The sequence below is a fragment of the Oncorhynchus nerka genome, linkage group LG10, assembly GCF_034236695.1.
Source record: "Oncorhynchus nerka isolate Pitt River linkage group LG10, Oner_Uvic_2.0, whole genome shotgun sequence".
NCBI lineage: Eukaryota > Metazoa > Chordata > Actinopteri > Salmoniformes > Salmonidae > Oncorhynchus > Oncorhynchus nerka.
In genome coordinates this window covers 44328429-44616786 of record NC_088405.1, presented here as the reverse complement: position 1 = coordinate 44616786, position 288358 = coordinate 44328429, and the positions used below count along the sequence as shown (strand labels likewise).

Below are 288358 nucleotides of genomic sequence, written 5' to 3'. Positions count from 1 at the left end.
TTTGTGTAAGAGTATTGATAGCTAGCATAGCATTAAGCCTAGCATTCAGCAGGCAACATTTTCACAAAAACAAGAAAAGCATTCAAATAAAATAATTTACCTTTGAAGAACTTCGGATGTTTTCAATGAGGAGACTCTCAGATAGCAAATGTTCAGTTTTTCCAAAAAGATTACTTGTGTAGGAGAAATCGCTCCGTTTTGTTCATCACGTTTGGCTAAGAAAAAAATCTGAAAATGCAGTCTCTACAATGCCAAACTTTTTACCAAATTAACTCCATAATATCGACAGAAACATGGCAAACGTTGTTTAGAATCAATCCTCAAGGTGTTTTTCACGTATCTATTCGATGATAAATCATTCGTGGCAGCTGTGTTTACCCTCGAAGCAAACGAAAAATACACGCAGCTGGAGATTACGCAATAATTGCAACGGAGGACACCAAGCGTCCACCTAGTAGATGTAGTCTCTTAAGGTCAATCTTCCAATGATTTGCCTACAAATACGTCACAATGCTGTCGACACCTTGGGGAAACGACAGAAAGTCTAAGCTCATTCATGACCCATACACAGCCATATAAGGAGACATTGGAACACAGCACATTTAAAATCTGGGGCACTTCCTGTATGAAATTTCATCTTGGTTTCGCCTGTAGCATTAGTTCTGTGGCACTCACAGACAATATCTTCGCAGTTTTGGAAACGTCAGAGTGTTTTCTTTCCAAAGCTGTCAATTATATGCATAGTCGAGCATCTTTTCGTGACAAAATATCTTGTTTAAAACGGGAACGTTTTTTATCCATAAATTAAAAGAGCGCCCCCTATATCCAAGAAGTTAACAAATAAGACTAAATAATAACACTCAAAATGTGCACTTATAAATCATAACAATTGTAATCGAAATACAGCTGTAGACAGAAGTCAAATATCAAACATCACACATACAACTGCAAAATAGTAAAGTGTCCAAGTTATTGTATTATGCTTGCCGTCAACCTTAGTGATATCAGTCCTACGTCATTACCTTCTACTCATGAGACCAAGCCCATGCAAACACAGCTATACAAACAATAGTTTCATTGTTATCTAAAGGCTCAGCAGAAATGTCCACTCCCCAAGTTAATTTATAGTGGTATGTTTGACTAGTCTCTTATCTCTTTCACTCCCCTGCAGGGTTCTGCGTTTATCTTTGAGGTGCTTTCTCACAGACTCCTGTTTTGACAGCAATTACTCACACATCTCTCAGACCATTTCTTTATAAGAAGCAAAGACTAGAAAAGCCTGTGGAACAATATTCAACCTTTTAATGAATATATATATTGTTAATCTGTAGGTTAGGACCCTATAAATGTGGCGGGGGCGGGTCTTATAGCCCTTCCCCTTCTATTAATACAACATAAGAATAATCAATTATTATAATAAATCAACCATTTGGTGCAGCCCCTATCATGACCCCAAGTTGACCCAATCAGGACTCCCCAGCTACTGGATTTATCCGTCCCTCTTCCTCTTCTGCCGGCGCAGGGTTCTTCTTTGTGCGGAAAAAGGACAAGACCCTTTGTATTGACTACCGGGACCTCAATGACATTACAGTTAAGAACCATTGCCCACTACCACTCATCTCCTTGGCCTTCGAGCCACTCCAGTGGACCACTGTGTTTTCCTAGCTGGATTTACGTAACGCCTACCACCTGGTGCGGATATGAGACGGGGGAAAGTGGAAGACCGCCTCCACACAGCCAGTGGCCACTATGAGTATCTGGTCATGCCATTTGGCCTCACCAATGCCCCTGCTGTGTTTTAGGCTCTGGTGAATGATGTCCTCCGTGACATGTTGAACCGGTTCATCTTCGTCTACATTGATGACATCCTTGTATTCTCCCGCTCCCCTCAAGAACACGTGCTCCACGTCCGGCAGGTCCTTCAACGCCTTCCGGAGAATCAGCTGTTTGTGAAGGCGGAGAAGTGAGAGTTCCATTGCTCCACCATCCCCTTTCTGGGTTACATAATCTCTGCTGGGAGTGTCCAGATGAATCCGGGGAAGGTGAGAGAAGTGATGGATTGGCCTCAGCCTACGTTCAGGGTACAGCTGCAATGTTTCCTGAGGTTCGCCAACTTCTATCGCCGATTTATCCGGGGCTACAGCACCCTGGCTTCCCCCTTGTCAGCACTCACCTCGCCCAAGGTATTGTTCACATGGTCTCCAGCTGCTGACTGGGCGTTCCGGGACCTCAAACATCGCTTCACCACAGCTCCCTTCCTGGTTCACCCTGACCCATCTCGTCAGTTTGTGGTAGAGGCCGATGCTTCGGATGTCGGAGTGGGGGCTTTCCTGCCCCAGGGTTCTGCCCTTGACCTCAAGCTACATCTCTGAGCTTTCTTCTCCCATCGCCTCAACGCCACAGAAAGGAACTGATAATAGGAACTGATAACCGCATTCGTCGCCACTTGCACAGTGTGTGCACAGAGCAAGACTCCTCAGCAAGCCGGCTGGTCTTCTCCAACCTCTGCCTGTCCACCACCGTCCCTGGCCTCACATCTCCCTGGACTTTATCATGAGTCTTCCCCGTCTGATGGCAACACCACCATCTTGACTGTGGTGGATCGGTTTTCCAAAGCCAACTACTTCATTCCTCTCCCCAAACTACCCTCTGCCAAAGACACGGCCCAGCTCATGGTGCAGCACGTCTTCTTTGTGCGGAAAAAGGACATGGTCTCCGACCGGGGTCCTCAGTTCTCGTCTCAGTTATGGAAGGCGTTCTGCACCCTCATTGCGTCATCGGCCAGCATGTCCTCTGGGTTCCACCCCCAGTCCAACGGACCATCGGAGCGAGCCAAACAGGACCTCAAAACTACCCTGCTCTGCCTGGTCTCCGCCAACCCCAGGTGTTGGTCGAATACGCCCGCAATACCTTTCCTGCTCTCCATTTGAGTGTTCCCTGGGTCATCAGCCCCACTCTTCCCTGAGCAGGAAGAGGTTGGCATACCTTCTGCCCAGATGTTTGTCCGCCGCTGTTGTCATACCTGGAGGAGAGCCCCTCTAGGTATTGACGACAAGTGGATTGCCATCGGACCCCGATGGTATGGCTGTCCACCCAGGATTTGCCCCTCCGGGTGGAGTCTCGCAAACAGTCCCCTCGGTTTATTGGCCCTTTCCCCATCTCCAAGATCATTAGCCCCTCTGCTGTCCGTCTGTTGCCCCGTACCCTTCGTATTCATCCTACATTCCATGTGTCTAGAATTAAGCCTGTGTCTCACAGCCCTTTGTCTTCTTTTTCCAGGCCCACCCCTTCTCCCCGTGTCGTCGATGGCCATCCGGCGTACATGGTGAGACGCCTCGAGGGTTCGACCACGGAGCAGGGGTTTCCAGCACCTAATTGACTGGGAGGGTTATGGCCCGGAGGAGAGGTGCTGGGTCCCCACTAGAGACATCCTGGACCCAACCCTCATCGCCAACTTCCACCGCCAGCACCCTGGTCAACCAGGTATGCGCCCAGGTAGGACGCCAGGTGGCGCCCCTAGAGGGGGAGGGGGCCTATCATACCCTGATCTGTTTCACCTGTCTTTATGATCGTCTCCACCCACCTCCAGGTGTCGCCCATCTTCCCCTGTGTATTTATACCTGTGTTCTCTCTTTGTCTGTGGCCAATTTGTCTTGTTTGTCAAGCCAACCAGCGTGTTTGTGTCAGCTCCTGCTTTTCCCCAGTATCTCTTTTCTCATCCTCCTGGTTTTTGACCATTGCCTTTCCTGACCCTGTACCCACCCCCCTGACCACTCTGCCTGCCCCTGCCCCTGAGCCTGCCTGCCATCCTGTACCTTTTCCCATGTTGCTGTAATACACATTGTTACTTCGACACGGTCTGCATCTGGGTCTTACCTTAATAGCTGATAGGAAATCTTTCAAGACTGTTGGAAAAGCATTCCAGGTGAAGCTGGTTGAGAGAATTCCAAGAGTGTGGAAAGCTGTCATCAATGCAAATGGTAGCTACTAATCTAAAATGTAAAACATATTTGATTTGTCTAAAAAGAAATTGGTTACTACATGATTCCATATGTGTTATTTCATAGTTTTGATGTCTTCACTATTACTCTTCACTGTAGAAAATAGGAAAAATAAGGAAAAACCCTTGAATGAGTAGGTGTGCACCAAACTTTTGACTGATACTGTACATTGACACTATTCTCAGAGGTGACTTGGAACATTTCCCAGTCCGAGTGATCAAAACAATCTTGAAATCCAGATTCCGATTGGTCAGACCAACGTTGAACAGTCCTTACCACGGGAGCTTCCTGTTTAAGTTTCTGCCTATAGTTGGGGAGGAGCAGAAGGGAGGTATGAGGATTGGGGAGGGCCTTGTTGTCGTCCCAGAAGGGAGAGTAGCAATGATCCAGGTTCTGTGTTGCGCGTGTAGCCCCAGCTACAAAGGCCCCAGCTACAATAAATGCAGTCTCAGGATATGTGGTTTCCAGTTTGCACATAGTCCAGTGTAGTTTCTTGAGAGCAAGTCTCAGTGTCTGCTTGGGGAGGGATATACAGGCAGTCACAATGACCCAAAAAAATATATCTGTAGATAATGCGGTTGGTATTTGGTGGTGTGGTATTTAAGATCGGGAAACCAACAAATGGTCTTGAGTTGTTAGCATATGTTAGCACAATCACACCATGAGTTGTTAATCATGAAACAAACTCCTTCGGGAGAGACATAATGGACATATGACTATGGCTGGGATTCAAACAAACTGCATTGCGCTAACAACGCACTGCAGTAGTAGAATGCGGTGGGACAGTAGAAAACAGTAGGATATACAGATAAAAAAATATATACAGAGAATTATATATATGGCTTTCACACGTTTACGTGGTATGAAGTCGCCACCACTATGGGCAGCTAGTCTTCACTTGCTCCTTAGTGTAACAGGTGAAGGAGAAAGAGGGGAAATGTTTTGATAGAGAGGCAGAGAAAGGGAGAGTGGGAGGGAGAGCCTAAACATAATCCAGCCGTCTCCCAATGCGGAGTCTGATTAGAAGCATGCATAGACCACCGATTCACAAGCTAGACAGACAGACAGCATGAAAGACATTGAGACACGCAGACATAGACAGTCATTGACAAATATAAAACATTTGAGACCACCTGCACCCATACACAAATAGACGGAGATGGCGCCAGAGGGGATGGCTTCCGTTTTATTGGCTCTTAACCAACCATGCCATTTTGTTTGTTTTTTCACGTTGTTCGTAACTTTTTTTGTACAGAACGTTGCTGCTACTATCTCTTATGACCGAAAAGAGCTTCTAGACATCAGAACAGCGATTACTCAGCGATTACTCACCTCAAATTTTCTTTAATGAGTTGGACGGGAAGGATATACCCCAAACACCCGAACAGGCCCTCATCCCCGTCATTCGCAGGAGAAGGAAACTGAGATTTTGCGGAAATAGATCAGGGTGCCTTGTGAAGATCAGGCGACGAGTAGCTAATCTGCCTTTGTCCTCCGTACTGCTAACTAGCGTTCAATTGCTGTAAAATAAATGGGACGAACCAACGGGACATTAACCTCATAGTCCGACCAAACCCGTATGCGGTAGCGTAACTACAGCCTCAAGCTCATTAGCATAACGCAACGTTAGCGATTTCTAAAAATCGCAAATGAAATGAAATAAATATGCCTGTTCTCAAGCTTATCCTTTTCTTAACAATCCTGTCGTCTCAGATTTTCAAAATATGCTTTAGAACCAGAGAAAATCACTAATTTGTGTAAGAGTGGTGATAGCTAGCTTAGCATTAGCGTTAGCATTTAGCACGCAACATATTCACAAAAACCAGCCAAGGAATCAAATAAAATAATTTACCTTTGAAGAACTTCAGATGTTTCAATGAGGAGACTCTCAGTTACATAGCAGATGTCCAGTTTTTCCTGAAAGATTCTTGTGTAGGACACATCGTTACCTTTTGTTACTATGCATATGGCTACCGAAACTAACCGAAAATTCAGTCACCTACATGTCGAACTTTTTTCCGAATTAACTCCATAATATCGACTGAAACATGGAAAACGTTGTTTGAATCAATCCTGAAGGTGGTTTGTCATATTTCTCTCCATTGAAAGCACCGTCCTTGTAGCCTGGTTTGTTCTGAGATTTGAATGGAAAAATACCGGGACCTGACTTTTGCGCACCGATTGCCACGCAGACACCAAGCGGGACACCTGGTAAATGTAGTCCCTTATGGTCAATCTTCCAATGATATCCCTACAAATACGTCACAATGCTGCAAAGACCTTGGGGAAACAAGAGAAAGAGTCCGTTCATTCCTGTCGCATTCACAGCCATATAAGGCGATCATGGAAAACGTAGCCTCAGAAATCATGTGCATTTCCTGGTCGGTCATACATCTTGGTTTTGCCCGAAGCATTTGTTCTAAGGGACTCACAGTGAAAATCTTTGCATTTCTGGAAACGTAAGACTGTCTTCTTTCCAAAACTATCAATTCCAAGCATATTCGAGCATCTTTTCGTGACAAAATGTTGCGCTTAAAACGGGCACGTCTTTTTATCCAAAAATGAAATACTGCCCCTAGAGTCTTAACAGGTTAAAAACTGTAATATTTTATGTTTCACCGAGTCATGGCTGAACGACGACATTAATAACATACAGCTGGCTGCTATACACTATCCGCAGGATAGAACAGCAGCCTCTGGTAAAACACAGGGCGGGGGCCTATGCATATTTGTAAACAACAGCTGGTGCACAACATCTAAGGAAGTCTTGAGGCTTTGCTCGCCTGAGGTAGAGTAGCTTATGATAAGCTGTAGACCACACTATCTACCAAGAGTTTTCATCTGTATTTTTCAGAGCTGTCTATACCGCCACAGACCACAGGCACTAAAACCACACTCAATGAGCTGTATACAGCCATAAGAAAACAGTGCTATACACTATCGGCAGGATAGAACAGCAGCCTCTGGTAAAACACAGGGCGGGGGCCTATGCATATTTGTAAACAACAGCTGGTGCACAACATCTAAGGAAGTCTTGAGGCTTTGCTCGCCTGAGGTAGAGTAGCTTATGATAAGCTGTAGACCACACTATCTACCAAGAGTTTTCATCTGTATTTTTCAGAGCTGTCTATACCGCCACAGACCACAGGCACTAAAACCACACTCAATGAGCTGTATACAGCCATAAGAAAACAGTGCTATACACTATCGGCAGGATAGAACAGCAGCCTCTGGTAAAACACAGGGCGGGGGCCTATGCATATTTGTAAACAACAGCTGGTGCACAACATCTAAGGAAGTCTTGAGGCTTTGCTCGCCTGAGGTAGAGTAGCTTATGATAAGCTGTAGACCACACTATCTACCAAGAGTTTTCATCTGTATTTTTCAGAGCTGTCTATACCACCCCAGACCACAGGCACTAAAACCGCACTCAATGAGCTGTATGCAGCCATAAGAAAACAGGGAAAACGCTCATCCTGAGGCGACGCTCCTACTGGCTGGGAACCTTAATGCAGGGAAACTTAAAACAGATTTACCCAGTTTGTATCAGCATGTTAAATGTGCAACCAGAGGGGAAGAAAAAAAACTCTAGACCACTTTTACTCCACACACAGAGATGCGTACAAAGTTCTCCCTCACCCTCCATTTGGCAAATCTGACCAGAAATCTATCCTTCTGATTCCTGCTTACAAGCAAAAATTAAAGCAGGAAGCACCAGTGACTCGGTCTATAAAAAAGTGGTCAGATGAAGCAGTTGCTAAACTACAGGACTGTTTTGCTAGCACAGACTGGAAAATGTTCAGAGATTCTTCCGATGGCATTGAGGAGTACACCACATCAGTCACTGGCTTCATGAATAAGTGCATCGATGACGTTGTCCCCACAGTGACTGTATGTACATACCCCAACCAGAAGCCATGGATTACAGGCAACATTCACACTGATCTTAAAGTGTAGAGCTGTTGCTTTCAAGGAGAGGGACTCTAACCAGGAAGCTTATAGGAAATCCCGCTATGCCCTCCGACAAACCATCAAACAGGCAAAGTTAATACATGACTGTTATGTTTTTTCCTTATATAATGGCAAACTGGGGCGTAGGTTTAACAACTTTTAATGAATATATACTTCAGCTAGAAAACTTGTTTAGTCATGCAAGGCATTATTCAACCACCTGCCCCCCGCATAGCTTGCTGGGTAACGTAGTCTAAATGTTATTAACACATAACAACATCTTGTTTTCTTTAAAAGAAAAATAATTTTCTATGTAACTACACATGTCACATCACATTTGTTTACTCAACCTGCATGACATGCACATTTTTTTTATTTTTACATTGCTCTCATTACTTAAAAACCTCTTAAGAGGCAATAAACATATTCTGATGTATTATTATTATTTTTTCAACTAAATATAGTCTGTCCAACAATACTCTATTGTGGCTCTATTTCTTTTCACATAAAAAAACATTCAGTCTAGGTGCCCCTTTTTTGTATTTTTAAAAATAAATTCTCAATAAGCCTTTCAGGGGCTTAAAAACATATTTAGGAACTGCAATGTGACAGTTCTTTTTGGTTGTTCTTCTGAAGTGCTTACTGAAACAGTTGGACAGCGGACAGTTGGACTTGTCCATTTCTATAGGCATTTGACGCTTCAGCAGTATCCTCCTGATGAAGCCTTAGATCCACTCTGTTTTGTCTCAGTTGTGATCCATGCTCCGTTTGGATCTCATAGGATCACGGTGCAACTTCTCTCTGCACACACCCTTGCTGCATCCAGGTTCCTGTAGTGATGTCTCGGAGTCGTACATGATCTCCAGGTTTAAGTTCAGGTAAATGTCTCGCACTTTTGTCATGTCGCTGTTTTTGTTTGTCTTTCTGTTTTTCCTTCGTGAATTTGACTTTGTGAGCACCTCTGGGTGTTAGCAAGTCCTCATGGATTGGTAGGTTGGTTCTGATGCGACGTCCATCAACATTGTGCAGGTGAAAGTCCGTTCTACAGCGGTGCGCTGCGGTAGATCATCAGATTTTTTAGGGAATCCTCCTTTCCATCGTATGCCTTTTTCATCAGACCTTCGACAATTTTGTCTGAACTCTCTGCTAATCCTTTGGATCTTGGGTAGTTGGGGCTGGAGGTGTTGTGTCGGAATCCTCAGTCGTTAGCGAACGATCGGAATTCAAAACTTGAGAACTGCGGTCCATTATCCAAGTACAGTTCAGACCCAACCCCATGTCTTGCAAAGACTGATTTCAGGCAGGTGATTACAGCTTTGCTGGAGGTAGTTGGTAGTGTTGCTACTTCAGGGTAGTTTGAGTAGTAGTGGGTAACAACAATGTGAATTTTGTCATTGCAGTCAAAAAGGTCAACTCCAACTTTGTAGTAGGTCCTGTTGGGTACTGGATGAGGCATTAGCGGCTCTGCTTGCTGCTTTGGCCTGTAGGTCAAACACAGTTGAATGATGTTTATATTCAATCCTCAGGTTGTTTTTCAGCTAAATAATCTATAATATTTAACTTCTTGCGACTAGCAATCCTGGATCCGGGAGCGTAATCATAGCCTCAAACGAATTAGCATAACGCAGCGGACATAAAAAAAATACGGCACTTCCTGATTGGATTTGTATCTGGGTTTCGCCTGTAACATCAGTTCTGTTGCACTCACAGACAATATCTTTGCAGTTTTGGAAACGTCAGAGTGTTTTCTATCCAAATGTGGCAATTATATGCATAGTCGAGCATCTTTCCGTGAGAAAATATTTGTTTAAAACGGGAACGTTTTTCATCCAAAAATTATCGCCCCCTAGTCGTAAAAGGTTAAACCGGACAATAACGTTGTCAATATAAAAGGTAAACAAGAAAGGCACTCTCTCGGTCGTGCGCATGAAAAAGCTCTGTGACATGGCAGGGTCCACTCATTCAGATTGCTCTTACTCCCTAATTTTTCAGAATACAAGCCTGAAACCATTTCTAAAGATTGTTGACATCTAGTGGACGGCATAGGAACTGCAATTTGAGTCCTAAGTCAATGGATACTGTAATGGCATTGAATAGAATACTACACTTCCTGAATGGATTTTTCTCAGGTTGTCGCCTGCCAAATCAGTTCTGTTATACTCACAGACATTATTTTAACAGTTTGGGAAACTTTAGAGTGTTTTCTATCCACATATACTAATTATATGCATATCCTATCTTCCGAAGGCAGTTTAATTTGGGCACGCTTTTCATCTAAAATTCCAAATGCTGCCCCTATCCTAGAGAAGTTAAATTCTCCAATGACACAACAGTGGCCTGATCACCGACAACGATAAAACAGCTCATAGGGAAGAGGTCAGAGACCTGACCGTGTGGTGCAAGGGCAACAATCTCTCCCTCAACGTGATCAAGACAAAGGAGATGATTGTGAACTACAGGAAAAGGAGGACCGAGCATGCCCCTGTTCTCATTGACGGGGCTGTAGTGGAGCAGGTTGAGTGCTTCAAGTTCCTTGGCGTCCACATCGCCAACCAATGAACATGGTCCAAGCACACCAAGACAGTCATGAAGAGGGCGTAACAAAATCTATTCCCCCTCAGGAGACTGGAAATATTTGGCATGGGTCCTCAGATCCGCAAAAGGTTCTACAGCTGCAACATCGAGAGCATGGTTCCATCACTGCCTGGTATGGAAACTGCTTGGCCTCCGACCGCAAGGCACTACAGAGGGTAGTGCGTACAGCCCAGTACATCTTCGGGGCCAAGTTCCCAGCCATCCAGGACCTCTATACCAGGCGGTGTCTGAGGAAGGCCCTAAAAAATTGTCAGACTCCAGCCACCCTAGTCATTGACCCCCTCCCCCCCATCTTTGCTGCTACTACTCTCTGTTAGTATCTATGCATGGTCACTTTAATACCTCTACCTACATATTACCTCAATTACCTCGACACCGGTGCCCCCGCACAATGACTCCGTACCAGCACCCCCTGTATATAGCCCCACCATTGTTATTTACTGCTGCTCTTTAATTATTTGTTTTTCTTATCTCATACTTTTTTTTAGATAATTTCTCAACTGCATTGTCGGTTAAGGTCCTGTAAGTAAGCATTTCACTGTAAGGTTGTATTCGGCACAATTGACAAATAAAATTAGATTTGATGTTGACACACGCAACATTAGCAACACACACGCTCACATGTACATTTGGCAATGATATACAAAGTGGCGGCATTCATGGGTGAGTATTTTGTTTTATCTCAGTAATAATACAACTGTTCACACTAAATTGTCAATTTAAAATGAGATGGTAATTTTCCATAAAGAACCATTTTTATGACTTGCCTCAAGCTCTTTGAAAGTATTTTGCAAAGTGTCACTTGCCACATGATCATGAAGCATTTTGCAGCATTTTGCATCATCATGATAACGTCGCAAGTAAGACTTTTTTTCTTGAAAGTCCAATATCTTGAAAACATTTTCGAACTGTATTAACCAGTTTTTTAAACGTCTGAGTGTTTTCTATCCACACAGACTAAGCAAATGCATATACTATATTCCTGGCATGAGTAGCAGGGCGCTGAAATGTTGCGCGATTTTTAACAGAATGTTCAAAAAAGTAGAGGGTCGACTGAAGAGGTTAAATATGCACTATGCAGAAATGGCTCCGCCATTTCCTAATTGCTAAAATGGTTCGCCTAATATCAGTTTGTAACAAAACAAGTACGTATGGTGTAGAGAAACTTTGTACCATCTAAACAGCTGTGAAAAATATTTTCCATAACAAAAATATTGTATTTTCCGCTGTTTGAAGTTGGTGTACAAAATCGAAAGTAAAAGAAGGAATACAGAACAGAACCACCGCCTCTTAGGATTGCTTTCAATGAGAATGACAGATCTATAACTTACATTTCTATGTAAGTTTGGTCGGATTGCCACAAAAGTTACGTATTGCTGCTTTAACCCTGGACTAATGAAAACATTACAAAAATATAGTGAAACAGCCACCACTAACATTGAGTGGCTGCTGCCAACACACTGTCATTGACACTGACCCAACTCCAGCCACTTTAATAATGGGAATTGATGGGAAATGATGTAAATATATCACTAGCCACTTTAAACAATGCTACCTTATATAATGTTACTTACCCTACATTATTAATTTCATATGCATACGTATATACTGTACTCTACATCATCGACTGCATCCTTATGTAATACATGTATCACTAGCCACTTTAACTATGCCACTTTGTTTACTTTGTCTACATACTCATCTCATATGTATATACTGTACTCGATACCATCTACTGTATGCTGCTCTGTACCATCACTCATTCATATATCCTTATGTACATATTCCTTATCCCCTTACACTGTGTATAAGACAGTAGTTTTGGAATTGTTAGTTAGATTACTTGTTGGTTATCACTGCATTGTCGGAACTAGAAGCACAAGCATTTCGCTACACTCGCATTAACATCTGCTAACCATGTGTATGTAACAAATACAATTTGATTTGATTTGATTTGATTTACATCTATAGAATATACATCGCCTCGTGATCAATTTGATCGATTATTAACGTTTACTAATACCTAAAGTTGCATTACAAAAGTATTTCGAAGTGTTTTGTGAAAGTTTATCGTCGACTTTTTTAATTTAAAAAATGACATTACGTTATAAAACGCTATTTTTTTCCTTGATCACACAGTCTTCATAGATCGATATCTAGGCTATATATGGACCGATTTAATCGAAAAGACCCAATAGTGATGTTTATGGGACATCTAGGATTGCCAACAAAGAAGATGGTCAAAGGTAATGAATGTTTTATATTTTATTGGTGCGTTTTGTGTAGCGCCGACTATGCTAATTATTTTGTTTACGTCCCCTGCGGGTCTTTTGGGGTGTTACATGCTATCAGATAATAGCTTCTCATGCTTTCGCCGAAAAGCATTTTAAAAATCTGACTTGTTGCCTGGATTCAAAACGAGTGTAGCTTTAATTCAGTACCCTGCATGTGTATTTTAATGAACGTTTGAGTTTTAACGAGTGCTATTAGCATTTAGCGTAGTGCATTTGCATTTCCAGATGTCTAGATGGGACGTCTGCGTGTCGGGTAGGAGCAAGAGGTTTGAATTTTTTCCTTTAAGTGTAGCGGGGAAATATAACATAATCAAAGTTAAATATCTTCTTCGAGATAGGGGGCGCTCTTTTAATTTTTGGATAAAAAACGTTCCCGTTTTAAACAAGATATTTTGTCACGAAAAGACGCTCGACTATGCATGTAATTGACAGCTTTGGAAAGAAAAAACTCTGACGTTTCCAAAACTGCAAAGATATTATCTGTGAGTGCCCCACAACTAATGCTACAGGCGAAACCAAGATGAAATTTCATACAGGAAATGGTCCAGATTTTGAATGCGCTTATGTTCCAATGTCTCCTTATATGGCTGTGAATGCGCCAGGAATGAGCCTGCACTTTCTGTCGTTTCCCCAAGGTGTCTGCAGCATTGTGACGTATTTGTAGGCATATCATTGGAAGATTGACCATAAGAGACTACATTTACCAGGTGTCCGCCCGGTGTCCTCCGTCGAAATTATTGCGTAATCTCCAGCTCCATGCGCGTTTCCATTTTCTTCAGAGGAGAAAGTCAACTGCCACGAATGATTTATCATCGATAGATATGTGAAAAACACCTTGAGGATTGATTCTAAACAACGTTTGCCATGTTTATGTCGATATTATGGAGTTAATTTGGAAAAAAGTTTGCGTTGTAATGACTTAATTTTCAAAACGGAGCGATTTGTCCTACACAAATAATATTTTTGGTAAAACTGAACATTTGCTATCTAACTGAGAGTCTCCTCATTGAAAACATCTGAAGTTCTTCAAAGGTAAATGATTTTATTTGAATGCTCTTCTTGTTTTTGTGAAAATGTTGCATGCTGAATGCTAGGCTTAATGCTATGCTAGCTATCAATACTCTTACACAAATGCTTGTTTAGCTATGGTTCAAAAGCATATTTTGAAAATCTGAGATGACAGTGTTGTTAACCTCTCTGGGATATGTGGGACGGTAGTGTCCCACTTGGCCAAAACCAAAGAAAATGCAGAGCGCCAAATTCAAATAAGTTCCTATAAAAATCTAACTTTCATGAAATCACACAAGACACCAAATTAAAGCTACACGTACATTGAATCCAGCCAACATGCCAGATTTCAAAAAGGCTTTTCGGTGAAAGCAAACTATGCTATTATCTGAGGATAGCACCTCCATAAACAAAAGCGAGAAAACATATTTCAATCCTGCAGGCAAGACACAAAACACAGAAATAAAAATATAAATCATGCCGTACCTTTGACGAGCTTCAACTGTTGGCACTCCAATATGTCCCATAAAAATCACAAATGGTCCCTTTGTTCGATTAATTCCGTCCATATATATCCAAAATGTCCATTTATTTGGCATGTTTGATCCAGAAAAACACCGGTTCCAACTAACACAACGTGACTACAAGATATCTCAAAAGTTAGCTGTTAACCTGTTGCCTCTACTTGGGACGCTTGCGTCCCAACTAGAGCTCTGGAAATGCAAATGCGCTACGCTAAATGCTAATAGTATTAGTTAAAACTCAAAAGTTCATTAAAATACACATGCAGGGTATCAAATTAAAGCTACACTCGTTGTGAATCCAGGCAACAAGTCCGATTTTTAAAATGCTTTTCGGCGACAGCATGAGAAGCTATTATCTGATAGCATGCACCAATACACTACAACAGAAAAGCACAGCAGGGGACGTAAACAAAATAATTAGCATTTCGGCGTTACACAAACCGCACAATAAAATAGAAAACAGTCATTACCTTTCACCATCTTCTTTGTTGGCACTCCTAGATGTCCCATAAACACTATTGGGTCTTTATTTCGATTAAATCGGGCCTTATAAAGCCAAGATATCGTTATATGTAGACTGTGTGATAAACGAAAAAAAACAGCGATTTCACAACGTAACGTCATTTTTAAAAATTCAAAAAGTAGACGATAAACTTTCACAAAACACTTCGAAATACGTTTGTAATGCTACTTTAGGTATTAGTAAACGTTAATAAGCGATAAAAATCATCCGTAGGCGATGTAAATATCATTAGCTGTCGTCTTGGAAAAAATTTCAGGAGAGAGCTCTTCCGGAATGATCTGGGCGGAGACCAGTCGTGCCCCTCTTTCGGTTCAACCAAGAATCAAAGAGGATTCAATTCACAAGACTCTAGACAACATGGGGATGCTGTGGGAGTTGAATGCTCGGTCTTATCTAATTCGGCTCACTGTTAACAATTGCTGGAAGTGGCGCAAGGATATTTATTTCCATTTTCTGTGATCAGGTTTTCCTGCGCTTTCCGATGTAACGCACGTTATGTAATAGCCACAGTCGTGATTTAACCAGTTTTAAAAATGTCCGAGGGTTTCCTATCCACACATTCTAACCATATGAACGTACTATATTCCTGGCATGAGTAGCAGGGCGCTGAAATGTTGCGCGATTTTTAACAAAATGTTCAAAAAAGTAGAGGGTCGACTGAAGAGGTTAACTTAGACAAAACATTTCAAACTACTTTTGTAATACAACGTTAGGTATTTTTTAAAGTAAATAATCGATAAAATTGAAGACGGGATGATCTGTGTTCAATACAGGAAGAAAACAAACTGAAGCATGCTTTCTGGTCATGCGCCTCTATCAAACAGTACACACGAAGTGACCCTTGTTCAAGATGGCCATACTTCTTCATTACACAAAGGAATAACCTCAACCAATTTCTAAAACTGGTGACATCCAGTGGAAGCGGTAGGAACTGCAAGCAAGTCCCTTAGAAATCTGGATTTCCAATGAAACCCATTGAAAAGAGAGTGACCTCAAAAAAAAAATCTGAATGGTATGTCCTCGGGGTTTCGCCTGCTAAATAAGTTCTGTTATACTCACAGACATGATTCAAACAGTTGTAGACACTTCAGATTGTTTTCTATCCAAATCTATGCATATCTTATCTTCTGGGGATGTGTAGCAGGCAGTTGGATTTGGGCATGCTTTTCATCCAAAATTCCAGTGATTGCTTAGATCCTAGAGAAGTTAACTTGGCTTTCAAAGACTTTAGAAAGGTAGGGCAGGATGGATATAGGTCTGTAACAGTTTGGGTCTAGAGTGTCACCCCATTTGAAGACGGGGATGACCGCGGCAGCTTTTCAATCCTTAGGGATCTCGGACGAAACGAAAGAGAGGTTGAACAGACTGGTAATAGGGGTTGCAACAATGGCGGAGGATAATTCTTTGAAAGAGAGGGTACAGATTGTCTAGTCCAGCTGATTTGTCCGGGTTTTGCAGATCTTTCAGAACATCTGTGATCTGGATTTGGGTGAAGGAGAAGCTGGGGAGGCTCGGGCAAGTAGGGGGGAGGGGGGGGGGGCAGAACTGTTGGCCTGGGTTGGGATAGCCAGGAGGAAATCATGGCCAGCCGTAGAGAAATGCTTATTGAAATGTTCGATTAGCATGGATTTATCGGTGGTGACCGTGTCACCTAGCCTCAGTGCAGTGGGCAGCTGGGAGGAGGTGCTCTTGTTCTCCATGGACTTTACAGTGTCCCAAATATTTGGGGAGTTAGAGCTACAGGATGCAAATTTCTGTTTGAAGAAGCTAGCCTTTGCTTTCCTGAGTGATTGTGTGTATTGGTTCCTGACTTCCCTGAACAGTTGCATATCGCGGGGACTATTCAACGCTATTGCAGTCCGCCACAGGATATTTTTGTGCTGGTCAAGGGCAGTCAGGTCTGGAGTGAACCAAGGGCTATATCTGTTCTTAGTTCTACATTTTTTGAAAGGGGCATGCTTATTTAAGATGGTGAGGAAATTACTTTTAAAGAACGACCAGGCATCCTCGACTGACGGGATAAGGTCAATATCCTTCCAGGATACCTGGGCCAGGTCGATTAGAAAGGCCTGCTCGCAGAAGTGTTTTAGGGAGCGTTTGACAGTGATGAGGGCTGGTCGTTTGACTGCGGACCCATAGCGGATGCAGGCAGTGATCGCTGAGATCCTGATTGAAAACAGCAGAGGCGTATTTGGAGGGCAAGTTGGTCAGGATAATATCTATGAGGGTGCCCATGTTTTCGGATTTAGGGCTGTACCTGGTGGTTTCCTTGATAATTTGTGTGAGATTGAGGGCATCCCCGTGTGTAAATAGCTTAGAGACCTACCGAGGAATACTCAGGGACCTGAATACTTATGCAACTACTATATTTTAGTTGTTTAATTTCTAGCAATCTTTTTTTTTAAATCCAATTTCACATTAGAATATTTTTTGTAGATTTTTGACCAATAAATCTATCAAATCCCACTTTGTAACAATATAATGTGAAGAAATGCTGCTCTCCCTCTCTGGTGCTCGAGGGCACCAGGCTCCCTTCATTACGCACACCTGTCACCATCATTATGTGCAGCAGCGCTCATTGGACTCACCTGGACTCCTTCCCTTTGTTGAATGCCCCGCCTATAACTGTCTGCTCCCCCATTTGTTCCCTGTGTCTGCATTAATGCCGTTATGTGTTCATGGCCAAACACTCTCCTGTCCTGTTCCATGTCTGTTGCCATTAAATATTCACTCCTTGTACCTGCTTCTCGTCTCTACAAGTGTCGATCCTTACCGTGGAATAAAGACTATTGCGAGGCACTGTACTTTCAGTGCAATAATGAGTTTTTAAAACTTCTTAAGGATAGCCATCTTTTTTTCAATTTTCACCTAAACGACATACCCAAATCTAACTGCCTGTAGTTCAGGCCCTGAAGCAATATTTATATTCTTGGTGCCATTTGAAAGGAAGCACTTTGAATATTGTGGAAATGTGAATTTAATGTAGGAGAATATAACACAATAAATCTGGAAGAAGAAAATACAAAGAAAAAACAACCAGTGTTTTTTTTACCACCATCTTTGAAATGCAAGAGAAAGGTCTCTGTTATTAGCCAACACTCTGGTTATTCCGATAGTGTCCAAAAGATGGCAGCAGTGTATGTGCACAGTTTCAGATGGATAACTTGGAGTATGACTGATCCCCATGTACATTTGGGCAAATCGTGAAGGACACATTCATATTCTATTTTTCTGCAAGAATATTGTCAAATCTGTATACTTGGACTTTGATTTAGCCTTCCAAGTATTTTGTAGCCATATTATAAGTTCAACATTTGCCAAACAACCAGTTTTCATTCATTCATAATTCTGAATATCCTTATATTTTTTGTCCAAAATTAAAAGGCATGCCGTCGTACAAGGTTAGAAGCTACATTTTACGACATATACATGGTTTCCGATTGAACAAGTGGAAATACAAAATCGATCGTGCGTGCTATATGGCCTTTTTAGGATATGGAAAATTATTTTATCAAACAGAATGACACTTCATGTTATCTCTGGGACCCTTTGGATGATAAATCAGAGCAATATTTCAGAATGAAAGTACACATTTCACCTTCAGAGGTGAATTTATCAAACCTATCGCGTTGAAAAAAGTGTTTTGAAAATAATTAGAAATTGACAAGCTGAAATATAGCCTTGATTTGAGGGCAGAGCACATTGTCTTGTTGCGTAACAATAACATTTTGGAACACTAGCAAGGTTTCCATCCAATTTGTGACAGATTTTCATGCAAATATAATAAAATCTGCACAAAGAAAATATGCCCAATTTCCCACCAGTGGCGTGTTTCCACCAAACGGACTTGTTGCAGGTAAAAGTCAGTGCATGATGACTTGGTGCACACAAAATGTACTTTTTAACCAAAAATAATATTTACCAAATAAAAAGTTTTAAAAAATCAATGTTTCCATCACATTTTCAACTCTACTGATTGTTTGTCACAATAAATGTTGCTTTAAATAGCAAATGTGCCTACTCTGGTCTTGGCACGTGTGCTCTAGCCAACAGCTTGCAGATATTGTGCAAGAGTGCCTGTCTACACTATGAGATTATTATTGATGAGAGTGAGAATGTTTTTATTTGTCAAGTCTCGAACATGTCACCAGAATAACACCCTCGATATTTATTGGAAAGGATCATCAAGATCACTATGCACGTCCACCACCCTGTGAAGTTCATCAGAACTTATTTCATCAGTGGCCTAATAAACTGCATGGTTTCCAGAGTCATACTGGGAGGAACATACACCATATCATTGCGTGACTCCAAGTTTAATTCGATATGATGGTTATTAAATCAATATTTGCAGGCGTTTCCACCACCGTTTCGTGCACAATGAATTTTACCGACACAAAAAGATCCCACCATGTTGAACGAACAAATTATCGGTCAGCATTTATAAAAATTGTACCGAAACTACCCTTTTCCATCACAGCTGTCACTATTTATTTTATACGGTATGACTTTACTCGCATAATGTGGATGGCAAATGTGATTAGTGAGTTCATTCTGACATCTCACGCATAAAAAAACCCATGTTGGGGGGGAACGTTGGAGATATTTAGGACTCACACGTGAAAAGGTTAACTGTGCCAATTTAGAACACTTGAACTAGTAGTGCAATTTAGTAGTGCATTGCTCCATTGAAACTGGTGGGGGATGGAGTTAGTTTGTTGTTGGTGAGATAATGGGGGACATATACTGTTCTCTGCTAATAGGGAGATTGTTTGGTTAAATTACAATACGGCGGAGGGCTAACAGCCTTGCCTTCCCCCAGAGACTGTGCTGGATACTAATTGCACACCCCCTGCAGCCTGCCACATATCTGAGGCAATTATTTATATTTCACAAACAATATATACTGTAAATGTTTGGATCCAGATGGCCCCTTTGTTTTTTATAAACAACGGGTATAAATATGCCTATAACCCACTTGGTAAGGAGCCACTCGAATAAATACTTTCCAGAAAGCAGAGGACCAACAAATTCACATTTAGCATTGTAAACAAAGGCAGGGAAAATACGTGAAAGAAAAAGCAGAATGATCAAAAACAGCATGAGCAGAGAAAGAAAGTATTGCTTTACATTCATTATATTCACTCTTTGTATTACTTTCCCTTTTGACTTCTTTGTTCTACCACTTAATCTGATGTACAATTGAAGACAGAAGTTTACATACACTTAGGTTGGAGTCATTAAAACTCGTTTTTCAACCACTCCACAAATTTCTTGTTAACAAACTATAGTTTTGGCAAGTCGGTTAGGTGCAGGACACAAATCATTTTTCCAACAAATGTTAACAGACAGATTATTTCACTTATAATTCACTGTATCACAATTCCCGTGGGTCATAAGATTACGTACACTAAGTTGAATGTGCCTTTAAACAGCTTGGAAAATTCCAGAAAATTATGTCATGGCTTTAGAAGCTTCTGGTAGGCAAATTGACATAAGTTGAGTCAATCGGAGGTCAACCTGTGGATGTATTTCCAGGCCTACCTTCAAACTCAGTGACTCTTTGCTTGACATTAAGGAAAATCAAAAGAAATCAGCCAAGACCTCAGATAAAAAATCTGGTTCATCCTTGGGAGCAATTTCCAAACGCCTGAAGGTACCACGTTCATCTGTGCAAACAATAGTACGCAAATATAAACACTATGGGATGACGCAGCCGCCGTACCGCTCAGGAAGGAGACGCGTTCTGTCTCCTAGAGATGAACGTACTTTGGTGTGAAAGGTTCAGATCAATCCCAGAACAACAGCAAAGGACATTGTGAAGATGCTGGAGGAAACCGGTACAAAAGTATCTATATCCACAGTAAAACGAGTCCTATATCGATATAAGCTGAAAGGCCGCTCAGCAAGGAAGACGCCGCCATATAAAAGCCAGACTACGGTTTGCACAAAGATTGTAATTTTTGGAGAAATGTCCTCTGGTCTGATGAAACAAAAATATAACTGTTTTGCCATAATGACCATCATTATGTTTGGAGGAAAAAGGGTGGGCTTGCAAGCCAAAGAACACCATCCCAACCCTGAAGCACAGGGGTAGCAGCATCATCATGTGAGAGTGCTTTGCTGCAGGAGGGACTGGTGCACTTCACAAAATAGATGGCTTAATGAGGAATGAAAATTATGTGGATATATTGAAGCAACATCTCAAGACATCAAATCAAAGTGTGTTTGTCACGTGCGCCGAATACAACAGGTGTAATGCTTAAGAGTCAGGAAGTTAAATCTTGGTCGCAGATGGGTCTTCCAAATGGACAATGACCCCAAGCATACTTCCAAAGTTGTGCAAAATAGCTTTAGGACAACAAAGTCAAGGTATTGGAGTGGCCATCACAAAGCCCTGACCTCAATCTTATAGAAATGTGTGGGCAGAACTGAAAAAGCGTGTGCGAGCAAGGAGGCCTACAAACCTGACTCAGTTACACCAGCTCTGTCAGGATGAATGGGCCAAAATTGTCCCAACTTATTTTGGGAAGCTTGTGGAAGACTACACAAAACATTTGACACAAATTAAACAATTTAAAGGCAATGCTACCAAATGCTAATTGAGTGTATGTCAACTTCTGCCCCAATGGGAATGTGATGAAATACATCAAATCTGAAATAAATAATTCTCTCTACTATTATTCTGACATTTCACATTCTTGAAATAAAGTGGTTGATCCTAACTGACCTAAGACAGGGAAGTTTTACTTGGATTAAATGTCAGGAATTTTGAAAAACTGAGTTTAAATGTTCTTGGCTAAGGTGTATGTAAACTTCCGACGTCAACTGTACCTACTGATGTAAAAGAAATGATTAATTTGGAGATTGCGTTTCTACAGAGAGCAGAGTGACTACTATTAATGTGTGGGAAAACTGTCGAAACAGTCTGTAAAATAGAGTGTGTGTGTGCTTGCACTTTGTAGTCCACACCCCACATTAGTGTGATTGAGGAAGTGTACATTTTTTCAAGATTTTCGATAACAGAGAGAAAGTAAGAGCAGAGGCCTTCCATTCGGGGGGTAATATCCCTATCCTGTTACAGAGCTCTCTGCGCACTGTTTCCACACTCTTTCCGAAGTGAGGGGTGCACTGAAGAGCTGGGTTCCAATACCATTTGAAATAATTTCCAGTACTTTAGCTGGGTTTGATTGAGCTTGCCTGGCGCAATGGAACCAATAGAATATTCACAAAATCCAAACCCTGTCCATCCAGCACTACAGCCAACTATTTTAGCAAACTCTAAATGTATTTGAAAGATATCTATTAGTTTTTGAACGCAGTTCTGGTGCACTGTGCTGGACTAGGGGATAATGAGGGAGGGGATCAGGATTGGGGGTTGAAGGCATTTTAGGATAAGCCACAGCCTAGGACCAATAAATCAGACACCAGTCTTTGATCTGCCAGGGCCGTTTGCTGTATCGAAGAGCCGCCTAATCTTCTCAGGGATAAGCTTAACATTCCTATAGTCCACATTTGGAGACCCAAAGAAAGAAAGAAAATATCTCTTGATTTCAGGGTCTAAAACAGTTTTCAGTTTTGAGGCCACAGTGGCAGGGCCTGATCAACAGCAACAATGAGAGAGCTTACAGTGAGGTTGAAACCTGGTAATGTGGTGCCAGGTCAACAACCTCTCCCTCAATGTCAGTAAAACCAAAGAGGTGATCGTGGACTATAGGAAGCAGATGGGGAGCAAGTCCCCATCCACATTGACAGGGATGCAGTGGAGAGGGTCAAGAACTTAAAGTTCCTGGCCCTCTCCTTGGACCCTTCACACCGGCACATTAACCCATCACACCGGCGCAGTCAAATGAAGCGGGTGCAGCAATGCCTCTTCTACCTCAGGCGGCTGAAGAGATTTGGCATGGCCCCTCCGATCCTCAGGAACTTCAACAGATGCACTATTGAGAGCATTCTGTCTTGCTGCATCACCGCCCTCCACCGTTAGGCTCTATAGAGAGTGGTGTGGATGGCCCAGGCGCCGAGACAGCTTCTACCTCCTTCTACCAAGCTAATCACCCATGGACTATTTGCACTGACTATACCTACACACACTCATACGACTCTATCCACACACCACACACATACACCCCCCCACACAAACACACACACTCATACACTGAGGCTTCCACACACTAACACACTACATGCATGCACAGGCTCACACATTACGCACACACACACACAATCACCATAGAATTGAAACATGGATTGTGTATGTGTGCCATTCAGAGGCTGAAAAGGCAAGACAACAAATGTAAGTGCCTTTGAACGGGGCATGGTAGTAGAAACCAGGCTCACCGGTTTGTGTCAACAACTGCAACGCTGCTGGGTTTTTCACACTCAACAGTTTCCCGTGTGTATCCAAGATTGGTCCACCACCCAAAACACATCCAGCCACTAAAGCACCTAAGAACAGCCCTTAGCTGTGGTATATTGGCCATTTACCACACCCCCTCGTGCCTTATTGCTTAAATAGCTTACCTCATATGTCACCAGTACCCTGGCATTGACATTGGTACTGGTATTGACCTTATGTATATATTCTTGTTTGTATTTCTTCTATTCTCATGTGCACCCATTTATTTCTTGTGTGTATTTATTTTATATGACTTAGTATTAGTCTTACTGCATCGTTGAGGAGAGTGCAAGTAAGCATCCACTGTACTGTTTACACCTGCTGTATCCTGTGGATGTTACAAATCATCTTTGATTTGTGACTATGTCTTGATTTTGGTTTTGAGGGAGGGAGTTAGAGTGGTTGGATGGATGGTTTATTCTGACAGTGGTATGGGTTTGTGACACAAAAGGCTGTCTTCTTTTGGCACTGTCTGGGATCCAAAGGCTGGAATATGTTTGCGTGTGTTTGGAGGGTGAGGGATATATTTTTCAGCATATAACAACTAATTGCAATTTTGCATCCAATTGCAACAATTTTTGAGGTTGTGAAGTTCATCAATTTACAAATATCAGTTTGAGACTATTTCAGTTTATTGTAGGATACCTGATTAAATGCATCAAAATGACTGCATTTCTTCCTTTTGAAATGACAGATTAATGTTGTGCGGTGGTCTCAGTGTATTTATAGACTTGATATTTTCAATTAGCCGTAATGGGCCTCAGAGCTTCATGACATTAAGGACTATTCTCAGGAGTGTTTTGAGAAAGAACAGGAGGGCTTGGAATTACCATGTCAATGCCAGCCTGGTGCCTTTGTGCAAGTCCAGTGAGAGGAGAACATAAAGGGCAGGAGAAAAAAGGATGGGAAATGTGGACCATTCCTTCTCTTTTTGGATAGACTTCCACTGTGACTCACCAGCGTCTGCAACTACTTCAGTTGTGTGACTTTTGGGGTGCAGAATGTCTCTTTACTCCCTCCCTCCCGCTCTCTTATTACACTTTCTCTTAAACTACACATTCCCTCTCACTTTCTCTTTCTTACTACCCCTCCCCCCTCTCTATACAGTTAGATTATGGCAATTGTCTCATGCTTCCAATTGGTGTTATGGTTATGTCTTGCTGTTCCGGTGTACTAAGATGGATCAGGAATCAGAGAAAATAGACAGTAACCCCCCAGGTAGCCACTCAGGCAGGAGTCAGTCATTGCAGCCACATCCGCTGCAGATGGAGGTGGCCCCAGGTCCTGCTGACAGTTTTAAGGAGCTGAAGCCAGCCAAGGCATGCGTGCCTGCGGGGGCTTAGGCCTGCCTCCATTCCCCGGCTGCAGCCAAAGCAGCAAAAGCCCGCTCCCCTCCCGGGCACAAAGTTAGGAATGAACCCTCCCCACCATGGGAGCCCCTCATGGAAATCAACAAAAACCCCAGCCCTTCTTTAGCCTTTTTGGCTTCTTGTCTGTTTTTTTCCCTCCTTTTCACCTCCTCCTCTCTCTCTCTCTCTCTCTCTCTCTCTCTCTCTCTCTCTCTCTCTCTCTCTCTCTCTCTCTACATCGTTTTCCTTTGTGTGAGGCTTGTTTGTAGTGGTAGTGTACACATTGTGGCATATTCAATATCAGCATAGCTGGAACTCAGAGTTAGGACTGTGCTATGTTGGCCCAGACCAAGCCAAGCTGGGGCCCCAGATAAGGGGAGCCTTCAAGGCAGCTGCAAGGGCCTGAGAGCACAAACATTATGCCACTGAGTAAACGCACCCAGGGGCCCTACTGGAGAGCAAGCATTGTTATTGCTGCTCTCGCTCAGCGGGGTCACAGCACTGCACTGATAGGGAACGTAGCTCATATGACCGGCTTATCGCTTGGATCCAAGCCCGAACAGTCTATTCTTGGAATTAGGAGCATGTTAGCTCAAGCTTTGTTATTTCTTTTCTCTTTTTCCTTTTTTTGGTTAACTTCGAGCTATTTGGATGTGTCTCGCTCATATGAAACTGAAGGGCACTTTAGGTTATAGTCACCGCGAGATAGATCATATCAGGGAATATGTTTGTTTAAGTGCAGTAAACAAGATTAATCATTTATTTTGAATGTTTGCTTGCCACATCAATTTTAAATAAAAAATTAAATACTTCCTTTTTTCAAATCAGCCTTAATCTAAGAGATACATTGGTTAACTTGCACCAGTGTGGGAAAGTTTCACATCTCTGTTCAGAACTGATACAGATGCCCCTGAACCCACCTACTGTACAACAACAAAGACAGTTTTTTCCCGCTCGGACATCCTTGCACGCGTAACAGAACAGCAGAATATGTACTGCAACTTTTTTGAACGAGATGCTCTCTCTCCTCTCCTCAGTTTCATCAACAAAACAAAAACAATAACAAAGGCGCTGGGGTGAACAGTGGTGCTGTTTCCCCCTTTACAGATTAACAGCTCAAAGTATACTAAGAGCTCAAGAACTGCCATGTAACTTTTATTTAATGAAATTATGAATCTGGACCATCACCTACAGTCACTCTTATGACTTGGAAAGAGAAGAGTCAACAACCTCTGCATAATACAAATAATTGTTTGTAAGAGAGTGTTAACCGTTGAGAGTTTTTCCAAGTCAGATGCAAAAGTCTGGAAAAACTTGAGGCGATATTCATCATTGCTGTTTTTTGCTCCTTAGCCTACTGCACCATAGAAATAGAAGAAGCCGTTCTATTCTAATTCTCTTTCTATGAATTGTACCTCTTAGCACCACCTAGTGACAGAGCCCATTGGCTGTTCCTTATGTCTGTAGTGCTGTATCTGTGTGGCTCTGTTTGTCACCCTGGTGTTTTCTCGTTTGGGCAAAAGTCTGTCCTCTGTCTTCTCTCCTCCATCCTCTGTCCTCCATGACCTGGAAACCGATAAATGCCCCCCCCCCCCCCCACACACACACACACTCAACTCATGGGGGCATTGGAGGTGAAGAATAGTTAGAGGAAGGGGATGGCGGGATGAGTTAGTGAGTTACAGACAGGAAATGACACGTCGTTTGAGAGTTGTCTAAACTAAACACCGTCAGCGTACATGTTCCTGGGGTTTTACTGAGTGGAATCCCTCTGTCACTGTGTGTCATGGAGCCTGTCTCTGATGTGACAGTAGAGGCTCTGGCTCTTGTCTCTGTCTGCGTACCAAATGGTATTCTATTCTCCTACATAGTGCGTTACTTTTTTTTTTACCAGAGTCCCTACTTTAGAGTACTACTTAAGCACTTTTTTTGTGTATCTATACTGTACTTTGCTATTTATATTTTTTTCATTTAACTTTTATTTTTACTCCACTACATAAGAAAGAAAAAACAACTTTTTACTCCATATGTTTTCCCTGACACCCAAAAGTACTCGTTACATTTTAGTGCTTAGCACTTATCAAGAGAACATCCGTGATCATCCCTACTGCCTCTGATCTGGAAGCCTCACTAAACACAAATGCTTAGTTTAAAAAAATATATGTCTGTGTGCCCCTAGCTATCGGTAAAAAAAAGAAGAAATCATGCTGTCTGGTTTGCTTAATATAAGGATTTTGATACTTAAGTATATTTTAACGATTACATTTACTGCTGATTCTTACTTTAAGTATATTTACTCAAGTAGTATTTTACTGGAATGACTTTCACTTTTACTTGACTCATTTTCTATTAAGGTATCTTTACTTTTACTCAAGTATGACAATTGGGTAATTCTTCCACCACTGGTCAAAAGTAGTGCACTATATAGGAAGTTGAGTGCCATTTGGAACACAGCCTTGGGTTCTCTGGTCCTGTTATTGGTTCTGGACCAACTCCATGCAGCCCACTGTCAGAGGGAAAGTGGTGTGGAAACAGGGTGGATGTCCTCAGTTACTGTGCATGTGTGCACACACCAGGGCCATACACAGATCTTATAGTAAGGTTTTGATGATGACTGTAGTCAACAGCGCAACTGGTCTATCTCTGTTGCCGGTAGCTAGCCAGCTACTCCTTGACCACCACCTAGACGATACGCTGGCAGCTGTTGGGACGCCTGAAAGCTCATTGCATGTTGGCAATAGTCAGTAGCCTTGTAGCACTCCCGAGCATCTGCACACGTCCTCTGTCATCTCAGTTGCCGTCTCTTGCCTCAAGCTTCTCTCCTCAAACTCAACCTCACATTCAAATCAAATCAAATCATCCAGCTAGTTAGTTAGCGAGCCAAACCAACCATAAAACCAACTGACTTTGCAGTTTTGAAAAGCTGTGGTGGTTGTAGATAATTATATTCATATATGCTTTTAATTCCTAAATTTTGGCCTAAAATGACATACCCAAATCTAATTGCCTGTAACTCTGGCCCTAAAGCAAGGATATGCATATTCTTGATACCATTTGAAAGGAAGCACTTAGAAATTTGGCCACTAGATGGCAGCAGTTTATGTCCAAGGTTTTATGCTGATCTAACCATTGCATTTCTGTTCAAAATTTTGTATCAAGACTGCCCAAATGCACCTAATTGGTTTGTTAATAACTTTTCATTTTCAAACATGTGCACTCTCCTCAAACAATAGCATGGTATTATTTCACTGTAATAGCTACTGTAAATTGGACAGTGCAGTTAGATTAACAAGAATTTAAGCTTTCTACCAATATCAGATATATCTATGTCCTGGGAAATGTTCTTGTTACTTACAACTTCATGCTAATTGCATTAGCCTACGTTAGCTCAACGTCCCGAAGGGGACCCACCGATCCTGAAGAAGTTTTAAATCCTTCTCTTTGGACTCGTTAAATGAAAAAAGATTCTTCCAGTTCGAGGTGAGTAAACGCTGTTCTGATGTCCAGAAGTTATTTTCAGTCATAAGAGACGGTAGCAGCAACATTATGTACAAAATAATTTACAAACAATGCAAAAAAACTAACAAAATAGCACAGTTGATTAGGAGCAGGTAAAATGTCAGCCATCCTCTTCGGTGCCATCTTATCCATGATCAGCGTCTCATCAGCAATATTTAAAAAATACTTCCAGTTCACAGAATTTCGGAAATGTTCAAAATTAAACGCCCCAATGTATTAGTAGAAAAGTGTCAATAACCTGTATTTATTCATGATATATGAAAAAATAGTTGTCTATACATTAACAATAAGTCATATTTGTTCATACGTATGTGACATTTGCATTAAATGTGGGTTTAAAACATATTCCAGGTCAAATAAATGCCCCCAACGCTGTAAACTCACTGTAAACACTTCAGTGTTCAATTCAGCAAATTCCGCAAAAAACGAAACGTCCTCTCACTGCCATCTGTGTTAATTTTTAGCAAACTTAACATGTGTAAATATTTCTATGAACATAGCAAGATTCAACAACTGAGACATAAACTGAACAAGTTCCTCAGACATGTGACTAACAGAAATGGAAAAATATAACAGTCCGTATTTGGTGTGGCCACCAGCTGCATTAAGTACTGCAGTGCATCTCCTCCTCATGGACTGCACCAGTCTTGCTGTGAGATGTTACCCCACTCTTTCACCAAGGCACCTGCAAGTTCCCGTACATTTCTGGGGGGAATGGCCCTTGCCCTCACCCTCCAGTCCAACATGGGATTGAGGGCTCTTCGCTGGCCATGGCAGAACACTGTCATTCCTACATTTCTTAGATTTATCCCAGACCTCAAAAGTCATCCCCTGATGTGGTTAAGCATCTATTTAAAACATCAAAAGAACTGGGGTAAACCTGAAAAAATGTGGTATTACGAAACCTGGAAAAACAAAAAAATGAAGTAAAAATATACACATATGGAATGATTTACTAACCAAAAAAGTGTTTAACCTTTCTGGCGCAGGCGTTCTGCTAGCGACCCAACTCGACAACATCCGGTGAAATTCCAGAGCGCTAAATTCCAAATACATTCATAAAAAATACAACTGTCACACATCGGCTTAAAGATGAACTTCTTGTAAGGGATTTCCTCCTCTTCTTCCAAAGAGGAGAGGCGAAAAGGATCGGAGGACCAATATGCAGCGTCGTTAAAGTTCATGGTTCTTTAATCGAAGAAACTATACATGAACAGAATACAAAACAAGAAACGTGAAAACCCCGAAAACTGTCCCGTGTGGCACAAGCACTGACACAGGAGACAACCACCCACAAAATACTCAAAGAATATGGCTGCCTAAATATGGTTCCCAATCAGAGACAACGATAAACACCTGGCTCTGATTAAGAACCACTCTAGGCAACTATAGACTTACCTAGACAACTACACTGAACACAAACCCATAAATCTAATAAACCCCTAGACAAGACAAAACACAATAAATCACCCATGTCACACCCTGGCCTAACCAAAATAATAAAGAAAACACAGAATACTAAGGCCAGGGCGTGACAGCCCCCCCAAAGGTGCGGACTCCCGACCGCACACCTAAACCCATAGGGGAGGGTCTGGGTGAGCGTCTATCCAGTACCACCTCCACGCACCAGCCCTCCGGTGGCAGCTCCCCACTCTCGCCCTGAGGTGCGTGTCCTCGGCCCAGTACCACCAGTGCCGGCACCATGCACTAGGCCTACAGTGCACCTCGCCTGTCCAGCGCTGCCAGAGCCTTCCTCCTCTCCAGCGTCGTCTGAGCTGCTCGTCTGCTCAGCGCTGCCTGACCTGCCCGTCTGTCATGAGCCGCCAGAGTCTCCCGTCTGTCATGAGCCGCCAGAGTCTCCCGTCTGTCATGAGCCGCCAGAGCCGGCAGTCTGCAAGGAGCCGGCAGTCTGCAAGGAGCCGCCAGAGCCGCCAGTCTGCAAGGAGCCGCCAGAGCCGCCAGTCTGCAAGGACCCGCCAGAGCTGCCAGTCAGCATGGAGCAGCCAGAGCTGCCAGTCAGCATGGAGCAGCCAGAGCTGCCAGTCAGCATGGAGCAGCCAGAGCCACCAGTCAGCCAGGATCTGCCAGAACCGCCAGTCAGCCAGGATCTGCCAGAGCCGCCAGTCAGCCAGGATTTGCCAGAGCCGCCAGTCAGCCAGGATCTGCCAGAGCCGCCAGTCAGCCAGGATCTGCCAGAGCCGCCAGTCAGCCAGGATCCGTCAGAGCCACCAGTCAGCCAGGATCTGCCAGAGCCGCCATTCAGCCAGGATCTGCCAGAGCCGCCAGTCAGCCAGGATTTGCCAGAGCCGCCAGTCAGCCAGGATCTGCCAGAGCCGCCAGTCAGCCAGGATCTGCCAGAGCCGCCAGTCAGCCAGGATCCGTCAGAACCGCCATTCAGCCAGGATCTGCCAGAGCCGTCAACCTGCCTGAGCTATCTCTTAGTCTTGGGCTACCTCTCAGTCCTGAGCTACCTATCAGTCCTGAGTTACCTTTCAGTCTTCAGCTGCCCCTCAGTCCAGTGGGGCCCTTTGTTAAGGTTACTAGGCCAAGGTCGGTGGTGAGGGTCGCCACTCAAGGGACGCTAAGTAAGCGGCCTAAGACTGTTTTGGAGTGGGGTCCACGTCCCGCGCCAGAGCCACCACCGTGGACAGACGCCCACCCAGACCCTCCCCTATGGGTTTAGGTGTGCGGCCGGGAGTCCGCACCTTTGGGGGGGCTGTCACGCCCTGGCCTTAGTATTCTGTGTTTTCTTTATTATTTTGGTTAGGCCAGGGTGTGACATGGGTAATTTATGTGTCTTGTTTTGTCTAGACGTTTTGTAGTCCATGGGGTTGTGTTCAGTTGAGTGTTCTAGGTAAGTCTATGGTTGCCTGGAGTGGTTCTCAATCAGAGGCAGGTGTTTATCGTTGTCTCTGATTGGGAACCATATTTAGGCAGCCATATTCTTTGAGTATCTTGTGAGTGATTGTTCCTGTCTCTGTGTTTTGTACCAGTTAGGACTGTTTAGGTTTTTCCACGTTTTCTTATTTTGTATAGTGTTCACGTTTTCATCTTTCATTAAAGATGTTTATAAATAACCACGCTGAATTTTGGTCCTCCTCTCCTTCCCAGGAAGAAAACCGTTACACTTCTTGTTAATCTAGCCGCTTTGTCAGATTTTAAAGGCTTTACGGCGAAAGCGTACCGTGCGATTATCTGAGGACAGCACCTCACTTACTAAATCATACAAACATTTTACAACCAAGTAAAGGAATTACAAAAGTCAGTTATAGCGATAAAATTAATCACTTACCTTTGAAGATCTTCATATGGTTGCAGTCACAAGAGTCCCAGCTACACAATAAATGTTTGTTTTGTTCGATAAAGTCCCTCTTTATATCCTACAAACTCTGTTTTGTTGGCGCATTTTGTTCAGTAATCCACTGGCTCAAAGGCTGTCAAAACACGCAGACGAATACATCCTAATAGTACCGGTAAAGTTTGTTGAAACATGTAATGTTTATAATTAATCCTCAGGTTGTCAATTGTCTAAATAACCAATAATATTTCAACCAGACAATAGCCTATTCAATAGAAAGGAAATAAAACGAGGGTGCACACTCGTTCACACGCGCAAACCAGCACTGCATGATTCTACAGTCCACTGACAGAAAGGTCTCATTCTGCTTCATTGTTCAGAAAACAAGCCTGAAACAATGTTTAAAGACTGTTGACATCTGGTGGAAGCCATTGGAACTGCAATCTGGGTCCTAAACCCATTAGATAGTCCATAGGCATTCAATTGAAACTACCCACATAAAAAACAGTCCCACTTCCACTTCTTAAAGTTTTGGAAACTTTGAGTGTTTTCTATCCAATATGCATACCATAGCTTCTGGGCCTGAGTAACATGCAGTTTACTATGGGCACGCTTCTCATCCAAACATCGAAATACTGCCCCCAAGCCATAAGAAGTTATTAAAAAATCACAAAATATTTTATATTTCAGATTCTTCAAATAGCCACCCTTTGCCTTTATGACAGGTTTGCACACTCTTGGCATTGTCTCAAACAGCTACACCTAGAATGCTTTTCCAACAATCTTGAAGGAGTTCCCACATATGCTGAGCACTTATTGGCAGCTTTTCCTTCACTCTGCGGTCCGAATCATCCAAAACCATCTCAATTTGGTTGAGGTTAGGTGATTGTGGAGGACAGGTCATCTGATGCAGCACTCCATCACTCTCCTTCTTTGTAAAATAGCCCTTACACAGCCCGGAGGTGTGTTGGATCGTTGTCCTGTTGAAAAACATATGATTGTCCCACTTAGCCCAAACCGGGTGGGATGGTGTGTCGCTACAGAATGCTGTGGTAGCCATGCTGGTTAAGTGTGCCTTGAATTATAAATAAATCACAGACCGTGTCACCAACAAAGCACCCCCACAACATCACACCTCCTCCTCCATGCTTTACGGTGGGAAATACACATGCCGAGCTCAACCATTCACCCACAACGCGTCTCACAAAGACACAGCAGTTGGAACCAAAAATCTCCATTTTGGACAGACCAAAGGACACATTTCTAATGGTCTAATGTCCATTGGTTATGTTTATTGGCCCAAGTAAGTCTCTTCTTCTTATTGGTGTCCTTTAGTAGTGGTTTCTTTGCAGCAATTCGACCATGAAGTCCAGATTCCCACAGTCTCCTCTGAACAGTTGATGTTGAGATGTGTCTGTTACTTGAACTCTGTGAAGCGTTTATTTGGGCTGCAATTTCTGAGGCTGGTAACTCTAATTAACTTATCCTCTGCAGCAGAGGTAACTCTGGGTCTTCCTTTCCTGTGGCGGCCCTCTTGAGAGGCAGTTTCATCATAGTGCTTGTTGGTTTTTGCGACTGCACTTTAGAGTGTGTGTAATCCTGCTGCACAGCATCTTGGAGGAAGTTGAGGTCAGATCCAATATTGACTATGCACCCAAGAGGGAAAGAGGATAGGCCATCCTATAAATGTTTTAGTGAAATATAATATAATATATAACATTTTGCAGACACTTTTATCCAAAGCGACTTACAGTCATGCGTGAATTTTTTGTATGGGCATTCGCAAGAAATATATTTAAAAAAATAAATTAAAAAAATATTTTAAAAAAAATTAAATAAAAAAATATATATATATATATATATATATATATATATGTATATAAAAATTGTATATATTATAACATTTAAATATATGTATAAAAATACATATAAAAAATAATAATTAATATCACATTTACATAAGTATCCAGACCCTTGAGTGTTCTTGGGTATGACACTGCAAGCGTTACCATTTCTTCCTTTTTCTTTAATTAGCAATTAATTCAGCACTAAAAGTCAAACTCAGTTCCTGTTGTGGTTGGATGTGGCGTCAAGCTTCGTCACCAGTGAGATGGTGGTGCTGTGATGTGTTGGTGCAGGTTCCCTGGGTTGGCGAGTGGCTGATTGTGTGTATCATGGTGTTGACACTGTGCCCCACTGTGTATTCCTGTTTTGTGTCCCTCAGTGCGGCATTGGTAGTTCCAGCATTGCTCCACGGTTGCCCCGGTTTCCTCTGGGAATGGTAAAGCACAATAACAAAGATGATTCAAGAAAGAAACAAACAAAGATAAAGAAAGAAATAAAGAAAGTGATGAACATGTAATGTAAGGGGGAAACTCACCTCATTCACCAAAGTGTGGCCCCCACTTAGATTTCAGAGAGCTGTGTCTGTGCCTTAGTGTGGGAGCCAATTGGAGCAGAGGAGAGAGGGGGTAAAATATGTGAAGGAGCTGAGGGGTCTGAGCTGAGGGGAAGAAGGAAAGGTAAGCTTAAGAGCACACAGAAACCAGATCTTATGCTTCTTTATAGGGCATATGGTTAAGTTGAATTAACAATAGCCTGATTGGAGTGCAGCTTTGTTCACTTCACTTCCCTGCCTGCCTTCTCAGTCTCCTGAAAATACCCTGAATTCATACAGCCTTGGTGCAAAGAATACCCTTTCCCATACCAAGCCATGTTTTTGTTGTCTCCGTCATAATTCAGCTTTACGTGTCTTCCCCAGACCAGCACAAACAACTGTTTTCAGTTAGCTCTGTGTGGAAGTCTGTCATTTGATAACAAGCGTTGCCTCAGGAACTTTAGTGAATGAAGGGGAGAGACTTATACTCAAAGCAAGACCTGGGTTCAAATACTGTTTGAAATCATTTCAAATACTTTATCTGGGCTTGATTGAGCTTGTCTGATGTAATAGAACAAACATAATAGTCCCAAAGGTGCAAACTCAGCCTATCTGGCATTCCAGGCAGACTAAAGCAAACGCTAAAATTATTATGATTCTTTTTTAACAGTATTTGAACACAGGAATGCTCAAAGCCTCATTACTAGCCATGAAATTGTATTGATTCCACAAAACACATGTATCCTTTCTCACATATTCAAGCTGTGATTTATGCCTAAGGGGTCTGTAAGGATAACTTTGCCAATTAAATTATTTGATAAAGCATTGTTTATAAGCATGGATGATCTTTAGACTTTCTGCAAATGTTGTCTTTCATTGTGATGTGTAAGGAATTGCTATTTCGTATGCAGGTGACTAACTTACTGCTAAATTACGTGGCTACAACTCACAGTAAAGCCTGTGGGGTCCCCTACAGGATAGCTCCCACATTACACATAATCTCTTTTGTAACCGAACACTGTGTGCCCGAAGAAGATTCTACGATGACGGACAGACAACTGAGCCAATGGCGGAAGACCAAAGACTACTACCAGCTGAACCAATCCGGAGATCCGATCTTCCTAGAATCAACCTTCTGTTTGTTCCGTATATTAGTGGTGGACTGAATAGGAACGGTCTCTTTCCTGCCGTTCCACACGAACTAACGGAAGAGCCGTAATTACGTTGTAATACATATTTTCACTCTGAATAAACTGTTTACTTGTCATAAAATTTACTACTTAGTCTGAATCGATCCTTGACCGGCTCACCCATCTACATATCCAATTGCTAACAGATGTCATTTTAGTCTGTTTTAAAACTTTTGACACAAAGCTTTGCATGTTTAGACATGTTTTCTTTATTGTTTGTTGTGCATTTGTGTGCCCCACCATACCCTTGTCTGTGCATTATGCCCTGAATATATTCTACCATGCCCAGAAACCTGCTCCTCTTATCCTCTGCCCCCAACGCTCTAGGCGACCAGTTTTGATAGCCTTTAGCCGCACCCTCATACTACTCCTTCTCTGTTCCGCGGGTGATGTGGAGGTAAACCCAGGCCCTGCATGTCCCCAGGTACCCTCATTTGTTGACTTCTGTGATCGAAAAAGCCTTGGTTTTATGCATGTCAACATCAGAAGCCTCCTCCCTAAGTTTGTTTTACTCACTGCTTTAGCACACTCTGCTAACCCTGATGTCCTTGCCGTGTCTGAATCCTGGCTCAGGAAGGCCACCAAAAATTCAGAGATTTCCATACCCAACTATAACATCTTCCGTCAAGATAGAACTACCAAAGGGGGCGGAGTTGCAGTCTACTGCAGAGATAGCCTGCAAAGTAATGTCATACTTTCCAGGTCCATACCTAAACAGTTCGAACTACTAATTTTGAAAATTACCCTCTCCAGAAATAAGTCTCTCACTGTTGCCGCCTGCTACCGGCCACCCTCAGCTCCCAGCTGTGCCCTGGACACCATTTGTGAATTGATCGCCCCCATCTAGCTTCAGAGTTTGTTCTGTTAGGTGACCTAAACTGGGATATGCTTAACACCCCGGCAGTCCTACAATGTAAGCTAGATGCCCTCAATCTCACTCAAATCATCAAGGAACCCACCAGGTACAACCCTAACTCTGTAAACAAGGGCACCCTCATAGACGTCGTCCTGACCAACTGGCCCTCCAAATACACCTCCGCTGTCTTCAACCAGGATCTCAGCGATCACTGCCTCATTGCCTGTATCCGCCACGGAGCCGCAGTCAAACGACCACCCCTCATCACTGTCAAACGCTCCCTAAAACACTTCTGTGAGCAGGCCTTTCTAATCGACCTGGCCCGGGTATCCTGGAAGGACATTGACCTCATCCCATCAGTTGAGGATGCCTGGTCATTCTTTAAAAGTAACTTCCTCACCATTTTAGATAAGCATGCTCCGTTCAAAAAATGCAGAACCAAGAACAGATACAGCCCTTGGTTCACTCCAGACCTGACTGCCCTCGACCAGCACAAAAACATCCTGTGGCGGACTGCAATAGCATCGAATAGCCCCCGTGATATGCAACTGTTCAGGGAAGTCAGGAACCAATACACGCAGTCAGTCAGGAAAGCTAAGGCCAGCTTCTTCAGGCAGAAGTTTGCATCCTGTAGCTCCAACTCCAAAAAGTTCTGGGACACTGTGAAGTCCATGGAGAACAAGAGTACCTCCTCCCAGCTGCCCACTGCACTGAGGCTAGGTAACACGGTCTCCACCGATAAATCCACGATTATCGAAAGCTTCAATAAGCACTTCTCAACGGCTGGCCATGCCTTCCGCCTGGCTACTTGGCCAACCTCGGCCAACAGCTCCGCCCCCCCCGCAGCTCCTCGCCCAAGCCTCTCCAGGTTCTCCTTTACCCAAATCCAGATAGCAGATGTTCTGAAAGAGCTGCAAAACCTAGACCCGTACAAATCAGCTGGGCTTGACAATCTGGACCCTCTATTTCTGAAACTATCTGCCGCCATTGTCGCAACCCCTATTACCAGCCTGTTCAACCTCTCTTTCATATCGTCTGAGATCCCCAAGGATTGGAAAGCTGCCGCAGTCATCCCCCTCTTCAAAGGGGGAGACACCCTGGACCCAAACTGCTATAGACCTATATCCATCCTGCCCTGCCTATCTAAGGTCTTCGAAAGCCAAGTCAACAAACAGGTCACTGACCATCTCGAATCCCACCGTACCTTCTCCGCTGTGCAATCTGGTTTCCGAGCCGGTCACGGGTGCACCTCAGCCACGCTCAAGGTACTAAACGATATCATAACCGCCATCGATAAAAGACAGTACTGTGCAGCCGTCTTCATCGACCTCGCCAAGGCTTTCGACTCTGTCAATCACCTTATTCTTATCGGCAGACTCAATAGCCTCGGTTTCTCGGATGACTGCCTTGCCTGGTTCACCAATTACTTTGCAGACAGAGTTCAGTGTGTCAAATCGGAGGGCATGCTGTCCGGTCCTCTGGCAGTCTCTATGGGGGTGCCACAGGGTTCAATTCTCGGGCCGACTCTTTTCTCTGTATATATCAATGATGTTGCTCTTGCTGCGGGCGATTCCCTGATCCACCTCTACGCAGATGACACCATTCTATATACTTTCGGCCCGTCATTGGACACTGTGCTATCTAACCTCCAAACGAGCTTCAATGCCATACAGCACTCCTTCCGTGGCCTCCAACTGCTCTTAAACGCGAGTAAAACCAAATGCATGCTTTTCAACCGATCGCTGCCTGCACCCGCATGCCCGACTAGCATCACCACCCTGGATGGTTCCGACCTTGAATATGTGGACATCTATAAGTACCTAGGTGTCTGGCTAGACTGCAAACTCTCCTTCCAGACTCACATCAAACATCTCCAATCGAAAATCAAATCAAGAGTCGGCTTTCTATTCCGCAACAAAGCCTCCTTCACTCACGCCGCCAAGCTTACCCTAGTAAAACTGACTATCCTACCGATCCTCGATTTCGGCGATGTCATCTACAAAATGGCTTCCAACACTCTACTCAGCAAACTGGATGCAGTCTATCATAGTGCCATCCGTTTTGTCACCAAAGCACCTTATACCACCCACCACTGCGACTTGTATGCTCTAGTCGGCTGGCCCTCGCTACATATTCGTCGCCAGACCCACTGGCTCCAGGTCATCTACAAGTCCATGCTAGGTAAAGCTCCGCCTTATCTCAGTTCACTGGTCACGATGGCAACACCCATCCGTAGCACACGCTCCAGCAGGTGTATCTCACTGATCATCCCTAAAGCCAACACCTCATTTGGCCGCCTTTCGTTCCAGTACTCTGCTGCCTGTGACTGGAACGAACTGCAAAAATCGCTGAAGTTGGAGACTTTTATCTCCCTCACCAACTTCAAACATCAGCTATCCGAGCAGCTAACCGATCGCTGCAGCTGTACATAGTCTATTGGTAAATAGCCCACCCATTTTCACCTACCTCATCCCCATACTGTTTTTATACTGTTTTTTTATTTATTTATTTACTTTTCTGCTCTTTTGCACACCAATATCTCTACCTGTACATGACCATCTGATCATTTATCACCCCAGTGTTAATCTGCAAAATTGTATTATTCGCCTACCTCCTCATGCCTTTTGCACACATTGTATATAGACTGCCCATTTTTATTTTTTATTTTTTTTTCTACTGTGTTATTGACTTGTTAATTGCTTACTCCATGTGTAACTCTGTGTTGTCTGTTCACACTGCTATGCTTTATCTTGGCCAGGTCGCAGTTGCAAATGAGAACTTGTTCTCAACTAGCCTACCTGGTTAAATAAAGGTGAAATAAAAAAATAAAAAAATAAAATTTCTTTATATGGATAAGTTGTGCAATTAACTGTAGTAGCCCTAAGTGTCAAAATTCCCCAATGCTCTCTCTCTCTGGGTGAAATCCAAAATTTGGGAAATGTGTGTGAACCTTGCATACATGGATGTCAATGGGGGAGTTCTTGATTTTTTGGGGGGAGTTACACATATACATCTCAAAGATAGGATTTTAGGATTTATCCCTGTGTGACCCTCCAAAAAAAGACAGTACACTTGTGTGTGTGTGTGAGAGACAGAGACAAAGTGAGAGACAGGATATAGTTTTCTAGATGATAAATGGTGATCTGTGTTGCTAAACAGTTGGCGCCAGCTGTACTATATTGTCTTGTCTTACGACACTTGAACATTTTGAGAAGAGTTGTATCCTGATCTGATTGGCTGCAGCAAGGAAGCCATAGAGCACATCGCAGAGCATATTGTTTTGGACGACCATTGGACACATTTAACACATAGGCCCACAATACAGTACAGTGCACACTCAGCACCTTAACTATGAGGATACCGAGGTCATGCTAGCAGACACCAATAGACTTCCAGCCATTGCGCTAATGCTAGTTAGTATTGTCTCTAACTTACTTTATACTGGGCACAGAGACATACAAATGGTATCCACGAGTTCAACTGACTCTGAGGAAGTAGATAAAGGGCCTCATTGTCAAAATCCCAAAGTATCCCTTTAAGTTTGTTCCGCCTGAGTGAGCCTGACCACAAGTCAAAGACCACTATGATGACACACCAAATGCATTTTGATGGATCACAGGTTAAGAGCAGGAATTGGCTCAGGCTACAGTCTACACTCTAAGCTAATGGAGGCTGGTGGGCAGAGCTATATGAGTACAGGCTTATTGTAATGGTTGGAATTTAATACATGGAATGGTATCAAAAACATCAAAGATATGTAAATGGTCTCCAATCCATTTATTTCATTCCAGCCATGAGCCTGTCCTCCTATAGGTCCCCCCACCAGCCTCCACTGGTCTAATCTATTTCTTCGAATGGTGTGACTGCTGTCGGCATCCAAAGATTATCCAACTTGAATAAACACTTGGAGGTAAGGATAACAGCAGTGGTGTAGCCTACAGACAATCCGGATATCACTTATTATTGAAATCACACTGCGGCAATCTCATTTAGCTATTTGCTACTTATGGATTGTGGTTATTGTGGATGGCTGTATGTGTGTATCTTAAATGTGTATAAAGTGCATTTGGAAAGTATTCAGATCCCTTTGACTTTTTCCACATTTTGTTACGTTAAAGCCAATATTCTAAAATGGATTAAATGGTTTATTCCTTCAACAATCTACACCCAATACCCCATAATGACGAAGCAAAAACAGTAATTTTTTTAATTATACCTAATTTATATAAAAAATTATAATTAAATATCACATTTAGAAAGGTATCCAGACCCTTTACTTTGTTGAAGCAACTTTGGCAGCGATTACAGCCTTGAGTGTTCTTGCATATGATGCTACAAGCTTGGCACACCTGCATTTGTGGAGTTTCAAGTTCTGTCAGGTTGGATGTGGAGCGTCACTGCACAGCTATTTTCAGGTCTCTCCAGAGATGTTAGATCGGGTTCAAGTCTGTGCTCTGGCTGGGTCACTCATTAACATTCAGAGACGTGTCCCGAAGCCACTCCTGCGTTGTCTTGACCCTGTACTTAGGATTGTTGTCCTGTTGGAAGGTGAACCTTCACCCCAGTCTCAGGTCCTGAGCGTTTTGGAGCAGGTTCTCATCAAGGACCTCTCTCTGTACTTTACTTCGTTCATCTTTCCCTCGATCCTGAAAAACATCCCCACAGCATGACGCTGCCACCACCATGCTTCACTGTAGGGATGGTGCCAGGTTTCCTCCAGACGTGACGCTTGGCATTCAGGTCAAAAAGTAAAATCTTGGTTTTTATCAGACCAGAGAATACTGCCTTTGGCAAACTCCAAGCGGGCTGTCATGTGCTCTTTACTGAGGAGTGGCTTCCGTCTGGCCACTCTACCATAAAGGCCTTCTTGGTGGAGTGCTGCAGATAGTATTGTCCTTCTGGAAGGTTCTCCCATCTCCACAAAGGAACTATGAAGCTCTATCAGAGTGACCATCGGGTTCTTGGTCACCTCCCTGCCCAAGGTCCTATTCCCCCCGATTGCTCAGTTTGGTTGGGCGGCGAGCTCTAGGAAAAGACCTCATGGTTTGGATTTTGCTCTGACTTGCACTGTTAACTGCGGGACTTCATATAAACAGGTGTGTGCCTTTCCAAATCATGTACAATCAATTCATTTATTGCAGGTGGACTCCATTCAAGTTGTAGAAACATCTCTCAAGGATGATCAATAGAAACAGGATGCACCTGAGCTCACTTTCGAGTCTTATAGCAAAGGGTCTGAATACTTATGTAAATAAGGTATTTCTGTTTTTTCTTTTATACATTTCCAAAAACTTCTACAAACTCACCCACTTTTGATAGACAAAAGTATTCATCCCCTTGGTGTTTTTCCTATTTTGTTGCATTACAACCTGTAATTTAAATATATATTTTTTTCTTCATGTAATGGACATACACAAAATAGTCCAAATTGGTGAAGTGAAATGAAAAAATTAACTTGTTTAAAAAAAATAAAAAATAAAAAAACTGAAAAGGGGTGCGTGTATACGTATTCACCCCCTTTGCTACGAAGCCCCTAAAATTATCTGGTGAAACCAATTACCTCCAGAAGTCACATAATTATTTAGATTGCACACAGGTGGACTTTATTTAAGTGTCACATGATCTCAGTATATATACATCTGTTCTAATAAGCCCCAGAGTCTGCAACACCACTATGCAAGGGGCACCACCAAGCAAGTGGCACCATGAAAAGCAATAAGCTCTTCAAACAGGTCAGGGACGTTTTGAAGAAGTACAGATCAGGGTTGAGTTATAAAAGAATATCTGAAACTTTGAACAATCCACAGAGCACCAATAAATCCATTATTAAAAAACTGAAAGAATATGGCACCACAACAAACCTGTCAAGAGAGGACCGCCCACCAAAGCTTCAGGCAAGGACCAGGCAAGGAGGGCATTATTAAGATAGGCAACAAAGAGACTAAAGATAACCCTGAAGGAGCTGCAAAGCTCCACAGCACAGATTGGAGTATCTGTCCATAGGAACATATTAAGCCATACACTCCACAGAGATGGCCTATACGGAAGAGTGGCCAGAAAAAAAGCCTTGCTTAAAGGGAAAATAAGCAAACACATTTGGTGTTCGCAAAAAAAACATGTGGGAGACTCACCAAACATATGGAAGAGGTATTCTGGTCAGATGAGACTAAAATTGAGATTTTTGGCCATGAAGGAAAATGTTATGTCTGGTGCAAATTCCAACACCTCTCATCACCTCGAGAAGACCATCCCCACAGTGAAGCATGGTTGTGACAGCATCATGCTGTGAAAATGTTTTTCATCGGCAGGGACTGGGAAACTGGTCAGAATTGAAGGAATGATGGATGGCGCTAAATACATGGACATTCTTGAGGGAAACCTGTTTCAGTCTTCCAGAGATTTGAGACTAGGACAGAGGTTCACCTTCCAGCAGGACAATGACCCTAAGCATACTGCTAAAGCAACACTTGAGTGGTTTAAAGGAAAACATTTAAATGTCTTGGAATGTCTAATCAAAGCCCAGACCTCAACCCAATTGAGAATCTGTGGTATGACTTAAAGATTGCTGTACAACAGTGAAACCCACCCAACTTGAAGGAGCTGGTGGAGTTTGAAGAATGGGCAAAAATCCCAGTGGCTCGACGTGTCTAGCTTATAGAGACATACCCCAAGAGACTTGCAGCTGTAATTGCAGCAAAGGGTGGCTCTACAAAGTATTGACTTTTGGGGGGTGAATAGTTATGCACACTCAAATTGTCTGTTTTTGTGTTATTTCTTGTTAGTTTCACAATAAAAAATATTTTGAATCTTCAAAGTGGTAGGCATGTTGTGTAAATCAAATGATACAAACCCCCCAAAAATCAATTTGAATTCCAGGTTGTAAGGCAACAAAATAGGAATAATGCCAAGGAGGGTGAATACTTTCGCAAGCCACTTTAATGTAAACAGCTGCCAATAATCTGTATAGCAAAGTGTCACCAACAAAAATGCTAACAAAAGGCCTATAACAAATGTAGCATATGGCATACATTTTTCAGATGCAAATAGCACTTTGAGCACTCGGTAGTGCTCAAAGCATGCCATTCCATAAGAGCAGGATTTTTTTGTCAACTCGAAGCAATGAGCTAAATCAGTCCTCCATGACAACAATATCATAAACCAATGAGTACCTACCCCTCCCTCCCCCTCCCTTTCAGACCTCACTAAAACTGTACACACTCACATAACTTTGTGATGACATGACAGGTATGTGCATGTATATCCCTCTCTCATCCGCAAAATGCTCAAAAGCTGAGAAAAGGCGTGTAACTGTGATGATATTTCATTGATTTCATGTCTCACATTACCTCATACCTTTCATATGAGTGTTCCTGGGAAGCAATCACAGGACACTCAAAAGTTCAGACCTGAAACAGCTAAAAAGTGCTAAAAACCCAAATAATGTAGCAACAAGAACCGTGTTCTTCATCTTATAAATCCCAACCTTTGTCTCATTTTGAGCTTCAGTTGGGACATTTTTATCACCTGTCACCTAAAGATGAAGGCTTTAGGTGAATGCGAAGGGATTTATTTAATACAGTAAAAATGTGCCTTCAGCCCTTGGCTAAAGAGAAGGATTCCACTGATTATACTAGGAGCAAAAATAATCAAACCCACACCTGTTTACCACATCTTTACCCCACAAACATACACCTTCCTGAGCTGTTCTGACTTGTTGGAAGGCAGACAGAGGAGATTAGCACTCAATAGGAGCTCCCGCACATTAACTCCTGAGAAAGCACAATGACTTTGACAAGTTAGGGCACACTGCTAAGAATAACAACTTGACTGAAGAGTTTTCAACACCGTATTATTTAATATATGTAATTCTGTCCCGGAGCGTATTTCTTTTAGAGGGGTGAGAGAGAGAGAGAAGTGAAGAGGATAGAGAAGGAGAGAGAGAAGGGCCGCAGGGCCTGCCAGTGCCTAGGTATGATGGTAACAAGACTCCACATGCTTCAGAAACTGTTGTTTACGAAGCATGTGACGAATACATTTTATTTCACGCTTAACCAGCCAGTTCACAGAAAGAGAAAGCACAGACACTCTCTTTCCCAATAGCTATGTTTCCATACATTTTTTGTCAAATGATTTTCAAGCAAATATTTTAATATTTGCACAAAAAGATGAGCTCATTATAAAGGCAGAGGTGTGTTTACATCAAACTGGCTTGTTGCGAATAACACGCTGTGTGTGATGACGTAGTGGACATAAAAAGCACTTTTTCATATTACTTTTCATTCACCGATTATTATTATTTCGGTTTCCATCCTATTTTTATCTTTGCTGATGTTTTTTCCACAAAAAGTACTGCGAAAAAAAATATTTAGAAAATCATTTTTTGCAAAAATTATCCAAAGTTCGCAAACATATTGTCATGGTTCCTCCTGGCACCAGAGACTTTTATTAGAGACTTTCATTGGACTCAGGTGTGTCTTATTATTTCATGATTTGTCCCTGTTAAAAGAGATGTGTTTTCTGTGGTTCTTTGCAGAAGCTTGAATTGTTTACCGTGTGTGTTCAAATAAAGTATTATGTTTATCCTTAACCACTGATTCCTCATCTGGTCTCTTCTCTGCACATGGGTCCAACCTTATCACCTCACACATATTTTGTTTTGTTGAAATATAGGAAAGTTTACCGACAATATTTTATTTCCATCAGGCCTGTCTTGAGTATTTTTTTTATCTGACAGTTACATTACTTGCATATATTTTTGGGGATGGAAACATTGTTACAGTCGCAACGATGCACATGCAACACGTTTCATATGCTACTGACACCAGTCCGGGAGCAAATTAGCTGGGAATGTCTTATTCAAGCTATAGGTTAGAGCCCCTGCTGTGACTTGAGCAGATGTACGTTTATCATTGTATATCATTTACAGTTTTTTTCCAACTGCTTACACAAGTTTTCAAAACTATCTCCTTTTTTTCAAAACTCTACACACAATTCCCAAAACTGCACACACAAAATGCAAAATGCCCCACATCTCATTCAAAATGTAACACTGCATTCAAAATGCCATAAACACATGTCAGAGTGAAGCATTTGCATCAAATGGCAAACACTGCTTTCATACAGTAATAGTAGATTTTTGGATATACCATGTAAACACTGTTGTTCTAAATCTAAAGTTCCTTGGTCTTTCATAGGCTTATATCTACATTTCAATACAATGTTCTACAGTGAAAGTAATCTGCTGAGAGGGGTAAAAAGTACACTGTAAACACCAATGCAATGTAGAAACAGAAAATATTTATTAGGCCAAACATTATTGTTGTATACAGTAGCATACAACAAAACCATAAACATGTGTAAACCAAAAGTATATTCTTTAGAATACAGTAAAGAACACAATTGTGTGTGTGGGGTCCCGGGGGGGCAGTCCAGGAATTGGTAGGGGAGGGGGGTGGCAGTCACCAGTGCAAAGCTAGTGTTTCATCTCTTCTCCGGCCTCTTCTCCGGCCTGGGTCTGGCCACAATACTTCATCCACATCACAAGATACGTTTTCTCTTGCCAAACATCGAGGGAAGTATCTCCTAGTATGGCGTATCCAACCTTGGACAGAGGCAACCTCTATGTCCCCACATGCGTCCTCCATTGCCTGGAGAAGCGGCACGCGGGCATAGGGTTGGCGATCATACACTTTCCAGCGCCAGGCTGAGAAGAATTCCTCTATGGGATTTAGAAAATGTGAATATGGGGGTAGGTACAAAACTACAAATTGTGGATGGGTGGCAAACCAGTTTTGGACCAGAACAGCCCGGTGAAAACTAACATTGTCCCATAAAACCACAAACCTAGCAGGCTCCTGATCTGGATCAGGGACAAGCATTGTGTAAATTGTATCCAGAAAAGTGAGCATATGGCCGGTGTTGTACGACCCAGTGTGGCATTGTTGCATGTGCAACATTGTGACTGTTTATTGTGTTGCATGTGGATTACTGTAACTCTGTTTCACATGTTACTGACACCGGGAGCATAATGATGTTCGTACACATGCACACGTGTGTGTGTGTGTGTGTGTGTGTGTGTGTGTGTGTGTGTGTGTGTGTGTGTGTGTGTGTGTGTGTGTGTGTGTGTGTGTGTGTGTGTGTGCGCTTGCCTGTGTGTCCATCGGAGGGCATTCAGAGGTAATGACCTCAGTGGGACGGCTAGGGTCACTGAAGGACAGCAGGCATCTCCTTTATCACTGTGTGATGACAGCAGCACACGACTGTGGAACCAGGGCAGGTTCCAAAGCACTACTACTACTACTACTACTACTACTACTACTACTACTACTACTACTACTACTACTACTACTAACTACTAAAACACAAGCACACACACAAACACACACATTAATTTCACACCAATATACCAGCATGACATTGTGAGAGACTAGAAACAGAAAGGGACAAACCAGGGGAGAACGCCTGCCGCCTCTCGTTGAAGCCACAAAGTTCAAGGCCGAATGCAGAACTGTAGGAACTGTTTGCAGAAAACAGGATCCCCCATTATAGTAAAGGGAAAAATGGCAATCTTCAAATATTTGTTGTTCTTTTATTACACCAGATGTATGTCCTTGAACTGATTATTATAAAATCACACATAGAAGAAGTTATAAGGATAATTTAGTAGCTAATGTGACCTGCAGCACCTGGTCGGCCTTCAACTCTAGATACTCAATGAGAGGCGGCAGCACTGAGCTAGCCTGCAACATCACTTCCTGGAGTAGCTTAAAATGTCTACATATATCTCCCACGAGACACAATCTTAACCGACTTCCTTGGCTTCAAATGCGCTATTGACTCTTCACATAGTAATGAATGGTGTCACGTGATTGATGGTTTTGCCCATTCATAAATACAGTCATTGGGACAAACCCTGTGAGAGACCCTCCGAGAGAATAGGAGATGGACAAATGACATGTCTACAGTGTAACGTTTCATCAGTCTCGCCTGTCTGACCCAACTCTCCCCATTAGTCAGCTGCTTTTGAGAAGTCTCCCCTGTGCTGGCCGTGTTGTGTGTGTTGAGAAGTCTCTCCCTATGCTGGTCACTGCTGGAGTTAGAGCTACTTTGTGACTAACACATGCTCCTTAGAGCTTCCTCTCTTTTCTTTCCCTGCTCTCGGTTTCCTCCTCTCTGCTCTCGCTATCTCTTTTCTCCCTCTGCTATTCAGTACCTCTTCTCTTTCCTCCTGCTCTGCTCCTCTTTCAGCATGCTTATAGAGAAGGGCACTCAACATGTGCTGCACTGACACAAACGACTGATGATTGGCTGAAACACTCAAACCTGAAAAAGTTACATCACTATCATAACCATAAAATCATACACAACTGCTTGCCCTCTCATTCAGGTGCCACACAAGCAAACCGTGTCATATTCTCCTTTCAATATTTCATATAACAAAGCCAAAAGTTTAGAGTAGCCCTAGACTAACCCTAACCCTAACCTAAGTACATTGAAGTTTCACTCTTTCTGTTCTGACAATCAGTTTCTTCGATCTTTTTGTGCTATATAGCCAACTCCTATATATAGCCAACTGCTATGGTAACATGGCATGACAACTATCATACATTAGAAGTTAGCAAAACAGCAAAAACAGATCTGGGACCAGGCTAGAGCTTTTCTACAACCTGCACCACAAAGCTTGGTACAGTATGTACAGCAGCCACCTAGGAGGGTTGGGGGGGGGGCAGTTCAGCTGCTTCTCTACCAGTCATTGTTCATCTGTCTGTCCTGTGTGTGTGGCTCATACTATTTGCCCTCGTCTTCACAAAGTAGTTACTAATCAAATGCATCTTCCTTCAAAAAGTCCATGACCTCATGGTCTTCCTCATCCTGCCGGCCTTCCTCAGCGATGACCCTTTAGCACATAAGAAAGGGGATCATGAATGGAAGGGAATTGTGTATCTAAAAATTATCAACCTGTTTGCAATGTAACAATCTTCCATTTTATAATCCTTACCTGGCAGCTTTATTAACTAGGACCCGCAAAACACCAGTCTCAACCTCAACAGTGAAGTGGCAACTCCGGGATGCTGGCCTTCTAGGCAGAGTTTCTCTATCCAGTGTCTGTGTTCTTTTGCCCATCTTAATGTTTTATTTTTATTAGCCTGTCTGAGATGGCTTTTTCTTTGCAACTCTGCCTAGAAGGCCAGCATCCCGGAGTCGCCTCTTCACTGTTGACGTTGAGACTGGTGTTTTCCAGGTACAATTGAATGAAGCTGCCATTTGAGGACTTGTGAGGTGTCTGTTTCTCAAACTAGACACTCTAATGTACTTGTCCTCTTGCTCAGTTCGGCACCGGGGCCTCCCACTCCTCTTTCTATTCTGGTTAGAGCCAGTTTGCTCTATTCTGTGAAGGGAGTAGTACACAGCGTTGTACGAGCGTTGTACTTCAGTTTCTTGGCAATTTCTTGAATGGAATAGCCTTAATTTCTCAGAACATGAATAGACTTTCAGAAGAAAGTACTTTGTTTCTGGTCATGTTGAGCCTGTAATCGAACCCACAAATGCTGATGCTCCAGATACTCAACTAGTCTAAAGAAGTCCAGTTTTATTGCTTCTTTAATCAGAAGAACAGTTTTCAGCAGTGCTAACATAATTGCAAAAGGGATTTCTTTTAGCCTTTTAAAATGATAAACTTGGATTAGCTAACACAACGTGCCATTGGAACACAGGGGTGATGGTTGCTGATAATGGGCCTTTGTACACCTATGTAGATATTTCATAAAAAATCTGCTGTTTTCAGCTACAATAGTAATTTACAACATTAACCATGTCTACACTGTATTTCTGATCAATTTGATGTTATTTTAATGGACAAAAAAAATGTTTTTCTTTCAAGGACATTTCTAAGTTACCCAAAACTTTTGAACGGTAGTGTACATTCATTATACATGTAAAGTAATCAATAAGTTCTAGTATGGTAACATGAATAAGTGTATTTCAAGCTAGAATACAACACTATATTGCAATAGACAAAATCTTCAGCACATGGCTCAGATAATACATTGATTGAGTACTAGAACGTTCATTCTGTTGATCTCAGTCGAGGAACATTCTACACAATATTGTGAGGAAGCATACAACCCATGAATAGCAGGTCCTTTACTTATAATAGAAAACAAAATATCTAGACACTTACTTCATGAAAGGTTGCTGCTGCTGCCGGTTTCAAGATCCATCCAACACAACCTTGATGGGAAATCCACGTGTGTACCTATCCTGATTTGCAATGCAAGACGGACCAACCACCTGTCTCCACCCTGGTCAGAGCCTCCCGACTCTGTTTGGTCACCTGGCAACATCAAATCTTCATCTGGAGCCTGCCCTCATCCTTAAGGAGCCATCTCCAAACTGGCCATGCCCAACAGGAAGACAGAGAGCCAGGTTGTCCAACCAGCTCAATGACAGCCTACACAACCTGGGACAACACGACGTCAGCCTGGGACCTGGCCCAGAATAGGACGGTGTGGAGATCCATATGTCGAGGCCTCACACTCCCAGGAGCTTACATCTTACATCACTTTCCTCGCATGGAATACGTCATCTCTGTCTTCCCTGTTCCCTATCCTTTTTTTCTCCCATCTCTTTCCTCACTTTCTCTCACTCGCTCCATGTCATCCCTCTATCTTTCCAGTAGAGAAGACAGTAAATCATGGATAGGGTACGCTGTTCATCTGTTGGCAGGTGAAGAACTGTGTATAATTATGTCACTTTATAAAAAAGGAGGACTCCCACTTATAAATAAAGGTCTGACACAATCCAATAAGACATGCCAGAACTGAAATGAAAACACCCTGATCGAGCAATATTAATTCTCTATCATATCACAGAGCTGTGATTCATGATCATGATTTTTTAATAAACATTCCACCACCACCCCACTTCGGAGGAAAATGGAGTATAATGATTTAGCTACACAATTATAGCGTCGCTCCAAGACAATCGAATTACTCAAACAATCTTGAGGTAAATAAATTAAGGTATCTTCATCCCTACTACGTCCAGTCTTTCTGGGTACTGTTATGGGATTCTTTTGTCCTCTCTTGTCAAAGATTCCCTGCCTGTTGTCAGGTTGTCAGGGAAACAGTCATGGGGAGTGTTAAATGGTGGTCCTCGTTAACTTCATCAATCAGTGAGTAGCCTGTCAGAGAGTGTGATAGTTTATAAAGCTTTCCCTGTTGCAGTGTGTGTGTGTGTGTGTGTGTGTGTGTGTGTGTGTGTGTGTGTGTGTGTGTGTGTGTGTGTGTGTGTGTGTGTGTGTGTGTGTGTGTGTGTGTGTGTGTGTGTGTGTGTGTGTGTGTGTGTGTGCCGATGCACTGTACGTCTCCCACAATCCTTGCATCAATAAAAGTTAAATAAGAACTAGGTGAATGAGTGAGTAGGCATGTTGAATCCCAGCCTCAAGTTTTTACTGCCAACATTCAGTCAATTGACTTGATGAAAAGGAGCATTTTGATGTATCAAAAGTAATCCAGTGTTACAGGGAGGTGAGGCCCACAGACTATGCTAATTGGCCAGGATGAATTGATCTAGGATGAGTCTGAAATGGCACTCTACTCTCTATAGTGTACCACTTTTGACCATGGCCCCAGCACCCTATTCCGTATATAGTGCTCTACCTTTGACCAGAGCCCAGGTAAAAAGTAGTATACTATAGGGAACAGGGGGCCATTTTGGTCGCAAGCTACAGTATGTTACCTTGTGAGAAGAAGAGAGAGGTGTAATGGGATAGCATGTGTATCTGAGCGATGTTTGGTGTTTGGTTGCTGGGCTGTCTTGGAAAAGCTTAATGTTCGGCAATCTGAGAGTGTGTTCCCTGAGCACTTGGAGAGAATGTCTAAGAGGGAACGTCTCTGATTGGCTCCAAGTGGAGAGATGCCCAACAGGGAAAGCTTCTGATTGGCAAAATAAAATACAAAAAAGTTACTCTACAGCAGGGTACATATTTCATTTTTTACACAGTTGGGTGCACAATAATTTTTTAAGTGTATGTTCATGTTACTGTGTGCATGTGTGTACATGCAAAAGTGGGGATTTCCATTGAATTACAAAAGGTGTGTGGGAAATAAGGTATATGGTATGTTTGTTACAATTTACGTGTGTGTGTGTGTGTGTGTGCGTGCACGCTTGTTCACGTCTGTGTGTGTGTGTGTGTGTGTGTGTGTGTGTGTGTGTGTGTGTGTGTGTGTGTGTGTGTGTGTGTGTGTGTGTGTGTGTGTGTGTGTGTGTGTGTGTGTGTGTGTGTGTGTGTGTGTGTGTAAAGGTGCACGTGTATGTGTGTGTGTAACTCTGGAGCAGGTTGGTACACCTCAGGTGAGTGGAGCAGGGCAGTATGGGAGAACTGCCAAGGGAATTGTGGGCCATTGTGCACAGGAGAAGGCCCTGCAGTGTGTGTCTGCTGACTAAGATCCACTTTTACACAGCACACAATATCACCACAAGGGGATGCACCAATCGAATCAACACGCCATTCTTCACCAGCACTGTTACCTGTGTAAAGAAACCGACAATTAACACCTTTCTACCCCTCCCCTCCCCTATGACCTGCGACATGACACCACACCAATTCAGAACTCATAAAACTCTGACTGTCCTCCTTTTTTTTTGTTATGACGGAAATAGTTTGTGACTTTTCAAAACAATCACACAAAATAGATTTTTTATTTGATTTACTTGACAATTAAAATACTCCAGCTGCTTATGTACAGTCTCATCTGAAAAAGTTTAGTTTAGTTTAGTTTCAAGGGTTCTTGTTATACTTGTTAAAGGTTTCATATCATGCAAAACAGGTGAGAAACAGTCAAACGTTTTAAACGTTCTACACCAGCTGGTTAGAGCAGGCAGTTGAGGACTTACCTTTAGGAAAATAAATGTCCCAAATGACATCCTTTTGCCCAGTGGTATTCAAACTTTTTCAGTGGGGACACCATTTTTTTCACCAGAATTTCTGGGGACCCCATTTTTTCCCCAAGAATTTCTCACGACCCCACACCAAATCTGACACAACCTTAAAAACTGTGAATTGGGATATCTACACCAACAAATAAACTTCAAATCAATGCACTTTCATATAAATGAAAGAAAACAACAAATGCATTTACTCATTAAAAATGTATTTTTCATATGTTCTTTCTCAAAAATGTTTGCATTTTGTCCCATACAATTACAGTATTGTATTGTATTGTATTGTATTGTAAAAAAAAAAGAAATCCAACAAAATGTAATATTAAAAAAAAATCATTTTGGTGTTCCCCTAGTTCCCCTTGAATACCACTGCCCTATACAGTGCACTACTTTTGACCAGGGCCTGGTTTCCCAAAAGCATCTTAAGGCTAAGTTCATCGTTAGACTATGGTTGTAACGATGAAAGGAGCGTTATGATGCATTTGGGAAATCGGGACCAGAGCTCTATGGGCCCTGGTCAAAAGTAGTGCATTATATTGTGAATAGGTTGCCATTTGGGACACACTAAAAGTGTTGTTTTTGTCCTGTTCCCTTCTCTTCTCAGTCTTTATTTAGCAACTGTTTAATTGCTCTCTCACTCTCTGGCTTACAAACCCGATGACCTGTAGCAGTACTTGGCTGACCTAGTTCACTCAGCAAGGGTTCTGATTCAACCACTGTTGACGGTTTACGATCAAGAAAGAGAAGAGAACAGGAGAGAAAAAAAGGGAACAACAGAGAGAAAGAGAGCGAATGATTGCCTAAAGGTGTGAGGGCTTCCAAAAAAAACAACTGTCACTCCTTCTCACGGTGTCACACTGTGGGAAAATAACATAGGGGGGGGACAGACAGACACTCTCTCAGCCCTCATCACCAGACCAATCCTGGATTCAGAGCAATTACGTGTCCATGATTCAGACCAGTCAAGAAGGCTGCGAGGGACTACAAGAGAACCCCCCCCCAGACAGACCCCCCCCCCAACGGCACCCAGCACACCTTCGTTTTAAGACGTTCCTGTTGAGAAACGTTCTGTCCCATCCTGCCCCTGACCTCTACTAACAGGGTAGGTGTTGTTCTCCCTCTTTACCTGTATAGAGTGCATGTCACTCATATCCAACACACCAAGATGGAGGGGGAGCGAGAGAGAGAATGATGGAGGGAGAGAAGAATAAGGGAGAGCATTGAAACCGAGAAAGAGAGAGAGAAAGAGAAAAGTAAATAGAGTGAGATGGAGATTCCCCACCAGTTTTAATAACTGTTGTCAATCTCCCCACTGACCTCTCTCTCTCACATTACTCCCGTCTTTTCTTACTAGCTTTTTTTCTGTTCAGCTCTGCCTGGCTGGGGCTGCATGTCGAGCTGTGTGTTGTTGTACAGGCTATAAGCTGCACAGAAGACCACATGCAACCATTTGACTGGCGGAGGGGGAACAGAGGTAGCTCTGTACTTGGACAGTATGTGTTACTACATTACACAACCTCACATTTTGACCACATTGAATTGAGGGTAATTACACATCCTTTTTCCCTCAGATTAGTGATACTAGAATAAAACATTTATAGCAATCACAATGACACAAAATCAATTGCTTAAACAGATCAATATCATTGGTTTTGTCATATGCGCCTGTCACAACGTCTACCGAAGTCGGTTCCTCTCCTTGTTCGGGCGGTGTTCAGCGGTCGACATCACCGGTCTTCTAGCCATCGCCAATCCATTTTTCATTTTCCATTTGTTTTGTCTTGTTTTCCCACACACCTGGTGTTCATTCCCTCATTACATGTTGTGTATTTAACACTCTGTTTCCCCCATGTCTTTGTGCGAAATTGTTTGTTGTAAGTGTTTGTGCACATTGTTGTCTGGTGGGCTACGGGTTATGTACCCATATGTTGTTAATCAAGATGCCGATGGTTTTGTATATTAACCTGTCTAGGACTGCGGAACCCCTCGCAAACAGCCAATGAAATTGCAGGGCGCCAAAAACAAATCAACAGAAATCTCATAAATCAAATTTCTCAAACATACAAGTATTAGGCACCATTTTAAAGATACAATTCTCGTTAATCCAGCCACAGTGTCTGATTTCAAAAATGCTTTACAGTGAAAGCTACACAAACGATTATGTTAGGTCACCACCAACTCACAGAAAAACCCAGCAATTTTTCCAGCCAAAGAGAGGAGTCACAAAAAGCACAAATAGAGATAAAATTAATCACTAACCTTTGATGATCTTCATCAGATGACACTCATAAGATTTCATCTTACCCAATTCATGTATGTTTTGTTTGATAAAGTTCATATTTATATACAAAGTTTACATTGGCGCGTACGTTCACATGTTCCAAAAACATCCAGTGATTTTGCATAGCCACATCAATTCAACAGAAATACTCATCATAAATGTAGATGACAATACAAGTTATACACATGGAATAATAAATATACTGTACCTCTCCTTAATACAACCGCTGTGTCAGATTTAAAAAAAACTTTACGGAAAAAGCAAACCATGCAATAATCTGAGACGTCACTCAGAAAATAAATAAAATTATCCGCCATGTTGGATTCAATAGAAATCGGAAATCACATTATAAATATTCCCTTACCTTTGATGATCTTCATCAGAATGCACTCCCAGGAATCCTAGTTCCACGATAAATGCTTAATTTGTTCGAAGTAGAAGTAGTTACTTTTGTTGGCACGTTTAGTACACATATCCAAACGCTCGTTCAGGTCCATCCGAACGTCGGACGAAAGCCTCAAAAAGGTATATTACAGGTCGAAGAAACTTGTCAAACTAAGTATAGAATCAATCTTTAGGATGTTTTTATCATAAAAGTTCAATAATGTTCCAACCGGAGAATTCCATTGTCTGTAGAAAAGCAATGGAATGCAGGTCGCTCTCATGTGAAAGCGCATGACTGAGAACGAGGCTGTAGGCAGACCCCTTAGTCAAACAGCTCTCATCCGGCCCCCCTTCACATGAGCAGCCTGAAACAACGTTCTAAAGATGGTTGATATCTAGTGGAAACCTTAGGAAGTGCAAAATAACCCATATCCCACTGTTCAAAAACTACAAACCTCAGATTTCCCAGATCCTGTTTGGATTTTTTCTCAGGTTTTTGCCTGCCAAATGAATTTTGTTATACTCACAGACATCATTCAAACAGTTTTAAAAACTTCAGAGTGTTTGTATATATTAGCATCTGGGACTGAGTAGGAGGCAGTTCACTCTGGGCATGCTAAAATCCAAAAGTGAAAATGCTGCCCCCTATCCCAAACAAGTTAAACGGCTACCCAGTTCTGCTCTCCTGCGTCTGATGTCTCTGCCACCAGTTACACACCCCTTAAAGAATTCTGCACCGAATCTATGGAGTCAGAAGGAGCAGGTGCCCCTGGTATAGGGGTTGAGGAGCGCGTCCAGGAACACACAGTGATGCTCCACAATCTCGGTGCGCCATGGACCGCGTCGTCCAAGCTATGGACCGCTGGGAGAGACAGGGAGTTCCTACGGAACCTTCACCAGCACAACAGGGGCCTCCACTACTCGCTCTCCCTGCACCCGGTTCCAGTGGGATTCGCCTCGTTCTCCCCGGGGAGTATGATGGGACGGCTGCTTGCTGCCAGGATTTCCTACTTCAGTTGGAATTATACCTGGCAACCGTCGACCCGGCTCCTTCGGACCGTGAAAGGGTGTCCGCCCTCGTCTCATGCCTCTCGGGGAAAGCCCTGGGGTGAGCCAATGCCCTGTGGGTGGAAGGAGATGCGGTGCTGGACCACTTTGAGGAGTTCACCCGTCATTTCTGGGCAGTCTTCGGCCACCTGCCCGAGGGTAGAGCGGCGGGCGAATGTCTTTTCCACCTGCGGCAGGGGACGAGGAGTGCACAGGAGTTCGCTTTTGGACTTTCGGACCCTGGCCGCCGGAGTGGGATGGAACGGCAGGGCCCTGATCGACCACTACCGTTGCAGTTTGTGTGAGGATGTCCGTCGAGAGTTGGCCTGCAGGGACAACACCCTCAACTTCGACCAGCTGGTGGACCTGTCCATTCGGCTGGATAACATGCTGGCTACCCACGGACGTCCAGAGCGGGGTCTGTCGGAGCACCACCGCTCCGATGTCCATGGAGTTGGGAGTTACTGCGCTCAGGGAGACCGGAGGAGGTTCTGTCTCGTGCGCACCATCTGTGGCCGCAGAGGTCACACTGCCGGTCGGTGCTGGGTTGGTTCCTCCTGGGGTCGAGGCAGCAGGCAGGGCACTCTGGCGTCACCCCAGGTGAGAAGGCACCATTCTCACCCAGAACCCTCTGTTGCACACATGTTTTTGTTTGTTACTTTTCCAGAGTTTCCCCTGCATTTCCAGCATACGGCGCTCAACGATTCAGGCATGGCTGGGAATTTTATAGACAGATCATTTGCATGCAGTTTAGGGATCCCCATCGTTCCTGTGGCTATGCCCTTCCCAGTTCACGCTTTAGACAGTCGACCATTAGGGTCAGAGTTAAAACCTCAAGTGTCTCAAGTGACCAATAGCCTCGGGAAATGCAGAGCGCCAAATTCAAATAAAACGCTATAAAACTCAAACTTTCATTAAATCACACACGCAGGATACTCAATTAACCTGTTACTCCTATCCCCTACTTTTTCGAACATTCTGTTAAAAATCGCGCAACATTTCAGCGCCCTGCTACTCATGCCAGGAATATAGTATATGCATATGATTAGTATGTGTGGATAGAAAACACTCAGACGTTTATAAAACTGGTTAAATCACGGCTGTGACTATAACAGAACGTGCGTTTCATCGAAAAGTGCAGGAAAATCTGATCACTGAAAATGGGAAAATATATCCATGCGCCACTTCAACCCATTGTTAAACGTGACCCACATTAAATGGGGCCGAGGTTGCAATACCTACAGCTTCCACACGATGTCAACAGTCTTGTCATTTGCCTACGATTTGTTTCTTGGTCAAACGGACACGAGGCAGCGCAGTTCTTCCGGTCTCCGACCGGATATTTTGGTTGAGATTTACCCGGACGTTATTTCCAGACATACAGCTATAGAATATTAACGTTTACTAATACCTAAAGTTGCATTACAAAAGTATTTCGAAGTGTTTTGTGAAAGTTTATCGTCAACTTTTTTAATAAAAAAAATGACGTTACGTTATAAAACGCTATTTTTTTCCTTGATCACACAGTCTTCATAGATTGATAGCTGGGCTATATATAATCGGAAAAAAGACCCAATAGTGATGTTTATGGGACATCTAGGAGTGCCAACAAAGAAGATGGTCAAAGGTAATGAATGTTTTATATTTTATTTGTGCATTTTGTGTAGCGCCGACTATGCTAATTATTTTATTTTCGTCCCCTGCGGGTCTTTTGGGGTGTTACATGCTATCAGATAATAGCTTCTCATGCTTTCGCCGAAAAGCATTTAAAAAATCTGACTCGTTGCCTGGATTCACAACGAGTGTAGCTTTAATTCAGTACCCTGCATGTGTATTTTAATGAACGTTTGAGTTTTAACGAGTGCTATTAGCATTTAGCGTAGCGCATTTGCATTTCCAGATGTCTAGATGGGACGCCTGCGTGTCAGGTAGGAGCAAGAGGTGAAAGCTACACTCGTTGTGAATACAGCCAACATGTCAGATTTTAAAAATGCTTTTCGGCGAAAGCATGAGAAGCTATTATCTGATAGCATGCACCCACCTGAACCAGTTGTAAACAAAAGAACTAGCGTAGCAGGCGCTACACAAAAGGCTGAAATAAAATATAAAGCATGCATTACCTTTGACGAGCTTCTTTGTTGGCACTGCAATATGTCCCATAAACATCACAATTGGTCCTTTTTTTTTCGATTAATTCCGTCCATGTATAACCAAAATGTCCATTTATAAAGCAGGTTTGATCCGGAAAAAAACAGCTTGCCAAAACACAACGTCACTACAAAACATTTCAAAAGTTGCCTATAAACTTATTTCAAACTACTTTTGTAATACAACTTTAGGTATTTTTTAAACCTAATCAAATTGTACACGGGGCAATCTGTATTCAAAACATGCGACATTTTTCCTCTTGCGTAACTTTCAACAGTGTAACGTTGTTCCAATGATTAACTTCAACCCAATTCCAAAGACTGGTGACATCCTGTGGAAGTCGTAGGAACTGTCAGATGGTCGCTATCAAATATCCCTTGGCAAAGACAATTGAGGGAACGATCAGTGGCAAAATAATAATAATTCTGAACAGTTTTTCCTCTGGGTTTTGCCTGCTACATAAGTTCTGTTATAGTCACAGACATGATTGAACCAGTTTTAAAAACTTCAGAGTGTTTTCTATCCATGCCTACTAATCATATGCATATAATATATTCCTGGCATGAGTAGCAGGAAGTTGAAATTGTGCACGCTATTTATCCAAAAGTGGAAATGCTGCCCCTATCCTCTGGGCATGGTGATGCAGGGGGGTCACACGGAGAGAACCAGTCACTTTCTCATTGACTCCTGCGTTTCCCGTGGTGCCAGGCCTACCCTGGTTAAGTGTGTCATGACCCCACTATTTCATGGCAACGGAGGGCTCTCACGGGGTGGTCGCGAGAGTGCTAGGGGAGGTGATTAGGGGGTCCGTAGGTGCTACCATGGTGGAAAGTCCAGACCAGGTCTCCACCGTGCGCATTCCCCCCGAATATGCCGATTTGGCTCTCGCCTTCTCCAAAAAGAAGGCGACTCAATTACCACCCCATCGACGGGGGGATTGTGAGATAAATCTCCTGGTATACGCCGCACTTCCCAGGAGTCACGTGTATCCCCTGTCACAGGCGGAGACGGTGGCTATTGAAACATATGTCTCCAAATCCCTGCATCCGGGGTACATTCGGTCCTCCACTTCACCCGCCTCCTCGATTTTCTTTTTTGTGAAGAAGGAGGGAGGTCTGCACCCGTGTATTCACTACTGAGGCCTAAATCAGATCATGGTGAGGTGCAGTTACCCGTTACCTCTTATCGCCACGGCGATTGATTCAATGCACAGGGTGCGTTTCTTCACCAAACTAGATCTCAGGAGTGCTTACAACCTGTTGCGTATCCGGGAGGGAAACGAGTGGAAGACGGCGTTCAGTACGACCTCAGGGCATTATGAGTACCTTGTCATGCTGTACAGGTTGATGAATGCTCCATCAATCTTCCAAGCCTTTGTAGACAAGATTTTCATGGACCTGCACGGGCAGGTTGTAGTGGTGTATATTGATGACATTCTGATATACTCCGCTGCACGTGCGCAAGGTGCTTGGTCGACTGTTGGAGCATGACCTGTAGGCCAAGGCTGAGAAATGCCTCTTCTTCCAATAGTACGTCTCCTTCCTAGGGTACCGCATTTCCACCTCAGGGGTGGAGATGGAGTTTGACCGCATCTCAGCTGTGCGTAATTGGCCGACTCCTACACGGTAAAGGAGGTGCAGCGGTTTCTAGGGTTTGCTAATTACTAGCGGAGGTTTATCCGGGGTTTTGGTCAGGTAGTGGCTCCCATGACCTCACTGCTGAAGGGGGAACCGGTACGTTTGCAGTGGTCGGCTGAGGCGGACAGGGCTTTTGGTCACCTGAGGGCTCTGTTTACCTCGGCACCCGTGCTGGCCCATCCGGATCCCTCTTTGGCATTCATAGTTGAGTTGGATGTGTCTGAGGCTGGGATAGGAGCCATGCTCTCTCAGCGCTCGGGTACGCCACTGAAGCTCCGCCCCTGTACCTTCTTCTCTAGGAAGCTCAGCCAGGCGGAGTGAAACTATAACGTGGCAGACCAGGAGCTGTTGGCTGTCATCAAGGCTTTGAAGGTGTGGATACATTGGCTTGAGGGGGCTAAACACCCTTTTCTCATCTGGACTGACCACCGCAATCTGGAGTACATCCGGGCGGCAAGGAGACTGAACCCTTGCCAGGCAAGGTGGGCCATGTTTTTCACCCGTTTTGTTTTCACCCTTTCTTACAGACCAGGTTCCCAGAATGTGAAGGCAGACGCATTGTCCCATGGATCCCACTCCCATACTCCCGGCCTCCTGCCTGGTGACGCGGACATTGAGCAGGCGCTACGTGCACAGCCCTCTCCCCCCCAGTGTCCTGCTGGGCATCTGTACGTTCCGTCTGCTGTCCGTGACCGGCTGATCTATTGGGCCCACACGTCACCCTCCTCTGGTCATCGATGTATTGGTCGGACGGTGTGCTGTCTGAGTGGGAAGTACTAGTGGCCCACTTTGGCTAAGGACGTGAGGGTTTATGTTTCCTCCTGCTCGGTGTGCGCTCAGTGTAAGGCTCCTAGGCACCTGCCCAGAGGTAAGTTGCATCCCTTACCTGTTCCACAACGGCCTTGGTCGCACCTGTCGGTGGACTTCCTTACCAATCTACCTCCCTCACAGGGTAACACCAAGATACTGGTCATTGTGAACCGTTTTCCTAATTCCTGCCGTCTCCTCCCTTCTGCCCGGTCTCCCTACGGCCCTACAGACTGCGGAGGCCTTGTTTACACACGTCTTCCGGCACTACGGTGTCTGATCGGGGTCCCCAGTTCACCTTGAGGGTCTGGAGGGCGTTCATGGAACGTCTAGGGATCTCGATCAGCCTTACCTCTGGTTTTCACACCAACAGTAACGGGCAGGTGGAGAGAGTTAACCAGGATGTGAGTATGTTTCTGAGGTCTTATTGCCAGGACCGGCCGGGGGAGTGGGCAGTGTTCGTGCCCTGGGCAGAGACGGCCCAGAACTCGCTATGCCACTCCTCCACTAACCTCTCCCCCTTCCAGTGTGTACTGGGGTATCAGCCGGTTCTAGCTCCTTGGCATCAGAGTCAGACCGAGGCTCCTGCGGTGAACAACTTGTTCTGGCGCACGAAGGAAACATGGGTCATCGCCCATGTTCACCTTCAGCGAGCCGTGCTGCGCTAAAAAGCCGGTGCGAACACCGGGGGACCGGATCTGGCTCTGGACCCGAAACCTGCCCCTCCGCCTGCCCTGCCAGAAGCTGGGTCCGCGTTATGTGGGGCCATTTAAAGTTCTGAGGGGACTGAACGAGGTGAGTTACAGGTTACAGCTTCCCCCCGATTCCCGTATTAACCCCTCGTTCCATGTGTCTCTCCTCAGGCCGGTGGTGGCTGGCCCACTCAAGGAGTCTGAGGTGCGGGAGGTACCTCTGCCCTCTTTGGACATCGAGGGGGCCCCGGCGTACTCCGTTTGCTCTATACGTTATTTGAGGCGTCGTGCGAGGGGCCTTCTGTACCTCATGGACTGGGAGGGGTATGGTACGGAGGAAAGATGCTGGGTTCTAGTGGAGGACGTGTTGGACCCTTCAATGCTGCGGGAGTTCCACCGTCTCCGTCCAGATTGCCCTGCACATCGCCCTCCGGGTCATCCCAAGTTTTTACCCAGTTCTGCACTCTGACATCTGACATCTCTGCCACCAGTTACAGTTACAGCGCCAGCGGTTTTAGGACTTAGAATTCTACTTACAATTTCAAACTCAAATGGCAGGGAAAATACGGGGTACTCTCTGCCATAAAAGTTGCTGGCCTCACACCAATGCATGGATTTGATAGGCAAACTATCACTCAAATAAAAGTTTGTTTCCTTCGGCGTTTCGGCAGCCTTTCAAAACTTCCATCTGTCATTCTAGAACTTAAATGACCATCTTCAGCAAATCCTCTTCTAACCATTGATATACAAAGTATTCTCAGATTCACTGTGGCCATTGAATAGTGTTAGCTTAAAGAGTGCATACAAAACAAACGCTTGCCCCTGCTCCACTGACTACAAATTGAGATCGATATGAGTGATGCACAAAATAGTGTTGCATTTACCTTTCAGCGCTGGCAACCCACTTGAAACTAAATGCGACAATCCAAAATGTAGCTGGCTGTCTTCTACAAGTTATCCTTTAACCAGTGATACATATTATTCCCAGATTTCGTGTGTTATTTTAGTAAACTTAGTTTGAACAGGATGTGCTCCCCTCGCTTGTTTTATTGATTTCAAAGTGATATCAATATGAGTGATTTACAATTAAGTCTTGAGTTTCTCTTTCAATTTTGCCATCACTACAAAATATAGCTGGTTGTCTTCAGACGGTTTTCCTCTAACAAGTGATGCAAACAATATTTCCAGTTTCCATGTGGTTTTTGAGTTGTGTTAGTTGAACAGCACATACAACCCTTATCAATATGATTAATTTATTGCCACTTGTCGAAACAACAGAGTTTTTGGTGAAAATGTATTTTATAAGGTGCTTGTTTAAAACTTCTTCAGGCTTTGGTCCTTTTTTCTCAATTTCCCACCTGACTGACTTGCATTAAGTAGACTGCCTGTTGCTCAGGCCCTGAAAAAAATCCAAAGAAGAACCAACCGGAATGTATTTTTTTTGAGAGCCCATGCTCTTACAATGGAAGGTATAGGGAAATAATTCAATCTAGCTCCCAGTATGCAATTCATATGGCTTCCACTGGGTGTCAGCACTCTATGTTCAAGGTTTCAGGCTTGTTTCATCCAAAACTAGTAAGAATAATATGTTTTACTACAGGGACACACCATTGGAAATTCTTGTATGCGCGCGCGATGAAGACAAGACGCACCTGCTAATATCGTTTTCCTATTGAACATATTTCTTTCCATATAACATATTATAGTTTGATTACATTTTAGGGTATCTGAGGAGTCAATGGAAATGTATTTTGACTTGTTTTAACAAATATTAGTGGTAGATGTTTGGATTCCTTTCTCTGCATGTTGAACGAGTGGATTACTCAAAACGATTGTTGTTTTTTTACTAGGGTAGACAGACATTTTCAGGTCTTGCCATAGATTTTCAAGCCAAATCTGTAACTAGGCCACTCAGGAACATTCAATGTCGTCTTGGTAAGCAACTCAAGTGTATATTTGCCTTGAGTTTAGGTTATTGTCCTGCTAATCTCGGTTACCCAGAAGTACAATTTTCTCGCAAAAGTTTGTAATTTCCTGTTTTACTTCTGGGTGGAATGCCATTAACAATTGTGATTAAGTTTGTGCATAGGAAGGAAGCGAAGTCTCCTCCCTCACAAATGGAAACCGTATGCCAGCAAACCCCTCCCTTCTTCCAAGTTCACACGTGTTTATCATGGACAAAAAGGACATGTTTGTTTTCAGGAATTGTTACGATATTGCCAATTTTGACTTTGTGGCTGTGGAATCTAGTGGAAAAAGTTTGTTTATCATCCGCACACGGGCTTGAAAATCACTGCACCAGTTTGAGCACCAACTTCACCCAAACCTAATTTGTCCAAATAATCAATGATAAAAACCCAAAACTGCACATCATTCTCTGTTCATCTGTCCAGGAGAGATTGTTGTCCTGCTGAAATATGAATTTGTCTCCCAGGGTCTGTTGGAAACCAGACTGAACCAGGTTTTTCTCTAGGATTTTGCCTGTGCTTAGCTCTATTCCATTTATTTTCATCCCCTCCAAATAACTCCCTGGTCCTTGCCGATGACGAGCATATCCATAACATGATGCAGCCACCACCATGCTTGAAAATATGAAGAGTGGAACTCAGTGATGTGTTGTGTTGGATTGCCACAAACATAATGCTTTGTATTCAGGATAAAAAGTGAATTTCTTTGCCACATTTGTTTCAGTATTACTTTAGTGCTGTTTTAAAAAAAGTTACAAAGTTTAATGCCTGTGATAGGAGAAAAGTGAGGATGGATCAATCACCTTTGGCCTCATGGTGAAATCACTGAGCGGTTTCCTTCCTCTCTGGCAACTGAGTTGGGAAGGACGCCTGTATCTTTGTAGTGACTGAGGGTACTGATACACCATCCGAAGCTTATTTAATTACTTCACCATGCTGAAAGAGATATTCAGTGTCTGCTTTTTATTTGTTTACCCATCTACCAATTGGTGCCATTCTTTTTGAGGCATTGGAAAACCTCCCTGGTCTTTATGTTTGAAACTGTGATTGAACTTCACTACACGACTGAGGGACCTTACAGATAATTGTATCTATTGGGTAGATATATTGGGTAATCACAAAAAAATCACATTAACCACTACTATTGCACACAGAGAGAGTTCGTGCAACTTCTTATGTGCCCGTGCAACAATACCTCAGAGAGATGCGCTGTATGTCTCTATTATGGAACAGGGGTGAAAGAGATGGAGGAGGGGTTAGAGAACAGAAATGTAGAGGATGGAGAGAGTGCTGGACATAGAATATGCCAGAGGAGGCTCTCCAAGACAGCAAGAGGAGGATGGTCTACATCATGAATTTGAGGACATTTACATTTACATTTAAGTCATTTAGCAGACGCTCTTATCCAGAGCGACTTACAAATTGGTGCGTTCACCTTAAGACATCCAGTGGAACAGACACTTTACAATAGTGCATCTAAATCTTTTAAGGGGGGAGGGGGTGAGAAGGATTACTTTATCCTATCCTAGGTATTCCTGAAAGAGGTGGGGTTTCAGGTGTCTCCGGAAGGTGGTGATTGACTCCGCTGTCCTGGCGTCGTGAGGGAGTTTGTTCCACCATTGGGGGGCCAGAGCAGCGAACAGTTTTGACTGGGCTGCGCGGGAACTGTACTTCCTCAGTGGTAGGGAGGCGAGCAGGCCAGAGGTGGATGAACGCAGTGCCCTTGTTTGGGTGTAGGGCCTGATCAGAGCCTGGAGGTACTGAGGTGCCGTTCCCCTCACAGCTCCGTAGGCAAGCACCATGGTCTTGTAGCGGATGCGAGCTTCAACTGGAAGCCAGTGGAGAGAGCGGAGGATCGGGGTGACGTGAGAGAACTTGGGAAGGTTGAACACCAGACGGGCTGCGGCGTTCTGGATGAGTTGTAGGGTTTAATGGCACAGGCAGGGAGCCCAGCCAACAGCGAGTTGCAGTAATCCAGACGGGAGATGACACAACCAAAACATACAAACATCATATTCAACATTGCATCACATTGTATTAATAAAACATTCCCTAATTCTTTCGAACTTTTAGGTCACCATCCACCACTAGAAATGACACTGTGTCTCTGACAGGGATTGAGGTGTGTAGTTGGCTAACTACAACGCAATAAAGTAAAAAGAAAAGGAATGCTAAAGCGGTAGCACAGTATAGGGATCATAATGGTTTTGACTTATTGACTCATGCTTTCAAACATCTTGGCCGGGTCCTAGCCATCCTACACACCACAGGGAAGTACACTATTGTGGACACCCAGAACAAAGCTATATTTCTTTTTCTTTTTTGAAAGCTCAGGAATTAGAGCACAGAGAGAAAGAGAAAGTTCACGACACGCTTCCGAACTCTGTGGAAAGATTGACTGATGCCTGCCCTTCAGTAAAAGCCTGGCAGAAGTTTGATTTCTGTGCATGAAAGTGTTTCTGGTGTGGTGGGATAGGGAGGGAGGGAGTGGTGGAGAGGAGAAAGAGGATACTGTAAAGGAGAGTGGGAAGAGGAGAGTTAAGGTGTTATAAACCAGGGCCCTACACAAAGGGGCCCACTGTGCTGGGGAGGAGAGATTATGTCCTAAACTCTACAATCCTTTGCTGAAGTTGTATTCAGACAAGAGCGCAAAAGATAAAAGGTGGAAGGAGATATCATGAAGGTTGAACACTGATACCGATATCAAAGGAAAATGGAGAACCATTTGGGACCGTTATGTTCGCAATCTGAAAAAGGTGAATGAGACAAGGAGTGGGGCTGCTGCCGCTGGTGTGTGTGTCGCACCTATTGTCTGATGTTTTCTGAGTTCCCAGTTGTTTCTAACGCTGCATGTGTCCACTCCATCCGCTTTCGAGTGAGACCCTTCTGTCTACCCAAAAACTGCTGATGTGTGCTAAATACATTTGTACAGATATTGGTTAACATGTTTTCTTTATCTTTTTTCTTCATTTTTTATTCACACATTAGGGTGGTGGGTAATGTATTGGGGGATGTTAAGGTAACGGGGTAGTTTACTGTTTCTGCTTTTGTGGTTCCCCCTTCAATCACACCTTTGAGAGCATAGCCTTCTTAATGCACCTTTTGTTTGGCGTTGCACAATGGTCTTCTTATTGGCACGCTGTGTTTTACATTGCATTGTTTTCCTCTTGTGATATGTCCTTCTCATCGTCACCTGGGAAGAACAAAAATGTATATTTAGCAAAAGGTCTGCAAATGTTTTTGTCTAGTAATTTAATAAAATATTACTTTTCTGAATCAGTCACTCAGTAAACTTGTACGGCTTTGAGCCATGTAGAGGAGGTTAATTTCTTGTGGGTCTAGCATTAAAAACTACAGCTAGACAGCCCTTCTCAACTATGTACCTTAGCAGGAAAGTCCTCATTGAAATGTTGAAAGGCCACTACACATAGCATAAGGTTCTACATGGCCATTTAGATTAGGTACATTTTATTTAACCTTTATTTAACTAGGCAAGTCAGTTAAGAACAAATTTATATTTTACAACAAAAGTACGATATTTGTCCCCATGTGCAGTTGCAAACTGTAGTCTGGCTTTTTTATGGTGGTTTTGGAGCAGTGGCTTCTTCCTTGCTGAGCGATCTTTCAGGTTATGGCGATATAGGTCTCGTTTAACTGTGCATATCGTTACTTTTGTACCCGTTTCTTCCAGCATATTCACAAGGTACTTTGCTGTTGTTCTGGGATTGATTTGCACTTTTCGCACCAAAGTACATTCATTTCTAGGAGACAGAATTTGTCTCCTTCCTTAGCAGTAGGACGGCTGCATCATCCCATGGTGTTTATACTTGTGTACGATTGTTTGTACAGATGAATGTGGTACCTGGAAATTGCTTCCAAGGATGAACCAGACTTGTGGATGTCTACAATATTTTGTCTGAGGTCTTGGCTGATTTCTTTTGATTTTCCCATGATGCCAAGCAAAGAGGCACTGAGTTTGAAGGTAGGTATTGAAATACATCCACAGGTACACCTCCAATTGAGTCAAATGATGTCAATTACCCGATCAGAAGCTTCTAAAGCCATGACATAATTCTCAGGATTTTTTTTATCCTCACGATCGTGACAGAATATCCCACCACACAAGGACCAAGCAGCGTGCCATGGAGGAGAAGGTGTTTTGGACATGGGAGGACAGGAGATCCTTCCTTGGCGGGAATCGCCAAGGAGCATGGAAGGACAGCGATAACGCCGGGGACCACGGCCACTGAAACCCCAAGATTGTTTTGGGTGGGGGTGGCACGAGGGGTGGCCGGTCGAGCCGAGGAGAGTGCCAGAGCCCGCCTGGGAGTCGATGGAACAATGTGAGGAAGGATACCGGAGAGAGCAAGGAGTAGGCTGCAGCACATGCGAGCTAAAGAGCGGGTCATCAGTCCGGTGCCATCTGTGCCGGCTCCACGCACCAGATCTCCAGTGCGCCTCCCCAGTTCGATATGTCCTGTGCCGGTTCCTCGCACTCGCCATGAGGAGCGTGTCGTCAGTCCGCTGCCAAAGAAAACCCAAGATTCTTTTTGGTGTGGGGAACATGGAGCTGGCTCGGAAAGAGCCAGAGACCGTCAGGGAGGCGATGGAGAAGTTGGGAGAGAGAGAAATGTTATGTAAGTGTATTCTGCACGGCATCTAACCTGAAGAGCCTGTCAGCAGTCTGGTGAGTCCTGTGCCAGCTCCCGTACCCTTCCTGAAGTGAGTGTCACCAGTCCGGTGCAACCTGTGCCGGCTCCATGCATCAGAGCTCCAGTGCGCCTTCCCAGTCCGGTACGTCCTGTGCCAGCTGCCCGCACCCGCCCTGAAATGCGTGTCACCAGTCCAGTGCCACCTGTACCGGCTCCACGCACTAGGCCTCCAGTGCGCATTCACAGTCCAGAGCTTCTGGCGACGGTTCACAAGTCCAGAGCTTCCGGCAATGTTTCACAGTCCGGAACCTCCAGCGACGGTTCACAGTCCGGAACCTCCAGCGACGGTTCACAGTCTGGAACCTCCAGCGACGGTCAACGGTCCGGAACCTCCAGCGACGGTCAACGGTCCGGAACCTCCAGCGACGGTCCGGAACTTCCAGCGAGGGTCAACGGTCCGGAGCTTCCAGGCAAGGTGTCCAGTCCTGCTCCAGGGCAGGAGCCATCCTCTGCGCCGGTGCCCAGTCCAGGCATGGCGTCCAGTCCCTCTCCATGGCCGGAGCGTTCCTCTGCGCCAGTGGTTGTCCAGGCACGGCGTCCAGTCCAGCTCCATGGCCTGAATCTTCCTCTGCGCCGCTGCCCAGTCCAGGCACGGTGTCCAGTCCCACTCCAGGGCAGGAGCCTTCCTCTGCACCGGCGTCCAGTCCAGCTCCATGGCCGGAGCCTTCCTCTGCACCGGTGCCCAGTCCAGGCACGGCGTCCAGCTCAGCTCCATGGCCAGAGTCCTCCTTTTCGCCAGTGCCCAGTCCAGTCACGGTGTCCAACCCAGCTCCACGGCCGGAGCCCTCCTCTGCGCCGATGACCAGTCCAGGCATGGCGTTCAGCCCGGCGCCATGGCCGGAACCAGGGTCTGGGCGGGGGCTACGACCTACACCGGAGCCGCCACCGACACTAATCACCCCCCTACCCTCCCCATTTGGTTTCAGGTTTTGCGGCCGCAGTCCGCACCTTTGAGAGCCCTTGGTTCTCTATGGTGTAGTAGGTCAGGGCGTGACTAGGGGGTGTTCTAGTATGTCTATTTCTATGTTGGTGCTAATATGGTTCCCAATTAGGCACTGTTTATCGTTGCCTCTGATTGGGGATCATATTTAGGTAGCCATTTTCTCACCTGTGTTTTGTGGGATATTGTTTGTGTTTAGTTGCCTGTGTGCACGTCATGACTTCACGTTTCGTTGTTTCTTTATTGTTTTGTTTGTTTCACGGAGAATAAAAATATGTGGAACTAAACTCACCTTGGGCCGTTTATCCTCACGATCATGACATCACCACAAACCAATGTTACATGATGCAATTGGAAATCAAATCTCAGGGAATGTTGTTGGCTCATTGCTCATCCTCCAACCCCAATTAAATGGGATTTCATCTCCCACACTCATATTTACCTTGACTCTACTGATTTATAGAGATTAAATTTGCCCCAAATGTGTCCATATGACGGCCATCTTCTACTGCACAAAGGGCGTCTGTGTTTCTCCCACTAGGTGCAGCAAATTAAATTATATGTCTGTGGATGTGTGTGAGTGAGAGAGTGTGTGTTTGTAAGGGAAATAGGGTATTATTATTTTTTTAATGCGTGTTTCCGTGTATGTGAGTGCAAGGGAAATAGGGTGTTTTAAAAACAGTGAATGTGCATGTGCACACATGTGTGTATACAGTTTAGTGAGTGTACAGTAAAAAAAAATGCGGTTTAGGTCTTGGATTTGGAGGCATTATGCAGTTACTGAGCTCTTTTGGGATTTTGTGGTTTGATCTTAGTCGTAAACACCATTTTTCCTAGCTTATAGGCATTACAGTGGGACCAATACAATGTGTGTTTGTGTATTATTCTGTTATGTGAGCCGCTGCTTTGCAAATGTATGCTAATAATATGAGTTCAAATGCATTCAGAGAGGAGAAAAGGGAAACTGTATCCAAAGTGAAGGATATTCTGTTTACTTTAGGTGAGGACATTGATTTTGGGAAGGCTGCAAAGGAAATGGAGTCATCTCACGCAATTCAGTTTCTTCATTCTTTGGTTTATTTATCTCACGAAACGACGTACAACTTTGAACGCCACTGATGCCTGAGACGTAGTATTCAATAATAGACAAGTTTTATGGGCAAAAGCATACGGCCAAACAGAGGGGTTACTGAAAGGCTATGAGAATAACAACACACACACACGTAAAACCCACCCCTTCTTTCAACGCATGGTACCACCCCATCATTATGAGCATTATACAACAGTTATAAAACAGTATAAACATTTCATTTGTATCAGCCTAACCATGAATATGATATGAAATTAAATAGAATATTCCATGTTTAGGGTCATATCCTCATAGTCATATGTGCCATTCAGAGGGTGTTAGTAGGTTCCAGGTGCACCGGTTTGAGTGTGTCAAGAACTGCAACGCTGCTGGATTTTTCACGCTTAACAGTTTCCCGTGTATATCAAGAATGGTCCACCCCCAAAGTGCATCCAGCCAACTTGCCACAACTGTGGGAAGCATTGGAGTTAGCATGGGCCAGCATCCCTGTGGAACGCTTTCGACACTTTGTAGAGTCCATGCCCTGACGAATTGAGGCTGTTCTGAGGGCAAAATGAGTGTAACCTAATGTTTTGTACACTCAGTGTAGGATTTAAAGCATGCCTGTTGAGAAGGAGAGAGGCCCTAGGAGAGGCCCTGTGTTGGTTCCTTAATGGACATTTCACAAGCAAACCTGCAAAGGGAGGGGAAGAGGGAGGAGAAGGAAGAGAGGGATTGAGGGAAGAGGAAGAAGAGGCTGGTGTACTGTAACTGATATGGGACCTCTGTGCTAATGGCTAGCACCTACCTGATTAGATGAACACATGACACAACCTTCATTCCTTTTTTCTTTCTCTCTTTTTCTTGTCCCTCTCTTTGGCTCTCTCGCTCTCGCTCTTGCTCTCTACTTCTCTGACTCTCTCCATTTCCTCCTCCTCTCTCATGCTATGCTATGTCCATAATTACTCAGTTATGTGTATTATAGAGTTATTCTGTAACTAAAATATAGTACGGGCATTGTGTTTGTACTGTAACACTGGCATTGATGTTTATGCCCTCCTGTCTGTGGTGTACTGTTTTGATTCGAGGGGTCCAGTAGATCAAAAGCCTACAATGTAAAACCTGATAAGTAAACAGTACTTAAAAACTTTGAGGAAATGTGTTGCCTCAAACAAATTAAGTTAATTAACTTAGTTGGTTAAGTTATATGTATACTACCAGTCAAAAGTTTTACAACACCTACTCATTCAAGGGTTTTTTCTTTATTTTTACAATTTCTACATTGTAGAATAATAGGGAAGACATCAAAACTCTGAAATAACCCATATGGAATAATGCAGTAACCAATTGTTTTTTAACTAATCAAAATATATGCTACATAAGAGATTCTTTAATTAGCCACCCTTGCCTTGATGACATCGTTGCACACATTCTCTCAACCAGCTTCACCTGGAATGCTTTTCCAACAGTCTTGAAGGAGTTCCTACATTTAATGAGCACTTGTTGGCTGCTTGTCCTTCACTCAGCGGTCCGACTCATCCCAAACCATCTCAATTGGGTTGAGGTCGGGTGATTGTGGAGGCCAGGTCATCTGATGCAGCACCCCATCACTCTCCTTCTTGTGTTGGGTCATTGTCCTGTTGAAAAACAAATGATAGTCCCACTAAACACAAACGAGATGGGATGGCGTATCTCTGCACAATGCTGTGGTAGCCATGCTGGTTAAGTGTGCCTTGAATTCTAAATAGATCACTGACAGTGTCACCAACAAAGCACCCCCACACCATAACACCTCCTCCTCCAAGCGTTACGGTGGTAAATACACATTCGGAGATCATCCATTCACCCACACCGTGTCTCACAAATCTACAATTTGGACTCCTGACCAAATGTCAACTTTCCACCAGTCTAATGTTCATTGCTCATGTTTCTTGGCCCAAGCAAGTCTCTTCTTCCTATTGGTGTACTTTATTAGTGGTTTCTTTGCAGCAATTCAACCGTGAAGGCCTGGTTGACACAGTCTCCTCTGAACAGTTGAGATGTGTCTGTTACTTGAACTCTGTGAAGCATTTATTTTGGCTGGTAATTCTAATGAACTTATCCTCTGCAGCAGAGGTAACATTGGGTCTTCCATTCCTGTTGTGGTCCTCATGAGAGCCAGTTTCATCATAGCTTGATGGTTTTTGTGATGGCACTTTTCTGTATAGACTGACCATGTCTGAAAGTAATGATGGACTGTTGTTTCCCTTTGCTTATTTGAGCTGTTCTTGCTGTAATATTGGTACAATCCAAGATGGCGTAGCAGTCAGATGTCTTTGTCCTCATCTTGTCGTGTCTATATCTTTCTATATCTTTTGTCTTCGTATAACTTTTATATATTTTTCTAAACCTCAATTTAAAAATAATCTCCTGCAAACTGCCTCAACCAATGTGGTATGGATCTGCTATTTTCTAAATCATTTTTCTTTACTTTCGAACCGGAATCCCCCAACAGAAGCCAGCCAGCTAACTAGCTACTAGATAGTAGTCAGCTAACCACTGCTAGCGGTCATCAGCTAACCTCTAGCTCAGAAATCTCTTGCCAGTTTGCACAACGCGATTCAAACCAGAGAATACTGGACTTATTTTTTCTCCATATCCCCGGATTTTACTACACGGAACCCAACTAATCCATCACGGCTGGTCTGCCAACGGAACCACACGGTGAGGCTACAACAGACTTCTTCCGTTGTGACGTCCCTCTAAGGCCCTTCTGATTGCTTGCTAGCCTGGCATGCTAGCTGTCTGAATCACCGTGTCTCCAGCCAGCTTAACTACTCACTCGGCTACGCATGCCTTTCCCTAATGTCAATATGCCTTGCCCATTGCTGTTCTAGTTAGTGATTATTGTCTTATTTCATTGTGGAGCCTCTAGTCCTGCTCAATATGCCTTAGCTAACCTTTCAGTTCCACCTCCCACACATGCGGTGACATCACCAGGTTTAAATTATGTTTCTAGAGACAATATCTCTCTCCTCGTCACTCTATGCCTAGGTTTACCTCCACTGTATTCACATTCTACCATACCTTTGTCTGTACATTATGCCTTGAATCTATTCTATTGCGCTCAGAAACCTGCTCCTTTTACTCTCTGTTCCGAACGTACTAGACGACCAGTTCTTATAGCCTTTAGTCATACCCTTATCCTACTCCTCCTCTGTTTCTCTGGTGATGTAGAGGTTTTATCCAGGCCCTGCAGTGCCTAGCTCCACTCCCATGCCCCAGGCGCTCTCATTTGTTGACTTCTGTGACCGTAAAAGCCTTGGTTTCATGCATGTTAACATTAGAAGCCTCCTCCCTAAGTTTGTTTTATTCACTGCTAAGCCGGTCTGAATCCTGGTTTAGGAAGACCACCAAAAACCCTGACATTTCCATCCCTAAAACATTTTCCGACAAGATAGAACTGCCAAAAGGGGCTGAGTGGCAATCTACTGCAGAGCTAGCCTGCAGAGTTCTGTCATACTATCCAGGTCTGTGCCTAAACAATTCAAGCTTCTACTTCTAAAAATCCACCTTTCCAGAAACAAGTCTCTCCCCGTTGCCGCTTGCTATAGACCACCCTCTGCCCCAGCTGTGCCCTGGACACCATATGTGAATTGATTGCCCCCCATCTATCTTCAGAGCTCGTGCTCCTAGGTGACCTAAAGTGGGAAGTGCTTAACCTCTTGCTCCTACCTGACACGCAGGCGTCCCATCTAGACATCTGGAAATGCAAATGCACTACGCTAAATGCTAATAGTACTAGTTAAAACTCAAACGTTCATTAAAATACACATGCAGGGTAGTGAATTAAAGCTACACTCGTTGTGAATCCAGGCAACAAGTCAGATTTTTAAATGCTTTTCGGCGAAAGCATGAGAAGCTATTATCTGATAGCATGTAACACCCCAAAAGACCCGCAGGGGACGTAAACAAAATAATTAGCATAGTCGGCGCTACACTATAGTCAGGTTTATTGAGGAAGTATGTACATGTGGGTATGGTTAAAGTGACTATGCATATATGATGAACAGAGAGTATCAGTAGCATAAAAAGAGGGGTTGGCGGGTGGTGGGACACAATGCAGATATCCCGGTTAGCCAATGTACGGGAGCACTGGTTGGTCGGGTAGAGAGAACAGTCTATGACTGGGGTGGCTGGGGTCTTTGACAATTTTCATGGCCTTCCTCTGACACTGCCTGGTGTAGAGGTCCTGGATGGCTGGCAGCTTTGCCCCAGTGATGTACTGGGCCGTACGCACTACCCTCTGAAGTGCCTTGCAGTCGGAGGCCGAGCAATTGCAGTACTAGGCAGTGATGCAACCGGTCAGGATGCTCTCGATGTTTCAGCTGTAGAACCTTTTGAGGATCTGAGGACCCATGACCAATCATTTTAGTTTCCTGGGGGGAATAGGCTTTCTTTACGACTGTCTTGGTGTGTTTGGACCATTCTAGTTTGTTGTTGATGTGGACACCAAGGAATTTGAAGCCCGTCGATGAGAATGGGGACGTGCTCGGTGCTCCTTTTCCTGTAGTCCACAATCATTTCCTTAGTCTTGGTTACGTTGAGGTATGGGTTGTTATTCAGGCACCACCCGTCGAGGTCTCTGACCTCCTCCCTATATGCTGTCTCGTCGTTGTCGGTGATCAGGCATTCCACTGTTCTGTCGTCAGCAAACTTAATGATGGTGTTGGAGTCGTGCCTGGCCATGCAGTTGTGGGTGAACAGGGAGTACAGGAGGGGACTGAGCACGCACCCCTGGGAAGCTCCAGTGTTGAGGATCAGCGTGGCAGATGTGTTGCTACCTAACCTCACCACTTCGGGGCTGCCCAACAGGAACTCCAGGATCCAGTTGCAGAGGGAGGTGTTTAGTCCCAGGTTCCTTAGCTTAGTGATGAGCTTTGAGGGTACTATGGTGTTGAATGCTGAGCTGTAGTCAATGAAAATCATTCTCAAATAGGTGTTCCTTTTGTCCAGGTGGGAAAGGGCAGTGTGGAGTGCAATAGAGATTGCATCATCTGTGGATCTGTTTTGGCGGTATGCAAATTGGAGTGGGTCTAGGGTTTCTGGGATAATGGTGTTGATGTGAGCCATTACCAGCCTTTCAAAGCACTTCATGGCTACGGACGTGAGTGCCACGGGTCTGTAGTCATTTAGGCAGGTTGCCTTAGTGTTCATGGCAACAGGGACTATGGTGGTCTGCTTGAAGCATGTTGGCCTTGTGAATGTTGACCTGTTTTACTCAAGTCGGATACGGAGAGTGTGATCACACAGTCGTCCGGAACAGCTGATGCTCTCATGCATGCCTCAGTGTTGCTTGCCTCAAAGCGAGCATAGAAGTTATTTAGTCATTATGTCAAACAAAGGGTAAAACGGATACTAGATTTTCCTTGAAGAGAGCAGGCCAACGTTCAACTATCTGACATATGGCAGGTTCTGACTCCACCACTTCTTTGTGTCTCAGAGCAAATGTCAGATCCATCTTCTGCTTCAAAGTTGATCCATTCTGTGTCCTCTTCTGCATTTCCTCTACCAGGACGTTTGGTGGATCTTCAAAGCTGGATTGATCAAGCCCCTCAGAAAAATTGGGTAAGAAGTTGAGCTCACATTTCTTCGCCTTCTTAATGTTCTTGTTTGGTGGTTCTCCCTCAGATGAGTTTCTTTCACGCAGAAACAGAACAGAAACTAAACATCTTGGTATCCTGCATGCGTAGCTTTGTCCTGAAGTTCCCCATTTTGTACTTGAGGCTGTTCTTACATCCACACCAACTCGTGGGTGAACCTCTTTGTTGAAGACAAGGATGTTTTTTTACCAGTGCTGAAGTAACATGATCAAAATCTGTGTCTCATGGGTACGCCTTAAGGCTGTAAATGCTTTCTGTCCGTTTACAAGGATGTCATGTTTAAGCTCTTTTTCATAACAGGCAGGTTCCATCCTTAAGATGTAGTTGATCCCCTAGTCATAGTCTATATTCAACATCAAAATCTCAAACTTCTGGTCACTGCTTTGACCTTTTCTGAGATTAAGTGTTGGAGAGAATCTCTGTATCTGCTTCGCGACAGATACAGAGTGTGTCATTAAGTATTTCATTTGACGCATAGAGGGGTATCAGGTCAAGCACAGGGATGACTTTTAATGGCCTTTTCAATGTCTGCCATGTTGGTCAAGTTACAAGTTAAAGTGAAGTTGCAATCAAGTCCTAGTGCTTCTTTAATTTGGCTAATCAAATCCTCAACTTCATCAGGCTTCGCGGCCACCTTCCTTATGTCACCCTCTATGAGAATAAGTCTCTTGACCATCTTCTGATGTGTAGGCATCTTGGGGATATAAACAGAAAAAAAGTCATGGTTAATGACTCGTTCAATATAACGCTTGTGTAACCATTAATTTACCACCTATTCTGTAAATGTAAAGTGGGGAAACATCATTAAGGTCTGACAGCCGAACCACACACAAAAAGGGAGCAGTATGTCTGCAGAGATCATAAGGTCTAAGATGCTCAAATACTTCCTGCACCTCCCTGTTATGAGTCTTTTTGGTTCGACATTCAAATACCACTGTACATACAACATACAACGTATCTCTTTTCTTGAACTTCACTTCTTGTCGCCATGCAGAACCTACAGAATCTGTCCACTATAAAGCTCTCCTGAAATCCTGCAAGAGAATGGGCACCCAAATGATCACCTGCTACATAGAAGACTGTTCCTGTCACACTTGCTTTTTACTGCTCAACACATACACCTTGCTGCTCCAGTGAAATTACACAGGAGAGCAAGCTGATGGACTAGTGTGGACCTATACTTTGCTGGCACATTAGCAATCAACCAGTAAACTGCACACATTTTGTTATTTTTCCTTGATATTCCCAATGGGTTGGCTACTTTGAAAGTCATCAATGTAAAGGCCAAGAGCAATGCTGAACTTAAGAAGGCTATTTTCTTTAAAATTACGAACCATCTAGATAAGTTTTGTACTTATGTATAAGATGTTATTTTACTGACAGAGCTTTGTCCAAAATATCCACCTTGTATAGTATTGTCACGTTCTGACCTTAGTTACTTTATTATGTCTTTGTGTTAGTTTGGTCAGGGCGTGAGTTGGGGTGGGTAGTCTATGTTCTTTATTCTATGTTGTATCTCTGTGTTTGGCCTTGTATGGATCTCAATCAGAGGCAGCTGTCGATCGTTGTCTCTGAATGAGAATCATACTTAGGTAGCCTGTTTTCCCCATTTTGGTTGTGGGTGATTATTTTCCGTGTCAGTGTTTGCTCCATACGGGACTGTTTCCATTTGTTTTCTGTGTTCAGTTATATTTAATTAAAATTATATTATGGACACTTACCACGCTGCGCATTGGTCCGATCCTTCCTACTCCGACTCCTGGACTTGGGAGGAGATACTGGATGGCAAGGGACCCTGGGCACAGGCTGGGGAATATCGAAGAACTGGAGTCAGCAAAAGCTGAGCGGCGGCGATATGAGGAGGTAGCACGGCAGCGCAACAGGCACGAGAGGCAGCCCCCCCCAAAAAAAAATTGGGGGAGGAACACGGGGGTTGTGGTAGAGTCAGGTTGGAGACCTGAGCCCACTCCACGTGCTTACCGAAAGCAGTGTTGCACTGGTCAGGCATGGTGTTATGCGGTGGTGCGCACGGTGTCCCCAGTACGCACTCATAGCCCAGAGCGCTATAGGCCAGCCCCCCGCAAGTGCCATGCGAGAGTGGGCATCCAGCCAGGGCGTGTTGTGCCGGCTCAGCGTGTCTGGTCTCCCGCACAGCTCGGTTCAACCTGTGCCTGCACTCTGGATGGTCCTGGCTAAAGTGGTCATCCAGCCTGGAGGAGTGGTGCCAAGGCTGCGCACCAGAGCTCCAGTGCTCCCCCACAGCCTGATCCATCCGGTGCCTCCTCCACGCACCAAGCCTCCTATGCTCCCCCACAGCCCAGTCCATCCGGTGCCTCCTCCACGCACCGGGCCTCCTGTAGGTCTCCCCAGCCTGGTGGGTCCTGTGGCAGCCCCACGCACCATGCTGTCTCTCCGTCTCCTCCCTCCAGGTTCTCTCTCCAGGCCAGAGCCACCCATATGTCCTGAGCTGCCAGAGCCGCCGGTCTGTCCTGGGCTGCCAGAGCCACCCGCCTGTCCTGAGCTGCCAGAGCCGCCCGCCTGTCCTGAGCTGCCAGAGCCGCCCACCTGTCCTGAGTTGCCAGAGCCGCCCGTCTGTCCTGAGCTGCCAGAGCCGCCCGTTACTCCGGCGCTGCCGTAGTCATCCTTTTCACTACGGCGCTGCCGGAGTCGCCCTTCACTACAGTGCTGCCAGAGTCTCCCACCTGTCCGGCGCTGACGGAGTCTCCCGTCTATTCGGGGCCCGCTGTTAGGGTCCCCAGTACGAGGTTGGCGGCAAGGGTCGCCGCTACCAAGGCGTCACTTAAGTGGGCCAAGACTATGGTGGAGTGGCGTCCATGTCCCGCGCCAGAGCCGCCACCGCGGACAGACGCCCACCCAGACCCTCCCCTAAAGGTTCCGGTTTTGCGGCCTGACTTTGGGGGGGGGGGGGTGTATTGCCACGTTCTGACCTTAGTTCCTTTATTATGTCTTTGTGTTAGTTTGGTCAGGGTGTGAGTTGGGGTGGGTAGTCTGTTCTTTTTTCTATGTTGTATTTCTGTGTTTGGCCTTGTATGGTTCTCAATCAGAGGCAGCTGTCGATCGTTGTCTCTGACTGAGAATCATACTTAGGTAGCCTGTTTTCCCCATTTCGGTTGTGGGTGATTATTTTCCGTGTCAGTGTTTGCTCCATACTGGACTTTGTCGGTTTCCATTTATTATCTTATTCTTTTGTTTTCTGTGTTCCGTTATATTTAATTAAAATTATATTATGGACACTTACCACGCTGCGCACTGATCCTTTCTCCTCCTCCTCAGAAGAGGAGGACAAAAACCGTTACAAACATTTTCTGTAGCATTGGCTGCATTGAAATATATACAGACTTCTTGTCTTTATCAATCACATATTCCACTGGAATTACCAAGGGGAATTCATGCGATGCTCTCATTTAAGTGGTTGATTAGGATCCCATGACACTAGGAGGTACATGTGCATACCGATAGGAGGCATGGGGAGAGAGTAGCTCTGTTTGTATCGACAAGACTGTGGTTATATGAAGAACCCAGACAACATAGTTTAAATTAAGCCTTTAAAATCAATAGATCAATATACCACCAAGTAACTGGGAGAGAGTGAGTGGTCCGTTATTCAAAACAGCAAACAAATCTGTTGGTAATGCGACGATGGTGACCTAGAGGCTGGCAAGGGAGCACATGCTTTTTTTGCGGAAATGCCTTCACGAACATCTGAACTTTCATGTGTCTTAATAACAAACTTCTATGCCATGTGTAAATACTAATATGATTGTTAAATTACAAGCCTTGTTGGTTAAGCCACAGAAAAAGCAGCAACCTTCCCAATAACCATGATTGGCTGAGATAATGAGTGAGTTGGACATGTTCGGATTGGTCTGCCATATAGAAGGCTTCTGTCGATTTGAGCTCCTCAATCTGTGTTGGTAATCCTGTTGAACGTGGCTTTTTAATGTAATGTGTAGTGGAGCTGCATAAGTGTTGCTCTCTACTTTCTGGTGGATCAAGTTTTGAAGTCAGTGGAATTAAAGTATGATAGCTAAAGAAATGGAGAAAACACATGTCTCTGGATTTTATCTTCAAACTGAGGTAAACCGTGGTATGGCATTCCTGACAGGGAATGTCCATCATGCATGATGATGCATATAGGTAAGATAGTCTTGAGTTAGCTAGTTACATTTTCAAATATTACACGTTTCTAATTTTGACAGAAAGTGGCTTAATTTCAAACTAAAGTGTACTGTTAGGTAGCTAGCTAATGTTAGCTGGCTGGCTACCAAGCTGACATTATTATTCGTATCCCAGAGCCGTATTCATGTATGGTAGTAATGACATGATTTGGCACTGTGTTTATTGCTGTTTAACTAAATAAAATTAGCTGGCTGGCTGGCTCGTTAGCTAACGTTACGTGACATGTGTGATCTTAAACATTGTTTACTTAGCCATGCTCATTGTTACATAGCTACATGTCTTAAGCTAAAGTGTACTTTTAGCTAGCTAAATAAAGTTAGCTGGCTGTCTCCCTAGCTGATATTATTATTCGCATCTCAGAGCCATTTGCTTTTTTAGTTAGAGCCTAATGTTAGCTAGCTAACATTGAATCTGGTTGTTTAGCTCCCGGCATTGTGGCATTGTTGGCACTGTGTTCATTGTTATTTAACTGGCTAACGTCAGCTGGCTGGCTCGTTAGCTAACATTACATGTTGTGTGTGAACTTACACTTTGTTTACCTAGCTAGGTTAATTGTTTACCTAGCCAGCTTAAGATAAAGTGTACTGTTAGCTAGCTAGCTAGCTAATGTTAGCTGGCTGGCTCATTAGCTAACGTTACGTGACTTGTATACAACACCTGTTGAATATGGCTGGTGTCAGTAAACGTCTGCAAAAAAGCGTAATGAAATTGTTGCCAGCAGAGCTGGTTAGGGTGTTTTCATGTTATTCATAGGTAAACAAATCATCGGCCAGAGCGTAAAGTGTGCACTCCGAGAGGAAAACGAGATAGGTGGGGCTGTCACATGTGCTCCCTCTCCAGCCTCTAGGTCACCAGGCTGCTCGTTATGGCGCACACCTGTCACTATCGTTACACACATTATGACAGTCACCTAGACTCCATCACCTCCTTGATTAACTGCCCTTTATATTTTACTCCTTTTGGTTTCTTCCCCAGTTGTCATTGTTGCTGTTTCATGTCGGTGCGCTGTTCGTGTTTCTTGTTTTGTTCATTTATTTATTAAATCTATTCACTCGCTGAACTTGCTTCTCGACTCTCAGCGTACATCGTTACAGAATGACGACTCACCAAAGGGAAGCATCAGGGAGTGTTTTTTCTTTGTGTGTTTTGGTGTTGGAGGTGATGTCGGGTCCGGGTGTCCAAACCGGAGCTACCTGGGAGGCCTCAGGAGATTTGTCGGGTTCCCCTGCCTCAGCTGGCCGGACGGGTTTCCATACCTCAGTGGGTTCGATAGGCTTCCATGCTTCAGCTGGCTCGATAGGCTTCCATGCCTACCCGTGCTGGATAGGACTCCCATGCCTCAGCTGGTGAACAGGTTCCCATGCCTCGACCGAGGCAACCAGGCAAACCGCCTCAGCAGGTTTGTCAGGTTTCTGCGCCTCAGCGGAGGCGACCGGTCCGCTCCAGATCCCCGGGATCGTCCCTTTGATTGGCGTCCTTCAGGTGGAGCCGAACGCGCTGGGGAGGGGGTACTGTCACGTATGAAGAGCTCTTCACTAGACACCAAAACATTCAAAGGCCAATTTGATCAACTTTCAAAGCAGAATTACTTCCCCATTGCTCCTCAGATGCAGTGTAAAATACACACTTTTGTAGCTCTGAGTCTCTAATTTTAGCCAATGCAAAAACACAATTTTTAATCTTGCTACATAAGACCGAATCCAGGTGGTGAGTCACATATTGTCCTTTAACGGAAGATGAGGAAAAAGGAGCTTTTTCCAGCTATGTTATAAAGCTGAGGAGCTTGGTGTGGATGTGTCGCCAGAATATCTGGAGCTATGCCATCGGGTGGGTGTGAAACAGAAGAATGCTAAATACCCTCACATGGTAATCTTTACACTGTGGAACTATCAGACCAAAGTGAACATTCTGAGATCACAAGGGGGAAAGGAGATCAAGGTCCAGGGCTAGTTCATTTGATCAGGAACGGTCTGATAGACTGCTAGACTGAAAAGGAATCAACTTCGATTCCCGGCAGTACTGAGGGTATGGAACACAGAGAATGGAGTTCACAAGCGCCGATAAAGCTCTGAACAGGCTACTGGAAACCTTTCCAATTGAGGAGAGGCAGAAGCAGAAAAAAACAGATAAGCACACTAGGCTACATAATTGTGATGCCCAAGACCAGTTTATCACAAGATGAGACAATATTACACCCCCCTCCCCCCAATACAATTTAGACTCTATTGTCCCCAAGTAACTGTTCTTCTCTAGGAAGTAACGATAGAACTAGCCGATGTCAATGAGATTTAGTTTAGTTTATTAATTTGACCATTTTAAAAGACAATTACACATAAAACTTAAAAGCCATACATGCACATGAATAAAATCATTGAGGATAACACACAAAGTCTGGGACCATTGTGGTCCTCTTGAGACAAGATGGCTATACAAGATCGAACACAGTATGGCAGTGAAATAATAAAACAAAAACATATAAAAGAAGAACATCTTTCCAGTTACATCATAGGGGTTATTCATATGGGCAGAGAGAACATCAAATATGCAGGACCATAAATACTACTGTAAACCAAACCTAGTCTAATCTGGGACACCCTAGCCTCAACAGGCAGCCAGTTTAGTTCCTGAAAGCAGCTCCTGCCTATGTGAGTACGTGGACTCACCTTCAATACTACCCTGATCAACTTATTCTGGGCTATCTGTAGCTTCTCCTTCATATGTTTAGATAAGCCCCAAACCAGGAAGTACTAGCATAGTCAAAATAGCATTGAATGAGGGCAGTAGCTAGCACTTTCAGTGCTATCAAGCAGCTTGGACTTTCTAGTCAAAAACTTAGTCCTAGCATTAACCTTCCCTATCACCTTATTGGCCATGCTCACACCTCCCAAGCTTCCATCAAGGATACATCCCAAGTAGCTAACAGAGGTTTTAGTAGTCAGCACCTCACCCCCTAACTCCACTCTGATTTCAGACAACCTACACAATTTAGGTCTGGATCCAAAAATAATTGCTTCAGTTTTACCTAAGTGCAGAGATAGCTGCAAGCCATTTGCTAATGTTAGTAAGCTCTGTGCTAAGTATGCTCTCCAACATAGTTTTACTTTTGTGAGACACCAGAAGTGTAGAGTCATCCACATAAAGAAAAAGACGGCAAGAACAAGCATCTTTCATTAATATACAATAAAAACAACAGAGGCCCAAGCACGCTCCCCTGCGGAACTCCACAACTCACTGGTTTTGCCTGAGACAGCGAACCATTAACCTCTACTACTTGCTCCCTTCCTGATAAATAGGACTTTACCCAGCCTAGAGGGATACTGCTTAGCCCCAGTGCCTTCAGTTTGGCGATTAGGAGACAGTGGTTAACTGTATCAAGGGCCTTCTGTAGGTCAAGAAGCTCTGTCAGGAGGAATGGGCCGAAATTTACCCAACTTATTGTGGAAAGCTTGTGGAAGACTACCCAAAACGATTGACACAAGTTAAACAATTTAAAAGCAATGCTACCAAATATGAATTAAGTCTATGTAGACCCACTGGGAATATGATGAAAGAAATCAAATCTGATATAAATTATTCTCTCTACTATTATTCTGACATTTCACATTCTTAAAATAAAGTGGTGATCCTAACTGACCTAAGACATGGAATTTTTACTAGGATTAAATGTCAGGAAATGTGAAACACTGAGTTAAAGGATGGGAGGGTGGGACAAGCTTGGCTTGGGTGGGATAAGGGGGAGAACAGGGAAGGGGTGGTGGAGAGGGATGGATTTGGTTTGGGAGAGAGAGAAGGAAGGACTTAATTATGCTACAATGTAATTGTATTTTTTTTTATGTATGAATTGTAAACCTCTGGTAAAACAAATAAGAGTTCTGGACAGATTAGGAAAAGATGTCGAACCAGTATTATTCAGCCCTGTCCCTGGTAACCCATTCAGATTACTGTCCATTTCCAATGTCTTACAATGGGCATTTACCAACATGAATTGGACATGCTCTAATATACTGCAAAAATTCCCAATTGACTGGCTAGTTGAACTCGGGATGAACAATCAGTGATAGTGGTTCCTCTCCATCGCTCGTTGGTGCAATGAGAGAGAAGTGGGACTCTCGTTTTTTAAATATTTTTTGAAAAAACATCCAAAATAACCAGGGGCAACCCCCATTGGCAGGACCCGGTTGGGGGGTGCTCCCTGCTCGGCCATGGACCCCTAGCACCCCCCTGGAGCCATTTAGAGCCATATTAAAAATACGCTCCTAGTAACCCGTTCAGATTACCAGTTGCATATCTGTCCATTTGCAATGTTTTACAATGGGTATTTACCATCACGAATTGGACATGCTCTAATATTCTGCAGAAATGCCCAATTGACAGGATCGTCAATCTCGGGATGGCCGAGCAGTGATAGTGGTTCCTCTCCATTGCTCATGGTGTTGATTTCAGCCTGTCCATTTGGTGATGATATATTCCTCATTAAATACATTGGAAATGTACACTGTCCATTTGTAATGTCTTCCAATGGGCATTTACCAACACGAATTGGACATGCTCAAATATACTGAAGAAATGCCCAATTTACTGGCTTGTTGAACTCGGGATGACCGAGCAGTGATAGTGGTTCCTCTCCATTGCTCATGGTGTTGATTTCAGCCTGTCCATTTGGTAATGGTATAACCCTCATTAAAAACATTGGAAATGTACACTGTCCATTTGCAATATGAAATGTACAATGCCAATATATTATACTGCCATCAGGTCAGCCATCAGTCAATAAGATATCATACTGACACCAAACTTATACACACTGACACCAAACTCACTTTGTCCAACTCTTTTGGAAGCCAACCGTCACATATTTCAGAGCAGGCCCACAATGCATAGCGCCTTCTGTTAAAACCATTAAAACCATTTAAAAACATACATTCGAGCTGCGGGTCCAGTTCCGACATTATGTGTAGGCCTAGCTGAGGTGACCCCAATCCCGAGTTTCGGGTTGATAGGTCTTTTGGAGTCCAAGCAGAGTCCTTAATTAGTGCTGAAAATGCACTTCTTCTGAGCGTTGCTACGGGGTCCCTAAAGGAGCTATCGGACAGAAACCTTAGGGTCTGTCTCTAAGGGCCGAGGCAGTTTCAATGCACCTACTCTTGTGATTGATTCTGTGACTTTTCTAAATGTTGTCATTTTCGCGATGTTCAATATTAGTTGAAGTCATTGCAAATGGACGAGGCTGTTTCTCGGCCTGAGAACCTTCTAGAGCCACATAACTCACCATGCACTATCGACTTAAGCTCTAGAACAGGATTATAAAGTTTCAGAGCTCTAGGTCTGACGTTCCTTGATAGTTTGAACGCAGGTATCTATTGCAGGCTCTGTGTGTCTGTAAGCCGCACACAGTGTCACTCTCCATTGACTGTGTGTGTGTGTGAGTTCAGAAAATCACAGAAATCACGTAGAGCTCCAAAACCCACCTTAACAGATTCGTCTGAACATGCCACAACTGGATCTATAACTTTTAAGGGGGAAAAACACATTTATTTTACCATCACCGAACGGACATTGTACGATTTCTTGTAAATTCCAATAATAAATAGCTGGTTCTTTTTTTCCTTACACCATAGGTTTATGTACTTTGACGTGAAGCGGTGAAATTAGCACTGTATTACCATTTTTGACCTTTAATCAATGAAAATGGGCCCTAATTCAAAAAGCGTTGACTCCTTGACGCCATCTTGTTTCTGGGCTAAAAGCCCATTTGGCCAAACCTGTGCTCACCGAGTTTCATCTTCGAAGTCTTTTCCGTTTACGAGAAATGGCCATGTCCGTTTGGTGATATTTTGTCCATTTGAAATAAGCAGCCAGTCGCCATCTGGTGGAATTTTCTAGGTACTGCGGGGGAATGACAAATTTAAGCATTTTTTAAATGGAAACCAAATGTCCGAGAGACTTTATTCATTGACTTCCCAGTAGACCGGGCCCTGGGGCACGACCTGCGGCCGTCGGCCTATTTTAATAACACTTGTGGATGTCTAGGAAGGGACCGTACATTTGCAATATAGAGATCCTCATCAACCATACGGAAAATGCCACTCGCGTCCCATACGGACAATTTGTGACTTCCCTGTAGTTTCATCACCCACGTCGTCTTCAGTTAAGAGGCACTGTTACACATTTCCAATATGCAATGCGTTCTATACTTCCCACGAAGCCACTCTCCACTGTAATCCAATCAGAGCATTGCAGTGTCACATGTTCAATTCAATGCAGTGCAAACATTTGCAAGTGAATCTTCTTATCCACTTCAATCAAAGCAGAGCATTGCATTGTCCATTCCATGTCCCACCTTTTATAGATGCCTTTAGTGGCACGGTTCCAATCCATTTCCCCATTGAGAGACTGGAGAGTTGTCAGATGCAATTAAAATGTATTTTATTACTCACAATGGTCTAGGATTGTCACACAGATTCCAGTTGATGAATGGTAAAACAAAGCAATAGATTCTGGGTGTTCTAAACAGATTCCAAGTGATATTGATGGCAAAAGATGATGACAAAAATTATATAATTCAGCAAGGTAAAAAGGATTAAATAAAACAAATATGAATGGCAAATTAAATGGTTTACAACTGTCATGGAGTCTTATATACAGGCTGTTAACACCTTCTTCAATGGGGTTTTACGGCACACTATCATTTAGTGTTGTTCTGCCGCCACATATTGGGTGGGGTGAAAACTGGAATGCAAAAGGGAAATAGCGAGAAGGGTGGAAAACATACTCATAAATCCCCCCCATTTTTTAAAATGTTTTTTTTAAATAAAACAAATAAATCTCAGATGCTACAAGACTGTTTTGCTAGCACAGACTGTTCCGGGATTCATGCAATGGCATTGAGGAGTATACCACCTTAGTCACTGGCTTCATCAATAACAGCATTGACGGCGCCGTCCCCATAGTGACCGTACGTACAAATCCCAAACAGAGGCCATGGATTACAGGCAACATCCGCACTGAGCTATAGGCTAGAGCTGACGCTTTCAAGGAGACTAATCTGGACTAACCATCAAACAGGCAAAGCGTCAATACAGGATTAAAATTGAATCATACTACACCGATTCTGACGCTCATCGGATGTGGCAGGGCTTGCAAACTACAAAGTAAAACCCAGCCGCGAGCTGCCCAGTGACGCAAGGCTACCAGATGGCTAAATGCCTTTTATGCTCGCTTTGAGGCAAGCAACACTGAAGCATTCATGAGAGCACCAGCTGTTCCGAATCAACTGTGTGATCACGCTCTCGGTAGCCGATGTGAGCAAGACCTTTAAACAGGTCAACATTCACAAGGCCGTGGGGGCAGACGGACTACCAGGACATGAACTCAGAGCATGCGTGGTCAACTGGCAAATGTCTTCCCTGGCATTTTTTACTTCTCCCTGACCGATTCTGGAATACCTACATGTTACAAGCAGATCACTATAGTCCTTGTGCCCAAGAAAGCGAAGGTAACCTGCCTAAGTGACTATCGCACCGTAGCACTCACATCAGTAGCCATGAAGTGCTTTGAAAGGTTGGCCATGGCTCACATCAACATCATCATCCCAGAAACCCTAGACCCCCTCAAATTTGCATACCACCCCAACAGATCCACAGATGACGCAATCTCAATAACACTCCACAATCCCCTTTCCCACCTGCACAAAAGGAACCTATGTGAGAATGCTGTTCGTTGATTACAGCTCGTGCCCACAAAGCTCATCACTAAGCTAAGGACCCTGGGACAAAACACATCCCTCTGCAAATGGATCCTAGACTTCCAAATGGGCCGCCCCAGGTAGTAAGGGTAGGCAACAACACATCTGCCAGACTGATCCTCAACACGGGGGCACCTCGGGGTGCGTGGTTCTCCTCCTGTACTCCCTGTTCACCCACAATTTCGTGGCCAAGCATGACTCAAACACCAACATTAAGTTTGCTGACGACACAACAGTGGTAGGCCTGATCACCGACAACGATGAGACAGCCTATAGGGAGGAGGTCAGAGACCTGGCAGTGTGGTGCCAGGACAACAAACTCTCCCTAGACGTGAGCAAGACAAAGGAGCTGATCGTGGACTATAGGAAAAGGAGGGCAGAACACTTCCCCCATTCAAAATGACGGAGCTGTAGTGGAGCGGGTCTATACCACCAACAAACTATCATGGTCCAAATACACCAAGAGAATGAAAAGAGAATGAAAAGATTTGGCATGGCTCCCCAGATCCTCAAAAAGTTATACTTGCTGCACCATCGAGAGCACCCTGAGCGGTTGCATCACCGCCTGTTATTGGCACCTGACCGTAAGGCGCTACAGAGGGTAGTGCGTACGCCCTGATTTGATTTGATATTCAAATGTCTACTCAAATCCCTAGGAAAAAAAGTGTGATGGGTCTGCACTCAAAAAGATGTCGCATAAAGCTTGCTTCATTTTTTTATATTTGTTTTTATTTTAAGTGCATCAGGGATAGAGTTTCAGCTTTGCAGCCTTCTTCTGTGCAGAGAATACTGAATGAAGATGTTCCCCCTCAGGCTCCTCTTCATTCAGTATTCTCTGCAATGTTTTGGCTGTGAAGTTCTGGAGATCCAGAAACCTTTTAGCGACATTTAACAATGATTTCCAGTTTCTTAGACTTCGTGTTTGTTTGGCCAGTACAATTTATCACCTGCGCAATGAAAGCAACACCTTCACAATCAGAGATTCCGGATCTCTCAGCTGGTGAACTACATTCTCAGCCGACTTCGGGGCATCAGCTACCATATCTTCCTCATCTCGATTCGCCCCTTTAGCTATTTCCTCTACCTCCGCATAGGAGACCTGATGGACATCCCTGTTCCTTGCTACTTCGACCTCCATCACGCTTACAGGTCACTCGAGGAAGTCAGAAACATGATTCCCAAAACAATTGCAGCATCGTACACCCTCTGACTATTAATCAACATATTTCTTCAGCCTGCAAACACTTGACATGTCCAAACTTTTTGCAATTTTGGCATTGCAGTGGCTTATACAAGAACACTTTCACGGCGAATCTTACATTCCTCAACTTCACATGCAGCAGTAGCTATTCATCAAACATCAGTAAAACTGATTGGCTTTCCTGCCTTTTCATATCCACAACACCGGGCAAACGACATACATCTACTACTCCTGGAATGTACCGAATGTGATACTTAGCCCCAAATTCCAATGGGACTTCAGAGATAACACTTTTTACCAGTGCCTTGCGCCGAAAGTTCAGGCTCTCAACTTCATATGACGACCATACATATGGTAACCTCAGCATTAACATGTTGAGCCATACTGTATTCTCATTCTGCTCTTCTGACATACAGGAAATCAAAACAAAACCACTCCTGGTCACTGACCGACTCCACCTTTCCTCATGCATCCTTTACCATCTTCATGTCATCAAACAGATCTCCCAAAAATGCATAATTGTTGATGAATTGCAATCCAACAGATTTTAATTTCCAAATGTAGCCATTTTTTCTCTGGTCTTCTTTGTCGCTGTCTTCCATGCATTTTCACCAACTCCACTCGACGCGGCACCAAACTCAAACAGGGCTTGCGCTATTGCTCCAGGATCCCAAAAACCTTGTTAACACCTGTTACAATTAAGCTCTAACGCCATCCTTACTCATAACCCCCTTATATGTTACTCTACAGGTAGGCCTAAAAGGGGGCCACCAGGTGTCACAATAGCAATAAGGAGTTTCCATTGTACATAAACCATAGTAAGACATTTTCAAATCAAATATTATTTGTCACATGCGCCAAATATGACTGTGAAATGCTTACTTACGAGCCCTTAATCAACAATGCAGTTTTAAAAAAGTAAATAAGAAAAAAGTACTAAAACTAAAGGAAAAATAGTAACAGAGTAAAATAACAATAACAAGGCTATATACAATAGGTAATGGTACAGACGCAATGTGCAGCGGTAAGGATTAGCCGAGTTAAGTGAGGTAATATAATATGTACTGTACATGTAGGTACAGTAGGGGTAAAGTGACTACACATAAATAAACAGAGAGTAGCAGCAGCGTGTGTGTGTGTGTGTGTGTGTGTGTGTGTGTGTGTGTGTGTGTGTGTGTGTGTGTGTGTGTGTGTTGGAGTGTCAGTGTAGCATGTGTTTGCAATCGTGTGAACATTTTGGAGAGTGTATGGATGTTGAGAATTAAGACTGAAGTGAGAAGGAAAGGAAGTGAGAGAAAAGGAGAGAGAGAGCAACTGAGACAGAGAAAGAGCTAAAGACGACCACAGGGAGACCAGAGAGAGAGAGAGCTAATGCGAGCGAGAGAGGAAGGAGTTGGATTAAAGAGTTTCACAGTTACCGGGGTAGTGCTCTCTGGAGATGCTCTCTTGTCACTTGGAGTAAGCAGGACTTCTAAAGCCCACTGAAAACTCCCAGAACCAACCACTTCACTCTAACAGCCATGAGCCCCAGGAAGACCATAAACCCTTTTTATAAGGTGTCATGAAATAAAAAATAAAAAGACGGGTAATATCTAGGCATAAGAAATAAATATATTTTTTCTCTCTCTCTCTCTCTCTCTCTCTCTCTCTCTCTCTCTCTCTCTCTCTCTCTCTCTCTCTCTCTCTCTCTCTCTCTCTCTCTCTCTCTCTCTCTCTCTCTCTCTCTCTCTCTCTCTCTCTCTCACTCACTCACTCACTCACTCACTCACTCACCACTCACTCACTCACTCACTCACTGTCTCAGTTGGTTGGGGGGGGGGGGCAGTTGGGGCGGTTGGTTGGTCAGCTGGGCCCTGTCTGCCATCACCCATGTCCACTTACACACACTCTGTGACTCAGAGGGAATGAAGATGGGATTATGGCACTGAGTGATCCTAGAAAGGCACACACTTAACACTATAGTAAACAGCAGGGCCAGGGTAGATTGGTTACCACAACGGTGGCCCTGACCTTCAGAGCAAAGGATTATGGGAGGGAGTGGGAGATATAAGCCAAGGGCTATTGTTGATATATTGATGAACCGGCTGGATATAGGGAGAAGAGATACCCTCACACAAAAAAATATGGAAGAATCTAAAGCAGAAGCTCAAGATGTAAACATTATTTCTTTTTTTTAGGACATGAGGTTTTGGTTACTCAACCATGAACTGGCAGTGGGCAATGTTCCCTCAAAAAATATTCCGCACTGAGACAATGTCTGGTCTGCTGAGCGCAAACTTGAATGTGCAATTTGCAGCGCTCGATTACTATAAACACTGAGGCTGTAGCCACTTTAAGTTATAGTTTTAACAGTGGAAAAGTAGGCAACTGTCACACAAATTATGCTACCCTCTGCCTATTGGCTACTTACTATAGTTTATTCAAGATTGTCTCAAAATACAACACTCCACCTAAGACAAAAAAAAGCTCTTTACCGGATTCGCTTTTCAAAGATGGTTAGAAATGCACATAGGCCTACTGCAGATCTGAATGGTTATGGCATACCATTCTGTGTAGAGTATGGGCCTGAGTCGTGCCTGTCAATGAAAGAGAATCCTACTCCAATATGCTCTGCCTACAAGAACATCTCTTGCACAGTAAATTTTGCATACAAAAGTCTTGCATAGTTCATTTTGTTTCGGTATGTTACATTGAAAGTGGCTAATATTGCATTGATTCAAGCACAATTCCCACAGTAGAGCAAAACCTTGATAATGTTAACTAAAGGGGAAAACTATAGAACTTTGAGTGTTCCATCTCCTGCTTCTCTGCTCAGTCCCAGGGGAGCTGCTGTTGAGGGAACATTGGCAGTGGGCAATGATATTCATTCTCAATTAGATATGTTTAGCCTGACATAAGTGTATTTTTCAAGGCCATAATTATGAATAGATTTCCTGTAATTGGGTATTGGGTATTGGGTGGATTTCTCTCATTCTTCCTGTTTGTTTTCTCCTACCACCTCTCTCGTTCCCCCTGTCAGGGAGGCTTCTAGGATTTATCCTGTGTAACGTGTACAGAGTCCGTTCCAGGAGAAAAGAGAGGAACGGGGCTTAGTGATGTTTTCATGTGACGGAGGTTCATATAAAAATATTTTGTTCGAAAATTTGTTTGGCTTGTGCAGTCCAGGCAGTTTTATATGATTGCAGAAGGGGAGGGAGGAGAGAAGGGGGAAACTACTCACCCCCCCCCCCCCCCCACCCCATCCCCCTAAACCACCCATCGCAATATGTTTACATTTCTCCCTCCCTATCATACTAAATGTGGTGTTATTTGCCTATTGCATCCTGATTGGCCATATGCTATTGAGGGCCTGTGGGAACTTGGGGTTCAGGTAGTCTCGGAAAACTGACCCCAGGCGACAGTGGCTAGGGTCTGGTTTGTATTATGGACCCTTTTGGCATAGAGGAACTATGTCACTGCCTACGTAACTAAATCAAATCAAATCAAATTTATTTATATAGCCCTTCGTACATCAGCTGATATCTCAAAGTGCTGTACAGAAACCCAGCCTAAAACCCCAAACAGCAAGCAATGCAGGTGTATAAGCACGGTGGCTAGGAAAAACTCCCTAGAAAGGCCAAAACCTAAGAAGAAACCTAGAGAGGAACCAGGCTATGTGGGGTGGCCAGTCCTCTTCTGGCTGTGCCGGGTGGAGATTATAACAGAACATGGACAAGATGTTCAAATGTTCATAAATGACCAGCATGGTCGAATAATAAAAAGGCAGAACAGTTGAAACTGGAGCAGCAGCACGGTCAGGTGGACTGGGGACAGCAAGGAATCATCATGTCAGGTAGTCCTGGGGCATGGTCCTAGGGCTCAGGTCCTCCGAGAGAGAGAAAGAAAGAGAGAAGGAGAGAATTAGAGAACGCACACTTAAATTCACACAGGACACCGAATAGGACAGGAGAAGTACTCCAGATATAACAAACTAACCCTAGCCCCCCGACACATAAACTACTGCAGCATAAATACTGGAGGCTGAGACAGGAGGGGTCAGGAGACACTGTGGCCCCATCCGAGGACACTCCCGGACAGGGCCAAACAGGAAGGATATAACCCCACCCACTTTGCCAAAGCACAGCCCCCACACCACTAGAGGGATATCTTCAACCACCAACTTACCATCCTGAGACAAGGCTGAGTATAGCCCACAAAGATCTCCGCCATGGCACAACCCAGACAGGATGACCACATCAGTGAATCAACCCACTCAGGTGACGCACCCCTTCCAGGGACGGCATGAGAGAGCCCCAGCAAGCCACTGACTCAGCCCCTGTAATAGGGTTAGAGGCAGAGAATCCCAGTGGAAAGAGGGGAACCGGCCAGGCAGAGACAGCAAGGGCGGTTCGTTGCTCCAGAGCCTGTCCGTTCACCTTCCCACTCCTGGGCCAGACTACACTTAATCTTATGACCCACTGAAGAGATGAGTCTTCAGTAAAGACTTAAAGGTTGAGACCGAGTTTGCGTCTCTGACATGGGTAGGCAGACCGTTCCATAAAAATGGAGCTCTATAGGAGAAAGCCCTGCCTCCAGCTGTTTGCTTAGAAATTCTAGGGACAATTAGGAGGCCTGCGTCTTGTGACCGTAGCGTACGTGTAGGTATGTACGGCAGGACCAAATCAGAGAGATAGGTAGGAGCAAGCCCATGTAATGCTTTGTAGGTTAGCAGTAAAACCTTGAAATCAGCCCTTGCTTTGACAGGAAGCCAGTGTAGAGAGGCTAGCACTGGATTCTAGCAGCCGTATTTAGCACTAACTGAAGTTTATTTAGTGCTTTATCCGGGTAGCCGGAATGTAGAGCATTGCAGTAGTCCAACCTAGAAGTGACAAAAGCATGGATTCATTTTTCTGCATCATTTTTGGACAGAAAGTTTCTGTTTTTTGCAATGTTACGTAGATGGAAAAAAGCTGTCCTTGAAATAGTCTTGATATGTTCTTCAAAAGAGAGATCAGGGTCCAGAGTAACGCCGAGGTCCTTCACAGTTTTATTTGAGACGACTGTACAACCATTAAGATTAATTGTCAGATTCAACAGAAGATCTCTTTGTTTCTTGGGACCTAGAACAAGCATCTCTGTTTTGTCCGAGTTTAAAAGTAGAACGTTTGCAGCCATCCACTTCCTTATGTCTGAAACACATGCTTCTAGCAAGGGCAATTTTGGGGCTTCACCATGTTTCATTGAAATGTACAGCTGTGTGTCATCCGCATAGCAGTGAAAGTTAACATTATGTTTTCGAATAACATCCCCAAGAGGTAAAATATATAGTGAAAACAATAGTGGTCCTAAAACGGAACCTTGAGGAACACCGAAATTTACAGTTGATTTGTCAGAGGACAAACCATTCACATAGACAAACTGATATCTTTCCCGACAGATAAGATCTAAACCAGGCCAGAACTTGTCCGTGTAGACCAATTTGGGTTTCCAATCTCTCCAAAAGAATGTGGTGATCGATGGTATCAAAAGCAGCACTAAGGTCTAGGAGCACGAGGACAGATGCAGAGCCTCGGTCCGATGCCATTAAAATGTAATTTACCACCTTCACAAGTGCTGTCTCAGTGCTATGATGGGGTCTAAAACCAGACTGAAGCATTTCGTATACATTGTTTGTCTTCAGGAAGGCAGTGAGTTGCTGCGCAACAGCCTTTTCTAAAAATGTTGAGAGGAATGGAAGATTCGATATAGGCCGATATTTTCTGGGTCAAGGTTTGGCTTTTTCAAGAGAGGCTTTATTACTGCCACTTTTAGTGAGTTTGGTACACATCCGGTGGATAGAGAGCCGTTTATTATGTTCAACATAGGAGGGCCAAGCACAGGAAGCAGCTCTTTCAGTAGTTTAGTTGGAATAGGGTCCAGTATGCAGCTTGAAGGTTTAGAGGCCATGATTATTTTCATCATTGTGTCAAGAGATATAGTACTAAAACACTTGAGCGTCTCTCTTGATCCTAGGTCCTGGGAGAGTTGTGCAGACTCAGGACAACTGAGTTTTGAAGGAATACGCAGATTTAAAGAGGAGTCCGTAATTTGCTTTCTAATAATCATAATCTTTTCCTCAAAGAAGTTCATGAATTTATCACTGCTAAAGTGAAAGTCATCCTCTCTTGGGGAATGCTGCTTTTTAGTTAGCTTTGCGACAGTATCAAAAAGGAATTTCGGATTGTTCTTATTTTCCTCAATTAAGTTAGAAAAATAGGATGATCGAGCAGCAGTAAGGGCTCTTCGGTACTGCACGGTACTGTCTTTCCAAGCTAGTCGGAAGACTTCCAGTTTGGTGTGGCGCCATTTCCGTTCCAATTTTCTGGAAGCTTGCTTCAGAACTCGGGTATTTTCTGTGTACCAGGGAGCTAGTTTCTTATGAGAAATGTTTTTAGGGGTGCAACTGCATCTAGGGAATTGCGCAAGGTTAAATTGAGTTCCTCAGTTAGGTGGTTAACTGATTTTTGTCCTCTGGCGTCCTTGGGTAGACAGAGGGAATCTGGAAGGACATCAAGGAATCTTTGTGTTTTCTGTGAATTTATAGCACGACTTTTGATGTTCCTTGGTTGGGGTCTGAGCAGATTATTTGTTGCAATTGCAAACTTAATAAAATGGTGGTCCGATAGTCCAGGATTATGAGGAAAAACATTAAGATCCACAACATTTATTCCATGGGACAGAACTAGGTCCAGCGTATGACTGTGACAGTGAGTGGGTCCAGAGACATGTTGGACAAAACCCACTGAGTCGATGATGGCTCCGAAAGCCTTTTGGAGTGGGTCTGTGGACATTTCCATGTGAATATTAAAGTCCCCAAAGATTAGAATATTATCTGCTATGACTACAAGGTCCGATAGGAATTCAGGGAATTCAGTGGGGAACGCTGTATATGGCCCAGGAGGCTTGTAAACAGTAGCTATAAAAAGTGATTGAGTAGGCTGCATAGATTTCATGACTAGAAGCTCAAAAGACGAATAAACTACAAAATAGTAGCTAGCAAGATGGAGTTCATATAAGTTATTTTTAATGAGTGCATTTCGCAAGTGGCTGGTTTGCATGCACAGCAAAGGTTTTGCCTGCATAATTTGGTTTTGAATCGCAACATTTTGGCATGTCTGTCTTGTGATTCGTTTGGAGAGTTGTCTGTCTGAAGAGGACGCATCCCAGAATTTTGTTTTTCTGATCGAAGTTGCCAAAAGAGTCCATCATTGAAACCAGACACTAGTCACTGTTACCTAGGGTCGGGTTTTCGAGACTAAGGTACAAGAGGAAAGCATATTCACCTATAAGTCTTTGCTAAGTAAAGCCCCACCTTATCTCAGCTCACTGGTCACCATAGCAACACCCACCCGTAGCACACACTCCAGCAGGAACATTGCACTGGTCATCCCCAAAGCCAACACTTCCTTTGGCCGCCTTTCCTTACAGTTCTCTGCTGCCAATGACTGGAACTAATTGCAAAAAATTCTGAATCTGGAGTCTTATTCCTCCCTCTAACTTTAAGCATCAGCTGTCTGAGCAGCTTACCGATCACTGTACCTGTACACAGCCAATCTGTAAATAGCACATCCGACTACCTCATCCCCATATTATTACTTACCCTCTTGCCCTTTTGCACCCCAGTATCTCTACTTGCACATCATCATCTGCACATCTATCACTCCAGTATTAATGCTAAATTGTAATTATTTTTGCCTCTAGGGCCTATTTATTGCCTACCTCCACACTCTTCTACATTTGCACACACTGTACATAGATTTTTATATTTTTATTTTCTTTTGTGTTATTGACTGTACGTTTGTTTGTGTAACTCTGTGTTGTTGTTTTTGTCGCACTGCCTTGCTTTATCTTGGCCAGGTCGCAGTTGTAAATGAGAACTTGTTTTCAACTGGTTAAATAAAGTTGAAATACATTTTTTTAAATGTAATCTCTCTCGCATGTTGCTTGTAATGTGAAGCAACGTCAAGTTAGCAATAAATATGCCTTTATAAAGACACGCTGCTCATAGTTATTATACTCAAGTATAGACAAGTTAGATTACACAACATGGTATCAGAAGTGGACTAGAGCGAGTGTAGTTAGCAACAGAGTTTAGCTTACCTATTTGAAAAGTCTAGGAAGGAAACTCGAGGAGGCTAATCAGCACGGAAGAAGATGCGGGAGAAGTGTAGCAGCCACTGGCAGCAGCGGGGAGAGGAAGAGTGATCCCGCCAAGCGCTACGATTCATAATGACTGCCAGGGTGAAGAACAGCGGGAGGAAACTAACTGAGCGATTTAAACTGGAACAACCATTTCAGTAATGGGTGCAAAAATACAATGATTGGATTAGTTTATTATTTATTATATTATTTAATAATAATAATATTTGTGTAGCATAACATTGAATAATTAAATCATTCAATGGAATTTAGCAGTACAGTGCTTTCAGAAAGAATTCAGACCCCTTGACTTTTTCCACATTTTGTTACGTTATAGCCTTATTCTAAAATGGATTAAATACAAGAAGAATTCCTCATCAATCACACACAATACCACATAATGACAAAGTGAAAACTGTTTTTTTATTACAAATTAAAAACAGAAATACGTTATTGACATAAGTATTCAGGCCCTTTGAGATGAGACTCGAAATTAAGCTCAAATGCATCCTGTTTCCACTGATCATCCTTGAGACGTTTCTACAACTTCATTGGAGTCCACCTGTGGTAAATTCAATTGACTGGACATGATTTGGAAAGTCACACACCTGTTTTTATAAGGTCCCACAGTTGACAGTGCATGTCAGAGCAAAAACCAAGCCATGACGTTGAAGGGATTGTCTTTAGAGCTCCGAGACAGGATTGTGTTGAGCCCCCAAAAAATTATTATGCTGCATTGAAGGTCCCCAATTACACAGTGGCCTCTATGATTCATAAATGGAAGAAGTTTGGAACCACCAAGACTCTTCCTAAAGCTGGCCGCCTGGCCAAACTGAGCAATCGGGGGAGAAGGACCTTGGTCAGGGAGGTGACCAAGAACAAATTGTCACTCTGCCAGAGCTCCAGAGTTCCTCTTTGGAGATGGAAGAACCTTCCAGAAGGACAACCATCTCTGCAGCACTCCACCAATCAGGCCTTTATGGTAGAGTGGCCAGACGGAAGCCACTCCTCAGTAAAAGGCACATGACAGCCCGCTTGAAATTTGCCAACAGGCACCTAAAGGACTCTCAGAACATGAGAAACAAGATTCTCCAATATTGAACTCTTTGGCCTAAATACCAAGCGCCAGGTCTGAAGGACACCTGGCACCATCCCTATGGTGATCCATGGTGGTGGCAGCATCATGGTGTGGGGATGTTTTTCAGTGGCAGGGACTGGGAGACTTGATGAAAACCTGCTCCAGCAGGCTCAGGACCTCCGATTGGGGCTGTACATGTAAAAACACAGATATTAAAAACAATTATAAAAAATCTACCTACAGTGGAGCCTGCTGGGAAAAGGTCATTTGTTATCATATCTTTAAAAATAATTTTGGTGTGACTTCTCATTTAGTTTTGATGTGTAGCGTATTATCATGGATGCCAAGGGAAACCAGGTTCCACCAAAAATTGACCAAGAAAAAAATGTAAAAACATGAAATTATTTATCTTTCGTCTCTCTGTGTTTCAGAATTGTCCTTCAATTCGCAATAGGCTGAATGTATTTCACAGGTGAAAGCATCCGAGTGAGCGAAACAGCGCCCCTCTGTCTCTCTACGTGTATGCCATGTATCTGATGCTGTCTGGTCCAAAAGAGTATGATATGTTGCCGCTCGTAGCATTGAAGGCAAGGGAAGCCAGCGAGCATTGGGCTTTCCTTGAACAAAAAAGCATACAAAATTTGCCAATGAGCGTTGAGCTAAACTGAGCGAGCTCAACTGTGAATGGTCGTGGAGCACCAAAAAAAAGTGCCAAGGTGAAGCCAGCTTGGATTTCGCATCACTCCTATCAAATCCCATTGAGAGCATGTCATTGATAGAAAAACATGAATTGTTGAATCTCGTTGTGTTGTCCTCCGGTGGCTAGCTAGCCAGCTAACTAAAATTGTCCCTTTCCTAAATTAGCCATGGATGGAGACAGGGATTTGGACTTGTGGTTTTACTTAAATCTCCATACTGGTCAATGATTATAACAGCATTTCTGATCCAACCATGAATTCTTACATTGTTGTGCCCCTGGCCTGAGAAGATGGTTCAATATGTAGGTAGATGTAAAAGGCTAATGTTAATTAGCTAACGTTGGCCATGAATGGAAGTTAGGCTAGCGAGGAAGTACTTTAGCAAGGTAGCCGAGTACAACAAAAAATAAAAGTGTATACTGTATGACAGAGTGATAGACCATTTCGTCAACATGAAAGAGAGGAGGATGGCATTGGCGTTTCTCTAGAAGTAGGGTGTCAACACGTTTTTCGCTTGCACGAACGTGAACACGAACACATACAGATACACACACAGAAATCAGAACCATGGACAGCCACATCATATTTAGCTTACGCTGATTGGATTTAATCGTTTTTGTTATATTTTAGTTGTCGCTGTATTAGACTAAGCAGTTGGGATTTGATGATGTTGAAATGTTGAAGTTGTAATGGTCCTGGAATAGTTGAGGCAGCTCCTGTTTTCTTTGCGACTTGCAGTAACTCCTTGGTCCGAAAGTGTCGGAAATATTAACTTGCTTGTCCATGCTGTAGGTCATGTCTGTTACTTTACATGCAATATGCTTTGTGGACTTCACTGGACAGAGGTTGCTATCTGGTTTTTGATAAAACAAAGTTGGTTGTATTTATTCTGCCACTGTGTTTTCTTATTGTCTCGGCCTCTAGGCCTATATATCACGTTCGCAAAGCATATGAATTAACCTGTTGTAGAGCAAACAACCCAATTATCACAACACATAGGTTGTAATATGGCTTTTGGGGGGGGCTTGGCTTGGCTTACCCAGTGATTCTACCCACTGGTTTTAAGTACGTACCACAAATATTATCAGTAAAAATGGCTTTTCATTGACTTTGAGTACAAATCACTCGAAGTATTTCAGTTAAAAATACCTTGGGATCTACTGTGCAAAAATGGGACAAATTATTTAGGAGGTTCGAGCTCTTTTGTCATGGGAATAATCTTCACACATCCACAAAGGAGAACCAGGTAAACACTCATGTACTGCATGGGTGACGAAGCAGATAACATTTTGAGGGGGCTAAACCTAAACGAACTTGAGCAACAACAGTTTGGACAAGTAAGATACATTTTTTTGGTGAAAAAGAATGTGATCGAGGAGAGAACCGCTTTAACATGAGGAGACGGGGGGAAATGAAACAGTGGACAATTTTGTCACAGCCTTATTTGACCTACAGTTGAAGTCGGAAGTTTACATACACTTAGGCTGGAGTCATTTAACTTGTTTTTCAACCACTCCACAAATTTCTTGTTAACAAACTATAGTTTTGGCAAATTGGTTAGGACATCTACTTTCTGCATGACACAATTCATTTTTCCAACAATTGTTTACAGACAGATTATTCCACTTATAATTTACTGTATCACAATTCCAGCGGTTCAGAAGTGTACATACACTAATGACTGTGCCTTTAACCTGCTTGGAAAATTCCAGAAAACAATGTCATGGCTTTAGAAGCTTCTGATAGGCTAATTGACATAATTTGAGTCAATTGGAGGTGTACCTGTGGATGTATTTCAAGGCCTACCTTCAAACTCAGTGCCTCTTTGCTTGACATCATGGGAAAATCCAAAGAAATCAGCCAAAACCTCAGAAAATAAATTGTAGACCTCCACAAGTCTGGTTCATCCTTGGGAGCAATTTCCAAATGCCTGAAGGAACTATGTTCATCTGTACAAACAGTAGTACGCAAGTATAAACACCATGGGACCACGCAGCCTTCATACCGCTCAGGAAGGAGACGCGTTCTATCTCCTAGAGATGAACGCACTTTGGTGCGAAAGTACAAATCAATCCCAGAACAACAGTAAAGGACCTTGTGAAGATGCTGGAGGAAACAGGTACAAAAGTATCTATACACAGTAAAAACGAGTCCTATATCGACATAACCTGAAAGGCCGCACAACAAGGAAGAAGACACTGCTGAAAAACCGCGATAAAAAAGCCAGACTACGGTTTGCAACTCTGCACACAAAGATCGTACTTTTTGGAGAAATGTCCTCTGGTCTGATGAAACAAAAAAATTACTGTTTGGCCATGATGACCATCGTTATGTTTGGAGGAAAAACGGGGAAGCTTGCAAGCCAAGGAACACCATCCCAACCGTGAAGCACTGGGGTGGCAGCATCCTGTTGTGGGGGTGCTTTGCTGCAGGAGGGACTGGTGCACTTCACAAAATAGATGGCATCATGAGGAAAGAAAATTATGTGGATATATTGAAGCAACATCTCAAGACGTCAGTCAGGAAGTTAAAGCTTGGTCGCAAATGGGTCTTCCAAATGGACAGCTCTGTCAGGAGGAAAGGGCCAAAATTCACCCAACTTATTGTGGGAAGCTTGTGGAAATTTACCCAAAACGTTTGACCCAAGTTAAACAATTTAAAGGCAATGCTACCAAATACTAATTGAGTGTATGTAAACTTCTGTCCCAATAAAAGCTGAAATAAATCATTTTCTCTACTACTATTCTGACATTTCACATTCTTAAAATAAAGTGGTGATCCTAACTGACCTAAGACAGGGAATTGTTACTAGGATTAAATGTCAGGAATTGTGAAGACTGAGTTTAAATGTATTTGGCTAAGGTGTATGTAAACTTCCGACTTCAATTGTAGCGACTATGGACTTTTGCATGATGAGCTAAGTAGAGACAGGCTAATTGTTGGGTTAGCAGAGTTAGTCTGTCAGAACGGATGTAGTTAGATAATGATCTCACGCTAGGGAGAGCAATTGAGATGGCAAGGCAAACTGAAAAAGGGAAAATGCAACAATGTAGCCTGCGAGGTGACGCAGTGACAACAAAAGGGTCATGCTCAGTGGATAGAGTTATGTAGAAAGGCAGCCAGTATCAGTGGAAACAGAAATTCCAGCATGAGAATGTTAGTCATGGAGATGCTAATGCTAATGACAAAAAGCAGTGTAAGTGTAAAAACTGTGGCAAAAGCCCTGCACATCCAATATCAAATTGTCCAGCTAATGAAGTAGTGTGTTACTCCTGTGGGAAAATGGGACATTACCAACATGTGTGTATATCATCAAGAGCAGTGAACAAGGTTCAAGGAGAGGATGATAGCATTTTCCTAGGAACAATTACAGCAGGATGTGACCCATGGATGATAGTCATTCAAGTGATGGACAGGAATGTGAATTTATAAACAGACACCGGTGCCGATGTGACTGTTATTCCAGACAATGTGTTCAATCACATTTTTGCAGGAACAGGCAAGCCACCTCTGCAAAAATCAACAAAACCTATGCTAGGACCAGGAAGAGTGATGCTGGATGTGATCGGCGTTGCAGGTGTGGTTTAGGAAAGGGAGAAAAGGAGACACTGGAGGACGTGTATGTCATCAGAGATCTACGCACAGCTTTACTAGGCAGACCAGCCACCACAAAGCTTGAACTAATTGCTCGACTCAACAGCATTGATTTACAAACACTGAAAGAAATCTATCCAATGCTGTGCAATGGTCTTGGCACAGTACAACAACCATATACTATGAAGCTGAAACCCGGCGCAGAGCCCTACTCACTCCACAACGGTTTCCACTGACATTGCTGCCAAAAGTCAAGAAAGAGCTAGAGCGAATGCAAGGGTTCAAGGTTGTCTCCAGAGTGGAGGGTCCCACAGACTGGTCCACCAAAGTAGAATGGGGAAGTGTGTATCTGTGTTGATTTCACCAGTCTCAATGAGTCCGTTTGTAGAGAAAAACACCTACCCACTGTCGAACAGACCCTTGGCTCACTATCCGGGGCAAAGATCTTCAGCTGTTTGGCCCTGTCCGGGGGTGTCCTCGGATGGGGCCACAGTGTCTCCTGACCCCTCCTGTCTCAGCCTCCAGTATTTATGCTGCAGTAGTTTATGTGTCGGGGGGCTAGGGTCAGTTTGTTATATCTGGAGTACTTCTCCTGTCCTATTCGGTGTCCTGTGTGAATTTAAGTGTGCTCTCTCATTCTCTCTTTCTTTCTCTCTCTCGGAGGACCTGAGCCCCAGGACCATGCCTCAGGACTACCTGACATGATTACTCCTTGCTGTCCCCAGTCCACCTGGCCGTGCTGCTGCTCCAGTTTCAACTGTTCTGCCTTATTATTATTGGACCATTTATGAACATTTGAACATCTTGGCCATGTTCTGTTATAATCTCCACCCGGCACAGCCAGAAGAGGACTGGCCACCCCACATAGCCTGGTTCCTCTCTAGGTTTCTTCCTAGGTTTTGGCCTTTCTAGGGAGTTTTTCCTAGCCACCGTGCTTCTACACCTGCATTGCTTGCTGTTTGGGGTTTCAGGCTGGGTTTCTGTACAGCACTTTGAGATATCAGCTGATGTACGAAGGGCTATATAAATTAATTTGATTTGATTTGATTCAGCAAGCTCGACGCGAACATAGGCTTCTGGCAGATCCCGCTATCTGAGGACTCAGTTAGGCTAACAACCTTCAAAACACTTTTCGGACGTTACTACTTCAACCTTTCGGGCATCGTTTCAGCTCCTGAACACTTCCAGAACAGAATGGTGACAGAGGTCACTGAAGCCCTGGAAGGCGTGGTCTTCCAGATGGTGCCGACAGAGAGGGTCGCCTAGCTTCTAGTCCTTAGGAAACTATGCAGTATTTTGTTTTTTATGTATTATTTCTTACATTGTTAGCTCAGAAAATCGTATGTGTTTTTACATACAGCCGGGAAGAACTATTTGATATCAGAGCTTCGGAGGTACGCACACCACCCACAGCTTCCAAGTATTTTACTCGCTAATGTCCAGTGTAGATGAAATTAGGGTTAGGGCTGCTTTCCAGAGAGACATCCGGTATTGTAACATATTCTGTTTCACAGAAACATGGCTCTCAGGGGACATGCTGTCGGAGTCGGTACAGCCACGGGGATTCTTTGTGCGTCGCACCGACAGGAATAAACATCTCCTAGGGAAGAAGAAAGGCAGGGGTGTATGTTTCATGATTAACGACTCATGGTGTAATTATAACAACATACAGGAACTCAAGTCCTTCTGTTCACCGGACATAGAATTCCTCACAATCCTCACAATCAAATTCCGTCCATATTATATCCCAAGAGAATTCTCGTTGGTTATTGTCACTGCGGTGTATATCCCCCCCAAGCCGACACCACAACGGCCCTCAATGAACCCCACTGGACTAAATGCAAACTGGAAAACATATATCCGGAGGCTGCATTTATTGTCGCTGGGGATTTTAACAAAGCAAATTTGAGACTAAATTGTATCAGCATATTGATTGTAATACCTGGGCTGGCAAAACTCACTGCTACTCTAACTTCTGCGATGCATACAAGGCCCCCCTCTGCCCTCTGTTCGGAAAATCTGACCACGACTCCATTTTGCTTCTCCCCTCCTTTAAGCAGAAACTCAAACAGGATGTACCCGTGACTAGGACCATTCAACGCTGATCTGACCAATCGGAATCCACGCTTCAAGATTGTTTTGATCACACGGACTGGGACATGTTCCAGGTAGCCTCAGAGAATAATATATATTTATGCTCTGATTCAGTGAGTGAGTTCTCAAGGTATATGGAATTCGCTAACCTGTCACCAACAAAGTCTGCGGTCTTTGTAGTCTATCTTTGGGGTACCTCTGGGTTATGGACAATGGGTCTCAGTTCTCCGAAATACCCCTTTACGACTTTGCTGCAGAGTAGGAATTTCACCATGTCATCAGCAGTCCAAAGTTCCTGCAAAGCCATTCAGACAGTGAAGAACCTCCTCAAGAAAGCAGTCGACCCTTACCTTTGCTGGCCTATCGGTCAATCCCACCCCAGAATGGCTTCATCCTGGCACAACTGCTGATGGGATGATAGCTTCGTACCACAGTGACAACACTCCCATCACTGCTAGACCCATCACTCCCAAACACAGCAGCTGTCAGCTCAAAGGAAATGGAGAGGAAGAGTGATGGGAGCATCACAGACTCAGTGACATCAGTAGACTCCCACATGGAAAGAATCAGGAGGATAGAATCAGAAGGATAGAATCAGGAGGATAGATTTGTGGTCAGATTTACCAAATGGAGGGCGAGGGAGAGCTTTGTACGCGTCTCTGTGTGTGGAGTATAGGTGATCTAGAATTTGTTTCCCTCTGGTTCCGCATTTAACATGTTGATAGAGATTAGGTCAAATTGATTGAAGTTTCCCTACATTAAAGTCTCCGGCCACTAGGAGCGCCGCCTCTGGTTGAGCGGTTTCCTGTTTGCTTATTTCCTTATTCAGCTAACCGAGTGCGGCGGTAAATAAACAGCCACGAAAAGTAGATGAAAACTCTCTTGGCAAATAGTGTGGTCTACAGTTCATCATAAGATATTCTACTTCCGGCGAGCAAAATCTAGAGACTGCCTTAGATTTCGTGCACCAGCTGTTGTTTACAAATATGCATAGACCCCCTCCCCCTTGTCTTACCAGAGTGTGCTGTTCTATCTAGCCGGTGCAGCGTATATCCTGCTAGCTGAATATCCATGTCATCATTTGTTGCAGGAATTAAATTCCTATATGTTTTAATACCCAATTAAAATTAAACACTCTGTCAATTCCTAAGAATTTGTAAGACTCTTATTTGCATGAAATGGACAGAGACCAGTCTCAAAATCTATCAACAGTGATTATTCTCGAGAGTACTGAATATGATACAGTTTACCACAGATTATAAACTGAAAATGACGTCATTAGTTTTCGCACTACTCCGTCTCATCAACCAGCAGTACAATGGCTGTATAGTTCTCAAGTCTTCCCACATCGTCTCTCCCTACTAAGATAATGTACGACCCAAGCCAAGGTCTGTCTGTGTAGATAAGCATTCTAGCCAGTCTGGCTCATTCATTTCTACCAAGGAACAGACAGTCATTCTTCTAATTCTTGATTATATTTACACACATTATATTCAGTACTAAGGTTAAAAGAAAATTCATACATCTATACAGTAACATAATAGGTTTCTGATTAGTCAGTCCTGATTGAAATGTATACATAATTAGTCATTATTGATAAAAAATCCCTTAACATCATTCAGCCACGATTCCGTGAAACATAAGATGTTACAGTTTTTGATGTCCCGTTGGTAGGATATTTGTGATCGTACCTTGTCTAATTTATTGTCCAATGTTTTTGCGTTGGCGAGTAATATTGACGGTAACGGCAGCTTTCCCACTCGCCTTCTGCGGATCCTTGCGAGGCACCCCGCTCTGTGTCCTCTGTACCTGCGACTTTTTCTCTTGCCAATAACGGGGATGTTGGCCTTGTCGGGTGTTAGCAGTACATCCTATGCATCCTGCTTGTTGAAGAAAAAATCTTAAACTAATCCGAGGTGAGTGATCGCTGTCCTGATATCCAGAAGCTCTTTTTTTGCTGTAACATATGGTGGCAGAAACATTATGCACAAAATAAGTTAAAAATAACGCTGGAAAAAAAACAATAGCACAATTGGTTAGGCGCCCGTAAAACTGCTGCCATTTCTTCCGCCGCCATTTGGCCATCGACAGGGCTGCAGTGGAAAGGGTCAAGAGCTTCAAGTTCCTCAATGTCCACATCACTGAGGACTTAACATGGTCCTCACACCCGAACAGAACAGTCGTGAATAAGGCAGAGCAACACCTATTTTCCCTCTGGCATGGTCTCTCAGATCCTCAGGGATTTTTACAGCTGCACCATTGTGAGCATCCTGATTGGTTGTATCACCAACTGATATGACAACCGCCCTACAGAGGGTGGTGCGGACTGCACATCACAGGATGTTCATGCCTATGCGGTGTCTGAGAAAGGCCCAAAAAATTGCCAAAGACTCCAGCCACCCGGGACATGGACTATTCTCCATGCTTCTGTCCGGTAGGCAGTACCAATGCATCAAGACTGACAAACAGACTCATAAACAGCGTCTATCCCCTTGCCATAAAACTGTTAAATGGCTAACAACTATTACTCTCCCTTTTCCATAGACTATCCATATTATCTTCTATGTCATCCACAGGTCTCTACCCACTGCTGTTCATTGATTATTGATTCCCATTATCATTAGTATTTATTGATTTATCCTACTACTGATCACTATTACTCTTGTTTACATGTATGTATTACCATTAGTATATTATCATAAGTATTTATATATTCCTACTACCAGTCATTATTTTATGTATAAACCCACCCCAACCACTCCAGTGCCCCTGTATATTGAATAAGGTACTGGCACTGACCTGTAGATACTTGCATTCTCGTGTTTCTTTAACCCACATTGTTGTTCTTGTGTGTTTTTATTTTATTTGTTTAGATATTATATTTTCTATTATTATCTGTATTATTATTAGCGATACACCGATATGACAGATACCGATAACCAACATTAAAAATGTTAGCGGCCTTTTAAGCTTTCTAGTACAGTTAAATAGTTAACATGCACACATGGATGCAGCGGTCTAAGGCACTGCATCTCAGTGCAAGAGGCGTTACTACAGTTCCTGGTTCGAATCCAGGCTGTATCACATCCAGCCAAGATTGGGAGTCCCATAGGGCGGTAAACAATTGGCCCAGCATCGTCCAGGTTTGGCCAGGGTGGGCCGTCATTGTAAATAAGAAATTTGTTTTTAACTGACGTGCCTAGTTAAATAACGTTTACACACACACTGACCAAAAAGTTATTCTGTTGGCATTTCCGAATGTCCCCATTACCAGTAAAACATCAAACCTATTTCTTTCACTTACTTGCTGTGCTGTTTCGTTGTTCATTTGTTCAGTCGTTTCATTCTCAACCACTGTCAAGCAGTGAAGTTTCAGCTCTGTCTGTCCGTGTCCTCTCTTCCTCGATGTGCACTGTCATTGTTTCCATCTTGTCCAGCTGTGTATGTAACATTTCACGTAAACCCTGTTTCTTGTCTGCATCGAAGTAGAGGCCCTTGTACACAGGATCGAGCACGGTGGTGACACAGTAAAGAGATAATGCCACTGAATCGCTTGTTCACAGTCAGACTCAGCATGCTCATGGGGCTGTTATCCCTGGTCCAAATGACAGTCGTGAAGCTAATAGCAGTGACGCTATTACCATGTAACTTCGGTAGGGCAACATCTTAAAAATAGCCCACTTGGTAGTGTGTACCAGTGCTCAATCACCCACGACAGAGAATGGTTGATTGTCAAGGGCAATGAATTCCATTATCTTGGCATTAATGGATTTCGCCTTTGATTTGTCTCGCTGAAATTGCCTTACTCTTTCAAATGACTGCTTGACTTGTTGACTGATTGATCCACACAGCAGACATTGTGGGCTAGGTTAGGAATGATGTGTTGCATTTGTAGTGCAACATTTTACATGGCGTCATTATGTCATGTACCTACGTTATATAGGTATGCACGTCAGCTTTGACATCGGTTTTGCACATCGGCGTTAAACTAATCGCAGCAAAAGGTGGCGCTACAAAGTATTAACTTAAGGGGGCTGAATAATTTTGCACGCCCAATTATTCCGTTTTTGATTTGTTAAAAAAGTTTGAAATATCCAATAAATGTCGTTCCACTTCATGATTGTGTCCCACTTGTTGTTGATTCTTCACAAAAAAATACAGTTTTATATCTTTATGTTTGAAGCCTGAAATGTGCCAAAAGGTCGCAAAGTTCAAGGGGGCCGAATACTTTCGCAAGGCACTGTATGTCCCATAAACATCACTATTGGGTCTTTTTTTCCCGATTAAATCGGTCCATATATACCCAAAATGTCCATTTATGAAGACTGTGTGATCCAGAAAAAAACACTGTTTCAAAACGCAACGTCATTTTTTTAAATTAAAAATGTTGCCTATAAACTTTGATAAAACACTTCAAAATACTTTTGTAATCCAACTTTAGGTATTAGTAAACGTTAATAATCTATCAAATTGATCACGGGGCGATGTGTATTCAATAACTCCACGTCTTCATATCATGGTCGAAAATCTCTCCTCCAAAACATCCTGTCGTATACTGGATAACATGGGGTGTCTCTTCTTCATTTGACCAAGGAACAACCTCCAGGCGATTGCCAAGACTGGCGACATCGTGTGGAAGCTGTAGGACTTGTAAACTGGGAGCCATCTATTTTGCTGTGCCATAGACAATCCACGCAACTTGCGCATTGATATTTTTTTTCCTTTTTGGTGATACATTTTCCTTGGGATTTTTCACGAAACACACGTTCTGTTATAGTCACAGCCGTGATTTAACCAGTTTTAGAAACTTCAGAGTGTTTTCTATCCACACACACTAATCATATGCATATACTATATTCCTGGCATGAGTAGCAGGACGTTGAAATGTTGCGCGATTTTTAACAGAATTTTCGAAAAATTAGGCCTAATGCTTAAGAGGTTTTAACTATTCATGAAAATCGCAAATGAAATGAAATAAATATATTGGCTCACAAGCTTAGCCTTTTGTTAACAACACTGTCATCTCAGATTTTCAAAAAATGCTTTTCAACCATAGCTACACAAGCATTTGTGTAAGAGTATTGATAGCTAGCATAGCATTAAGCCTAGCATTCAGCAGGCAACATTTTCACAAAAACAAGAAAAGCATTCAAATAAAATAATTTACCTTTGAAGAACTTCGGATGTTTTCAATGAGGAGACTCTCAGTTAGATAGCAAATGTTCAGTTTTTCCAAAAATATTATTTGTGTAGGAGAAATCGCTCCGTTTTGTTCATCACGTTTGGCTGAGAAAAACCCCCGAAAATTCAGTCATTAAAACGAGAACTTTTTTCCAAATTAACTCCATAATATCGACAGAAACATGGCAAACGTTGTTTAGAATCAATCCTCAAGGTGTTTTTCACATATTTATTCGATGATAAGTCACTCATGGCAGTTTGGTTTCTCCTCTCTTCAAAATGGTAACATGCACGCACCTGGAGATTACGCAATAGTTTCGACGGAGGACACCGAGCGGACACCTGGTAAATGTAGTCTCTTATGGTCAATTTTCCAATGATATGCCTACAAATACGTCACAATGCTGCAAACACCTTGGGGAAACGACAGAAAGTGTAGGCTCTCTCCTTGCGCATTCACCGCCATATAAGGAGACATTGGAACACAGCGCCTCAAAAATCTGGCTCACTTCCTGTATGAAATTTCATCTTGGTTTCGCCTGTAGCACTCTGTGGCACTCACAGACAATATCTTTGCAGTTTTGGAAACGTCAGAGTGTTTTCTGTCCAAAGCTGTCAATTATATGCATAGTCGAGCATCTTTTCGTGACAAAATATCTTGTTTAAAACGGGAACGTTTTTCATCCAAAAATGAAATACTGCCCCCAGAGGTTCAAGAGGTTAAAAGAAATGAGAAATGCATTTTGATTAAAGTTTATAGAAAATACTTTATGTCCATGACTATGTTGAAATGATCCAGCAGAACTAGTCAGGAACAGACCTTCCGACATAAGGGCAGAATAATCCCTTGCGGTCTGTCGAGACAAAATCAGTATACCCTTTGTTCTCTGAAAAGGGAAGATATGGTGTTATTTGCATATTTCATCCTGATTGGCCATATGCTAATGAGGGCCTGTCGGAAATTGGGGTTTACGAGGAAAGCGTCGATCTCTCACATGTTGCTTGCAATAATGCCTTTATAAAGAGACACCGTTTGTAGTTATTGTACGTACCAGTTTCTTGAACATGGCCTTATTTCTATTACAGCATATTGGATGACTGTCATTCATATTCCATTTACCCATTTCAATGTGACATTGATTGGTTAGGCTACTACATGATAATCACATTTTTAGAGTCTATGCATTTCAAGCTCATTTAATATCCTCAGGTTCCCAGGGTATTGTTTTCCTTGGCTCCAGCAACCAATCGCTTTATCAACTGGATGGGCTGGAGCCTATTCTGCCACACCCATTGCCTGAAGTTGGCGTCTTCCTGTGGGCTCGGGAAGGGACGTCTCCCTGTGGGCTCGGAAGAAGCTCGGAACCTCTCTGCCGTTCCCGCAGAGTACCAGGACCTCCGGGATGTTTTCAGCAGGGCCCGGGCCACTTCGCTTCCTCCGCATCGACCCTATGAATGTGGGATAAAACTTCTCCCGGGCTATACACCACCCCAGGGACGGCTGTATTCGTTGTCGGGTCGGAGACCAAGGCATTGGAAACGTACATCGAGGACCTCCTGGCTGCAAGGTGTATCCGTCCTTCTGCCTCCCCCGCCGGCTCCCGTGCATCAGCTACCGGGGCCTCAATGACACCACTCATCGCCTCAGCTTTCAAGCCGCTCCAGGGGGCCACCATTTTCTCTAAGTTGGACTTGCGGAACGCCTACCATCTGGTGTGGATACGGGAAGGTGACGAGTGGAATACAGCCTTCAACACTGCTAGCAGACACTACGAATACCTGGTGGGGCAGGGGATTCCAATACCTGCTTGACTTGGAGGGTTATGGTCCAGAGGTTTCTCTTTGCTTATTTGAGATGTTCTTGCCATAATATGGACTTGGTCTTTTACCAAATAGGGCTAATTTCTTTCCTTCTGTGTACCCTACCTTGTCACATCACAACTGATTGGCTCAAATGCCCCGGACTGGGGACCCTCGTCGCCGGAGGCCCCAGACTGGGGACCGTCGCCGGAGGCCCCGGACTGGGGACCGTTGCCAGAGGCCCCGGACTGGAGACCGTTGCCGAAGGCTCCGGACTGTCCCGTGGAGCAGGCACAGGATGACCCGGGCTGAGGGGGAGCACTGGAGATCTGGTGCTTATCCTTGGCATCACTCTTCCAGGCTAAATAACCACTTTAGCCTGGCACGTGCGGAGCGCAGGCACAGGACGCACTGAACTGTCACAGCGCACCGGAGACACAGTTCGCAGAACCGGCGCAGTATACCAAGGGCTGAAACAGTGCACCGGAGACCAAGAGCGCTGAGCTGGCACAATCTGCCCTGGCTGGATGCCCACTCTAGCGTGGCACTTGCAGAGAGCTGGCTCCGAGCGCACCGGGCTGTGCACGCGCACTGGAGACACTGTGCGCTTTACCGCATAACACAGTGCCTGATCAGTACCAGGCTCCTTGCCGTGAGCACGGGGAGTTAGCTCCGCCAACCGCCCTGTGTGCCCCCCCCAAAAAAAAGAATGTTGGGGAGTGGCTTCTCGGGCTTCTGTCGATGACTTGCCTCCTCATATCGTCGCCGCTCCTCCTTCGCTGCCTTTATCTCCTCCTTTGGACGGCTATATTCTCCAGCCTGCCTCCGGGGTCCTTTACCGTCCAGAATCTTCTCCCTTGTCCATGAGTCCCTTTCTCCACGCTACTTGGTCCTTTGGTGATGGGTAGTTCTGTCATGAACGCTCTATGGAATGGACCAAGGTGCAGCGTGGTAAGCGTACATTTTCCTTTATTTCCAAATGTCGCCAACAATAATACAACAAAAATGAATGTGAAGCTCCGTAAGGCTATACATGCACAAACGAGGACAACTACCCACAACTACCAAAAGGAAAAAGGCTGCCTAACTATGATTCCTAATCAGAGACAACGATAGACAGCTGTCCCTGATTGAGAACCATACCCGGCCAAAATATAGAAACAAACATAGAATGCCCACCCCAAATCACACCCTGACCTAACCAAATAGAGAAATAAAACCGCTCTCGAAGGTCAGGGCGTGACATTAAGATGGAAAGAAATTCCACAAATGAACTTTTAACAAGGCACTCCTGTTTATATGAAAGTCATTCCAGGTGACTACCTAATTAATTCATTATAATTCTGTGTGTAGGGATCAGGTTCTGGTGTGCAGAAGCTCAGCCACATTCTGAGTTCTGTGTGGGGCATTCTGGAAGTCTGGAACTCTGCCACATGAATGGAGGGTTGGAGGATTGGAGGGTATTTTTCCAGCCCTTTGCGGTGTGGAAGGCCCAGCTTAGCTCAGCCCAGGACAGACCAGCACGGAGTTATTCAGGGAGGGCCAACCCGTCAGCTCCTCTGCACAGATGGTGGCTCTGCCGGTGCCAGCGAAGAGGGTCTGAGCATCTGGCCGCTGGCCTAGAACTACAACCTCTGACGGAGCTGAGCTGGTCCAGCCTCTGTCCACACTAGCCCAGCACAAAGCACGTTTTCAGGGGCCCATTCTCCCTTTCTCTCCCCCTCTCCCCTCAGCCAGGGTCCAGTCACTTCACACAGTGCCAAAAAAAAATTGGTTCAGGCTTTCACATTCATATTTTCCCCCTCCCTCCCAACTCTCTGGCTGACAGGGCCACAGAGACTTAAATGAAATTATGCATATGCTGTACAATGCTTGTTTGAAAACTGTACAGCAATGTTTAGAATAGAGATCCAGAGGGGTTGCCATGCATTTGGCAGTAACTTACAGGCAGCAAAGAGGCAAGTAAGTTGCGGTAATTCATATTACAGTACACCTTCTGTTATCTAAATGAAGTATCAAAGCAAGTACTGTGTAATGAATCTCAGTACAATACCGCAGTATTGGCTGTATTATACTGGAAAAAAGTAAATGCTACTGTAATCTTAATGAATGAATTAATTCATGGATGGATGGATGGATGAATTCATTAAATTCATTGAGGGGAGATGGGGGTTTGTATTTCAAAGCATTTTTCCCGTAATTAAATTGGTGCAAGCAGGTTGGCTGCTAGGTAATGTTTTTACACATTTCAGCATATCAATGAATCTTTTGTGTTTTATATCGCATGCTTAACAAAAGCTGGCAGCAACTACAGGTATCTGGTGCAACCAATTACCTTCAGAAGTCACATAATTTATTAAATAAAGTCCACCTGTGTGCAATCTAAGTGTCACATGATCTGTCACAATCTCAGTATATATACACCTGTTCTGAAAGGCCCCAGAGTCTGCAACACCATTAAGCAAGGGACACCACCAAGCAAGCTGCACCATGAAGACCAAGGAGCTCTCCAAACAGGTCAGGGACAAAGTTGTGGAGAAGTACAGATCAGGGTTGGGTAATAAAAAAAGTATCCGAAACTTTGAACATCCCACAGAGCACCATTAAATCCATTATTAAAAAATGGAAAGAATATGGCACCACAACAAACCTGCCAAGAGAGGGCTGCCCATGAAAACTCACGGACCAGGCAAGGAGGGCATTAACGAGAGAGGCAACAAAGAGACCCCTGAAGGAGCTGCAAAGCTCCACAGCGGAGAGTGGAGTATCTGTCCATAGGACCAATTTAAGCTGTAAACTCCACAAAGCTGGGCTTATTGAAGAGTAGCCAGAAAAAAGCCATTGCTTAAAGAAAAAAATAAGAAAACACATTCGGTGTTTGCCAAAAGGCATGTGGGACACTCCCCAAACATATGGAAGAAGGTACTCTGGTCAGATGAGACTAAAATTGAGCTTTTTAGCCATCAAGGAAAATGCTATGTCTGGGGCACAAACCCAACACCTCTCATCACCCCGAGAAAACCATCCCCACATTGAAGCATGGTGGTGGCAGAATCTTGCTGTGTTTTCATCGGAAGGGACTGGGAAACTGGTCAGAATTGAAGGAATGATGGATGGCGCTAAATACAGGGAAATTCTTGAGGGAAACCTGTTTCAGTCTTCCAGAGATTTGAGACTGAGACAGAGGTTCACCTTCCAGCAGGACAATGACCCTAATCATACTGCTAACGCAATACTCGAGTGGTTTAAGGGGAAACATTGAAATGCCTTGGAATGGCCTAGTCAAAGCCCAGACCTCAATCCAATTGAGAATCTCTGGTATGACTTAAAGATTGCTGTACACCAGCAGGAACCCATCCAACTTGAAGGAGCTAGAGCAGATTTGCCTTGAAGAATGGACAAAAATCCCAGTGGCTCGATGTGCCAAGCTTATAGAGACATATCCCAAGAGACTTGCAGCTGTAATTGCTGCGAAAGGTGGCTCTACAAAGTATTGACTTTGGGGGGATGAATAGTTATGCAAGCTCAAGTTTTCTGTTTTTTTGTCTTATTTCTTGTTTGTTTCACAATAAAACATATTTTGCATCTTGAAATATGTTTTAATTCCAGGACGTAAGGCAACCAAATAGTAAAAATGCCAAAGGGGGTGAATACTTTCGCACGGCACTGTATAAACAGACCAAAAGGACATGGCAAAATGCTCAACCATTATTTATTTTTTTATTTTATTTCACCTTTATTTAACCAGGTAGGCTAGTTGAGAACAAGTTCTCATTTGCAACTGCGACCTGGCCAAGATAAAGCATAGAAGTGTGAACAGACAACACAGAGTTACACATGGAGTAAACAATTAACAAGTCAATAACACAGTAGAAAAAAAAGGTTGAGTCTATATACATTGTGTGCAAAAAGGCATGAGGAGGTAGGCGAATAATTACAATTTTGCAGATTAACACTGGAGTGATAAATGATCAGATGGTCATGTACAGGTAGAGATATTGGTGTGCAAAAGAGCAGAAAAGTAAATAAATAAAAACAGTATGGGGATGAGGTAGGTGAAAATGGGTGGGCTATTTACCAATAGACTATGTACAGCTGCAGCGATCGGTTAGCTGCTCAGATAGCAGATGTTTGAAGTTGGTGAGGGAGATAAAAGTCTCCAACTTCAGCAATTTTTGCAATTCGTTCCAGTCACAGGCAGCAGAGTACTGGAACGAAAGGCGGCCAAATGAGGTGTTGGCTTTAGGGATGATTAAAGGTTTAAGACTTGCTGCCACTTCCAATCTGTCCCCTAAACATTTTAAATTGATGGCGCATCACTACCACATACCAATTAAATTGGTACGGCACTCTCAGTAAAGGGTGCAACAAATGTAGCCTTTTACAAGTCATGTCCACAAAATATGTTAATGAAAACGTTTTTGGCTTTCCAAAAAAAAAGTACAGTACTATATTCTGTGAGGTGGAAATAAAGTACAATTCGAAATACAGCAATTCTTTCCCCACCCACAAACGTTTCCCACAATGCACCATAATTTACAGTATGTTGCAGTAAAATGTTTCAGTGCACTGTATTATTACTACAGTAGCTTTGCTTTACTTTGCATGCAAACACACACACACACACACACACACACACACAGAGACACACACACAAACACACACACACACACACACACACACACATACAAGCACACGCACACATACCTCACATGCACACACACACCAAGGTTATTATAGTTTTGTGTTTTTCTATTCATTTTTAGATTTTAATTTGAAATTCAGTTCAGTTTCAGCTAGTTTTCAGACCTGATTTGCTAGTTTTTATTTAGTTTGAGTTGTATAAAAATATTTATATTTCATTAATATATTATTTACTTTTAGTTTTAGTGTTAGGGACAGAAAGCTAGGAGCCATTTGTGTTGTATATATTTTTGTGTTGCAATTTTTGGGATGTCCCTTCTTGTGACTGGGGGGCAGTAATACATAAGTTGATGGGTCAGGTCATAAATGAGTTTGTTGAAATTTCAATCTCTATGTAAATTTGATTTAAAGGAATTACGCTGAGACAGGTGCAAAACATATAGTGGAAGGACACTCTCTCTCGCCCATGTTTATACCAATCCAAAGATGTTTTACTTTAGTAGTACTTGTAAGAGGAATCAAGTTAGCAACATAGACGATTTTAGGGATGGATCGAAATTTACTGAATTTACTGAATGGTTACCTGGAGGGTCATGCTTTTTCAATTTCAGTCAAGGGGAGGGTTTAGGATTGTTTTTTATCTAGTCTAGTTTTTTTATCTTGTAATTTATGAAATGTCAATTTTCCCCAGTGTCCCTCATCGCTGATTCTCCGCTGGGTGCCCAATATCAAGTGCGCCTATAGGCTATTTGAGCTTGCTCTGCTCTTGCTGATCAAAAACGTGTTTGTGTGCTGCCAATGGTTGTGCTCTGTAGGCCTATGGTGGCAGTTCAAGAGGAGAGTCAAAGGCTTCTTCCAAAAATATACCAGAGTTCAACTTTGATAGCATGCTAGTACTATAATTGATTTGATTAAAAAACAATATGTTTCTTGCTCATGATGTATTTATCAGAGTAATTGACCCCACAGTAAGCCAGATTGGAGTAATTTACATTGTGGTGCTTAAACTTGAAGCAGCAGCCATGTTACAATCAATCAGAAATGGACAGCTCATGGTGCTGAAAGTAGGCAAATTAGGTATGCATAATTAGGCATAGGCATAATTAATTTCAACCGTCTTCATTTTAAAAGGTAGGCCTACCTGATTGACAGACGAAATTAGGCTATAGGAAATAGCCTACCTCCTTGTCAGTGAAGGGCTGTTAAATTAAAACTAAGACTCAAATTGAGGGAGTATGAGATGGTATGCCATAGGCCTACCTTTTATTAAAGAAAATTGCAAAAAGCACAGGCCTTCCCCTTGTTAGCTTAAGATTTTGAAGAAAATAAAACAGATACGATCATATAAAGTGATTTAAAACAGTGCTTTGGTCTGCAACGCTTCATGCTAGAAACAAGCTGTAAAAGACCAGAGCAATCCCTTTTCATTTCAAAGAGGTCTGATTTTCTCCATGTAACTCTTATTATAAATAACGTTCACTTCCTTAGCTAGTGAAATCTAGTGACAGTGCTGCTATCGATGCTGACAATCATCAGCATCTACAGAAGCATTTACCAACCAGATTCAGTAGTTTGAAAACTCCCCAAAAGCTTCAAAACCACATTGAAAACCCCATTCGATGTTTATATGGAAAAATAAACTAAAACTGAACCTACAGTACTTCATGATGGTTTATATTTTATTTCGTTTTTGAGTTAAAGATAATCGTTTCGGGCTTATTAATAATTTTATTTCAGTATACTACATTTTTTTTTCAAGATTTAGTTTTAGTTTTAGTTACTATAATAACCTTGACACACACACACACACCTTTGAGACAAATATGTCAATATGTAGTCATGAGAAGTTGGTTCTTATTAATAACCTATAAATGAACTTTCAGGCTCTCTAGGCATACAGTAGCTTCCAGCGCCGCTTGCACTGTTTGCTCTTTTACACGATCTCTCACCACCATTTATTGTCTATGATTTTTTTCTAAAGTAACCATCCACAAAGTTACACATCTTGGCTCTTGGCAAAAGAGAGAGAGAGAGAATGAAGAGAAAGAAAGAAAGAAGGAAAATGAATTGGAGGTAAAGAGCTTGAGGGTGAGCGATTAAGTCAGGAACTGTAATTGCACTGCCTTTCCTGGGAAGAACAGAGCAGATTCCTGTTGAAGCAGGGCAGGCAGGGAGGGCAGGTGGGCAGGTACAGAAAGGCGCGCTGAGAGAACAATTTTCTTTAATTACCTCCCTAAAAATCTACTGTAGAGAGCAGGGCTGCATCCCAAATGGCATCCTATTCCTTATATAGTGCATTACTTTTGACCAGGGCCCATAGGTCGAGCCATAGGGCTCTGGTCAAAAGTAGTGCACTATACAAGGAATAGGGTGTGATTTGGAACACAAGTTCAAGACATTCCACAGCACTCAAAGAGGCATTCTTTCTTTACCTGCCTGCCTGCCCTCAAAGAATCAGCAGCACACAATTACCCTGGGGGGAAAAAACTGTACCAAGGCTTTCAGGTTAAATGGAGGGAGGGAGGGGGTTGAGAGGGGGGGAAAGAGGGAGAAGGAGAGGGAAGGAGAATGAGAAGGGTAGGAGAATGAAAGACAAACAGAGGGAGAAAGAAGGCAGACAAAACTTAAAAAGCATATTTGAAATTGACAAATTGACTGGGAGAAAGAGCTGGGTGACCTGTTTTGTGCGAAGGCTGACATGCCCTGTATGTACGCCTGTGTTATCTGGGCTCCTTGTTAGCTTGGAAAGAGTGATGTAGGTTGGAGGAGAAGGAGGGTTATACACTGTGTTTTATATTCCACGTCTGTCACCATGCCATTGTCATGGCAATCATCAATCATTTGGATTATATACACCTGTCAGACACCTGACAAAGGTCGGGACGAACCCACACACAGAATGAAGCATGTGAGCATGTGAAAACACCTCACTAACTGCTGATCCAGTCTTGCTTGTTTCTATAGAATATCTCTGTATCGTTTTGTTCTATTTTAAACTTGCCTTGCGTTATTACTTTGTCTTCCTATAGTCCTGTGTTTACATAATCTCACTGTTCACTTCAATAATTGGTCATAATCTACACTCGGTTTAACAGGGTGACATGAAATAGCTCAACACTAAATGTAAAGATTCAACACAAACGTAAACGCTATTACGAAATTGGGAAAGGTGTATTATCAGTGTTTGAATATTACATTTACCCTCCACTGCATTGCTGGGTGTCACACCATTTTGACAAATCCGTTGTACGTTGGTTGTTCAACCCAAGTGTAAACACAGCCATACATAGGTAGCCTAAACTGGGCTTCTAGTGTTGCCAAAGGATAGCCACTGGCTCATGATATTAATTTGTCTTCCTATGAATTATGTCTACATAACTAGGTGTTCATTCAGATATTCATGTCATAGTTACAGTGAGAGAAGAAAAAGAAACGTTGACTTTCTTTACATTCACTGCCATTCCTTTCTTCCCCTGTCACAAAACAATGTATGTTTTCGTCATATGTTAGGGAAAAAGGGAGGATATAGACGGGTTCAATTAGTGGACAATGCAGTGGAACAGAGTTTGATCACATTTGAATTAGAAGATTCCATTCAGTTACTATTGAATAGGTTTCTCTGAAAATGGCAATGGAACAGCAACCGATTTACTGACACATTTTTTTTTCAAGTCTTCATGGTGCTATTTTTCCTCTAGAAAAATGGTAGCTGTCATACAGACATCTCATAACACCGTTTGGTGTGTGTGGCGTATTTAAAGGGAAGTGGCCATGCTGACAGCGTTCCCCAACCCACAACCCAACTCCTTCCAGTTTTTCAACTGGTCGTTTAGTACAGCATCGTTTCTGTTCAAATGAAAGTTCCAGAATGTAAAAACGTACTGAACACAGCCTTGGTGTAACAGGGCTTCTCAAGTATGAGGGAATTATCCCACGTTCATTGCAGGTCAGAACTAAGAAACTCTGAAATGTCCTACTTGCTAACTGGTTGAACACGGCACGTGTTTAACTACAAGACAGAAATTAGTTCTGACTACCACGTGAACATGTCATAGGTCTACCACTTTTGATGTCACTGCTGACATCATCAGTGAGTAACAAGAGATAGGGAAATAATGTCGCTTTCAAGAAAACTCGGAAACTCTGACATTTCTGACTTGGAAATTCATTGTAGAAAAATGAACTCAGAGTTTCCCACTTGGAAAATATCAAAAGCGACCAATAGGAAGCACTACGCAATAAATTGTTTTTGAGTTGTCTTAAAAGCCCCATAAACTGTGGGTGAAACGATTGGCATCAGTGGGAAGTGACATGTTTTCTACTATTTTAGAAAAGGGGATTGCAATATATTTCAATAGCAGTCAGATGAAAATAATCTAGGATAAACACTATTTAATCACTGACTGACTTTCATTTCTATTTTATGTATCAGTTTACCACATCTATGTTATAGTAATCTGGTGCCCGACGGCGCAGTCGATGACGCGGCACCAAAACCTTGAAAACCCCATTAAAACCCCCAGTAGATGTTGGGCTCCCGAGTGGAGCAGCAGTCTGAGGCACTGCATCTCTGTGCTAGAGGCATTACTACAGACCCTGGTTCAATTCCAGGCTGTATCACAACTGGCTGTGAATGGGAGTCCCATTGGGCGGTGCACAATTGGCCCAGCGTCGTTTGGCCAGGGTAGGCTATCATTGTAAATAAGAATTTGTTCTTAACTGACTTGCCTCGTTAGATAAAAATGTTTAGATTTTTGCCCAAAGCTTAGGAAAAAAAAATATTCATGATGGTTTTTATTTTATTTGTGCTAGTTTTGGAGTCAAAGATAATAGTTTCACTATAGTTTAAGTTTTTCAAACAGGTCTGTTAATTATTTTATTTCAGTTGACCCAAAAAAATGTTATGATTAGTTTTTGTATTAGTTTCAGTTTTAGTTTACTATAATAACCTTGACATGCACTCACTCACCCACCCACCCACCCACATACACAAACACACACACTCGTTTTGTTTATCCTCCCATGAAGAACCAGACACGGTGCCTTGCAAACCCTTATTTAAATACAAGTAGAGCCCTCCCTCCTATAGACATTGACCCAGCAATGAACCAGTTGGGGCGGGGGGGGGGGGGGTAGAGTTATGGACAGAGATTAAGCGTAGGGAAGGTAAAAAATATATAAAGTAAGCTGTGTTAAACTTCAAGTCCCCTAAGTTGGTCACCCCCATGGCTCCCTGCCCAGTGCTTGGTTGGTAGGGTCTTATCTTGTGTCCCCAGGGCCCAGTGAATGGGCTTCACACAAAGCCCATGTTGACATTCCAGAGGACCAAGCCTTGTGCAAACACACCAGAACCAGGCAGCCCCTGGCAGATGGCGAGGCTGGGTGGGGTGGGATGGTGGTGGTGATGTCGGGGAGCCAGGGGGCTCAGCCCAGAACAGAACATGGATGGAATGGAGCAATAGTCCAGGATCGTGTTCATTAGGACAACATTTTGCAACAGAAAATGCACATGAGTGTTTCTTATTGGACAAACACAGGTAGTCCCTTTACGTATCAGTATACCACATCTATGTTATAGCAAGTCGCTGACGCAGCACGCAACCATTGGTGATTCATGCAACGTCTGGGCAGGGGAATTTATGTTTGCTAATTTTGGAGTCAAAGATAATAGTTTCACTATAGTTTTAGTTTTTCAAACAGGTCTTTTAATTATTTTATTTCAGTTTACGAAAAAATGTTATGATTCGTTTTCGTATTAGTTTCAGTTTTAATTTACTATAATAACCTTGACGGTGCACTCACTCACTCAACCAACCACCCACACACAAACACCCGTTGTTTAGCCTTTCATGAAGAACCAGACACAGAGCCTTGCAAACTTATTCAATTACACAACTTTTACGCCTGAGGAAACCATGAGGTCTAGCAAAACTACCGGTTCGAAGTGGAAAAAGCATCTACTTAATTTTTTTCGATAGAAATAATTCCATTTCCTCCATGCACTGTAATTTACAATTTGATAAGATATATTGATAAGAGTTAGGTAAATGAGTAATCGGTTTGGATAAGTGAATTGTAAATATAAATGACATTTGTTTGAAATCTATTGTACATTATAATCGCTGGAGACCAATGTGAAACCAGTCATGTGGCAGCAAACTGAAGCATATCAACATATCCGTTTTCCCACAGTAAAGTTTATGAAATGCTGTGCCATTTAAATTGTATGGCCTTTTAACTTGCAGCTATGGGCATATTCGTATGTCTTAATTATAGACAGCCCCGACTTTCTCTGTTTCCTATTTCTATCAAGTTAAATATTAGACACTAACACTATCGACCGTCAGTAGGCCTAATAACCACACATATTCAAATGCCAATTCATTTACTGTTCGTTCCCTTCAGTTGGTATAGCCTACATTATCATTCCAACTTAATTAAATTGAATTGTTTCGTTTACCTTCATTTGCTTCCTCTGTGAATGCCGTCACGTCTGTGTTTGCTGAGGATTGCTGAGGATGATTAGTATCCGTTGATAATATATATTTTTTCAATGACATGTAGGCTAATTACATCATTACGGAGAGGAGTGCAGATCAAGCCGTAACAGTTTGAACCAATAGTTATTGCAGGCAATGGGGTATCGCCTACTATTGTACAATATCTTTCTGTAACGAATCTTCCAACATTACCATGTGTTAAATAAATGACTATGGCAACGTTCAGGATGAGGCAAACCACTATTTTTTATTCATCAATATATTTTATTGATCCCTAATATTCTGAACCCCTTCTCTTGATATATTATGTAACCAACATTCAAATTAAAAGGTACACCGTATTTAAATAGATGGCTTAGAGATGCACTACGCAGAAATCGCTCCACCATTTACAGGTTGCTAAAATTCGAATAGTTCGCCAATTTTAGTTTTGTGACAAAACAAGCAAGTACAGCATAGATAATCATTGTACCATCAACTATTTGAAGCTGGTGTACATAACCGAAAGTAAAAGATGCAAAAACAAAACGTAAGCACTGGAAGCATTAGAAATAGTCCACATAGAACAGATCTACCGCTTCTTGGACTTGCTTTCAATGAGAATGACAGATCCATAACACATTTCTATGTGCATTTGGAAGGGTCAGTCGAATAGTTACGTATGGCAGCTTTAAAATAAATGTACTGAAAACCCTATTGAATAAAAACTCCATGTGAAAATCTGTTGGCCAGCAAGTGGGGAGGGTTTTCAGCAGGTGGAAGGGTTTTCAGTGGTTTAATAAAATGAATGAAATAAGTGTTAAGTAAAATATTGAAAAGAAATGTAACAAATAATTAAACAGCAGCAGTAAAATAACAATAGCGAGGCTATATACAAGGGGTACTGGTACAGAGTCAATGTGCGAGGACCCGGTTAGTTGAGGTAATTGAGGTAATATGTAGATGTAGGTAGAGTTAACTTCTTGTGTTGAGCCATCCCGGATCCGGTATCGTGACTACAGCCTCAAGCTCATTACCATAACGCAACGTTAACTATTCATGAAAATCGCAAATGAAATGAAATGAATCTATTTGCTCTCAAGCTTAGCCTTTTGTTAACAACACTGTCATCTCAGATTTTCAAAATATGCTTCTCAACCATTGCAAAACAAGCATTTGTGTAACAGTATTGATAGCTAGCGTAGCATTTAGCGTAGCATTTAGCGTTAGCATTCAGCAGGCAACATTTTCACAAAAACCAGAAAAGCATTCAAATAAAATCATTTACCTTTGAAGAACTTCGGATGTTTTCAATGAGGAGACTCTCAGATAGCAAATGTTCAGTTTTTCCTGAAAGATTATTTGTTTAGGACAAATTGCTCCGTTTTCTGCGTCACGTTTAGCTACGAAAAAAACCTGTATCCAGGATTGTGTAAATCTATCCGCAAGCTCATTAGCATAACACAACGTTAACTATTCATGAAAATCGCAAATTAAATTAAATTAATCTATTTGCTCTCAAGCTTAGCCTTTTGTTAACAACACTGTCATCTCAGATTTTCGAAATATGCTTTTGAACCATAGCTAAACAAGCATTTGTGTAACAGTATTGATAGCCTAGCATAGGATTATGCCTGGCTTTCAGCATGCAACATTTTCACAAAAACCAGAAAAGGATTCAAATAAAATCATTTACCTTTGAAGAACTTCAGATGTTTTCAATGAGGAGACTCTCAGTTAGATAGCAAATGTTCCGTTTTTACAAAAAATATTATTTCTGTTGACAAATCGCTCCGTTTTGTTCATCACGTTTGGGTAAGAAAAAAAAAAGAAAAAGAAAATGAAAAAAATATTAAGTCATTAAAACGCAAACTTTTTTCCAAATGAACTCCATAATATCGACAGAAACATGGCAAACCGATGTTTAGAATCAATCCTCAAGGTGTTTTTCACATATCTATCGACGATAAATCCTTCGTGGCAGTTGACTTTCTCTTCTGAAGAAATGGAATGCGCATGGACCTACAGATTACGCAATAATTTCGACACAGGACACCGGGCGGACACCTGGTAAATGTAGTCTCTTATGGTCAATCTTCCAATGATATGCCTACAAACACGTCACAATGCTGCAGACACCTTGGAGAAACGACACAAAGGGCAGGCTCATTCCTGGCGCATTGACAGCCATATAAGGAGACATTGGAACACAGCGCCTTCAGAATCTGGGGCATTTCCAGTATGAAACTTCATCTTGGTTTCTTTCGCCTGTAGCATTAGTTCTGGGGCACTCACAGATAATATCTTTGCAGTTTTGGAAACGTCAGAGTTTTGTCTTTCCAAAGCTGTCAATTCCATGCATAGTCGAGCATCTTTTCATGACAAAATATCTTGTTTAAAACGGGAACGTTTTTTATCCAAAAATTAAAAAAGCGCCCCCTATCTCGAAGAGGTTAAAGTGACTATGCATTGATAATAAACAGAGAGTAGGAGCAGCGCAAAAGAGGGGTGTGGGTAGCCCTATGATTAGCTGTTCAGGGGTCTTATTGCTTAGGCGCTCCGGTACTGCATGCCGTGTGGTAGCAGAGAGAACAGACTATGACTAGGGTGACTGGAGTCTTTGGCAATTTTTAGGGCCATCCTCTGACACCGCCTGGTATAGAGGTCCTGGATGGCAGGAAGCTACCCTCTGTAGTGCTTTGCGGCCAGAGGCCGAGCAGTTGCCATACCAGGCAGTGATGCAACCAGTCAGGATGCTCTCGATGGTGCAGCTGTAGAACCTTTTGCGGATCTGAGGACCAAGGCCAAATCTTTTCAGTCTCCTGAGGGGGAATAGGTTTTGTCATGTACTCTTCACAACATTCTTAGTGTGTTTCGACCATGATAGTTTGTTGGTAATGTGGACACCAAGGAACTTGAAGCTCTCAACCTGCTCTACTGCAGCCTCATTGATGAGAATGGAGGCATGCTCGGTCCTCCTTTTCCTGTAGTCCACAATCATCTCCTTTGTCTTGATCATATTGAGGGAGAGGTTGTTGTCCTAGTACCACACGGCCAGATCTCTGAACTTCTCCCTATAGGCCGTCTCATCGTTATCGGTGATCAGTCCTACTACTGTTGTGTCATCGGCAAACTTGATGATGGTGTTGTAGTCCTGCCTGGCCATGCAGTCATGAGTGAACAGGGAGTACAGGAGAGGACTAAGCACGCACCCCTGAGGGGCCCCCGTGTGGAGGATCGGGGTGGCAGATGTGTTGTTACCTACCCTTACCTACATAAGGGACGTGAGTGGCATTTCCCATATGGTTGATGAGGATCTCCATATTGCAAATGTCCGGTCCCTTACTAGACATCCGCAGGTGTTATTAACCTCATAGTCCGACCAAACCCGTATGCGGTAGCGTAACTACAGCCTCAAGCTCATTAGCATAACGCAACGTTAGCGATTTCTAAAAATCGCAAATGAAATGAAATAAATATGCCTGTTCTCAAGCTTATCCTTTTCTTAACAATCCTGTCGTCTCAGATTTTCAAAATATGCTTTAGAACCAGAGAAAATCACTAATTTGTGTAAGAGTGGTGATAGCTAGCTTAGCATTAGCGTTAGCATTTAGCACGCAACATATTCACAAAAACCAGCCAAGGAATCAAATAAAATAATTTACCTTTGAAGAACTTCAGATGTTTCAATGAGGAGACTCTCAGTTACATAGCAGATGTCCAGTTTTTCCTGAAAGATTCTTGTGTAGGACACATCGTTCCCTTTTGTTACTATGCATATGGCTACCGAAACTAACCGAAAATTCAGTCACCTACATGTCGAACTTTTTTCCGAATTAACTCCATAATATCGACTGAAACATGGAAAACGTTGTTTGAATCAATCCTGAAGGTGGTTTGTCATATTTCTCTCCATTGAAAGCACCGTCCTTGTAGCCTGGTTTGTTCTGAGATTTGAATGGAAAAATACCGGGACCTGACTTTTGCGCACCGATTGCCACGCAGACACCAAGCGGGACACCTGGTAAATGTAGTGCCTTATGGTCAATCTTCCAATGATATGCCTACAAATACGTCACAATGCTGCAAAGACCTTGGGGAAACAAGAGAAAGAGTCCGTTCATTCCTGTCGCATTCACAGCCATATAAGGCGATCATGGAAAACGTAGCCTCAGAAATCCTGTGCATTTCCTGGTCGGTCATACATCTTGGTTTTGCCCGAAGCATTTGTTCTAAGGGACTCACAGTGAAAATCTTTGCATTTCTGGAAACGTAAGACTGTCTTCTTTCCAAAACGATCAATTCCAAGCATATTCGAGCATCTTTTCGTGACAAAATATTGCGCTTAAAACGGGCACGTCTTTTTATCCAAAAATGAAATACTGACCCTAGAGTCTTAACAGGTTAAAATAGGCCTACGGCCTTAGGTCGTTCCCCAGGGCCCAGTCTTCTGGGAAGTCATCAAATAAAGTCTCTCGGACATTTGGTTTTCACATGATATAATTTTTTACTTTTTGACATTTTTTTGCTGTACCAGAAAATTCCACCAGATGGCGACTGGCTACTTATTGCAAGTGGACAAAAAAATCACCAAATGGACATGGCCATTTCTCGTAAACGGAAAAGACTTCGAAGATGAACCTCGGTGAGCACAGCTTTGGCCAAATGTGCTTTTAGCCCAGAAACAAAATGGCGTTGAGGCCTCAACGCTCTTTGAGTTAATGCCCATTTTCTGTGATCTAAGGTCAAAACGGTACATAAACCTAAAAATAGAACCAGCCATTTATCTATCGTATTTTATGAGAAATCGTATAATGTAGTTTGATGATGATTAAACAAATGTGGGTTTTTTTCCCCCAAAAAGTTATAGATCCAGTTGCGGCGTGTTAAGGCGAATCCATTAAGGCAAGTTTCGGTTTCGGAACTGATTTTCTGTACTCACACACACACAGCCAATGTGGAGTGACACATTGTGGGGCTTACAGACACACAGAGCCTGCAATAGTTACCTGCGTTCAAACCATCAAGGAACCATCAGACCTAGAGCTCTGAAACTTCATCCCAAAATTGGGAGGCTTAAACCTTCACAAAAAGGGAAGCAAATAGAATCACCATAGTCTCAAGGCCGTGCCAAGTTCAACGAGATGCCCTACATGACCGTAGCTCGCTCGGTCTGACCGCAGCGACCGTGCAAAAAAGTAGGCCCAATATGAAGCCTGATCTACATTTGAGGTGCTTTTGGGTGACAGTGGCAGAACCGTTAAGGTCCTCCCGATCTGTGCAAACCTGTTATGGCAAGTAGTTCCCCGAGGGGAAATCCACCCCCCCATTCAGCTGAAATAGAAATATTTAACTTTCACACATTAACAAGTCCAATACCTCAAATGAAAGATAAACATCTTGTTCATCTACCCATCATGTCCGATTTTTAAAATGTTTTACAGCGAAAACAACATATATTTATGTTAGACCACCACCAAATCAAAGGGAAAACGCAGCCATTTTTTCCAGCCAAAGTTGGAGTCACAAAAGCAGGATTAGAGATAAAATGAATCACTAACCTTTTGAAATTCTTCCTCAGATGACACTCATATGACATGTTACACAATACATTTATGTTCTGTTCGATAATATGCATATTTATATCCACAAATCTCGGTTTACATTGACGCCATGTTCAGAACTGCCTCCAAAATATCCGGAGGAATTACAGAAAGCTATGCCAGATAACAGAAATACTCATCATAAACTTTGACTAAAGATACATGTTCTACATATAATTAAAGATATACTGGTTCTTAATGCAACCGCTGTGTCAGATTTTTTTTTAAACGTTACGGAAAAAGCCTAGCATGCAATAATCTGAGACAGCGCTCAGACGTAAAAGTATTTCTCTGCCATGTTGGAATCAACAGAAATACGAAATTACATCATAAATATTCCCTTTCCTTTGATGATCTTTCATCAGAATGTAGTGCAAGGAGTCCTAGTTCCACAATAAATCGTTGTTTTGTTCCATAATGTCCAATACTAGTGTCCAATAAGCTGCATTTGCTATACCACTTTCAGCTCACGTGCCCAAAAACTGCTGGTCCAGGACAACTCGCACGAAAACTTCAAAAATATATATTCCAGGTCGAATAAACTGGTCAAACTAAGTAGAGAATCAATCTTCAGGATGTTATTTTCATATATATCCAATAACGTTCCAACTGGATCATACATTTTCAGCTGCAGCCAAATGGAATGGCGGTGGCACCCACAGAGAAATGCGCCACAGGAAAATGGCATTCTGTCTGGACAGTGACTATTTCCCCTCCCATTCGGTCAAAGTTCACAGCAAAAGCTCCATTCCACTTTCTACTGAATGAGGACATCCAGTGGAAGGCGTAGGAAGTGCTAGCAGATCCATATCTTGTTGGGAAAGGAGGGGGCGATGACGTCAAAGTTGACCCACATTCAGAATTTCACTTCTTGTTTGGAAGATTGCCTGCCCTATGAGTTCTGTTATACTCACAGACATAATTCAAACAGTTTTAGAAACTTCAGAGTGTTTTCTATCCAATAGTAATAATCATATGCATATATTAGCAATCTAGGACAGAGTAGGATGCAGTTCACTGTGGGCACGCAATTCATCCAAAGTGAAAATACTGCCCCCTATCCTCAACAAGATTTATTAACCATGTGGAATTAACCTTTAACTGTGAAAACAAGGTGTTTTCTTCTAAAAGTTTACGTTGACATCTCTCCCCATAGGGATACATTGCCTGCTGCCCTGACTTCAACCGGATGCTCATGTGGATTATGATTGCCATATCAAACTGTCTTCAATGACAATGTATCAGGCCACTATGAGGATTATCTGTGTTGAGTTTAATTTTCATGGAGCAACCGGAAGTGGTTTAATTACCCTAAAAGTGGTTTTGTTCATCCCTCTGTAAATCAGTCAGTTCTTAACGTAAAGACTCAGGATTCTGTAAAATCCTGCACCAAGGAGGATATGTTTACTTTCAGCTTCCTGTGACAACCGGAAGTGCCTTAAATTGTGGTCATAGGGGCCATTTTGAAGCGTTAAAAAGGTCACATCTTTCCAAAATGTCATATGTGTGATTAGGCAACCCTCATGATCTGTAAATCAGTCATTTCTCCCATCAGATGTCCATGAAAAAACTCACATATACACACACAGCCAGGATGGAATGACAGTGTGGGGCTTATAGACACAAAGCCTGCAATAGTTACTGGCGTTCGCACCATCAAAGAACCATCAGACCTAGAGCTGTGAAACGTTATAAACCTATTCTAGAACTTACGTCGGAAGTGCACGGTGAGTTATGTGGCTCTAGAAGGTTCTCAGGCAGAGAAACAGCCTCGTCCATTTGCAATAACTTCAATTCATTTTTAACATCGTGAAAATTACAACATTTAGAAAAGTCCCATAATCACAAGACTACGTTCATTGAAACTGTCTCGGCCCATAGAGACGGACCCTAAAGATTCTGTCCGATAGCTCTTCCAGGGACCCCGTAGCAAAGCCCGGAAAAGTTTATTTTCAGCACTAATTAAGGTCGCTGCTCAGGGCTCCAAATGACCTATCGAGCCAAAACTCAGGATTGAGGGTCACCTCAGATAGAACGTAACTACGTGTTTTAATATTTTTAATGGTTTTGACAGAAGGCGCTGTGAATTTTGGGCCGGCTCTGAAGTATGTGATTGCTGGCTTCTAAACTAAATGGACAATGTGGGTTTGGTGTCAGTATGATATCTTATTGACTGATGGCTGACTTGATGGCAGTATAATATATTGGCATTGTACATTTTATATTGCAAATGTACAGCGTTTCCAATGTATTTAATGAGGGATTTTCCATCACCAAATGGACAGGCTGAAATCAACACCAACGAGCGATGGAGAGGAACCACTATCACCGCTCGGCCATCCCAAGTGTAACCTTTTTGGGAGAGGGGGCAGCATTTCACTTTTGGATGAATAGCGTGCCCAGAGTGAACTGCCTCCTACTCTGTCCCAGATGCTAATATATGCATATTATTATTAGTATTGGATAGAAAACACTCAGAAGTTTCTAAAACTGTTTGAATGATGTCTGTGAGTATAACAGTACTCATATGGCAGGCAAGAACCTGAGAAGAAATCCAAACAGGAAGTGAGAAATCTGAGGTTGGTCGATTTTCAACCCAGTCCCTATTGAATTCACAGTGGGATATGGATGAGGTTGCACTTCCTACGGCTTCCACTAGATGTCAACCGTCTTTAGAAACTGGTTTGAGGATTCGACGATAAAGGAGGGGCTCGTGAGAGCTCTTTGAGTTAGTGGTCTGGCAGGGTGTCTCAGGCTTGTGAAGCGCGCTCCCGACAGAGTTTGCTCTCATTCCAGTGCTTTTCTTCAGACAATTAAATTCTCTGCTTGGAACCTTATAGATGATTTATGTTAAAAGCATCCTAACGATTGATTCCATACATCGTTTGACTTGTTTCTACGGGCTGTAACATAACTTTTCGAGTTTTTGTATGGACGAAGTGCTCGCGCCTCATGAAGATGGATTACTGGGCTGAACACGCTAACAACAAGTGGCTAAATGATGGACTTTATGGAACTTTATGGAATAAATCAGTCATTTATTGTGGAACTAGGATTCCTGGAGTGCCTTCTGATGTCAACTTTTGTTGACTCCAAAATGGCGGATATTTTTAAAAAATCTGACACAGCGGTTGCATTAAGGAGAATTCTATCTTTAATTCTGTGAATAACACTTGTATCTTTTATCAATGTTTATTATGAGTATTTCTGCAAAATAACCGGATGTTTTGGAATCAAAACATTACTGCACGTAAGGCGCCAATGTAAACTGAGATTTTTGGATATAAATATGCACATTATTGAACAAAACATACATGTATTGTGTAACATGATGTCCTATGAGTGTCATCTGATGAAGATCATCAAAGGTTAGTGAATCATTTCATCTATATTTCTGCTTTTTGTGACTCCTCTCTTTGGCTGGAAAAATGTCTGTGTTTTTTCGACTTGGCTATGACCTAACATAATCATATGTTGTGCTTTCGCTGTAAAGCATTTTTTAAATCTGATACGATGGGTTAATTAACAAAATGTTTATCTTTCATTTGCTGTATTGGACTTGTCATAATCAGTGACTGTTTGCCTAAACTTGCCTCAGCATTGGAGGAAAATATAGCATATACAGTGTTGAGGAACAAGTATTTGATAAACTGCTGATTTTGCAGGTTTTCCTACTTACAAAGCATGTAGAGGTCTGTAATTTTTATCACAGGTACACTTCAACTGTGAGAGACAGAATCTAAAACAAAAATCCAGAAAATCACATTGTATGATTTTTAAGTAATTCATTTGAATTTTATTGCATGACATAAGTATTTGATCACCAAACCAGTAAGAATTCCGGCTCTCACAGACCTGTTAGTTTTTCTTTAAGAAGCCCTCCTGTTCTCCACTCGTTACCTGTATTAACTGCAACTGTTTGAACTCGTTACCTGTATAAAAGACACCTGTCCACACACTCAATCAAACAGACTCCAACCTCTCCACAATGGCCAAGACCAGAGGGCTGTGTAAGGACATCAGGGTTAAAATTGTAGACCTGCACAAGGCTGGGATGATCTACAGGACAATAGGCAAACAGCTTGGTGAGAAAGGCAACAACTGTTGGCACTATTATTAGAAAATGGAAGAAGTTCAAGATGACGGTCAATCACCCTCGGTCTGTGGCTCCATGCAAGATCTCACCTCGTGGGGCATCAATGATCATGAGGAAGGTGAGGGATCAGCCCAGAACTACACGGCAGGACCTGGTCAATGACCTGAAGAGAGCTGTGGTCACATACTCAAAGAAAACCATTAGCGCATGTCCAGGCCCGCATGTCCAGGCCCGTCTGAAGTTTGCCAATGACCATCTGGATGATCCAGAGGAATGGGAAAAGGTCATGTGGTCTGATGAGACAAAAATAGAGCTTTTTGGTCTAAACTCCACTCGCCGTGTTTGGAGGAAGAAGGATGAGTACAACCCCAAGAACACCATTCCAACCGTGAAGCATGGAGGTGGAAACATCATTCTTTGGGGATGCTTTTTTGCAAAGGGGACAGGACGACTGCACCGTATTGAGGGGAGGATGGATGGGGCCATGTATCGCGATATCTTGGCTAACAACCTCCTTCCCTCAGTAAGAGCATTGAAGATGGGTCGTGGCTGGGTCTTCCAGCATGACAACGACCCGAAACACACAGCCAGGGCAACTAAGGAGTGGCTCCGTAAGAAGCATCTCAAGGTCCTGGAGTGGCCTAGCCAGTCTCCAGACCTGAACCCAATAGAAAATCTTTGGAGGGAGCTGAAAGTTCGTATTGCCCAGCGACAGCCCCGAAACTTGAAGGATCTGGAGAAGGTCTGTATGGAGGAGTGGGCCAAAATCCCTGCTGCAGTGTGTGCAAACCTGGTCAAGAACTACAGGAAACGTATGATCTCTGTAATGGCAAACAAAGGTTTCTGTACCAAATATTAAGTTCAGCTTTTCTGGTGTATCAAATACTTATGTCATGCAATAAAATGCAAATTAATTACTTAAATCATATAATGTGATTTTCTGGATTTTTGTTTTAGATTCCATCTCTCCCAGTTGAGGTGTACCTATGATAAAAAGACCTCTACATGCTTTGTAAGTAGGAAAACCTGCAAAATCGGCAGTGTATCAAATACTTGTTCTCCCCACTGTAGATCAAGACGGAGCACCTTACACCCTCTCCAGTCTCCATACGCAACCTCCAGGAGTGTGTATAGCCAGCCCACAGGTACTGATTACAGTGAGCTATAGCCAGTGTGGATATCTGGCCTCCAAGACCACCATCTCTCCTCCCTACAATGACGGGTGTATGTGGTTAAACTCTGCCACTCTTTCTGTTCTCAAATCCTCCAGGGCTCTTCTTGGCTTTTTCAGTGGAAAAATATACATGTTTTCCCCTACTTTTCACTCTGCCCTCTCAGGGAGCATGGCAGAACACGTTGAGCGCCATCGAGTCACAGGGGTGGGGCACTGCACTCTGGGATTCTCAGAGCAAGACAGGTCAATGCCTGGTAATTGAGGGTGAGGAATCAAGATTTACTCAAAAAAAATGGAACTGTAAATGTCTGCTCTTAACATCACCGGCCTTAATACTTGACTGATTTGACTTATGGCTCTATTCAATCTCTATTGCTGAAGCATGACAGATTGTGCTATAGAAATAAAGGTAATTTCCGATTGAGCAGACATACGCAGCATTTACTGTGAATGCAGTCTCCGCTTTAAATTGAATTAGAGCCCTTATTATTTTTAGCTATTATTATTATTATTATTATTTTGAGCAAAAGGCCTCAACAGTGCATCTCCAGCGAACCCTGGTCTGGTCAGTTGTCCTAACTTTATTCCAGGCCCTAAAACTAGACACATCATTCCTCCACCTTCCTATACATTTACATTACATTTAAGTCATTTAGCAGACGCTCTTATCCAGAGCGACGTACAAACTATAGACTGACTGGCAAATACAACATGAATTTAAAGCTCTTAACCCATGCTATCATCTAGTACAATTAATTTGGCTAAACTTTCATCAACTCTAATGTATTTTTTATGAAATACCAGTGTCTTGCTGTATGTTGCTATTAACGTTATTCCTTGCTTATATGAATAAAGCACCATTAACCTCTAACACAGCCTTTATCAATCACAGTTGATGATAAACACTGATTACCTACATGTTTACATAAATCAATATTTCACTCTGCTAAACTAATTCGGATCTGAACAAAATCCATCAACGAATCAGCCAACACCAAAACAAAACGAATAATAGTCTGATATTCTAATATAGCCAGTCTCAGACCTCTCTCAAGGACATGAAAATATTTCTGAGTGAATAGTCAACACAGACACTTGTTTTTCTATCTTTTATTTTTCAAATGTGACAAGAACACTTGCAAAAAAAACATCTTAAACTTGGTCCACTAGAAGAAAAAAAACATAATTGATTTAATACTTTTGTTTTTGAGCTTTGAATCCTCTGGTGTTAATCTTTAAGCCTAAATGAAGTAACAGATTGCTAGTGGGTAGTTTTCAATCATATCCAGTGCATTCGGAAAGTATTCAGACCTTCACTTTTTACACATTTTATTACGTTAGATTTATTTTTAAATTGATTAAATCGCCCCCCCCCCCCTTCAATCTACACATAATACCCCATAATTACAAAGCAAAAACAGGTTTTTAGGAATTTTTGCAAATGTATAAAAAATTTAAAACGGAAGTATCACATTTACATAAGTATCCAGACTCTTTACTTGGTACTTTGTTGAAGCCCCTTTGGCAGCAATTACAGCCTTGAGTCTTAAATCCCCACTGCATGATGCTGCCACCACCATGCTTCACTGTAAGGAGGTGTCAGGTTTCCTCCAGACGTGACGCTTGGCATTCAGGCCAAAGAGTTCAATCTTGGTTTCGTCAGACCAGAGAATCTTGTTTCTCATGGTCTGAGACTCCTTTAGGTGCTTCTTGGCAAACTCCAAGTGGGCTGTCATGTGTCTTTTACTGAGGAGTGGCTTCTGTCTGGCCACTCTACCATAAAGGCCTGATTGGTAGAGTGCTGCAGAGATGGTTGTCCTTCTGGAAGGTTCTCCCATCTCCTAAGGGACTCTAGAGCTCTTTCAGAGTGACCATCGGGTTCTTGGTCACCACCCTGACCAAGGCCCTTTTCTCCTGATTGCTCAGTTTGGCAGGGCGGCCAGTTCTAGGAAGAGTATTGGTGGTTTCAAACCTCTTCCATTTAAGAATGATGGAGGCCACTGTGTTCTTGGGGACCTTCAATGCTGCGGAATTTTTTTATACCCTTCACCAGATCTGTGCTTGACACAATCCTGTCTCGGAGCTCTACGGACAATTGCATCAACCTCATGGCTTGGTTTGTGCTCTGACATGCACTGTTCACTGTGTGACCTTATATAGACAGGTGTGTGCCTTTACAAATCATGTGCAATCAATTAAATGCACCACAGGTGGACTCCAATCAAGTTGTAGAAACATCAAGGATGATCAATGGAAACAGGATACACCTGAGCTCAATTTCGAGTCTCATTTGCAAAGGGTTTGAATACTTATGTAAATAAGGTATTTCTATTTATTTATTTTTTCATTTGCAAAAATGTCCAAAAACCTGTTTTAACTTTGTCATTATGGGGTATTGTGTGTAGATTGATGAGGATAATGTTTTATTTAATACATTTTAGAATAAGGCTGTAACGTAACAAAATGTGAAAAAAGTGAAGGGGTCTGGAGACTTTCTGAATGTACTGTAAATATCCAGAAATCTCATTCCATTTGCAAACCTAAGAAATAGTAAAATGACTGGATAGAAACTGCATCATCTATATAAGAAAGGGATTAGCAAACTATAAAATGTACAGTATTTAAATTGTAACTTAATATTCACATTTATATATAAAATGTACGAAACCAGGATCTTTTTAACACCCACTACCAAAAATAGCTTTATTTCTGTTACCTCTGAAAGATACTTTAAATGACCATAATAAAAATAATGAATTATTTATTCTTTGTTATCAGCATCATTAATAGCATTAATTCTTTCTTACTATTTTTGTTCTTTTTTCAACTTTTTGATTTCATAAAAAAAGTAAATAAATTAACATGCTATCTCTTTCCCTGAAAGCCAATAATACTCCTCTGTGTCATTGAGTGAGAGCGAGACAGGTGTTTGTGTGTGTGTGTGTGTGTGTGTACGTGTGCATGCTTGTGTTTGTGTCTAAAAGAACACAAGAGAACAGAAACATAACCTGGGTGATGACACACCTGTCTCAAACCCAAAGAGGGAGGACGGGAGAGGGGGGAATTATTCTGGAGTCCATACAAAAAATAATTAACTGTAAATATATACTATTTATATATTTATACATATTTGAATATATTTACAATTTTACTCAGCACTATATTTATGCATTATTTTTTCGCCATAATAATAATATGTGTGTGGGATTATCAAGAGAAGATAAAAAGAAACAAGACAATATTACAAAATATAAACAAGAGGCTGTGTCTGTAAGCGCTCTTCTCCTATTAAACCGTTTTTGTTAGTTGATGCCTTCTTTCACTCCACTTCCTATTTTGCTGTCCTCTTTTTGAATTCCTTGTTTTTTCAGTTCATTAAGGTCCATATTTTCCCTCTGGGCACAAACTAAAGTCTTAGAATGGCAGTCAGCGGAATGGAATCATGGAAGGCACAAGTTGTAAATTCCAAACTCTTGTGGAAGACAACCGAACAAATAACAAAACGACAAGAAAGGGGGTCCCTGTCCTCTCCTTAAGACCTTGAACATGGGTATAAACGTGGGTGAATGTGTTCAGTTCTAACAGCAGCGCTGCCACCGGCCCAGTCTCATCCAGTCCGTTAGTCCTTTGCAAACTCTGTCTTTGCACACACTGTACATAGATTTTTTTCTACTGTGTTATTGACTGTACGTTTGTTTATGTGTAACTCTGTGTTGTTTGTTTTTGTCGCACTGCTTTGCTTCATCTTGGCCAAGGTCGCAGTTGTAAATGAGAACTTGTTCTCAACTGGCCTACCTGGTTGAATAAAGGTGAAATAAAAAAATAAAAAATAAAGTCCATTGGGAGAAAAAGGGGGGTTGGGGGGGCAGGAGGTTTGTGGTTTGAGGGGGTTAGTTGTGGGGGTATATCTCAGTTTCTCTCTATGGAAGTGTCTCTTTGGGGGGGGGGGGGGTTGTAAGGGTGAGGGGCAGGTCAGGCTCGATGGAGGGATTGAGGAGGGGAGGCCTCATGTTTTGACGGCCCCATTGACGTGCTGGTACTTTGAGAGGCAGGGCTCTTCTGGTAAGGGTCATGGGAGAACACAGAGTCGTCACCGGAGGAACAGGAACTGCGTGTGTCCTGGAAGCTGGGAGAATACTGCTCCGCTGGGGCACACAGGTCCAGATACTCCTACAGGACACATAGACAGGGTAAGAGGGAAGAAGGGGGTGAGACAACTATAACACTCACAGGTTTAGAGAGGAGAGATAGAGAGAAAGAGAAGAGAAAGTGAGAGAACTATAAACTATTATGTAAACTATAAACCACTCCTAAATCACGTTGGACAGATTCATAAAAAACGTTTGCGGCACAGGAGAGAAAATAATCTTAAATCGGATCCGTATAAGAATATTTTGCACAAATAATACTTAATAAATGGTGCGTGCTGGAGCGAGGGGAACTTTCCAGCACGGTTCACATAGAACAATGCTGACCCGGTTGCTGCTAGTCTCAGTATAAAGTGGTTCAACGTGTCTGGGCGGGCAAGGCAGAGCACCCAGAGAGAGAGAGAAGGAACAAAAGAGTGAGCGAGAACAAGAGAGAGAGGGAGGGAGGGAAAGAGTGAGAGGGGGAGACCAGTGAGAGAGAGAAACCAAAGAGAGGGAGAGAGAGAAAGAGACCAGAGAGAGAGAGTTCAAACTAAGAGAGGAGGGGCAAGAAAGAGAGAGAGAGAGAGAGAGAGAGAGAGAGAGAGAGAGAGTTCAAACTAAAAGAGAGGGCTACATCTATACCGCTCCGCTTAACGTCACTCCCCCAGCACAATCCAAACAAACCTGACATCTGAAATTGGAATGTGGCTGAACGTAGTCTGGCAACCTTCAGCGCTCACCCAAAAACCGAGGAAAATATAAAAAACAAAAATATTTTTTCTGTATTCATTTTGGGGCTTTTTCGACTTAAACCAGTCATTTTGTCTTTAGCCCTGCACCCTCCTTTCTCCTTAGAAGTGTTCTTGGGGTTTGAGCTTTCTTCAAAAAAAGAGTGCTGGCTTCCATTTTCTCAGCTCAACACAAGGCATCTCACATTACTAAAGAGCTCCACATATGCCAGTGGTTTGGGGAGGGGAAAAAGGGGCGCTTTATTACATTTCAAAAGTTCAAACTGAAACCTTGAAGTTTGGGCTTTTGGCATTATCTATGGAGTCCCGGTCTGAGGCCAGATGAGCCCTGACAGATTTCCATCCACAGCCCCTCTTCAGACCCGTGCACGGATATCATACACGACAGGAGGGGAACGGAAAGAAACACAAACCATTATTCCGAGGCGAGGAATAGCTCGGAGTAGCTCTCTATGATTGGGCAACTTCAGTGGGCCATGGCCTGGTTTGCATCAACCAGCCATTTTCTGGTCACTGTAAAGGTCATGTGTCAGCCAACGCAAGTTCCTTCTAATGCTTTTTGAACATTCTTGTTAAAAAAAAGTGTTGTTCAACTTTGCTTGCCCCCAATTGGAGTGTCTGTGAGCCTGTATCGTGTTCATCTTTTCCAAGCTTTTGGAGAAGCCTGACATGCTTTTACGTCATACTTCTCAGTGCCCGAGCACTTCCAAGGATACGAGGTCAGCAGTGTTGGGGTCAATTCCATTTAAATTCTGTCAATTCAGGAAGTAAACTTAAATTCCAATTCCATTTTTTCCTCAACGCTATTTATATTTATTGGAATTTCTGTTTACTTCCTGAATTGAAAGGGAATTGACCCCAACCCTGTACGTACATTGCCTTCGGAAAGTATTCCGACTTTTTGTTATGTTACAGCCTTATTCTAAAATGGATTAAATTGTTTTTCCCTCTCATCAATCTACACACAATAGCCCATAATGACAAAGCAAAACAAACGGTAATATCACATTTACATAAGTCTTCAAGAGGTTGGGCCATCCTATAAATGTTTAAATATTTATAAGGCCTTTATTAAGCGGTGCTAATACCACCCTTTATAAAGCACAGGTTTATGTCATACAGTGCAATTGGGAAATTATTCTGACCCGTGCACTTTTTCCACATTTTATTACATTACAGCCTTATTCAAAAATGTATTACATTTGTTTTTCTCCTCATCAATCTACACATAATACCCCAAAATGACAAAGCAAAAACATAAAAAATAAAAAACATTTTTGCAAATGTAGAAAACTGAAATATCACATAAGTATTCAGACCCTTTACTTAGTACTTTGTTGAAGCACCTTTGGCAGTGATTACAGCATCGAGTCTTCTTGGATATGACGCTACAAGCTTGGCACATCTGTATTTGGGGAGTTTCTTCTATTCTTCTCTGCAGATGGAACTGAAGTAAGATGGTTTTACATTTTTTATGGTTTTACATGCTCCTAACCAACTGTGCTATTTTGTTAGTTTTTTTTGCGTTTAAAAAAACCCAACTTATTTTGTACATAATGTGGATGCTACCGTCTCTTATGACCGAAAATAACTTCTGGACATCAGAACAGCGATTTCTCACCTTTACCTGGAAGAAACTTTTTTCCTTTAACGAGTCCGACGAGAAGGATATACTGTTTTCCCGGGAACAAATCCCTGTTATTTGCGTGGATAAAAGATGGAGGAAAAGGGGGCGCAGGTCGGGCTGCCTTCTGAGAATCCATAGGCGAGCGAGGAAACTCCCACTACCATCCATTATACAGGCTAACGTACAATACTTGTAATATAAAATTGATGACCTATGATTAAGATTATCCTACCAACGGGACATTAAAAACTGCAATATCTTATGTTTCACCGAGTCATGGCTGAACGACGACACGGATAATATAGAGCTGGCAGGATTTTCCATGCACCGGCAGAACAGAGAAGAAGCTACGTCTGGCAAGACGAGGGGTGGGGGTGTGTGTCTATTTGTCAAGAACAGCTGGTGAGCAATGTCTAATATTAAAGAAGTCTCGAGGTACTGCACACCTGAGGTAGAGTACCATATGATAAGCTGTAGACCACACTATCTGCAAAGAGAGTTCTCATCTATATTATTCGTAGCAGTCTATTTATCACCACAGACCGATGCTGGCACTAAGACCACACTCAACCAACTCTAAGGCCATAAACTAACAGGAAAATGCCAATCCAGGCAAACTTAAATCAGTTTTACCAAATTTTTACCAGCATGTCACATATGCAAATCTAGACCACCTTTACTCCGCACACAGAGATGCATACAAAGCTATCCCACACCCTCCATTTGGCAAATCTGACCATAATTCTATCCTACGTTTATAAGAAATCCCGCTCTGACCTCTGACGAACCATCAAACAAGCAAAGCGTCAATATAATTAAGATTGAATCCTACTTCACCGGCTCTGATGTTTGTCAGATGTGGCAGGGCATGAAAACTATTACAAACTACAAAGGGAAACCCAGACGTGAGCTGCCCAGTGACGAGAGCCTACCAGATGAGCGAAATGCCTTTTATGCTCGCTTCGAGGCAAGCAACACTGAAGCATGCACAGGAGAACCAGCTGTTCTTGATGACTGTGTGATAATGCTCCTTTAAACAGGTCAACAGTCACAAAGCGCGGGGCCAGACGGATTACCAGGACGTGTACTCAAAGCACGCTCGGACCAACTGGCAAGTGTTTTCACTGACAGCTGCACCATCGAGAGCATTCTGACCAGTTGCATCACCGCCTGCTATGGCAAATGCTAGGCATCTGACCGTAAGGCGCTACAGAGGGTAGTGCGTATGGCCGAGTACATCACTGGGGCCAATCTTCCTGCCATCCAGGACCTTTATAATAGGCGGTGTCAGGGGAAAGGACATAAAATTGTCAGAGATTCCAGTCACTCAAGTCATAAACTGTTTTTTTCCGCATGGAAAGCGGTGCCGGAGTGCCAAGTCTTGGACCAAAAGGCTCCTTAACAGCTTCTACCCCCAAGCCATAAGACTGCTCCACAATCAATCAAATGGACACATTTGTATTGTACACTGCTACTACTCACTGTTTATCACCTATGCATAGTCACTTAACCCCTACCTACAAATGTACAAATTACCTCAACTACCCTTTACCCCCGCACATTGACTCGGTACCCCCTGTATATAGCCTCGTTATTGTTATTTTATTGTGTTACTATTTATTATTTACTTTATTTGGTAAATATTTTATTAACTCTTGTTAATCTGCACTGTTGGTTAAGGGCTTGTAAGTAAGCATTTCACTGTAAGGTCTCCATTTGTATTCAGCTGTATTCAGCGAATGTGACAAAAAAAGTTTGATTTGAGATCCTCTCAACCTCTGTCAGGTTGGATGGGGAGTGTTTGGGGTTCAAGTCTGGGGCTTTTCCCAAAGCCACTACTGCGTCTTCGCTGTGTTCTTAGGGTCGTTGTCCTGTTGGAAGGTGAACATTTGCCCGCAGTCTGAAGTCCTGAGCGCTCTGGAGCAGGTTTTCATCAAGGATATCTCTGTACTTTGCTCCGTTCATCTTTCCTTGGATCCTGACTAATCTCCCAGTCCCTGCAGCTGAAAAACATCTTCACAGCATGATGCTGCCAGGTTTCCTCCAAACATGACGCTTGGCATTCAGGCCAAAGAGTTCAATTCTGGTTTCATCAGACCAAAGAATCTTGTTTCTCATGGTCTGAGAGTCGTTAGGTGCCTTTTGGCAACTCCAAGTGGGCTGTCATGTGCTTTTTACTGAGGAGTGCCTTCTGTCTGGCCACTCTACCATAAAGGCCTGATTGGTGGAGTGCTGCAGAGATGGTTGTCCTTCTGGAAGGTTCTCCCATCTCCACAGAGGAACTCTAGAGCTCTGTCAGTGTGACCATCGGGTTCTTGGTCACCTCCCTGACCAAGACCCTTCTCAAATCAAATCAAATCAAATGTTATTTGTCACATACACATGGTTAGCAGATGTTAATGCGAGTGTAGCGAAATGCTTGTGCTTCTAGTTCCGACAATGCAGTAATAACCAACAAGTAATCTAACTAACAATTCCACAACTACTGTCTTATACACACAAGTGTAGGGGGATAAAGAATATGTACATAAAGATATATGAATGAGTGATGGTACAGAGCGGCATAGGCAAGATACAGTAGATGGTATCGAGTACAGTATATACATATGAGATGAGTATGTAAACAAAGTGGCATAGTTAAAGTGGCTAGTGATACATATATTACATAAAGATGCAGTAGATGATATAGAGTACAGTATATACGTATACATATGAGATGAATAATGTAGGGTATGTAAACATTATATTAGGTAGCATTGTTTAAAGTGGCTAGTGATATATTTTACATCATTTCCCATCAATTCCCATTATTCAAGTGGCTGGAGTTGAGTCAGTGTGTTGGCAGCAGCCACTCAATGTTAGTGGTGGCTGTTTAACAGTCTGATGGCCTTGAGATAGAAGCTGTTTTTCAGTCTCTCGGTCCCAGCTTTGATGCACCTGTACTGACCTCGTCTTCTGGATGATAGCGGGGTGAACAGGCAGTGGCTCGGGTGGTTGATGTCCTTGATGGTCTTTATGGCCTTCCTGTAACATCGGGTGGTGTAGGTGTCCTGGAGGGCAGGTAGTTTGCCCCCGGTGATGCGTTGTGCAGACCTCACTACCCTCTGGAGAGCCTTACGGTTGTGGGCGGAGCAGTTGCCGTACCAGGTGGTGATACAGCCCGCCAGGATGCTCTCGATTGTGCATCTGTAGAAGTTTGTGAGTGCTTTTGGTGACGAGCCGCATTTCTTCAGCCTCCTGAGGTTGAAGAGGCGCTGCTGCGCCTTCTTCAGGATGCTGTCTGTGTGGGTGGACCAATTCAGTTTGTCTGTGATGTGTATGCCGAGGAACTTAAAACTTGCTACCCTCTCCACTACTGTTCCATCGATGTGGATAGGGGGGTGTTCCCTCTGCTGTTTCCTGAAGTCCACAATCATCTCCTTAGTTTTGTTGACATTGAGTGTGAGGTTATTTTCCTGACACCACACTCCGAGGGCCCTCACCTCCTCCCTGTAGGCCGTCTCGTCGTTGTTGGTAATCAAGCCTACCACTGTTGTGTCGTCCGCAAACTTGATGATTGAGTTGGAGGCGTGCGTGGCCACGCAGTCGTGGGTGAACAGGGAGTACAGGAGAGGGCTCAGAACGCACCCTTGTGGGGCCCCAGTGTTGAGGATCAGCGGGGTGGAGATGTTGTTGCCTACCCTCACCACCTGGGGGCGGCCCGTCAGGAAGTCCAGTACCCAGTTGCATAGACCCAGGGTCTCGAGCTTGATGACGAGCTTGGAGGGTACTATGGTGTTAAATGCCGAGCTGTAGTCGATGAACAGCATTCTCACATAGGTATTCCTCTTGTCCAGATGGGTTAGGGCAGTGTGCAGTGTGGTTGAGATTGCATCGTCTGTGGACCTATTTGGGCGGTAAGCAAATTGGAGTGGGTCTAGGGTGTCAGGTAGGGTGGAGGTGATATGGTCCCTTGACTAGTCTCTCAAAGCACTTCATGATGACGGAAGTGAGTGCTACGTGGGCGGTAGTCCCCCGATTGCTCAGTTTGTTTCAGAGAAGATAGTTCTAGGAAGAGTCTTGGTGGTTCCAAACTTCCATTTAAGAATTATGGATGCCACTGTGATCTTGGAGACATTCAATGCTGCAGACATTTTTTGGTACACTTCCCTAGATCTGTTCCTCAACACAATCCTGTATCAGAGCTCTACGGGCAATTCCTTTGACCTCATGGCTTGGGTTTTGCTCTGACATGCACTGTAAACTGTGTAATATAGACCTTATATAGATAGACAGGTGTGTGCCGTTCCAAATCATATCCAATCAATTGAATTTACCACAGGTGCACTCCAATCAAGTTGTAGAAACATCTCAAGGACCAATGACCAATGGAAACATGATGCACCTCAGCTCAATTTCAAGGCTCATAGAAAAGGGTCTGAATACTTATGGAAATAAGGAATCCGTTTTTTTTTATACATTTTCTCTTGATCATTATGTGGTAATGTGTGTAGATTTAAAAACATTTTTTTGAATAAGGCTGTAACGTAACAAAATGTGGAAAAGGCCTGAATACTTTCTGAAGGCACTACAAGTGAATTTCTCAGACTGCAGATTGTAGGTGACTGTGAACTCGGGCTGTTACGGTGTCCGCATTACCGCCACACCGGCAGTCACTTGTCATGACAGCAGTCAAATTCCACTTGACAGTCACGGTAACCCAAACTGCTCTCTGATGCCGCTGATGGTCATTAGTAGCCTATCAAATTGGCTAAGGGTCAGTCGCTTATGGTCAGTACTCAGCGCTCTATTGTTCCACTAATCATTCTGACATCAATGCAAATGCAATAGAAAATCAAATAAAAACCTTCTGAGAGCTCTGGCATTCAAAAGTAGAGCAAAATAGGAGAGCCAGCTTCTCATAGCTGGTTGATGCATGGAATGAAATAAGTGTTCCTATAAGCCCATGTTGCTCAACATTTCTATAGGCTATGCAACAGTGTTGATGGCCTCTATTAAAAAGACGAGGCTCCCATCAGGTTTCCATAGATTAGGCCTACTATATTTTTTTCTCAACTTTTCTAATATTTAAGCACATTGCATCGCTTTACAACTGGAGTAGCCTACCTGGCTGGTGTGAAAATGAATCGCAGCAAAAGAGTCCTCCATCTGCTATTCAAGTGCATAGAATTTACCCTACTCCAAAAGCAGTACGATAGCCGGAGATGCTAAATGTGTTTATGTTCATTAACTTCTTATGGCTGCAGGGGCAGTATTGAGTAGCTTGGATGAATGGTGCCCAGAGGTGCCCAGAGAAAATGGCCTGCTCCTCAGTCTCAGTTGCTACTATATGCATATTATTATTAGTATTGGATAGAAGACAAACTGAAGTTTCTAAAACTGTTTGAATGATGTCTGTGAGTATAATATAACTCATATGGCAGGCAAAAACCTGAGAAGAAATCCAAACAGGAAGTGAGAAATCTGAGGTTGGTATATTTTCAACCCATTCCCTATTGAAATCACATTGGGATATGAATGAAGATTCACTTCCTAGGGCTTCCACTAGATGTCAACCGTCTATAGAAATTTGAATGAGGCCTCTACTATGTTATGGGACTGAATAAGAGGAGAATGAGTCAGCTTACTGGCAGAGAGCCATTTCCCGGTCACGCGCATATCACATGATATCTTCCTGCGTTCCGTTGCTCCTCAAGACACAGAGGAATTCTCCGGTTGGACCTTTATTGAAGATTTATGATAAAAACATCCTAATGATTGATTCTGTACTTAGTTTGAAATGTTTCTTCGACCTGTAATATACATTTTTTAAGTTTTTGTCCGAAGAAATGGTCAACCGGCACTAGCGTTTGCATAGGTGTACCAAACGCGCTAACAAAAGTAGCTAATTGGACATAAATAACGGACATTATCGAACAAATTAAGCATTTATTGTGGACCTGGGATTCCTGGGAGTGCATTCTGATGAAGATCATCAAATGTAAGGGAATATTTATCATGTAATTTCTGTTGACTCCAAAATGGCGGCTATTTGTATTATATTTCTGAGCGCCGTCACAGATTATTGCATGGTTTGCTTTTTCCGTAAAGTTTTTTTGAAATCTGACACAGCGGTTGCATTAAGGAGAGGTATATCTATAATTCCATGTGTATAACTTGTATTATCATCGACATTTATGATGAGTATTTCTGTTGAATCGATGTGTCTATGCAAAATCACTGGATGTTTTTGGAACTAGTGAACGTAACGCGCCAATGTAAACTCTAGATTTTTTGATATAAATATGAATTTTATCAAACAGAACATACATGTATTGTGTAACATGAAGTCCTATGAGTGTCATCTGATGAAGATCATCAAAGGTTAGTGATTCATTTTATCTCTATTTGTGCTTTTTGTGACTCCTCACTTTGGCTGGAAAAATGGCTGTATTTATTGTGGCTTGTTGGTGACCTTACATAATCGTTTGTGGTGCTTTCGCTGAAGAGCATATTTGAAATCGCACTGTGGTGTGATTAACAACAAGATTACCTTTAAAACGGTATAAAATACATGTATGTTTGAGGAATTTTTAATCATGAAACTTCTGTTGTTTTGAATTTGGCGCCCTGAACTTTCATTGGCTGTTGTCATATCATCCCGGGATTGCAGCCCAAAGAGGTTTAACAATCAATTACCATGAGACCGGCTGACAAAATTTCATGACCGCCACAGCCCTAGTGTGAACAGGTGTGATGGTTAAGCGGAATGACTCTGGTTTGTGCCCTCACCTCATTTGTGACCAGGGTCAGGATACGGTCTAGATCCTCCACCAACTGCTTGAAGGTGGGTCGATGGGAGGAAATGGCATGCCAACAGTCTTTCATCATCATGTACCTGAGAGAGAGAGAGAGAGAGAGAGAGAGAGAGAGAGAGAGAGACAGAGAGAGAGAGAGATAGAGGTTAACAAAAGTCCTGTATTATATATTCCCAAAGTACATTCCTTGTCACTCATTAAACAGACTGCTGTTCTTCTCTAAAACACTGTCAAAGTGGGTGACATGATTAAGACTGATTTCTCTGAGCCTAAGTGTCCAGGTATGAACCAGACAATCCAAACACAGAGCTATGCAGGTTCTATTTCTCTGCACTCTAACGTTCAAGACTGATGGACGCCAATGCCAATCCTATCCTAGGTCTGTCTGTCTGTCTCCACTGTGGGCTTCACTGTTTTCAGTACAGTGTGAGAACATTAGGCCCTACAGTACCGGTTTAGGCCGCAACATTGTTTTCTGTGTGACTGGACAGGCCCCATTGTGAATGAGGACATTGATACAGACCCAGGCCAGATGTGTAGGGTCATTGATCTGATGGAGATGGGGTGAGGGTGGGGACTCCAATAAGGTTAATGTGTGTTTGTGTGCGTGTGTGCCTGCCTGCGTGAATGCATACATTCGTGCTTGTGCTCCTGCCTGCGTGCATGCATATGTGTGTGTTTGAGATTTAAAAAAAAAGATAAAGATGGTATCATACAGCTCGTTGGTGCAGTTGCCAGGCTTGTCCATGCGATGGCCCTCTTTCAGCAGCTTGAAGAGCTCTTCTACGGGGATGCCGGGGTACGGAGAACCCCCCAGGGTGAAGATCTCCCACATTAGCACCCCAAATGACCAGCTGGGAAGAAAAACACATACAATTTCAATTTCAGCCCGAACCTGATGGGGCCCGACAGGTTTGGGCCGGGCCTGTGCTTTCAAAAACAAATTAATGGCCAATATTTTTTATTTTCTTTACAGTGCGTGCTTGTGTGAATGGCACACCCTCTCTCTCTCTCTCCTCCGTCAGCTGCAGGAGAAAGTACAAGATGTATTGTGCTGTCTGTTGGGCTGAAGCTGCTATCTAATTAGTTATTCATTTGTTTCTTGCTTGTTTCTCTGACTGAAAAGTTATGTTACCGAAATCCCTCATTTGTTGAGACTGCAAAAACATTCACTATTCGCTAAATGTGCCTTCCCTGCTATGCTGTTAGGCCAATATCTAATAATATCCAGAACATTTATTTATTTATTATTTATTATTTAATTATTGTTGTCTTAATACACAGGCCATAGCCTAATTATCCAGAACATTTCATTTTAAAAATAAAACGCTTGAGTGTATTTAAAGGCATGACTGAATGACTCATACTTATATAGGCTACTATAGTACTTAATAATAATAACAATTATAATAATCTTAAGAAGACGAAGAAGGAGAAAGTGGGTAAACCGAGCGCTGTGTGTGTGCCACTGCCAAACAGGTGTTAGATTAAAAAGTTTGTGTTTTCTGACTGTTTGGAACAGTGTAAACAGTACCTAACAAATTATAAGAAATCCCGGAGAGTCTGTTCTAATGAAAAAAAGGTTTTATTAGACTACAAAGATTAAACAGTCGCATTCCTACAATTACTGACGTTGCAGTTTACCTGTTGAATTATTCAAGGTTCCCTTTGTTATTTCATTTTAAAACTAAGCCTACTGATGACGATATTAGCATACGTATTATTATAATGATGATGATGATAATAATAAGAAGAAAGCGATCAAGAAGACGGAGCACTGTGTGACCCATGTGTGTAAAAGCTGGGCCTATTATAAAAACAAAGAAATATGTTTGTTTGGAACAGTGTAAAACAATGCTGAATAATTTATTGTTTTTAAATCACAGAATCTATTCACAGAATCTAAAACAGTGGAATTCGTGAAATTGCTTTATTCAACATACATTTTATTCAAACATCTCATTCCAAAATCATGGGTATTAATATAGAGTTGGTCCCTCTGCTTCTATAACAGCCTCCACTCTTCTGGGAAGGCTTTCCACTACACGTTGCTGTGGGGACTTGCTGTGTGGACTTGCTTCCATTCAGCCACAAAAGCATTAGTGAGGTTGGGCGATTAGGCCTGGCTCACAGTCAGCGTTCCAATTAATCCCAAATTAATCCCATTGTCATGCTGAAACAGGAAAGGGCCTTCTCCAAACTGTTTCCACAAAGTTGGAAGCACAGAAACGTCTAGAATGTCATTGTATGTGGTAGCGTTTTGATTTCCCTTCATTGGAACTAAACGGCCTAGGCCCAAATCATGAAAAACAGCCACAGACCATTATTCCTCATCCACCAAACTTTACAGGTGGCACTACGCATTCGGGCAGGTAGCGTTCTCCTGGCATCCACCAAACTCAGATTCCTCCGCTGGACAGCCAGATGGTGAAGCGTGATTCACCACTTCAGAGAACGCATTTCCACTGCTCCAGAGTCCAATGGCAGGGAGCTTTACACCACTCCAGCCATCGCTTGGCATTGCACATAGTGATCTAAGGCTTGTGTGCGGCTGCTCAGCCATGGAAATCCATTACATGACGCTCCCGACGAACGGTTCTTTGATGACGTTGCTTGTGCTGACGTGTCCACATGCGTTTGTATATATAGTGTAGCTTACATGTTGTGGTTGTCTGAGGCAGTTGGAGCTCACGGAATCAAACAAACACTTAACCAGGCAACAGAAGCAGCATCTGTCTAATTTCTGAAAATATATATGGATGTTTTATAAACTCTGAGTCTACATATAACAGTTGATTATACTCAATTTGGGTTTTCCCCTCCCCTAACTTTTCTTAGACAAGGCAAGGGCTTTTCCCCTCTCCTAACTTTTCTTAGACAAGGCAAGGGCTTTTCCCCTCTCCTAACTTTTCTTAGACAAGGCAAGGGCTTTTCCCCTCTCCTAACTTTTCTTAGACAAGGCAAGGGCTTTTCCCCTCTCCTAACTTTTCTTAGACAAGGCAAGGGCTTTTCCCCTCTCCTAACTTTTCTTAGACAAGGCAAGGGCTTTTCCCCTCTCCTAACTTTTCTTAGACAAGGCAAGGGCTTTTCCCCTCTCCTAACTTTTCTTAGACAAGGCAAGGGCTTTTCCCCTCTCCTCACTCCGCTTGATGATGTCTCTGCCACATTGTTGTCAACACCAGTGTAAGTGAATAACCTTCTGGTTAACTTTAGCAAAATAGCAACTTGGTCTATAAATCTGGCATTACATTTCTTGCCTGGGCTCGGGCTTCAGCTCATCGGGTCTGGGTCAGACCAGGCTTAAATTTTCAGGCCAGATGAGAACTCTAATACACACATATTCAACATGGTTGATTTCATCACTATTATCTTGTTATACATACATACATACATACATACATACATACATACATACATACATACATACATACATACATACATACGTGATAAATTGATAGCGATGAAAGTATGAGACTTATTATCATAATATATTTTTTCCTCACAAGATTTCCACAAGTACTGCTAAGAGAACCAAAGGGTTGAAGGGTAACTGTTTAAAGAACTCACAGCTGCTATCATTCCATTGATTCCATTAATTAAAATGCTAAACATCATCTATTAAAGTTATCCCCTAGCATTCATTTAGATGTACTCAGTTTGACAAACGGATGTTTTGTGTAGAGGTGGTGGGGAACAAATCAAATGTAATTGTATTGGACACATGCACCGAATACAACTTTACTGTGAAATGCTTGCTTACGAGCCCTTCACAACGATGCAGACTTAAAAATAAGAAAGTAGGAAACATTCAAATAGTATCACAAGAGGAACTATATACAGGGAGTAACAGTACCGTATCACTGTGCAGGGATACAAGATATTTGAGGTAGATATGTACATAAAGCCAGGGTTATGTGACTAGGCATCAGGATAGATAATAATAAGAGAAGAATAAAGAACAGAGTAGCAGCAGCATATGATGATTGTGAATGTATGTGTGTGTGTGACATTGGTATATATGCGTGTTATGTTTGTGCGTATGTAGTGTATGTGTTATGGGTTTGTGTGAGAGTGTCAATGTAATGTGTGTGAGTGAGTGTATATAAAGTGTATACAGTGCATTCGGAAAGTAGTCACTCCCTTGACTTTATCCACGTTTTGTTATGTTTCAGCCTTATTCTAAAATGTATTAATGTTATTTTCCCCTCATCAATCTACACACAATAACCCATTACGACAAAGCAAAAAACATTTTTGGGAAATTTTTGCAAATGTATATACAGTTCCAGTCAAACATTTGGACACACCTACTCATGCAAGGGATTTTCTTTATTTTTACTATTTTCTACATTGTATAATAATAGTGAAGACATCAAAACTATGGAATAACACATATGGAATCATGTAGTAACCAAAAAATGGTTAACTTCTTGACGCTACCCATCCCGGTACCGGGGTAATTGTCATCAGCAACCGCTGAATAGCATAGCGCAACAGTCAAATAATATTACTAAAAAATATTCATATTCATGAAATCAATATTGCAAAACACAGTTTAGCCTTTTGTTAATCCACCTGTCGTCTCAGATTTTGAAATTATGCTTTACAGCGAAAGCAATCCAAGCGTTTGTGTAAGTTTATCGATAGCATAACATAACATTATGTACACTAAGCATTAAGTAGCTAGGTCACAAAATCAGAAAAGCAATCAAAAAAATAATTTACCTTTGATGATCTTCGGATGTTTTCACTCACGAGACTCCCAGTTACACAACAAATGTTCCTTTTGTTCCATAAAGATTATTTTTATACCCAAAATATAGACGTTTGTTTGTCGCTTTATGTTCAGAAATCCACAGGAAAGAGCGGTCACGACAACGCAGACGTATATTCCAAATAATATCCATAATGTCCACAGAAACATGTCAAACGTTTATAATCAATCCTCAAGTTGTTTTTAACCTCTTAGTCCGCCCCATCCCGCATGCGGTATCGTTACTACAGCCTCAAGCTCATTAGCATAACGCAACGTTAGCGATTTTTAAAAATTGCAAATGAAACGAAATAAATATGCCTGTTCTCAAGCTTATCCTTTTCTTAACAATCCTGTCGTCTCAGATTTTCAAAATATGCTTTAGAACCAGAGAAAATCACTAATTTGTGTAAGAGTGGTGATAGCTAGCTTAGCGTTAGCATTAGCATTTAGCACGCAACATATTCACAAAAACCAGCCAATGAATCAAATAAAATAATTTACCTTTGAAGAACTTCAGATGTTTCAATGAGGAGACTCTCAGTTACATAGCAGATGTCCAGTTTTTCCTGAAAGATTCTTGTGTAGGACACATCGTTCCCTTTTGTTACTATGCATATGGCTACCGAAACTAACCGAAAATTCAGTCACCTACATGTCGAACTTTTTTCCGAATTAACTCCATAATATCGACTGAAACATGGAAAACGTTGTTTGAATCAATCCTGAAGGTGGTTTGTCATATTTCTCTCCATTGAAAGCACCGTCCTTGTAGCCTGGTTTGTTCTGAGATTTGAATGGAAAAATACCGGGACCTGACTTTTTGCGCACCAATTGCCACGCAGACACCTAGCGGGACACCTGGTAAATGTAGTCTCTTATGGTCAATCTTCCAATGATATGCCTACAAATACGTCACAATGCTGCAGAGACCTTGGGGAAACAAGAGAAAGAGTCCGTTCATTCCTGTCGCATTCACAGCCATATAAGGCGATCATGGAAAACGTAGCCTCAGAAATCCTGTGCATTTCCTGGTCGGTCATACATCTTGGTTTTGCCTGAAACATTTGTTCTAAGGGACTCACAGTGAAAATCTTTGCATTTCTGGAAACGTAAGACTGTCTTCTTTCCAAAGCTATCAATTCCAAGCATATTCGAGCATCTTTTCGTGACAAAATATTGCGCTTAAAACGGGCACGTCTTTTTATCCAAAAATGAAATACTGCCCCTATAGGACTAACAGGTTAAATATATATTTGACAATTTATCAACCGAGTGTGTAGCTTTTTCAATAACAGCGGGAGAAACAATGGCCGCTTTACGCAGTTGCGCAAAACTCACTCTGAGAGCCCCCACCTATCCACTTACGCAATGTGATCCTTCATGCTCATTTTTCAAAATAAAAGCCTGAAAACTATGACTAAAGACTGACATTTTAGGGAAGCCATAGAAAAAGGAATCTGGTTGATATCCCTTTAAATGGAGGATAGGCATGCATAGGAACACAGAGGTTTCAAAAGGCTTTCGCCTGCAATATCAGTTCTGTTATACTCAAAGACAATATTTTTACAGTTTTGGAAACTTTAGAGTGTTTCCTATCCTAATCTGACAAGTATATGCATATTCTAGTTTCTGGGGAAGTTTCAAATGGGGACGTTTTTTTTGCCAAAAACGAAAATACTGCCCCCTACACGCAAAAGGTTAAACAAATCAAAATATATGTTATATTTGAAATTCTTCAAAGTAGCCACCCTTTGCCTTAATGACAGCTTTGCACACTCTTGGCATTCTCTCAAACAGCTTCAAATTCAAAAACATTACAATACATTCACAGATTTCACATCACACTGTGCGCCCTCAAGCCCCTACTCCACCACTACCACATATCTACAATACAACATTTGAATTTGTACTTGCGTGTATAGGGCATATGTTATCGTGTTTGTGTGTATGGATGTGTCTGTGCCTATGTATGTGTTGCTTCAAAGTCCCGCTCTTCCATAAGCTGTATTTTCATCAGTTTTTTAAATCTAATTTTACTGCATGCATCAGTTACTTGATGTGGAATAGAGTTCCACGTAGACATGGCTCTATGTAGTACTGTGCTGCTCCCATAGTCTGTTCTGGACTTGGGGAATGTGAAGAGACCGCATGTCTTCTGGGGTACGCATGGATGTCCGAGCTGTGCGCCAGTAGTTCAAACAGATAGCTCGGTGAAATCAACATACCTCTCATAAATACAAGTAGTGATGAAGTAAATATCTCCTCTACTTTAAGCCAGGAGAGATTGACATGCATATTATTAATGTTAGCTCTCTGTGTGCATCCAAGCGCTAGCCGTGCTGTCCTGTTCTGAGCCAATTGCAATTTTCCTAAGTCCCTTTTTGTGGCAACTGACCACACGACTGAACAGTAGTCCGGGTGCGACAAATCTAGGGCCTGTAGGGGAAGATGAGGAGCGGCGCCATGTGAGGACGTACTTTTCTGAGCTCCTCATCAGAACATTTAAATATTTGATTAGTTTGTTCCAACACATATGGGCAGATTGTAATGTTGATCAAAATACCACTCTACAATCTGAGACTCAATTGTAAGGCTTACTGTCATGTTTTTGTCATTTTTGTCAACGATGCCAGGCACCAACCGCAAGAATCAGCCTAAGGCTAATGCTAACAGACCAGCTAGCCTAGCCAAGGACCATGAGGCTACCCCAACGGCTGAACAATGAACAGTTGAGGCGACTGGACAAGAAGCTTTTCTACAGGCATTAACTGAAATGAAGCAGAAATGAATTGACAAAATGGACGAAAAAGGCAGAGATGCAGTCGGCAGAGCTACGAAACCAGGTTAGCCAGCTGAGAGAGGAGCTGAAAACTGCCCTTCGAACTGGCTAGATCCAACCATGAGGCACTGGACATCCGCATGACCAGCCTGGAGACCGCGGCTAATGGCCACTCTGACTCAATCACCACACTGGAAAGAAATGTTCTACAGATGAAAAAGGAAATCATGGAACTTAAAGAGAAAAACTCAAATTTGGAGGCTAGATCCCGTCATTCGAATTTACGTGTGACGGGTGTGAGAGTAAGACAAGAGGATGGCAAGTGCCCTTACAGAGTTCATGGCAGAGATGCTATAACAGGCACTCGGCCTGGGCAAACCCCCACTGCTTGACAGCGCACATCGCACTTTACGAGATAGACCAGAGGATGACCAGCCACCACGAGCATTCATAAGATGCCACTACTGCCAAGAGAAAGAAAGAAGCAATCCTCCGCAAAGCAGCCGAGGTCAAACAAGTGATATTCACACTTGGAGACCAGATCCGAATCTATCCTGACTACACTCAGGCGGTTACCAAGCAGAGGACTGCCTTCAGGGAGGTGAGGGCTATGCTCAGGGGCTGTGAGGGAATCCATTATGGCCTGTGATATCCTGCGAATTTGAGGATAACAACCCCAGACGGCTTTGGAAAAGCTTCTCAGAACCAGCGCTAGATAAGGATTTCATTCTGAAGAATTTGACACGCAAGTGAAGATCAAACACACCAGTAATTCAGTTCTCTCTTTCCAACTTTGGGTGAAATTCTAGCCTAACAAACCAAGCTAGGAAGCAACAGGCTATTTAGCTATATGGGGGGGCAAGTTATACTAGCCAGTATAAGGACTGAACCGGGCAATCCAGCTGCATGGGTCGTTACTGTTGTTGATCTGTTAACGGACTGGTTACCTGTTGCTGCAAGGGACTGTAAACTCCACCTGGAGAAGATGGGTATAACATTATGTGAATTTCTCCAGTAATCAGCATTTTTGATTATGATGGCACATGTTAATGCCAGATTAGCTAGTTAGCTAACATTTACATTACAGATCGGATCTCTTTAGCTAACATTAGCTGACATCACTTGTTACTAATCTCAGCTAATTTGGACAAGAGCATTAATATTCATGATGCTTAGACCAATACTAAAGTATTATTTAGGTTATCTTGTTATTTTGTTTAGATGGCTACCTTGAAAAACATATATTGCAAGGATTTCACTAGTTTGTTTAGCTCTCATATTTTGAGGCAACCATTCGTTTACTTATAATGTTGGTTTAATGCTCCTCTTTTGCTTCTGTTTGAGCTAACCTTTTAGCTAACCCATGTCGCTAATCCATGCTACAAGCGCAACACAGCCATAGCTGTTATCTTTCCCCTCCATAGTTTGGAATTTTCCATCTAAGCTATCATTATAGATTGTGGGATCTCTACTTTCATTGGTTTAGTTCGAGTTCGTAATTCCCCTCCGTTATTACATAGCTCCGTGTAGCCGGGAGCCATGAGACATGAATTAAATGTACAAATTACATGTCATACCAAATAAATACAAGTTAACAGTATGATTATTTACCTGCATAGCCCTGCTATTTTAGCAATAAGAGCGGGTTGAACTGGGTGATTTGAAAGGGAATATTGTGTGTTGCAGCACATTACAATACACAAAAAATCTGTTTGTTATTGTTATATTTTTAAGGGAGTTTTGCTTCCTCTCCTTTTGATAGCCTGCTGACTGCGTAATTTGAGGTCATCTTAAATTAACAAACATAATTGAGTGTTACAGAACACAAAAGTAACAGGGTAACCAAACTGATATATTTACTCTCAGACTCAGATACCATAAGTTACAAAAAAATGTACATTGAAAGTTTGCATGTGATGCCATATGGCAAGGAATTCCCGGAGTCACATATTTAATGAAGCTGCCAGTTGAGGACTTGTGCGGTGTCTGTTTCTCAAACTAGACACTAATGTATGTGTCCTCTTGCTCAGTTGTGTACCGGGGCCTCCCACTCCTCTTTCTGTTCTGGTTAGGGCCAGTTTGCGCTGTTCTGTAAAGGGAGTAGTACACAGCGCTGTACGAGATCTTCAGTTTCTTGGCAATTTCTAACATGGAATAGCCTTCATTTCTCCGAACAGGAATAGACTGACGAGTTTCAGAAGAAAGGTCTTCGTTTCTGGCCATTTTGAGCCTGTAATCAAACGCAACAAATGCTGATGCTCCAGATACTCAACTAGTCTAAAGAAGGCCAGTTTTATTGCTTCTTTAAATCAGAACAACAGTTTTCAGCTGTGCTAACGTAATTGCAAAAGGGTTTTCTAATGATCAATTAGCCTTTTAAAATTATAAATTTGGATTAGCTAACGCAACGTGCCATTGGAACACAGGAGTGATGGTTGCTAATAATAATAATATGGACTTTTTTTCTTTTTTTTTCTTTATAAAACAAGAACATTTCTAAGTGACCCCAAACTTTTGAATGGCAGTGTACATTTTTCCATCAGCAGACTATGATCGATAATGTCAAAAGCCGAACTGAAGTCTAACAAAACAGCCCCCAATCTTTTTATCATCAATTTCTCTCAGCCAATCACCAGTCATTTGTGTAAGTTCTACGCTTGTTGAATGTCCTTTCCTATAAGAGTGCTGAAAGTCTGTTGTCAATTTGTTAACTGTACAATAGCATTGTATCTTGTCAAACACCATTTTTTCCAAAAGTTTTACTAAGGGTTGGTAACAGGCTGATTGATCGGCTTTTTGAGCCAGTAAAGGGGGCTTTGCTATTCTTAGGTAGCATAATTACTTTTGCTTCCCTCCAGGCCTGTAGGCACACACTTTCTAGTAGGCTTAAATTGAAAAATAGGAGTGGCAACATCGTCCGCTATCATCCTCAGTAATTTTCCATCCAAGTTGTCAGACCACGGTGGCTTGTCATTGTTGATAGACAACAATAATTATTTCACCTCTTCCACACTCACTTTACAGAATTCAAAATTACAATGCTTGTCTTTCATAATTCATAAATATATTTGGATGTGTAGTGTCAGCATTTGTTGCTGGCACGTCATGCCTATGTTTGATAATCTAGGCAATGAAAAAATTATTAAAATAGTTGGCAATATCAGTGGGTTTTGTGATAAATGAGCCATCTGATTCAATGAATGATGGAGCCGAGTGTGCCTTTTTCCCCAAAATGTAATTTAAGGTCCACCAAAGCCTTTTACTATCATTCTTTATGTCACTTAACTTTGTTTCATCGTGTAGTCTCTTCTTCTTTTTATTCAGTTTAGTCACATTTCTTAATTTGAAATATGTTTGCCAATCGGTTGTGCAGCTTGACTTATTTGCCATTCCTTTTGCCTCATCCTTCTCAACCATACAAATTTTACAATTCATCATCATTCCACAGGGATTTAACAGTTTTTACAGTAATTTTCTTAATGGGTGCATGTTTATTAGTAACTGGAATAAGCAATTTCATAAATGTGTCAATTGCAGCATCTGTTTGCTCCTCATTACACACCATGGACCAAATATTCTTTACATCAACAACATAGGAATAACTACAAACCTTCTTGTATGACCTCTTATACACTATATTAGGACCAGCCTTTGGAACTTTGGTTTTCCTAGATATGGCTACTATATTGTGATCACTACATCCGATGGATCTAGATACTGGTTTCAAGCTAATTTCTGCAACATTAGTAAGGATGTGTTACATGTTGATGATTTCATTCCTGTGCTGATTGTAACTAACCTGACTGATAACATGAACCAGGTTGCAGGCACCAGTTACAGTTTGAAGCTTTTTCTTGAGTAGGCAGCTTGATAAATGTAAATGTAAAATGTAATGAAAGCCAGTCAATATTTAACTCACCCAGAAAATATACCTCTCTGTTGATATCACATACATTTTCAAGCATTTCACACGTATTATCCAGATACTGACTGTTAGCACATGGTGGTCTATAGCAGCTTCCCACAAGAATGGGTTTTAGGTGAGGCAGATGAACCTGTAGCCATATTACTTCAACAGTATTTAACATGAGATCCTCTCTAAGCTTTACAGGAATGTGGTTCTGAATATAAACAGCAACACATCCACCATTGGCATTTCTGCCTTTTCTGTAAATGTTTTAACATTGTATTGCTACCACTGTATCATCAACAGTATTATCTAAGTGACTTTCAGAGATATGAATGTCATCAGTTACTAGCAAATCATTGATTTCATGAACCTTGTTTCTTAAGATACATATGTTAATGTGGGCGCCCGAGTGGCGCAGTGGTCTAAGGCACTACATCTCAGTGCTAGAGGCATCACTACAGACCCTGGTTTGATTCCAGGCTGTATCAAAACTGGCCGTGATTGGGAGTCCCATAGGGCGCAATTTGGGTGGATCCTATCCTCCTTATAAAACGTGTTTGTTTCAAAAAGGTATCGAAATTGTCAACAAAAGTTACACCAATTGAGCTGCAATCACGTAGCCAGTTGTGAAGAGAAAGAAAATTGAACGCTAAAAAGTTCAATGCCACGAAGCAGAGCCAGATATGATGGGTATTTTATTAGTGTCTAGTAGAGAGTCAATCAGCTCTTTACAATGTCATCAGCTGCCCTTCATAATGTAATTAAAACCCACATGGACTACAATGGAATCGATTTCCATGTCCTGTCGTAGTACATTCGGGAGTAGCTTAGTAATGTAATTTACTTGAGCTCCGGGATAGGACATTGTTTTTGCACCAGGAACGGTCCCATTTCTTACCATGGAACTGCCCAAAATCACGGCTGGTGAGAAGGATGAGGAAATCCGCCCACTCCCACGCTTCACAGGATTCGGATATCCCCAGTGCTGGGAACCCCCAGTGATGAAGGTGCAGCAAAATCAGGCTCCAAGACGGCAAAACTATTTGTTGTTTGTATCCGCTCCAGGCCTCTCGTTGGGAGTGTAGACTGCTTTGCGGTTGGCTACTGTCTTCAGCTTCCACGGCTCGTGACATGCGACCATCGTTGATTGCCATGCTCCTCTTGGTGTGCTCCTTTGGGATATCAGATGGGGATCTCCGGGCAACAACGGCCAGTCAGATAACGACAAACGACAAGGCGGAGATGCATCTAACAAGCGCGAACGTTGTCCAGCCACCGGTGTAGAAGAGGTTAACATTCCACTCTGTGCTTTCCCCAGTTTCTTACGTAGGCTGGCGATCTGAGTAATCAAGGAAGCCACCTCAAGCCTATAATCCTCGGCAAGCAAACAATTGCCGCATTGGAACTCGGAGTGATCCGGTTTGTACCGAAACAAAGCGAAGTAGATACAGCTCCTACAGTGCTGGAACCGTTAATTTATTTCTCCAGACAAAAGGTCTCCATTGCAAAACTCATCCGGGACTAACTTTGTTAGCTTAATGGCTAGCAGCTCTGTCAAACAGGCTATTGAGTGGGATTCCGGGACAAGAAATAGCAGGACGAGCTGTTAAAAGCAAACAGCATCGTGGAATCCATGCAAAAACAAGTTCTTTATTTATATTGAACAAATATTGGTTAACAAATTGAGTGTTTCCAGCATACAGTGTTCAGCTGCGCACATTGATGATTTCACTGTGTGATGACGTGGTCAAGCAAGCTGTCATGTGCCTTTTACTGAGGAGTGGCTTCCGTCTGGCCACTCTACCATAAAGGCCTGATTGGTGGAGTGCTGCAGAGATGGTTGTCCTTCTGGAAGATTCTCCCATCTCGACAGAGAAACTCTGGAGCTCAGTCAGGATGACCATAGCGTTCTTGGTCACCTCCCTGACCAAGGCCCCTGTGTGCTTGGGGACCTTCAATGCTGCATAAATGTTTTGGTACCCTTCACCAGATCTGTGCCTTGACACAATCCTGTCTCCGAGCTCTACTGACAATTCCTTTGACGTCATGGCTTGGTTTTTGCTCTAACATGCAATTTCGAGTCTCATAGCAAAGGGTCTGAATACTCATGTAAATAAGGTATTTCTGTTTTAAAATTTTAATACATTTGCAAACACTTCTAAAAAATTGTTTTTGTTTTGCCATTATGGGGTATTGTGTGTAGATTGATGAGGAAAAAATGTAATTTAATACATTTTAGAAAAATATGGAAAAAGGGAATGGGTCTGAATACTTTCCGAATGCACTGTATATAGTCTGGTCAGTGTGCAGAGAGTCAGTGCAAGATATGGCCAATGCAGGTAGTCCGGGTAACCATTTAATTAACTATTTAGCAGTGTTATGGCTTGGAGGAAGAAGCTGTCTCGGAGCCTGATGGTCCGAGAAGTGATGCTCTGGTACCGCTTGCCGGACGGTAGCAGAGTAAACAATCTATGGCTTGGTTGGCTGGTGCAATTTTTTGGGCCTTCCTCTGACATCGCCTGATATAGAGGTCCTGGGTGGCAGGGTGCTCGCCACAGAGATGTACTGGGACGTCCGCACAACCCTCTGTTGCCCTCTGCGGTCGAGAGCGGTTCATTTGTCATACCAAGCTGTGATGCAGCCAGTCAAGATGCTCTCAATGGTGCAGCTGTAGAACGTTTTGAGAATCGGGAGGGCCCATACCAAACGTTTTCAGCCTCTTGAGGGGTAAGACGCGCTGTCGTGCCCTCTTCACGACTGTGCGGGTGTGTGTGGAGCATGTGATGTAGATGCCAAGGAACTTGAAGCTCTTGACCCGCTCCACTACAGCCCTATCGATGTGGATGGGGACGTGCTTTCCCCTCTTTTTCTTGTAGTTCACGATTAGCTCCTTGGTCTTACTGACGTTGAGGTAGAGACTGTTGTCCTGGCACCACACTGCCAAGTCTCTTCCCTGTATGCTGTCTCATCGCCGTCGGTGATCAGGCCCACCACTTTCGTGTCGTCAGCAAACTTGATGATGGTGTTGGAGTCGTGCATGGCCTCGCAGTCATGGTTGAACAGGGAGTACAGGGGAGGACTAAAGGTGTCAGCATGCTTGCATACTCCCTTAAAATACCATTGGTCGAACAACAAGAAAAACGCGGCATTAGTACGTTTTGTCCATTTTGAGATGCCGTAGCCAATATACACTTCCTCAAAATAGTCCGAATTAATCTAAGATCATTAATTTTGAAAATTTTCCAGAGGTGATCTTAGTTGCGCAATTTTACATTTAAATAAGATGTTTGGTGCAGTATTTCTCAATGAAAAAATGTGCATGAAAACAAGTTGTCTCTTGTTGAATGACAACAAAGACGTTATTGAAAAATATCTACTGTTGACCAATTACCAACGAAGGGGCTTAGACTTTGGCTCCGGGCTTTGGCTTGCCACCAATAAAAAGATGTGTGACCAAACAGCCGAAAAAATTCCTCACCGAAGTCCAAGACAAACAAAATGTTGTCATAATATATGCACAAACTCTTCTGAACTGTTTCGGCTGGGAAACATGCGGACGCCTTAAGCACACACCCCTGAGGGGATCCCGTGTTGATGGTCACCGTGGCAGAGGTGTTGTTACCTACCCTCACCAACTGGGGCAGCACATCAGGAAGTCCAGGATCCAGTTGCAGAGAGAGGTTTTGGTGATGAGCGTGGATGAGCTGTAGCAGGGTGTAGCTATCAATGCCCTCTTTCTGACCTCCCTCCGGTAGCCCGCACCACCCCGCGGCACCGACCCGCTCCTACAGCTGGTGGGTAGTGCCATGCTGGCATCAAAGATGCCCTTTGTCCCAATACTGGACAGTCACAATGTCACACTGGCCCCCATTGTCCAGTCACTAGTCAGTGACACACCAAAACAAACAGTGAACTGGACCACCCACTCAGAGATAACAAGGCTAACAGTATAGATTACTATTTATGTAATGGATGACTGTGTTAATAGCTAGCTCACTTCTACTGTACATTGTCACTGTACTGTACAGTGTCCGGTCATTATTACAACACTCATTTAAAGCATCAATAATACCCTGATATTGACATTCATCAATAGCATGCTGTATCTACATACAGTGATACACAAGATCAATGTTTCCCCTAAATTCATTTAACAGCGGGAAAGATCCTAGGGGAAATATTCAATGGAAGTGTTGTCTGTTTTCAGTGTATGGCATATCTCAACAAAACAATCTATGAATCATCATGGCAGTGTGTGTGTTTGGAGCAACAAAGAGTGTATTATAGCATACGCAAGGAAATGTGGCACACACACACACACATACATACACAGAGCTACAAGCCTACGTTAATGACCCAAAGAGGACATGACATGACACAGACACACCTTTCTTTTATTTAGTCCTGCGGGTATTTCTCCATCCATCTGTTAACATAACTGGCCCTGAATTTATTCTCTCCTATCTCCCACCATATATTTCCGTTTGTTTACATACTCCTCTGCTCCATTCAATGGCACTTTGTATCCATCGCTCACCTCTCATCATTCCATTGGCCCATGTAGGTATACACACAAGCTCTCTGTCTCTCTCACACACACACTAAGGTAGCATACAACAGGGGAATGGGGGGTGAGACTGGTCTGCTAACTAGCCTAAATACATTAAGCTTATGCAGAATAGCATACTTCTGTGGCTCAAATTAGTGCACACTGTTAGGTGGTTGGGCATTTCACTCTAACATTTTCCTTGACAAACAACAATATGTATATGAATTGTAAAAAGGAGATCAAAACACATACATCAGACCATGGGGGTATGCGGGTATTACTTAATCCAAAAGAGACATCATATACTCATTTAATCTGATGTCATGCTATGGATCAGTTTTTGCCTAAAGTGTGATTCAGATGGGGGACTTGGCTACTCTTTTGTTCTTCTGTTTCCTTTTTTAGAGCAAGTAGTCCTTGAAAGAGATGAGGAAAGGAGGAAAGACGGGTCTGCTGCCATTCACTTTCGAGATGAATGAAAATAAAAACAGAGAGGGGAAAATAGGGATTATTTTGTTAATGGAAAAGGCCCCTGAAAAAGATGAGCAACATGTTCAAAGAATGAAGACTCAAGACTGAGAGACGAGTGTGTGCAGAATGGGTAGAAGGTGAGAGAGGAGGCCTAATTTGAAGGTTGGGGGCGACGTGGTATTGTTGCATTCAGTTATGTGTGAAAGACTTGAAGGAGGTCTACGGGAGACTTCCGAGCAGGGCAGGGCAGGGGGTGGGCTCTGGCCCCTTCCAGAGGCTTTGAAGACAGGCAGATTAGTAACACAGCATTGGCTGCAAGTCTAGCGTGAAACTTTCACTTTTGCCACAGACCGGCCGGTACACAACCCACCCCCCCAAAAAATACTACCCCGCACCCACTAACTCCACCACAATCAAAACACCTCACTGACCTCCTGTACCCGAGCCCCCACCACCATCCCACCCTCTTACTCCCTCGGGTCTTGCTGCAAAACAATTTGCATCACAGAGCTACAGCCAGTATAGGCCAGGGTTGTGTTAATTAGGGCACACAATGACAAATGTTTTAAAGTGTTTTGCAACTGAAAACGAATATAAAAGTTTTTTATTGTACAGGTCTAGCTAGTCCCTCCCTGTTTTAATTGTTTTTCTTGCCTAATGAACACAGTCTAGGCTGAGTTCCTGCTTTTAATAAATTTATGTTAACCCAATGTGGAATAGACGTTGAATTGACGTCTGTGCCCAGTGGACTGCATGGGTGTGAGAGAGTAAAAACAAGTTACAGTACTTACACATCGCTCTGGTGAGTGTACACACGGTCGAAGAGAGCCTCAGGAGCCATCCACTTCACCGGGAGACGACCCTGAGGACAAACCCACACAGGTCAGAGGTCAATAGGTCACAGGGTTGAAAAAGTTAGATATCCATGCGCAAAATAGACATCCTCTGGGGTATTTTATGACCAATATTTATTCGCCAATCATGCAGTTCTTCCAGGTTCCTGGTATTCCCAGGAATATCATTAGATCTGGGAATTTAATTTTTATTTAGGATCCCCATTAGCTGACGCTATAACGTCAGCTTATCTTCCTGGGGTTCAACACAGAACTATAAAGACATTAGAAACAATTACCTTTTACCTTAAGACATTACAAACACTTAACAAGTAGACATTAGAGAGCATTAAAATACCTTAGAGGTAATACATCTAACATTCAGTGGGATTAGTATCTGTCCAGTCATGTGGTCGATCGCAGTAGATGTTCTTTAATAGTTTTCTTGAAGTTGGATTTACTTTTTGCCTGAGAAATGTGACTTTGTAAAGAATTCCATTCGGTGATGGCTCTGAATATTACTCTAGATTTGAGATTTGTCCTTGGTCTGGGGGGTATAAGGTTAACTTGCCCGTCTGGTTTGGTGGTGGTTATGTTCGTTACTTGTATACAGTAGTTGGGCAGAAAAAAACGTTGGTTTCTTGAATATTACTACCCCCCAGACCAAGGACAAATGCATTCGGTAGACATTCATACGGTTAGCGCAATGAAGAGCTAATCAGGCAGCACTGTTTTGAACTAGTTTGTTTTGCAGCAGATGACCATATGACTGGACAGTACTCTAGGTGTGATAGAACCAAAGCTAGAATTCCCTGATCAAGAGTGCTGGATGTTACATACTCAGAACATTTTCTTGTTATAGCAATGCCCCTACCTATTTCGATTACAAGGTTAACTATATGTTCAAACCAGGATAAAGCTGCGTCCAATGTGACACCAAGTAGTTTGGTCTTATGACCTGTTTCCACAGGCTACCCATCCATCGACAAGTTTAATTGAGGGTCACCAGCAAGCATTTATCTTGTACCAAATAAAACACATTTTGTTTTAGAAATAGTCAACACCAATTTGTTAACGTTAACCCACTCAGACACTGTCCTTAGTTCTTTGTTCAGTACATTTGTGAACTCATAATATGCTGATGCAGCACTATACATTGTAGAGTCATCAGGATACATAACCACTCTTGCTTTATTCATTACTGAGGGTACAGTAAATCATTAGTAAAGAAGTGGGTCTAGGCAGCTAACTTGAGGAACACCACAGTGTAAATCTTTACTGTTTTAAAAGCTACCACTAAATAATACTTTTTGCCTTCTCCTGGATAGATAGCTTACCATCCAGAATAGAGCAGCATAACATTTGAGTTTACCTAGCAAAAGTTCATGATCCATTACATCAAAAGCAGCACTAAAGTCTAACAACACTGCACCCACAAACTTCCTGTCATCCATACTTTTTAGCAAATCTGTCAGAGCCCTCCCACTCACTGCAGCGCTAGATAGAACTTTGTAGAATAACACCCATCTACGAAAAATATAACAGCGAAAATACTCAATTCTATGTGATCAATTTGGGTCGCGGGTTCACAATTTGACCTTTTCTGAGATTTCTGCCAAGCAAGGACGAAAGGATCCGACCTAATCCCACATCCCAGTCCCACTTTTACCTTGCAACCCCGTTGGACATAATTTCACCTGCCAATCAAGTGTCCATCTTCCCCCTCTGACTGTAGGCTACATCCCTTGTTGCATGTTGCCAGATCATTACGGCAAAATATATCGACTAAAATGAGAGGGACAGACTAGTGAGTGCGCAACATAACATACATTTTCCTCGTGAGTTGGGAGTATTGAAATAGATTTTCCATATGTGTCATTATTCTTTTTTTTTTTTTTTACATAATTTCACCTGCCAATCAAATAGGATACCACATATGGGCTAAAATGATCCTGTTTAATGTAACAAATGTTTCATTAGATTGTAACTGCCACGTGTGCTCCCTCTCCGGCCTCTAGGTACCAGGCAGCTCGTTATGGCGTACACCTCTTGCCATCCTTACGCGCACCTGCGCATCAGCGGGGGTGACCGGTCTGCTCCTGATCCCCGGGATCGTCCCTTGGGTTGGCGTCCTGCGTCTGGAGCTGACAGCGCTGGGGAGGGGGTACCGTCAGATATGTTCTCTCTCTGGCGCTCTAGGTCGCCATGCTCCTGCGTCTCAGCCGGATTGGCTGCGCTCCTTTTCCCTGGGATCGTCATTTTTGTCGGCGTCCTGCAGCTGGAGCCACGCGTCAGGGAAGGAGGTGCAGTCACGTGTGCTCCCTCTCTGGCCTCTAGGTCACCAGGCTGCTCGTTATGGCGCACACCTGTTAACATCGTTACGCGCACCTGCGCGTCGTCAGACTCACCTGCCCTTTGGTTCCTTCCCCAGGTGTCATTGTTTCTGTTTCATGTCTATGCATTGTTCGAGGTTCTTGGTTTGTATTATGTTCATTTTATTAAAACACTCACTCCCTGAACTTGCTTCCTGGCTCTCAGCGCACATCGCTACAATAACTTTCCTACAGTAGTCAACTGCCAGTGAACATATCCTTGTAAATATATTTCTGCTGCTGATATCATCAGCCTAGGTACTGATGCATGCATCTATCGAAATGGTAACTGTTGTAAATACTTCCCAAAGTTGGCTGGATGTCCTTTGGGAAGTAGACCATTCTCGATACCGGTCCATCTGGCACCTCCTAAAATGTACCAGACCCGGCTCAAAGGAACTTAAATATTTTGTCTTGCCCATTCAATACATGTCTCACTTGTCTCTAGACAACAACACAAATCCTTTCACCTCTCATCTCCTCCATCTACATTGCAGTGGATTTAACAAGTGAAATCAATAAAGGATCATAGCTTTCACCTGGATTCCCCTGGTCAGTCTGTTATGGAAAGAGCAGGTGTTCTTAATGTTTTGTGCACTCAGTGTATAATCCATGTATTGAGATTTTTACATCCTCAAAAAAGTCTCTGATATTGCTAATACATAAATGGTATGACTACACATTTAATGAATCTTATTCTTTAAACTGCATTTATTCTTACTGTATGAGCAATCAACAGACCTTTCTTTGGTTCAGAGTATTTGATTGGACGAGCATGAACCAGCAGATACTCAGTCAGTGTGTGTGTGGGGGGGCTGAGATTACTAACCCAAAGGTGTATTTCTGTCACTCCTCATAGGCCCTTGGGAGAAGGGTGAACAATCAGTTTGTCATACCGCAGGTAGGCTATGTCCCCACATTCTCCCGCAGCATTCATAGCTGGCATGAGTTATTCTCTTCTTTGGTGGACTGCCTCAGAGAAATCCTCATTGATGAAGATGCTAGACCCTTTAAGGGTTTTCGCTCTTTCAAGAACCTCAAGCTTGTCCTTGAACCTGAAGGACTTCACTACAATCGTGCTTCATTCTATAGACAGAGGACTCCTGATATCTCCAGGAGTGATATGTATATATTTTTGTTTCTTTTTCTGTTGTGGTCTAGTTTTTGCTAGCTAGTAGTCTTTTTGCTAGCGAGGGCCATCTACTTTAAGTGCTGCCTGTCTTCCCAGTGGCCTACTTGGTGTGTGAACTGCTGACTGATCATCATTTTCAGATAGTTGTTGACACATCAACCAGGATCAAGGGGCAGGAACTGTGTGACTTTCTTTGGTAATCAGTGGCTGTATAGGTGGGGGAGTGGTTTCACTTCTCCTAGGCAATCAGTGTTAGCGCTTCAGTCGCCCCTGGTTTCTCAGTCGCAGCAGTAAGCGGCGGTCAGGTCAGTTTTGTCACAAAACAAAGACAGTCGGCAAAACAAAAACAGTTCTGCCGAGTTGTTCGAGGAAGCCACACAACTCTCACTTGACTATCTTACCTAGATTTTCTAATGTTTGCTCTTTTGTAGCTTTGTCAACTATGTGTGTGTTTTCTATACCTGTTTGCACCTCTCTCGGCAGGCTTTACAGACACTCCCCACCCCCTGGCTGCAACCCTTCTAATTTAGTGTACCCTGCGTGCACAACCCATGTGGAATTCCAGGTCTCTGTTAGCATTTGGAACAGCCAATTTGCAGTCAAGAACGCAGAGTTCATCTCAGCCTAAACTTTTCTAGAGGCTGCTGGACCTACTAATCTCACTGCAACCCCCCCCCCACCCCTTCCAGGACTCTGATCACTACTTAGTTTCCTGTTCTAGCTCCCTTTCCACCAACCCTAACCACTCAGCTCCTACCCAGATGGTCATGTGCCGTCACAATCTTTGCTCTCTCTCTCCCACTACACTCTCCTCTTCTATCCTATCATCGCTCCCTTCTGCTAAATCCTTCTCCCTCTTGTCTCCTGATTCTGCCACTTCGACCCTACTCTCCTCCATTCCCGCATCCTATGACTCGCCCTGTCCCCTTTCCGCTCGGCCGTCCCCTCCTACTCAGTGGCTGAGTGACTCATTGCAAGCTTACAGAACAGGGCTACGGGCAGCTGAGCGAAAATTAAACTTCCGGAGGACCTATCATCCTTTCACTCCCTCCTTTCTACTCATTCACTAAGCCTATTGAGTCCACTAGTCTCAAACACACAGAACTACCCGACGTCTTGTCCTCTTTCTCCCCTCTCTCTCCAGATGACATCCTGCAACTAGTGAGGTCTAGCCACCCAGCCCCATCCCCTCCTCCCTTCTCCAGACCATCTCTGGAGACCTTCTCCCATTCCTCCCTTCCCTCATCAACTCATCCCTGACCACCGGCTGCATCCCCTCTGGCCCGAGTTTCTCCCCTTTTCAAGAAACCAACACTTGACTCATCTCACATCTTTTCTTTCCAAAACACTTGAGCGTGCTGTCTCTGATCAACTTTCTCGTTATCGCTCTCAGAACGATCTTCTTGACCCTAACCAGTCAGGCTTAAAGACTGGTCACTCAACCGAGACTGCTCTTCTCTGTGTCATGGAGGCTCTCCGCATGGCTAAAGCTGACTCTCTCCTCTGTTCTCATCCTCCTAGAGCTAACCGCTAGATCTAACAATCAGATCATTTTCTCCACCCTCTCAGTGGTGGAGAAGTCTATGCACACTCTTGGATTGCACCCTACCTGGCAGGCCGCACCTACCAGGTGACGTGAGGAGGATCTGTGTTTACACCACGTACTCTCACTACTGGTGTCCCCCAGGGCTCGGTTCTAGGGCCTCTCCTCTTCTGTCTATTCACCAAGTCACTCGGCTCCATCATATCCTCACATGGTCTCTCCTATCTCTGCTATGACCCCCCTCCCTCTCCCCCAGATATCTCAACTTGGATTCTGGCCCACCACCTCAAGCTCAACAAGACGGAACTGCTCTTTCTCCTGGTGAAGGCCTGTCCGCTCAAAGACCTCTTCATCACGGCTGACAACTCCAGTGTTGCCCTCCCAAAGTGCAAAGAACCTTAGCGTGACCCAGGACAAAACCCTGTCGTTCTCTACAAACATCAAAGCAGTGACTCGCTCCTGCAGGTTCATGCTCTACATCCGTAGAGTGCGGCCCTACCTCACACAGGACGCGGAGCAGGTCCTAATACAGGCACTTGTCCCCTCCCGTCTGGACATCTGCAACTTGCTGTTGGCTGGGCTCCCTGCTTGTGCCATCAAACCCCTGCAACTTATTTTCAACCATCCCAAGTCCTCTCATGTCACCCCGCTCCTCCGCACACTCCACTGGTTTCCAGTCGAAGCTCGCATCCACTACAAGGCCATGGCGCTTACCTACGGAACAGCAAGAGGAACTGCCCATCCCTACCTTCAGGCGATGGTCAAACCCAACTCAAGCACTCAGTTCTGCCACCTCAGCTCTCTTGGCCCTCCAAAGCTCTACTGTCCTGGCAGCCCAATGGTGGAACCAGCTTTCCCCTGAAGCTAGGACAGCAGAGTCCCAGCCCATCTTCCGAAAAATTCTGAAACGCTACCTCTTCAAACAGTATTTTAAATAATCCTCCTCCTCACCTCGCAAGTTATGAACTTTGTCTCTGATTCTGGCCATATTTCACTTTGACTTTCCTGGATACCATCTATTACAATATTATTTAGCCTTGATTGACCCGCCAGGTAATCAGCTTTCCCAGATAGGGTTAGGAGGCCCTCATAGATGGTGATGATATACGTCCTCATAGAGGAACCGTCATGATGATTAACATTATATCTGCCCCTAAGTTTTTAATACACCTTCTGAAATAAGTCTCTTTTCTCCTAGACTACATCCTCACCATCACCCACTGTCTATGGCCCATGCTGTTGTGGGTGGTTGTTTTCATCAAGGCTAGGTTCTCTGCATTATAGTATGTGTAATGAAAAAGCAGCAGGCTGTGCTATGCTCTACAGTGGGAATGGGATGAATGCTACTGGGGGTCTACTATGAAGATGACAAGCACTCTGCTCTCCATCTCTTTCAGTATCTGTCTCTCTCTCTCTCTCTCTCTCTCTCTCGGGCTGTTTGGACAAGTGGCTATGGAAGTGAAGGAACAAGAGAGGCACAGAGCCACTCTATAAGCACTGCATTTACTGATGGTCTGGGAACCTCCAATCTCTGCCAAGACTGAGAAGGGAGGGAGGGAAGTGTTAACTCGAAATGACACAACTGGGTTCCAGTTTAACAACGTTTACTTTGGTGTTGCACGGTACACCGACCCTTCGGTACTTATTAAATACTAGAACACGAATAACGGTTCGGAACTAGACGTTCTGTTACTTTCGGTACTTCAGTCAAATCTGTCTAGTAATTTGTCTGAATCTTAAGGGGGCCGTAGTAAGCCAGCCATGCTTGCACTTGCAGCTGACAGTGCAAGCCACTTTTGAGGAGCAAGCGAGAAGAGAGAGAATGGAGACAACATGGCTTCTTCTAAAGAAGATATCATACCTCCATGCCCGCAGCTTGTTGACAAAACTGTCTCCAGAAGCGAGCTATGGGAATAATTTGCTTACAGACCAGATGAGGGCCAGCCCACTGAAACAACTGAGCAAAAGTTGTTACAAAGCAGTGCAGTGCAAGGGAGGTTTAGTTCTAAAACAATGTATAAAAAGTTGTTGTTGTTTTTTTACACGACATTCGCATTGTAACATTCTACTAGCAACTACATTTTAATTATTTGTAAGTGTCAATGACATGAATATATGAATACAAAAATATTTAACACCATGCATTTACAAAAATGTCTAAACTTGTTTTAGCTTTGTCATTATGGGGTATTGGGTGTAGATTGAGGGGGAAAAAACGATTTAATCCATTTTAGAATAAGGCTGTAACGTAACAAAATGTGGAAAAAGTCAAGGTCTGAATAGTTTCCAAATGCACTATATATAATAAATGCGCTTAGTCCAATTTGTCATACCCCATCAGAACCCTAAAAATATGCTTGTTCTACTCAATTGTTTCTAAACAATGTAATTTTAAACAGATACCGTTTAACCTCTGAATATGGATAACATTTCAATTTTGTATCCATAGCTCACCGATTTTTTAAATTGTTTTTTTTGTTGTTTTTCTTTTTTTTGTTGAGTGGTTACATTTCTCCACCTCCAATTCCTCAGCTTTTGAACAAAACAGCGGTTCCGTTCTAAATCTTCATCATGCTTCATATTTCGTGGGACTTGCGATGCAAAAGTCGCTCCCGGGTTTAACTCGTCATCATACCTCTGACTTTGTATTATTTAGCACGCAACTCTTACACTGTTTAAGCTAGAAATGCTGTTGCAACTTTAAGGTACAGTGGGGCAAAAAAGTATTTAGTCAGCCACCAATTGTGCAAGTTCTCCAACTTAAAAAGATGAGAGAGGCCTGTAATTTTCATCATGAGTACACGTCAACTATGACAGACAAAATGAGAAGAAAAAAAATCCAGAAAATCACATTGTAGGATTTGTAATGAATTTATTTGCAAATTATGGTGGAAAATAAGTATTTGGTCAATAACAAAAGTTTATCTCAATACTTTGTTGTATACCCTTTGTTGGCAATGACAGAGGTCAAACGTTTTCTGTAAGTCTTCACAAGGTTTTCACACACTGTTGCTGGTATTTTGGCCCATTCCTCCATGCAGATCTCCTCTAGAGCAGTGATGTTTTGGGGCTGTTGCTGGGCAACACAGACCTTCAACTCCCTCCAAAGATTTTCTATGGGGTTGAGATCTGGAGACTGGCTAGGCCACTCCAGGACCTTGAAATGCTTCTTACGAAGCCACTCCTTTGTTGCCCGAGCGGTGTGTTTGGGATCATTGTCATGCTGAAAGACCCAGCCACGTTTCATCTTCAATGCCCTTGCTGATGGAAGGAGGTTTTCACTCAAAATCTCATGATACATGGCCCCATTCATTCTTTCCTTTACATGGATCAGTCGTCCTGGTCCCTTTGCAGAAAAAGAGCCCCAAAGCATGATGTTTCCACCCCCATGCTTCACAGTAGGTATGGTGTTCTTTGGATGCAACTCAGCATTCTTTGTCCTCCAAACACGACGAGTTGAGTTTTTACCAAAAAGTTATATTTTGGTTTCATCTGACCATATGACATTCTCCCAATCTTCTTCAGGATCATCCAAATGCTCTCTAGCAAACTTCAGACAGGCCTGGACATGTACTGGCTTAAGCAGGGGGACACGTCTGGCACTGCAGGATTTGAGTCCCTGGCGGCGTAGTGTGTTACTGATGGTAGGCTTTGTTACTTTGGTCCCAGCTCTCTGCAGGTCATTCACTAGGTCCCCCCGTGTGGTTCTGGGATTTTTGCTCACCGTTCTTGTGATCATTTTGACCCCACGGGGTGAGATCTTGCGTGGAGCCCCAGATCGGGGGAGATTATCAGTGGTCTTGTATGTCTTCCATTTCCTAATAATTGCTCCCACAGTTGATTTCTTCAAACCAAGCTGCTTACCTATTGCAGATTCAGTCTTCCCAGCCTGGTGCAAGTCTACAATTTTGTTTCTGGTGTCCTTTGACAGCTCTTTGGTCTTGGCCATAGTGGAGTTTGGAGTGTGACTGTTTGAGGTTGTGGACAGGTGTCTTTTATACTGATAACAAGTTCAAACAGGTGCCATTAATACAGGTAACGAGTGGAGGACAGAGGAGCCTCTTAAAGAAGAAGTTACAGGAAATCTTGCTTGTTTGTAGGTGACCAAATACTTATTTTCCACCATAATTTGCTAATAAATTCATTAAAAAATCCTACAATGTGATTTTCTGTATTTTTTCCCCTCATTTTGTCTGTCATAGTTGAAGTGTACCTATGATGAAAATTACAGGCCTCTCATCTTTTTAAGTGGGAGAACTTGCACAATTGGTGGCTGACTAAATACTTTTTTGCCCCACTGTATGTAGACTAGCCATGACCAGAGTGATTACATAACTTTTTTATATAATGTATACATTTTAATTTATATGTCTAAGCCAGGGTAGTTTAGCTATTAGATTTTAAATTGTAAGACCCCTTGAAGTATAAAAATATATATTGTATGGAGAAAATAAATTGGCCTTACTGCTATTAGCCCAAACAAACATATTGAATAACAAATTCACTGAGATTTAAGAAAGATCAGGAAACACATTTGTAGGTATTTAACCCCTTTTTTAACAAATATCTTAATTTGATAGTTACAGCTGTTTTAGCAACCACAACATTTTCTGTAACTTTCAATAAACAGCTGAAATTTTGAACACTTCCAACGTGTTGTCTAACTTGTTGGAGAGGGTGCGACACTTTCATCTCCTTCTCCGCTATTCAAATCTGTTCACGCAACAAAAATATCCCCTACGGATCTCATGAAACAGCAGTTTCAGTAACTGCATTAACACATTTTTCCCCCATCCGTTTCCAAACAACTATCGTTTTGACCACTCGCCCCGAACAAGTCAGACAAAAACAGTGTATAAAATCTTTCTCTGCTTTTCAAAACTGAAAAAATATTAGGAATAGCTTCGACCAATCAATAGATAATGCTGTTTTAGTAACACACCAACTGATCTCTTTCTAGATGCAGTGCGTCATGTCAGAAGCTAGCAGATTCATTATTTACCAACAACAGCTGCTAATTCCAATAAAATGACATCAGGTTTTGAAGTTCACTTTCCTTGCTTTGTTTAAGAACACTATCATGAATCTAGCAAATACGTTTTGTGGGTTAGATTTAGGGTCATGCAAAAGAATTGATTGTTAATTAACATAAACACGCACGCATTAGGAACATCTACATTTTAAAAAGTATAAAATCCATTTATTTTAGGCAGGTCTAAAGAAACATGATATGAAGAAAATGTATTTCAGAAGAACAGTATGCGTTGGCCTACTGTATGTTATCTGACTATGTGCCATGGCATAAGCTGTTGGCTTGGTCATTTAGCAGACAAGATATGCTTAAGTCCAATGCCATTATTTTACATTATATGATTTTATAGTAAGAAGAATATAATTGAACTTGAAGCTGAATAAAATAGAAAGGATGTTTTTTACATTCTGGAGCGAGTGGGCATATGAAGTGGCTATGTTGAGTGTAAAAGTGATCATTTGAAACAGGTCCTATACGCTAGATTTAAAGTTATTTGGCAACTTTGGTTGCGAATGACACAAACCTTAATGTCTTTTAGAAATCAAAACACATATGGGCTGCATGATGCGACTATAGACTATCAATGATTTGAGAAAGTCGCAAAAAGTTGTGCACACGCTTGTTTTCTCATCAAGTGTTATATATTTTCCGCAACAGACTTCTGTTTCGATTTAGAATGGCCCATTATCAAATGGGCAGGGGGTAAAGCCATGTCATCCGTGTGTACTCAAATAGCGACTAGAGCCCTTTTTTCAATCATGCGGGTAGGCTACTCTGGTTATTTCATTCCATGCATCAACCACTGTTTGAGGAGCATGCAGCCTCTCGCTGCGCGACAAGTGACGTTACGCCCAAACTCTGTATGCCATGGGCTCTCCAACCCTGTTCCTGCAACTACCCAGTCCCTAATTTGGGAAACCAAGTGAAATCTGTTTGGGATTTTTTTAAATGTATTTTTAATTTGAACCTTTATCTATCTAGGCAAGTCAATTAAGAAAAAAATATTTACAATGACTGCCTACCACGGACGACGCTGGGCCAATTGTGCGCCGCCCTTATGGGACTCCCAATCACGGCTGGATGTGATGCAGTGAAGTCAAATAAAATGTTTTCACAACAAAACATATTTAATTTAACTGTTGACAGCCCCATCACTGTGCACTCAGGAAAGGAATGGAGGAAAGAGAGGAGATGGAAATGTTGGTGAGATATTCTGTAGCTAAAGGTAATGTGTCAAATAAACATGTAGGTTAGCTCCGTAAACTGCCCTGCACACTCAATGAACCAACAGCATCACCTAGGCCTATATGTTCTCTCCCAGACTCATGGATATTAAGTTTGGAGCACAGCATAAGGAAACCAGTCCATCCAGTATGCATAATAATACACACTAAAATGCGATTACTAGAATTAATAAAACCAATTATGAACCAAAGACTCCTTGAATCTGTTTTTTTTTCTGCTGTGTGTAACATGCGGTAGGCTATGTATTGTATAACAGCACAATCATTTTAATTTTTGGGGCTTGGGCTATAATATGTGCATGGGTGTTGAATGAATCACCTTAGAAAGCGCTGTCCATTTCGGTGTTCAGCTTTGAAACAACATCCACAAAGACCATGTTTCCACTCAGTTTCGACCTGTTGTTGAACTTCTTTCTTCAAATTGATAAATCACCGTGAGGCGAGTCAACAAAAAAAAGCAAGATCGCTGCAACTCCCCAATGAGCTTGGGAGGCGAAGGTCGAGTCATGCGTCCCCCGAAACATCGTGCTTCTTAACACCCGCCTGCTTAACCCATAAGCCAGCAGCACCAATGTGTCGCAGTAAACACCTTTCACCTGACGATCGAGGTCAGCCTGCAGGCGCCCGGCCCGCCACAAGGAGTCGCTAGAGCGCAATTAGCCAAGTAAAGCCACTCCGGCCAAACCCTCACCAAACTCGGACGATGCTGGGCCAGTTGTGCGCCAACCTATAGGATTCCCGATCATGGCCGGTTGTGATACATTGCATTGAAGTCAGAGTGGTTAGAGACTCTGTGTGACCTGATGATCGTTAGCCATGTCCAGAGTGCGGTCACGTGGAATTTGACTGCGGTCATGACTGTCGGTGTGGCGGTAATAAGGTCACCGCAACAGACCTAGTTAAAGTGCAGTACTTATTTAATTTAAAAGAACAAATGTACTGTATATGTTAGCATGTTTTTTACACTGGCTTTAGCCATAGAGGGAGCAGGCCAGCCAAGGCAACTGTTGCGTAGCAACAACTACTGACCACAAACCCACAACTGACAAGGTAAAAATCTGTTGTTTTGCCCCTGAAAAAGGCAGTTAACCCACTGTTCCCTGTTAGGCCGTCATTGTAAATAAGAATTTGTTCCTAACTGACTTGCCTGGTTAAATAAATAATAAAACAGACAACTACTGAACAACACAACTAATGACCAACCACATAAATACTAACCAGTTTAAGACTAGGGATCTCCCCGACCCAAAAAAATCTTGGTCGACCTACAGCTGTTTGTTCTTTAGACCAATCAATTGGTCAGATTATTTAAAAGTTTTTTTTTTTATATAGATACACCCTGCATTGTGCCGTCATTGTAAATAAGAATGTGTTCTTAATTGACTTGCCTAGTTAAATAAAGGTTAAATACAAAATAAAACATTTGGGAGGAGCATGGTGATGTGGTACAGAGCTTGCTTTTGCCTCTGCATGCCTCTGGAGGCTCTGCAATTGCTCTGCAATTGCGTCATATGTAGTCTCTGACCACATTTTCGGATCAAGCATAAATTGGCATTTAGCCTAGGCCTCCGCAATGGATTTGTTTACTGAGATGGGCGCAAATATATATATTTGTTACTGCTCAACTAAAATATTCAAGGTCGACCAACAGTCTAACGACCAAACAATAGACCAGTTGACTAATTGGGGTCAGAATACATTAGCATACATTAGCATAACATCACCAAACCCACTTACTCATGTTCAGGCTATCCTAAATAAAAAATATTTTAACATTTTAGGAACTGTAATAATACACATTTCCATTGAATAACTCCACAACATTAACTATTGAACCGTTCAAGCTAGAGGCACCAAACCAACTCTCACATGTTCAAGCTATTCTAACTTCAAATTTGTTAACATTTATGAACTACAATTATATACATTTCCATAACAAATACAATTAAAACAAATTTAATCCCACTTTATAACACAACAAAATGTGGAAAAAGTCAAGGGGTGTGAATATTTCCTGAAGTCACTTTAGCTAAATAAATTAGCTAGATTTGGTTTGTGTACTGCCATATGTTAATAACATAGCTATGTTTGTCACTGGTATGGGCTAGTAAATATCCTAAAACAAGCTAAAACCGGGGAGAAGGAAGAGAGAATTCCATTTCTGTTCCATCTGCTGCTTGCTTGCTAATGTTCACTCATATGTATTTCCACATGTAATTACATTTGTATTCTATAAAGATTGTTGTGACTATTGTAGAAAAATCCTCACAGTTGTTGTTTATAGTAAAAAGTGAAGTGCCATTTACAGCTTACTGTGTACAGTAGGCTACAGGCAATACATGTATGTTCCTCCACCATGTGAGTTTACAAAAATTACAATCTTGTGTTCGTTCGGGGCTTTCCGGCAGTCTTCGTGGATTTTATATGCAGGGAGCATAGATTGTACAATTGTAAACTAACAAATCATTTTTAACATTACAACCCATGTACAGTATATTAGTTCATATACAGTACCAACTACATACATATCTGTTACGGTCCACTATCGACTACCTGGACTTTAACAGAATTTAAATGGAATTGACCCCAAACTCTGTCACATACACCCCCTCACAACACCACAGAACACTAACTTACACACAGAATAGCATGCCCCCCCCAAAATACTCACGTTAGTTGTCTTTTTATAGTAATCAATGTTGTGGACATCTCTGGCCAGGCCAAAGTCTGCAATCTTCATAAAGTTGCTTTCTGTGACCAGGACATTCCTCGCTGCTAGATCTCTATGTATACACTGGGTGGAGAGAAGGAGATAAAATAGGAGAAGGGGAGAAAAGATAACAGTGGTAATTGTGAAAGGGCAGGGGTGGATGGAGAGGAGAGAAAAAGGTTAGAAAAGCAAAAGAGGGTAGAAGAAGAGAGGAAAACCAGTGGAAAGATTGGGAAAAGGAGAAGAGAACATGATACAGTTACTTCATTGTTCAAATAAATACATATGCAAATGCTAAAATACAAGCAAGCGATGCTAATAAAAGCTTTTATACTTTATACGTGTAGTAACCCAAAAAAAAACACATTCAACTAACCACATGCTACCTAATATACCATGACGACATTGCACATACATGAGAAACAAGCCTGAATCTGAAAACTATTTTTGACATACATAAGTTGTTTTGTGTGCCTAGGTGTGCATGTGTGTCTCTGTGCATGACTGCGTGCCAGAGTGTGTGTGTGTGTCTTAACATACTCTGATTGTATGCTCTAGCCTCTGACAGATTCCTCTAGTGAGAGGAAGCGTGATGGAGTGTTGGGCTATGTGCCCATTCCCTGTTGTGAAAAATATTTTCTTCAGTTGTCTGCACAGAAAGGCTTTGTGTGATAGCGAGAGACAATGCTGGGATTTGGACAGAGGGCTAGAGATGTGTTTTTAGGAGACAATATTCCCACAATCAAATCAAATCAAATTGTATTTGTCACATACAAATGCGAGTGTAGCGAAATGCTTTTGCTTCTAGTTCCGACAATGCAGTAATAACCAACGAGTAATCTAACTAACAATTCCAAAATGATAAACACACACTTTTTACACAACCACCTTTAGCTATAAAGCCCTATCACAAAGGCCCAGTGCAATGTCATGGAAGTCTGTCTACCAAGCAGAATGGTGAGAATGAACATGGTGTGTTTGTGTGTGGTGTGTGCACCTTCTGCGAGGCGAGATATTCCATGCCCCGTGCCACCTGGTAGGTACAGGAGACCAGGTCCTTGAAGGCGAGCTGTTCGTCTGAGCAGCGGTTAATATCATAGGAATACTCCATGCCAGGGGGCCTGCGGGCACGTAGGTACTCCCTCAGGTTCCCTTTAGAGGCATACTCCACTATCACATACAGAGGGCCTGACACACACACAGAGAGAGAGAGAGAGAAAGAGAGACACACACTCATTTAGGACTCAACCACACTGACTGACCACTGCTTTCCAAAATGGGGAGGAGAGAAGTAACTGAGTCAAGCAGGGATTTTGGGCATCAGGATTTAAATGTTGACTGAAACAATTTGTGTGGGACAGTGGCAAACATGGACTAATGACAAATATATGGGAGGGTAGAGTTCTGTTCAACACTATATTCATTGTAGGTGTGTGGGAGAGAACTTGGCAACTCTACTCTAGCAATACATTTCGGTGTGTGAGCATGCCCGTGCTTTCTTGTTTCTCATTTCACCACAATGGAACCAAAGGACGTATTTGGGTGTTTTGGGAGCATTGTTCGTGTTTATTAATGGCCACCAAATGAAAAAATGGCTGTGTTTTTCTGTGGCTTGGTGGTGACCTAACATAATCGTTTGTGGTGCTTTCGCTGTACATCCGTTTTAAAATCAGACACTGTGGCTGGATTAACGAGAATTTTATCTTTAAAATGGTGTAAAATACTTGTATGCTTGAGGAATTTTATTTTTGTTGTTTTGAATTTGGCGCCCTGCACTTTCACTGGCTGTTACGAGTTGGTTCCGACTAGACAGGTTAAAGGGATAATCCACCTCAGAAATAAAATCATGAAACTTATGATTTGGTGAAAGCCTATGTTCTATCAGTGGTTAAAATAACAATTTCCCCCATGATTTAACTTCTAAGTGGTCGGTCTATGAAATCAGGAAATCGTGTAGGAACGAGTTATAGCTACATGGTTCTTGTCAGTGGAGATAGGGATAATACACTATCACATTTCATAATACTTTTAAAACAGTCCAGTCCAGATTGCCAATAGACGGTAAGGGCATACTTGTCTTGAATACGTGCATCTGTTTATTATCATAACAAAGTATATATTTCACTTATATGTGCTCAATCTAAACAGTGTGCCGTAATTGCTGGACTATAAGCCGCTACTTTATTCCCACGCTTTGAACCTCGCGGTTTATACAATGACGCGGCTAATTTATGGATTTTTCCCGCTTTCACAAGATTCATGCCGCCAAAAAACTGAGCACCGTCACATAATGTGACGTAAAATCGAGTGCGCTCAAACTTCCCATCATTCTGATTACGGTAGTAATTTTGTCACCCTCATCATGGCAAAGACACGGAGAAATGCATATGATGCAGCTTTCAAGTTGAAGGCAATCGATCTGGCTGTTGGAAAAGAAAAGAGAGCTGCTGCACGGGAGCTTGGCCTTAATGAGTCGATGATAAGACGTTGGAAACAGCAGCGTGAGGAACTGACTCAGTGCAAAAAGACAACAAAGGCTTTCAGAGGGAAGAAAAGCAGATGGCCCAAAGTATTTGCAGCCACTCGACATCAGTGTAAATCGTGCATTTAAGGTGGCGCTTGGATGACAAGTGGGGAGAAATCCTTCACTAAAACGGGCTGCATGCGAAGAGCAACTTATGGTCAAGTCTGCCAGTGGGTCCTGACAGCGTGGAGCATTGTCAAAAAATCCACTATCATCAACGGGTTTCGAAAGGCTGGACTGCTGCGTGTTGAAGGGGCAGCATGAGCTCAGCGGGGTATTTGCCTCCGGATGAAAGTGACGAGAGCGACAATGAAAACGATCCAACATCGGATTAAGCAATTCTGAGGCTATTCATCTCCGACACCGAAGGAGATGACTTCAGTGGTTTCAGTGCACAGGAGGAGGAAGATAGTGACCAAGTTCATTTGTTTCAATGTACCGGTAGGCACCTGCGGCTTATAGACATGTGTGGCGTATTTATGTACAAAATACATATTTTTTTATAATTCAGTGGGTGCGGTTTATATTCAGGTGCGCTTAATAGTCCAGCAATTACGGTACCTAATTTTCCCAACTCAGTTTCTCCTTAAAGTTACATCTTGCAATGTACCCTGTGTGTTTGTGGGAAATGCGGGACAGGGCCATTATTGACATAGCAACATACTCTGCACTCGCTCTGGGGCAGAGACAAACTGCAAGTTGAACTCGTTGAGAGACTCCTACCCTTACAAAAATGTACCATGGTAGTACAATGAAAAAAATAAAAATGGTATGGTACTATAATGTTTTTTTGGTCACTACCATGGCAGGAAAATACCATGGTACTGTTGCAATACAATGGTATTTTGCTGCCTGGTAGTGAACCAAAAAACATTATAGTATCATGCTATTTGATTCATTGTAATACCATGGCAGGAAAATATCATGGTATTTGTACCAATACCATTGTATTTTCCTGCCATGGTAGTGACCACAAAAACATTCTATATTTTTCAAAAAATACCAATGTTTTGTACTAGCAGCATGTAGTGAAACACGAAAGCATGGTAGTTGTTTACAATGCATTATATGATGGTCTGTGTCCCAACGTTTTTCAGGTAAAGCAACCCAAAAAATAGTAATTTATGGTACTCAGAAAAGGCCTAGTACCCTCTTAAACCCCTTTAGCTCAATGTGAAAAACCACAACACATTGTCTGGTAGTGTAGTGCACCGTCTTAAACCTTGGGACCTGAGTAAGGTATGGTGAGAAGAATGAAGGGAGTCTGAAACCTTAGATTTTTTCGATAGTTTATCTGGTACTTCTCTCTTCAATACAGTTTTCAGTTGGCTCTCCCATCATTCAACTGACTTGACTACTCTTATACAGTTCTAAATAGCCAATATACTAAAAAAATATTTGTAAAAAGGTATTATCATCTTATCACATAGATACATTTTCAAAATCTAAATCTCAACATATCCCTAAAAACAGTAAGTTACAATGTTTCCTTTGATTACACGTTCGTTGGTCCTGTCGACATGACAACGACAGGCTAGCTTGACTGGCGCTAACTTTACCATCTATGCTAATGGTTTTTAAATTAATTAAACCATGAAAACATCATCCAAAAATAACAACTTATCATTACACTCGCTTAATTACACAGGATTTGAAACGTCAAGTTAATCACATGCTTTATAACTCGCTAACTATAATGATAACGTTTAAAATATTTAGTTTATATGGTGCTTCTCTCTTCAGTTGGCTCTCTCGTTCAACTGACTTACTAACTAGGCATATACAGAAAGTACTACCCCTTTTTCACACTAACTATTTCCCTTTTTCTTTTGATGTTACAGACAAACTAGGACCAACAATAGTAGCCTGACTTTATCAGAAACTTGTCCACACTGGTATATAAATTAATCAATATAATACCAAACAACTTCTTTTTACCTTGGGAGGTTTATTTATTTAATGCATTATACTGCCACAATTAATAAAGATGGTACCTTATGATAATTATTGTTACCATTTATCATAATTGTGCGTTGGTATGGTATAATGGTATAATGTATAATGCAGGTTAAAACAATTGTATTTCAATGATCCACATTTACCATGGTATAAATTATGCAATACCATGGTATTACTTAGGTGCATGGCAGTACCATCATACTTCAAAGCCAAAACCATGGTACATTTCCATGATTCAGACTATGGGATGGTATAAGTGAAAGTATCATAGTAGTACCAGGATGTGAATGAAAGTATCCATAGTAGTATCATAGAAAAATATACCAAGGGTAAATTGATCGTCCAGTTTGTTGATGCCATTTTACAGTTAGCTAGCTCCACATGCTGATATTGACTTTGGTATTATTGTGTGTAGCTATGTTTGCTAGCTAGCTAGCTAGCCAGCCAGCCCAGAGAGAGCATTGCATTGTGGGTTTTGTAGTCGACTTGAGCTGGAACAGATTTACACAATGATTTTCACATTTTGCTAACAACGTTGTTATAACGGCAAAAGGAAAGATTAGTTCACAAAAAATATTTGTTTTCGCACTGTTAATCATACGAATTTGTGGTTTTGGGTGGATTGTCCCTTTAAGGTAAAGCCCCTCATACTCACCATCTTGTGTACAGGCCCCTAGTAGGTTGATGATGTTCTTGTGTTTCCCAATCATCTTCATCATCTCCATCTCTGACACAAGGTCAGACAGGTCTTTCTCTGTAGCATCGTCTGGAGGGGGAAACAAGGCATCAATATACTGTAGAGGACAAAACAGACACACATTTAAAAAAAGATCACACACACAAACGTATTCATGCATAGAGAGAAGCGCACGCACACACACTACCCACATCTCTTTCCCCATAATCCAGGACGCCCCAGCCCGTCTGTCCTACAGTCCAAGTAGACTGTGCCGTTATTAAGCATGCTTCACTGACAGCGGTGGTCTAGATTACATTATAGCAGTTTGACTACTAAACACAGGCCTCTATTCTTTCAGCAGCCAGGGAATTAAAAGACATTCAGTCAATCTGAAGTTATTGTCTCCAGCAGCACATGAGTCTCTGTTTCATGGGTCTGATCGAGGCGACCAGTCAGTCAGACACAATGGCATTGGATTTATTCCGCTGTCAGCACCATTACCTGGGCCCCCAAGCCCCACCTCGACAACCCCTACATACAGGTACACACACACGTATGCACATATAGCCAGTGTATGTAGTGTACATAAGACATAAATAAGTAAACACACCCATGTACACACCCCAGCCACAACATACACCCCAACCCACACACTCACACATACCTTTCAGCATCTTCACGGCCACTGTGATGGCCTCCTTCGGCTTGTCCTTATCGATGCCTAACGCTTCAGCCATCACCACCTGGCCAAAGCAGCCCTCGCCCAACGGCTTGCCCAGAGTCAACCTGTAGAGGAGAAAAGGGGAAACGTTAGAGAAACAGTTCATGTTCAAACACCTGAGTCATATTCGAGAGAGAAAAGAGAGTGACAGAGAGAGAACAAGAGAGCGAGATTGAGAAAGCAATTGCAAGACGGAGATAAAGAGAATGAGAAAGAGAGGCAAACAGAGAGCGAACAGGCACTAGGCCAGCGTTTTCCACGCTCCTCTCTCTCTCGCTCTCTCTGCCACTTCCTCTCCATTTCAATCAGGTTGTGTGAGTGCTTAATTGGCTCGATGTGGTGGCAGTGGACTGTGCCAGGGTGGTAGGGACATAATGCCCTGATACAGGATTGATCTGATAACATCAAATTCATTAATAAGTGCATCGATGACCACATCTTCATAGTGACCGTACGTATCCCAACCAGAAGCCATGGATTACTCGCAACATCCATACTGAGCTAAAGGCAAGAGCTGCCGCTTTCAAGGAGGGACATTAATCAGGACGTCTATGTGAAATCCCACTACGACCTCTGACGAAACATCAAACAGGCAAAGCATCAATACTAGACTAAGAACGAATCCTACTACGCCGGTTCTGACACTCAACGGATGTGGCAGGGCTTGCAAACTATCACGGATTACAAAGGGAAACCCAGCGGCGAGATGCCCAGTGACACGAGCCTACCAGACTTCTATTGAGTTTATTTACATTTTTTTAGAGGGACAGTGCATATTTATCAATGTTTCAGTAAAAGTGCTGGTTTTAGCCAGCCAGCAGATTTTCAACCCCAGTCCCTGGGCAGGTTATTAAAAACAATTACAATAACAATCCAGACAATCAGCAGTGAGCACATTCAGAGCAACATAGGACAAGCGACACGTAGCATGCAGACAAAACAATAGCACAAAAAGCAACAAAACAAAATACATAAAAGCAACAGTGTTTCCACACCTAACAAGCTATGTTCGCTTTGAAGTAAGCAATACTGAACCATGTATGAGAGCACCAGCTGCTCCGGATGACAGTGTGATCTCGCTTTCCGATGTAATACCTTTAAACAGGTTAACAATCACAAGGTTAACAACCTCTCTCTGACCCAGTCGGTAATACCAACTTGTTTCATGCATACCACCATAGTCCACGTGCACAAGAACGCCAAGGTAACCTGCCTAAATGACTATCGCCACGTAGCACTAACATCTATAGCCAAGGAATTAGCTGAAAGACTGGTCATGGCTCACATCAGCACCATCCTCCCAGACACCCACTCCAATTCGAAAACCGCCCCAACAGATCCACAGATGACGCAATCTCTATTTCATTCCACACTGCCCTCTCCCACCTAGACAAAAGGAATACCTATGTGATAATGCTGTTCATTGACTACAGCTCATTCAACACCATAGTCCCCTCCAAACTCATCACCAAGCTCAGGTTCCTGGGACCAAACACCTCCCTCTACAACTGAATCCTGGACTTCCTGACAGGCCTCCCCAGGTGGTGAGGGTAGGCAACAGCCTATCCGACATGCTGACCATCAACATGGAGGCCCCTCAGGGGTGGATGTTTAGCCCCGTCCTCTACTCCCTGTTCACCCATGACTGCGTTGCCACGCACAACTCCAACACCATCAAGTTTTCTGACGGCTTGACGGTGGTAGGACTGATCACCAATGACAATGAGGCAGCCTATAGGTAGGAGGTCAGGGACCTGACAGTGTGCCAGGACAACAATCTCTCCCTCAATGTCAGCAAGACAAAGGAGCTAATCGTGGACTACAGGAAAAGAGGTGCGACCATGCCTCCATCCACATCGATGGGGCTGTAGTGGAGCGGATCAAGAGCTTCAAGTTCCGCCGTGTCCACATCACTAAGGAATTAACATGTTTCACACTAGGGCTGTGACAATCATGGAATTACAGGTGTCAGTGACTGGCGTTGCATATGTACACAGTCATTGACCTAACTGACAGCCAACAGGGGGGAACACAACATTAGTGCATATAGACAATGGAAAAACATTAGCGCATATAGGCCTAACTGTCTTGCTCATAGACTCAGGTTTTGGGAAGCAAATTTTCACCATAAAAAATATAAAGCATTCCATGCATCATCACATTTTCAGGCTTATGTAAGATCACACTAGAAATAGTCAGCTGAGTAAATTGGATAGTCATAACTTAGGCTAATAACTCAATCGCGAAAAATTCAATCACCAATCAATACTGTTCGCTCAATTAAGTTGAGAATTTAGATAACGAAAAGACTAGTGTTTTAATTGCCTTCTCCTTACATCTCAATAGCCAATTGCTATCCAAACTAAGTTTTCCCGCGATTGTATTTTGTAATATTGCGTGCGATATGCCTGGCTGTGCCTGTCATTCACTGACATTTGCAACTTAACAATCACAGCTTTAAAACAATCCACAGCTTTTTTTTAAGAAGCTAAGGATCCTCTGATCCTCTAAATAATGGTTTCTTGTGTAGTACCCTATTTTAATATGATTTTATATACAGTTGAAGTCGGAAGTTTACATACACTTAGGTTGGAGTCATTAAAACTCGTTTTTCAACCACTCAACAAATTTCTTCTTTACAAACTATAGTTTTGGAAAGTCGGTTAGGACATCTACTTCGTGCATGACACAAGTCATTTTTCCAACAATTGTTTACAGACAGATTATTTCACTTATAATTCACTCTATCACAATACCAGGTGGTCAGAAGGTTACATACACTAAGTTGACTGTGCCTTTAAACAGCTTGGAAAAGTCCAGAAAATTATGTCATGGATTTAGAAGCTTCTGATAGGCTAATTTACATAATTTGAGTCAATTGGAGGTGTACCTGTGGATGTATTTCAAGGCCTACCTTCAAACTCACTGCCTGTCATGCACAAAGTAGATGTCCTAACCAACTTGCCAAAACTATAGCTTGTTAACAAGAAATTTGTGGAGTGGTTGAAAACGAGTTTTAATTTCTCCAACCTAAGTGTATGTAAACTTCCGACTTCAACTGTAAATCTAAGTAAGTCACTCACTCAGGTTGCATAAAATTCTGGAAAACTTTGTAAGAGAAAGGTCTGAATAGCTACACATAGAATGTCTAATAGCTCTCCTTTATACACACACACACACACACACACACACACACCCCTAGACCAAGCCCCACACACTCCACACCACTATTACTCATTGTCACAACACCTCACTGACCTATGACTCTTTGGTCATAGATTGACCCTCTGATCTTAGTTTGATTGAAAGATGGTGGCCCCACCCCTGCAGCCCAGTCCTGCGGCTGTCTAAACATTCACACTGGCTCAGGGGCCTGAGGCCAGCACCCCATCACAGAAACACAATCCCTATTCTGTCCACATACATGCTTCCCAACTACCCCACCACTAGCTCAATGGCACCCATTCTGCACTGGCCCACCACACATAATCAATGTTATTTTTCCTTTCACGCCACCACAAACATTAGCATTCCTGAATGTTGTGCATTTACAACACGGCCCCTGAGGCACTTGGGAATGACAGAGGAGGAGCGGAGGGGGACAGAGATGAATGAAAGAGAGAGAGAGAGAGAGAGAGAGAGAGAGAGAGAGAGAGAAAAGCTTGAGAGAGACACACACACACACACAGACAGAAAGAAAGAGAGAGAGAGAGAGAGAGAGAGAGAGAGAGAGAGAGAGAGAGAGGGCTCAACTGAGCATGCTAAGGAGAACATTTTGAATTTTCACAAAACGTTTGCATTCCATCCATAACTCACACAGCACAAACAGTTCCTTTCATTGGCACATCAATTACATTTGCTAGAACTGACTTGGTCACTTTTATTGCCATGCAACTTCAATTCTACTAGCGCGCAAACAGACAATCCCGAGTACAGAAAAGAACACATGAGAAATGCTTTTCAGAGATAAGGGAATTCTTCTGGGAATGCTTTTGATCCTCTACTGTTAAATATTCACACTAACATGGCTTGGTCTTACACCACATGCGAAGGCATGTTAATAACCAAAGAGCCAGAGTGTGCTTTACGGCCTGGGTTTTCCATATTGCTTAACAACAAAAGACCTCACCACAGCTAAATCACTACAGTGCATTCGGGAAGTATTCAGACCCCTTTTTCCATTTTTTTTTTACGTTACAGCCTTAGTCTAAAATGGATTCACACATTTTGTTTTATCAATCTACACACAATACCCCATAATGATAAAGCGAAAACAGGTTTGTTGAAGTTTTTGCAAATATATAAAGAAATACCTTATTTACATATGTATTCAGACCCTTTGCTATGAGACTCAAAATTGAGCTCAGGTGCATCCTGTTTCCATTGATCATCCTTGAGATGTTTCTACAACTTGATTGGAGTCCACCTGTGGTAAATTCAATTGATTGGGCATGATTTGGAAAGGCATAGACACATGTCTATATAAGGTCCCACAGTTGACAGTGCATGTCAGAACAAAAACCAAGCCATGAGGTCGAAAGAATTGTGGAAAAAGTGTGGAGACAGGATTGTGTCGAGGGCACAGACCTGGGGAAAAGTACCAAAACATTTATGCAGCATTTAAGGTCCCAAAGAACACAGCGGCCTCCATCATTCTTAAGTGGAAGAACTTCCTAGAGCTGGCCGCCTGGCCAAACTGAGCAATCGGGGGAGGGCCTTGATGAGGGAGGTGACCAAGAACCCAATGGTCACCCTGACAGAGCTCCAGAGTTCCTCTGTGGAGATGGGAGGACCTTCCAGAAGGATAACCATCTCTGCAGCTCTCCACCAATCAGGCCGTTATGGTAAAGTGACCAGATGGAAGCCACTCCTCAGTAAAAGGCACATGACAGCCCACTTGAAATATGCCAAAAGACACCTAAAGGACTCTGAGACCATGAGAAACAAGATTCTCTTGTCTGATGACACCAAGATTGAACTCCTTGGCCTGAATGCCAAGTGTCACGTCTGGAGGAAACCTGGCACCATCCCTACGGTGAAGCATGGTGGTGGCAGCCAAATGTGTGAATCCATTTTTGAATAAGGCTGTAACGTAACAAAATGTTGAAACGGTCAAGGGGTCTGAATACTTTTCCGAATGCACTGCATGTATAAGTGTTGTGTCCCTAAGCCTGACACTTTCCACTGAAGCTGACTGAGAGGCCATTAGTTCAACTCGTAGGGACTAACTGTTCTGGTATGAGGCAAAGCAAACAGTCACAGCACAAACAGACAGACTATAGCCATGACACACACACTAGGGATGTGATACATGCAAACATTTTGTTAATGTTTAAACAGTAATATTTTATCGGTTTTCCGTTAAAACAATGAGACAAATGCATAAAACTCCATGTGAATTCACAAACCAGACGGTCTCCATCGCGTTTCCCGAGAAGAGAAAGAGAAAATGTTATCATTTATGGTGTTGCTGCTCTTGCTTTTCAGCTAGCGTCTCTCGGTTTGATGCAGTCAAGACAGGTACTATGTATTCAGATGAGATGATAAATACCAAGCAATTAGTAAGTCTACCAGCGCGAGTCCACTTGGTTGCTATCTCTCTCCCCCTTCCTGCTCCCCTCGTCACTCAGAGATGCACAACGCACGGCTGGTTAATAAACTAGCTAAAATAATCAAATGGATCCTCCTAATATTACAGCATTGTTGTTTGGGGTATTTGTTTGTTTTTGTATTTTCCCCTTTATGATGAGGACTTGTTAGTGGTAGTTTTGTGATAACTGCAACAACTAACATTGTTTTTATAGGCAAAAGAAAATGTACAATCCCAATTTTGTTTAAACTTTTTCAACACGGGGTCCTGATCATTAGGCTCAACATTTGAAAACATTTTGCAATGGAAAACAAAAATTAGGGTTGCATATTGGACAAGTCCAGGTTGTCCCTTCCTCTTTCAGTCCCTCATTCTTCTATTTTGTGCCTAATGAACACTACCCTGGTACAGTGTAGTACTCAGAAATGACTCATTGTTCTTTATCACAGTCATAGCCATTACTCACTGGTTAATCATTACAGATAATAAACCATGTTCAATGGTGCTTAATGGTATATTACACCAGACAACAATAGTGCCTCATGTAACAGCCTACCGATACAATCAGTTAGCTAAATGTTTGCATAAGTTGCCATCATTATACCGTGATGGGGGGGGGGGGGGGTAAATCTGCTACTATAATGCATATAGTTAGGAGACAATTAAGTAAGGAGCAACTTTCACTTTAAATTGCGAAAACACTGCCTCATGCTCTTCCAAATGGGACCCTGCACTGAATTCATTTCTGGAGGTGTTTGAAGTTAGGTAGAAATACTGTCCATTCCAACTGAGCAAAAACCTCACTGAGTGCAGCTTACAACAGTATGCAGCCAGCCTTGGGCCTCACCGATTCTCAGAGAAATACCTGAGGGTAAAGCCACTGTAGGCCACATTCCAGGGGGTCTGTGAAGCAGTTAAGCAACACAAATTAACCAATGATTGAAAGACAAAATGACCTATGTTGCACATATCTAGGCGTTGCGGGAGTTTGCCGAGCGCCTGCTATGTAGGAAGCCTGAAATGCAGCCATACCGACCTATACCCCCCCCCCCCCCCCCTCCCTATTCCTAATTCGGTTCCTGTCTCTGTCCCTCACCTGTCTCTGGAGAACTCCCAGCGTGGGTCCTCAGGGAGGTCATACTCTGGGATGGGGTCGTCGTGGCCAGCCGAGCTGCGTCGTGTGGTGATGCGGACCAACGGAGTGCTGGAGTTCATCGAGGAGCTGGAGTCATTTGACACCTGTAGGAGACAGATTGGCTGATCACCTGTCTCGATACACGGGTCATATTAAAAAAAGTAGTGTAGGTGTGTGTGTGCACGTGTCTCCATAACTAAAGATCAAATGATACCGATATGGATTGTTATTGTGCAAATCAACATATTTTCCTTTCCATTTAAAAAAGAGTGAATTGTATGTCAGTAATCATTAGAGTTGAGCAACAACTCAGTGCTAGAGAGTAACGTTCAATCTGATGAATGTGTCCATTTATCATGCTGTTGTCATTGTCCTCAGGGCTCCTATCTCCTTTCGTCCTAACCTTACCTTGACACAGGAACCACCCATCTCTCGCAGGAATGTAATCCAACACTTTTTGTACCTCTTGGAGTTTGTGTTTTTCCCCTTGAGGGAAAAGCATCACTCACAGAGAAGTAGAAGAGCTAGAGCAGGAGCTAGAGGTGATGGATAACAGTGCTAACATGCTCAGACGCCATGCACTGTAGCTAGCTGTCTTTCAGTAGAGTTAACTGGGGCTTAGCACCTCAAGCAGTGCGATGTATTAGTTACAGTATTGTTATGAAAATCCACTTCCCATGAACAGCTACATTTCGTGGGCTCTCAAATTAGAGTACCAATAACCCAATTGAGTAAGATCTATGTCAGGAGTACAAATTTGGTGGAACCTTTTTTGTGTTTTCTGCTTTTGTTGGGTAAACTTTGGACTATTTTCTGTAATTTGCATATAAATCTGAGTATATAGGGCTTTTCACACTGCTATATCTGAAACCGAGCCTAGCCAAACCAAGCTATGCTGAGCCGGCCTGGTTACACATCCACCATAGTAGCTGAAACCATGAAATTATAATATCCTAGTCAGTACAGTTTCATCTGGGTCAGAACAACAGTGTGAAAACATAATTATGTATGAATGCATGTGTGTGTGGAGTTTGTGTTTCTACAGGTGTTAAAGGCCTTGGTAACCCCTTATCTACTTTCTGTTACCTGGCGGCGCAGAGGTATCTGCTTGCTGAGTTTGTGGACCGCTGGCTGGTTCCCAAAGTCAGGCTTCTTAGCCGTATTCCTCATCCGGCACACCACCACGATGACCACCATACAGGCGATCAAGAACACCCCGATGCAGTAGATGGCTATCTCCACATAGTCAGGTGACATCAGACCCGTCACCGCCTCGTCGTTACTGGCTGATTGGGGAGGAGAGAGGGTCAGGGAGGAATAAAAAAAAGTGGAACGTAGAGGCACATGCTGACTCTTGACATATGTACACACACACTGAGAGACACACGGACACGTAAACAAACAGACACGGACACACTACATCTGATAGACGCCCATGTATAAACAGAACACACGCCATGGAAACAACATACACACACACACACTCACACGTCATCGCTAGATAGACAAACAAAATGTAAATAATGACAAGACGCACACGCAACATTTTTTTTCTCTCCCTCCTCCTCCTCTTCATCAAACAACCATATACTTACTGCCCATCTAGGACAGACAGGAAATGGAATTGATCTGAGAAGAGGGGGTAAACCAGATCAAAGTGGGAAAACACAGTCTGTTGGAGAGTACATCTTGACTGAGCTCAAACAGTAGGTTGTACGTACTATGCGCCTACATTCAGGGCTACTTGACAACCACACATGCAGGATGCAGACACACATTCTCTTTCTCTCAAATACACACGCATGCACTCACACACACGCATGCACTCACACACACACACGCGCGCTTACTCTCGCTCTCTCCCTCTCTCTTTCACACACACACAGACACTCACTTCAGATGGCAAACAAGTGAGTGATACCCTTTGTGGTTGTATATGGCCTGAGCTTCCTGTCTGAAAGAAACGGGTCTGCGTCTGTCTCTGAGTGGCTATAGGACCACAGCCTGTTCCATAATGCATGCCATCCACCCACAGCTACAAACAAGGCCCTTGTGATGTGCAGTCAGGGGAAATAATAACATGTTGGAACTTTTCTCCTGTCAGCATTGTATCCCCTGGTCCAAAAATCACAGCAAACAGCCGCAACACAGACAGCAGGCAGCGCCATACAGGCGCCACCAGAGCAGATACGTGGAACTAGGGCAATAAATCAAAGATATTATTCCCCAAGGAATTATTATTCGGCTGCCTGTGATAATTTGATTTTGTTTAGAGACAAAACAAAGCTATTTTCTGCGAGTACATAAAGGCAGTGTTTTCAATAAGCACTGTCGGCTGTCAGCTAAACAGCCAATAACAGACATTGTCACCCGGCTACTTTTTCCACTTCATAAATTAACTAGGCTTCTTTTCATTTAAAAGTTTAAAGTCACTAGTCAATAAAGTCCGTATATCTATCTCCAGCTAGAATGAACGATATGCATATTCTAGTGATCTACCGTCAGTCACAAAGCGAGGGATGACAGGGAAACACTGCTGGTTTGTCAGTCTGCTGTGTGTCCCACGTCTTGGTATCCATGTTACTTTTGTGTGATGTGGTTGGCTGCAGTCTAATTTCTTTACACAGAGGGAGAGCATGATGCTTCTTCATCGTCTCCTGCGAGTGAATTTACACCTCCCATAGTGCATTCGGGAAGTATTCAGAACCTTTTACTTTTTCCACATTTTGTTACAGTACGTTACAGCCTTATTCTAAAATTGATTTAATAGTTTTTTACCTAATCAATCTAAACACAATACCCCATAAAGACAAATCAAAAACTTTTTAGACATTTTTGCAAAATTACTACAAATAAAAAACTGATATCACATCTACATAAGTATTCAGACCCTTTACTCAGTACTTTTTTGAAGCACCTTTGGCAGTGATTACAGCCATCCAAGTCATCTTGGGTATGGCACTACAAGCTTGGCACACCTGTATTTGGGGAGTTTCTCCCATTCTTCTCTGTAGATCCTCTCAAGCTCTGTCAGGTTGGATGGGGAGTGTCTCTGCACAGCTATCTTCAGGTCTCTCCAGAGATCGGGTTCAAGTCTGGGCTCTGGCTGGGCCACTCAAGGACATTCAGAGACGTGTCCTGAAGCCACTCCTGCGTTGTCTTGGCTGTGTGCTTAGGGTCACTGTCCTGTTGGAAGGTGAACCTATGCCCCAGTTTGAGGTATTTATCTTTCCCTCAATTCTTACTAGTCTCCCAGGCCCTGTCACAACCATGCTTCACCGCTTCACTTGGTTTCCTCCAGACGTGACGCTTGGCATTCAGGCTAAAGAGTTCAATCTTGGTTTCATCAGAGCAGAGAATCTTGTTTCTCATGGTCTGAGTGTCCTTTAGGTGCCTTTTGGCAAACTCCAAGCAGGCTTTTACTAAGGAGTGGCTTCCGTCTGGCCACTCTACCATAAAGGCCTGATTGGTGGAGTGCTGCAGGGATGGTTGTCCTTCTGGAAGGTTCTCCCATCTCCACAGAGGAACTCTTGGTCATCTCCCTGACCAAGGCTCTTCTCCCCGGATTGCTCAGTTTGGCCGGGCGGACAGCTTTAGGAAGAGGCTTGGTGGTTCCAAACTTCTTCCACTTAACAATGATGGAGGCCACTGTGTTCTTGGGGACCTTCTCCAGATCTGTGCCTCTAAACAATCCTGTCTCTGAGTTCTACGGACAATTCCTTTGACCTCATGGCTTGGTTTTTGCTCTGACAGGCGCTGTCAACTGTGGGACCTTATAGACAGGTCGGTGCCTTTCCAAATCATGTCCAATCAATTGAATGTACCACAAGTGGCCTCCAATTAAGTTGTAGAAACATCAAGGATGATCAATCGAAACAGGATGCACCTGAGCTCAATTTCGAGTCTCATAGCAAAGGGCCTAAATAATTATGTAAATAAGGTCATTCGTTTTTTTCTAAAAACCTGTTATCGCTTTGTCATTATGGGCTATTATGTGTAGATTCATGAGCAAAATTATGTATTTAATCCATTTTAGAATAAGGCTGTAAAAAAATGTGTAAGAAGTCAATGGGTCTGAATACATTCAGAATGCACTGTAAATGTAAAAAATAATGTTTTAACCATATATATATATTTCCTGACCTTTCTTTTATCTCTGATATAGGAGAGGCAAATATTGAAAATACTATTTTGGTATTTTGAGTCCTGTTTAGTGCAGAATTAGATACGTTCTCTTTTGGTGCAGTTTCCTCTCTCTAAAGCTTCTAAACACTATTATGATGTTTTGAATCCTGTCTAGGGTCTTGATGTTTTACTTTATTTTCTGTATTTAATCGTTTGCCATTTTATACCGTTTTGGAAGGCAATGTAAAGCAGTGTTCAAACGAACAACACTAACTGGAGGTTAAACTGCAAAAATGGAGGATTCTGCACATGCCTTTTCAATTGACAATCACGAATGTGTGACTGGGTGCTGTCCTCTTTGAATGACGGTTTTGATATCCGTTCATGATCCATTACACCTCATGGCACGAGTTTAATATGCTTTTCCTTCTTCAAACATGCATACAACATTGTGTGAAAATAATAAAATCAAACCTTTTTGAATTACCCACAATCCTCTAAAAGCAGAGTCACATGGCATGATAGGAAATGCAAGGTTATTAAAACCAGACTTCCAATGAGTTAAACCACTCAATTTTCTCTCTCGTTGGTTATCCTCATGAAAAAGCATTCCACATGAAGCTGAATGGGAGAATGCCAAGAGTGTGCAAAGCTGTCATCAAGGCCTTTGAAGAACGGCTACTTTGAAGAATCTCAAATATTAAATATATTTTGATTTGTTTAACACTTTTTGCTTACTACATGATTCCATATGTGTTATTTCAAAGTTGTGATGTATTCACTATTATTACACAATGTAGAAAATAGTGAAAATAAAGATAAAAACCCTTGAATGAGTAGGTGTTCTAAAACTTTTGACCGGTAGTGAAAGAGACACAGACACACACGAACTCGCGCCGACACAAAGAGACACATAGACATTTAAACACACACACCCACTCGCGCAGACACAGGGAGACACGCAGACATTTAAACACACACACGCAGCCACACACACTATATCAAATACATTGAATACATTGAATGGGGAAAAAAATGATATTCAAGAAAGTAAGTATTGAGGCTGTGGCTTTTTTTTTCTTTTGTATTATCTCAAGGAGAAATAATAAAAAGGAAATAAATGATTAGACCCAGGAAAGAAGCCATGAGGGAATTGGCAGACAATATCATTAAGACAGACAGACACCCTGCTTTTATAAAACCATGCAGTCCGAGCCAAAATTTCCCAACTTTCCCCGAGAACCAGAAGAGAGAAAGAGATACGATGTGAAAAAGAGAAAGAAATGAGGGAGGATGGGGAGGAGAGAGAGACAAAACCCCTCGAGTAAGGAGATACAGTGCATTCATAAAGTATTCAGACCCCTTGAATTGTCCCACACTTTTTCCACAATTATTTCGACCTCATGGCTTAGTTTTTGTTCTGACGTGCACTGTCAACTGTGGGACCTTATATAGACAGGTGTGTGCCTTTTCAAATCATGTCCAATCAATTGAATTTACCACAGCTGGACTCCAATTAAGTTTAAAATACATCTCAAGGATGATCAATGGAAACAGGATGTACCGGAGCTCAATTTCGAGTCTCATATCAAAGGGTCTGAATACCTCTGTTTTTAATTTTTAATATAATTGCTGAAACTTTTAAAAACCCGTTTTCTCTTCGTCATTATCGGGCATTGTGTGTAGATTGATGAGGGAAAAAAATATGTGATACATTTTAGAATTGCTGTCACGTAACAAAATGTGAAAAAGGTTGAGGGGTGTGAATACTTTCCGAATGCACTGTATATATATATATTATATATTTAAAAAAAATATATTTTCCTTTATTATTTTCCCCTAACCCTACCATCCCTCCCCTAATTGGAATAAACTAATGAACAACAACCCTTAGGCTTCTACTTTCAACTTATACATAGTATATACATTTTACAGTAGTTATCGTTTGTTTAATTTTGTCCCATCCTTCAGCTCCACTCAACACCTCCCATCTATCTCTGAACACCTTCCAGTTTTGATTTATATTTTCCATTATATTTTTAACTCTGTTGTGATGTTTCACAAAAGTTCTGAACCTTTCTATTCTCATAGATTCTACTGACTGTAAATTAAAGACAAAATTGTTTGCTAAGAGTATTATTATATTATTGCTCGACTGACCATAGCCGTGTTTGAATACCCATACTAACATTCTGTATACTACATACTTAATGAGTATATACTTCACACTATGTCCTATAACTGGCTTCCAGTTGAAGCTCGCATCCGCTACAAGACCATGGTGCTTGCCTACGGAGCTGTGAGGGGAACGGCACCTCAGTACCTCCAGGCTCTGATCAGGCCCTACACCCAAACAAGGGCACTGCGTTCATCCACCTCTGGCCTGCTCGCCTCCCTACCACTGAGGAAGTACAGTTCCCGCTCAGCCCAGTCAAAACTGTTCGCTGCTCTGGCCCCCCAATGGTGGAACAAACTCCCTCACGACGCCAGGACAGCAGAGTCAATCACCACCTTCCGGAGACACCTGAAACCCCACCTCTTTAAGGAACACCTAGGATAGGATAAAGTAATCCTTCTCACCCCCCCCCCCCTCCCCCTTAAAAGACCTAGATGCACTATTGTAAAGTGGCTGTTCCACTGGATGTCATAAGGTGAACGCACCAATTTGTAAGTCGCTCTGGATAAGAGCGTCTGCTAAATGACTTAAATGTAATGTAAATGTATTAGTTCAATTTAGTATACTGTAAACAAACGGTATCCTTTCAGTTGAGCGTTCTAGCGCTTGTCTACCAGAATTTTATGCTGTTGCTATTCAACTTCTTACTATCTTGTTAGCATAACATATTACTAGCTATACATTTTACGACTTCGGGTGTGTTGGTAAATTCAATCTGGAGTGCCAGAGTGCACTCACAGTGTGCTCTGGGCGTTAGTAAGTTCAGAGCATTTTACTCTCGGAGCTTTCAGAGCATGCACTGGATGCTAGTCAAGCACCCAAGCTAATTGGCAAACATTGGCTAGCTACTTCCAGACACAAATGAGAGAACACCTCACTCTTACCATTTTACTCGCCCTAGCAGAGCTTGTTAAGCTCTTTTCGTGTTATCCAGAGCATTGTTGACTGTAACTGTGCTGCTGGCAACAACTGAATTATGCTTTTTTTGCCAACTTTGACTGACACCGGACATATTCAACAGATGAAGAGCGTTAGTAAATTATTCAGTTATTCTGCGCTCTGGCACACTCAGACGAGTGCTCTGGAATCGGAGTAGATAGCCAGAAGGAATTTACAAACGCACACAAATTAACAATGTCCATTGAGAATGCACATCAAGTCAATAAACATTGGGTAGTTAGTTAGATAGCATCTAGTTAATATACTGGCAAGTTCGATGTATTAGTTAAGTAGCTAGTTACGTTACGTAGCTAGCTAACATACCAGTACATACTGCTGAAATTATATGCTATGCAGTTCGTAAGGCTAGCGTAGCCAACATAATGTGTAAAGTAACTTATTTGAAAAGTCATCATTTTATTACATTGCTAAACATTTTCTTAACATTTGTCATAATTAGTTAAAACTTCTTCAAGATCGGTGGGTCCCCTGCGGGACGTTGAGCTAACTTAGGCTAATGCGATTAGCATGAGGTTGTAAGTAACAACAACATTTTCCAGGACATAAACATTTCTGATATTGGCAGAAAGCTTAAATTCTTGTTAATCTAACTGCACTGTCCAATTTACAGTAGCTATTACAGTGAAATAATACCACGCTATTGTTTGAGGAGAGTGCACAATTTTGAACATGAAAAGTTATTAATAAACAAATTAGGCACATTTGGGCAGTCTTCATACTAAATTTTGAACAGAAATGCAATGGTTCCTTCGATCAGTGTAAAACTTTGCACATACACTGCGGCCATCAAAATCTAAATTGCACCTGGGCTGGAATTAATACATTATGGCCTTTCTCTTGTAATCTGAATAAAGGGAAAAATAACATTCTTGAACATGGGGTGAGACATTCTTACTAATCTACGAGAGAACCAGTTCAGATTTAAGTATAACTTTTGTATGACTGAAGCCTTTAGTGAGAGGTCTAATGATTTTATATTAAATTAGTTCTGCCCCCGAATTAATATTCATATAAATAGGCCAGTTTAATTTTGTTTGGCTTCCGTTCCAAATAAAATGGAATATTTTTGCTCATATAATTAAAAAATAATTTGCCAGGTGTAGGCAATGCCATACGCAAATTAGTAAATTGAGATATGACTAAAGTCTAAAATGACTAAAATCAGGTTGATTTTTCCACAAATAGACATATCATATCTATTTTTGACAACTTTCTATTAAAATGTATTGTAGCGAGATAATTTATTTAGTTTGGGATGTGAACACAGAGTATATTGCACTTCACCGTCAGACCATTTTATTGGTAACCTACACAGTAATGTAAAAGTTATGTTTTTTTGTGATCCAATACGTAATATAGTAGTACACTTATCATAATTTGGTTGTAATCCAGTGAGTTTAGAAAAGTATCTGGAAAAAGTCAAGGGGTCTGAATACTTTCTCGAATGCACTGTACTTGAGCCATTCGGGGAAGTCGTCTTCCGCTCTGGAGTTATAATAAGCCTTGAGCAAATGTCCCTCTATTAGGCCCCTAGCTATCAAAACGTTGCCAATCAAGATAACAGAATACATATTCCTGCTCTAGTATAGAGCCTTTTCCAGTCCACGACACACTGACGTCACGTATAGATGTGTGCGACTCTTGGCAGCAGTAAGAAAGACATCACCATCTGCGCCCATTAAACATAACCTTGACTTGCGATGATGACATAAACATTATATTACGCAGGCCATTCATACGAGCCTTAAAATCCAATTGTAATCAAAAAGTAGTGTGAAATGTACTCATAAGCAACATGTAAATAAGAACTCCCCCTTGTTCTGCCAACAACTTGCGCGCATCGCCCTCTGTGCAGCAATGTTAAACACAGAAAGGGGTCTATTTACACGGAGTTATATGTTGAGTTGTTGACTGTGTAAGCTCATCATAGTAATCTGATATTTACAGTTTTATTTTATATTTTTTTTCTCTCCAATTTTGTGGCATCCAATTGGTAGTTACAGTCTTGTCCCATCGCCGCAACTCCCGTACGGACTCAGGAGAGACGAAAGTCGAGAGCCGTGCGTCCCCTGAAACACAACCCAGCCAAGCCATAATGCATCTTGACACAATGCCCGCTTAACCCAGAAGCTAGCCTTACAATATGTTGGAAGAAACACCGTACACCTGGCGACCGTGTCAGCGTGCATGTGCCCGGCACGCCACAGAAGTCACTAGAGTGCAGGATCTTTAGTGGCACAGCTAGCACTGTGATGCAATGCCTTAGACCTCTGCGCCCCTCGGGAGCCCTATGATATTTTGTTATTTCGTTGAGTTAGGTTGTTTTCACTCCAGAGGGACTTTTCACTTCTCTGTTCGTCTTCCCATAGAAATGATCGAAATAACTTTATTGACTGAACATTGAACCATTAGTGGACAACATTGACAGAGAAAGGGGGGAAAGGGAGCGCAGTATAGTTGAGTGTATATACCTGGAAGCACCGTCAACCAAGCAGTGTGATAGGAGATCCCAATAGAATTGCCCGCCAAGCACGTATACTCCCCAGCATCCTCGTAAGTGACATTGGGGAGGTAGAGGACTTCAATCTCCTTGTCCGTGGTGTTAACACCTGCGGTCTGGGAGAGGGAGAGGAGGAAGGGTGGAGGACGATGAAAAGGAGGAAAGGAAGAGAAAGGAAGGGGGGGTTGGAGAATGGGACAGGAGGGGTGGAAGAAGAAGGAGGAAGACAAAGGGAGGGGGATGCAGGAAAAGAAGGGAAGATGAAGGATTAGAGTAGAGGATGGATATTTGAGGATAGAGGGGGTTGAAATGGAAGAAGGTAAGATAAAGGGAAAGGAGTCGGAGTAAGAATAGAGGGGAGGGAAGAAGAGAGCAGGAGGAAGCATATGTAACAATTAAATCCACAACACCAGGAGAGAGGAGAAGCTGGATGGCGTCCATCGCTGGGAGGAGAACTGGTGACCCATATATAGAGATAGAGTAGATGGGAGGAGCTTTCAAAACAAACAAGAAGAACACCTCGTACCACAGGGAAAAATAGGAAACACAATACACAAAAAAACTGTTAAAAAAATCCCTTCACCCACAACACCAGAGCCCAATAGTAAGTCCACACCAGGCCTGTGTATGCATAGTGCACACAACCACAGAAGGAGAATATATGGAGATCACCCCACTGCAGCACCCAACACTAGCCTGTACAATGACACATCCCACCTTTCAACTGAGAGAGCGAGAGCGAGCGAGAGAGATGAGGCACGTGATGGACATGGCAGGTTAGTGCATGGGCGTGCAGGTCCAGTGGGCATTTCCATGGCTGTACAGTCACAGTCAGACACAGCACAGTAGAGCAGCTGGGAGTAAAACAGTAGAACACTGGGAGAGAGTAGGTCAGTCCACAACCCAGCAGGAACCAAGACCAGCACACCACCAAACCACACTGAACCGGGTCAGTAACAGGCCCAAAGAGACCATAAGGGAGGGGGTCAACAGAGGTCAAGGGTCAGGCGTCAGTGGTTACCTGGGATGACGGTCAGCCAGCCCGACTGGTTGACCGCCCCTATATAATTGGAGACTTTACAGGTATACTCTCCGGCATCCTCCTCGGTCACGTTGGTGAGCGTGAGCACCTCCACGTCCGAGCTATTGATGCCCGAGCGCTGGAGTGTGTGAGCCACACATACAAAAACACGCATGTGCACACACACACACACGGCAGCAAGGGGATAAAACACAGAAAAGCCTGTTAACTGTCACATCTGCAATCTAAGTGCAGGGAGAGGAGAGTAAAGGAGCCGCCACCCAGACAGGAACACAGCTAGAGTGCTCCAGTAGTATAGTATAGAAGGACAATTAGTATTTATTACTCTTCGTAAAGGGGGAAAATTTTGTTTTCTTTCAGTTTCACTCTCTTATAGGAAGAGAAATTGGACACTATAACAAAAAGCTTTTACAAATGGCAAAAAGGTAACCTGAAAACATAATCATTATTAGCCTACACTTTGAAGAAAAAAAAATATTTATAGGAATATGTCACAGGAAGGAGGAGCCAGCAATTTTCACCGCTCAAGTCAGAACAGCCAATGAGGGGCCATGGAGGGCTGGAAAGTACCTTTAGGACGCGGACGTAGGAGTGTCCGTCTGGGCCAGTGCGACTACCATTCTTCTGGATGTGCTGCAGCCACTGAATGTGGGGCTGAGCGTCGCTGTACACCTTACACACGAAGCGTGCGTCTTCCCCCACTTGCACACTGGTGTTGGCTGGCAGCCCTGCTTGGAGAATGGGCCGATGGGGGGACCGTTCTAAGATGGACAGAGAAAAGGGGAAGATGTGATATGATGAGTTATGTTAGTTTGTGCATTGAGACTTCTCCATGGCCATTTCAAACTCCAACCTTGCTCTGTACACCCTTAAGGAATAGACAGGTTCGTATTACTAATGTCAATGACAGTCAACTGATCAACTAAGCTCGATCACCACTGGGTACCTTGAGACTAAGCATTAAGACACAGACACAGCACAGAATACTAGCCAAAAGCCTGATGCAAAGGCTTGGGACAGTATGGTAAAAAAAACTGTTCTTACTATATGCTTGTGTTTTTTAAGTTTTGAGGCTGTGAAGGGGGCCTGGTCTGGATGTTAAGGGGAACAGTGGACATGTGTGAATATTCCACAACCGGGAGACAAGCAGAGTCATGACAAGAGAACTGCCTGTCTCTTATCACCACACCACTTAGATCATTCACACAAAACAAAGAGGAGTTATCTCTACTGATAAGGACTAAACACACCTGTAGTAGGAGTTGAATCTAAAAACTCACTTCAGTCACTTTCTGAGCAGATGCTATTTCAAAATGCATTTTATTGCAAAATGTTGGCAACTTTGGCAACAATTTGAAGTACTGTAAGTAAACATTAGCAGACACTGTGCCCTGGTAAGGGTTAAATTATACAGCCACGCTCCGACTCAAATATGCACCAGTCTTGGAGAAACACCTTCATTTTCCTTCACTAAAAACGATCTGCATTTTGCAAGCAAACATTTGGCCTGCAAATCCAAACAGAGCAAGACCTGCCAAACAATGCCCCCTTTCACACCCTACCACTGCCTCCCCTTCACTACCCTGCACAACAACCCCCCCACCCAGGGCACTGGATGGGTTAAAGAAGGAGGGCTTTTAGGTGGGGAGAGGTGACAGAGAAAGGAGAGGAGGGGGAAGGGGTGGGAAAATAATAAGAGTGAATAAATGGAGCTTAACAGATGGAGATTGAAAAGAGAAAGCGAGAGGGGTGAAGAGAATGAATAAGAAAAGGAAGGTAGAGAGAATACCCACTGGGCACACACTGGTTGAATCAACGTTGTTTCCACGTCATTTCAATGAAATTGAACCAACGTGGAATAGATATTGAATTGACGTCTGTGCCCAGTGGCTACTTCCATGTCTGTCTGTCTGTCTGTCTGTCTGTCTGTCTGTCTGTCTGTCTGTCTGTCTGTCTGTCTGTCTGTCTGTCTGTCTGTCTGTCTGTCTGGGGTTTGCCAATAGTCCTCTGCTCTCTGTCTGTCAGTCAGTAGGCCAAAGTGCTACTCTCGCTCTCTCTGTCAGATCAGATGATTCCCACCCCTCCCTTGTCTCTATCTCTTTTTCCCTCCTCCCTACGCATTCCTTTGGCTTAGCGTGCTTATTGTCCCCGCCCCTCCTCCTTCCATCCCTCTCGCTCACATGCACACCTCTCTCAGTCTGTCAATCACTCTCTCTCTGTCTCTCACACACACCAACACACATATTAACATGGAGAGAATGAGGTACCCTACACCACAAACAGATGCAAACACCTTACTCCCTCTCTGTGCCCACTTCTCCCTTTACACACAAACTACTCAGGAGCATGATAGCTAGCAAGCTGTCCAATACAATATATTTCTCTACAGCTAGTCAAGACAACACAAAATTATATTTATTTGATTTTCCTGCAGTCAAATGACCAAATCACCCTCTAGGGGCCTCATGGGTGGAACATTATTAACATTTTTCATAATTTCACAAACATTCTTATTTTTAAACCACCGAAAATCCAGTGTTTTTATGTCAAACTGTTTTGTTATACTTCAGTCTTCTATGATGTATATAAAGTGTAATATTGGGATGCAAACTCAAAATTGAATACATTTCAACTCTATATCTGACATGGAACAGGTGTCTTTTTCTGAAGACTATAGCCATATGTGTGAGGTGTATACTTTTGTTTCAAAATAGATTTGTTTAAGACTACCAAGAAACACTCTGCGTGAACCTGATTCAGCCCACTGCAGTAAAAGGTTAACAACCGTCAAACATCAGTCAGTAAATCATAATAATTATTTCGACTGCTAATTAAAATAAGTAAATCTTCACACATTCAAATACACAAACACACATAAATCTACAATCCATCTAGTTGTGCCACAGCTTATGCTCACAAAACCTTTTAGAGAATTCTTAGATCCTCTTTTAGTGTGTTACAGAAAAAAGCGTTGTTAAATGAAAGGTGTTGGGGGTAGAGGGCTAAAAGAAGACTCGCTTCGGTCAAGTCCTGTGGAGCCTGACCGGGTTCATTATGTAGTCGTGGTGGCTGCTTAGCGCTGCTACGTTGGAATTATAGCCAGTCTGCTCTCGGACCACACTGTGGCTCTAGTGCTTCTGTGAAACGTACAGTATGTTCGTGACTTGAGTGTTTCTGTGAAATATACGCTTGTTTGCATGTATAGTATGTGTCGGGTGTAGGTCTCTCCATAACTGCATGGATAGCATGGTGACTATGACACACACACACACACACACACACACACACACACACACACACACACACACACACACACACACACACACTCGCTTGCTCCAAAGGTCAGCGTAAAGGGGTTGAGTGAGTTGGGTTTGAACTTGCTGTGCCCCCTTGTAATACTGATAACCGATTGGTTCTGTTTTCCCCCAGAGAGAAGCACAGCAGCATGCCACTCCCACTGTCCCTCTCCAGCTCCTCTGACGGTCACATCCCTGGTCCTTATGTCCACTTGACAGTTGCCCCGAACCGTACTGTCTTGGCTTGGATATTGCCTTTCCGGTAAAAAAGAAAGTTCCAGTAAATGTGGTTGATTCGTAACCAGGAAATCCCAGTTTAGTTCGACTTGGTTTGGTGTGAATCAGGCTATTGTGACCAAGGAGCAATGACCAGGGCCCTGCCTACATACAGTACATGCATCAGTACTGCCCTTAGAAACAGACCTGGCACACCTGGGTAGCATTCCTTCTCTGCACCTGCATAGAGTATAGTAGCGTGCACCTGGGGGATCAAACAGCCAGCATTAACCCCCCCCCATCAGAACCCCTAATGCTGGCCCAAACAGATAACGTTTAGGTAGGGGTGGCAGGTAGTCTTGAGGTTAGCTCATTTGGCCAGTAACCAAAAGGTTCGAATCCCAGAGCCAACTGGATGAAAAATATAGCTGACCCTGGCTCTGATATAGCTGACCCTGGCTCTGATATAGCTGACCCTGGCTCTGATATAGCTGACCCTGGCTCTGACACCAACTCCCCACGGGTGTCTTGCAGATAATATTATTAACCCCCAATCCCTCCATCCCCTCATCCCTACCTCCATCCCAGGGCAAGCCCAGTACAGTACTCACCCACTACATCCAGGGTGTAGGTGTGATTGATGGCACCGTATGCGTTCTCCACCAGGCAAGTGTAGTTGCCCTTGTCTGACGGCACCACACTCTCCATAATCAGGGTCCAGTGCTGGTGACGCACCTGAGAGGGAAAACAATGCATGGGATGGAAGGATGCAGACCAAAATAGACAATTGTAGAGTACTATATAAGATTGAGAGTGAGTGAGGAGGCACGGTGAGTGACGGGCGGTCAGGTCTGTTCTCACTAGTGCATCAGGGTGAAAAACAATATTACGGGTGGTGAAAGACTGATCCAAAGGTGAGCTACTACACCTTACCAAGGAAGTTCACTGTTTTGCTTGGACTGTGGAATGGAAAGCTCCTAAAGCTACCACTTACCCTTCTACTTCTTAGAACAGTGGTTCCCAAATGTTTTACTCTAGCCCCCCTCCCATCATTTTCACTCGCGGCCCCGTACCCGCCTCGTCTATTTCTATGGGCACAAGCACTGTCGATGACACAAACTGTTCACACCCCTCTTGTTGGCGGAGAGGACATTGAGCAGATCTAAAAGCTTATTTCCTACAATTCTATACATTTTGCCATGTCTTATGTGTGTTCATGTGATATCTGAGTGACAAACAATACAACAAAATCAATGGGCTAAAAAACTTGATCTAACTTGGGCTAGTTGATAATTCCATATCCAAAAAGTTATAAATAGCACTCTAAGGTATGCAATGACTGACGAGAGGAGAACTGATTATACACTACCCAATTTCGAAATTCTACTATTACAATTTTCAAAAGAAAGTTGAAGGCCCGACTGAGTCCCCCCCCCCCATTAAAAAAAAAAAAAACCTTGGTAAAGGTTTTATAATAAGTTTGGGAACGACTGCCTTAGAAAACACCAAAGATTCCAAATATTTGACTTTTTACTACTTATAGAAAATCAAACAGTCGTTACACTGCACTGTACATTCTGTTTTGTATATTAAGGCACTTGTTTTCTCCGTTAACAATCAACTGGTACTGTATAAGCCCACATGTGGTCATTTGGTCATTGTGGCTGTGGCCTGCACTGGTGACTACACACAGACAAGCAAGGATCTCAGCCCCGTTCACTGACCATGGTCCTCTATTGTAGCAGGGGCCAGTCAAGTGTGATGTGTATGTGTGTTTACTGAAGTGTCACTGAAGACACTATGTAGTGGGGACAGGGAGTTCTGCTGAATACTGTATTAACAAGTGGTGTTCCACGGTATACCAACTCTCCCCCCCCCTCAAGAATTTACTAGAATCTTTGTTACATTCGGTACTTCTGTCACGTGATTGAGAGGATCAAGTCTGTCTATTGGCACAGCCCCTTTATAGTATGAAGAGCAAAGTGCCTGCTCCACTTACTCGTTCAGTGTTAGAGCTGTCTGAACTGCATTGTTAGCTCCCCACTGATGCTGCACAGACGTAGAAGTTAACAGACTTCAATAATGCAACACAGCACGTAGAAATGTTCTAACTGTTCGTTACTGTTTGCAAAACAATTTCCATACAGGCTAGAACACTTTTACAACGCAAGACAATACTAGTAGCTTCCAGCTTTGTAGGCTAACTTTCTTCGCTAGCTTCAAATCAAATCACATAAAATTGTATTTGTCACATGCGCCGAATACAACAAACTTTACTGTGAAATGTTTACTTACAACCCCCCCCCCCCCAAAGAGACAATATAAATGAATAAAAGGAAATAGTAACACAATAAAATAACAGTGATGAGGCTATATACAAGATATACCAGTACCGAGTCAGGGGCACAAGGTAGTTGAGGTAATATGTACAGTACATGTACCTAGGGGTAAAAGTGACTAGGCAATCAGGATAGGATGCCAAGCAGTTGCCATACCAAGCGGTGATGCAGCCAGTCAAGTTGCTCTCAATGGTGCAGCTGTAGAATGGGATGATGGTGTTGATGTGAGCCATGACCAGCCTTTCAAAGCATGGCTACAGATGTGAGTTCTATGGGGCAATAGTCATTTAGACTGGTTACGTTGGTGTTCTTGGGCACAGGGACTATGGAGGTCTGCTTGAAACAAGTAGGTATTACAGACTGGGTCAGGGAGAGGTTGAAAATGTCAGTGAAGACACTTGCCAGCTGGTCAGTGCATGCTCTGAGTACGAGGCCTGGCAATTCATCAAGCCCTGCGGCCTTGCGAATGTTAACCTGTTTAAAGGTCTTTATTGGCTACAGAGAGCGCATTCACCTGTATTGTAAATAGACATAGGATACATCTTGTTTTACTCAGTTTATCAATAGAGATTTACCATTCAAATAAGTGATTACCATTATGTTGTTTTGTAGCTGATAAAAACAAAGTCAAATTGATTGTATAATTGATTAATGAATGCATACATGGCTGGATCTGTCACGAGTCCGACCGAGGGTGTTTCCCCTTCCCGGGCGGGTGGCGCTCGGCGGTCGTCATCACCGGCCTATTAGCTGCCACTGATTGTTTTTCCTCCCCCTCCTTGTATGTTTAGTGGTAGCACCTGTTCATGTCTAATTAGTTTGTCTTTATTAGACAGCCGGCCCGCCTGGTTGTTGTGCGGGATTATTTCATTGTAAACCTTCGGCTCTGTTGTAAGAGGTATGTGCTTAGTCGTGATTTTTTCCATTGTACTTTTTCCCCTGTGTTTGGGAACATTACTTTTGTGAGCACCCTGTGTTGCGTTGGTGCTAGTAAAAGACGCACAGCATTAAACTCTGTCTCCTGCATTTGACTCCACACCCACGACACCCGGAGCATTACAGAATCCCGCACCGCTGATTTATGGAGTCAGCAGGAGCAGCAGCCAACCCTCTCCCATCGATGGAGGAACGGGTTCTCCACCACACCACCGTCCTCCATCGGATCGGATCCGGCGATGGATCAAGTGATGGAGAGAATGGACAGATGGGAGAGGAGTGGTCTCCTCTCTCCACCTTCGGCACCCACGGTTCCGGACTCCCCATCTCCCGACTCCAGCACCCTCCGTCTGACGCTACCGAGGCTTATGATGGAGCGGCGGGTTGCCAGGGGTTTCTGCTTCAGCTGGAGCTATACCTGGCCACCATCAGACCCACTCCCTCAGGAGCAGAGAGGGTGAGTGTCCTCATCTCCTGCCTCACGGGTCGTGCTCTGGAGTGGGCGGACGCAGTCTGGAATGGCCCAGACTCAGTGCGGGAGCACTACACAGAGTTTTCCTGCCGCTTCCGTGCCGTGTTTGATCACCCTCTAGACGGCCGAGCGGTGGGAGAACGACTATTTCATCTCAGGCAGGAGAAGAGGAGCGCCCAGGATTACGCGCTGGAGTTCCGGACCTTGGCAGCCGGATCTGGGTGGAACGACAGGGCCCTTATGGACCACTACAGGTGTAGTCTCCGAGAGGACGTCCGCCGGGAGTTAGCGTGTCGGGACACCACTCTGTCACTGGATCAGCTGATCGACATGTCCATTCGACTGGATAATCTGCTGGCTGCCCGCGGGCGTTCAGAGAGGGTTCTGTGCGTTCCACCACCCAGCCCCTCCGCTCCCATTCCCATGGAGTTGGGAGGGGCTACGCCGAGGGGTACCGGAGGAGGTGGCCTTCCCTGCACCAACTGTGGTCGGAGAGGGCACACGTCTGATCGGTGCTGGGGGGTCCGTCTGGGAGTAGAGATGGCAGGCGGAACGCTTCTCGGTCACCCCAGGTGAGTCAGCATCAAACTCACCCAGAACCCCTTGTTGGCTATATGTTTGTCTTAATCTCTTTCCTTCACTTTTTTCCCTCTTCCCAGCATAGGGCGCTAGTCGATTCAGGCGCAGCTGGGAACTTTATGGATCGCGGACTCGCCCTTAAGTTAGGGGTTCCGCAGGTGCCGATAGATTCTCCTTTCCCCGTGCACTCCCTAGATAGCCGGCCATTAGGGTCAGGGATGGTCGGGGAGACCACGGTCCCACTGGACATGGTGACGCAGGGGAATCATAGGGAGCGTATCAGTTTTTTTTATTATTGATTCGCCTGCGTTTCCAGTGGTACTGGGGACTCCCTGGCTGGCCCGGCACAATCCTAAAATTTCGTGGAGACAGGGGGTTCTCCAGGGGTGGTCAGAGGAGTGTTCTGGAAGGTGTTTGGGAGTTTCCATCGGTGCCAAGTCGGTGGAGAGTCCAGACCAGGGTTCCACGGTGTGCATTCCCCCCGAGTATGCCGATTTGGCAATCGCTTTCAGTAAAGTGAAAGCGACTAAATTACCACCTTATCGACCGGGAAGGGATTGTACGATAGATCTCCAGGTGGACGCTGCGCTTCCCAAGAGTCACGTGTACCCGTTGTCCCAGGAGGAAACGTTGGCAATGGAGACATATGTCACGGAATCGCTGGGACAGGGGTACATTCGGCCCTCCATTTCACCCGTCTCCTCGAGTTTCTTTTTTGTGAGGAAAAAGGAGGGAGGTTTGCGTCCGTGTATCGATTATAGAGATCTAAACGCCATCACAGTGGGGTATAGTTACCTTCTACCTCTCATCGCTACGGCGGTGGAATCGTTCCACGGAGCGCAGTTCTTCACAAAACTGGATCTCAGGAGCGCGTATAGTCTGGTGCGTATTCGGGAAGGGAGACGAGTGGAAAACCGCATTTAGTACTACATCCGGCCACTATGAGTACCTCGTCATGCCGTATGGGTTAAAGAATGCTCCAGCCGTTTTCCAATCCTTTGTAGACGAGATTCTCAGGGACCTGTGCGGGCAGGGAGTGGTTGTTTATATCGATGACATTCTGATCTACTCGGCCACTCACACCGCGCATGTGTCTCTGGTGCGTAAGGTGCTTGGTAGACTGCTGGAGCATGACCTATACGTCAAGGCTGAGAAATGCGTGTTCTCTAAACGAGCCGTCTCTTTTCTGGGATATCGCATTTCCACCTCGGGGGTGGTGATGGAGGGTGACCGCATTAGGGCCGTGCGTAATTGGCCGACCCCAACCACGGTAAAGGAGGTGCAGCGGTTTTTGGGTTTTGCCAACTACTACTGGAGGTTTATCCGGGGTTTTGGCCAGATAGCGGCTCCCATTACCTCACTGCTGAAGGGGGGCCCGGTGCGGTTGCAGTGGTCAGCAGAGGCGGACAGAGCATTCAACAAGTTGAAGGCGCTGTTCACTGATGCGCCCGTGTTGGCGCATCCGGACCCCTCTCTAGCATTCATAGTGGAGGTGGACGCGTCCGAGGCTGGGGTGGGTGCCGTGCTATCACAGCGCTCGGGTACGCCACCAAAACTCCGCCCCTGCGCTTTCTTCTCAAGGAAGCTCAGCCCAGCGGAGCGTAACTATGATGTGGGGGACCGGGAGTTCCTAGCGGTGGTTAGAGCTCTGAAGGTGTGGAGACACTGGCTTGAGGGGGCTAAGCACCCTTTTCTCATCTGGACCGACCACCAGAATCTGGAGTATATTCGGGCAGCTAGGAGACTTAACCCACGTCAGGCAAGGTGGGCCATATTCTTCACCCGGTTCCAGTTTACTTTGTCTTATAGACCGGGCTCCCAGAACGTGAAGGCTGACGCACTGTCCCGCCTTTATGACACCGAGGATGGGTCCACCGAACCTACTCCCATCCTTCCCGCCTCAAAGCTGGTAGCCCCAGTGGTATGGGAGGTGGACTCGGACATCGAGCGGGCGTTACGGGCTGAACCCGCGCCTCCTCAGTGTCCAGCGGGGCGAAGGTACGTGCCGCTTGGTGTTCGGGACAAACTGATTCGGTGGGCTCATGTCCTACCCTCCTCGGGTCACCCTGGGGTGACGAGGACAGTGGGGAGCCTTCAGGGGAGGTATTGGTGGCCTACGTTGGTTAAGGACGTTAAGGGTTATGTCTCCTCTTGCTCAGTGTGCGCTCAGAGTAAGGCTCCTAGGCACCTTCCTAGAGGGAAGCTACAACCCCTCCCGTTCCACAGCGGCCATGGTCACATCTGTCCATAGATTTCCTGACCGATCTCCCGCTGTCTCAGGGGAACACCGCGGTTCTAGTGATTGTGGATCGGTTTTCTAAGTCCTGCCGTCTCCTCCCGTTGCCCGGTATCCCTACAGCCCTGCAGACTGCGGAGGCATTATTTACCCATGTCTTTCGGCACTACGGGGTGCCGGAGGACATCGTTTCTGATCGGGGCCCCCAATTCACGTCTCGGGTATGGAGAGCGTTCATGGAACGCTTGGGAGTCTCTGTCAGCCTGACCTCCGGTTATCACCCCGAGAGTAATGGGCAGGTGGAGAGAATGAACCAGGAGGTGGGTAGGTTTCTGCGGTCGTATTGCCAGGATCGGCCAGGGGAGTGGGCACGATACATTCCTTGGGCTGAAATGGCTCAGAACTCACTACGCCACTCCTCTACTAACGTGTCCCCTTTTCAGTGTGTGTTGGGGTACCAGCCGATCCTGGCACCATGGCATCCGAGCCAGACCGAGGCTCCTGCGGTGGAGGAATGGGTACAGCGCTCCAAGGAGACCTGGAGGGCCGTCCAGGAATCTCTACGACAAGCGAGTGGACGGCAGAAGAGGAGTGCTGACCGCCACCGCAGTGAGGCCCCCGTGTTTGTACCGGGGGACAGGGTCTGGCTCTCGACCCGAAACCTACCTCGCCGCTTGCCCTGCCGGAAGCTGGGTCCGCAGTGTGTAGGGCCCTTTAAAGTCCTGAGGAGAATAAACGAGGTGTGTTATCGATTACAACTCCCTTCCTATTATCGCATTAACCCCTCGTTTCATGTGTCTCTCCTCAGGCCGGTGGTAGCTGGTCCCCTGCAGGACAGTGAGGTACCGGAGGTCCCCCCCCCTGGACATCGAGGGGACCCCGGCGTACGATCCGGGCCATTCTGGACTCAAGACGCCGGGTGAGGGGCCTGCAGTACCTCGTGGACTGGGAGGGTGCGGTCCGGAGGAGAGGTGCTGGGTACCGGTGAGGGACATCTTGGACCCATCCATGTTGAGGGATTTCCATCGCCTCCATCCGGATCGCCCTGCACCTCGTCCTCCGGGCGACCTCGAGGCCGGTGTCGGCGCGCTGCGGGAGCCGCGCGTCAGAGGGGGGTACTGTCACGAGTCCGACCGAGGGTGTTTCCCCTTCCGGGCGGGTGGCGCTCGGCGGTCGTCATCACCGGCCTATTAGCTGCCACTGATTGTTTTTCCTCCCCCTCCTTGTATGTTTAGTGGTAGCACCTGTTCATGTCTAATTAGTTTGTCTTTATTAGACAGCCGGCCCGCCTGGTTGTTGTGCGGGATTATTTCATTGTAAACCTTCGGCTCTGTTGTAAGAGGTACGTGCTTAGTCGTGATTTTTTCCATTGTACTTTTTCCCCTGTGTTTGGGAACATTACTTTTGTGAGCACCCTGTGTTGCGTTGGTGCTAGTAAAAGACGCACAGCATTAAACTCTGTCTCCTGCATTTGACTCCACACCCACGACACCCGGAGCATTACAGGATCAAGTGCCATTCTTTGGCTAATACGCATTTTTTTTTTTTTGTGGTATCGTTTTGATATGAAGTATCGTGATGGTATCAAGTATTGTGATACTAAACCTGGTATCGGTATTAAAGTCATTCTGGTATCGTGACACCACTATTTACTAGAATTAAAGACAAGGGGAAACATATTAGCTAGCTTGTGGCTACATCAACATATTCTCAGGAAATTCCCATGAAGAGACGGCTGTGTTTTCTCGTAAACGATCACCCAATAACTACTTTGTTCCTTCCCTGTCACATCCAAGCACACTGGATAACTTACAAATGAATCTATCACTGTAAAGTGTGATGTGAGTTTTGATTCGATTTTGATCAAATGCAGTTCATTTAGGGCAATTAGAATTGGATGATTTCCCAATCTTATTCAGCTTAAGTATCTACATATATTTGAGGCTATTGTGAAGCTTGTAAAAAGTGACAGAGGGTTCTCTCTGACCCAAACACAAATGTTGAACTCCAACCCAAATAGTCTATGACAGATGGGAGGAATTCAGGTTTTTCAGACAAAATGTAGCTCTTAATATCCATTTAATGCTGAGAGGAAATAAAACATTACTGGCCAGGGCCCGGTTTCTCAAAAGTATCTTAAGGCAAAGTTCATCGTTAGAACCTTCGTAGGAGCATCATTAAATCTCCGAGCTGTTTCCAAAACCGTTGTTATTAACGCTGCACTTGAAAATGCTTGTCATCTAACGCCAGCCTCAGGCCACTTGTAGAGCAGCTAAGTGTGTCGTTAGATGCTTTTATTGCCCTCTCGTGTCACTTTATACACAGAATATCTCTACTAAACATAGAATCTCATGGTTTACCCATCTCTCTGTGACCGCTGACAACTTCAGAATAAAGTTGATTACAAATACAAAGTTTGCCAATGTCTTTGCAATTGATACAAACAAGCAACGTGTAAAAATATGCTTCAAATGACTGAATTAAAATATGACTGAATTAAAATATAAATACGGTAGGCTATAGGCCTATTTTAATCATATTGAAATACATTTAATGTTCAACAAACGCAGTTATATTTTGATACTGTCTGTAATTTGTCTCAATATATTTAATGGTGTAGCTTAACATGCACAATTTTTGGGGGGTAATAATTAGAATAAGCTGGTAATATCTCTCTAGGAGCTGATTCGTCATCAGAAGTGTGAAATATTTCTAATGTTTAGGTAAGATATAAATTGAGAAAGCTGATACAAGAACAGCACTAACTTTCTTCCGATCCTATCCGTATCGACACATGCTCCAACAACGCACTTAGCATGGTGTTTTGGGAATGCATGTTACATCTTTGGCCGTGGTGGGAAAGATGCATTGTTAAAACACTCGTAAGCCAAAGTTCCATTGCTGTCAGTAAACCGGGCCCAGTTTGACTTTCCCTGTTTCCCATTACATGTGGCCTCAGGTATTTTCAGGACAAATAAATCAACTCACTAACTGTTATCTTACAAGTACCACAGAGGCTGTAGTGAAATGATTATGAAAGTTTCTCTCCAGACTTCCTCTGTTGGAACAAAAAATGTCAATTTGGAATATATATATTTAAAAAAACGTGAAGTGCAATTGTATCAAGTCTCCTGGCCTTTTTTTAAAGACATTTTTAAAATATATTTAGAATATTGAATAGAAATAGAATAGATATAGATATAGAATTGAAAAATATTGAAATCAAAAGCCTTCAGGACTACATTTGCATGTACAGTTGAATCCTAGGTCACCTCTTGGGTGTGTTTAATGCTTGGGCGGTTTTCAGATTGTCATGCCTTCATACCGACCTTCTGCCATCCTGGGATATTCGGTAAGGCTCATGTCTCTCGTCGTTGTGTGCTTGTAAACAAACTGTGACTGGGAACTACCGGTAAGCTTCATAATGTAAAATAATGTGACAGGTGCAGATATTTACTTAAAAAGTAGATACAGGGCAATAAATACATCGCAGTGCTTGAGGCGTCACTACAGATCAAGGTTCGATCCCAGGCTGTCACAAACGGCCATGACAGGGAGTCCCATAGGGCGGCGCACAATTGGCCCAGTCCGGGTTAGGGGAGGGTTTGGCCGAGGGGGCTTTACTTGGCTCATCGCACTCTAGCGACTCCTTGTGGCGGACCGACGCTTTATTTAAACAAGTAAAATATAAAGTTTCAACAATATTGGCGGTATTGAAAAACCATCCCGTGGCTATTTCTGCAGATCTAAAATGCTTCTTATTATAATTTCTGTTCGGCATCAGACACATTTTTTGCTTCAGTTGCATTTCTCCAATTGGACGAGAACTCATGAATGGGCATTCTATCAGCAGACAGCACTCTGACTGATGTGTAGCTACTTTTCTCCGGTACTTTTCTCGGTGTAGCCAACTTTTCTCCGGTAAAATGCTAGATTAACTTCAAACAAAACATTAGGAACTGTCTTTACATTCTTTCTATGATAAATATGAAGGCCATGAGTTACACTTCTGTTGTCATCTGATGAAAATGAAGCTATTTTCTACCGAATGTGTCGCACTATAGTTGCATGCCCCTGCTCACTCTATTGAAGAAGATAACACTTGACTTTATATAAAACACGGGAAATGGTTTAAAACTGAGATTTCTTGAAGATCTGCATTCTGAAAATGCACATTTTGGAACTCTAACGTGAACCCTGATTGTACCAATTGTTGTTCTCTTAATTTGTGTCACTTTCTACTTGCTTACTGTCTATGTGACCTAAAGTTTTACTGTATGTTTGGGTTTTCTAATTGGGGGAGTTGAGAGACATTTAAAGCTGGGGGAGAGAGAGTGAGTAAAATGTCCCATCGAGAGCACACACACGGATGTCTGAGTCCAATTTCACACCAGCAACCCTGCCCTCCCCTCCTCTGTCTCCAGTGATGGTGTAGAGGGGATGGGTGATGTGATTAGCGGATTTTAAGAGCCAAACGGGAAGGGCAACAGTCTGCATCAAGATCAAGAAGCAGAAAATAGCATTGGAAGAGTAAATCCTTTCTAAACAACAGTTCACAAGCATTTCGCTACACCCGCAATAACATCTGCTGAACACGTGTAAATGACAAATAAAATTTGATTGATTGAAATGTAAACTCGAATTGAAACATTTAACAACATAGACTCATTCCAAGACACTAGTCGTGAGAAACTCCGCTGCAGGGTTCTCGCGTACCTTATACCCGCCCATGCGGTCCTCCTGTCGGAATGGTCGGCTGTTCTTCAGCCAGCGCATCTTAGGACGTGGGTTGCCCCCGGCAGCACAGCGGAACTTGACTGTGTTGGCAGCAGGCACAGCGTGCAGCCTCTTCTCCATCTTCTCCAACATCGTCCAATAGGGCGCCCCTAAAGAAAAGACACGACCAATCAAGTCATATTCTGTCCATTCTAAACCCAATAACAGAATTATAGCAAAACAGGAACATGTAACATATTATATTTGGTAAGTACCAGAAAGTATCCATTGGGGTGATATTCACACATACCTGGCCCCCTTCACAACACAGGGCTGTCTGGATAATACAACTCAGCCATTAATTCACAGGCTACAGCCCTAATGGCACCCTATTCCCTATAAATTGCACTAAATAGAGAATAGGGTTCCATTTGGGACATGGTATGTGTTACAGGATCAGCTTAAAAATTGCAGATAGATGGTGGCTACATCAAAGTAATTGTCTGCATCATTTCCAATCCCCTATATATTTTGGGGGATGATGATGAGATTCTTGATGAAAACCTGCTCCAGAGTGCTCAGGACCTCAGACTGGGGTGAAGGTTCATCTTCCAAAAGAACAACGACCCTAAGCACGCAGCCAAGACAACGCAGGAGTGGCTTCGGGACAAGTCTCACAATATCCTAGAGTGGTCCAGCCATAGCCCGGACTTGAACCCGATCGAACATCTCTGGAGAGACCTGAAAATAGCTGTGCAGAGTCACTCCCCATCCAACCTGACAGAGCTTGAGAGGATCTGCAGAGAAGAATGGGAGAAACTCCCCAAATACCGGTGTGCCAAGCTTCTAGCTTCAAACCCAAGAAGACTCGAGGCTGTAATCGCTGCCAAAGGTGCTTCAACAAAGAATTGCATAAAAGGTCTGAATACTTATGTAAATGTGATATTTGAGTTTTATATTTTACACCCAAACTATGTTAGAAATATTTATTTATTGCACAGAATAGAAAAAGTCAACTTTTGTACCATGGGAGATAGTAGATTGACATAGACTAATGATTTTGCTGTTTGTTAGGTCTACTCATCTTGTTGGCTGATGAAAAGTAAATGTGTACAGTTCTTCCAATATCTTCAATATCAGAATTGGATAATAACTTGCGCAGTTGTTCCCGATTTTCTGTGTTCACTTATAGCCTGTGAGAAAGACCCAATCACGTGACAGAGAGCCGTTGAGAGGCAGAGGTGCTTTGGAGCGCCCAGCCGGGAGAAGGGAATAATTATTATTATATTCGGCCCTAGGGCACAACAGAAAAAGGCTGTAACTACCAATTGAGGAGAAAAAAAGGGGTACAAAAAAATTGGATATTAAAATCTAAATCTAAACATATAGCCCAGAGTTTGTATCACAACTAAAGTTACATAAATAACTCTAAATTAAGCATATAGGAGTACCAGTTTCTTTGTTAGCCTATCAACACAGAATAACTGTATGTGCGAACCCCCCCCGATTTGTTTGGAGAAAATATCCTTTCTATTTTATTCAGCTATGTTCAATTGTATTCTTCATAATATAAAATCATGCCATTTAATTCTAATCACATCGTGTCTGCTAAATGAACTAGTGTATCCCACAGCCATAAAGCACAGCCAGATCAGGGCCTAACATAACGACAACTCAGAGCATGCTATTCTGTTCTTCTGAAAATGACTACATGCTGTATTACATGGATTTATTAGACGTTTTAAAATGTAGATGTTCCAACGGTCTGCATCAGTGGCTTGTAGGCTACGCATGGAAGCCAGGAGAAGCTAAATGTGTTTGTTAATTAATGGGTAATTACCGTGAGATTGGCAGTTATTTGCATATCTGAACAATCCAAAACATTGCCACCTGCTGAACGCACCCCAGGTTGTTAGCTATAGCTAGTTAATAAGATAGCATGACTGAACAAGGTGTAGCCTAAACAAATGGTTCATGGTTCAGTCCGAAAGTAGCCTAGTTTAGAACGGCCAGCGATATGCTTTGTGAGCGTAAAATGCGGCCCGCCAATGCACGATAGACAGAAAAAAACAAAGCGCTAGTATTATGGGTCATGTCTTTTCTCTGAGGAAAAGTGGGAGGGTTGGGCAAGACTACATATTCAAAAACATACTTTCCTATAGACTACTCATTGGAGAGAAATAGCTTGACTGTTGTTTTACTATTAATCTCAATGCTGCTATTGTTTTTATTTCATAAAGCAGCTTGTGTTTCTTAACCAGGCAAAGGGTAGCTGACTAGAAAGCTGATAGTTAGCTAAGGTGAAGCAAGAAAGTAGCCTGCTCGATGTGTATAATCGGAAGCGGAGCCGGAGCGGAGCTTGTCTGCCCACACTCATCACTTGTCTCCAGCAGCTCAACAGCTGATAAAATCAAATCAAATTTGATTGGTCACATACACGTGTTTAGCAGATGTTATTGCAGGTGTAGCGAAATGTTTGTGTTTCTAGCTCCGACAGTGCAGTAATATCTAACCATTTCACAACATATACACAATACACACAAATCTAAGTAAAGGAATGGAATTAAGAATATATAAATATATGGACGAGCAATGTCAGAGCGGCATAGACTAATATACAGCAGAATAGAATACAGTGTATACATATGAGATGAGTAATGCAAGATATGTCAACATTATTAAAGTAACTAGTGTTCGATTTATTAAAGTGGCCAGTGATTTCAAGTCTATGTATATAGGCAGCAGTCTCTAATGTGCTAATGATGGCTATTTAATATAGGCTGTGCCAGGTGTGAGGCGTCCTTCCCACTTCTGAAGAGAACTGTGCTGCTAATATTGTGCTTATCACCGAAAGCTCTTCATCTCTCCAAAAACTCATGTCCAGTCCACTTAGTGTCAGGATTTGGCCAGGGTTGTTCCGGTTTTTGGTCACTAGATGCCCCCATTGTGCCTTTTGACCTTTTTGTTTTCCCTTGATCCCCATTATTATTTGCACCTGTGCCTCGTTTCCCCTGATTGTATTTAAACCCTTTGTTTTCCTCAGTCCTTTGCTCTGTGTTTGTATGTTAGCACCCAGCCCCAGTATTCTGTTAACTCTTGTTGATCCCGGTGGACGCTCTTGTGGAATTCTGTTTTTTGTTCTTGTTTATTTATTTTTGAGTATCTTTTGAGGCTTTTTGTGCTATACCTACCACCTTGTGGATTTACCTTTTTTGTCTTGGAGGATTACCTTTGTTCTTGTGGAATTCCTTTTGAGGTTGTGGAGTTACATGTGTTCCTGAAGGACTTCACTTTTTACTACATTAAATACACCGTCTCAAGTACTGCTGTGTCTGCCTCATCTTCTGGGTTCTGCCGACTATTCGTGGCTCAGTTGGTTAAGTGACTGTTTCTCACTCCGGAGACCCGGGTTCGTAACCGGGTCCTGACAGAAGCCATCGACCTGACCCGAGTTCCCGAGTGTTACCATGACCTCAAACTGGTATTTAGCAAACAGAGGGCCACCATGCTACCACCCCATAGACCTTATGATTGCCCCATCGAACTGTTTCCGGGCACTTGCCCCCCCAGGGGTCGGATCTTTTCCCTATCTCCACCCGAACGAGCTGCTATGGATACCTACATCAAGGACGCTCTGGAAGCAGGCCTCATGCGTCCATCCACCTCCCCGGCGGGAGCAGGGTTTTTCTTTGTGGCCAAGAAAGACGGTGGATTACGCCCTTGCATCGACTACCGGGGACTCAATGCCATAACCGTCCGTAACCGTTACCCGCTACCCCTTATGGCCACAGCCTTCGAGCTGCTCCAGGAAGCAGTTGTTTTCACTAAGCTTGACCTGCGGAACGCATACCATCTTGTGCGGATCAGACCTGGTGACGAGTGGAAGACCGCGTTCAACACGCCTACTGGTCACTATGAATACTTGGTGATGCCCTTCGGCCTGACCAACGCCCCAGCGGTGTTCCAAGCGCTCATAAACGATGTGCTTAGGGATATGCTTAACATATTTGTGTTTGTTTACTTGGATGACATCCTCATCTTTTCGAGCTCTCTTCAAGAACACACAAAGCATGTCAGACAAGTACTCAAACGCCTCCTAGACAGCCATCTGTACGTTAACCTGTTGCTCCTACCCTCTACTTTTTTGAACATTTTGTTAAAAATCGTGCAACATTTCAGCGCCCTGCTACTCATGCCAGGAATATAGTACGTTCATATGGTTAGAATGTGTGGATAAGGAAACCCTCGGACGTTTTTAAAACTGGTTAAATCACGACTGTGGCTATTACATAACGTGCGTTACATCGGAAAGCGCAGGAAAACCTGATCACAGAAAATGGAAATAAATATCCTTGCGCCACTTCAAGCAATTGTTAACAGTGAGCCGAATTAGATAAGACCGAGCATTCAACTCCCACAGCATCCCCATGTTGTCTAGAGTCTTGTGAATTGAATCCTCTTTGATTCTTGGTTGAACCGAAAGAGGGGCACGACGTACCTCCGGTCTCCGCCCAGATCATTCCGGAAGAGCTCTCTCCTGAAATTTTTTCCAAGACGACAGCTAATGATATGTACATCGCCTACGGATAATTTTTATCGCTTATTAACGTTTACTAATACCTAAAGTAGCATTACAAACGTATTTCGAAGTGTTTTGTGAAAGTTTATCGTCTACTTTTTGAATTTAAAAAAATGACGTTACGTTGTGAAATCGCTGTTTTTTTCGTTTATCACACAGTCTACATATAACGATATCTTGGCTTTATATGGCCCGATTTAATCGAAATAAAGACCCAATAGTGTTTATGGGACATCTAGGAGTGCCAACAAAGAAGATGGTGAAAGGTAATGACTGTTTTCTATTTTATTGTGCGGTTTGTGTAACGCCAAAATGCTAATTATTTTGTTTACGTCCCCTGCTGTACTTTTCTGTTGTAGTGTATTGGTGCATGCTATCAGATAATAGCTTCTCATGCTGTCGACGAAAAGCATTTTAAAAATCTGACTTGTTGCCTGGATTCACAACGAGTGTAGCTTTAATTTGATACCCTGCATGTGTATTTTAATGAACTTTTGAGTTTTAACTAATACTATTAGCATTTAGCGTAGCACATTTGCATTTCCAGAGCTCTAGTTGGGACGCAAGCGTCCCAACTAGAGGCAAGAGGTTAAGCCGGAAAAATGTGAATTCCATTCATCCCGAGTACAATTCCTGGGATTTGTAGTGGAACCCGGTCGAGTCCAAATGGACCCCAGGAAGGTAGGGGCGGTAGCGGATTGGCCCACGCCCAAATCCGTTAAGGAAGTTCAGCGTTTCCTGGGCTTCACAAACTTTTACCGCAAGTTCATCAAGAACTTCAGCTTGGTGGCAGCCCCTCTCTCAGCTTTAACCAAGGGTGGCAATGCAAGGTTTTTGTGGGGAAGAGAAGCTGAGACGGCCTTCCAAGGACTCAAGCAGCGCGTCCTCTCTGCTCCCATCCTGATACTACCGACTACGGATGAACCGTTTGTGGTGGAGGTAGACGCCTCAGAGGTTGGTGTTGGAGCTGTCCTGTCTCAGAGGGTGAAGACAAGAAGCTTCATCCGTGCGCTTTCTTCTCACACCGGCTTACCCGGCTGAGAGGAACTACGATGTGGGGATCGTGAACTCCTAGCGGTTAAGATGGCATTGAAGGAATGGAGACACTGGCTCGAGGGGCTTCTCACCCGTTTCAAGTGCTTACGGACCACAAAAATCTGGAGTATATCCAGCAGGCGAGCGGTTGAACTCTAGACAAGCTAGATGGTCTCTTTTCTTCAATCGATTCCAGTTTATCCTCACCTATCGGCCCGGGTCGAAGAATCTCAAACCGGATGCCCTGTCCCGAGTCTACGCTCCTGCCATTCGAGATGACACGGACATGCCTGTCCTTCCTGCTGCTAAGATCGTGGCTCCGATTTCGTGGCAAGTTGAGGATACCGTGAGACGAGCTCAAGCTATCGAACCGGACCCGAAGGGGTCCTGCCAATCGGTTGTTTGTCCCCAAGGCAGTGAGGACTCAGGTCCTTCTGTGGGGGCACTCCTCTCGCCTCACCTGTCACCCGGGCGTAGGTCGCACCTTGGAGTTCATCCAGCGTAAGTTCTGGTGGCCTACCATAAGAGAAGACGTTGCCTCTTTCGTCAATGCCTGCCCCGTGTGCTGCCAGGGCAAATCTTCTCACCTCCGCCCTCAAGGACTCCTTCACCCTTTACCTATTCCCCACAGACCCTGGTCCCATATCTCGTTGGACTTTATTACTGGCCTTCCTCCATCCCATGGCAATACTACTATCCTAGTCATAATCGACAGGTTTTCAAAGGCGGCCAGGTTCGTCCCTCTGACTAAGTTACCTTCTACCAAGGAGACGGCTGAGTTGGTAATTAATCATGTGTTCCGAGTCTTCGGCATTCCTCAAGATATGGTTTCTGACAGAGGTCCCCAGTTCGCCTCAAGGTTTTGGAAGGCCTTCTGCCAACTCATGGGTGCTTCTGCCAGTCTATCTTCAGGGTACCATCCGGAGTCCAACGGCCAAACAGAGAGGATGAATCAAGAGCTGGAAGCCACCCTCCGATGTATGACTCGTAACAACCCGTCCACATGGTCGTCCTTCATTGTTTGGGCCGAATACGCGCACAACACCTTGCGCTCCTCCTCCACTGGTATGTCCCCGCACGAGTGTCAGTTTGGCTATGCCCCTCCATTGTTCCCGGACCAGGAGGCAGAAGTCAGAGTGCCTTCAGCCTTGAAGTTCGTCAGACGCTGTCGGCTTATGTGGAGGAAGACCCGTCTTAATCTTATGCGTTCCTCACAGAGGTACCAACAACAAGCCAACAGACGTCGCCGTCCCGGGCCTACCCTGCGCCCTGGCCAGAGAGTCTGGCTCTCCACAAGAGACTTACCACTACGGGTGGAGTCTCGCAAGCTGTCCCAAAAATACATCGGTCCCTTTAAGGTTGCCAGGAGAGTTAACCCAGTTTCTTATCGCCTACACTTACCCAGATCCCTTAAAATTAATCCCACATTTCACATTTCCTTATTAAAACCTGTTGTTTTTCTCCCTTGTCCCGGCAGACAGACCTCCCCCTCCGCCTCGTGTCATTGGAGGCCAGCCGGCTTATACCGTCCATCGGATACTGGATTCCCGCCGGGTGCAGCGGTCCTGGCAGTATCTGGTGGACTGGGAAGGCTACGGTCCCGAGGAGCGCTCCTGGGTTCCTGCCAAAGACATACTGGACCCTGACCTCATTCGTCAGTTCAGGGCTCTCCACCCTGAGAGAGCTGGTAGGAACGTCAGGAGCCGTTCCTAGGGTGGGGATTCTGTCAGGATTTGGCCAGGGTTGTTCCGGTTTTTGGTCACTAGATGCCCCCATTGTGCCTTTTGACCTTTTGTTTTCCCTTGATCCCCATTATTATTTGCACCTGTGCCTCGTTTCCCCTGATTGTATTTAAACCCTTTGTTTTCCTCAGTCCTTTGCTCTGTGTTTGTATGTTAGCACCCAGCCCCAGTATTCTGTTAACTCTTGTTGATCCCGGTGGACGCTCTTGTGGAATTCTGTTTTTTGTTCTTGTTTATTTATTTTTGAGTATCTTTTGAGGCTTTTTGTGCTATACCTACCACCTTGTGGATTTACCTTTTTTGTCTTGGAGGATTACCTTTGTTCTTGTGGAATTCCTTTTGAGGTTGTGGAGTTACATGTGTTCCTGAAGGACTTCACTTTTTACTACATTAAATACACCGTCTCAAGTACTGCTGTGTCTGCCTCATCTTCTGGGTTCTGCCGACTATTCGTGGCTCAGTTGGTTAAGTGACTGTTTCTCACTCCGGAGACCCGGGTTCGTAACCGGGTCCTGACACTTAGTAGTCATATTTTAGTCACAGAGATAATTTTGTCTCGTCTCGTTTTAGTCAACTGAAATGAAAAATATTTTTTGTTTCGTTATATATTTTTCTGGTCTATTTAGTCAGTTATAGTCTCATCAATTGCCACTGACAAATAGGTGTGTGACTAATATTTTAGTCACTAAAAGCAAAACAAATTAAATGGTTGGTGGAAATATAATTGGTTATTCTAAGCACTGAGGTTAATAGAGTATATGAACATTGTTTCCAGAGAAAAGTGATATATTATTTGGTATCTGGAAATGTGAACTGTCAGATTCAATAAAACTCTAATGTTCTAAGACTGAGTGGAATTTATTTGAATTGCATTGAATAACATTTTTCTTCCTGTCCCTCAAACTCAAATTCTACATCCTGTTGGCCAATTCAATTCGAATTTCAACTCTTGAATTGAATGGGAGTCAATTCAACATTTCTGAAATGAGCCAAACCCTGCTCAAATTACAATTTTCATCCTCCTGTCATCGGAGAAGATATGTATGTTGGGGAGAAGGAATATTTATCACCTGTAAATAATCATTATGTTCAGGAAGGGAAAAAAATGTCATGTTTGTTGTGAGTGAGCAATGTTTGGTTTGTAGAGGGTAAGTTACCCACACACTGATCACGGTCCATCATTCAAACACACCCCCATTGGGACATATGTGAATCATTTCAGGAAACTAGGCTTTTGTCGCGCGTCACAACTTCACAGGAGAGCAATTTGAACATAAAATGTGTTTTTGGCCAGAAATGCCTCCTGGAACATGTGAACATTTATGTGCCTTAATAACAAACTTGTAAGCCATCTGTAACTTATACAACTTATACAAATGCTAAATTATGAGCCTAGTTGATTAAGCCATGGGAAAAGTCAGCTACCTTCCCGCTAGCCATGATTGCCTGAGACAATGAGTGGGCTGGACATGCCGAGAGAGAAGTTTGGATTGGTCTGCCATGTAACATACTTCTGTCTATAACATGAGTGGGTCAGTATATGTAGGTAATCCTTTCTAATGCGGCTTTTTTTTATATATATATCACGTAGTAGAACTGAATAAGTGTTACTCTCCACTTTCTGAAGGACCGAGTTTTGAAATCAGTGGAATTAGAGTATGATAGCTAAGGAGATAAAGAAAATTCTGTCCGTTTGATTGCAAATATGCAGACAGAGTCGAAAAGAGAACACACAGAAGGTTGTTGTATAAAACACCTGTCTACGGATTACATCTTCAAACTAAGAACAACCATGGCATCTGTGACAGAGAGAGAGATGCGTCCATCCATGTATACAGTTAAGAGAGTCTAGCTAGCTACATTTTCAGATATTACACGTTTCTAATTTTGTCAGAAAGTCATTTTCATTTCAAGTCTTCTGTTAGCTAGCAAGCTAACATTATCTGGCTGGCTCGCTAGCTAACGTTACATGTATGATCTGTGTAGTAATATTATTTGTATCTCAGAGCCATTTGCATTGCTAGTTATTGCCTAATGTTAGCTAGATAACATTGAACCTGCTTGGTTAGCTACCTGCAGATACAACAAGCACAGTAGTATCACATCAAGGCGGTGGCCCGTTCTTGTAGGTTCATGCTCTACAACATCCGCAGAGTACGACCCTGCCTCACACAGGAAGCAGCGCAGGTCCTAATCCAGGCACTTGTCATCTCCCGTCTGGATTACTGCAACTCGCTGTTGGCTGGGCTCCCTGCCTGTGCCATTAAACCCCTACAACTCATCCAGAACGCCGCAGCCCGTCTGGTGTTCAACCTTCCCAAGTTCTCTCACGTCACCCCGCTCCTCCGCTCTCTCCACTGGCTTCCAGTTGAAGCTCGCATCCGCTACAAGACCATGGTGCTTGCCTACGGAGCTGTGAGGGGAACGGCACCTCAGTACCTCCAGGCTCTGATCAGGCCCTACACCCAAACAAGGGCACTGCGTTCATCCACCTCTGGCCTGCTCGCCTCCCTACCACTGAGGAAGTACAGTTCCCGCGCAGCCCAGTCAAAACTGTTCGCTGCTCTGGCCCCCCAATGGTGGAACAAACTCCCTCACGACGCCAGGACAGCGGAGTCAATCACCACCTTCCGGAGACACCTGAAACCCCACCTCTTTCAGGAATACCTAGGATAGGATAAAGTAATCCTTCTCACCCCCTTAAAAGATTTAGATGCACTATTGTAAAGTGGCTGTTCCACTGGATGTCTTAAGGTGAACGCACCAATTTGTAAGTCGCTCTGGATAAGAGCGTCTGCTAAATGACTTAAATGTAAATGTAGTAAAGTTATGAGTTGGGATTATGATTCATTGTTTAGCTAGCTAGCTACATGTCTAAACAAAAGACAGCACTATGCAAGTAACCATTTCAGTAGAATGTTCATGATGTCACTGCAAAAACTGTCATTGGACGTAGCTGGTAAAAGCACAGAATAACTGACAAATTTATGAACACTCAACACCCGTTGAATATGGCCGGTGTCAGTAAGCATTGGCAAAAAAGCTTAATTAAATTGTTGCCAGCAGCACAGTTGCAGTCACCAACACTCTGGATAACATAAAAACAGCCTAACCACCTCTGCTGGGGCAAGTAAAATGGTCAGTGAGCTGTTCTCTCAATTGTGTCTGGAAGTAGCTAGCAAGCTAGCCAACGTTAGCCGGTTAGCCTGGGTGCTTGACTGCTGATGTTAGGTCAGAACGCTCTAATCAACCCTACTCCTCGGCCAGAGCGTCCAGTGTGCACTCCAAACGCGCCAAGAACGAAACACTCTGAATTTACGAACGGAAAATCTGACAACACTCCTCCGCCCAGAAAACCCTCTGGCACTCCAGATTAAATTTACGAACACACCGTAGTAAACCAGCCTTTAGTCTTTAAACCTTTGTTTGTTTACTACATAGCCTCACGTGAGTCCTTAAAGAGATGGGTGGGACTAAAGCTTAGGAGGGTGTGAACGAGGCTGAATGGGTGTAGACAAAGAAGAGCTCTCCAGTATCTGTACAAAAACATTGAAGGGTCATTTTCTCAAAGGTGATTTTACAAGTTTATCAACTTTCAAAGCATAATTACTTTCCCATTGTTCGTCAACTGTAGTGTATGATATACCAGTTTGTAGCTGAGTCTATGCTTTTATCCAATGTAAATTTTGCTACGTAAGACCGAATCGAGCCGGTCGATCACATATAGAAAATTAAGAACACCACTCTTCTGTTTGGCCTACATAACTGCAGCTCATTAACCCCATATCTCTCCACCCCTCCCTCCCTTTCTCCCCCCCCCCCCCCCTCGGTCTCTCAGTCAGCTGTAGTTCACTGAAGACCCTTCTCTTTATCTCCCTCTCACGCTCTCTCTCTCAAACACTACTCAGTTTCTCTCTTTTTCTCTCTGCACCTGGGAGAGTGATTGCATAAGCAGATGAACTCACTGAGGAAGAGACATTTGGAGCAAAACAACAAGACAACCAATGGCCACCCCACCATCACTTCCTATATCTCTTCGACAGGAGCAGGGAGAACATGGGGAACACTCCAGGGTTACACTGGCTTTGAGACACTCCTGACCTTGCTTCAATCAGATTGACCACTGAGGGAATGGACAGGAGTTTAGCCTTCTTGTTCTTGGGCCTCTGCGCTTCCCTTTCCACCCTCTCTCTCTTCCCACTCCTCTCTCCCTTTCCCGCCCACCAGTGCAATCGGAATACTATCGGAGTCAGTCACCTCCCATAATTTTCTCTGGCATGCAAACTGAGCAGCACACATACTTTGATACAGAAGTAAACCATGCTCTTCCTTCCGGGATGAACTAACACACTATAATTAGGCTAGTTAGCTTCTCTTCAGCCTCTTTCCTTCACTCTCACTATCTCCACCTCCTCTTTCCATGTCTCCCCATATTCTCTATCTTTCAACTCGTATTTTCTGTACAGACATTCAATATTCTCACACGTTCATCATCTTTCCCTCTCCATCTTCTTCTCTTTTTCAACACTCCGCCATACAGACAGATTAAGGTGGTGTATGCCCCCGTCGGGAGCTCGTCTCTCTCGGGTGAACTATGACCCTTAAGCCCTCTGGATCCGGACAGCTCATCTCACTGTTTACTCTGTGGCATTCTGGGGTAAGCCCATGTTATTCTAGAACAAGAACGTACTGTATATTCAAAATGAGAAGTGAGGCACAAACATAAGTGGCAAATCATAGTACTAATTGCTTAAAGTTGTAACACGAGGGCATGAAATCCACAAATTTGCCCAATACTGTAGACATGAATTTAGAAGTACAATACTAGAGCTACATATATACAGTACATAGGTCAAACATAACAAAACAGCAAATTATATTAGACTTTTATAAAATTGAGGCATCAAATCCAGTAATTTTACATCAACTGTCCGGTCTACGCACCCTACAGATGTGTCAAACGAAAACAAACGGGAGCAATTAAGGTTGATCTCCTTAACAGACCAGAGAACAACAGAACCAATGGGACTGGAACCCCACATCCACTCTGACCTTCTACTGACGTCAATGCTCCCCCGAAAAACAAAGCCTTCAACATGATCCTTCCGCTGGGCCTTATTTGTTTCCTCCAATCACACACAACCTCCTGATGCTGGGCAGTGGGTACAACTTAGCTCGTAACTTTTTCTCCTTGTATTTTGGGGGGGCCGGGTTGTGATTGTGTTGTGTTGTTGTTCAATGTCTTTTTTAGAAAGTGGAATAAAAGTGTTCAGAGTAGAAGCTGAGGCAGACACTGAAACCTAATCCCCACCCCCCATATGTCCTTCCTTTTTCCCCCTCCCATACCTCCACATCCCCCCTCCAGAAGTGGGCCAGGGAACAGAGCTCCACAGCGTACACAGAGAAGTGCTGGTGCTGATCCAAACCAGAACGTTGTAGTTAAAGGCCTCAACCTTCCCCTTTTTTTCCCTTTTCATTTTCCTCCACTCTTCCCTCTTTCTTTCTTTTTTATATTCCGGGTTTTGAAATCATAGAAAAAACAGCAGGACAAAATTGGACAGAGCTGCCAAAACAGCTGTTACTTTGTTTTCAAACAGCTTATTACCACCAGAATTATAATTTTTTCCTCTCCATTTTCCTCTCCTTGCAGAGTTCCTATCCACCGTATTAAATGGATTTCAGGTAATTAGTCGGCCCTAAAGGGGGGTTCAGCCCACAGTGAGGCAGGATGCCTGTGGAAAATTTTAAGAAGATGTGGAAGCTCTCATCTTCACTTTAGCCCTGTGACACACACACACACACATTCATTGCACTCGGAAAGTATTCAGAAACCTTCCCTTTTTCCACATTTTGTTACAGCCAAATTAATCAAATTGATTTTTCCCCTCATCAATCTACAAACAATACCCCATAATGACAAAGCAAATATTTAAATTTAAAAAAAATGTTTGCAAATATATATATATATTTTTAAACGGAAATATTTACATAAGTATTCAGACCGTTTACTCAGTACTGTTTTGACGCACCCTTGGCAGCGACATCAGCCTCTAGCCTTCTTGGGTATGATGCTACAATCTTGGCACAGCTGTATTTGGAGAATTTCTCCCATTCTTCTCTGCAGATCCTCTCAAGCTTTGTCAGGTTGGATGGGGAGCATCGCTGCACAGCTATTTTCAGGTCTCTCCAGAGGCCACTCCTGTGTTGTCTTGGTTGTGTGCTTAGGGTCGTTGTTCTGTTGGAAGATGAACCTTCACCCCAGTCTGAGGTCCTGAGTGCTCTGGAGCAGGTTTTCATCAAGGATCTCTATGTACTTTGCTCCGTCTCTCTGTACTTTGCTCCGTTTATTCCCTCGATTCTAACTAGTCTCGAAGGCCCCTCTGCTGAAAAACATCCCCACAGCATGATGCTGCCACAACCATGCTTCACTTGGTTTCCTCCAGATGTGACGCTTGGCATTCAGGCCAAAGAGTTCAATCTTGGTTTCATCAGACCAGAGAATCTTATTTCCCATGGTCTGAGAAACCTTTAGATGCCTGTTGGCAAACTCCAAGTGGGCTGTCATGTGCCTTTTACTGAGGAGTGGCTTTTGTCTGACCACTCTACCATAAAGACCTGAGTGCCGCAGAGATTGTTGTCCTTCTGGAAAGTTCTCCCAACTCCACAGAGGAACTCTGGAGCTCTGTCAGAGTGACCAAATGGTTCTTGGTCACCTTAGTGACCAAGGCCCTTCTCCCCCGATTGCTCAGTTTGGCTGGACGGCCAGCTCTAGGAAGAGTCTTGGTGGTTACAAACTTCTTCAATTTAAGAATGATGGAGGCCGCTGTGTTCTTGGGGACCTTCAATGCTGCAGAAATATTTTGGTACCCTTCCCCAGATCTGTGCCTCGACACAATCCTGTATCGGAGCTGTACGGACAATTCCTTCGACTGCATGGCTTGGTTTTTGCTCTGATAGGCACTGTCAACTGCGGGACCTTATATAGACAGGTGTGTGCCTTTCCAAATCATGTCGAATCAATTAAAATTTACCACAGGTGGACTCCAATCAAGTTGTAGAAACATCTCAAGGTTGATCAACATAACAACAAAATGTGGAAAAAGTGAAGGGGTCAGAATACTTTCTGAATGCACTATACACTCTCACACACACACTACACAAAGCCCATCCCCCATCAGGTCCCTAACCCAGTCCAGATGAGAGTTTACATAATGGATGAGTCCAGCTGACTAGCTCCTTCGGGCCTGACAACCTGAGAGATTCCGGCTACAGCAGGAATGCTAGGAATTCTTCTTCCCTAGAGTGCCTAGAAGGGCTGATAGAGATATGGCCTGACTACCCCAGGTGCTCCCGACATTAAAAAAATACAATAGTATACGATGGTATAAATACAATAGTAATAACTGTAGTGTTTTGCTGACTGTAGTTTTTACTGTAGTATAATGTAGCTCCTGAGTGGCGCAGCAACCTAAGGCACTGCATCTCAGTGCTCTAGAGGTGTCACTACAGTGATTGGGAGTCCCATTGTGCGGCACACAATTAGCCCAGCGTCATCCGGGTTTGGCCGGTGTAGGCCGTCATTGTAAATAAGAATTTTTTCTTAACTGACTTGCCCAGTAAAATAAAATAATGAAGAAAAAAAAGTATACTGTAGTATTTACAGTTAACTATAGTATAAATACTGTAGTAAAAGAAAACTCTAGTATATACTATAGTAATTCAGATAGTGTTTTTTCAGATTGTAGTATACTTTAGTACTTACTGGTGTTTTTGCAGACTGTACTATACGGTAGTATTTACTGTAGTGTTTTTGCGGACTGTAGTACACTGTAGTATTTAGTGAGTGTTTTTGCGGACATTAATGTAGTATTTACTATACGGTCTTTCTTATATTATCTTTAAAATAGAAGTGGAGGCTTTTTCCTGTAGGAAACCTACTGGAGAAATATGAAAAAAAAAAATGAAAAAAAATCCATAACCTGTAGGTACAGTGCCTTTAGAAAGCATTCCCTTGACTTATTCCACATTTTGCGGAATGGGTTGAGTAAAAAAAAAAAAATCTCACCCGTCTAATCACAATACAAAAGTGAAAACATGTTTTTAGAAATGTTTGCGAATTTATTGAAAATTAAATACACTAACATTTAATTTAGATAAGTATTCACACCCCTTAGACAATACATTGTAGAAGCACCATGGCAGTGATTGCAGTGTTGAGTCTTTCCGGGTAAGTCTCTAAGAGCTTTCCAAACCTGGATTGTGCAACAATTGTCCAGTATACTTCCAAAATGTTGATCATGGCTAGACAACCATTTTCAGGTCTTGCCATAGCTTTTCAAGTAGAATTTGCAAATAAATTAATTAAAAATTCTACAATGTGATTTTCTGGATGTTTTTTCCTCATTTTGTCTGTCATAGTTGAAGTGTACCTATGATGAAAATTACAGGCCTCTCTCGTCTTTTTAAGTGGGAGAACTTGGACAATTGGTGGCTGACTAAATAATTTTTTGCCCCACTGTATTTAAAGTCACCATTGGCCTCATGGTGAAATCCCTGAGTGGTTTCCTTCCTGAGTTAGGAAGGCCTGTATCTTTGTAGTGTCTGACACAGGAGGTTGGTGTAACCTTAATTGGGGAGGATGGGCTAGTGGTAACGGCTAGAGCAGAATTTCTGGAATGGTGTCAAATACCCCAAACACATGGTTTGATGCCATTCCATTGGCACCTTTCCAGCCATTAGTATGAGCAGTCCTCCCCTCAGGATCCTCCATTGGTGTCTGAAGATATATTGAGAGACCATCCAAAGTGTAATCAATAATTTCACCATACTCAAAGGGATATTCAACATCTGCTTTTTTTTTTTTTACCCATCTACTAATAGGTGCCCTTCGCGAGGTAATGGAAAACCTTTCTGGTTTTTGTATTTGAATCGGTGTTTGAAATTCACTGCTTGATTAAGGGATCTTACAGATTGTATAGTGTGCAGTACAGAGATGAGGTAGTAATATTAAACACTATTATTGCACAAAGAGTGAATCCATGCAACTTGTTTTGTGACTTGTTAAGAAAATTTCTGCTCCTGAACTTATTTAGGCTTGCCATAACAAAGGGGTCAATTTGTAAAAATTTGAAAAAACATCATTCCAATTTGACATTATAGGATATTGTGTGTATGCCTGTGAAAAAAATCTAAGTATATACAGTCGTATTTACTATATAAAAATGTATTTTTTTCGCGGACTGTAGTGTTTTTGCGGACATTACTGGAGTATTTACTACAGTGTTTTATTTCAGGATAAGTACTACACATGATCGAGAGATACTACAGTATGTAGTATAGTATTTCACAGTATACTACATTTTATTATATAATTCTAAACTGTAGTCTTTTTGAATGTGGGTCACAAACACCCTCAGAACAAACATACATTCACAGCACAAACAGACTCCCAGACTCAGTACATACAGAGGAACGCAACGGTATAGCTGATACCTCGCAAGAGATTTTAAATAATATAAAATAACCAGATTAGGCAATATACATACAACACAACTGTCTTCTCTGTTTCCCGTAGAATTTTAAAAAGTAACTTTAGTCATGATGACATTTGATCTCATGGTCGATAGTCCAAGCCTTTGCCCCCAGTTCCACAACAGTGTTATCATATAACAAAGAGGGTAAAAACAACCCAAATAATTTAACTTTTTGCTGAGTTCACATATTGCCCACAGGCCCCCACTACAGAAGACAATAGTCATGGCCTCTGCTGCCCACACTGTCCCCACAATACTATGCCCATACTCACTTATCTGCTCTCCGTCCGCCCCCACGTCCTCTGATCGCTCTGTGTCGTCCTCATCGTCCCCAGACGAGATGGCATCTGTAGAGATGACCACGGTTACTTACTGCCATCTCTGGCACCCTCAGGACAGCTGCAGCCAAACATATACACTCACACTGCTAAAAAGGCACACACACACACGCATGCACACTACTACAGTACACACACATGCTCACTGCAGCACATGCTCATACATGCACTGATGTGTTGAGGATCAGGTGATGTAATATTGACATTTACATGAGTCACTAACCTATGTAAGAAAAGCTAAATAACTATAAATTAACGACATGAACCAACAAAAAAAAACACCCAGTCCACAGCCCTTCCATGGCCATTCCCCAACTACACCATTGCAAAGGCAGCACCGCCTCCCAAGAACAAGGATGTAGGTGCAACTCGAACCCTCACAGGTAAAGTAGCTGAAGCCACATTGCAGTCCAGCGACTATCCACTCTGCCTACACTGACTGTCCTTTTCATGACACGGCGTATGTGTAAACCAGAGCAATATAAAAGCATACTGTAAGACCTACACCATGCCCTTGTCCTGCCCTGACAAGCTGGCCGGCTGACTGGCTGGTTACTCTCTGTCCTGCCTCCTTCATGGCACCCTGACTCACCTGTGACGTTCACTATGAAGCAGAGCGTGTCGCTGCCCTGAGGGCCCACAGTGCTGCACGCGTACAGCCCAGAGTCCTTGGGCGTGGCGTCGCGGATCTGCAGAACCTCCTGTTCTATCAGGGTGCGGTTGTTGGCCCCCAGAGTGGAACCATCCTTAGTCCAGGTGATGGCCCCGGGCTCCCCGGCCAGAAGGCAGCTGAGCTTCAGCAGTTCCCCCGGGTGCACCGAGCACACGGTGGGCTTAGAGATTTGGTATTTGGTCGGAGGCTCTGCAGAGCGAAGGAAGGGGAGGAGGAAAGTGAGGAGGGTTGTGCACAGAAAGGAGGTTGGAAACTCAGGGGAAAAGGTGGGAGAATAAGAAATAAGCAATAGTCTAAAAAAACACATAACCCCATGGATGCACTTAAATCAACATCATGCCAAGAGGAGCGATACAGTGAGAGAGAAGAGGCCCAAACACATCTTAAAACCATAAATTAGGACATCAACCCCATAACCCCTTGTGGATCCATCAGTCAGCCCCACTCTAAACATTATCTTGTGTTGGGTTGTACTTTCATGAGTAACGCATGCAGTTATGGCCCAAAACAGAAGGTAGAGAGTGGAAAGTGGTGTGGAGGTGGAGCCTGTAAGAATAACAACCAATAATTGTGCCCAGACAGATAGACAGACAGACCTCCCTTTCAGAAGAAATACCAGGCAGCCAGTGTGAAACAGCAGGGAAAGCCAGATACCTCCAAAATGAAAATATATACAGTACCAGTCAAAAGTTTAGACACACCTACTCATTCAAGGGGTTTTCTTTATTTTTACTATTTTCTACAATGTAGAATAATTAGTGAAGACATCAAAACTATTAAATAACACATGGAATCATGTAGTAACCAAAAAAGTGTTAAACAAATCAAAATATATTTATTTTTTGCCTTGGTGACAGCTTTCCCCACTCTTGGCATTCTCTCAACCAGCTTCACCTGAAATGATTTTCCAACAGTCTTGAAGGAGTTCCCATATATGTTGAGCAACCTTGTTGGCTGATTTTCCTTCGCTCTGTGGTCCAACCACCTCAATGGGGTTGAGGTCAGGTGATTGTGGAGGCCAGGTCATCTGATGCAGCACTCCATCACTCTCCTTTTTGGTCAAATAGCCCTTACACAGCCTGGAGGTGTGTTTTGGGTCATTGTCTTGTTGAAAAACAAATGATAGTGACACTAAGCGCAAACCAGATGGGATGGCGTATCGCTGCAGAGTGCTGTGGTAGCCATGCCGGGTAAGTGTTCCTTGAATTCTAAATAAATCACTGACAGTGTCACCAGCAAAGCACCGCCGCACCATCACACCTCCTCCTCCATTCTTCACGGTGGAACCACACATGCGGAGATCACCTGTTTACCTACTCTGCGTCTCACATGGCGGTTGGAACCAAACATCTCAAATTTGGACTCATCAGACCAAAGAGCAGATTTCCACCAGTCTAATGTCCATTGCTCATGTTTCTTGGCCCAAGCAAGTCTCTTCTTCTTATTTGTGTCCTTTAGTAGTGGTTTCTTTACAGCAATTCGACCATGAAGGCCTGATTCACACAGTCTGCTCTGAACAGTTGATGCTGAGAGGTGTCTGTTACTTTTGGGCATTTATTTGGGCTGCAATTTCTGAGGCTGGTAACTCTAATGAACTTATCCTCTGCAGCAGAGGTAACTCTGGGTCTTCCTTTACTGTGGCGGTCCTCATGAGAGCCAGTTTCATCATAGGGCTTGATGGTTTTTGCGACTGCACTTTCAAAGTTCTTGACATTTTCAGGATTGACTGGCCTTCTTGTCTTAGAGTAATGATGGACTGTCGTTTAACTTTGCTTATTTGAGCTATTCTTGCCATAATATGGACTTGGTCTTTTACAAAATAGGGCTATCTTCTGTATACCACCCCTACCTTGTCACAAGACAACTGATTGGCTCAGACGCATTAAGAAGGAAAGAAATTCCACAAATTAACTTCTAACAAGGCACACCTGTTAATTGAAATGCATTCCAGGTGACTGCCTCATGAAGCGGGTTGAGAGAATGCCAAGAGTGTGCAAAGCTGTCATCAAGGCAAAAGGTGGCTACTTTGAAGAATGTCAAATATAAAATACATTTTGATTTGTTTAACACCGTTTTGGTTACTACATGATTCCATAGGTGTTATTTCGTAGTTTTGATGTCTTCACTATTATTCTACAATGCAGAAAATAGTAAACATAAAGAAAAAGCCTTGAATGAGTAGGTGTGTTCAAACTATTAACTGGTACTGCAGCGCATTACTTTTGACTAGAGCCATATGGGACCAGAGCCTTACTTTGGAACTATGTGCCCTGGTCAAAATTGGTGCACTATATTGGAAATAGTGTGCCTTTTGAGATGCTACCTATACGTTGACACGGGAGTGAAAATTAATTCCTGTCCCGTCTTGTCAAATTTTTCCCGGTACTGTCCTGATCCTGCAACAGTTATATAACCCCGGGTACTTCCCTATCCTATCCCGATCAAAATTCACTCCCATCCTGTCCCGTGCTAATTTTTCCACACATAAAAAAGGAATAACTTCCTGCTTCAGCTACTCGTCTGTCTGTCCCCTGCTCTGCATGTGTGTAGCCATAGCAACTACTCCGTTTGGCTGCTGCATAGCACTCATAAGACACTTGCCTGCACACACAGCTGATAACAACCACATTACGTGATTTTGGCAATGAAGGCAGCCCTTCTACTTACCCAGAGTCGGATGAACTCATGGATATGGAACGTTGGGTCACGATTTCGAAACATTTGGCCTCAACAAGATTAAATGCCGCACATATCTGCCACCCTACTCTTTACCTCAGATGGCATGGGTTTAGTTAAATACGCAAACAATTGGGCTTGACCGGTAACGTTGTTGGTACTAGAGCAGCTATGCCGCTTCAGGCCGCTTGTCCCACTCTCCGGTTGGTATTTGATTAAACCGCTGCATTTTTTTACAAGCCGTGTAATCCGTTTCTTCATTGTCAAAGACATCTATCAACTTTAGCAAAAACATCGCTCTTTCCTTTTAATGACTCTAATGTTAGTGATGTGTCCTAGGCTGCAACGAGACGTTGCAATTCCTCTCTTGAAGGCTTCATCATTCCCTGACGTACGTTGGCATCTGAGGTAAAGTAGTGACTGGCAGTGGCTACAACTATATTCGTTTTTTTTAAATGAAATGCATGACATATTGTTAACCCCCCACCCCCTGTACTGCCCATTCCTGTGGACTGTCGATCCTGACCCAAACTAACCTTTAGAACTTCACTCCCATTCCTGTTCCCATGTCTCTCTGTGATGCCACAGCTGCATGGATTCAATCCACCTTTCTGAACGCATTACGAGTGAGCATGGAAAACCATTAGGCTAATGGTTTAGACACTGATATGATGCCAATGTAAATTGCATATTGCAATGTATATTGAATCCAGGCCCAGTCACCCCCAGGCTCTCCCACACATTCTGACATAACACCTACACACAAGTGTTTCCCTTAGGAAAAAGTTAGCTGGGGGGAGTGGGTAAATGCAGGTCTTCCTGCGGGTGGCAGAAGATGGGGTCTTTCTGGGGCATACATCTTTCCAACCCCCCCCCCACAACACAGTTTTGTTTGCAGTGACAGCCACGATTTAGCACCGGCGTGACCCCACACACAGAGAGAGAGAGAGAGAGAGAGAGAGAGAGAGAGAGAGAGAGAGAGAGAGAGGATTCTCTGGATCAACTCAGTCTACAGATCTCAACACTCAGCAAAACCCTTTTATTATAAAAAATTTAAAAAACTTGGCAGAGGTGCAAGATTTTTGGATGTTTAATGATGAGCAAAACACTGTGTTTGTGTGCTGTGCATGTGTGTTCTTTCTCGGGAAAGGGGCTGAACTCCCAACAACAAGGAAAACATTTATTAAAATCTCCAGTTCTGTATGTGTCTTTTGGCTGACTGTCTACATTTGGCTAATTGTACACTAATATTTACAGGCATAGTTGATGAAGATTACTTTATTGGTCAGTCGCATACAAACTGACATTTTTGTTCCCACGTTTTTTATTTTACCAGGCAAGTCAGTTAAGAACAAATTCTTATTTTCAATGACGGCCTAGGAACAGTGGGTTAACTGTCTGGGGCAGAACGACAGATTTGTACCTTGTCAGCTCGGGGGTTTGAACTTGCAACCTTGCGGTTACTAGTCCAACGCTCTAACCACTAGGCTAAACCCAACCCCTCCACAAGACACACATACATACAGTATACAGCTTTTTGGAGATGTACAGGGGCTGACACACTGGGTGCCCGAGGAGCTGTTGTTGTGGGAGGTTAAGTGCCTTGCTCAAGGGCACAATGGCAGGCAATGGCATATAGGACTTGATACCCTTCGGTTGCCAGCTAATTTCCCACCAGATTTTTCCAGCCGGACCCAGGATTCAATGCAGAAACCCTCCGGTTGCTGGCTTTCCTCTAGGCTACCTACAACCCCAGGTATAGAAGCATTCCCTACCATTCCTGTGCCTCAGCACAACTTTTTCTCTTTACTTTACTCCTGAAATAATACTCCTTTCCCTCTCTACCCAACACCACCACCCAGTGTGTTTGGTCTGGAGAGGAGTGTGTGTTGTTTGATGGGGGCTATATTCAGCACCTTTGTTTTCCCTAGTAGCGGGGGCCACTCTGTAATTTAATTTAATAGTTATTGAATCTGCGTTTCCCTCCATTGTGTAATCAAAGACTTTGGAAAGAGCTGTTGTGTTAGCCTGTTGCCTGATTCAGGCCTTGGCCTCAGTTAGGGAGCTAGGCCTCTCTCTCTCTGTCTGTTAACACAGAAGAGAGAAGAGAGAGACGGGTGTTCAGAAAGCCGATATGCACAGAACTGAGAGGGGATGGTCATATACTACACATATACTATGACAGGGACCATGCATTGCACACACCCAGAATGGGTGTTGGGAAAATGAAAGCAGAGATGGAAGGTAAACTAAGAAGAAGAACTGGGAGGGGCTCCCTCACTCCAAATAGTGGTACTTCGAAAGGCATGCTTAAGTGTTACTTTTAGGTGTTCTATATCAATTAAATTTTTATTTAAGGGCTTTAGTGGCATGGGAAACTTATGTTAACATTGCCAAAGCAAGTGAAGTTGATAATAAACAAAAGTGAAATAACCAATACAAATTAACAGTAAACATTACACTCACAGAAGTTCCAAAAATAATAAAGACATTTCAAATGTCATATTATGTCTCTATACAGTGTTGTAACGATGTGCAAATAGTTAACGTACAAAACCGCTTTGTGTGCATTTGTCCCTCTCCATGAAGGCCTCTCCTCCCTCATTCCGCTCTTTCACGTCCTCTTCCCCTCCTCCTGTCCTTTTCCTCCCCCCATGACACTGTTGACCTGACCCTGATCCCATCGCTAAACCTGTTGACACCTTCAGGATTCCCAACTATTCATGTGAACCATGGGGACCACCACAATCACACCTTGAAACACACACCCCCACCAGGGTTTCTGCCAGGAAAATTTGGCGCCGTCCAAATGACTGGTAAGATTTTCATTTATCGGACATTTGAGAAATGTACCGACGTCCATATGCATTGGGTGCGTAACCCAAGCAGCCAGCGCCATCAATAACCAAGGGATATTTGCTAGATGAGCCACATTTACAGTATGTGTCCTTAAAAACAGCCTATAACTTAATTACAAAAACACTATTCCTTGTGTTTCAATGTCTAGCAAATGCAAAACTTTAAAGCCAATTGTTTTATTGGTTTTTACTTACCTAAAACAATAATTGTCCACCTCATGGTTCAGCTGTCGGAGATTTGAGCCCTAAATGCATCAGGGTATTGCATGCATAGGCCTATGGTCGTAGGCGTCCACTGTATGATTTTAATATTGAAAAATGTGTTTAAAGGAAAAGAAGCCTAGGTCTAGCCCCAGAGAGAGAGAGAGAGAGAGAGAGATGCTGGCTGCATGCTATGACACCGACATGCATTTCTTTATCCTTGTCAGATACAGTGATTCTTCCTTTAAAAGTTACGAGCTTATGTCGTGGCCGTTAGTGGTAGATGGTGGCATTCTGTCATTGCACCATACTATCACAAGGGGCAGTTAGAGCGCTGATCTATCGATAGTCTAAACTGTGGCAATTAATGGAGGTTGTTTTTAGTCTAATAGTCTCTCCTCTGGCACTAGAGTCCTGCATCAGGCAACAACAACAACAAACTGTTGGTGGTCCTGGAGTTAAAAGAGAACTTGGGTATATACAATGGGGGATTTTCACTTGACATGTGGAATGAGGAATTTCGAAAAATAAGCACAGTGGGCTTTTGGTTTCTCTCCCTCTAAAAACAGAAACAAATCATTCTAAATAACAAACTGGCTTTATTTACATATAAGTAAGAAAGTCTCACCCCATTTTCAAGAATGGCCGTTTCCCCATTATTTACATTACAATCACTCACTTTTGGTTATTTGAAACAAAATCATTTCCAAAAAATTGTTATTATTTATAACAAGCCACAGAAAGTTGTTTGCAATTTCAGTAAAAAAACAAACATTAAAAGTAAGGAACTTGTCTGTCGGCCCTGGATTAAAGACCAAAATTGTGCTTAACGAAAATATGTACCAGTTTCATTTAAGGACCACAGGTAACAAGTCTAATAGAGTACCTTACAATAAGCTGTAGACCACTCTATATACCAAGAGAGATCTCATCTATATTATTCGTAGCCGTCTATTTACCACCACAGACTGATGCTGGCACTAAGACCGCACTCAACTAGCTGTATAAGGCCATAAGCAAACAAGAAAATGCTCATCCAGAAGCGGCGCTCCTAGTTAACTTTAATGCAGGCAAACTTAAATCAGTTTTACCAAATTTTTACCAGCATGTCACATGTACAACCAGAGGGAAAGAAAACTCTAGACCACCTTTACACAGATGCATACAAAGCTCTCGCCCACCCTCCATTTGGCAAATCTGACCACAATTCTATCCCCCTGATTCCTGCTTCCAAGATAAAACTAAAGCAGGAAGTACCAGTGACTCGCTCAATACGGAAGTGGTCAAATGATGTGGATGCTTCGCTACAGGACTGTTTTGTTGGTACAGACTGGAATATGTTCCGGGATTCATCCAATGACATTGAGGTGTATACCACCTCAGTCATCGGCTTCATCAATAAGTGCATCGAAGACGTCCCCCCCACAGTGACAGTACGTACATACCCCAACCAGAAGCCATGGATTACAGGCCACATCCGCATCGAGCTAAAGGCTAGAGCTGCTGCTTTCAAGGAGCGGGACACTAATCCGGATGCCTATAAGAAATCCCGCTATGCCCTCAGATGAACCATCAAACAAGCAAAGCGTTAATTCAGGATTAAGATTGAATCCTACTACACCGGCTCTGACGCTAATCGAATGTGGCAGAGCTTGAAAACTATTACGGACTACAAAGGGAAACTCAGACACAAGCTGCCCAGTGATGCAAGCCTACCAGACAAGCTAAATGCTTTTTATGCTTGCTTCGAGGCAAGCAACACTGAAGCATGCACGAGAGCACCAGCTGTTCTGGATGACTGTGTGATAATTCTCTTCGTAGCCGATGTGAGCAAGACCTTTTAACAGGTCAACATTCACAAAGCTGGGCCAGACGGATTACCAGGATGTGTACTCAAAGCATCTAGGGACCAACTGGCAAGTGTCTTCACTGACATTTTCAACCTCTCCCTGACCGCGCCTGTAATACCGACATGTTTCAAGCAGACCATCATAGTCCCTGTGCTCAAGGAAGTGAAGGTAACCTGCTGAAATGATTACTCCCGTAGCACTCACGTCAGTAGCCATAAAGTGCTTTGAAAGGCTGGTCATGGCTCACATCAACAGCATCCTCCCGGATACCCTAGATCCAAATCGCATATCACCGCAACAGATCCACAGACTACTTAATCGCACTCCACACTGCCCTTTCCCACCAGGACAAAAGGAACACCTATGTGAGAATGCTGTTCACTGACTACAGAGCAGCGTTCAAGACCATAATGCCTATGAAGCTCATCACTAAGCTAAGGAACCCTGGGACTAAACACCTCCCTCTGCAACTGGTTCCTGGACTTCCTGACGGGCGGCCCCCAGTTGGTAAGGGTAGGCAACAACACGTCTGCCACGCTGATCCTCAACACTGGGGCCCCTCGGGGGTGTGTACTTAGTCCCTTCCTGTACTCCCTGCTCACCCACGACTGCGTGGCCAAACACGACTCCATTACCATCATTAAGTTTGCTGACACAACAGTGGTAGGGCCGATCACCAACAATAATGAGAGCGGTCAGAGAACTGGCAGTGTGGTGCCAGGACAACAACCACTCCCTCAATGTGAGTAAGACAAAGTAGCTGATGGTGGACTACTGGAAAAGGCGGGCCAAACAGGCCCCCATTAACTTCGATGGGGATGTAGTGGCGCGGGATGAGAGTTTCAAGTTCCTTGGTGTCCATATCATGGTCCAAACACACTAAGATGGTCTTGAAGGGGGCACAACAAAACCTTTTCCCCCCTTGGAGACTGAAAAGATTTTGCATGGGTCCCCAGGTCCTCAAACAGTTCTACAGCTGCACCATCGAGAGCATCACCGCCTGCTATGGCTACTGCTCGGCATCTGACCGTAAGGAGCTACAGAGGGTAGTGCGTACGGCCCAGTACATCACTGGGGCCAAGCTTCCTGCCATCCAGGACCTATATAATAGGCGGTGTCAGAGGTAAATCCATAAAATTGTCAGAGACTCCAGTCATCGAAGTCATAGACTGTTCTCTCTGCTATCGCATGGCAAACGGTACCGGAGCACCAAGTCTCAGACCAAAAGGCTCCTTGACAGCTTCTACCCCCAACCCATAAGACTGCTGAACAATTAATCAACTGGCCACTGGACTATTTACATTGACCCCCCTGCTGCTACTCGCTGTTTATTATCTATGCATAGTCACTTCACCCTTACCATGTACAAATTACCTCAACTAACCTGTACCCCTGCACACTTACTCGGTACCAGCACTCCCTGTATATAGCCTCGTTATTGTTATTTTATTGTGTTACTTTCTATTATTTTTTACTTTCGTTTATTTGGTAAATATTTTCTTAACTCTTCTTGAACTGCACTGTTGGTTAAGGGCTTGTAAAGTAGGCATTTCACGGTAAGGTCTACACTTGTTGTATTTGGCGCATGTGACAGTCTAATTTGATTTGATTTACAATGGTGTTTGTGTTCCATTTGTTGCCGTTCTCTTGCGGCAACAGGTCACAATTCTTGTTGCTGTAGTAGCACACTGTTATTTCACCTGATATGGGAGTTTATCAATATTGGATTTGTTTTCAAATTCTTTGTGGGTCTGTGTAATCTCAGGGAAATATGTGTCTCTATGGTCATATATTTGCCAGGAGTTTAGGAAGTGCATCCCAGTTTGCACCTCATTTTGTGGGCAGTGGGCACATAGCCTGTCTTCTCTTTCTCTCTCTCGCTCTCTCCCCCCCTTGGTGACAGTTATTATTAGCATGTCTATCAAGTGTGACAGACTGGCGCTGTCGCACTCCTCTCCTCTCTTCATTCACACCATCCTGACAAGAAGTAATCATGCTCCCTGAGAGACTACGGCAAAAGTGCTGCAACCAATTCGCACACCAGAATACACTCGTCTATCTGTCTTTCTCACTCCATCTGTCCAACTGTCTGTCATATCTGTGAGCAGACTAAGCACCAACAGTACAAGTATCAAAGGAGCATAAGATATGTACATAGAGAGCAGTGGGATTTTCTCAAATGTGTGTGATCATAAAACAAGACACTGCTGTAAACCAGCAAGCTCTTCCCGCCCATCTCTCTCGCCTTTAGTTTAGTGGATAATGGGATGGTAGGACTGAAAGTCATTACAAAGTGTACACACACAGACACGCATAAGCATGCACAGGTGTAACAGTTGTTAAAGTACTTTGTGAATTTCACCAGGTTGATATATTACCATCGCATGTTGACTTGTTATTATGCATTCCTGAATCCTGGGAGTAGGGGAGTGTGTACTTACGTTTTGCCCTGCGTGCTTGTGTTCAAATCATTTTGATGCACTATGAGAGGGAGGCAAGCTTTTTCTGTCGTCAGAAAAGTTTGATTATTTTAAGCACAAAGCAAAAACACAGTGTTTTGTTCATAAATAATGTTGTATATTTAGAGGTTACTCATAAGTGGATGGTATTGTTAAGATGCACTTGTGATTGTACTTTTTAGGATTACATTCTGATTTCAACATGTGGTTAATAGCTACCTAAGGTATTAGCAGGCTATTGTATGTGTGAACGATGGATAGCTCATCGAATGATCCCAGTCCCTTGTATTGTGCATCTGTTGTAGAAAGAGGCGACGATTCGCGGAACATATGTGGCTCTATAAATGTTTTATTTTTTGGGGGGATGCAGGTATGTGGTTTTATCTATGTAAAATATATGTTATGTGTTGATGCATAATAAAGAGAGGCCGTACTCATTTTGATGCACTATGAGAGAAAGGGGCGACGATTCGTAGAACATATGTGCTCTACAAATGTTTTCTTTTCTTTTGGATGCAGGATGCAGAGAGTGAATTCTGATTAATTAAAACAACCTGATCTCCAGTCGATGTCTATTGTCTCAATCAACCACACACACAACGCAGAATTACAGCGGTGCAGCACAGCACCGGTTACACACGCACACATTGACACACATGCCTCAAACTATGCTATAGGCTGCCTATCTCCCCTTTTTCAGTGTTCTCTCTCTGTCCTTTGACTTAAATCTCAGGACTATTATTTTTTCCTTCTCTTCACTCTAATTAGGGGCTGTCAATGGGTATATAAAAGTAATACCTCTCAGATTGCAGTTCCTAGGGCTTCCACTAGATGTCAAAAGTCTTTAGAAAGAGTTTAAGGCTTGTTTTTTGAAAAATTAGCTAGAATTTGTAGTTTTTGTAAGTGGCTCCCATTTTGGCTGTAGTGTTTGTAGCGCGTTCCGGTGAGGGCGCGCACTTCGTTATTTATCTCCGGTAATGACAATACTATAGTCCATCTTAAATTGTATCGTTTATTTATATATTAGGGTACCTGAGGATAGATTATAAACGTTGTTTGACTTGTTTGGAAGAAGTTTATTGGTAACTTACGGGATTCATTTGTATGCATTTTGAACAAGGGAAACCGGTTAAGCGCGCCAACTAAACTGACTTTTTTGGGGATATAAAGGAGGACTTTATCGAACAACAGGACCATTTGTTATGTAGCTGGGACCCTTGTGATTGCAACCAGATGAAGATCTTCAAAGGTAAGTGATTTATTTTATTGCTATTTCTGACTTTCGTGACGCCTCTGCTTTGTTGGAAATGTATGTAATGCCTTTGTGTGTGGGGCGCTGTCCTCAGATAATCTCATGGTGTGCTTTCTCCGTAAAGCCTTTTTGAAATCTGAGAAAGTGGCTGAATTTACAAGAATAAGCTTATTTTTTTCCCCCGCTAGCGGGATCCGAGCCGTAATAATCGATAAGAAAAAAATCATAAAACTCCTTCAATTTACAATTCAGAATAATGGTCTTACATAGGGCCGGGGAATGAAGCTACCGCAACCGTTTACAGACAGAGAACGCAGCTACAGTAACATGTCAATAGTGTCATTATTTGATTTACAGTTCTGGTTGCCTAGTAATGGACTTTAGTCCCTTCAGAAGAGGCATTCGTTTTTACAGACAAGTACATTTATAATTTATATATTAGCTATGAAACAGCCAATGAATATATTATATTCTCTTCTCCTCCCTCTCCTCTCAAAAGTGATTGCTGTCCTTGTTATACAGGGCAAAGTTGATCATTTCATATAAAAAAATGACACTGCTTGTTATAAAGAAAAACTACCAAAACTATTCCTGATGGAGAACCTGAAAAATCGAAATAATATATTTTGTAAGCCCATTCAGCAGGTATAGCCAGATGAGAATTGTGCCTCCAGCAGCTTATTTGTATTCCGGTAAAACACAATTTTCAACCAAGCAGATAACAATAATCTAGCAAATGATATACATTTGAAGTTGGAAGTTTACATACACTTAGGTTGGAGTCATTAAAACTAGTTTTTCAACCACTCCACAAATGTCTTGTTAAAAAAACTATAGTTTTGGAAAGTCATTTAGGACATCTACTTTGTGCATGTCACAAATAATTTTTCCAACAATTGTTTACAGACAGATTATTTCACTTATAATTCTCTGTATCACAATTCCAGTGGGTCAGAAGTTCAGATACACTAAATTGACTGTGCCTTTTAAACAGCTTGTAAAATTCCAGAAAAATATGTCATGGCTTTAGAAGCTTTTGATAGGCTTATTGACATCATTTGAGTCAATTGGAGGTGTATCTGTGGATGTATTTCAAGGTCTACCTTCAAACGCAGTGCCTCTTTGCTTGACATCATGGGAACATCATGGGAACATCCCATGATGCTTGACATCATGGGAAAATGAAAAGAAATCATCCAAAAAAATTGTAGAACTCCACAAGTCTGGTTCATCCCTGGGAGCAATTATCAAAGGTACCACGTCCATTTGTACAAACAATAGTACGCAAGTATAAACAACATGGGACCACACAGCCGTCATACCGCTCAGGAAGGAGACATGTTCTGTCAACTAGAGACGAACGTACTTTGGTGCGAAAAGTGCAAATCAATCTCAGAACAACAGCAAAGGACCTTATGAAGATGCTGGAGGAAACGGATACAAAAGTATCGGCTACCATAACTTCAATGACTTTTCAAGGACCAAAGAGCCCCGAGGAAATTATTTTCAGGGTAGGCTATCCCATGATGACGGAGTTGTGCATCGCAAATATTCAACCAGGACTTTGAACTTTTTAAATACCTGGTTTGCGTACCCATTCTTGCCTTAGCATTTACAGGTAGAATTCATAACTTGGAACTACTACCGCTGTCGGTCATCAGTGCAAGCAAAAACTAGCTGTTTGAGAGCTGTGTGCTCTCTCTGCCCAACAGATTATCTATAGGCTATATGTGTGTAGCGAGCAGGTGATAAATAATCGAAACAGCAAACGACCAGCTTCAGGAATCCATCTGTTTTTTTAAATAAATGACATAGCCTAGATTAAAAATTGCATTATTGAAATATTCCCTACAGACGGGGATGAACGACTGGCCCGGGGGTTTCCCAAACCCCCCCCCCCCCCCCCCCCCTCTAAATTGAGCCCTGACACACAGACGGGCATTCCCGCGCCGTTGTTGCCTGTTCAGGAAGTTGGTTTATTTTTGGTCATTTGCACAGTACTTATGAATAAATCATAATGAAAACATGTTTACAAATTGCGAAGCAAAAACTAACGTGACCAGGTAAAAGAAATGCACTGGTACCCACCCTTGCGACCAATTCAAAATGTGTGTCGCACTGCCAAGTCAAATCCTCGCAAATGCGACTGTTTTGGTCACCGTATCGAACCCTGCCCCCGCTCTTTCATGGGGGCTCAGGTTGCAATTTCCAGTCACTATCAACCCACCCTGCTCTGGAGTTCATTCCTACCCCAGTCATGCCTAGACTGGGCCCAGATATGTTTTGAGCTGATCATTGCCCATGGCAAACACACAAGGAAGGCAGACTGTGTTGTGGTCAACTTGTAGCATCCCTTGGTCACAGTCTGGAACAGGCACTCTCAGTTCTACCACCCTCTTATCAGACAGGTGTGAGGTAGTGGTGGAGTGACAACAAGGCGTTTTCTGCTGCATCGGCCAAGGCAAACAACAGTCCATATAACACCGATACACCTCCACACTAACTAGGCCTAACGGCAGGCAAGTAGGGGCCTATAAAAGTCCATTGTATAGAAGAGGCTATCAGGGTAACTGCCTGGCCACATTGACAGCAGGACTCAGGATAGTTTGTTTAGTTAGAGAGTTCAGCTCCACTGCCACTGGGGCATACACACACACAATAAGCACGCTCACCCACACAAGTACACACACACCAAACACACACACAGTAAGCATGCTCACGCACACACACATCATTAACAGGCCAGGTGCAGGCAGACAGGCTGACACTTTTACACTTTTACAACCTGGATCCTACTGTTGTTTAGATATCACTGTGTTTGAGGTAAGTCATATGGCCACAATCTTTTCTCCACCACCCACTTTCATGAAAATGAACATGCAATAAAATTGGGTTCTTCTTATTAAAATTGAACTGGCTATAACTATGCATGTATCATGTTATAAAAACCTGAACAGAGATTTTAAAGTAACATAATTAAAGAAATAAAGACAATAAATATAATTACTAGATTGTAGGGCTGAGACGAACAATACCAGCATCGCAATATGTTTCCCATGGCAAAAATGAAAACACGAAGCAGACCAAACTCTTTGGTCCTTTAAAAACCTGCTGTATATAAAATAGTGTGTGCTATAACTTGGAAAATAAATAAATGTGATTCTGGATGACAACATAATGTTTGTTTCTAACATTAGGAAGCTAAATCTGCTTCGTGTTTTGTTTCTTGGCCATGATACTAACGAGTATCGCGATACTGGTATCGTCCCAGCTCTACTAAATTGTGTTTTAATGTCAGTAGCAGCCTCTTCCTGCTCCACACAAGATGAGGGACAGAAGTGTAGCACAGTACGCTTCAGCATGTTCCTCCCAGCTATACTAGCCTTGCAGGTAGGAGTCCTACAGTATATCACTAGCTGACAAGTTGTTTTGCTCACATGAGTAGCAATCGATCAAAACGAATCACAATTTACGTGTTTTCCATGACAATGGGTTGTCACGCCCATGCATATTTGCATTGATTTAGCCTGACTATCATTCAGTCCACTTAACTACTACCACAAGTATAGTAAGAGTGAGGACCATAGAAATTGAATGAATAGATTGTATTTTTATGGTGAAGATAGCTAGGTTTACCTTCTAGAACACCTGTACTTTGTCAGTTCCATCGGCACACAAGTTTCAACGTACAGACTACACACACACAGTGCCACATTCGTTCATTCAACACAAGTATCTAAACAGGCCACGGAGCCAAGCAGCATAAATGCCATTGTAAAGGGACACATACCAGCGTTTGTAACCCGTTTCCATATCATTGTTACTCCGCTCCACTTTCCCAGTTCATTTCACGGTGCAAATCCAGCCTAGCTTCTGGACAAGGCAAACAGTTCCAGAAATACAGAACGTTCGGGGTGACTGACGACAACCACAATACCAGTACTGTATAGCCTTTTCACAACCATGCTCGCTCTACTTCTTCAGTTTATGGGTCTGCACACAAAAAGATGTTGCATAAAGAGTGAGATTGAGAAAATGCATCAACAGCCCATGCTTAAGTGAAACTAAGTCAAGGGATGGCGTGCACATACATTTCAGTTTAACAACCTTCTTCAGTGGGTAGGAAAAAAGACTAGCAACAGAGCTATCATGGATTCCTTCCTTGTGCAAAGCAAGCAATAACACTGATATGCACTCTATGACAATATCCCTCCCTTTCCAGAGAGGTATATAGAGACAGTGGTGCATGCACTTGTGGCACTTGTGGCCCCGGGCGCTCTAGTGTTCAGAAGGGGGTGGGGCCAAAGGCCATTACTGTCAAGACAACCTCTGGGGGGTAATTAAGAGAGGGACAGACAGTCTAGTCTGTCTCTTTTCACGTTCCTCTGTTTCTGTCAGTACAGATGGGCCACCACAACCACAACCAATCAGAGTGAGAGAGATTAAAGATTCATTCTCATATGAGCCAAATGGAAATAAATTGTAACTGTTTGGTGCATCTTTGGTGGTTTAAAATGCATTGTATCCACTTGTGTGTGGCTGGTATGGATTGTGTTTTTAAATAACCAAATAAATCCAATGAAAACGCTGGTTCACACACAAAACACACACAAACTTCACTGCCGTGGAATACTACCCCTATGTGCTTGACCAGGGTCAGCTAACAAAAACTGATCTGAAATCAGATAACGGGGCTTTCTAAATAAGCCTCAGAAACCTGCCCTGTTGATCCGTCATCATGTGAGCCCCAGGTTCAGCCCACTTAATCCCCGTCACATGACTTCCCAACTTTTCCTCCTTCTCAGTAATCTCCCCTATTTGAAGGAAAAGTCAGGAAAAGTCAACTATGCACAAATCCTCTTAAAACATTTTGCTATTTGCAAATATTGGATTACAAGGGGAAAATTCCAGGCTCTTACAACAAAGGCATGTCCAATAAATCTGTTTTTCAAATGGAGCTGATTGGAGCTAAGAGGACTCTCTTTCTGTAAACAACAAAAACAAGAGTTAAAACCTGAGGTAGTGAGGTAACCCTTGTCTGGGCAAGTGTGGGCAACTCCCGACCACTAGGCCAAAGGGCAAGAGAGCAGGGGCTGAGTGTGTGTGTAAACTGTGAAGGGGGATTCAAAAGTCATGCCGTGTTGGCCCAACTTATCAAAACTTACTGCCTGACTAGCCAACACAACAGCTCTAATTAGGGTATGCCTACTTCTCTGAATCTCCAGGCTCCTTGGAGGCTAGCGGCAAAATACATAGTACCCACAAACACTGCCTGTATTACAAACCATCTTTCAAAATGTATTTCAAGAAGTGACCGTTTCTAAAATAAAACGCGACCATCTCAGGGTTCAGCAGCTCAAAAAGATGTTAAAACAAATGGCCACGGAAGGTAATTTAGCTGGAGACAAGCTGGAGCGACTTTAGGCATGGGGTTGTTTTTAAAAGACACACCACATACCCTGGTCTAAGGAACCAAAAAAACAGTAGGAACCAAAAAAACAGTGTAAAGTTAAGGAAAGTATATCATTTCGCATTCACACTGTTAACCAAAAACAAACAAAAGGCTGCTTGGTGGAAAATAGGCTACACATAGACTAACAGGCTAAAGTGTGTGGTCCTCACTCCTCCCCTCAGAAGAAGCAGAGAGAGAGACTGACAGAGAAGAAAAAAAGAGCAAAAAACGCAGTAGAAAAGGAGCAAAAAACGTTTGATTCACTCAGCAACACCTTGAAAAGTATTGTGTATGGTGGGAATCAGCCTACTGCATTGCGAGTAGAGGATGAAGAGAGCTCTCTCTTTCCTCCTCTCTCTCTCTCTCTGGGGCAGCGGGGCACCCGAGAGGTGAAAGTGAAAACACTGTCCCACTCTCCTTCCCACTCATCCTCTCATTCCAGGTCCCGGACCAGTATTTCACACATGCTAGGCTTTGTCCATGGCAATTTAAAGCACCACCGCCTGATAAGCTTTTCTTGACTGTTTTTAACTTTAGATGACACAAATAGTGTCCTGAGACTGAAAATTCACAACAACAGGCAAAGAAAAAGTGACTATGGGAAAGAAGTAAGAACCAAAGCTATGTGCCATGGTAGTAAGTATCTCATGGTGTGGCAAACATCACACATGCCAAGGTTAGTTAGTTTCCACATTTTATAGTTTTCCTTTTTACGTGCCCCAATTTCTCAATTCCACATGTTTTATTTCTAATGAATCCATAATGCTGTGGAGATTTGTTAATATGAGGGTGAGGGCATATTTTAGGGAAAAGAAATAGGAGTACAACTCAAAAGTGCCAGCCCTCCTCCTCCCCAACTCAAACCACAATAACCACCCTTACAGTGTACAATGAGGGGTGCAAGACAATAACTAAGGAGCCAAGTTGAGTCTTACAACAACATTACCTCCTTCTCTCTATCCCACCATTGCCCTTAGGCACAGGTGCCTATTGCTCTTAGGCACAGACCTAGGATCAGCTTATCTTTCCCAAATCCTAACCTTAACCACTGAAGGGGGAAACCTTTAAACTGACCTTAGATAAGTATCTAGGGGCAACAATGTATATAATACCGTCAATGAGGAGCCAGTATCTTACCTTCGGGTTCTAGCGTAGCCTCCTCTTCCTCGGCGGCAGTGTATGGCGGCCTTGCCAAAGTAGCCGTTGCTAGGGACAGCAGGATGGTGGCGAGCAGCCAGGCCCACGAGGCCATCCCGTTAGTGGAGGGTGAGTCCGTCCCCCATCCCCCCCTCCTCAGGCTCTGCCTCCCCCTGGACACTGATCCCATCTGAGGGGCTCCACCCAACCATCAACTGCAGGCTGCCCGGCCTGTCACTCAACTGTGAATTCCCCCAATCACCTGGGCTGAGGAAAGGCTGTTGGGAGGAGCAATAAAGTTGGAAAAATGGTGGTAAATAGGTGAAGATGGAGAGAAAAAGGTAGGTAGGGATGAACATTTTAAATAATGTGGGGAGAAAGGATGAGAGAGGGAGAAATAGGGAGAAAACCAAAAGAGAAAATACTATAGTCATATTCTCACCTATTCTAATTTGTTTACTGACTTTTTACATTAATTTCAGTTACAATAACACCAATAGAAAGAGTAGAGAGTAAGAACGAGAGAGTGTCACAAAATGCTGTCAAACAAGCCTTGCCACAGACATACCGAAACTCTGATGCACCTCAGCTCAGCACACAACCACACTACAGCTACCTTTACATCAGACCCATTGTCACAAATCCTCATGTTCTCTATTACAATACTACCGTCTGAGCACATAGCATTTCATTTAAGTGGACTTGACGCTTGCATTTCTAGGCTAAAATCACCTTTATAAAAGACGTACATTTATTAAAAAAATGAAAATTGAAACTGCATAGAATAGGCATTGTTAGTTGTGAAAAACACAACTTTATTACAAGGCTATCTATACCTATGTATTGTATTATACCGTTTCACTAATGAAATTATTAGCCTATTGTTATTATTACTGAAATTGTGGAATATCAAATTCCATCAAACATCACCCTCTTCTGATCAGAGAGTAGGTTACAATTAATATGTAAATCATCCAATACTGTACAGCCTATATGAGTTTTATCCTAGATGCTCCAAACCTGTTGCTTTCCATTTGAGGTTAGTATTAGTATTAGTGAATATGCATACTTTTCTGTTGCAAAATAAATTCACTTAATTCATTGTAGCCCTAGGATTATGCGACTTGTAATTTAAATGGAATACACTAGGACACATCAATCTATTTGGCCATTGCCAAACATCTGCGGTGCAATCCGTTTTAGAAATCTATGGGGGTTTAGAGCGGCTGCAAAGAGCCCATAGTCACGCTTCCTCAAGCGCCTTCTGCTCCAGCTGCGATGTATTGATTGGTTTACCCAGGAAGATGCATGTCATTTGACATGTAGGCGTAAACAGCAACTTTGAAATGTGTTGAGAGATTCTGGTTCATATATATTGACTGGAGAGGGGAGAGCACGCGCGGATTGCAAGCAAACGTTTATGTCCACCGCGCGCACTACATCATGGGATGCTGCCTGGATGCATCCCGCACGTACAACGTAACTAGAGTGGGCAGACTACCTTGGTTTAGGACTATGGTTTATTAAAAATAAAAATAAAAACGTCTGTCAATGTGACGTAGAAAATTAAGCAACGTAATAAATAACCAGAACAGTGTTGTTAATGAACATGCATGGGTGCTGCATCCACTGCTTAGATATGTTTTCCTAATTGAGGGGAAAACATAGTAATAGGCTGTTGTTGTTTAATGAAAAACAGTATTTCCCCCAAATAAGAAAACAAGAGCTCTTGCTTCGTAGTATAAAAGGGGTAGGCTACATTATATGGCAATTTATTATAATTTGACTGTCAGATCAACGTAGCATTTTAATTAGCCTATGGATAAGATGAGTCCTTTCAAAACTCCTTAGAATAACAAATATGGCTAAAACAACAGGTCTTACCAGCATTAAAAATGAGCTATTCAATTTCAGATGCGCAAATTCAATTCAATTATATTCTCGTATTGTCTGTTCCCGCAGGGAACACTTTTGCTAAGCAAAATGGACACTTCAGACCGGCACTGCAAGGTAACCGACAATCCATGGACAATTCTTTAGGCTCGACAATTCGCCTAAGTCTAGCCATCTTTTGGGGATTTTGCTGTGGTAAATCTAACTACCACATGTATAGCCTACAGCTTTGAAAACCCATTTATGAGTTGCTGCTGTCAACAACATGACATCCAATAAGTTCAGACACCAGGGCTTTTCCGCATATGCATGTCCACAGGTTTCCCTGGTCCCCATTTAAACCAAATCTTCCGAATGAAATTTCTTAGCACTGATTTTAATCCTATTGATATTCAAATCAGTTGGCTTTTGGACTCAGTGCTCAGTGAGTCCATGCAGTAAAAACACAAAGTGCGGTCACGGGGTAGTTGGCACCATTAATACGATGTAGAAAATTAAGCAAAGTAATAAATAACCAGAACAGTGTTGTTAATGAACATGCATGGGTGCTGCATCCACTGCTTATATATGTTTTCCTAATTGAGGGAAAAACATAGTAAACATCGCCTTATAGGCTGTTGTTGTTGAATGAAAAACAGTATTTCCCCCAAATAAGAAAACAAGAGCTCTTGCTTCGTAGTATAAAAGGGGTAGGCTACATTATATGGCAATTTATTATAATTTGACTGTCAGATCAACGTAGTATTTGAATTAGCCTATGGATAAGATTAGTCCTTTCAAAACTGCTTAGAATAACAAATATGGCTAAAAACAACAGGTCTTACAAACTTCACTGCCGTGGAATACTACCCCTATGTGCTTGACCCAGGCTATTCTATTTCAGATGTGTAAAGCCCACATCAGGAATTGATTCTATTCAATTATATTCTCGTTGGTCCGAGGACGAATAGAACAATAACCATTTGAGATCTATGCCCAAAATTTGCCAAAATACGGCCAAAATACTTACAACGAATAACTACCTAAAGTCTGGAAGAACTCCGATTCGCATGCATGGACAAGGCAGGAGGCGAGTGCCTGTGCCGAATCGAGAGGAATGTGTAGCCTAGTCCCGATGGAGCAAATTCACCCCACTGCACCAAAAATGCCAAGCAGCGATTTTTTTACTTTCCCCAAATTGGACGAGCAACAAAAGAAAATCACTGAAAATGTATTATTAAATCACGAAGTCATTTCCATGGCACTTTAAAAAATCCGAATTTAAATCCATATCCTTGAAAAATAACTAGAAAAACATAGCTACGTCCCTGAAACTTCTTCACCAAGTTGCTAGTCAACTCAAATGTCAGTGTACCAGAGCGAGCGCACTCTTCATCCAAACGAAAGGTATGCAATTTATGATGAACTAATGGGTAAAAAAAGAACATAAACTCTCCAAAAACATAGAATCCATCAATATATGATCCCTCGCGGCAGAGCGTCTTCTTCCCAGACAATCCTAGTACTGTTCTCAGACGCTTTGTCAGGTTTACTAGATTTTTTCTCCTCCTTTACGTCCCCCGAAATTCGAGCCGTTTCCTGGCCACAGTGTTTTTGGCTCTGCCTTCCTCAGCCAATCAAATCTCAGTGGCCCCCTCTCTTTCTATGCTTTTGCCTCGAAAGAAACGACGAGCCTTTCTTGCTCCGTGCGCCCGAGGAGAGAGTGCTCAATTTACGGAGCTCACTACAAACTTGGTCCCATACAGGGGTCCTCCGCCCTTCGTTGGCTAGGCTCAACTCGCAATAACTACGCCCCCGTGCGGACAAAACACCCGATGCGCACGAATCATATACATTGCATTTGGAAAGTATTCAGACCCGTTGACCTTTTCCACATTATGTTATGTTACAGCCTTATTATAAAATGGATTAAATACAAATATTTCCTCACTCAGGGCTCCCGAGTGGGGCAGCGGTCTAAGGCACTGCATCTCAGTACAAGTGGCATCACTACAGTCCCTGGTTCAAACCCAGGCTGTATCACATCTGGCCTTGATTGGGAGTCCCATAGGGCGTGCACAATTGGCCCAGCGTTGTCCAGGGTAGGCTGTCATTGTAAATAAGAATTTGTTCTTAACTGACTTGCCTAGTTAAATAATGATATACATTTTTAAATCAATCTACACACAATACTCCATCATGACAAAACAGAAATACCTTAGTTACATAAGTATTCAGACCCATTGCTTTGAGACTTAAAATTTAGCTCAGGTGCATCCTGTTTCCATTGATCATCCTTGATGTTTCTACAATTTGATTGGAGTCCACCTGTGGTAAATTCAATTTATTGGACATGATTTGGAAAGGCACACACCTGTCTATATAAGGTCTCACAGTTGACAGTGCATGCTAGAGCAAAAACCAAGCCATGAGGTAGAAGGATGTGTCCAGAGAGCTCAGAAACAGGATTGTGTCGAGAAAAAGAGTAAAGGGTCTGAATACTTATGTAAATGTCATATTTCTGTAGATTTATTTTAATGGATTTGCATATATTTCTAAAGAGCTGTTTTTGCTTTGTCATTATGGGGTGTTGTGTGTAGATTGATGAGGAAAAAATACAATTTAATCCATTTTAGAATAAGACTAATGTAACAAAATGTGGAAAAAGTCAAGTGGTCTGAATACTTTCCGAATGCACAGTACATAATAGCAATAGGGCATTTACATTGAAAAGGACCCATGAGCACCAACATAAAAAGTTCATAGGAGTATATCAAATTGAGTGTCAAATGAGAGCTAAGAGTCTATATTTTGGGGAAATTAAGGCATAGATAAATGTTTAAACCATTTTTCATCTAAGAAATTTGGTATAAGTAAAGGATTTGATTTCTGTATAAACAAATGGAAAAGGGGTCTTCGAAAACATCTACCAGAAAAAGTTGTATAAGGTATAACAAATACATCAAAACACAATAATGTTGATAAAAAGACCCCTGCCAACTAATATCCACACTGATATTTAGTTTTGGAGAAATTATTTACCTTCTGTAAATTGAAGAACTATTGCCTTCTACCTTGTAATTCCGTTTCCAAAAACCCACGTCTTTTCTAATGTCTCTCCCTGATGAGGAGAAAGGATAATAAAAGTTCACAGAAGTAACAAGTAATGGTAGACATACCAATTAGTTATATAAATTGTGTTTATGAATTATTAAGTGATTAAAAATCTGTAACAGATTTACTGCAATTTAATTGGCTACAATGGGAAATCATAATAGTCACAAACCACAGTTGGGTCACCTGCTACTGTCTTTCCTTTCAAATCAAATCAAATCAATCAACGTTTATTTGTCACGTGCGCCGAATACAACAGGTGTAGGTAGACCTTACAGTGAAATGCTTACTTGCAGGCTCTAACCAATAGTGCAAAAAAGGTATTAGGTAAACAATAGGTAGGTAAAGAAATAAAACAACAGTAAAAAGACAGGTTATATACAGTAGTGAGGCGACATACAGACACCGGTTAGTCAGGCTGATTGAGGGAGTATGTACATGTAGATATGGTTCAAGTGACTATGCATACATGATGAACAGAGAGTAGCAGTAGCGTAAAAGAGGGGGTTGGCGGGTGGGACACAATGCAGATAGCCCGCTTAGCCAATGTGCGGGAGCACTGGTTGGTCGGCCCAATTGAGGTAGTATGTACATGAATGTATAGTTAAAGTGACTATGCATATATGATAAACAGAGAGTAGCAGCAGCGTAAAAAGAGAGGTGGGGGTGGGTGGCACACAATGCAAATAGTCGAGGTAGCCATTTGATTACCTGTTCAGGAGTTTTATGGCTTGGGGGTAAAAACTTTTGAGAAGCCTTTTAGTCTTAGACTTGGCACTCCGGTGCATCTTGCCATGCGGTAGTAGAGAGAACAGTCTATGACTGGGGTGTCTGGCAATTTTTAGGGCCTTCCTCTGACACCACCTGGTGTAGAGGTCCTGGATGGAAGGCAGCTTAGCCCCAGTGATATACTGGGCCGTACGCACTACCCTCTGTAGTGCCTAGAGGTCGGAGGCCGAGCAATTGCCGTACTAGGCAGTGATGCAACCAATGTTGCACCTGTAGAACCTTTTGAGGATCTCAGGACCCATGCCAAATCGTTTTACGTTTCCTGGGGGGGAATAGGTTTTGTTGTGTTTGTGTTGGTGTGTTTGGACCATCCTAGTTTGTTGTTGATGTGGACACCAAGGAACTTGAAGCTTTCAACCTGCTCCACTACAACCCCGTCGATGAGAATGGGGGCGTGCTCTGTCCTCCTTTTCCTGTAGTCCACAATCATCTCCTTAGTCTTGGTTACGTTGAGGGATAGGTTGTCATTCTGAAACCACCCGGCCAGGTCTCTGACCTCCTCCCTATAGGCTGTCTCGTCGGTGTCGGTGATCAGGCCTACCAATGTTGTGTCATCTGCAGGAGTACAGGAGGGGACTGAGCACGCACCCCTGGGGAGCTCCAGTGTTGAGGGGTTGCAGGCAAGAGTTGCTGCTACCGTCTCTTATGACCTAAAATAACTTATGGGCATCAGAACTGCGATTACTCACCATGGACTAGCAGAATCCTTTTTTTCCTTTAACGAGTCCGATGAGCCCGACGTGAATGATATAACTGCTCTCCCGGGAACAGGCCCGTTATTTGCGTTAAGATAATGCAGTGAAAAAGGCGGGCTGCCTTCTAAGAATTCGTGGGCAATCGAATAAACCCTCACTTCCTTCCATTCTGCTAGTAAACGTGCAATCTTTGGAAAATAAAATCGTCAACCTATGCGGAAGATTAAACTACCAACGGGACATTCAAAACTGCAATATCTTATGCTTCACGGAGTCGTGGCTGAACGACAACATTATCAATATACAGTTGGATGACTATACGCTGTAGCGACAGGACAGAACAGAGGCGTCTGGTAAGACAAGGGGCGGCGGACTATTTATTTCTGTAAATAACAGCTGGTGCATGATATCTAAGGAAGTCTCAAGGTTTTGCTCGCCTAAGGTAGAGTATCTCATGATAACTTGTAGACCACACTACCTACCTAGAGAGTTTTCATCACTAATTTTCATAACTGTCTATAAACCACCACAGACTGATGCTGGCACTAAGACCGCACTGAATGAGCTGTATTCCGCCATAAGCAAATAGGAAAACGCTCACCTAGAGGCGTCGCTCCTAGTAGCCGGGGACTTCAATTTAGGGAAACTTAAATCCTTCTTACCAAATTTCTGTCAGCATGATAAATGTGCAACCAGAGGGGAAAAAATTCTGGACAACATTTACTCCACACACAGAGACGCATACAAAGCTCTCCCTCACCCTCCATTTGGCAAATCTGACCATAATTCTATCCTCCTGATTCCTGCTTACAAGCAAAAATTAAAGCAAGAAGCACCAGTGACTCGATGAATAAAAAAAAGGTCAGATGAAGCAAATACTAAGCTACAGGACTGTTTTGCTAGCACAGACTGGAAAATGTTCCAGGATTCCTCTGATGGCATTGAGGAATACACCACATCAGTCATTGGCTTCATCAATAAGTGCATTGATGACGTCGCCCCCACAGTGATCGTACTTACTTTACATACCCCAAACAGAAGCCATGGATTACAGGTGTAACAGTATAGCTTCTGTCCCTCTCCTCGCCCCTACCTGGGCTTGAACCAGGGACCCTCTGCACACATAGACAACAGCCACCCTCAAAGCATCGCTACCCATCGCTCCACAAAAGCCACGGCCCTTGCAGAGCAAGGGGAACAACTACTTCAAGGTCTCAGAGTGAGTGACGTCACCGATTGAAACACTATTAGCGCGCACCCTGCTAAATAGCCAGCCATTTCACATTGGTTAAACTCACCCCCCTTTTGATCTACTCCTTTTCCGCAGCAACCAGTGATCCGGGTCACGGCACCAATGTAACAGTTTAGCTTCCGTCCCTCTCCTCACCCCTACCTGGGCCCGAACCAGGGACTCTCTGCACACATAGACAACAGCTACCCTCGAAGCATCGTTACCCATCGCTCTTACAGAGCAAGGGGAACAACTACTTCAGGGTCTCAGAGTGAGTGACGTCACCGATTGAAACGGTATTAGCGTGCACCCCGCTAAGTAGCTAGCCATTTCACATCGGTTACACAGGAATAATCTGCACTGATCTAAAGGCTAGAGCTTCCGCTTTCAAGGAGCGGGACTTTAACTCCGAAGCTTATAAGAAATCCCGCTATGCCCTCCGACGAACAATCAAACAGGCAAAGCGTCAATACAAGACTAAGATCGAATCGTACTACACCGGCTCTGATGCTCGTTGGACGTGGCAGGGCTTGCAAACCATTACAGACTACACAAAGGGAAGCAAAGCCGAGAGTTGCCCATTGACACGAGCCTACCAGACGAGCTAAACTACTTCTATGCTCGCTTTGAGGAAAATAACACTGAAACATGCATGAGAGCACCAGCTGTTCCGAAGACTGTGTGATCACGCTCCCCGCAGCCGATGTGAGTAAGACCTTTAAACAGGTCAGATTACCAGGATGTGAACTACGAGCATGTGCTGACCAACTGGCAAATGTCTTCACTGACATTTTCAACCGCTCCCTGTCCGAGTCTGTAATACCAACATATTTTAAGCAGACCACCATAGTGCCTGTGCCCAAGAACACTAAGGCAACCTGCCTAAATAACTACTGACCCGAAGCACTCACTTCTGTAGCCATGAAGTGCTACGAAAGGCTAGTCATGGCTCGCATCAACACCATTATCCTAGAAACTCTAGACCCACTCCAATTTGCATACCATCCTAACAGATCCACAGATGATGCAATCTCTATTGCACTCCACACTGCCCTTTCCCACCTGGACAAAAGGAACACCTATTTGAGAATGCTATTCATTGGCTACCGCTCAGCGTTCTACATCATAGTGCGCTGAAATCTCATCAGTAAGCTAAGGACCCTGGGAGTAAACACCCCCCTCTGCAACTGGATCCTGGACTTCCTGACGGGCAGCCCCCAGGTGATAAGAGTAGGCAACAACACATCCGCCACGCTGATCCTCAACACAGGGGCCCCTCAGGGGTGCGTGCTCAGTCCCCTCCTGTACTCCTTGTTCATTCATGACTGCACGGCCAGGCACGACTCCAACGCCATCATTAAGTTTGCCGATGACACAACAGTGGTAGGCGTGATCAACGACGAGACAGCCAATAAGGAGGTCAGAGACCTGGCCGTGTGGTGCCAGGACAACAACCTCTCCCTCAACGTGATCAAGATAAAGGAGATGACTGTGGACTACACATCCTCAAAAGGTTCTACAGCTGCACCATCGAGAGCATCCTGACTGGTTGCATCACTGCCGGGTATAGAAACTGCTCGGCCATACAGACCGAGGGTAAAGCGTACGGCACAGTACATCACTGGGGCCAAGCTTCCTGCCACCCAGGACCTCTATACCAGGTGGTGTCAGAGGAAGGCCCTAAAAATTGTCAAGGACTCCAGCCACCCTAGTCATAGCCTGTTCTCTCTGCTACAGCACGGAATGCTGTAACCGGACTGCCAGGTCTAGGTCCAAGAGGCTTCTAAACAGCTTCCTGAACATCTAAACAAATGGCCACACAGAATATTTGCATTGCCCCCCCTTTTACGCCACTGCTACTCTCTGTTGTTATCATCCATGCATAGTCACTTTAATAACTGTACCTACATGTACATATTACCTCAACTAACCGGTGCACCGCACATTGACTCTGTACCAGTACCCTCCTGCATATAGTCTCGCTATTGTTATTTTATTGATTCTCTTTAATTACTTGTTACTTTTATTTCTTATTATTTTTAAACTGCGTTGTGGGTTAGGGCTCGTAAGTAAGCATTTCACTGTAAGGTCTACACCTGTTGTATTCAGCGCATGTGACTAATACAATCAAATTTGATTTGAGTGTGCAAGGCGGTATTGAATATGTCACTGTCTGTCCATGTGTCACCTCATATTCTTCTCTCGACCTGTGTGCACCTACAGTATGTTGTAAACTTTCATTCATAGGCAAGGTTGTAGCAACCTCAGGATGGGAATAGGGAAAATTAGAGTATCATGTAGTAGCCTAAACCTATCAATGTTACATTGAACTGGGTGAATGGAATATGAATGACAGTCATCCAATATGCCGTTACAGAAATAAGGCCATGCCGATGAAAAAAAAAAAAAATCCTCCCTCATTTTAAATGAGACCGACCTCCACTGACGTGATTGTATACAAATGTATGCAAGGTTTGAAATTATTATGTTTTAGAAAAATGTATCTATTTGAGTTTCTTGTGGTCAATTTGCTGTCTACTATATTTTTGTAATTAGGTTCCGGCCCCCTGATCATCCACTCAATAAAAAATCTGCCCGCAGCTGAATCTATTTTATTATACCTGTTATATGGGACCAACACTTTACATGTTGCGTTTATATTTTTGTTCAGTGTATATCTTCCCAGCAGCCCCTCACACACATCCTCACCTCATCAACTACCTCTGAGACACAGGATAGGCCCACCCTGTAGCTCCCCTCTCACTCTGCCTCAAGCAGTCTCCCTCATTAGTTCAGGCCTTTTCAATGGCTCTGAAAGAGAGACTGGAGTGGAACAGAGGGAGGAAAGGAGGGAGGCAGAGGACTAGCTCTGTTTATAGAGGGAAAAACCTCGCATTCAGGATGAATAGAGCAGCTAATAAGGCTGTTATCAAAAGCGAGGGTATGTACTGTGAATGGAGGGTTCTCTCTCTCTCCCCCATCTCTCACTCTTGCAGTAAAGCCATGAGAGAGGTGAAGATGACAGTTTCGTTTGAAACAAAGATGGGGTGAGGGGAGAGGGAGAGTTCTGCTGCAGTTTTCTCCTAATACAAGAGCGTCAAGGCAGTCATTCAAGCAAACTCCCCGTTCCTTCACCTTACGCTATTTACCGCTTTCCATTTTCTCCACCTTTTGAACATCATTTATTTTGGAAAGAAACCTCATCAAGTTATGTTTCTTTAAGCTATTGGCTTGGATGGACCCAATTCCCAAGAGCTGTGCTCTCTCTAATGTCCCACTCAATTTCAATTTAAGGGGCTTTATTGGCATGGGAAACATATGTTTACATTGCTAAAGCAAGTGAAATAGATCATAAACAAAAGTGAAATAAACAATACAAAATTAACAGTAAACATTACACTCACCAAAGTTCCAAAAGAACAAAGACATGTCAAATGCCATATTATGTCTCTATACATTGTTGTACAATGTACAAAAGGAAAATATCATCCCTCCCCTCTCCCATTTCCTCCCCCATTTCTTCTGCCCCAACACCCAAAGCAATGGAAGAGAATAAACTAATGGGACATAGACAGAAACACACACACTGTATAAGCACTATCCTCTAAGCCAGAACTAATACCAGGTAGAAAGTGTAAATAAATGATAATGAACCTACTTTTTAAAAGTAATTTATTCTCAGATTTTTTTTTTTCTTCAGTCACAGTATTTTCAATTTAGATATTAGCAGCACTATTTAGCAGCTTTGGTTGATTTTGTGTTCTCAAACAAGTGAGCCTGCCAACATTCTACATCAAGAATATGAGCAAAATGGAATTACTGACAATGAGAAAGGTGGGAATGTTACTGTCAATATAGCATTAAAAATAGTTTTCCAGATTGGATTTCGACAACAACAAAAAAGAGATGTGAGTATTGGGTTGCGTCAGAGACAACCAGGCTAAATTTGAGTCCTGAGGCAAAACCAGTTGAGAAGCATTGCTCTAAGTGATGTTCATCAGCAACCTAGTACTTTGAAACAGCAATGCAATCTTTACAACTTCGGAAATACTATAACTTGAAAAAGCCCTTGTTTAACCCCTGACCAACCAGAACAAGAGCTAGTTCAGGCCTGGGCAAAGGTCGACCTGATACGGTCCGCGGAATCATGCTCAGATCAAATCATTTGCAATAGTAAAGTTTTGAAAAACGTATTTGTTACTGGTTTTTCAAAGAAAAGGAAAGTAGACAATGAATGTAGGGTGTTCCAGCAAGAGTGGACATCGAAATATTTCTTTTTTGAGGTATCAGAGAGCATCGCTGTCTTGAAAGACTACAACTTGTCCCAACAATTCCAGACGAAGCGTGCAGAAAAATATAGGAATATGTCTCATGAGCAGACGGCAAGTGCATTGAAAGAGTTGCCTTCTCGGGTGGAAAACAGCAAGGACTTTTCACAAAACTGCATTCAGCAAACAACAGAATTGCGAGAGCTAGCTATGTTCTGTACCACAAAATAACTAAATATAGCAAGCCATTCACTGTGGGCGAATTCATTAAATAATGTTTAATTGACTGCACCAATACTGCCCCGAAAAAAAAGAGCTGTTTGAAAATGTTTCCCTGTCAAGACGAACAGTGACACGGCGTGTTGAGGACATTGCAGAGAATATGGAACAACAGTTGAAAGACAAGGTAAATTATTTCTCCTTGGCCCTGGATGAGAGTAGTGATGAACGTGACACGGCACAATTGTAGATATTCTTACGAGGCATAACCCCAGACTTTGAAATGACAGAGGACCTTGCTTCAGTGCAGTCAGTGAAGAGCACAACCACAGGGAAATATTTATTGGAGGAGGTTAATAAGTGTGTGGCAAAGCTGGGACTGAATTTTGAAAAGTTATCCAGTGTGACCACTGATGGGTGCCCAAACTTGACAGGAAAAAACTTTGCCTTTTGAAAAGGATACAAGATCTAGTAGCTGAGCTAAATCCAGATCATAAAATGATTTTCCTGCATTGCATTATTCATCAGGAGGTGTTCTGTAAATGTGTTCTGAAAATGAGCCATGTTGTGGATACAGTCACTAAAGTGGTAAACTTCATAAGAGCAAAATCTTTAAACCACAGGCAGTTTGTCTCACTGTTGGAAGAGACCGAGTTGTGTCGTGCAGATCTCCCCTACCACACAAACGTGAGATGGCTGAGTTTGGGTAAGGTGCTTAAAAAGGGTGTGGGACCTGAAGTCGGAGATTGCTGAGTTTTTGCAAATGGAAGGAAAATATGTGGATTTCCATCAACTGCAAGATAAAGAATGGTTGGCTGATTTTGCCTTTAACGTGGACATCATGGCCCTCATGAATTAACAGAATTCCAAACTACAAGGGAAGAGCCTTGTTGCACATCAGATGTACAGCCTTGTCAAAGCCTTCAAGGGAAAATGACTCCTCCTGATCCGCCAAGTAGAAGCCATTAATCTCACCCACCTTCCGACACTACTAGTCTGTTCCCTATCACATATAACCAGCGGGAGAAGTATACAACGCTGCTGCGTGCTTTGAACAGTGAGTTTTCTCGTCGTTTTGAGGATTTCAAAGTGTTGGAAAATGACATGCTATTGGTTTCCTCTCCTGTCACCTTCAATGTGGATAACGCTCCCACTGACCTGCAACTTGAGTTTATCGATCTTCAGTCTGATGCAGCGATTGGAGAACTATTCAAAACAATGTCACTGACGAGGTTCTATGCATCTCTCGAATAACAAACTTTCCAAAGATTAGGAGTCATGCTCAGAAGATGTTTGTACTGTTTGGGTCAACCTATATATGTGAACAGACATTTTCAGTGATGAAATATAACAAGTCAAGGCACAGATCATCTCTTAATGAATCTCACCTCACAGCAATCCTGCACATAGCAACTTCAGAAACTACACCTGACTTCACTGCTCTAGTCCATGCCCATCAGTGACTTCACTCCTCACACTGATTGAGTAGTTTAAATGTAATGTTGAGCTCTCTCTCTTTCTTTTGTTTTTGTGCATACCCATTAACAAGAGTTCTGTCCGTGGTGCTGAATGCAGTGTACTTTTCCCTCCGTGTAGTTCATTGCATGTTTAATAGTGAAAATACCGACCAAAAGGAGAACATGGATGTGGTTTATTTCTGTGCATGTTAAAAAAGTAAAATAAGTAGCATATCTGGATGTGATTTACAGTAAATATATTGGTCAACATAGTCATACACATGATGTATAATCCTGTAATATGACTCTGGCCCGCGATGGCAGAAATATATTCTTAATGTGGCCCTCCATGGAAAATAAGGTATAATAAGCTAGCATAAGGAATTGTTTTAAGATGGTCATGCCAAGGATCATTTGGCTCAGGCCTGGGCAATTCTTTTCTACGGAGGGCCACATTAGAATATATTTTTGTCATCGCGGGCCAGAATCATATTACAGGATTATACATCATGTGTATGACTGGGTTGACAGATATATCTACTGTAAATCACATCCAGATATGCTACTTATTTTACTTTGAATGAACTGAATTCCCCGGGCTACCTTCAGATGAGTCTAGTGGGCATCCTTGAGCAAAACAACCGACATGTACAGTACCAGTCAAAGTTTGGACACACCTACTCATTCAAGGGTTTTGCTTTATTTTTTACTATTTTCTACATTGTATAATAATTGTGAAAACATCAAAACTATGATATGACACATATGGAATCATGTAGTAACCAAAAAAGGGTTAAACAAATCAAAATAGATTTTAGATTTTAGATTCTTCAAAGTAGCTACCCTTTGCCTTGTTGACAGCTTTGCACAGTCTTGGTATTCTCTCAACCAACTTCACCTGGCATGGTTTCCCAAAAGTCTTGAAGGAGTTCCCACATATGCTGAGCACTTGTTGGCTGCTTTTCCTTTACTCTGCGGTCCAACTAATCCCAAACCATCTCAATTGGGTTGAGGTCGGGTGATTGTGGAGGCCAGGTCATTACATTTACATTACATTTAAGTCATTTAGCAGACGCTCTTATCCAGAGCGACTTACAAATTGGTGCGTTCACCTTAAGACATCCAGTGGAACAGCCACTTTACAATAGTGCATCTAAATCTTTTAAGGGGGTGAGAAGGATTACTTTATCCTATCCTAGGTATTCCTGAAAGAGGTGGGGTTTCAGGTGTCTCCGGAAGGTGGTGATTGACTCCGCTGTCCTGGCGTCGTGAGGGAGTTTGTTCCACCATTGGGGGGCCAGAGCAGCGAACAGTTTTGACTGGGCTGCGCGGAAATGTACTTCCTCAGTGGTAGGGAGGCGAGCAGGCCAGAGGTGGATGAACGCAGTGCCCTTGTTTGGGTGTAGGGCCTGATCAGAGCCTGGAGGTACTGAGGTGCCGTTCCCCTCACAGCTCCGTAGGCAAGCACCATGGTCTTGTAGCGGATGCGAGCTTCAACTGGAAGCCAGTGGAGAGAGCGGAGGAGCGGGGTGACGTGAGAGAACTTGGGAAGGTTGAACACCAGACGGGCTGCGGCGTTCTGGATGAGTTGTAGGGGTTTAATGGCACAGGCAGGAGCCCAGCCAACAGCGAGTTGCAGTAATCCAGACGGGAGATGACAAGTGCCTGGATTAGGACCTGCGCTGCTTCCTGTGTGAGGCAGGGTCGTACTCTGCGGATGTTGTAGAGCATGAACCTACAAGAACGGGCCACCGCCTTGATGTTAGTTGAGAACGACAGGGTGTTGTCCAGGATCACGCCAAGGTTCTTAGCGCTCTGGGAGGAGGACACAATGGAGTTGTCAACCGTGATGGCGAGATCATGGAATGGGCAGTCCTTCCCCGGGAGGAAGAGCAGCTCCGTCTTGCCGAGGTTCAGCTTGAGGTGGTGATCCGTCATCCACACTGATATGTCTGCCAGACATGCAGAGATGCGATTCGCCACCTGGTCATCAGAAGGGGGAAAGGAGAAGATTAATTGTGTGTCGTCTGCATAGCAATGATAGGAGAGACCATGTGAGGTTATGACAGAGCCAAGTGACTTGGTGTATAGCGAGAATAGGAGAGGGCCTAGAACAGAGCCCTGGGGGACGCCAGTGGTGAGGCGCGTGGTGAGGAGAAGATTCTCGCCACGCCACCTGGTAGGAGCGACCTGTCAGGTAGGACGCAATCCAAGCGTGGGCCGCGCCGGAGATGCCCAACTCGGAGAGGGTGGAGAGGAGGATCTGATGGTTCACAGTATCGAAGGCAGCCGATAGGTCTAGAAGGATGAGAGCAGAGGAGAGAGAGTTAGCTTTAGCAGTGCGGAGGGCCTCCGTGATACAGAGAAGAGCAGTCTCAGTTGAATGACTAGTCTTGAAACCTGACTGATTTGGATCAAGAAGGTCATTCTGAGAGAGATAGCGGGAGAGCTGGCCAAGGACGGCACGTTCGAGAGTTTTGGAGAGAAAAGAAAGAAGGGATACTGGTCTGTAGTTGTTGACATCGGAGGGATCGAGTGTAGGTTTTTTCAGAAGGGGTGCAACTCTCGCTCTCTTGAAGACAGAAGGGACGTAGCCAGCGGTCAGGGATGAGTTGATGAGCGAGGTGAGGTAAGGGAGAAGGTCTCCGGAAATGGTCTGGAGAAGAGAGGAGGGAATAGGGTCAAGCGGGCAGGTTGTTGGGCGGCCGGCCGTCACAAGACGCGAGATTTCATCTGGAGAGAGAGGGGAGAAAGAGGTCAGAGCACAGGGTAGGGCAGTGTGAGCAGAACCAGCGGTGTCGTTTGACTTAGCAAACGAGGATCGGATGTCGTCGACCTTCTTTTCAAAATGGTTGACGAAGTCATCTGCAGAGAGGGAGGAGGGGGAGGGGGAGGAGGATTCAGGAGGGAGGAGAAGGTGGCAAAGAGCTTCCTAGGGTTAGAGGCAGATGCTTGGAATTTAGAGTGGTAGAAAGTGGCTTTAGCAGCAGAGACAGAAGAGGAAAATGTAGAGAGGAGGGAGTGAAAGGATGCCAGGTCCGCAGGGAGGCGAGTTTTCCTCCATTTCCGCTCGGCTGCCCGGAGCCCTGTTCTGTGAGCTCGCAATGAGTCGTCGAGCCACGGAGCAGGAGGGGAGGACCGAGCCGGCCTGGAGGATAGAGGATAGGGGACATAGAGAATCAAGGGATGCAGAAAGGGAGGAGAGGAGGGTTGAGGAGGCAGAATCAGGAGATAGGTTGGAGAAGGTTTGAGCAGAGGAAGAGATGATAGGATGGAAGAGGAGAGAGTAGCGGGGAGAGAGAGCGAAGATTGGGACGGCGCGATACCATCCGAGTAGGGCAGTGTGGGAAGTGTTGGATGAGAGCAAGAGGGAAAAGGATACAAGGTAGTGGTCGGAGACTTGGAGGGGAGTTGCAGTGAGGTTAGTGGAAGAACAGCATCTAGTAAAGATGAGGTCGAGCGTATTGCCTGCCTTGTGAGTAGAGGGGAAGGTGAGAGGGTGAGGTCAAAAGAGGAGAGGAGTGGAAAGAAGGAGGCAGAGAGGAATGAGTCAAAGGTAGACGTGGGGAGGTTAAAGTCGCCCAGAACTGTGAGAGGTGAGCCGTCCTCAGGAAAGGAGCTTATCAAGGCATCAAGCTCATTGATGAACTCTCCGAGGGAACCTGGAGGGCGATAAATGATAAGGATGTTAAGCTTGAAAGGGCTGGTAACTGTGACAGCATGGAATTCAAAGGAGGTGATAGACAGATGGGTAAGGGGAGAAAGAGAGAATGACCACTTGGGAGAGATGAGGATCCCGGTGCCACCACCCCGCTGACCAGAAGCTCTCGGGGTGTGCGAGAACACGTGGGCGGACGAAGAGAGAGCAGTAGGAGTAGCAGTGTTATCTGTGGTGATCCATGTTTCCGTCAGTGCCAAGAAGTCGAGGGACTGGAGGGAGGCATAGGCTGAGATGAACTCTGCCTTGTTGGCCGCAGATCGGCAGTTCCAGAGGCTACCGGAGACCTGGAACTCCACGTGGGTCGTGCGCGCTGGGACCACCAGATTAGAGTGGCCGCGGCCACGCGGTGTGGAGCGTTTGTATGGTCTGTGCAGAGAGGAGAGAACAAGGATAACAGGGTCATCTGATGCAACACTCCATCCCTCTCCTTCTTGGTCAAATAGCCCTTACACAGCCTGGAGGTGTGTTGGGTCATTGTCCTGTTAAAAAGCAAATGATAGTCCCGCTAAGCACAAACCAGATGGGATGGCGTATCGCTGCAGAATGCTGTGGTAGCCATGCTGGTTAAGTGTGCCTTGAATTCTAAATAAATCACTGACAGTGTTACCAGCAAAGCAAAGCACCCCCACACCATCACACCTCCTCCTCCATGCTTCACGGTGGGAACTACACATGCAGAGATCTTCCGTTCACAAAAACACAGTGGTTGTAACCAAAAATCTCAAATTTGGACTCATCAGACCAAAGGACATGTTTCCACCAGTCTAATGTCCATGCTCATGTTTTTTGGCCCAAGCAAGTCTCTTCTTATTATTTGTGTCCTTCAGTAGTGGTTTCTTTGCAGCCATTTGACCATGAAGGCCTGATTTACGCAATCTCCTTTGAACAGTTGTTGAGATGTGTCTGTTACGTGAACTCTGCAAAGCATTTATTTGGGACGCAATTTCTGAGTCTGGTAACTCTAATGAACGTATCCTCTTTGCAATGTAAAGAATTGATATAATTTTTGGAGGTAAACCCATAGGGTGACACATTAGTTGGACTGTGATTTAGGTTTGGATTCCATGTCTCACCAAAATATAAATTTTGTTTCCCTTCCCTAGTGATATGAAAGGTATGTATAACTTTACTACTTCCAAAAGCCCTAGGGCCCCTCCTCTCTTCTTATTCTCCCAGATTTTTCTCTTGATATTTTTGTCACGTTATAATTAAAAGATCAAAAGTGGGTGAGTCATATCCTGTATAGAACCTGAAACAAATGTGTGTGTGTGTGGAGGAGGGGGGGACAAAGAGAGAAGGAAAAGTATGCCTCAGGGTTTAATTTGAACCATATAACTTTGACTTTGCAGCCATGTGGGGGTGGAAGGGGGAGGAGTCACTGCAGGAGGGATAGTGTTGGTGTAAGGGAAACAGTTAGTAGCCTACACAAATCAAGAGCTGATATAATTGCATGTTAAATTGAAGGAGACCAGTCTATTGGACATTCCGTAGAAGGTGTGAGAGATAAATGTTATCGTATTGGGGTGGAGGGAGGGAGAGACAGAGGGGAAGAGAGGAATAGTATTGATACCATACTGCACCCATAACCAATATCACAGCCCTCCAGATAGGGTCAGCCAAGAGGTCAGATCTCTTCCCTTCCCTGATATCCCAAGGAATGTGGATTAGCAGTGGTTCTCTGCTTTCAGTACTGTAGACTCCAGAACCCAGCCTCTACTACATATCCCGGCATGTGTTCATTAGGGCCCCCTGTAACAAAACATTTTAAAATGTGCAATTTAAAACGATAACTACTGTTTATTGTAAGGGAAAAAAGAAGGGAATCGCTGCTAGGGTACACAATCTTGTAGATAGAGGTTGCTCTTTGGCAAAGGGGTTAAGTAGTCATAAAACAAATGAGGACCAAGGCATATAGTGTAATTAAAATGCCTTTATTCTTACGGCATGTTCAATGGATAAAAGTCTTAAAAAGTCTGACGTGTTTCGGCAGTATGGCCTTCGTCAGGGAGTAACCATAAAAAACAAATAGGAATAAGGCACTCTTCATATAATTAAAATGCCTTTATTTTTACGGCATGCTCAATTGAACATGGAAGTTACTCCCTGACGAAGGCCATGCTGCCGAAACATATTTTAATCATATGAAGAGTGCCTTGGTCCTTGTTTTTTTGATAACTAGTGTTTCTTATTGGACAAATTCAGATAGTACATCTTTGTTTCACTCCATTTATAAAAAAAAATGTAATCCGTTTCATGCCTACTGAACACGACCCTGGATAGGATACAGAAGTACAGGTAGCTACCCCCTCTCAGCATCCCCAATATCTCTTAACAACCCAATTAGGACACTTAAGACCCTCTACTGCCCAAACCCTCCTCACTCCCCTAACCATCAGTCAGGTAAGAGACAGAGCAGGGATTCAGTGAGGGGGTAGAGGGTCAGTCATCCATATTCCTCATGTTTCCGCCACAGTTCTTGGTAGTGTTTGGAATAGCTGGGATGCCTGGATGCTTGGCTTACATTGGGGCGTGAACAAAAGGGAGAGAGTCTCCAAAGTTGGTTTTACAATATGAGACTTGGAGTCCAGGCCTTTTGAGAAGAACCAATTCGATTTTTACCTTTGTTTGACAGTTAAGAACAAATTCTTATTTTCAATGACGGCCTAGGAAAAGTGGGGTTAACTGCCTTGTACAGGGGCAGAATGACAGATTTGAACCTTGTCAGCTCAGGGATTCATTCTTGCAACCTTTCGGTTACGGGTCCAACGCTCTAACCACTAGGCTACCTGCCGCCCGAATATATAAATGTTTTTCTGTTTTAAGGTAAAGGAGATGTTGCAAATTAACTCAAACGTACAGAAATACCTATTTCAGTTTCTATACAGGATATGACTCACCCAATTTTGAGTTATAGGATTTACATCAAACATGCTTGGATAGCCTGCAAACACACACACCACACCTGACATTCGTACCTTCTGTAGGACACACACACACACTCTTTCTCTATGCCTACTGCTCATTACCAGACATTGACACAGGCCTCCATACTAATAGTGACTGTAAGAGCTCATTCTTGTTTGCGCCATGGTGGAGGGAGTTAGGCATTAGCGCTGATGCTGGTGATCCATGCACTTGCTCTGTCTGGATCAACAGGAAGAAGGGTTAAACATTACTGTCTGGATGTGTCCCAGAAGGCACTCAATTCCCTTTATAGTGTTCTACTATTGACCAGGGTCCATAGGGCTCTGGTCAAAAGTAGTGCACTATATAGAGATTAGTGTGCCATTTGCGACCGATATTCAGTACGTATAGGCTCCTAACAGCTCCTGAAACCCAGCACAGCTCTCTTTGAATGATGAGTCTTAGAATGTTCTCTTCACCTATTCACTAGCAGGACACATCTCCTCTCTGTCTGTGAAGAGATAGAGAGGTGCTGCTCTCCTCCGTAAGGTAAGACTTCCTGGCCTGCAGCATTTGCGATCACTTAACTGAATAGGTAAAGGTCAGGGGGAGTAATTAACTTTTAGCGCGATTATAAGTTAGTTCTTGGAATAGATTCCATGTGTCAAAAACTGACATTGTTGTCTGATTTTCCACTAATATTATACAGGGAAAATCAGTTTAGTTGATTTCTGGTATATTGTCAAAATAAATAAATCACAGCACGTTTTTTAAATCATTCAGCAGTTTTTACCTGATTAAGTAAAATACCATTGGAAATGAATGATGAAAGTTCAAGTTATATTCCTAAATATAGGGGTATATGCGCTGTTGAAACTACCACAATTCAAAAACACATGGAAACTAGATATATTTTTACATCACTGGTTAGAGGACAACCTGCAGAACACAGTCAGATACATTTTGGAATGTTGCATTTTGATACGGGGGTTCACCCGTATATCACCAAACTCAAATCAAATTTTATTTGTCACATGCGCCGAATACAACCGGCGTAAGCCTTACAGTGAAATGCTTACTTAAAAGCCCAGTTTAAGAAATAGAGTTAAGAAAATATGTCTCATCACTGTCGGTGATTAGGCCTACCACTGTTGTGTTGTCAGCAAACATAATGATGGTGTTGGAGTCGTGCTTGGCCATGCAGTCGTGGGTGAACAGGGGACTAAGCTTTGTGGGACTATGGTGTTGAACGCTGAGCTGTAATCAATGAACAGCATTCTCACATGGGTGTTCCTTTTGTCCAGGTGGGGAAGGGCTGTGTGGAGTGCGATTGAGATTGCGTCATCTGTGGATCTTTTGGGGTGGTATGCGAATTGGAGCTGGTCTAGGGTGTCCGGGATGATGCTGTTGTTGTGAGCCATGACCAACCTTTCAAAGCACTTCATGGCTACCGATGTGAGTGCTACGGGGCGGTAGTCATTTAGGCAGGTTACCTTCACATTTTTGGGCACAGGGACTATGGTGGTCTGCTTGAAACATGTTGGTATTGCAGGCACGGTCAGGTAGAGGTTGAAAATGTCAGTGAAGACACTTGCCAGTTGGTCCGTGAGTACACTCCCATGTAATCCATCTGGCCCCATGGCCTTGTGAATGTTGACCTGTTTAAAGGTCTTACTCACATCGACTACGGAGAGCGTGATCACGCGGTCATCTGGAACACTGTTTGTTTGTATATCAGTATTGCTTGTTTGTATATCGCAACGTGAAATACTATTATGGCTCTAGACAGAATATTTGCCTCTGCGTTTCTGATTTATACTACAATTCAAACATGGAGATTTTCCCACAATCCTGTTCCACCTACACCAAAAGACTTGGATGGAGATCTTCACTTTCATATTGTGAACTTCAGCCATGAACAATTTTACCGGCACCTGATATCACCTTTCCTACGGGAACAGCTGAGCCGCTTGGGGAAGGTACACAGGAAACGCTGCAGCGCCGTTGAGACCGGTGTTAATTCCAACAAGCTGCTTGTTTACCTTCAGCCTGCTACTCTGTGGCAATGTACAACCCTGTCCTGGCCCAAACACCACAAAGCAATCAACACAACTCTGCCCAAACTCTGCCTCAAAAGCGGTGGTTTGTTCACATAAATTGTGGAGCTATCAACCCCTTGCCATATGATGAAGCTGTAAAATTTCAAAGTAACATTTCTCTTGTTTGCAATGTATGCTGTTTAAATGTGGTGCAAAAACAGGGATGAGTGCAATCTAGATGAGATAGTATATGTATCAGCAGTGAGCACAGAAAATAACATGTTTGACTGTTTCAATCAAAGAGGACTTAATTTTATCCATGTGAACGCACAGAGCCTGCTGCCCGAAATTAGAGGAATTAAAACTCCTTGCTTCTAACACACGGGCTGCAGTAGTTGCTGTGACTGAGACGTGGCTCGATGGGTCTATTGTGGACGATGAGGTTGAGCTACCAGGTTCTAGCATTCATAGAATTGATCAAAACTGAAACGGTGGCGGCGAGTGTGTTTTTACTAGGAATGATTTGCATTTTAACCCTCGTTCAGATCTGAAAATGTTTGGTCTTGAGGTTGCATGGGTAGATATACTTCTTTCTAAATGTCGTCCTGTACTTGTTGGTGTGTGCTATTGGCCTCCTAAGCAGAATGATTTCTATGATTTACTTGAATCGAATTGCTGTGATCACAAAATATTTGCTGACAGAGAATGTATTCTGCTTGGCGATTTCAATACATATGTGCAGTTATCACCCAAGAAAAGTACACTAGTAATGTCCTGTATAACTTTAATCAGTTATTTGGACTAAATCAACTGATTGTTCAGCCAACCCGGGTGTGTATTGACAGTAAATCAACTTTGGATTTGATTATTGTATCAGATCAAGAGAACGTCTGTTAATCAGGCGTCTTAAATATTGGTTTAAGTGATCATATGGTAACCTACTGTACCTTTAAGAAATCGAAAATGCTACTAGATCCAGGTAATAAATACATTAAGGTACGGTCTATGAAACAATACTCAAAAGAACGTTCTGCAGAAGTACTTGTAATTTTGGATTGGTCTAAACTGTGATGTTGATCATGCTTGGTATCTTTTTAAAGATCTGTTTCTGTCTGCACTCGACTCTCTGGCTCAGATGAAAATTTTTGAATCAAACAGCGGTCAGGGAAATGGATCACTTCCAGAGATCTTAGACCTCATAAGCCAGATTCATAAGGACACATCTACAACAAGATTATGACGGTTATATTAACTGTAGAAACCAGGCAAGATACAAAATGGATAAGGCCAGATCCCAACATTATATAGACGCTGTTAATGACAACTTCCATCAGTCTCGAAAACTGTGGTTCATTTTAAAGGACATTGGCTCAAAAACTCCCCATAAGGTAAAATCCTGTAATATGGGCCTGAATATTGATGATGGTTTATGTTATGACCAGGCAAAGGTTGCAAATTATTTTAACACTATAGCCTCATCTCTGGTTAAGAAGTTAACCACCTGCTCTGGACACTATTACCAGTCTTTCATTAACAACTTTTACCACAGCAAAGGATCACTAATGATTTGTTTGAGCTGTGCATGATAACAGAGGACAACGTTTGCAATCTACTATGCTTAATGAGCATAAACAAAGCAACTGGGCTGGATAACCTTCCTGCAATATTCATAAAGGATAGTGCTTGTGTCACTGCTAAATTGATAACACATATTGTAAACCTTTCTATTAGTAGTGGTACATTTCCCAAGGATCTCAAAACAGCCCGGGTGGTCCCACTCTCCACAAGAAGAGCAGTAAAACAACGTTTTTCATTTGGACAAGGTTGTCTACGTAAGGAAAACCACCCCACTGCCCCTTGTGCCGCTGGTCAGGTGTATTTATTTGAAGGATTGGTATGATGTGAAATTAATAGATTGTGCAGTGAATAGTGCCACTTTTTAGGATGTCAATATAAATTAATATATTTATGGTTGTTTTGTCATTTTGTCTTGTCTTTTTTCTTTTTAATCATTATATGCGTTATTGGTTTTTACAATTGAGGACCACTTTGGAAACAAGCATTTTAATTAATACTTTCTAGTGGTATCCCCTGGGTCCACATTGTGCATTTTAAATTGAACAGCTGGTGCTCTCATGCATGCTTCAGTGTTGCTTGCCTCGAAGCGAGCATAAAGGGCATTTAGCTCGTCTGATAGGCTTGCGTCACTGGGCAGCTCGAGGCTAAGTTTCCCTTTGTAGTCTATAATAGTTTGCAAGCCCTGACACATCTGTCGAGCATCAGAGCCACTGTAGTAGGATTCAATCTTAGTCCTGTATTGATGCTTTGCCTGTTTGATGGTTCATCTGAGGGCATAGTGGGATTTCTTTTAAGCGTCAGGATTAGTGTCCTGCTCCTTGAAAGCGGCAGCTCTAACCTTTAGCTCAGTGCGGATGTTGCCTGTAGTCCATAGCTTCTGGTTGGGATATGTACGTACGGTCACTGTATGTGGAGTAAAGGTGGTCTAGAGGTATTTTCCTCTGGTTGCACATATGACATGTAGGTAGAAATGAGGTAATTAAAGTCCTGCATTAAAGTCCCCGACCACTAGGAGCGCCACTTCTGGATGAGCATTTTCTTGTTTGCTTATGGCCTTATACAGCTTGTTGAGTCTGGCCTTAGTGTTGGAATCAGTTTGTGGTGGTAAATCGATGGCTACGAATAATATAGATGTGAACTCTCTTGGTACCAATCTTAGGTAAAAAGGATGCATAATTCCCCCCAATTCGATGTGGTCAAAACGTCAGCTTGTGTAATGTAGTAACACATACTGTCTACATCATGGAAAGTAGCATAACATAACATACATTAATTATATATAGCAAAATAATCAAATAATTAAATATACATTTTGTCCATTCTGTTTGTCCATTTTGAGAAGCCGTAGCTTCCTCAAAAAAGTTAGAATTAATCTAGGATAACTCAAGAAATCTGCTGTTTTTGCTGAGGAGATATTAGTCGCTCAATTTTACATCTAACTAAAGATGTTTGGGTCAGTGAAAAATAGTGCATGAAAACAAGTCATTTCCTGTTGAATGACAACAAAGACTTTAATGAAGAACTCCTACTGTTGACCAATCACCAGACTTCGGCTTGCCTTGAATATATGGACAAACTCTTCCAAACAGTTTGGAAGGACGCCTTAAGGTGTACATTACTTCCAAGGATACTCCTGATAGAGGCATACTACATTCCCAACATACACTGTTTCATCCTGTTTACAGTGAGATTGAGGCCCAGTGATATAAATCAGAGGGTCAGTAAATGGGCTGCCTGACCTTTGACCCCCCCAGGGCAAGGAAAGACTCTGCTTTGTGTCCTGCAACAGCAACTCATTAACACCCAAGCCCTCAGCACATCTACCCCCAACCTCCTCCCTCAACCGTCCATCCCCAACTATGAAATAACACACATGAAATCATGTAGTAACCCAAAAATGGTTAAACAAATTAAAATATATTTTCCATTTGAGATTCTTCAATGTAGCCACCCTTTGCATTAATGATAGCTTTGCACACTCTTGGCATTCTCTCAACCAGCATCGCCTGGAATGTTTTTCCAACAGTCTTGAAGGAGTTCCCACATATAATGAGTACTTGTTGGCTGTTTTTCCTTTACTCTGCGGTCCAACCCAAACCATCTCAATTGGGTTGAGGTCGGGTGACTGTGGAGGCCAGGTTATCTGATGCAGAACTTCATTACTCTCCTTCTTGGTCAAATAGCACTTACACAGCCTGGAGGTGTGTTTTGGGTCATTGTTCTGTTGAAAAACAAATTATAGTCCTACTAAGCGCAAACCAGATGGGATGGCGTATTGCTGCAGAATGCTGTGGTAGCCATGCTGGTTAAGTGTGCCTTCAATTCTAAATAAATCACTGAGAGTATCACCAGCAAAGCACCTCCACACCATCACATCTCCTCCTCCATGCTTCACGGTGGGAACCACACATGCGGAGATCATCCATTCACCTACTCTATGTCTCACAAAGACATGGCGATTGGAACCAAAAATCTCAAATTTGGACTCATTAGACCAAAGAACATATTTCCACCGGTCTAATGTCCATTACTCGTGTTTCTTGGAGAAAGTAAGTATCTTCTTTTTATTGGTGTCCTTTAGTAGTGGTTTCTTTTCAGCAATTCGACCATGAAGGCCTGATTCACACAGTCTCCTCTGAATAGCTGATGTTGAGATGCGTCTGTTACTTGAACTCTGCAAAGCATTTATTTGGGCTGCAATTTCTGAGGCTGGAAAACTCTAATTTATCCTCTGCAGAGGTAACGCACAATAAAATAACAATAACGAGGCTGTATACAGGGGGTACCGGTACGAGGCTATATAAAGGTGGTACCGGTACGAGGCTATATACAGGGGGTACCGGTACGAGGCTATATACAGGGGGTACCGGTACGAGGCTGTATACAGGGGGTACCGGTACGAGGCTATATACAGGTGGTACCGGTACGAGGCTATATACAGGGGGTACCGGTACGAGGCTATATACAGGGGGTACCGGTACGAGGCTGTATACAGGGGGTACCGGTACGAGGCTATATACAGGGGGTACCGGTACGAGGCTATATACAGGGGGTACCGGTACGAGGCTATATACAGGGGGTACCGGTACGAGGCTATATACAGGGGGTACCAGTACGAGGCTATATACAGGGGGTACCAGTACGAGGCTTTATACAGGGGGTACCGGTACGAGGCTATATACAGGGGTACCGGTACGAGGCTATATACAGGGGGTATCCCTGCCAATGTTCGGGGGTGCAGGTTAGTCAAGGTAATTTGAGCTGATGGTGGTGGTCCTCATGAGAGCCAGTTTCGTCATAGCGCTTGATGTTTTTTTTCCGACTGCAGTTGAAGAAACTTTCAAAGTTCCTGATGTTCCGGATTGACTGACCTTCATGTCTTAAAGTAATGATGGACTGTCGTTTCTCTTTGCTTATTTGAGCTGTTCTTGCCATAATATGGACTTGGTCTTTTAAAAGGTAGGGCTATCTTCTGTATACCACCCCTACCTTGTCACAACAACACTGATTGGCTCAAACGCATTAAGGAAAGAAATTCCACAAATGTTCTTTTAACAAGGCACACCTGTTAAAATAAATGCATTCCAGGTGACTACCTCATGAAGCTGGTTGAGAGAATGCCAAGAGCGTGCAAAGCTGTCATCAAGGCAAAGGGTGGCCACTTTCAAGAATCTCAAATATAAAATATATTTTGATTTGTTTAACACGTTTTTGGGTTACTACATGATTTCATGTGTGTTATTTCATAGTTGATGTCTTCACTTGTATTCTACAATGCAGAAAATAGGACAAACAAAGAAAACCCCTTGAATGAGGTTTGTCCACAATTTTGACTGGTACTGTATGTCTAAGTGAACATCTATAAAGGTGTGTGTTTGTACTTCTGTGTGTGATAACCGCGACTGGGGCTGGTCGTTGAGACAAAGCATATGTTTTGTTAGGAGTCCATGAGGTGAGTGGGAGTTGAATATTTTGACCATGGACTGCAAATTTAAAGCCTAATTTGAGCTGAGCTGTCTGCTGAAGTGTAACCTCTTCACCATAGACCTGACCCTTAACCTCTCCGCCCGCCTCTGCACTACATCTAGAGATGGCAGGTGGGTGAAAGTTAAACACTGTGTGTGTGTGTGTGTGTGTGTGTGTGTGTGTGTGTGTGTGTGTGTGTGTGTGTGTGTGTGTGTGTGTGTGTGTGTGTGTGTGTGTGTGTGTGTGTGTGTTAGTTTTACTATCATTGTGGGGACCAGAAGTCCTCACAAGGATAGTACAACAAGGACAATTCTGACAAGTGGGGACATTTCGCTGTTCCCCACAAGGAAAACAGCTATTTTAGGCTTAGAGGTTTAGGTCTAATAGGGTTTCTTTTGTGCTGGTATCAAACTTTGGGTTGCATAGGCCTATTGCAACTTCCTGCTCTGTCTGCATATTGCACATCAAATCAAACTTTATTTGTCACATGCGCCGAATACAACATGTGTAGACCATACCATGAAATGCTTACTTAGAAGCCCTTAACCAACAATGCAGTTTAAGAGAGTTAAGAAAATATTTACCAAATCATTTTATTTTTTTAACCTTTATTTAACTAGGCAAGTCAGTTAAGAACAAATTCTTATTTTCAATGACGGCCTAGGAACAGTGGGTTAAATGCCTGTTCAGGGGCAGAACGACAGATTTGTACCTTGTCAGCTCGGGATATGAACTTGCAACCTTTCGCTTACTAGTCCAACGCTCTAACCACTAGGCTACCCTGCCGCCCCGAGGAAATAATCTAAAGTAAAAATAATAAAAAGTAACACAATAAAATAACGAGGCTATACAGTATACAGGGCGTACTGGTACCGAGCCAATGTGAGGGGGTACAGGTTAGTCGAGGTCATTTGTACATACAGGTAGGGGTAAAGTGACTATGCATAGACAATAAACAGCAAGTAACAGCAGTGTAAAAACAAATGGGGGGGGGAACAATGTAAATAGTCCGGGTGGCCATTTGATTAATTGTTCAGCAGTCTTATAGCTTGGGGGTAGAATCTGTTAAGGAGCCTTTTGGTCCTAGCTCCGCTCCGGTACCGCGGTAGGAGAGAGAACAGTCTATGACTTGGGCGACTTGAGTCTTTGACAATTTTATGGGCTTTCTTCTGACTCCACCTAGTATATACGTCCTGGATGGCAGGAAACTTGGCCCGAGTAATGTACTGGGCTGTACACACTACCCTCTGTAGCGCCTTACGGTCAGATGGCGAGCAGTTTCCATACCAGGCGGGGACGCAACTGCTCTCAATGGTGCAGCTGTACAACTCTTTGAGTCTCCTGAGGGGGAAAAGGTGTTGCCTTGACCTCCTCATGACTCGCTTGGTGAGTTTGGACCATGTTAGTTTGTTGGTGATGTGGACACCAAGGAACTTGAAAATCTCGACCCGCTCCACTACATATCCGTCAATGTTAGCAGGGACCTGTTCGGCTCGCCTTTTCCTGTAGTCCCCGATCTGCTCCTTTTTCTTGCTCACGCTGAGGGAGAGGTTGTTGTCCTGGCACCCCACCTTCAGGTCTCTGACCTCCTCCCTATAGGCTGTCTGATTGTTGTCTGTAACCAGGCCTACCACTGTTGTGTCATCAGCAAACTGGTGTTGGAGTCGTGTTTGGCCACACAGTAGTGTGTGAAAGGGAGTAAATGAGTGGACTAAGCACACACCCCTGAGGGGCCCCGGTGTTATGGATCAGCGTGGCAGATGTGTTGTTACCTACCCTTACCACCTGGGGGCAGCCCATCAGGAAGTCCAGGATCTAGTTGCAGAGGGAGGTGTTTTAGTCCCAGGGTTCTTTGCTTAGTGATGAGCTTTGTGGGGACTATGGTGTTGAACGCTGAGCTGTAGTCAATGAACAGCATTCTCACATATGTGATCATTTTGTCCAGGTGGGAAAGGACTGTGTGGAGTGTGATTGAGATTGCGTCATCTGTGGATCTGTTGAGGCGGTATGCGAATTGGAGTGGGTCTAGGGTATCTGGGATGATGCAGTTGATGTGAGCCATGACCAGCCTTTCATCGACGTTGTCGATGCACTTATTGATGAAACCGATGACTGGGGTGGTATACTCCTCAATGCAATTGGATGAATCCCGGAACACATTCCAGTCTTTGCAAGCAAAACAGTCCTGTAGCGTAGCATCCGCGTCATCTGACCACTTCCGTATTGAGCAAGTCACTGCTACATCCTGCATAAGTTTTTTGCTTGTAAGTAGGAACCAGGAGGATAGAATTATGGTCAGATTTGCCAAATGGAGGGCGAGGGAGAGCTTTGTATGTGTCTCTGTGTGTGGAGGTGGTCTAGAATTTTTTTTCTCCTCTGGTTGCACGTGACATGCTGGTAGAAATTAGGTGAAACTGATGAAGTTAGCCTAAATTAAAGTCCCCGGGCCACTAGGAGTGTCGCTTCTGGATGAGTCTGTGCCCAAACAGTTTAAGATTCTACTTTTAAAAATCCACCTTTCCAGAATTAATTATCTCACTGTTGCCGCTTGTTATAGACCCTCCTCAGCCCCAGCTGTGCCCTGGACACCATATGTGAATTAATTGCCCCCCATTTATCATCAGAGTTCGTACTGTTAGGTGACCTAAACTGGGATCTGCTTAAGACCCCACCCCGTCCGTCCTACATTCTAAGCTAGATGCCCTCAATCTCCAACAAATTATCGAGAAACCTACCAGGTACAACCCTAAATCCGTAAGCACGGGCCGCGGTCAAATGACCACCCATCATCACTGTCAAACACTCCCTAAAACACTTCAGTGAGCAGGCCTTTCTTAATCATCCTGGCCCGGGTATCCTGGAAGGATATTGACCTCATTCCGTCAGTAGAGGATGTCTGATTACTCTTTAAAATTGCTCTCCTTCACCATCTAAAATAATCATGCCCCATTCAGAAAATGTAGAACTAAGAACAGATATAGCCCTTGGTTCACTCCAGACTTGAGTGCCCTTGACAAGCACGAAAACATCCTGTGGCGTACTGCATTAGCATCGAATAGCCCCCGCAATATGCAACTTTTCAGGGAAGTTAAGATCCTTGCATCCTGTAGCACAAACTCCAAAAAGTTCTGGGACACTGTAAAGTCCATGGAGAATAAGAGCACCTCCTCCCAGCTGTCCACTGCACTGAGGCTAGGAAACACTGTCACCACCGATAAACCTACGATAATCGAGAATTTCAATTTTTCTACGGCTGGCCATGCTTTCCACCTGGCTACCCCTACCCCAATCAACAGCCAGGCTCCCTCCACAGCAACTTGCCCAAGTCTCCCCCACTTCTCCTTCACCCAAATCCAGATAGCTGATGCTCTGAAAGAGCTGCAAAATCTGGACCCTTACAAATTAGCTGGGCTAGACAATCTGGACACTCTCTTTCTAAAATTATTCACCGCAATTTTTGCAACCACTATTACTAGCCTTTTCAACCTCTCTTTCGTATCGTCTGAGATCCCTAAAGATTGGAAAGTTGCCACGGTCACCCCCCTATTCAAAGGGGGAGACACTCTAGGCCCAAACTGGTACAGACCTATATCTATCCACCCTGCCTTTATAAGGTCTTCGAAAGTCAAGTTAACAAACAGATCACTGACCATTTCGATTCCTATCGTACTTTCTCCGCTAGGCAATCTGGTTTCCGAGCTGGTCATGGGTGCACCACAGCCACGCTCAAGGTCCTAAATGATATCATAACCGCCATCGATAAGAGACAATACTGTGCAGCAGTTTTCATCGACCTGGCCAAGGTTTTCTCGACTCTGTCAATCACCACATTCTTATCGGCAGACTCAACAGCCCTGGTTTCTCAAATGACTCCCTTGCCTGGTTCACCAACTACTTCTCAGATAGAGATCAGTGTGTCAAATCGGAAGGCCTGTTGTCCGGACCTCTGGCAGTCTCTATGGGGGTGCCATAGGGTTCAATTCTCGGGCAGACTCTTTTCTCTGTATACATCAATGATGTCGCTCTTGCTGCTGGTGATTCTCTGATCCACATCTATGCAGACAACATAATTCTGTATACTTCTGGCCCTTCTTTGGACACGGTGTTAACTAACCTCCAGGCGAGCTTCAATGACATACAACTCTCCTTCTGTTGCCTCCAACTGCTCTTAAATGCAAGTACAACTAAATGTATGCTCTTCAACCGATCGTTGCTCGCACCCGCTCATCCATCTAGCATCACTACTCTGGACGGTTCTGACTTAGAATATGTGGACATCTACAAATACCTAGGTGTCTGGTTAGACTGTAAACTCTCATTCCAGACTCACATTAAGTATCTCCAATCTATTATTACATCTAGAATTGGCTTCCTATTTCGCAACAAAACCTCCTTCACTCATACTGCCAAATATACCCTCTTAAAACTGACTATCCTACCGATCATTGACTTCAGCGATGTAATTTACAAAATAGCCTCCAACACTCTACGCAACAAATTGGATGTAGTCTATCACAGTGCCATCCGTTTTGGCACCAAAACCCCATATACCACCCACCACTGCGACCTGTATGCTCTCATTGGCTGGCCCTCGCTTCATATTCGTCACTAAACCCACTGACTCCAGGTCACCTATAAGTCTTTGCTAGGTAAAACCCACCTTATCTCAGCTCACTGGTCACCATAGCAGCACCTACACGTAGCACGCGCTCCAGCAGGTATATTTCACTGGTCATTCCCAAAGCCAACTCCTCCTTTGGCCGCCTTTCCTTCCAGTTCTTTGCTGCCAATGACTGGAACGAATTGCAAAAATCACTAAAGCTGGAGTCTTATATCTCCCTCACTAACTTTAAGCATCAGCTGTCAGAGCAGCTTACCGATCATTGCACCTGTACTGTACACAGCCCATCTGTAAATTGCCCAACCAACTACCTCATCCCCATATTGTTATTTCAAATTGTAATTATTTCCCCACTATGGCCTTTTTATTTCCTTACCTCTCTAATCTTACTACATTTGCACACACTGTACATATATTTTTCTATTGTGTTATTGACTGTATGTTTGTTTATCCCATGTGTTGTTTGTGTCACACTGCTTTTCTTTATCTTGGCCAGGTCACAGTTCTAAATGAGAACTTGTTCTCAACTGGCCTACCTGGTTAAATAAAGGTTAAATAAAAAAACATTAAAAGAGCATTTTCTTGTTTGCTTACAGTGCCTTGCGAAAGTATTTGCCCCCCTTGAACTTTGCGACCTTTTGCCACATTTCAGGCTTCAAACATAAAGATATAAAACTGTATTCTTTTGTGAAGAATCAACAACAAGTGGGACACAATCATGAAGTGGAACAACATTTATTGGATATTTCAAACTTTTTTAACAAATCAAAAACTGAAAAATTGGGCGTGCAAAATTATTCAGCCCCCTTAAGTTAATACTTTGTAGCGCCACCTTTTGCTGCGATTACAGCTGTAAGTCGCTTGGGGTATGTCTCTATCAGTTTTGCACATCGAGAGACTGAAATTTTTTCCCATTCCTCCTTGCAAAACAGCTCGAGCACAGTGAGGTTGGATGGAGAGCATTTGTGAACAGCAGTTTTCAGTTCTTTCCACAGATTCTCGATTGGATTCAGGTCTGGACTTTGACTTGGCCATTCTAACACCTGGATATGTTTATTTTTGAACCATTCCATTGTAGATTTTGCTTTATGTTTTGGATCATTGTCTTGTTGGAAGACAAATCTCCGTCCCAGTCTCAGGTCTTTTGCAGACTCCATCAGGTTTTCTTCCAGAATGGTCCTGTATTTGGCTCCATCCATCTTCCCATCAATTTTAACCATCTTCCCTGTCCCTGCTGAAGAAAAGCAGGCCCAAACCATGATGCTGCCACCACCATGTTTGACAGTGGGGATGATGTGTTCAGGGTGATGAGCTGTGTTGCTTTTACGCCAAACTTTTGGTTTCATCTGACCAGAGCACCTTCTTCCACATGTTTGGTGTGTCTCCCAGGTGGCTTGTGGCAAACTTTAAACAACACTTTTTATGGATATCTTTAAGAAATGGCTTTCTTCTTGCCACTCTTCCATAAAGGCCAGATTTGTGCAATATACGACTGATTGTTGTCCTATGGACAGAGTGTCCCACCTCAGCTGTAGATCTCTGCAGTTCATCCAGAGTGATCATGGGCCTCTTGGCTGAATCTTTGATCAGTCTTCTCCTTGTATGAGCTGAAAGTTTAGAGGGACGGCCAGGTCTTGGTAGATTTGCAGTGGTCTGATACTCCTTCCATTTCAATATTATCGCTTGCACAGTGCTCCTTGGGATGTTTAAAGCTTGGGAAATCTTTTTGTATCCAAATCCGGCTTTAAACTTCTTCACAACAGTATCTCGGACCTGCCTGGTGCGTTCCTTGTTCTTCATGATGCTCTCTGCGCTTTTAATGGACCTCTGAGACTATCACAGTGCAGGTGCATTTATACGGTGACTTGATTACACACAGGTGGATTGTATTTATCATCATTAGTCATTTAGGTCAACATTGGATCATTCAGAGATCCTCACTGAACTTCTGGAGAGAGTTTGCTGCATTGAAAGTAAAGGGGCTGAATAATTTTGCACGCCCAATTTTTCAGTTTTTGATTTGTTAAAAAAGTTTGAAATATCCAATAAATGTTGTTCCACTTCATGATTGTGTCCCACTTGTTGTTGATTCTTCACAAAAAAATACAGTTTTATATCTTTATGTTTGAAGCCTGAAATGTGGCAAAAGGTCGCAAAGTTCAAGTGGGCCGAATACTTTCGCAAGGCACTGTATGTCCTTATACAGCTCGTTGAGTGCGGTCTCAGTGCCGGCATCGGTTTGTGGTGGTAAATAGACGGCTACGAATAATATAAATGAGAACTCTCTTGGTAGATAGAGTACCTTATGATAAACTGTAGACCACACTATCTCAGGTGAGCAATACCTCAAGACTTCTTTTATATTAGACATCGTGCACTAGCTGTTATTGAGAAATAGACACACACTACCACCCCTAGTCTTACCAGATGTAGCTTCTCTGTCCTGCCAATGCATGGAAAATGCCGCCAGCTCTATATTACCCGTGTCGTTGTTCAGCCACGATTCCGTGAAACATAAGATACTACAGTTTTTAATGTCCTGTTGGTAGGATAGTCTTGATCGTATATATCATCCATTTTGTTTTCCAGTGATTGCACGTTGGCCAATAGAAAGGATGGTAGTGGAGGTTTACTCACTAGCCTATGAATTCTCAGAAGGCAGCAAGACCACCGCCCCCTTTTTCTCCGCCCCTTCACGAGAAAGCAGTATATCCTCTGTGTCGGACTCTTTAAAGAAAAAAATATTTGTCCAGTTCGAGGTGAGTAATCGCTGTTCTGATGTCCAGAATTATTTCGAGCAGCAACATTATGTACAAAATAAGTTTTTTTTTTAAAGTTACAAACAATGCAAAAAAACAAACAGAATAGCACAGTTGGTGAGGAGCCCATAAATCAGCAGCCATCCTCTCTGGCGCAAGTCTGGTCTAGAGGGGGTAGGAGAACATTGGCAGGTTATTTTCCTGAGAGATCAATGGAGGCCGAGAGCTCAGAGGGGTCCCCTGCAATGGTTCAATGAGATCAAGACAACAATGAGAGGAGGGGGCAATGAATTGATTAAGTTCTGAGGGTAAATAATGAGAAAATACAATAATAAAAAATAAAAAATCATGCACACTGGATCAATAAATTGATAGATACATATTTGAATAAGTAAATAATAAATTAATGATTGAAAACTCACACCAAGAGATAAAGGGATTTGGGGATTAAGAGTAGCAAAAATTAGTGCTCTGTTAAAGTGCTTTATATAAGAAATAATCTATATAAAGGACAAAACAAGACGGCACAAATAAAAAACAAACCTGAACTTCCTCCTCGTGTTGGTGGCCTCTCTGGCTCTAGGGTGTTTTGGGTTAAGGTTAGAATTAGTGTAAATCTTAGAATTTAAGGTTTTGGGTTAGGATAAGGTTAGGTTTAAGAGGGTTTCTGTTTGTGCAGCTATCAAACCTTGTGTTTCATGGGCCTATTGCAACTTCCTGCTCTGTCTGCATGTTACAAGTCAGTCTGGTCTGGAGAGGGTGGGAGAACATTGGACGGTTATTTGCCCAAGAGATCAATGGAGGCCAAGAGCTCAGTGGGGTTAGGAAGACAAGAGATTGATTAAATTATGAGGGTAAGCAATTAGAAAATATAATAATAATCAAAAAAGCATGCAAGCTGGATCAATAAATTAATAGATAAATAATTAAATAAGTATATAATATAGTAAATAATGAAAAAGAAAACATTTAATAAAACAAGACAGAGGAAATAAATAAATAAAAATCTGAACTTCCTCGTGTTGGTGGCTCCTCTGGCTCTCACAATTGGGTCTATATACTATTCTTTACCATTCAAGACAAGTGGAGCCAAGGTCTTAAGTTTGGCTATCCACCTGGACTCAGCCGCTCTTCTCTGGGATATGGTCCAGGAGGCTTTCATCTCCAGAACGGTGATGCGGAGAGAGATTGTGGCGTGTATTTGTAGTGTGTTTTTATTTTTTTATTGTGCAGAGGTGTTGTTTGCGGAGTGTCAATACGGTGTGGCTGGTTTCTCCTATATAAATGTTGTCACATAGTATTCATGTTATGGCATAGACAATGTTGGTTCTCTAAATGGCCATACGTTGTGGGATAGGACTGGAGGTATGTGCATGTGGATTTTGATTGTGGCAGTTGTCTATAGTGCTGTTGTTCATTGGGGGGTTTGGGTTAGGGTTTAGGATTTTGAATGGGAATCAATTGTGTGTGTCCACAAGGTCAGTTAAACAAGTAGTAGTATGTCTGTGTTTCTCTCTAACTTCATGAGTCTAAATTAAAGTGTATACTGTATGTATTAGGCTTGTTGTTTGTTAAATCCAGCATTAAGAGACAGAGTTTGTGTGTGTG

General features: G+C 43.2%; 1 protein-coding gene across 1 annotated transcript; it reads right to left on the bottom strand.

Annotated features, from left to right (window-relative positions):
- Positions 1–133992: 133992 nt before the first annotated feature.
- On the bottom strand, positions 133993–255102 carry LOC115135375 (fibroblast growth factor receptor 2-like). Its single transcript, XM_029670017.2, is given in 19 exon segments — positions 133993–136962; positions 136965–137067; positions 146175–146280; positions 146917–147054; positions 163457–163527; positions 177493–177615; positions 178529–178719; positions 182670–182780; positions 183358–183479; positions 190101–190243; positions 191226–191425; positions 200922–201060; positions 201513–201703; positions 205066–205189; positions 215733–215902; positions 232894–232968; positions 233552–233821; positions 251518–251795; positions 254420–255102. Coding segments are annotated over 18 exon segments (2526 nt in total). The 5' UTR covers positions 251708–251795; positions 254420–255102; the 3' UTR covers positions 133993–136903.
- Positions 255103–288358: the final 33256 nt, after the last annotated feature.